The sequence below is a fragment of the Pavona decussata genome, unplaced genomic scaffold (assembly GCF_977016875.1).
Source record: "Pavona decussata unplaced genomic scaffold, jaPavDecu1.1 SCAFFOLD_381, whole genome shotgun sequence".
Classification (NCBI taxonomy): Eukaryota; Metazoa; Cnidaria; class Anthozoa; order Scleractinia; family Agariciidae; genus Pavona; species Pavona decussata.
In genome coordinates, this window is record NW_028145755.1 from 995722 (window position 1) to 1210174 (window position 214453).

At 38.9% G+C, this 214453-nt stretch overlaps 19 protein-coding genes, 2 long non-coding RNA genes and 2 pseudogenes across 24 annotated transcripts; 12 read left to right on the forward strand and 11 right to left on the reverse strand.

Moving 5' to 3' along the window:
* Nucleotides 1-3109: 3109 nt before the first annotated feature.
* LOC146451981 (DNA excision repair protein ERCC-5-like) lies at nucleotides 3110-23763 on the reverse strand. Its single transcript, XM_085098211.1, has 17 exons — nucleotides 22281-23763; nucleotides 20413-20588; nucleotides 18542-18657; nucleotides 17284-17373; nucleotides 16498-16555; nucleotides 15603-15737; nucleotides 13854-14094; nucleotides 12175-13053; nucleotides 10862-11142; nucleotides 10307-10426; nucleotides 8951-9164; nucleotides 8166-8234; nucleotides 8010-8085; nucleotides 7404-7470; nucleotides 6460-6584; nucleotides 6028-6112; nucleotides 3110-4835 (listed from the first exon to the last, which is right to left on the reverse strand). Exons 1-17 carry the CDS (start codon nucleotides 22366-22368, stop codon nucleotides 3702-3704), a joined length of 3954 nt encoding a protein of 1317 aa, XP_084954337.1. The 5' UTR covers nucleotides 22369-23763; the 3' UTR covers nucleotides 3110-3701.
* Nucleotides 23764-23890: 127 nt separating this feature from the next.
* Nucleotides 23891-26168, forward strand: LOC146451982 (uncharacterized). The gene is made up of 2 exons (XR_014859839.1): nucleotides 23891-24451; nucleotides 25350-26168. It is a non-coding gene; the product is annotated as an uncharacterized LOC146451982 (long non-coding RNA).
* A 987-nt stretch (nucleotides 26169-27155) lies between these two features.
* On the reverse strand, nucleotides 27156-39247 carry LOC146451983 (potassium channel, subfamily K, member 16-like). The gene is made up of 6 exons (XM_085098210.1): nucleotides 39220-39247; nucleotides 36013-36894; nucleotides 33189-33384; nucleotides 31773-31965; nucleotides 30616-30808; nucleotides 27156-28836 (listed from the first exon to the last, which is right to left on the reverse strand). The coding sequence occupies exons 2-6, from the start codon at nucleotides 36310-36312 to the stop codon at nucleotides 28540-28542; spliced, it is 1179 nt and encodes a 392-aa protein (XP_084954336.1). The 5' UTR covers nucleotides 36313-36894; nucleotides 39220-39247; the 3' UTR covers nucleotides 27156-28539.
* A 2096-nt stretch (nucleotides 39248-41343) lies between these two features.
* On the forward strand, nucleotides 41344-51218 carry LOC146451984 (uncharacterized). Of its 2 annotated transcripts, none has more exons than XM_085098200.1 (9): nucleotides 41344-41578; nucleotides 42272-42393; nucleotides 43207-43320; nucleotides 43988-44053; nucleotides 44654-44722; nucleotides 45666-45816; nucleotides 46679-47044; nucleotides 47858-47917; nucleotides 48277-51218. In XM_085098200.1, exons 1-9 carry the CDS (start codon nucleotides 41443-41445, stop codon nucleotides 48597-48599), a joined length of 1407 nt encoding a protein of 468 aa, XP_084954326.1. In that variant the 5' UTR covers nucleotides 41344-41442; the 3' UTR covers nucleotides 48600-51218. The 2 variants fall into 2 exon arrangements, with proteins under 2 accessions (XP_084954326.1, XP_084954328.1); XM_085098202.1 differs by lacking the exon at nucleotides 41344-41578 and adding an exon at nucleotides 41621-41760.
* LOC146451985 (uncharacterized) lies at nucleotides 50763-55542 on the reverse strand. Its single transcript, XM_085098199.1, has 6 exons — nucleotides 54344-55542; nucleotides 53811-53906; nucleotides 53550-53654; nucleotides 53142-53369; nucleotides 52932-53015; nucleotides 50763-51973 (listed from the first exon to the last, which is right to left on the reverse strand). The coding sequence occupies exons 1-6, from the start codon at nucleotides 55339-55341 to the stop codon at nucleotides 51703-51705; spliced, it is 1782 nt and encodes a 593-aa protein (XP_084954325.1). The 5' UTR covers nucleotides 55342-55542; the 3' UTR covers nucleotides 50763-51702.
* A 97-nt stretch (nucleotides 55543-55639) lies between these two features.
* LOC146451986 (MORN repeat-containing protein 4 homolog) lies at nucleotides 55640-58415 on the forward strand. Its single transcript, XM_085098203.1, has 2 exons — nucleotides 55640-56410; nucleotides 56455-58415. The coding sequence occupies exon 1, from the start codon at nucleotides 55824-55826 to the stop codon at nucleotides 56292-56294; it is 471 nt and encodes a 156-aa protein (XP_084954329.1). The 5' UTR covers nucleotides 55640-55823; the 3' UTR covers nucleotides 56295-56410; nucleotides 56455-58415.
* On the reverse strand, nucleotides 58416-63030 carry LOC146451987 (uncharacterized). The gene is made up of 3 exons (XM_085098198.1): nucleotides 61122-63030; nucleotides 60190-60365; nucleotides 58416-59347 (listed from the first exon to the last, which is right to left on the reverse strand). Exons 1-3 carry the CDS (start codon nucleotides 62767-62769, stop codon nucleotides 58727-58729), a joined length of 2445 nt encoding a protein of 814 aa, XP_084954324.1. The 5' UTR covers nucleotides 62770-63030; the 3' UTR covers nucleotides 58416-58726.
* A 4194-nt stretch (nucleotides 63031-67224) lies between these two features.
* LOC146451988 (PI-PLC X domain-containing protein 3-like) lies at nucleotides 67225-68594 on the reverse strand. Its single transcript, XM_085098362.1, has one exon. The coding sequence runs from the start codon at nucleotides 68437-68439 to the stop codon at nucleotides 67435-67437; it is 1005 nt and encodes a 334-aa protein (XP_084954488.1). The 5' UTR covers nucleotides 68440-68594; the 3' UTR covers nucleotides 67225-67434.
* A 3032-nt stretch (nucleotides 68595-71626) lies between these two features.
* Nucleotides 71627-84115, forward strand: LOC146451989 (uncharacterized). The gene is made up of 3 exons (XM_085098205.1): nucleotides 71627-71716; nucleotides 80782-81279; nucleotides 81508-84115. Exons 2-3 carry the CDS (start codon nucleotides 80910-80912, stop codon nucleotides 83163-83165), a joined length of 2028 nt encoding a protein of 675 aa, XP_084954331.1. The 5' UTR covers nucleotides 71627-71716; nucleotides 80782-80909; the 3' UTR covers nucleotides 83166-84115.
* Nucleotides 84116-84223: 108 nt separating this feature from the next.
* LOC146451990 (NADP-specific glutamate dehydrogenase-like) lies at nucleotides 84224-86557 on the reverse strand (annotated as a pseudogene).
* LOC146451991 (uncharacterized) lies at nucleotides 85127-88400 on the forward strand. The gene is made up of 2 exons (XR_014859838.1): nucleotides 85127-85260; nucleotides 85349-88400. It is a non-coding gene; the product is annotated as an uncharacterized LOC146451991 (long non-coding RNA).
* LOC146451992 (glutathione reductase, mitochondrial-like) lies at nucleotides 87480-101721 on the reverse strand. Its single transcript, XM_085098204.1, has 13 exons — nucleotides 101501-101721; nucleotides 99661-99687; nucleotides 98633-98721; nucleotides 98465-98534; nucleotides 97614-97746; nucleotides 97210-97264; nucleotides 96638-96737; nucleotides 95464-95550; nucleotides 94175-94327; nucleotides 93946-93987; nucleotides 93528-93729; nucleotides 89602-89735; nucleotides 87480-88918 (listed from the first exon to the last, which is right to left on the reverse strand). The coding sequence occupies exons 1-13, from the start codon at nucleotides 101657-101659 to the stop codon at nucleotides 88769-88771; spliced, it is 1401 nt and encodes a 466-aa protein (XP_084954330.1). The 5' UTR covers nucleotides 101660-101721; the 3' UTR covers nucleotides 87480-88768.
* Nucleotides 91216-93471, forward strand: LOC146451993 (uncharacterized; annotated as a pseudogene).
* Nucleotides 101722-101798: 77 nt separating the features above from the next.
* LOC146451994 (uncharacterized) lies at nucleotides 101799-125953 on the forward strand. The gene is made up of 36 exons (XM_085098206.1): nucleotides 101799-102422; nucleotides 103180-103222; nucleotides 103382-103441; nucleotides 103728-103791; nucleotides 103966-104076; nucleotides 104674-104784; nucleotides 105148-105176; nucleotides 105759-105888; nucleotides 106117-106142; nucleotides 106534-106602; nucleotides 107587-107668; nucleotides 107913-108002; nucleotides 108757-108883; nucleotides 109012-109091; nucleotides 109974-110032; nucleotides 112298-112343; nucleotides 112482-112572; nucleotides 113276-113311; nucleotides 113411-113484; nucleotides 113703-113752; nucleotides 114326-114422; nucleotides 115060-115155; nucleotides 115692-115802; nucleotides 116870-116969; nucleotides 118053-118173; nucleotides 119021-119084; nucleotides 119500-119589; nucleotides 119715-119834; nucleotides 120313-120351; nucleotides 121383-121496; nucleotides 121588-121649; nucleotides 122478-122558; nucleotides 123635-123712; nucleotides 123914-124107; nucleotides 124460-124546; nucleotides 125054-125953. The coding sequence occupies exons 1-36, from the start codon at nucleotides 102293-102295 to the stop codon at nucleotides 125242-125244; spliced, it is 3153 nt and encodes a 1050-aa protein (XP_084954332.1). The 5' UTR covers nucleotides 101799-102292; the 3' UTR covers nucleotides 125245-125953.
* Nucleotides 125954-128475: 2522 nt separating this feature from the next.
* LOC146451995 (uncharacterized) lies at nucleotides 128476-137341 on the forward strand. Its single transcript, XM_085098220.1, has 9 exons — nucleotides 128476-128646; nucleotides 130632-130762; nucleotides 131484-131603; nucleotides 131935-132038; nucleotides 132893-133013; nucleotides 133123-133170; nucleotides 133756-133986; nucleotides 134600-134785; nucleotides 135565-137341. Exons 1-9 carry the CDS (start codon nucleotides 128616-128618, stop codon nucleotides 135673-135675), a joined length of 1083 nt encoding a protein of 360 aa, XP_084954346.1. The 5' UTR covers nucleotides 128476-128615; the 3' UTR covers nucleotides 135676-137341.
* Nucleotides 137066-145359, reverse strand: LOC146451996 (SH2/SH3 adapter protein Nck1-like). Its single transcript, XM_085098221.1, has 3 exons — nucleotides 145209-145359; nucleotides 141937-142809; nucleotides 137066-140919 (listed from the first exon to the last, which is right to left on the reverse strand). Exons 2-3 carry the CDS (start codon nucleotides 142807-142809, stop codon nucleotides 140716-140718), a joined length of 1077 nt encoding a protein of 358 aa, XP_084954347.1. The 5' UTR covers nucleotides 145209-145359; the 3' UTR covers nucleotides 137066-140715.
* A 6198-nt stretch (nucleotides 145360-151557) lies between these two features.
* LOC146451997 (uncharacterized) lies at nucleotides 151558-155070 on the forward strand. Its single transcript, XM_085098368.1, has 2 exons — nucleotides 151558-152265; nucleotides 154481-155070. The coding sequence occupies exons 1-2, from the start codon at nucleotides 151965-151967 to the stop codon at nucleotides 154810-154812; spliced, it is 633 nt and encodes a 210-aa protein (XP_084954494.1). The 5' UTR covers nucleotides 151558-151964; the 3' UTR covers nucleotides 154813-155070.
* Nucleotides 155071-158755: 3685 nt separating this feature from the next.
* LOC146451998 (uncharacterized) lies at nucleotides 158756-163555 on the forward strand. Its single transcript, XM_085098392.1, has 2 exons — nucleotides 158756-159175; nucleotides 162654-163555. Exons 1-2 carry the CDS (start codon nucleotides 158758-158760, stop codon nucleotides 162965-162967), a joined length of 732 nt encoding a protein of 243 aa, XP_084954518.1. The 5' UTR covers nucleotides 158756-158757; the 3' UTR covers nucleotides 162968-163555.
* A 7635-nt stretch (nucleotides 163556-171190) lies between these two features.
* Nucleotides 171191-175071, forward strand: LOC146451999 (pituitary homeobox 2-like). Its single transcript, XM_085098226.1, has 2 exons — nucleotides 171191-171581; nucleotides 174418-175071. Exons 1-2 carry the CDS (start codon nucleotides 171251-171253, stop codon nucleotides 174717-174719), a joined length of 633 nt encoding a protein of 210 aa, XP_084954352.1. The 5' UTR covers nucleotides 171191-171250; the 3' UTR covers nucleotides 174720-175071.
* A 7987-nt stretch (nucleotides 175072-183058) lies between these two features.
* Nucleotides 183059-188238, reverse strand: LOC146452000 (uncharacterized). Its single transcript, XM_085098361.1, has 2 exons — nucleotides 187871-188238; nucleotides 183059-183900 (listed from the first exon to the last, which is right to left on the reverse strand). The coding sequence occupies exons 1-2, from the start codon at nucleotides 188187-188189 to the stop codon at nucleotides 183578-183580; spliced, it is 642 nt and encodes a 213-aa protein (XP_084954487.1). The 5' UTR covers nucleotides 188190-188238; the 3' UTR covers nucleotides 183059-183577.
* A 9939-nt stretch (nucleotides 188239-198177) lies between these two features.
* LOC146452001 (chymotrypsin-like protease CTRL-1) lies at nucleotides 198178-204054 on the reverse strand. Of its 2 annotated transcripts, XM_085098416.1 has the most exons (5): nucleotides 203559-204054; nucleotides 201720-201917; nucleotides 200710-200913; nucleotides 199359-199705; nucleotides 198178-198287 (listed from the first exon to the last, which is right to left on the reverse strand). In XM_085098416.1, exons 2-4 carry the CDS (start codon nucleotides 201757-201759, stop codon nucleotides 199380-199382), a joined length of 570 nt encoding a protein of 189 aa, XP_084954542.1. In that variant the 5' UTR covers nucleotides 201760-201917; nucleotides 203559-204054; the 3' UTR covers nucleotides 198178-198287; nucleotides 199359-199379. The 2 variants fall into 2 exon arrangements, with proteins under 2 accessions (XP_084954542.1, XP_084954541.1); XM_085098415.1 differs by lacking the exon at nucleotides 203559-204054 and having other exon boundaries at nucleotides 201720-203096.
* Nucleotides 204055-205833: 1779 nt separating this feature from the next.
* On the reverse strand, nucleotides 205834-209740 carry LOC146452002 (pinopsin-like). The gene is made up of 2 exons (XM_085098493.1): nucleotides 208178-209740; nucleotides 205834-206476 (listed from the first exon to the last, which is right to left on the reverse strand). The coding sequence occupies exons 1-2, from the start codon at nucleotides 209038-209040 to the stop codon at nucleotides 206191-206193; spliced, it is 1149 nt and encodes a 382-aa protein (XP_084954619.1). The 5' UTR covers nucleotides 209041-209740; the 3' UTR covers nucleotides 205834-206190.
* Nucleotides 209741-210058: 318 nt separating this feature from the next.
* LOC146452003 (uncharacterized) lies at nucleotides 210059-214072 on the forward strand. 2 transcript variants are annotated; one of them, XM_085098395.1, is made up of 3 exons: nucleotides 210059-210245; nucleotides 212553-212921; nucleotides 213501-214072. In XM_085098395.1, exons 2-3 carry the CDS (start codon nucleotides 212561-212563, stop codon nucleotides 213941-213943), a joined length of 804 nt encoding a protein of 267 aa, XP_084954521.1. In that variant the 5' UTR covers nucleotides 210059-210245; nucleotides 212553-212560; the 3' UTR covers nucleotides 213944-214072. The 2 variants fall into 2 exon arrangements, with proteins under 2 accessions (XP_084954521.1, XP_084954522.1); XM_085098396.1 differs by lacking the exon at nucleotides 210059-210245 and adding an exon at nucleotides 210992-211070.
* The last annotated feature ends 381 nt before the right edge of the window (nucleotides 214073-214453 follow it).

Consider the following 214453-nt stretch of genomic DNA (forward strand, 5'->3'; position numbering starts at 1 on the left):
TAAAAACAATGTTTAAGCGAAATAAAACATATATTACAAATATATTCGCCTCAAACTGTGTTGTGGTAGTTTCATTTATTAGGTGAACTATTCCCTGTTCTCAGCTGACAGACAATGGAAAATTATGTGGCTGGCTAGCTTCACCTGTTTTAGAAAATGAATGACCCTGGCAATTAACAAAAACAAAGCTTTCTCAATGAAAGAAAAAACGACCATTTTATCTTCCTATTCACGACAGCTCGCGGCGTTACATGAAACACTTCGCGATAAAACTAAATCATCAGTTGCATTGGATTTTACAAGACATACACAAAATCAATTGTAGAAATATAGATTTTTTTATCCCTGCAAATTAAAATTTTTATAATTGGTTTTTGCCTCCTATAGATTGAACCATAATTAATCCTTGGGGTTCCCAATACTTTAGATTATGAAGTTCAAGTTCATAAACTACACCGTGTAATATTAAAAGGACTTTCCTAAAATCATATTCGGCTTGTTTTCGGACATAAGTAGGGTGTTTTAAATTCAGAACAAAAAGTAACTTTGTGCTTGCAAATCGGGCAACAAGCAGCTTCATGCCGTCATTGTATGAATAATGCCCGAAACTCAATTCGCACCAAAATAAATTATTATTTAACCAAAATACTCTTTATAACCCATAGCTGCATTATCCGGCAAGTCATTCAAAGACTAATTTTCCGCAGTCTTGTGGCATAGCAATTAGCATTTTCGCCACCGCAATCTGTAACCGACGAAATGTATTTTCATTGTTACTTTATCTCGGTAAATGTTTGAAACAGATTAAAAATTCTCCGCAATATTTTCTTTCTTCCTGCCTCATTAGCTGCGCACTCATCGACGGTAACATTAAATTTCCAGTCTGAACGAGCAGAAGAAATCCTGAAATTCAAAGCGATGCTTGTTCGCTTGTCGTGTTTTTAGCCATTTCGGTTGTCTTCGCGTCGTTCAACTTCTCCTCATGCCTCGCATTCAATCTTGTTTTCTGCGTTGAATTTTTTTCGCCAACCTCGGGAAGAGAGTGCTGCTTTTTCACGGTAGAATAAAAATGAAATCCTTCGCTATTCTGTCCATTTCCTGTAGATGAATTCACCGGAGAGCTCGGCGATTCTGGTTCATTCGCGTTTAACTGTCCACTGTCAGAATTGGCTCGCTCGTACATTCGACGTCGTTGTGCTCGGCGAATATAAGACAACATCGTTTTAAATATCTTTTTGTACGTTAATGGCTGCCGACGATCGTGAATGTTTGCGAGACGTGCTTCAATTCTAACCTGCGATGTAAATACTGTAGTCGTATCATCGGATGTTATATATTTGCATATTACATTTAACGTGAACTTTGAGTTTATGAATAATAATGAGCGCACGTTGAAAACCATTAATGGACCTTTATCTAAAAAAATAAAAAACACTTGTGTCCAATTCGACACCCAACAATTATGCAGCTGAGACCAACGGAAATTTTCTCCCTTATAAAGCGGAGAATCAAAGTTGATCATCAAATGTTTGCTTTCCGAACGCGTGCGAATGTTGTTCCATGTGGAAATTCTTTATAACGTCAAAACAGGTACAAGTGCCATTGCTTATTTACTTATTTATTTATTTATTTATTTATTTATTTATTTATTTATTTATTTTCCTGACAATTAAGCAATAATCAGATGAAAAGCACTTCACATTTCAATACCATAAATACATTGTTTCTAGCCTTCTCTGCAAGCTGTCTCCAGGTGGCATGCGAATACAACGAATACAACCACCTCTCACGGCTCCCAACCGCTAGGGGCGTTCGCGAGGAGGGAACAGCCTGGAGTGAAGAGGGTTGCATTCGAAAGCTAGTCTCCGGGGGCCCGGAAACAGGCGGAAGGGGGGGGGGGGGAGGGGGTACTCAGACTGGTCTGTTGGTGGGGTGCAGAGATGGCGCAGTGGTGAGAGCACGCGCCTCCCACCAATGTGGCCCGGGTTTAATCCCCGGACTCGGCGTCATATGTGGGTTGAGTTTGTTGTTGGTTTTCGTCTTTTCTCTGAGAGGTTTTTCTCTGGGTACTCCGGTTTTCCCCTCTCCTCAAAAACCAACACTTCTAAATTCCAATTCGATTTGGAAAGTGTCCCCAATTAGTGCTCTGCGCTAAAGACATTGAAACTTAAATAAAGTGGGTTTTTTTTTTTCACTCCTCGGAATTTTTGGCAAGGATGTGACGCCCGGTTTTCCAGACCCTGACCCGATTATAGAACAAAAATACATAATTTCCTATTCCCGTTTTCCACTCGTCGTCTAAAATTCATACCCGTTTTCAAACCTGACCTCTAAAATCCATACCTCTTCTCACACTTCAGACCGGAATGACTACAGTAAATACTCATTTCAGACCAAAACGACTCAAAAACCAGAGGCTTTGGGGCCGCACATAACCACATTGCTTATACAAGGGAATACTCTCCCCCCCGCACCCACCCCTTGCCACAACCAGGCTTATAGCGTCGAAATCTCGAATACAACTTTACGAGCACAATGTCCACATCACTACTTATTAATATTTTAAAGGTATATTTAAAAATAGTTATAACGTTTCTGTACCCTGTACCCTGTATCCTTCAAAACCTTTATTTCCACTGGGCCCTGATAACCTGGAGCTGTATTGTCCTTTTATGGTTGGGAGCATTGTTCTGTTGTTCGCTCTTTTGTCCTCTCAACCAACCATGTAACACGTTGTAAACGGTACTGGTCGTTTAACCAAAAACTAACACCACTCGATAAAAATGGATTTAAACAAATATTTATCGGGTCCTGGAAGTTATCGGGGCTTCCAAGAAGCGTGTCCCAGTTGTACGTGATTAAATCTCGCCCCAGGCTATTCTCGATAGTTTGTAGCGGGAATGCAACTGGGAAGGAGGTGAGTACAAAGAAGTATGCCAGCCAATGATAGAGACGGTTAGTTTTCAGTCAGTTGAATACCAGGCAATAGGTTCTTCGCAAGTTATACTACATTTATAAAGTTCTGCTGGAATATGATTAGCTCGACAATTACAGGCTCCCATCTGCCATGAAATTTGGTCGTGGCAGTCAAAAGCACCTGAGGCAAGTTACATTAAGTTGTATTAAGTTGTTTATTTTCGATCAAGACGTCTACAAACAGTCTGCAATATCATAATAATGAAGATAATTGATTTATTTTGTTTCCTCCACTGGTCAGCGTAATTTACAACAAGGGCGCTACGTGAGTCATGTATGGGGTCACATATTATTTATCGATCGAGTGAGCAACTCACCTCTCCCACTCCTATAACCCGTCGAATTCGCCTCCCGAATTCACGGTTTAAAAAGAGCAATATTTTTTTACTTCAACAGATAGTCTGTATTCGCAAGTTAGATAGTGGTGTACAAACGTTACTCAAGAAGATAGTTGGATCTGTGGAAGTACGCATGTTAAAAGAAACATGATCTTTTCTACAATCTACAAAGCTGTATTTATTTGAATACGCCAACTTTTTGCAACGCGATTTTCAAACATCACATTTGTTTTATTGTTCTGATGTGACTGATACACGTCAATTTCAAGATATAACTAATTTCATTTCACATAATAAATTTCCAGCTTACCTATACAATGGGGACAACACATGTCATAAAATAAATGTTATAACGATATTTAAAGCAAAACGTAATAAATAATTTAATCATCTCATCTTACTGGTCCCTTTTCCCCTCCCCCTCAACCTCCCCCTCCCCCTACCCCTCCCCCTAGCTCTACCCCGATGGGATACAGACACAGATTTCGGTTCTGCATAAACACTCTCCTCATTGTCTTCATTATCCGTGTCATCAGAAGTTGAAGTCTCTTGTTCAGCAACAGCCATGCGCTCCTTTCCCCTCCCTCGTCTGTTTCCTTTTCCCCGACCCCTCCCCCGGCGAAACACAAGCCCAGCTTCCGGACCAATATGAACACTGTCCTCAATATCTTCATTATCAGTGCTATCTGAAGCATAAGTCTTTGGTTCAGCAAGTTTCCTGCCCTCCTTACCCCTCCCCCGCTCAGTTCCTTTCCCTCTACCCCTCCCCCGGTTAAATACAGACACGGGTTTCGGTCCTGTGTATACGTTTTCATCATCATCATCATCATCATCACTATCTGTGCTATCAGATGTAGAATTTTCTTGCTGTGCACGATTGGCAGCGCGAACAGCGCTACTACTTTGTTTATTATGAGTCTTTGCATTGTTCATACACACGCTGTCGATCGGTCCATCTTTTTGATCCTCTGCGCAAGTCGAGGGTTGAGCAAGGACAAGTTGACTACGACCACTTCGAGAAGGTTCTCTGCGGTTCTCCCGCGAAACGTGTTGACTGTTTTCTTCATAAGGAAGTTTTAAAGGAGTTATTTCAACCGACAACTTTAAATCAGAAGTTGAATGAACGTCACTTTCGGTCTTACGGAGTTTTGTTCGGCCTCGCCCTCGACCTCTACAGCTTCCTCTGCGGTTTACCGCAGAAGAACGTGCGCCACTTTGAGTGTTTTCCTCCTTTGCACGTTTTGGTCTGGTCACGTGACTTTCGTTTTCTTCTGATCCCTTGGGATTTATTTCCGTTGAGTGGGATCTCTTTTTATTACGAACCTGCCCGTGTTTTGTGGTTTTGTTAGGCGCATTGTCAGCAGAATTCTTTTCCTTTTGGTTTTTTTCACCCCCATGTTCACTATCACTGCCGCTCGGCGGATTTAACTTACGGTTCACAACCCGACGAATCCGCTTGCTCTTTACTTGTCTTGTTTCTTGGAACTTCACTTGGAAAAACTGGCTGATCTTCAGTTGCGTCTGCAATAGGAACCACAAGAGAATTCTAAGATATATGAGTAAACTAACTTTTTCATACCCCCGCCCCCACCCCTCCCTTACATTCATGTCATTTATTTTCGGTGCGTATATTGTCATTCTAGAGGTGCTTTGTTTTAAACACTAATCTAGCTTTTAACTTGGATTGTCACGCAACATCTCTCTGCCGCTAGTACTGTGCGCAAGCAAGGCATAACGCTGTCGCACAATCATTATTGATCTTCGCACTAACATTCGTCACGCAACGTAGTTTTAGGGAGTAACAATGCGTGACCACCCAAAATAAAATTTATAATAAAGCCTCATAAACACTGGTCAGAAACACAATATTTTGTTACCATGATAGCCCAATAGATGTAGGAGGTAATCGCACATTCGCTACAAATCTTCGTCTCGACTGTCGGCAAACCTCCGACACTAATATACGTGACCTTACAACGTTAAACCCATGTCTGAGATATAACGCTTATTGTCGGTCACGAGAAAGACGCTTTTCGCTACAGGGAATATGTGTTGAGTGTATGTACTCCGAACACCTCATTACTATTCTTTCTGATGATTAGCTTGGCATACACACCCTTGCTAGTCCCTTGATGTTTGGGTGGAACTCTCGACGTTATCAAAATTCCAAAATTAATGGCATTCTAGTCTCTAGCCGACTCTTGGCCCGTTCCCAGACCTTTACGTGTACACTGCCCTCTCCTGCTTTTAAAGAGAGATCTTAGGGACTAAGCTGGTGTAAATACATAGAAAGCATGGGCGTACGAGCCTCGCACGCGATCACCCACACCCTGCCCACCATTGGCACCTCACAGTGGACCCCCACCTTTTAAAAGCTCTATTTTCACTGGACCCTTATAACCTAGAGCTGCATTGTTTTTTTTAGAGCTGGGGACGTTGTTCTGTTGTTCGTTATTTTGTATTCTTGACCAACCATGAAAGACGTCGCAAACGGTGCTGGTCGCCCTTCGGGCCTTGTTCTGTAGTGTATATATTATGACCAGGTAACGTATCCTGCCTAACAGACACTTCAGTAATGTCAAAAAGTATTACGATGGAAGGGGAATGTTAGAATAAAAAAATACCAGTCAGTGGGTTGATTACCAAATTCTTACCATTAACATAACAGGAAATTTACGCCAGTTGGTAAGGAGAACTAATAATTCGATCTCACCTCGTCCCTGTTGAGCTGTTTCATCACAGGTAACAAGAGTTCATCTGTCCTAGTAGAGGACCAACCAAGCTTGTCAGAAGCGAACGTAAGCATGTTAAGGACTGATCAACACACAATTTCTCATTGCAACATGACCGGTTATCTTGGACTGAAGGTTAGAAGAATATGAAGAATCCCCTCTTAAAGTAGCATGTATTGTGTTAATACACCACAGTGATTCATAGGACGATTCTTAATGTTTTTGTCTTCGGCGACTGTTTTAAGCGCGACAATGTCGTACTAAAAATCGTCCATACAAATTTTCCCATGTAAAATCCCCCAAATATATCATGCAAGAAAACATCTAGAGTAGATTACCAAAAGGGAATTCGAGTTTCCTTCAAACTATGCTTGAGACTTTTGATTATGTCACTTGTTTGATTTAAAGGATATAATCTGAGAGAATGAAGATCTGGCTTTCCCCACTCAAACTGCTCCGTTGATTCATCAACAACAGGATGACTGTAAGCTTCATAGACTTCTTCAGAAGGAAAATCCATTGGTAGTACCACCGACCTCTGGAAGTGAAGTATATGAAAGTCATATCTTTGAACTGCGGATGAAAGCCTGAAAGAATCAGGTTTCAACTGCTTAAATTTTACCTCTGTAAAATACAACGACAACAAAATCGACGAGTTGCAAATGTTTTGGACAAAAGCGACGTTCTCCTTCCCGAACTTGTGCTCTCGTTTTCCAGTTTATGTATTCATCATAGGATTTAGAGTGACTTTCAATTGAATGTCGTCCAACAAAAAACAAATTATTACTCTGACCAATCACAACAGCCGTAAACATCACAATGGTCCAATCAGAACTCGAGGCAAATACAATGTAACCGGCGCCGTGCGCGGGAAAACGCGTGCGAGCGAGGAACGATTGGTTTTGTTTTGGCTTCCCATTGGTTGAGAAAGCGGCGCGAACTTTGCCAGCAAATCATAGAGCGCAGTAAAACAAAACCAAGGCAAAAGAAAATTACTTTCGACACTTAAGTTATTAATAGCAAACCGCTCTATTCTAGAAATGCGTTTTGCGTTTTACAGGGTATGAGCAAGAATAATGAAAGGGGAACCAGGATTATTTAAACGACCGTCGCAAAATTTAAAGTTTTTTATGGTAAGTTGTTCCAACGGAAGATTAAATTTGCAGTGCAACTTCTTCAGGTTCTTTTTGCAGTACACTGTAACTACAAAACGACTGAAAACTGATGTACATGCTCGAAATCAAAGTTTCTGTAATGGGGCAATGGGTTACTTCGGAGAGATTTCGTGCAGTGCGTTTGACACGCTGTGAATTTTAAGCTCTAGTAAGATCGTGGCTACACTGAGCTTTTATCATACCATTTTTCTCTTAACTTTAGTTTCTTGAGGAATCTTTGTTTGGTTCTGCGCTTCATCGTGCCACATTCTGTAAGGTTAATTGGAAAGCAAACAATAATACTTTTATTTCGTAAGACAGCACCAGAAAAATGAAAGGAACCCATCAGGAAATGAGAGTGACTAAACATGGTGAAAATGTAAATAGATTATAATTAATATGAAGATGAAAATGCGACTTTAACGTGATAGTACAAAACCATCAAGAATGCTTTGAATCAGTAGAGAAGAGGACAATAGCAAGGCTAGCAATTGATTCAAATATGAACAAACTCGACAGCGTGAACCAAGTCATTTAAAGGGTATAAAATTGTTCAAAATGCGCACTGCTCTTAACCAACTTGAATTTTTCTTCAAAATCCTTCAAAATTTTCGCCAGAAAAGTAATGTAATGTAATATCAGTAATGTTTTGAATTCGTAGAAGAGGACGAAAATATACCAGGAACACGATAAGAAACTACGATGGGTAACGATAGCTAGGCTACCAATGGATTCACCAATGGATTCGCAAACCCAGTTATTTTTAAATAGTCTAAAATTGTTCAAGATGCGCACTGATTTTAACCTACTTGAATTTCTTAAGTCCTTCAAGATCTTCGCCAGAAAATTCGTGTACAATCTCCATGGCGCCAACTGGTCCAACCCCTGCAAATAGGTAAAATTGTCTGTGTTATTTTGCGTAGACGAGAAGGAAAAACGGTCAAAAAGTGGACGGTTCAACCAACCTTGAATTCCTTCAGTGTAGTCACTGCCAGTTATGAAAGCGAAACGGATAAGATCTGATCGATTCAGTGCTGAAATATAAGACAAAAAATATTCTATAAGACTCGCTAGACAAGCCGTATGAGAACTGGTTTTGCATTTGGTAGTCAAAAGCATTTCTAACTACCCTCAAAAGTAGCTAAGTGTTTGCTTAACTCAAACAAAGAGATGAAAAAAGTTCGCTAATCAGAACAATGTATTTTTTTTTCCCAACCAACCAGGTACAAACAAAGAAAGCTCTACGCTCAAGCAACCATCACATACCGCATATTTTCCCGCGCTTGGCACCAGTTAAAAGTTTTCCCGCGCTTGCTACCAAATACACTTTTTCCCGCGCTTGGCACCGGATTCATGATTTCCCGCGCTTGGCACCGGCTGTCATTGGGGTTCGTTGTTTTCCCGCGCTAAGTAACATCTACATCGTTTCCAGCGCTTGCCCTTGGGGACATGTTCTCGTTTCAAATTTCGAATACTTCTGGTCCCAGTTGTTCAAAGGGCGGACAATTTTATACACTGGATACGTCGCTATCCGGCAGATAAAATGTGTGCAGGACTTTCCCGATAGTCCTATAATTTGTGAATAGAGAAGAAGCATATGTAAATTTAAGAATGGGATTGTGTGGAAAACTTGCCAGAAGCATTGGTTGGAGTACATTTGCTCCGCTGGATAGCGACTTATCCAGTGGATAAAGTTGTCCGCTCTTTGAACTACTGGGGCCTGATTGTTTTATTAATGCTCTAAACTAACCAAGATTTCTCCGGACTGCATCGCTACTGTACAACTCAGCGTGCTTCTGTTGATTGAAGATATTCTTGTAAACCCTTGTGCCTCCAAACAGGAATATATCGCTGTCATCTGTGATGGAACCTTCAGTTAGACCCAACACATCTAACGCTGCACACTGCGCTTCAGCTTCCATTGGACTCACAAGATACGGGACACCAAACAACTGGAGCAGCTCCTGTGTGGGGAGGGGAAGGTAAGTATAAACATCAACTGAACCTCTAACCACGGAGGGGAGGTTAGAAGGTTAGGTACAAGTGAAACTGAAAAAAAAAAGGCAGCAAAACTTAAAGTGCGTTGAAGATTGCGCTTCGATCTCGTCGACGGTCATGTGCTCTCCTTGCGCTTGAATTTTCGTCGCCTCTCGCAATCCTTGATTTTAATTCTAAAAAATTCGAGTTACAAGTCGACTCGTGCGCTCTCAGTGAGTATGAACTCCTTTCATACTAAAGAAGCAATACCAGCTAAAACAAAAAACATCTTTTATTGTACGGAACGTTAAAATAATGTTTCAGTTTATCAATAATTACGCTCTCGCGCCATGGCCGCACCTCCTCGTGAAGAAAAGAGTACAACCTCTAACACCCAGGGTAACAGAAACTAGTATTAACTATTCTTGGTTGCAGATGGCCAGGGTAGAAATAATAGACCATTTCCGAGTTGCTTTGAACCTCATTATTAAAGCGAGGCTAAGTGCAAAGTTTTTTTTATGAAAATTAGTTTTCATTCATATGCAAACAAAACTAATTTTCATATAAAAAGTTTTGCACTTAGCCTCGCTTTCATAGTGAGGTTCACAGCAACTCGGAAATGGCCTATTGTACTGTTCTTGCTAAAAACTGATCGAAGTTTGTTCTTCGTTGGAGAAATCACTTAATATTTTCCTCCCGGTGTTCAAATTAAGAGCAATTTCGTGTTGAAGCAAAGTCACTATGTCACGTGTTTGAGCGGTTTTGATTAAAAAAAAAAAAAATTGAGCAAACGCCGTGACAGAGCCCTAGTAGTTAACTCTCGCTCGCTCTCGACAAGTCAGCTCAAGACGAGGACATCAAGTTCACAAACAAACGTCACTAAAAACCCCGAGAGAAAATATAATAGGTCATAGACCCTTTTCACTCGGCGGCCATGTTGAGTTTCGGGGGAATAAAAAGCTTTGTTTTCGCACGGCAAGCTTCGGCCAGACGCGAATTCAGAGCGAGACTTGCCGTGCAAAAACAAAGCTTTTTATTCTCCTAAGACTCAACATGGCTGCCGAGTGATAAGGGTTCATTTTGTCATCAAGATGTTATGATATTCAGAACATATTTATTTTCTCTTTACCTGACACTCGGCAAACATCTCAGTAGACACTGAAGCTGCAATACGATTCTGCCTCGCTTGTTCTGTTGCCAGGGTCTGTTGTTCTGTTTCAATATCCATTTGAATTTCTTCTAAGCCTTCCTAAACAGAAAGCATATGAAGCTATTGACTGAGAGAAGCTTACAGGAAAACACAGACTAATGACAGGTTTACAGACACGTGACTATTCTGTTATGCCACTCATTAGAAAATGTTCCTACATTAGTATGCCATTAGTATTATAAAAAAATATTATAAAATCACTTATAGAGTGCTGTGTCCACTAAATGCTCAAAGCGCTGTACAACAATGGTTAAACTATAAAATACAACCTGATAGCTATTATAATGAAATTAACTAAACTACAAATAGCTAGACATCATAAGCCAATTTAAATAAGTATGTCTTCAACTGCGTCTTGAACTGGTCAACAGAGGTAACACTCCTGAGTGCAAAAGGCAATTGATTCCATAGGCTAGGAGCATCTACAGAAAAAGCTCTATCATCATACGTCTTTAACCTAGATTTAGGCCTTACCACTGTGGCTCCTTGCCATTCCACAGGGAGCCCAGACGGACCGGCCTCCTGTTCATCCACGGCAATACCAACTCTACTCTCTTCTGAAGAGTCTTGAGTTTCCACAACTGGCATTTGGTTACTATCTGGAGAAGGATGGATATCTTCTTGATCTGTCACAGTAGCACCATCTACTGCGGGTGTGGTTTCCATTACAACATCAGGAGAGACAGATTTGAATTCAGCATCCTCTCTTTCCACACGTTCCACATTGTGATTATCAGTGAGAGCTAACGGATCAACTGGTGGAAAATGTGAACTATGATTTAGAGAAGATTGGAGAAACTCAGTGATCTTCCTCAGATGGTACGCATGACTAATTACAAAGTATAAATAAGAGAGTTAACACCATCTCTCAACGTCCAATCGGACTCAATTCAAGCAAAACTATTTGCGTGACATTACATATTCAGATATTATGTTAATTTTGGTGAACTATTACTGACATCGACTTGATTTCTATTACTTCGAACTTTATAATGGCACCATGACGACTCCGAAACATTGTTCGTTTTCATCGTTTATTTTCACTTGCCAATGTATAAATAATGCACCCAGAAAATTAATGCGACTTTTTCCTATGCATGAGAGATCCCCTGCCCCTTCCCCCACCTCCAAAAAAGTAATAAACTTTACTATAATTGGATTACCTTCGTTACGCTGCCCTTCGCATGGCATTGCATTGCCACGGTGTATTTTACCCTTTGAAGAGGCTAGCTTCACAAGGAAAGAAGCTGATCACAAACTTCAATAGCTGTAGTTGTTAAGCACAACTGTCAAGTACACGCGACTTTTAAAGACAGCCCCGACTGAATCACATCACATGGCACCATATTCTGTAGTGTATCGTATTGCATACCACATCGTATCGTATCCTATCGCATCATATCGTATTGTTTTGTATCACGTTGTATCGCATTGTATATATCGTATCATATCCTATCGTATTGTACTAAAGGGTTACCCCAAGCAAAAGGCAAAAGAAAAACACATGCCTTTCTTTCAACTCTTTAATCCCTGATATCAAGGAACAAGTTCTCCTATCTTGTCCCCATACTTTTCTTATAAAAAATACTGGCGAGAAGTTATTAAAATATCAAGACAAGTCCCCTTGGTTGATCATATCCTTAATTCTCATGACCTCAGGGGTTGAATAAACATTGATATTGCGAGGAGAAATTTGATCACTGTTAGGGCTTAAGGGGTTTTAAAGTTATTACCACAAAATGCAAGAATTACTATGACAAAAAGCAAGGACCAATTCAAGAGCTCACCTTGGATAGTTTCCATTGGTTCACTCTGAGTTGCTATTGCATCACATGAATTCTCATCCAGTGTTGATCTATAACTGCTACTTTCCTCAATAACATCACTCTCTTTGGGCCTCACTGAAGCTGTGATTTCCTCCACAGAACTTCCTTCAGAGTCACTCTCATTAACACAAACAGTATGTACAGGTTTTTCTCGTGTGACTTTTTCATCCTCTGCAAGCACAACTGATTCAATGCCTCCTCTTTCCTCAGTATTACCATCTTGTCCTTTTTCTAAAAGTCTAGTGTCCTCTAATGATTCCGACCTGAGACAAGGAAGTTCCTTGTCTTCTGCGTTATCATTCCCATAATGTCCACTAGAAGTTAAATCAATGACTGTTTTCTGTTTTTTTGAGTCTTCCCACTTTTTGATGAGATCATCTAGTTCCTGTTTCTTGTTTATAATCTCTGTAAGGAGACTATCATCTTCATTCTTTTCCTTTGCTGGCATACCATCCAACATGTGCTCCCGCTGTTTATGATGCTTTCTAACCTTCTCTACCTCAGTCTCTGATTCACGCCTTTGGAGTTGCCCTTTTTGAGCCTTTTCTGTATCACCCAAATTTACCAAAGCTTTCTCAAAGGACTTTTTCTCTTTTATAGGAGAGAAACTAAAAGCATTTTTCTTTGCTTGAGGACTTGTGGGCGACACACCAGCTTCGGCAACATCCACTAGAGGTGACAAGACCTCAGAATCGCTGGAGCAAAGCTCCGGAATATCAAAGCTTGGAGCTTTTGCTGCAGCTGCTGGCTTGGGTAGTGGATTTGTCCAACTAACTATCTCACAATCTTCACCTTCACGGAAAAAACCTCCTTCTCCAGAAAAATCTTTTGAAGATGCTCCTGTAAAAGGAACAAACTCCCTAACTCCATTATCAACATAATAAAGCCATCCAATGATGGGATTGGTGCAGTGACTGTGTGGTAAAATTGCTGGATTGCAGGCCTCCTTATCTTTTGCAGGAATAAAGTGGTTAGGATCAGTGAAAGACTGCAAGACTTTTTTTGAACAGTATAACAATCAAAATAGCCTGCACAGCAGTTGTTTCCTTTCCAAGTGAGCACGAGAAGGGACGATAGCTTCCAGAGAGAAGGACAGGAAGCTAAATTGCATCATTCTCTTCTTGCACTCGCTTGGAAAGGAAAGAACTGCAATGCAGGTTACAGCATAGCCAAAAGAGAGGATGTCATCCATTAGCATTGCCGCATGACTCTCCTTGATAGAAATTTGGAAATCAGAGAATGACAAATAGTTCAAAATTTTTAACATTCCATTGCAACTTGGAAAAAGGATGGACCACCTTTAGAGGTTCTCCTAAAATGTTACAATTTTTCCCTGGGAATTTTGTGATCCACTTGAAGGTTTTAGCCTAAAAGATTTTATAGGTATTCACTTTTTGGATTGAACCTGATTCATTTGATTTTCAAATTAAATTCTCAGATTTGTTTGTGCAAATTTGGATGGGGTTCCAAAGAAATTGGCAAATCAAGATTATTAGACCCAATACATGTTCAGGATTGAACAGAACACATCCCCAGAAGTCCTTTTCTCTTGTCCTGGTTGTAAATATTCCTTTTTTGATTAAATATCATGTTACTCAACTGAGTTCAATACTACAATAGCAGTGTGAGCCAGACCTTACCTGTTTCATCCTCTGTAGCTTGTCCATTGTTCTTTATCAGGATATAGTGTGCTGAATCTTCTGACAAAATCTTTTGTGATTTAACAGCAGTGTGTTCTCCCAGGGAGTCATTAGGTGTAACTCCTGCAAGCTCTCCAGAGTTTCTACTGTTCATTTCTTTGCAAAGTTCATCAAGTCGCTGGTTCATTTTCCCTCGCTTTAGAACTCCGTCTAGTTGAAAGCTGGAAAAGTCATTTGCTTGCTGGAAAAAAAGAGTTGCATAGAATTAAGGGCTTTCAGGGATAGTGTGGCCGAGCGATTACCAGATTCAAGTCTCCGTGAGACTGCAAGCTGGAGATGTTTCACAGTAGTATGAGTTCAACTCCTGCCTCATGTCACAAATGTGTCCCATTTATTGATGGGAAATATCAGTGTAGTTTTCTAACTTCTCTAGCCTTCCTTGCAGATTGTCTTTTGGTGATTGTGTGACAAGCCAAAAGAGCATCTGTTTTGTTAGGGAGGCTATGAGTTCTCCTGAGGCCTCTACCATCTCTTCTGCTAAACTATAGACTATAAACTATAAACTATAAACTATAAACTATAAACTATAGTAGAGTAGAGTAGAGTGGAGTGGAGTGGAGTGGAGTGGAGTGGAGTGGAGTGGAGTGGAGTGGAGTGGAGTGGAGTGGAGTGGAGTGGAGTGGAGAGGAGAGGAGAGGAGAGGAGAGGAGAGGAGAGGAGAGGAGAGGAGAGGAGAGGAGAGGAGAGGAGAGGAGAGGAGAGGAGAGGAGAGGAGAGGAGAGGAGAGGAGAGGAGAGGAGAGGAGAGGAGAGGAGAGGAGAGGAGAGGAGAGGAGAGGAGAGGAGAGGAGAGGAGAGGAGAGGAGAGGAGAGGAGAGGAGAGGAGTGGAGTGGAGTGGAGTGGAGTGGAGTGGAGTGGAGTGGAGTGGAGTGGAGTGGAGTGAAGTAGAGGAGAGGAGAGGAGAGGAGAGGAGAGGAGAGGAGAGGAGAGGAGAGGAGAGGAGAGGAGAGGAGAGGAGAGAAGAGTAGGGTAGGGTAGGGTAGGGCAGGGTAGAGTAGAGTAGAGTAGAGTAGATTAGGGTAGAATAGAGAAGAGTAGAGTAGAGTACAGTAGAGTAGAGTCAAGCTAGAAAACAGTATCCTGGCCGACAGAAGAGTGGAGTGGAGTGGAGTAGAGTGGAGAATACTAGACTACAATCTTGGACAAAACTGATAAGGAACATTTTAGTCAAACTCCAAATTCAACCACTTCAGTGATACGTCAACAACACAGCCCCCACCCCCTCCCCGTCATCAATGTTGGTCTGCTGCTGAAAAAAGGCTGGGTCATCGTCCGGCCTTCAAAGCAGCATTAAGTGAGAGGGGGTGGGAAGTGAAGGATTGTTACTCTCCAGGTACAGCTGTAGTGTTTCCCTTAAGGGAGATTGAAATATATGCACAAAGTTGCATTTTTCTCAGCAAGTTTTTCCACGATTGTAGACTAGAGTGGAGTGGAGTAAAATGGAGTGGAGAATACTAGACTAGAGTGGAGAGAAGAGTAGGGAAAATAACAAGTCTCAATTTTTTTCCACATTCTATTTTGTGTAATACTAACTGCAATAAAAACATTCATTTTAACGCTTGTGACATTATGTAACATTTCATGCAACTTCTTGTAACTGTGCAACAAAATTACAAGAAAATACAAATGAGATTACCTAGTGCTTAACTTGAAGAATTTCTATTTTAGCATAAACTACAGGCACCATACCCCGGGCATATCAGTTTTGTTCATCCACTTTCTCTCTTCTTTTATCTCTTTGATCAACTCATGCTGAATTTCTGCTGGCAAGGACTTGAAATCTTCTGAATCTACATTTATTGCTGCAGGATCCTGGTAAGTTTCCTGTTTATGAAAAAGGGTAATCATAATGTCGCAGAAGGTATTAGTTCAAATTAAATTACAATTATTTGCTTCTTTTAATTTTGGAAGTGACTTAATTTTGCCTTTTCTGCACCACCAGTGTGAAATCAATGCATTGGTCAAGAAAATATCAATTCGCACGTGCTCAAGCTGGGCGGACATGTGTTTCAGTGCTCTTTAAGCTATAAACAAATCCGTTCATTTTGTCATATTTGTTCTGTTCATTATGACCAGGAACAAAAGGCTACGAAAAGGAAATCAAGCCTTGTGTTACTACGTAGAATTTTTGCATGTCTGTATTTGTAAGTTCTTGTTACTTTTCTCAAGTGTTCCTGTATTCGTCTTGTCCTGCTTCGATTAGTTTTGTAACTATTTGCAGGACAAGCCATTCATTCTGTAATTTTTTTCTTCAAATAAATTGTTGTTAAATATCCAAGCCCTCTCATGGAAGGTTTTATTCCATATGCATACCCTCTCCCCCACCCATCAATACTGAGTATCCTGTGATAAGCTACCATTGGGAGTAGAAATGCTCCTGTCCACTACATCCTGGGAATCCTGTGACAGAATAGCATCCGATTCAGGGAAGAAGTAACTAGCAATGCTCCTTGTTACTTCATGGTGGAAATTTCATGATTGAATAACATACCATTCAGGGGGGAGTATCAAACCCACAAGCTGTCTATGATATATATAGAAATGCCAGGTAGGCCAATGAGGTCATCAAAAGATTTTGTTCTACCTCTGACAGCTGGCTGCGGAACTGATCCAGTATGGGAGCATCCTCGTCTTCTGAAGAACTGAGTAAAATTAAATTGTCACATAGCAGAAAGAACTGAATGTCCAATTAGGGCACATGTCCATAAACTCAGAATTTGAAAGCGTCTTAAAGACAACGGGCCAGTTATTTAAACTGAGTTTAATTTAGGCTGTGGCTTAAGACCATCAGTGGGCCTCCAAATCTGTTTATAAGCATTTTATTTTAGGTAGATAAATAGTTATCTAGTCTGGGATGCAAGCCTTCTTGTTACCGTCAGCAGCAGGCAATGTTTAGATATGACTGTTGGCAAAATTGAAAATGACTTAGAACGTGGTTTTGGTAAACACCGTCTAAACTGTCTTTAATAACTCACCCAACATGTATTGGATTTTTTAGTTTATTATGACTGGTGACTTTTCTTCCAGAGGGGGAGGGGGGTACTCCCTTAAATAAGCTATACAGATATGATCTACCCCAAGGGATATGATATTTGAGCCTTTTTGGTCTGAAAACTGGTATAGACTTCAACCATTTTGGATTGAGACTGAAAAAGGATGCGCCTTTTAGTGGCCAGGTATGCATTTCTCAACGCATGCCTGGTATGGATGGTTTCAATATTTTCTGGAACTGCATATTTTGATAACAGTTGAAACACAGCAATAAAGTTGTTGACAAAATGTAACCAGATAAATTTCTTTTCTTTTTTTTTTTGTAACTTTGTTGTGGATATTCCAAATGGACCAATGAACATTACCGATCAAGACTCACCTTTTGTCAGCTGAAGTAGCTATTGACGGCAAAGGAGGAAGTTCAAACACATCAGGCTCTCTTGGACTCTTGCTTCGCACAGTTGTGGTGCTAAAAAAGTTTATTTTTTTAAGTTTTTGAGTATGGCTATTAGTATATATTTGAACCCTTGGGAAGAGCAGGCCTACTGGTGTATTAATCAGAGTTTTGATCAGAAGATCAAAGTTTGGTGGTGTGGAGGATCGAGATTAGAAAGAGACTTACTTAATTCTAACCGGTACTGTAGGTTTGTCAGTGCATTGTGATGTTGTGTCATTAGATGAGAAAGTGCTTAAAATTGTCTCTCGTCACACAGTTGTATATTAAGTGGTCACCGGAAACAAAATGCTGGGGTTAACTCAGTGAACTAGCATTCCATCCAGCGGGGAGTAGTAACACTCCTAGTTCCTTCATGTTGCATAACCCTGTGATGGACAAGCATCCCATTCAGGGGGGAGTAGTACTGATACTTCTATTCACTTCATGCTGGGTATCCTGTGATGGACAAGCATCCCATTCAGGGGGGAGTAGTACTGATACTTCTATTCACTTCATGCTGGGTATCCTGTGATGGACAAGCATCCCATTCAGGGGGGAGTAGTACTGATACTTCTATTCACTTCATGCTGGGTATCCTGTGATACTTAGCATCCCATCCAGGGGGGAGTAGCAATACTCCTAGTCACTTCATGATGGGTATCCTGTGATGGACAAGCATCCCACCTGGGGGGAGTAGTAATACTCCTAGTCACTTCATGATGGGTATCCTGTGATGGACTAGCATCCCATCTAGGGGGCAGTAGTAATACTCCTAGTCACTTCATGATGGGTATCCTGTGATGGACAAGCATCCCACCTGGGGGGAGTAGTAATACTCCTAGTCACTTCATGATGGGTATCCTGTGATGGACTAGCATCCCATCTAGGGGGCAGTAGTAATACTCCTAGTCACTTCATGATGGGTATCCTGTGATGGACTAGCATCCTATCCAGGGGGGAGTAGTTATACTCCTAGTCACTTCATGATGGGTATCCTGTGATGGACTAGCATCCCATCCGGGGGGAGTAGTAATACTCCTAGTCACGTCATGATGGGTATCCTGTGATGGACTAGCATCCTATCCAGAAGGGAGTAGTAATACTCCTAGTCACTTCATGATGGGTATCGTGTGATGGTCTAGCATCCAGTGGGGAGTAGTAATATTTCTACCAAACATAACTACATTGTTTCTTAGCATACCTTTTTCTTCCAGTGACTGTCTCAAGAGCTTTTCCTTTCAAGTAATTTTTGACAATTTTTTCTGCAGCTTTGTTTGAACCATGAATAGCTTTAAATCGCTTTTCTTTTCTTGCTGCCTGGTGGAATAAAAGAGCAATTATAATTAAATCAAATGTCTGGGAACCACACTATAAAGTCTCGCTCTGCATGATAAAGTCACTCACTTTATAAAACAGTTGATTTTTAACTCGTGAATGCGCGTAGCGCAATGAACGAGTTATAGCGATAGTTGACTGTGGACTTGGTTGGTTAGTTGGTCGGTCGGTCGGTTTTGTCGTTAACTTTCGGGCGTGCGCAGTGAATGAGTTTTAAATTCAATTAGTGGAAAAAAACACGCGAACATTTGTTGTTCACGGCGCATCAGGAAATTCTTATTCAATATGTAGAGAATAATTTGACGATCATTTAGTGCAAGAATGGAGATTTTTCATTCAATCTGAGCAAAGTTACAAGTTTTTTCAGTTTTTCAGAAAGTCCGGGTTCGTAAACTCAATTAGTGAAAAAAAAAAACGTGACAATTTTTTTCACGACGCGTCAGAATTCTCTCATTCATTCTGTAGAGAATAATTTGACAATCATTTTACTGTAAGAATGGAGATTTTTCGTTGAATCTGAGCAAAGTTATAGGTTTTTTTCGTTTTTTTCTACAGAGTGCGGTTTCTTTTAAGAATTAAAAATAATTTAATTAAAAAATAATTTAATTTGTCAGTTTTCACGCGAAAGCGGAACGTGCCATGTCACGCATCATTGACGTCGTAAACAAAATTATGCAAATTTCTGGTGAAATGAACACTTTAAGATCTTATCAGCTTTCATGGAGGTTTCAAAGGGAAAAACGTTTCATTTTCGAAATTTACAACTGGTAATTTATGGGGAAGCAAAAGGACGCGGTCGATAAATAATTCTTATTTAGCAAGAGCTTGTCATAGTTCATTATTTTTACTTGAGGATTGCGTGGACTGAACTCCAAAGGAAAAATATCACGCATTTATGTCGGGCATGAAATGTAATGCGATACTTTATTGAACAGATTTCCCTTTGTGAGATCGGCTTGCCCTACAATAATTTTGTAATTTTAATTCCCAAAAAAACTTCACTTGCCCATCAGGCAAGTGATGGTTAGAATCCACTAGCCCGATCGCGAAATCCAGTAGCCCCAGACTATCGGGGACACGAATTTGCATGACGTAGCTGCACATGGCGTGCTTCTATGAACTTTGAATAAAAAAACACGTGATTTTTTTCAATCGGCGCATCAGAATAATCGGCTTATTCAATCTGTACAGATTTGACAATCATTTTTATAGTACAAGAATGGTCATTTTTCGTTACATAATCGGGCAAAGATATAATTTCTTTTAGCTTTCGAGGAAGTTTCCGTAGCCGTCTAAATTTCAATTACTATGTGTCATCTGCATTCACGAGTTGGCTCACAGGAGCCTTTGATTTTACAAACTTTAATGCAACTCTGATTTAATTTAATTCATGATCAGTTTAATCTAGATAGGGGCTATTACAAAGCTACACCTGGGAAGCCTTAGAATAGACTCAGAATGACCAGCCTGGTTACAGACAGTACAGAAGGGCATCTCTAGGGTTCAAGCAAAGCTTGCCCAATAGACCAGGGAGAAGAGACTGATGCCCAAATCCAGACAGACAGACCGCTGTGTCAGTGACAGACCTGCACTCAATACAGGGAGGACTACCACTCCTGTATTAGTTTGTCCAGCCACACCTGACGCTGTATCCGATTGAACATCCAGAGCACAACTCAACAGTCTTCTTAGACTAACGGATGCCTACTGTTATGTAGCTGCTTTTACTGATCTTACCAAAGTCTTTTTCTTGAGATGTGGTACTCCCCCATCAAAAACAAAAACTGGTTTAATCCTGTAATACAACAGCTTGCAGACTCTATTGAACAAGCCAACAAGGTGGGCATTGCGTACAGGATTGCCGTGCTTGTCACGCAATCCCTTAACTGCCTGATTCAGTATCAAACTAGCATCTTTTTTCTGTTAAGATCTGAATAACATAACTCAAACATGATTCAAAATGATGACCAGTTAGCTTGTATGTTTTATTCTAAAGGTGTACCTTTTAAGAGTAATATTTGGGGTTTTAAAAATACAGTTGGACCTCCCGTAAACGACCACCCACCATGTCAAGGATATGTGGTCGTTTACGACAGGTGGTCGCTTTTCAGAGATCAGACCACAGGGGGTCTAAAATTCGGTTAATTTACATATGGTAATTGTTACAGCTACACATTTTTCAATTTCCACCCATGAGAGATACAGCAGATTGTGTGTCAAGTGGTCACCTACAGAAGGTTAAAAACGATTGAAAATTTAAACAATCATCTCTAAAAGTGGTCGCTTACGAGAGGTGGTCACCTACAGGAGGTTCCATCTACAGTGATTTGACTTGAAAACTTTTGGCATTTTAGAAAAGTGGTCGCTAATGAGAGGTGGTCGCTTACGAGAGGTGGTCGCAAAGGGAGGTTCAACTGTATTATCTAATAGTAAGACACAAGGTGAATCATTTTTTTTTTTGTTTTGTTTTTGTTTTCTTTTCAGGAAGGAGAGGGTTAGGTCAATTCAAACCAAAAGCCAAATTCACAAGTGGCAAATCAACTGGCCAACTGTATCCCTGAGAATTCCTCTGAGAGTTCATAAAACTAGGAGACAAATAATTTTTCTGTAGTATAAATTAGGCCATTACATAAATAGGCCTTATCACGGTTTTCGACGCCATTTTGACGGGTAGGCAAACAGGCTTGAAATAACAGTGTTTGTATGGAAATCCGATGTCAAATAATTTTCATAAAACATCGCTTCTGAAAAATTCATGAATTGGAAACTTTTGGCACTAGGAAAAGGATTTTAAGGACAAAATTGTAGGGATGTACTTGTGACAGAAAGCGTCCAGTCGTGTTTTGAGCTTTCCATACGTTTGTCTGTATAGTGAACCAGCCATGAGCTGCTACTAAAAATAGTTCGCGGGAAAAAATACAGGGAAATGCATGGAAAGTTCAAAACACGGCTGGACGCTTTCTGGCACAGCTACATCCCTCCAATTTTGTTCTTAAAATCCTTTTCCTAGTGCCAGAAGTTTCCAATTCATGAGTTTTTCAGAAGCGATGTTTTATGAAAATTATTTGACATCGGATTCCCATACAAACACTGTTATTTCAAGCCTGTTTGCCTACCCGTCAAAATGGCGTCGAAAACCGTGATAAGGCCTACTATAAGTGTACCAAATCAAATCTTTACACAGTGTTTTAAGTGTGACTTGTTCTTAGATGACCTCTTAGATATATAATTTCAATCTTTTGTATTAGGAAAAGTTTCTTTTCCTGGAACTAGATCCTCTTCTTGTCTTAATTATGTTAGATTACCATTTTCAAACAAGTATTTCATGTTATGGAATTATTGGGACACCCCCACCCACGGTGGGTGAGACACCTTTGGGGAGATTCCCTTTCCTGTGAAGCCTGCATGCAGGCATCTATTAGTTCCTTCCTTTATCAGAAAAAAAGAAACAGGATTAAGACTTTTGTGCAGACTAGCCTAAGCTTAAGTTATCTTTCAGTTAAGATTTATTAAAGCTCAATCTATTTAAAAATACTGTTCCCAGTTTGCAAAATATATTTGAATGAAACTGAGCAACCTAAGTATTGCCTTGTCCAAAAGGATACCAACTCCAAGAACTTTGTTATCAAGAGATTCCAGAGTGACAGGTCGTCCCACGCATTCTAGAAGCTGCCACAGACCTTTTACCCCCATAACAAATCAGATCAGAGACACAACCGACCGTTCCACTCTATGATAACAGGTTTCAAGATGCAATTGTAACGCAAAAGTCACCACAGCACACGCTTTCTTTGATTCGTTCTTGCCTGAGTCGATGCCATCTAAAGTTTTTTAAAAGTAACCCAGCAAAGCAGAAGACAATCGAAGATGCATGACTAAGCGATCTTCGAATCCGCCATGTTGGAAATTTTAACGCATGTGATTTGAAAGGAGTACCGCTGACATCCTGATCAGATACATACGGTCCAATTAAGACCAATTAAGGCACTTAATTTTCCTATTTTAACAAATTCATCCACGAAGCAAAGAATATATAAGGATCTATGAATAAAATAGCTCTTAAAAGAGCCAAACACGTACGAAAAACCAAATTTAATCGACAAAGTATCGTAGCTCAGTCAGGCACCGTCGGCTCACAAAACATGGGTGACCTATGATTGCAGGTATTTTGCGTGGGTGGCAGGGAGGGGTAAGTCCTTCGAACCTTCTAGACTTGAAAGTGCGTGACATTACGTGGCGTCTATGAAAAGAAACCTTTATTTTAGCTTTTCGCTTTCCCCCTTGGCAAAAAGACAAACATTTCACAAAAACAAAGCAAACCGCAACATGACAACGAATATTCCAAAGCGAAGCTCAAGTTTTTTATGGAAAAAGTGATGATTTGACAGAAAAAGGACTAGCGAAGTTGTCACGCTTTTTATCGGTCGAAAATTAAAATACGAATGAGCCGATAGCTTTCGAAAAAAAATTTCGTTCGACTTTTATTTCCCTTTCCAAATTCAAAATTGTTTCGGCAGGACCATGAGTCCTTCTATTAGAAAACACCAGACACTTCAGTTTGAATTCCAGAACACTGTATGAACAATACTTTCCCTCGCCCACGCGAAATAAAACATTAAGGTAATGCAGTTATTGATAAGTCGAAGAATTTTTCTCCAAGGGAAAATCCCTTAAATATTAAGTCATAAACTTCCGTCAACAATGAAACGTCTCGTAGGAAAATTATATTTGCTTTACATTCTTTTGTGTTTAAAGATTAGTTGGCTTAGAAGACCGTCTGGAGATGACAAGATCACGTGAATTAAAGTACAATAGAGAATAATCTTTGTTAAACATTGAAAACTACATCCTTTTTCATAAAAGTACGATGATCAGCAAAAAATATATCGATGATCAATGAAGTGGCCTGACTAAAACACCAGCTGTCAACTGAGAGTAAGGGGGAGGGGTGGGTTGGTTAAAGGGCAAGAATAAAAAGAGAATTTATTAAAATGCTTGGGAAAAAATTGAATAAACCTTTCGTCCTAGAAAATGCTATTGTTTCACAATTTTGTGAAAAGTTGTTGTCGCCTCGAAATTTTGCAAAGCCTTTAAAAATGGTTTTGACCATCTCGACGAGGTCACGCAACCTAACCCACCCCTCCCCTAAATTGTTCGGCAGCACTTTTAATCATTGCATCATTTTTGTGGCGAGAAGCTTCTGGTTTCGAAAATGCAAAATGTTGAACTTTGTTGTTCATGGGTTTCGTTTAACCAGACACCGGTAAATCCTAATGTGAAAATATGGCTAATTCACTTAATACGAATATTTTTTGCTGTTCGTTTCACCGGTAAAATAACATGTAATGCAGCATGTACCAGTCCATTTTCGGTAAACGACGGCGTGGGAGTGCTCCATTATTAAGGATTAGGGGGTTGTGTGGTCATGACTTCCTGTAAGTCCTTAGATGTTAAAATTCTAAACTAATATCCTTTTTTAGAAGCAAATCAAAATTTTACAGCTTATAAATATCTGCGTGGTTAATAAAAATCCACAGTGAAATCACAGGGAAAGTCGCACGAACTGGTCAAGACATTTCTCCGGCATCCTTGAAGCACAAGAACAGTAAATTTTAATCCAACATGAAAGGTTTCTTGGATCCCAAAATTGAGCAGCTCCTTGAAAACAAGTCTGAAACAGAAAGATTGCAAGCCATCGTGTTTTCCATCGCCTGTTTGTTGAATGGGCCAACAGCTTTTCAGCCTCCCGATTTTTACCACATCCCGAAAAGATCAGGTAAAACCAACCTTTTAAAATAATTATTTAAATCTTGTTTATTTCCTTTTTAAAACTGTTATCATCCGCATTTACCTGCTCTAAGGAAAAACGTTTAAGTGAAATTAGCCCGAGTAAGTGCGATTTCATCTCTAGAATGTCGTCTAATTTGTTGATATTGGATCACTTTGGGACAACACTTTTCTTTCTTTTCAAACGTCAATATAAGTTTACACAAGAAACGGCTTGCGTGACCTTCAACCTCTTTTGGCATATTAAGCTATAAGATGTATATTTTCCGTGTTTGAGGTGTTTATGTTTGAAACTACAGTACATCCATTTAAGGACCGGAATTTAGACGATCGTGTATCATAATTCACGTTAACGTTTTCAGCAAATTCTAATTTTTTCTCAGTCTCTTCTAGAAAATTTTTACAAATTTCATTTAACTACTCGGAAATATCAGAAAGATCTCGAAGCAAATATTCGCCTTTGAATTTTCGTTGTTTACGACAGCTGAGTATCCAATCTTCGTTCTCAGTTTCAAACTGTCAAGAAACGAAAATAAAAAAAAAATTAGGAATGGAATAATATCAAACTGAAAATAAATCTACACTGCCTTGTTTTTCTTGCCGGATGCGACGCATTGTTAACAATTCAGCGCGCGACAAAAACTGACCACGTGTAGCCCACCCCGCACAACTCGATCGAGAGAAAGTAAGCTTTAGGCGACAAAATTTTGGCTTGTCACTTGGTCCGTGCAAGACTGACTTCGCGAGCGATTTTTGCCGTTCACTGACGGCCCGAAATTTTCGAAAAATTACTTCGCCGGCTCTGCAGGAAAACATCATTCCATCGCCCAATTGCTAGAAGACCCTAGAAGCGGCTAAATGTATTTCTTGTTACTTTTTATTTGTAGAGCCGGATAGCGGTGATTTGGAAGACACCGAGGAAAACGAATCCGATGACGCTATGGACGAAGGGGAAACTGAAGAAACATGAGGAAGGAAAGAGTATTTTATGTCCTTTCCCTTAAACACGCTGGAACCAACCGGAATGGCTGAAGCAAGCTACTTCCGTTCTTACGCTTTGTTTACCGGATGTAACACAACGCAGATTGAATCAACAACGCGTGACTGAAGACAATTGTCGTGAATTCTCCTGTCTCCCTTCAGAATTTTCCGACTTATTACTCCGTCTAATTGCGCCATAATCATCCTGGAATTGCTGTCTTTGCTGCCGAAAAATACTGTTTAAAGGGGAAGATAGTAAGACATTTCAATAATGAATCGCTTGCTTTGCGATCTTTGTTGTAAAATCCTGCTGAAGAAAATCAGGGTAAAACAACAAGGAATAATTATAACATCGTCTGCTTATATTTATTGTGACTAAGAAATTTTTATCTCTGGAATTTTTTTGTCAGACGATTCTATTTCAAAGTGTTGTAAAGCCGAGAAAATGTTCGCATGTAAATTGTCAAGCTGTAATTTTCACTGTAAATATCAGTGCTGTAAATAAATATTTGGAAAAAAAAAAGTCAGTTCAGTGGTATCAAGTATATAGAGGATTTTCATGGCGGCCATGTTGGAAGTGCAGAATAATAACAATTGCTTCCTAAAAAATAAAATTTATTTCGCAAAAGAAAATAATTTATTGTTTTGTGCTTACAATGTACCCGCCGTGAAAACCTCTAGATAAATTTACTGGTGAACGATCTTGGGAAAAACGTGTTCATCCTCCATTGCGTCAGAGACACGAGCTCAGTGTATATACTGCTTGTCTATTGAAGTTTATTAAAAACTGGATCATTGTATAATGCAATTCCAGGGATTTGATTGGTTTAGCGGCAATGGTATATGAGCTATTATACCATGCCCGAGAAATAGCGACCATTAAATTGTCTTGTGTTGTGATAGATCAACAAGATCTAGCAATATTTCTTGATTGTTTTTAAATAAAACAAGTATTTCATTCACGCTTGTTGGATCTGTGAGCCTCGTTGGCTATATCATCTCATATCCAACACGCACACGTGGAATAATTGTTAAATGTACGAAGATCAGGTAACCCGTTAAAAACGCTACCCTTTTGGGTAAAAAAAAATTAAAAAAATAAGGTTGAATTAGGCTTTTTCAAATGATGACCTTGTATGGTACTGAAAACTGATCGCGTTACTAAGGGCGTTCAGGGCGGAACCGTCGACCTTGTCACGCCGGAAGTCATGTGCAACTTGGCGAACATGTAATCCTCTACGTAAACATTGTCTGCCCGTTATATTAGCAAGTGGGAACCGAAGCATGTTTTCTTTTCCTTGAGTTCATCGTTTCTCATTCAACAAAGTAGAAAGCCGGAGAAGCAGACCAGAAGCAGCTAAAGAACGGCGCTCAACTCTTGCTACGATCAACATCATGGATAATTTTCCATTTTCTGTTCCCTCTTGCACCGCCATCCCTCCCCCTATACAATGCAGGGATGTCTGTTGAGTGATCGACCACTAGAGAAAGAAGGGAGTTGGGGGGGGGGGGGGTTGGGAGAGAAAATGTTGTTTGCAATTTACTGAGTTGAAAGCTTAAGTTGATTGAAAATTGCATGAAGAGATGCCAAGATAAGCTGTCTACAATTTGGCTGTTTGTTGTTTGTTTTGGCGTTCCCAAAAGGTTTCAGTGACCCCGGCTTTGTGGCTACAAAATTATGCTAACGTTTAAAAAGTTAATAACATTCAACCTTGTTACTTCAAAGAGTTTCATATGCCTTTATTCATAGCATAGATATCAGTACAATTTCTACCCTAAAGAATTATAAACAGCTTTTAGCCAGCTAGTTCACTATTATCAATAGTTAATAATGACAATATGCGAACTTGTTATATTTAGATCCAGTGTCTTAATTCTTGACTGATTAATTGTTCACGCACTAAACTGATCAAAAAGCGTAAGTCTAACGCACTTTTTTTTTGTTCTCACATCGCCGAACCAGGTACAAAAATAAATTTCAACAACCGTCTCATTTTGTGTCGGGCTTGAGTGATATATACATTAATTTAGTCAAGACACAAGAAATACTGTCGATAATAAGCCGGGTACAGTTACGGTTATTAATTGAGAGAGATCAAGGGAATATATCATGATCTCTTGTTATTATTAAATGTAATACATAACTACTATTGAAACAATACTACAGGGCCCTCCGCGGGCAATGAAATAACTGACGAATTTTGTTCAAAAAGGAATTTAAAAAAATTGACATAAGGGAGCACGTTTAATAAAATACTTATTAATGACTACTTAATTCGCAGCCCACTACTTCGTGGATCTTTCTTGCCACTAGCTACTTCTTAAAACTAATTTCCTCGACCAGAGCATGTATTTTTTTGGAGACTCTGACGTTACTTGCTTGACAACAAGGACCATTTCCAGCACACGTTTCTCTAATTTTTGCTCAATTTATGGTTATACTATAAAATAAGTCATAAAAATGAACAAAAACATTAAGTCACCTTTTCTATTTTTCCAAAGTAAAAAAGAAGGGTAATGAAAATAAATATTCTTCCCCTTCATTCTCCCAATTAGTGACATTCGCATAGACACTATCAACGCCAATAACCTCCAGTTTATCACTAAGGGAGTTAAGGCAATTGCCAAAGCTAAACTCTAAAGTATCACATCCCTCCAATCACAACCACATGGAGACGTTTGTTGGAAAAACGTGCAACTTTTGAGGCGGAAAAACGTGCTGACCTGTGGAAAGCGAGGGAAGACAATTCGCGGATTGTTTCTGATTGGTTGACCGGACAGTATGTTTCTTCTGATTGGTCAGAGCACTTTGAAGGGGTTTTGTGAGCCATTTAGAGAGTCACGAGCACGAACATGAATACATTTTGTCTCTAAAGGAATTATAACTTTCCTCTAGCCGGAGAAACCGCCAAAATTCAAGACGCTGAGAAAAAAATTAATATTATAAGTACCTAATTCACTGTGTTCAGTGGAAATCCAATTGTTGACTTCTCACGGTTACGACTGGAGGTAAGGAGCTTATGTTTTCGAATTTTAATATGCATAAAAAAAAATCCGTACCGCAGTTCTAAACTGGCCCAAATGTTAGTGAAGAGTTCAAGGACTGTTCTCTGTGCTTCCGTAAGATTTCCCGCCATTTGTATCCTGAGTGGCGATTGCACTGTCATTCCCAGACCCTCTCCGCGCTCTTTTCCCGTGACCGTTTCCATTTTCCTCGTCACCAAGCCCTGCGGCTGAGCTAACAAAGGAAGAATCTGACATTTCGGTCTCCTTGAGTTTTTCGATAAACGAAGCCTTCTGCATTTGGTGATGGAGGTTAGAAGCTATCATGCTGAGTGTGATGGATAACACGGACAGGCCAAGAAAGACCAGGAACACATTCACAAAAACGAGCTGGAGTACGAGAGAAAACAAAGATATTGTTGAAGACAAACTTCGCAACAAACAATAACTCACCCTGCTAGCAAAGCCTTCCTTTTGCTTGCTCGATTTTGGCTTTCGGCAATAACACCTCCCACGTTGAATTTTAAATTGACATAATTCATTATGATAAGTTTATATGTTTTTATTTTTATTTTTCTGATTGAAAAGTTTGGCTTTTTAGACGTCCAGTTAGTATGCTTTGGGCAAAAACTGCACTTTGGAACTCCTTTTTTGGATGTAGTTTTGGATTGAGAAACACGCCATTCGCGTTAGAATATTTCTCGGTTGTTCTCCTTTCTCTAATGCAAAATATAGCCATTGATGGCTATCAAATTAAGTTTAGCTTTTAGCTAGTTTTAGCCTGCGTAGCTGGCGGTTTTTATGGGTGGGCTCACTGGAAAGCCGGGCACGAGGGCCAAAACGAGTGGCCTGTTCTTATGGGTGGGCTCACTGGAAAGCCGGGCACGAGGGCCAAAACGAGTGGCGAAGCCGCGGGTAAATGGGGCGAGGGCTCCTCGCGGCGAAGCCGCTCGTTGACGCGGCTTCGCCGCGACTGTCGCGGTTCTCTCCCCATTTCACCCGCAGCTGCATCACTCGTTTTGGCCCGGCTTTCCCGCCCACCAAAACCGCCAGCTACGCAGGCTAAGCTAGTTTAGTTTCTTATTCTTCTTCATCCTCTTGTGCCATTTTGGGTTGGTTTAAATTTTCACTTGGGGTTGGGTTGGGTAGATTAGTAAGAGATACAATGTCTTCTTGTCTGTTTACCCACCAGTGGCGAATTTGAAAAACAAAATAGTAAATTAAATAATCAAATGATAGAATTGGGCTATCGTCCGCGATCATATTGAACGAAGGACCTTTACATTTTCCGAAGACATGTGTTCTCATTGTTGATGCTTGGCATCCCTAAGTTTTATCTCTTTCATAGTTTTTCAACACGGAAATTAGCTGTTCACGTGTAAGAACGCTAGAACTGTAAAAAGTTCGATACCGTATATAAATAAAGTTTATGTATGTGTATGTATATAACTGATCAGACCATACAAATATCGGTAACATATCTGATCACTCGATCACTGAATCCAACCTCGTTTCCAGGATCTTCTCTCTTCTTCCCTGGGAACGAGGTTGCACTGAACACACGTCATTTTTTCCACATCTGTTTACTCCAGTCACTGATCACTGTTGAGTGGTCGATCGTTCGCGATCGTATAGAAACCAGTATTTTGCATAATGGGCTAGAATTTCAGAGCTGTAATGTGAAAAACGCGCACTTGCCCGCATTTTGAGAATAAGCTTTTTCCGAGTTGCTGTGAACCTCACTATGAAAGCGATGCTAGGTGCAAAACTTTTCATGTGAAAATTAGTTTTGTTTGCATATGAATAAAAACTAATTTTCATAACCAAAACTTTGCACTTAGCCTCGCTTTCATAATGAGGTTCAAAGCAACTCAGTAATGGTCTATTGGTTTTGTCAACAGTCGATAAGGTAATTTGGCCACTGTAAAAACTTTCGAGTGCTGACGTTTCGAACTTTAGAGCGAATCATTCGGATTCAGGGTCATTCAGGGATTCGCTCTGACGAAGGGCTTGAAACGTCGGCACTCAAATCTCTTTACGCTAGCAAAATTACTTTATCAACTCTGTTGATAAAACAAAACATTCGTTTCCACTCCCCAATGACGCAGCACCCCAGTTGCTTTAGAAACTAGCATCCTAATGCACCGAGTTTGGGGAGTTTAACCTTACCTCCTCTTTCACTGGTACCACGTCTCCAAACCCAATTGTGAGGTACGTGATATACTGAAAATACAGCGAGGTCCCAAAATCCCAGCCTTCGATCCAACAAAAGAGGCCAGCCATGCTAGTGGTGAATATCAACAGTATTAATAATCCCATCCAGAGAGGAGCATCCACTTGACCTTCATCGCCTTCCTGAACACTGAAAAGGGTTGAGCAAATCAAGATTGCATGTAAGAAGTTTGTATTTTAACTCACAAAAAAAATGTTATGTCTACACTGCAGAGTTAATTTTCTGATCCATTGTTTTACTGTGTCATTAGTGCATTAATTTGTTCTTTCTCCGGCTCGTTTGTTCGCTGGAGCCTTTCTGCTCTGTCCGATCAAACAAACAATCAATCAATCAATCGATCAAGTTTGTTTAGCGAGGGTGACATTTAACAGTCTTACGACTGATAAACTTGTGGTCCTCAGATTCCAGATCGAATTGGATTTTCGAAATGTTGGTTTTTGAGTAGAGGGGAAACCAGGAGTACATGGAGAAAAACCTCTCGGAGCTAAGACGAGAACCAACAACAAACTCAACCCTGCACAAATGACGCCCAATCCGAGAATCGAACCCGAGCCACATTGGTGGAAGGCGAGTGCTTTCATCACTGCGCCATCCCTGCTCCTTTAAGGTCGCTTTCTAGACAATCAAGAAAGGACCTGCTCATCATTTCACTCGACCACCGATTTGATAACAAGCGTTAGTATTGCTTACAAAGACTCGATAATAGTGAATGGTGAGCTATTGCTATTTTGACCCCTTTGTTGTTCGGCTGTCTATGTGAATATAATGCAAGTTCATGCGAAAATGAGTGTGAACCCATTCTGAGAGAATGATGACATTTTTTCCAAATTGAAAGAACTCATGTACACACAATGTTTATGCAATTAAGCACTAAGGGAAACGCGTCTTGGTCAATTTGTTCTCCAAACATAGATTATTTGTAGAAAATGATGAGTTTTAAATAACAATATGAAAACTGAATTTCGTAGCACAAACAATCAAAATACTCTTGCTAAATGAAGTTTCTGTTTGTTCTTCTCAATCAATGCTCTAAAGTGTTATTCCGAAAGCAATCTCCTCGATCGACGAACTATACGAGATAATTTAAACTTACGTTCGTTCATATTCGTAAGATTTGTGCACTTTTCTGTACCACTTTAACATCCATGCGCATGCGTCGTTGATGTAGTCACCCAAAATTTTACCGACGATAGCCAGCAGTGCTAAAGTCAGCGGTATTCCTAGTAATGCGTAGATGACGCAAATGACGCGGCCCCCGGCAGTTACTGGGGACAAATTTCCGTAACCTGGAAAAGAGGGGAAAAAAAGAATCCCAGTTAGCAATTATTTTACACCTTCCTGATTTAAACACGAATCTCAGCTACGCAACGCGTGCGGTTCTTAAGTAGCCAACGTTTTAGTCGAAACTTTTAAACAGACAATCTACCTACCTTCCTTGTTATTTCAAAAACAAATTGGAGACATTTCCTTTAACTAAATCAGTCTTGAGAATGATGTATTATTCAGTGAGTGACAGAGGCATACTCGTAAAAAGGAAATCTGAGTGCTTCCAGCAGAAGCCGAACCTTTGTCCTTCCGTTTATTAGTTCGGATGCTCTTCCACCGAGCTACATGAGACTCGTGGGAGTTTGGCCATTAAATTAGGTTCTATTTTGTGCTCTTCTCTCTCGTTACTTAGTGCTCATTATCTTTTTGATCGAAGTTGGAAATCAGTACGGACGCCGCCACCTTTTATTACTGTGCATACGTTCTGCGCATCTCGGGATTGCACGAGAAACTCGGGGTTTGAAAAACAAACAGCTTGCATTTTCGAGTAGCTGTGAACCTCATTATGGAAGGGAGGCTAAGTGCAAAGTTTTTTATTATGAGAATTTGTTTCTCATAATAAAATATGAGAATTAGTTTTCAGTCATATGCAAATAAAACTAATTTTCATATGAAAAGCTTCGCACTTAGCCTCGCTTTCATAATGAGGCTCACAGCAACTCGAAAATGGCCTATTCTTGCTCGGGTATATTCAGGGGCACCTGACGGCAATTTTCTATTAGATCCTTTGAAACGTTATTTTAGGCGATCTGGAGTGGCTTTAAAGCTCTATATGTTCATTTTAGGCAGCGCTATAATATTTTTATCTGTTCGGTCATTCTAGGGGAACTTGAGTCTTTTCGAAATTAGTAGGGTATTTTGTCCATTTCCCGAAAACCTTAGGTCTTATTTCCTTTCCGAAAATCTTAGCTGACCTTTTTTCGGTACCCGAAACAACATCTTTATCAATCCGAAAACACTAGTCCTTAAATTTCCCATATCACGAAAGTTCGGGGTGAAAATTCCCTTTAGAAAATTGTAGGGTATTAAGGGCTTTCCGAACAGATAATTTACCGAAATGATCCGTTGGGTGCCCCTGTATATTTATCTCAAGTCACCCGTCCGTTTGACAACTAGTTTCAAATACAGTATTAAGAAGAAAGTATATTATAAAGGTGAGTATTATTGTCTTTAACTAACTTACCAATTGTCGTTGTCACTGTCATGCAAAAGAAGATAGAGTTATAAAGATTCCATTCCGCTTTTGATGCCGCAACGCGCTGATTGCTTATTTCAGCGAGAACGTCTTCGAATTTCTCTAGATCCTGTGAAGTTAAGTTCCGTACCAAATCCGAACTCTTCAGAGGCATGGAGAGCGATTTGTTGCCGAAATCAGAATTCTGAGAAAAGAGAAAGAAGTGAACGGAACAAATGAGTACTTTGGAAGTAGATGTGATGGCTGGTTTTGAAATAACGGACATTTTTAGGGCAAATTTCATGACACAACTGAGAAAACTGCTCATTGGTTTCCACATTTCCTCTCTTTGTGTAGTTTTTATGTTTGTAGTTTCCTTAACCCTTCAACTCCTAATATCAAAATTAAGCAAATTCTCCTATCTTGTCCCCATACTTTTGCCTGTAAAAGTACTGGGGAGAAGTTATTAAATTATTAAGAAAATTCACCTTGGGTGATCATATCCTTAATTCTCATGACCTCAGGGGTTGAGTAAGAATTGATATTACAAGGAGAAATTTGATGCTGATTACTGTTAGGGCTTAAAGGATTGAGGCCAGTTTCAATGCCATTTTGGAGCAATTTTTTCTCGCACTTTTGCAAAGCGACTGTTGTTGCGCTCAAATTGTAGTTTCAAGTTACCTGTGTAACTAGAGGCAATTTCAGCGCGATTTGTTGCTGTGACATCGCAGGAGTTTCGGACTTGTTTGAAACTTAATGCAAACTTTCAGTGGTCTATCAGAAAATATACAGTGATTTCACGCGGAAATTGCAGCTTGTTCTACTGAATACGCGTGCGATTTAAGATTGCAGCCTTGGACGAGAGAAATTGTCGTGAGAGTGCAGCGAAAGCTGTATATAAAATAACACATGTAAAGGTATCTTCAGAGTGGATTTCAAATGCCTGACTATAGAAATTCCAAATCGTAGTTATTCGGTTCCTGACCGATCACATCAAACCGATGAGAACTCAGAAAAGAGCGGGAAACCTCGCTTGAGGCAAATTCATGTCGTGCAACTGGTTTGAAACTGACCGAAACTGGTTTTATCTTGTTTTATACATGTCAATTAATTACAGAAACAAAACAAAGGTTGAGATATTTTTGTCATGCGAAGTCAGTCACATACAGTACAACAACGATAATCGATTATCTTTTCTCTTATGTGGTATAACCTCTTCTAACTTTAATTTCTAAGTTTTTGCTCTCTTTTTCTTCGCATTCGCGAGATCTTTCAGGTATTTTCATCCGGGTTTTCATCCGGATTTCTGCAAACAAGTTTTAGCCTTAGTTAAACAGAGAAAGAGGCCAGATGAAGAATGGACAAAGGGCGTACATAGGCGATGCAAAAGGTTTAAATTTGAACAATAGCGTATACTCTTAATTCTCAAGCGTACCACAAAGGAATTCAAAGAATTTTAATCGCACTGTTTCCTTTTGTCTTTTCCATAATATAAAATAAGACTCTAAAATAGACTAAAAGATTTCCACTTAGAAAGCTCCATACAACACAAGGACCAAGTTTTGTCGCAGTGTGACTCCCCATCGTTTTATGTCTTTTTATCTTTGTTGAACGCAAGTAAACAAAAAATACGAAAATGGTTTTTAGCAATTTAGAGATGGAATGTTTTGGGGAGATCCATTGTGGGGCATGTCTATATTACAATATTGGTCTTTCTCTGAATAAGCTTTAATTGAAAATTTTAAATATTGATAAGGTGATGTTTTCATAAGAAAAAACCACGATAAAACTTCCTTTCGCAAAAGCACATTTGAACAACGTACGGCGCCAATACTTTTTTATGTATATATGTTGGCATCGATTATTTTTTGATTTAAGACTCTTTAGTCAAGAAGGGGCGGATAAAAGCCTTCTTTTAAAGGCTGAGTACTGCCGACTCTTTTTGTTTCTAAGAATTCCACAGTTTTACATATAAATTGAAAAGTAAGAGGGAAAGTCCACTGAGATTCCGCAAAGATATATCTTTGCAATGAAGTGATTCGTAGGGAACAAGTGTTGGGTCTGAAATGTTTCTAATGACAAAAACTAGAAAGCTTTAAAGTTGATAAGGGAGGGTATTTACTAGTAAAAATATGCTTCAACTGCGGGGGAATTGATAACCATTAAGCAAAGAAAGAAAATTTGCATACTTTGAAGTGTTGTGGCAAGTTCCTTAATCAAAAAAATCCCCTTCAAGTTGTAAACTTTAAAAATTTGCGCCCTCTAAAGTTGCCGCAAGCAAGCAACGTACCTCAGTCGACGGAATTTTTTTTTTTAGGTAACTTTAGGACGGATTTTTAAAAAGGTTTGCATGAGAAGAACTGAAGAATTGAACCATTCTTTGTTCAAGGTCATGAGCGTAACGGAAGATGCCTTATTAAAAATGCAAAGACCTAACTCCCATCTTATGAAATTCTCTTCTGAAAATCTTAGATCTCGTTTAATGTATGCCATGTTATTTACCTTCAGTGGTAGTAATAAAATCTCTCCGTAAGATAAGATAGAAATTCAAGTTTTTCAAATGTGTTTCTAAATTGAACAAGATGGTCTACTTCACACAAGTTATGTTGAGGGACTCATCTTTGTTTGTTGTGTTTTTATCCGTATTGAAACGAGTGCTAAATAATAAATGATCAAAAAACTTTTCTTAGTTTTGAATTGTGTCTAACCCTGGCACGGGTGAGTCGAAAATATGATCACTTTTCTCTAACGCAACCGAACTCCGCGCAAAGCATTTTTAGAAATTGCGCCAAAATTATCGCGCGCGTGTAAGCCTCGCAGCAACTAACCTTACCTTCAAAACATCGAAAATTTCCACCAATTCTTGCGACGTATTTACAACAACTTTTGGTTGCCTCTCAACTACCATGAAAATTAGGCCTCCAAGGGTAAGATAAACGGCGTTCAGTAAAATCATAAACAGCGGAAAAGCGGCTCCTTTCTTTTGGATTTTTTTCTGTATCCACTTCACGCATTTCAAAGATCCCTTCAATTTAGTTCTGTCTATACTCGGTAAATTCATACTTGGCAGGATTTTCTTTCGATCTCCTTCCTCAGGCTCTTCGTTGTCTTTTCCTTTGAATAACTTCGGCATCTTCAGAGTTGTTTAGAACGCGGCACTGCACGAGTTTTCTCAAAGTACAGTAAAGGCTTGTTTCGGCTCGAAGTTTAAATTAAGAAAAGTTTTGAGACTCGTCTAATATTTAAACGTGACTGACACTGTTGATGTTGTCCTCATAACACGGTTTCCTCGAGCGTGTGTAATCTTGACAGGTTTTTAACCTGAACTTCCAATCCAAGAAAGATTTCAAACGGCCAACTTGCATTCACACGAGTCGAAGTCTCGAGTTCCCAAATAACTACAGCAACGCGTCCTATCCTTTCAGATTTAAAAACCATTGGAGCAAGACTCTGCAATTCAACCACATCCCATGGAATTGTTAAAAACGCATTCAACCAGATAAACTATTCAATCTGTACTCCTCAATCATGTCCCGGACAATTATTTAGCGCCTTCGCAGTTCACGTTAAAAATCCACCATACAACGTCCAATCAGCGAAAATCACTTCGCGCATGAAACTTGCACTCAACATTTCTTTCGTGCGTACTCCGTTTTAGGACATCAAGGACAACATGCCTCGTGAAATTCTCTCTTTCTTGCCTTTGCGTGGAATCCTGCAACGATATTATAATTATGAATTCAAATGTATTATCAAGCGCAAACACAAGAGAAGCATAACATATGCCAATTTGCCGTGATAAATTGTCTTGTTTATCTTGTAAAAATTAATGCGCGCCACAATATTTTCCACAATTGCCGCGCGGAATTATTGTTCTCACAGACTTGTGAATTTCATGAATTTTTGAGAAAGAGAACGAAAAATACGATTGAGAAGTCTTGGTTTGATATTTTTAAGAAAATAGTATTCCGACGATCGCAAACATAGTAGGAAATGATTTACAGTTAATTAACAAGTAGTCCACCCAAAATTCTTGTTCTGAAAGCTATTTCAAGATTCTTATTTGTTGACATGTTATAAAAGTTCACATATGTGCACAGTGATTTTTCACGCCAAAATTAAAAAAAAAAAAAAGAAGAAAAACTACGATGCTCTGGTGGAAAATCTTGTTTAAGAAAACAAAAAGCTAATGGATATTTTCCTGACTTTAACAACAGAGTCCAACCGCACCCCCTCCCCCTCCTCTCCCGAAACTGATGCGTAAAAAGACAGGAAAAAAGACAATTTTTAATTTCAGGATATAAGACGCTTCTTTGAAATTAGTGCTTCATCTTCTCTTGCTTCGCTCGTTTTTGTTTAAACTGCTGTCCTTGTTTTATTGCAAAACTCGACGAAAAATGGCTTGTCCGCCAGTTGGCATTATGTGAACAAAAGTTTTACTTTGCTCAATCATTGGGTGGCAACTTTTCCCAGTACTGAACTAAGAGAAAACCAAAAGAGTCGCCAAAACAGCTAACAAACTCTTCCTTTATTTATAAGCTTTATCTTTCTGTCGATGTCCGTGAAACGAGACTTTCAAGTTATGGCCTTGATTGCACGATATTAATGACCTGGATGTAACTTATTGTATAGAGACGACGCTTAGAAAATGACCGGCTTTCTGGCATCCATTTGCCTTTTTGGTCGACTCGTTGAATTTAGCAGTAACAAGGTTAATACAAATACTTACGATGAATAAGGGCCCGAATTTCAGCCCGCTTAGGGGTGCTGAGATTTCAGCCAGGTTTCAGTAAACAAATCTCTGAGAAAAGAATTTGAAACCGAAACATCACGATGGAGAAGGTTCCAGCCCCGTTAGCTCAAACCGGGCTGGAACTTTCAGTCCAGTCAAACGGACTGAAAAATCTCATGTAAATGCAATCACATTTCAGCCCAGGCTAAAAAGCGAACTTGGGCATGCAGAATTAACGTGATTCACTGAAAATGCCTTATCTTGATTTTATTTTAGCCTACGTAATTTCAATTGCGCCCGGGCTGAAATTCATGATATAATCATGAGGAAATCTCAACCCCCTCCGCGAACTAAAATTTCACCCCGCCTTATATTCATTTAATTCCACCCAACGTAATTTTAATTGCGTTTGTGATGAAATCCATCATGAATCGCAAAGAAATCTCAACCCCCCAAATCGGGCCAAAATTTCAGCCCAAGTTGAAATTCGCCATGTAATGGGGCCCTAACTAAACTTAATTGTTAGCAAGTCGGCTTAAAGAGAGGATGAGTGGAGAGAAGTCTACTCAAATAGAACAGCGACAGAATACTGAATAGAAATAAAAGCGACTCGGTGCCACGTTTGTCAGTTCGACTGAAAGTAAAATAACATTTCTTTGTGCATTTAAAACAAATATTTGCAAACATCCAACTACATAAGAGGATTATTTTTTTCTAAATGCCCATTCACAGTTTGCTATTTTAAATAAATTCAACAAGTCAAAACTCAAACGCAGATTTTAGGGCCGAAATTATTGGTCTCGTGATCAGAATGTGGCTAGTATTTAATTGTGATTAGTATTTAATCGTATTAGTATTGGAAATAAAAATAAATAGTATGTCTCTTTGTTGAATTTAAAATTGGATGCAAATTTAATATTAAATATTATAACTGGAATTTTCAATTTGATATTCAGTTGCTTTTGTAAAGCAACCGATAACTGATTCTTTTATGTCCGCCGCACCATGATTATCTGAAGTGGCCTGAAAATGCAATAAGAATTAGCAATCTAATCTTTGTTCGCACTTTTATCTAAATATATTCTTGGGCAGTTACCGATGGCGAAATGTAGATTATTTTTAAATATAGCCAATTTCGACAGATGCAAATAGCATTTATAAAATATATATTTCAAATGAAAAATTGTGAAATTGCCGTCAGGAAACAATCGATTTTAAGTTACAAATAGGTTCTTGTAAAGATTGCAGTTTAACTTAATTAGAAAGGGGCAAGAAAAGGATAAAAAAAAAGAAGAGTTCCTTAGTTACCTGCGAGTGAAGTAAGCGCTGGATCACACAACAGCTAGTTCACTGCCATGTCACACTTTTAAGGACAACGACTTGTTCTTGTTGTGTATACAGCTGAAGTGATAGAGGGCGGGGGTAGGTGTCATGATCGCATTCGTTATGGCAAACTCAGCGGACGACTCCGAAAACACGAAGTCAGTCCGAAGACGCACAGCGAATTTATCTATTTTATTTTATTCATTCACCACGACATACCGATCATAGAAAGTTACAGTGAATAATAAACTAGGATCATACATAAGTTTAGAGTGAATAATAATAGTAAAAAAAAAAAAGTAAGAAGTGGGTAGACTAGGGGAAGACGTAATTGATAATGGCAAAGCATTCCATATTTTTGGCCCCCTAAAGAGTATAGTAAATTGTTTCATATTAGTTCGGCAGGTGTGAGGTCGAAAATGAGCTGAGGTGCTAGTATCATAATTATGAATTTGACCACCAGTCGGAAATAAATATAAAAGGGGCGAGGGCAGCAAACGTTGGTGATAGGAAAGCATAAATTTTGCCAAAGGGAATTCACTTTAAAAATATCTAGGATATTCAAATGTGCAAATAAAGGTGCAGAAGGTGAATGCGAATGCGTCCGAGAACACACGAACACTGTTGTTTTTTGTTTTCTTGTTGTCCGCTGTATTTTACGTTACTTTATGTTCAAACTGGAACTTCGCCACAATTGTAATAATTACTTCAAACTAGCTACTCAACACCTTGTAAACGTCATTTCCGCCGCTCCTACGTATTGCAACATCCTCCATAATATAATATTGTAATTTCATTTATATAATTTAGTAACATCTAAACTTGAAGAAGGCTGGTTTGGCCAGCTTTGCTCTGTCAGCTTTGCAGTAATCTTTGGACTTCTCATCGTCTATTTTCAAGTTTGACTGATTAGATCTCCTCTCAGATCCAACGTACAAGCAAGCAGGATCTTCGTTCACGGCTTTTGCAGTTTTTAAAGTTTTCATTACTCAAGATGGTGGTTAATTGTTCTATCTCCTAATCAAATCGACAAACTAAATGAGCCTGTAATCGACACAATCGGGAGTTAAATAATTTTAAAGCAGTTTAAACTCCATGAACCTCGTTAGCTATGAAAATTAGTTGTTGGTTTTTTTCAGATTTTCCGGTAAAACTGTAATCTACTGATTTCCGGAACCTTCAAAAGTTGTCTCCGTCATCCCCAAAATTCTTTATCAAAATTTTTCTTCTTATTGTTCGCAACATTTTAATGGCATAATTAAGGTCAATTAACAGCCTCTCTTGGTATCTTTTTATTTTTTCCCGCGCTTTTTTTACGCGCGTGAGTACCTTTTCCTAGCACCCCCGGGGTGAACCACCCTACCCAGGTCAAGTTTTCTTTACGTTGCTGAGAGAAATTATATTATTTAAAATATTAAACATATTCACTATATATATTGTACTTTTTGTTTCAGTTCTGCTTTCAAACCTTTCAATCATCTTCCATCATATGTTAATGCCCTCATACATACTCTGCTAAATCTCTAAGCACAACCACGGGGCATAAAAAAGTAAATAAATTCTTCATGCATGCATGTGAGATTTTAAAGAAATTCGGGAGATTGTAAATCGTTACGCGGTAAGAATTTCAACCAGTGTAATGAAGCAAAATCCCACTCGTCATTTAATTCGTTACTTCGTTATTGAGATTTATAAAAATATTAGAATTGAAAAGAGCAAGTTGGCTGTAGGATTCACTTACCACTGCCTGTCTTGGGGTCAAGTGACATTGCGCCTGCGAGCATTTCTGACCCTCAGCGGCTTTCTTGTGTCCAAAGTGACATCATCAATATCATCATCATCATCATCATCTTCCGTGTGTTTCAAACGGGTGATGACTTTTCCTTTTTCAAATAAACCAAACTAATTTTAATTGAATAGTTTCACTACCAGGATCTATTTCCAAACAGAAGCAAAAAGCACGCCTTGTGCGTCAGAAGGGCGTTTAAGCGTTTTGTAGTTCGCATTTCCGGTTGTAATCCCGCCTCCCGCCGCAAAGTCCCGCCCGGTCCCTCCCAGTACTCATCCTTTCCGCTCATAGGAGTCTGGACCCTAAGTGGTTAACAAACCCATTTCCGCCATTCCACTCTACGACAAGATTTCTCACAGCACTTCACATCTATTAAGAGCAACGAAGAACAATTTTCATATTTTTTGTTAATCACAACCATGGCGAAGATTTTCCGTCGAGCCGCAAATAAGGTGAAAAATTCCCGAGATGGGCATGGATCGCTTGGCTTACTCATATTTGACGAGAAAGTCGTCTACGAAACGTTTCAGAAAGTGATCATGGCAAAGGCGGACGGTGAGTTGTTTTGATACGCCAGTTTCTTATGGAGGGGGCAATTCAGAGCTCGGTTCTTAAATGTATCGGAGATTGATTTGTCTCTCTTGGAGGATTATGTTTTAACGGATTTGAGGTGACACCAAGGTCGTATTCAAGATCTCAAAGGCGGACGTGATATTTAATATATTGATGTCATCGAGGTTTGTTCAAATAACATAAAACACTTTTTCACCCATAGCTCAAACATTGAGCTAGCAAACTTTAATCCAACTTGAGAAAAGAGTTGTCTCTGTAGATCATGCAACTTATCCCAAATTCTCAGGCTTTGAAAGAGGACTCCGATACTCTCTGAAATCCTGAAAGTGTTTCTTACCAATATTTTTTGTAACCATAAGGAACAAAGAAAATATTGATCATGAACAACTTTGTAATGTTCTTTTTAAATCAAATGGAAAGAATTGGGTCATCTTTTTTTATTATTATTATTATTTTCTTATTCTCGCTTCTTGTTTTGAGTCAGATACAGTAGGAGATGGGGCTACATTTCTTAACACACCCCTCCCCTCTTGAAAAAAAAAATGGACTGTACAATGAGTTTCCAGAGAATTAAATTTTTGTATACATATTCCAAGAACAAAAGGACAAAATCTGGGTTTATATATTCAACAGTATATATACGTTGAGTTCAATTTTATTGTTTTCTCTTAACAGCATCCATAACTATGTTAAAATGGGCAAAGAGTGAGGACAACCTGGCTCTTCAGGATGTATTCAGTAAAGTTTTTGAAGTTTCCAGTATGTGGACAGCAGTGTGGAGAGATTTCAGTGAAGAGGTATGTTATATAAACTAGAAATAATCTTGCTGCTCTCTGCGTAATAAAAATTAATGGATCCCAAAACTGTCATCTTTTATGGGTTTTCCTCCCCAACTATTGGGTTCACTTTTTGACTTACCACTGACACCGCCTGTTACCTTAATCCATGATACAAAATTAATTCAGTGCTTGGCATAATTGCCAAAAAACATGTCTCACCTAAGTAACATAATTTTTGAGGTGAGATTGATGAAGCCCTCCTAAGTTAAAGGGACAGTATCACGCTATTTTTAGTAACACGCTGAAAATCGAAAAGACGCTATTCAGTTGATAGCGGCCAAGATATAATGACCAAAATTCCATTAAAAGACTATCAGAATGCAAAGAAACTATCCCGGTTATTTTTGCCGGTAGATGACCAAAATGAAAAATTATGGGTTCAAATTTGAAAACATCGGGCCGAAGTTTTCAATTTTTCGCCATCGTATCGCACTAAAAATCGGTTGTACTATATTTTGGTTCAACCTTTCGTCTCAGTAGAATCACTAATAATACTTCTTTAAATTAGGGATTTAGAAATTAATTAACACAGTGTTCAAAGTTTAAATTTAGTGAATTTTTGCCCAAAATCATGACATCTCCCATGATACTGCCCCGTTAAAACATATCCAAAGTATTTTTTCTTAACCATACTCCATAGGCTATTGCTATACCAACAATGGACCTTCTTAACTAAGGAGGACTTTGTAAATCTGGCCCCTGGAAGTCCTAGCCATTAATTATTATTAATTTATTTATTAATGGTAAAGGTTAGCCAATATTGCCTTGCAGTATTACAAGTACAGAAAGAGTTTCAAAGAAGTTCTTCAACAGGAGAGAGTTTTGGCTGAAGCAAGGAAACGGGAGGCAATCCATGCAATGAAAATGAACAGAGTTCAAAAACAGGTAAAAAAAGAAATCAGATCACAAAATGTCAAATTTTCCAATGCATTAATAATTCATAAGCCCATTGACCTATCAAATGGCCGATAAAACATCGCATGCAGTGGTTTTAAAACCCGATAAAACCTCCTCCTTATTAGTATGCGGTGTGTATATGTTTTTCTCGTATATGTTAATTTCCAAGTCGTTCACAAAAGCATCATTGTTATGAACTCTCTTGACACACACTTTTCCAGGAATGTTTTTGAAGCCGTTCAAAAAACTCGCAGCACATGTTTTATCGGCTCTACTTCGTGGTTTTAAATTATCCTCACTGATAAAACAGTGCTGCTTGTGTTTTAAACATTACATATTAATGTTATAGTTGTTGTGCAAGATGGCCAAAATATTAATAGGTTTTAAGCACTTTAATGACCTCAGTTTTGTACATATTTTGCTCAAGAAGCTTATTATAGCAAGGGAAATGTAAGGAAATGTCTGTGGAACATAGTCTAATAGTATAGTGTAACCAATAATTGAATCAAGTCTTTTTAGAGCCTGGATATTACAGTCTTAGTGAAAAAAAGCGTCAGCCAATGAAAAAATTATAGCGTTTAAAAATGATGTCCAGCTTGATTGTTTAGTTGATCATGCCAGTAACTTATACTTTCAATTTGTTGTTTATCTTTAGCTGGATCAAAACAAGAGGAAAAGCGACGAAGGAAGGCCAAGAACAATATCAAATGAAATGGTGGAGGTATTGCACTGCAGTAATGTCTTAGTGGTCATGATAATTGTGGGACCTGTTTGGTGACAGGAATGTTGATATCCTAGACATAAAAGGTTGCTTCCAGAGACAAATGTTCCCAGAAGGAAGTCACATGTATAGGTTCCACTTCCCGGCTGCAGTCTCTTGCCCTCAATGTCATATATTTGCCCCATGGTTGATCCTCACTCAGGGAGGGAATCTCTTGTTTTGAAATCTCTTTCTAAGTGTGATGGGGGTGGGCCGGCATTGACGCATGCCAAAAAGGGAGCAGTTGACTTTGGCTTTCTTCTGGGATGTCAAAATTCTTGTTGACGATATATTTTAAGAGCCAAATTCACACTCATCCAGTAGACCAGCACCTTTCAAAAGCTCTATTTTCACTGGACCCTGATAACCTGCAGCTGCATTGTTTTTTATGGCTGGGAGCATTGTTCTGTTGTTCGTTCTTTTGTCCTCTTGGCCAACCATGAAAGATGTTGTAAACAATGTAGGTTGCCCCCACTCAACCTCACAGCCTTTGTACCTTGTGTTGACTTGTGAAGATAGGATTTTGGACTGCTTATAATGCATCATGATTTTTAACTTTAGGTCATTTCTCAGGCAGAACAGGAGCAAGCAGAACTAGAGGTGAAAACAACAAAACATGAAATATTCAAGGTAACATTGCCAATGTCTGTAAGGTCATTATGCTCTATATTGAACAACAAATAAAGAAACATTTTTCTCAAACACTAAAATGAAACTTCCTTATGGATACAGTGTACCTGACGCTTGGACAGACACTTTATAAGGCAGACACCTCTCTAAGGTGGTTACCTCTCTAAAGAAGACACCTATCTAAGCCAGACATCTCCCTAAGGTAGACACCTCTTTGAGACAGACACCTGTCTAAGACAGACACTGCTTTAAAATATTAAACACCTGTTGAAAGACAGACACTGCTGTAAGATATTAAATTACACCTGTCGAAAGACAGACATTGCTTTAAGATATTAAATACCTGCCGAAAGACAGACACTGCTTTAAGATATTAAACACCTGTCGAAAGACAGACACTGCTTTAAGATATTAAACACCTGTCTAAGACAGACACCTCTCAAGGCAGACACTTGTCTTTGATTACCACCTCTCTATGACAGATGCATAGTTACAGCAGACACCTTTTTAAGTCGGACACATCTCTACGACGGATGCCTTTTTAAGGTAGACACCCCTTAAAGTCAGACACCTCTGAGACAGACACTTCTCTTTGATAAACACCTCTCAGTGATACACAAACTTAAGACAACCAACTTTCTAAGTCAGGCACCTCTCTAAGACAGACACCTGAGACAGACGTGGACATCTCTCTTAGATGGACAGCTCTTAAAGTTGGGTACCTCACTATTAAGAGAGACATGTCTTGCTACCCAAGACAATACAAGCAGTTGTTCAACCCTGCTGAAATTCATTTCTTATTTTATCTCCCTCTAAAACAGTCACACACCTCTTTCAGGTGAACTGTTGGAGATGTTGCCCAAATTGTCGTTTTCGAAGGGAATTCAACAGTTTTTCAATGGAGATGGTATTCTATCAAAACTTACAAATTATTTCTTTGCAGGCTCGCAAACTGAAGGACTCATTGTGCCAGATTTCTGATGGTCTTCAACAGTGGGCGTCAAAAACCTTATTGGTTGCCGGGGCGTACAAAAAACTGGCAAACCTTATTACTGACACACCCACGCAGCTGACAGAGACCAAGGTTTTTCATGGTATGTAGGAAATACGGTAGTCCTGTGGAAGTTAAGGTTTAACCAAACTCGCTCTAGCAGAATCTCTAAAACTAAAATTTCAGCAGTTTGAACTGCAATTAAACTCATTGCCAATAGATGAGCTTAGGGCGAAGAGCCTGAAAGGTCGGTGAAGTTGAGTGCTGATAATAAATTATTATCCATGTAAATAATGCATAAGTAGTACATTCTTAGAATCCTGCCCAAAGTTATTGAACTGGTCTTAGATAACACTCACCTCACTTCACTTGTCCCCTGGCACCAAGATGGCGCATAGGGCCTCGACATGTGCTTTCCATCGATTCCTGTCTTGCGCTGCAGTGCGCACCTCACTCCAGGACTACCACCCTGCTTTGGACCTCTCTTTTTCCACTGTGCACCACCAGGTCTTAGATAACAAGCTTCAGTTTAAAACAAAAAATGCACTTTTATCTTTAGCACTTTAACATACACTACAGAGTAAATTCTTCGATCCATCATTTGTGTCCTTAGTGCTAGCGGCACAACATTCTTTTGTACCCTTCACATTCCAGTGCCGCAATCACCACATCCATAATTACCCACGACTTGCTCCTGTCCGGCCTCATAGCTCAGTCGATAGACAATCAAATCCGGGGGTTGTGGGTTCGATTCCCGCCAAGGTCAGAGACTTTGTTTTGCCTCATGCATTCTCCCATTTCCTTATTGGGGCTAATGCTCAGAGGGAAATTCACGGGTTCACTTCTTAATCAACACTTTAACATACACTGCAGAGTTAATTCTCAGATCCATCATTTGTGTCCTTACTCCTTATAGCTGAACAAGTTAATTCACATTATATTGATGGTCTCAATGATGTTTTTAGGAAGTGGTCAAACAAGAAGCATTGTAAACGATCTCGCTAGAGAAATGCAAATTGACCCTGAGTTGTCTCGGCAGTTGGCAGCGATGTCACATTCAACGCAACCCTACTTGTATGCAGTCTCCCCTCCTGCTTGCCCTGGCAAACAGAGCAGTGCTAAATATGATTATGTCGAAGCCACACCAGAACAGAAGCCAACCAAAGCAAATGCGAAGCCTGTCAAGCCTGGGCGTGCACCTCAACCTCTGCCTTACCAACATCTCATAGCTAAGGAGAATTTGGGGTTGGATCCTAACTTCAGGAGGCCACTGTCGCTGAATGATCTGCGGCCCCCACCCACCTCTCCACCACCTCCTCTGCCGAAGAATGGTAGGCTCACTTCGCTTGGAACTGGTCATCTAAGTTGTGCACATTTTAGGGAATAGTCTGTACTTGAATGTGGGATATCAGATGACGTTCAGTTTATGTTCAAAAATCTCCTAGTTGAGAGATTAGTTTGCCTCCCATGTAGGCATTTTTAGGAGGGAGGGAGGGGGTTATTACTTTTCTTTGTGGGGAGGAGAATAATACAAAAAACATGCCCTTAAAATGACTGCATGGGAGGCTAGTGGTTAATACTGACCACTGTAGTCATCTTGTTGGCTGCATAAAGAAGGAACTTTAAAACTGCCAGCAGGGAACCTTAAGTGAAAATCTAACAAATTGCTGGGTGAGCTCTGTGATGGAGTAGCAAAGTCCAGGGCTAAATGCTCGAGAAAATGATCCATCTGGCTTGTTCAATCCTTGGGATTGAATTCATACATCACTCTCTTTTCAAGTCTTTGTGGTCAACATACAAATTCTCCTAGCTGGTGTCCTTACATTTTATTGTGGTTAAAGTTGTGATAATTTGTTACCAATCAATGCAGCAATTTCTTTTGGTTAGTACTTAATTATCAGTAAACTACTGTGTACAGTGGAAAACAGATTTTTTGAACTTCTTGGGGAAACTCAATTGGAGGTTCCAAAAATGAGAGGTAGAAATCTGACCAAAGCAAATTCAAGGAAAATAGCTTTTGTTTTGACAAATCGGGAGTTTCAAAACACCAAAGGTTTGAATTATCAAGATTCCACCGTATTACCAAAACTGAAAGTTGATGCAGTTACAATTTACTGACTCTTTTTTTTTTTATCAACTTACAGCAAAACAGGTTATTTTTAGAACAAATTCAGCAAAGGAAAGCATTTCAAGGAAAAAGAAGAGTAAGTCTGATAATTTTACATATTATAGTAGAACCCCACTTTACAGACACCTGGACACTTGTTATCACAGTTCGCCACTCTGTTTCTGTTCCAAAAGGTGTCCGTGATAATGCGGGTTGACAGTCTGTTTATTTACCTGTAAGGGCAAAGTGTCCCAGCAGGAATTTGATGTCATTAAAACTCTTGAACAGAAATTTATGGTCTCTCTTAAAATAATGGTCCATTTTTGTAGTTATTCCCACCCCATTACATTCCCGGCCTGCAAAATGGAATTACAAAATTCCATGACTTTCCATGAGCCACCTTAAAATTTTCTCAATTTACCATCTCATCTTTTTATGGTACTGTGTTTATTGTAGCTCCAGCTCAAAGGACAGTCTCACACCAGCCTCCTGGAAAGGTCTGGTATGCAAGAACAAACATTTCAAGTGATTCAGACTCCGACAGTGAAGGATACACCGAGCCTGTTACTGATCCTACGTTTTTTCAAAGAAAGAAGATGCTGTGGAAAGTGTTAAGTGATGGAGCAATAAATGAAGTTGGCACGGACTACGCTGATAGAGAATCAGCAGATTTGTCGAAAAATACCCACTTGTATCACCAGTTGGAAAGAAGGAGATTCTCACAAGAGGACGTTTCAAGTGATGAGCCCGCCACTTATGTTGATCTGATTAATAATTAATATGATAGCATGCAACCAAAGAGCAAGAGAGTGCTGAATAATTAAGGCAGAATGAGAGCCATTGTTCAAGGGTCATTGACCTTAATGCAAGGCTCCTGTAAAACTGTCCTAGCCAAAACAAACTGAGGAAATCTTTTGACAATGTGTGTGTTAATATTTTGATGGTATCTTGTAGGTCCATCAATCTCAACCTAGCAACAGTTTGATAAGAAAGGCCATTTTAATTTCCGTCTTGGGAGACCTTATATTGACACACAACCAGTCAACACCATTGCCTAATGAAGACCAGGCACCAGATGACTCTATCCAGCGGATAAGTCGCTATCCGGCGGATAAAATGGATTGGTTGGAGTACATTTTATCCACTGGAAAGAGTTATCTGGTCTTTGAACAACCGGGGCCAGCAGTATAGCAGTCAAAACGTTGCAATCCCCACCTACAGTAAAAATCCGCATATAAGAACCTAGTGATATAAGAACCTACAGGCTGAAATTTGGCATTCAAAACCCAAAAATATAAGAACCTGTTCAGCCTGGCAAAGAAAAATAGGTTCTTATACAAAACCAATCACTCCAATTTTGATGGTTAAAATTCTGGATTTTTAATTGTGTGAGAAACTTCTAACAAAAAGTTATTGTGTATATGTTTTCTTTGATTAACATTTGTTTGGATTTTTACTAGATTTCACTAGTGCTAAACCATTTTGTATTGGTAGTGCAATATTTCTGCCAATGGTTACACTACGACAACCTCTGAAAAATAAGAACCTATTAAGAACCTGTTCAGTCTGACCTCAAAAATTCTAGGTTCTTATATGCGGGTTTTTACTGTATGACACAATAGTGAGACAAACAATTACTTTTGAGCGATGATTTCAAACAACAGTGACTAACAATTTTCATAAGTGATGCAATATTCAACTCAAAGGTGTGACTCAGTCATTCAGCACGTTCTTGCATCACACACTGCCTGTGATTTACAGTAAACTGCTAAAAGTGTTACTCAATCACTTGAAGAAAACCAAAAATTGTCAATGAAGCAAGAGGTATGAGATAGCCAGCCTCCTGTGTCATGGAATATATTTATAATTATTATTATATACAGGTAGCTGAGAATAATATTTTTCTATTTTGCATTTACTAATAGGTTATAATGGTGTAAACCAACCATAAATTTGTAGAAAAGAAGTAGAGAAACTGATAATTAAAATTTACCCTGAAAATATAGTAAGTAAATTAATTCATATACCAAGGAATATTATTGTGCTGGCTGGTATTGAAATCAAATGCTGTGCTAGTCTTGTAAATGGTTATTTTCAGTAAATTTAGAGATATTTCAAGTATTTAGATGATTATATATTGTTAACAATCACTGAGATTTGGACCGAAAGGTTATCAAGAAAAGATTTCATGAATGTCAAATGCAGAATTAATGGCATTGAAATCAAATGCTGTGCTAGTCTTGTAAATGTAGAGATATTTCAAGTAATTAGATGATTATATATATTGTTATAAATCAGTGACAGTTTTGGACTGAAAGGTTATCAAGATAATATTTGATGAACATCATACGCACAATTAAAATAATATCCAAACAGATCCAGCGCACTGTGATCTTTGAATTGTATATGAAATGAATTTGCAATATTTTAAGTCTTTGTACATAGAAATATCAGAAATATACTCCAAAGTATTAAAGTTAAAATTAAATTTGGATTTTTTAAGCAAGGATACCTATATATTTTGTTACGTTAATTCTCCAATGAGGTTGACTCCGTTTTGTTTATACTGATGTCAGTAAGTAAATGCATTTCCATCCATTCATCCTGTGAAGAAAAAAGACTATTTGTGTTTAATCATTTTATTAAAGAGAATCAAAACTTGATACAAGCTTATAGCTCATCTGATTGGAAAACATGAACCATGCACACAAATCAAATATCAATTATTAATTATTATTATAATCAATTATTGATTAATTCAATTGAAGGGGTGAAAGTATAACCATCATGTGTCAAATTATTCTGACTCAATATTTCGGCCTTGTTTTTCTTGAAAACTAAGCATAAACCAGCCAAAAAAACGTAGAGTGATGTTCTCTGGCGAAATTGAAGGTCGCATGCAAAAATTCCTACAGTTTTGAGCAAAACGAAAACAGCCTAAAATTGTTAATGACATAACATGGTAATTTTCTCAGCCCTTCCATTCTTCTTGAGATTAAAAAAAATATATACAATGAATCATAAAATAAAACTGTCAGAACTTGAAACACTCTGCATGTATACATTCAATCAGAAAACTTTCGTGAGAACTTAATTTCTTAATAATTTTGTAAGGCTGGCAGACAGCAAACTTTCTTCCATCCTCAAACTTTCATGATGCAAAAATTTTATATAAATTAAATAAGCTGACTTCGTAAAGCTTGACAATCTGAAGACATACATTACAACCACCTTAATTTGCACCTTTGTACCATGTACAAGAATATACATGTAGACTTCAGGATTTAATATACTCAGTACTTTGAGACATTATTTTTGAGCATTCACAACAGATGTACTTGTCAGCCATAGCGCTGACTGGGCTACATTGTCTAAATAAAAATAAAGTTTAAAATCGTGGTTGTTGCTTGTAGCTAATCTTTTGAATGGCTTGGAGCAAGATGTGTGCATATACATATTTGGCCTAGAAATCCAAATTGATTTACATTTATTTAACTCTATTATCATATACACTGTACAGACTTAAAAACATGAAAGAAGCAGTTCCATATATTTTGATCCACAGGATTATGTAACAACTTACTCAGTGCGCGCTTTTTCCAGAAAACTGAAGCAACTCAAGTGAGACAGCAAAATTTGTATAATTTCTAGCGTTAATAATCAAGGTGGTCTGATCAACTGAAGATTGAATCGACTTGGTATTTTAAGATATGTATTTTTATCTTTTGAGGATCATTAAAGACTGTTAGGGCTTACAGGGTGAAGTGACATCCAGCCAGTAGGCCAAAAGACAGCTGATTTAAAGCAAATCAGATTTCAAGCCCAAAAATGTACACATGTGCCCCTCTTGCACCAAGGTCACCAACTGCATGTCGCACGCCATTAATCGCTGGAGTCACTCGCACTACATGTCTCCTCCTCCTCAACACTCAGCCTATTACTGTGACTTTCTTCTTCTTGCATTGTATCTGTTATTTTACTTGATGCTGTTTTTTTCCTGAACCCTTGAAAAGAACTTTTCTGAAAAGCCATTATGCAGTGCAGATTTCCACCTGTCTTTTTGGTATTTCTTTGTATAATTCCCTCGTGAAGCTTCCGGATGTTGAGGTAGAAGGGAGACTCGTTGTTCAAGTCTGTGTCAATATCACTCCACCTGAAAATGATTTATAAATTTTTAGGATTATTAATATTGTAATATCTTAGTTAGTATGTGTGGTGTGATTGGTCAATTTTGTGGGCCATATTTCACTGCAATGTATGACCCGCTAAATTTGAATTAAGTTTCCTTTCCTGCACGCCCAATTAACCTCAGAGATATAATAAATACCTTACTGACCTTGTTTTCATGGTCCGTACTGTAAGTTATGGATCCTCATATTTTCCCATTGATTTACAGCCTGTTTGCTTCGCACTTGGGCCATAACTCAACAGAGCAAAACTTGGTCCATAACTTACAGTACAGATCTCGAAATCAGTTAGGAAGAGGTATTTTAAGAAAAAACTTGTTAATTATGTCAGCCAAATTGTTTGAGTAAATGTTATCGGGGTACTGACTTGTACATTTAGCTGCCAAAGGGTGCAAATAATTTAGTTTTGTTGAAAGGATGTGTCTAACTTCATGTATGTTACCACTTGGTGTACAAAATAAACATGTGCTTGAATGTTAAATTATTAATTACATTTAATTGTTACATGCTAAGCGAACATTTCATCCTAAAATATTGCACACATCTGTTCTGTGCGCTTAAATAGATTTGCTCAATTTCACTTCTGTTCAACACACTGATAACCATTCAAAAAAGGAAATGACTGTAAAATTTCACATAAGATATAATAATTTATTATTTTCAGACTGTTAATTACCGGTTTTTACAATATTTGTTCAGTGGTGTCAACATTACCGACACAGTAACAGTATCATTCAGGGCATTGCAGACAATAGACCATACATCTGTATTCTCTGTATTTAACTACATTTAGCTTGCAATGGAGAGGTGGAATATTTATTGCCTTGCGTGCAATCTTGCTCCACTTCAATACAGACAATACAAATAACTTTATGGTCTATTTACAAGCCCCTTTAATCCATTTCATATTACATTACATACTACCTTTTGCAGTGAATGCTTGGATGTTTACAACTTGTGTCTCCAATCAATATCCAAGTTTCCACTTCATCTTCATGTAACTGTGACCTATAAAAATCCAAACAAGATAATTAACAACCGGCTCAGGACTGTTATTCCAACGATCCAAAAGAGGCACTGTAGTTTTGAGGGGTGGGGGCTTAAAATTATTCAGTATAATTAAAGATTAAAGACCTGTATGCATCCATAGCCTTGTTTGGTGAATCATCGTATCCAATGGGGCAGAAGTAATGGTTGTAACTGTGATAAATAAAAGCCATCTGAGGATTTTGCAGCCCCTTCTTGAGGTGATGTAGAGCTTCCTCCCCACTCAGACCAACTGTGCGACTTTTTCCTTTGGGTTTGTACAAGTAATATGCTTCACCACGCACTCCAAAGTGGTCATTGAGCTGCCGAAACCACCTTGGATAACATACATAAACAGTATGTGTTAGTTGGTAATCATTCAGTGAAGATAATTTCCAGAATAGGGGACCAATAAGAACCATATATTGACGAGAAGCTACATTGTCACCACAAATACTTTATGATAGAAGGGCTTATTATAAGTACCATAGGTGCACGCTAAGAATTTCTTCTCACCTCATTAGAGTGGCATTTCCTGTGAATGGTCCAAATCTTATTTCTCCAAATGGGGGCTTGAAACCCAGTATTGTTAAGGCCTCCTCTTGGGTCAGGGGCTTCTTGCTGGAAAACATGATGAGTTTAAAAATATCAGTCTTGAAATGTCCATGACTGGCAACCAAACTATATGTTAATTATTTACTACTTTCCAAACTCATGCGGAAAAAAATTTGAGAACAATTCTCTCTTATCTTGTTACTGTTAACTGTACTGTCTTACCAGCCTGCACCAAGTGAGGTAAACAGGAAATTCCAACATGATACTAGAGCGGAAATTCCACAAGACCTCTTGTACTGAGGGCGGCTAATACAGTACCTGCCAATAAGAAATTGAATAAACTGAGTGGTCTTAACATAGTCCTATTCCAATGCCTAACATTCATCATCTTAGGCAGTAAAACCCTAATCTTTTATTGCGTGTCCTGTGTCACTAGAAGCTGGATTGAATTCAGCTTTACTCTGTATTCTCTGTTTCAACACCACTTTAGCCGTCCCAAAGAATATATTTTTTTTTGCAGAGGCTAATTTTTGCTTTGCTTTTATGAAGCCTCATGGTCTCACTTAGCCTCCCTCGCAGACGCTCCTTAAAGATTGCATGACAAGCCAAAGGATTGCGTGACAAGCTAAAAGAGCATCTGCAAGGGAGGCTATGTCATACGATGTGCATTAAAATTGCTAGTGTAGCAGTGCCTTCATTTACAGTATATCCAAGCCACTGAATAATAAATTATCATCCAGTAACAAGGTTCTTACCATCTTCTGAGGTCTAGAACTTTCCTCTTTGCCATCATATCTTGAGTAGCAATTTCTGTGGCGGCCAGCCATTGTCTTGTGTCCACATTTTGTTTATTAGTAGAGACTGTCCTTAGCTTGTCATCAGTGTGATCTAATAGCAGAGCATCCTCTTTTGACCTCAGATACTTTTTAGGCAGTTTCTTTCTTTTCTTCGATTTAAAACAATCAACATCAATTTGCCATGCACATGAGGAAGGGATTTCAGATTCAAGTTGCTTTGAAGAAATTTCCGCTCTAGACGTTTCTGGTTCAGAGGAGCTTTTAGCATGTTTCTCATGGGAAATATTTTCTTCTGACATTAGCAAAGTACTGCATTTCTTGATTTGTTCATCCTCTAAAAATAGTTGACCTCTCTGAGAGGAATCTGTCAAGTTTTCAGTCAGTAGAGTCTCTCTACTGTTTGTAGTGCAAGTGTTGTTAGAATTGTCCCAATCACTGGATCTTTGAAGCAAACCAGTCTGTGGTATCTTCTGGACCTTCTCTTTGCCTAGATGTTCATTTACATTCACTATGGAGACTGCTGTCATCCCTGTGTGTGGCTCTTTAGAAGGTATGTTTTGAGATCTCAAACTGCAGGATGCAGTTGTCAATTTTCTAATGTCAACAATCTCTTTAGATTTTGCGCTAGAAATGTTCCTGATATCAAAACTGTCCATATTACTGGGCATTTGACAGATATCAGACCATGGCACACTTTGCTCATCTGGGGATTGACCTATGCTTACTTGATACTCAGTTCTTGATTTGGTGTGCAAGTCCTCAAAAGAAGGCATGCTTCGAGTCTCAGATTCCTGTAAAATTTGATCATCATTTGGTGATAGTTCAGTGCTCATAGCTTCATAAAAAGTTTCTTCACCGTTGGTATCGCTGTCATCTTGTGCTAATTCTCCTTTTCGCTCATTCAGCTGAGGATTGTTTTGAACTTTTCCATGTGAAGAACTCCACAACAAACCCATCTTTATATAAACCTGATACAAGATTAAGATTAACTCAAGTTTTCCAGTGTTTTCCGGATTAGATGCACAAAAAATACGAAGCTCAAGGAATAATTTGCAACTGAAGAAAAATTCACTTTGACTCGACAAGAAACCAACCTGCGAAAATAGGTTAGGGAATGTCAATATTTCTCAAAACAAAAAAAATTAATTTGGTCGTTTTTGGCGCTAAAACGATACACCGCTGACCGAAAAGGATGGTTTGCAATGGATTATGGGATTACAACCCCTTGGGGATAATGCGTAAATGAGTTGTTGTTTTGAAATTTTGATTACATTTGTGAGTGACTTTCTGATAGCTCGATCAAACTTTTATGACATCGTTTGTAACCCTCCTCAGGGCGTCAAAAGAAATCACACTTTCGCGGGAAACATCTGGCTCATGATTGTTCTGTTTGGCTGACAAATAACTGCTTGGAGGCCGGTAAAAGTTCTTGCTAAATATGTCAAATATGGCTACTGCGAGCTCGCAAGTTGTTGCAAGGCACAAATTCACCTACCCTGTCGGAGACATCTATGACGGTGAATGGAACAACGAAGGAAGGAAGCATGGCGCTGGCCATCTTACACTTGTCGACGGTACGAAGTACATTGGACAATTTCAGAACGGGTTTTGCCACGGTCATGGTGTTGCACGATTTCCAGATGGTTCCGTTTTCGAGGGTGAGTTTGAGAACGGGAAGTACAGTGGCTTCGGTATTTTTACTCGAAGCGATGGCATGCGATTTGAAGGGAAATTTCATAATGGAAGAGTAGATGGACATGGCTTGATAACCTTTCCGGATGGTACTCACGGGCGCCCAAAACAAGAGGGCTATTTCATGGGAACTGAACTTTTGGAAAGAAAGCGAGTGAACGACACAGTTACGAAAGCACAACAGGCTGCTAAAATAGCTCGAAGCATCAAGATTTGAGAAGAGCTGAAGCTCACAAGTAGTCCAAGAATTTGAAACTACTTTGAGAAGTTTTTTACTGATAGCAAAACAGATAGTCAAATGTGTTTATGAAATCTTTAATTTACCTAAAATTTGTGATGTACAAATTCTCGGGGAAGGGACGAGGGGGTATTTCTAGTTTCCATGGGACTGCACGCTGTGCCTCTTGGCGTTTAAAACGCAAAATTAAAAAAACAAACAAAATTATGCAGCGATTTTACAATACAGGGCCACTGCAGGATGCTTAAAAAAAATGAAGCATGCAAACACAAAAGAAACAGTTGTTATTCATTGGCATGCTAATGAGTGGCTCCGGTGTTGAAAAAATTAAAAAAAAAATGTAAAAATTGCGGTAAAAAAAAACCACCTGTACATACCAAACATATTTAAAGAAAAAACATCACCAAAATGAAAAAAAGAAGTTCACATAGTGCTCAAACATACATATCACAACAGTGAAGACAACTAATAACTTGGTTCACGGTATGTGGTTGACATGGGTGACTTTTTAAAACCCAGTTTACATGGGATAAAGTAAATGGGGGGGGGGGGGGGTTAACACACTTGAAAGGCCAGGATGCTAGGACAATTCCCTTGCTACCCCAGCATTGTTATTTAGGTTTTCCTTATGGTAGATAAGGAAGACAAGCCAGGGTCCGAAATTGCGCTTTCCTGGTCGCCAATGCGACTAACAATTTTGCACTGGCGACCAGAATTTCACAACTGGTTGCCAATGGGCGATTAATTATTTCATGCCACGATCCTTATACAAACGATAACTTTGATTTTCAGCCAAATCGATTAAAATAAAATTCAAAGCCGCCCGCCAATTGGTCACTTAATTTTTACCTTTCTGCTGATTTTGAAGTATAAAACCTATTTTCCTGTTGTTATAAATCTACCACCGCGTTTCACAGCTACGATCAGCGTGTTTGTATTTAATCTTATTCGTTAGCAGAAAAATCACCATTGCGGCCCCAAATGCGTTCTCTTCGCTCTGATTCTTAAAAGAAAAATTGGCAACCAAAAAGTTTGGTTTGTGTTTTACTGCGAAGGAAAAATGTTATTGACACTTTTTGGCGACCACATTTTTCCATATGGCGACTGAAAAATAATATTCAGTTGCCAGTTGGCGCCTGCCTAAAAAAGTTAATTTCGGATCCTGCAAGCCATGAGTTCAAAACCGAGAGGAGTGGAGTTGCACAGCAGAAATGCAGGCATTGGAAAGAAAGGGCTTCCATACATACATACCCCTGCATGACTTTCACCTGTGTATCTTCAAAAGATTTGCGCTTCACATACAGGCCTTAATAGCCACCAGCAAGCATGCAAAAGCCTTGAATGGCAAGACAGGAACATTATCCGATATCAATGTTGTAACACTTTCTCTACGTGCACAATAACTTTTGTGACCTTTTATAACATGTTTGTTCAATAAAAGTTATAGCCTTGAACCTTTCCCTTGATTCTTGACACAACAAACCAGCCAATGACTTGTGGTTAGCCTGAATTTCAGCTGTCTCCACTGAGTGGAGACTCGAGGTGCATTCTTTTGGGATGATCCAGATCAGGATCAATGATCCAAGATCACTCGGATCATGGTGCATCAAAGGAACTGAGGAATCCTTGCCCAGAGTGGATTCCTTAATTCCTTTGATGCACCATGATCCCAGTCATCTTGGATCATTGATCCTGATCTAGATCATCCCAAAGGAACGCACCCCAAGTCTCCACTCATAATTTCAAAGAGAATGAGTGACCAATCAGATGCCTTTTATATGCTTAGTGGAGGAAGACGGTGGGGCATTTTCTTTTTGTTTTTTTCTTTTGACAAAGGAAATAATACAGTGGTCAAGAACAGGACTTGAATCACTGCTTCTTATTGAAACTAGGATAATTTTCATTTACTAGTCAACAAGATCTGGGAAACATGATTGTTTGAAGCGATTCATCAGATATAGCATAGAAAATTATGTGTGTATCAGGGAAACAATACTTACAACAACTAATGACTTGGGCTGGTAGAATTATTTTGGTATCCTTCAACATTATTGGCCTTATGCTAAACATTACAATAAATTAACATCTACCAACAATAAGTACAGTTTGAATTTGAGAAATTGTTTATTTGCAAATGTGCAGTTCAGCTGCACTGGCAAAATTATTTGGGTGTAGAATTGCTTTAATTTGGTTCTGACTGGTTAACAAAAGACTATCTTCTCACCCGACTTGATTTGCTTACATGTATTTTCCTATAGATGCTTTGCGTGGTTACATGTTTTTGCTTCAAACTCTGATTCATTGTGGTATTTGCGTCTGCTGTGATTGGCAAGATTAATTGCTTTGGTTTTGGTTTTACGACACTCGATAATAATTATTGAAAACTGCTCTATCTAGGAGAATGGAATGTATTACAACCCATAAGTGAGAATCATTTCATGAATAGGTCCCCTACAGTAAGAGCACGCCTCCAGGAAAGACGTACATTTGAAACAAGTTATTTGATGACGGCAAGGAATGATGACGCAGTTTGGTTTTTCAAGGGTGCAGATTATACAGTTGTCCTTCTGGAACCACATCTCTTCAATCTCCTTGACGGTGGATTTTAAGATTTCTGCCACAGATTTGCTGTTTTCCTTCGAACCCTGAACAATTTGGGACAGCTTCTCAAACTTTTTAGCGAGCTGTTTCTGAAGAACATCACTCCGGTCGTTTAAAACACTAATTTGACGAGCGTGAGCTTTCTGTTTGTTCTTTGCATCCTCTAATGCTGCAGCTAGCTTTTCTTGGTGGAAGATCTTGTCTCTTTTGAGATCAGTTATTGTATTGGAGAGTTCAGCCATCTCTTGTTTCAACTTTTGAAATGATTTCTTCCAGGTTTCACCAATTTCTTGTTCAATGTTAACAAGATTCACTTGTTGATTGTCCAACTCTTTTTCCAGAGAAGAAATCTTTGATTGAAGTTTCAGCAGTTCTTGAGCATGGCTTTTGTCTTTCAGAAGGAGTATTTCAGTAAGAAGATCTTTTTCTCTCTGGAAGATCAGTTGCAGAAAGGATATTAATAGCAAAGTTTCACTAAGAGTTATCAGAAAGTAAATACATCTCACTCTAATGCAACAGGGGTGGGGCTGGTGAGGGAAGAGAGGGAGGAGTAGGAGGTTCAAGGTCAGACTAGATATGGGATGTTTGATCCATTCGTCCATCCCCACCCTCATAGTCATCAGTAATTTGACCATCACTTGAAAAACCAAGTAACAAGAAGGTCCCCTATACCCCCTTTCAAACTTCAATCAAGTAACAATTTTGGGCCTTTTCCAAATCACAAATAATGGCCAAACCTTTTTCAGGTTCATGCAAAAACAAGGTGATCATGGGTCGCTAACAAGAGCTTATTCTTGCAAGCAACCAGATCAAGTTATGACCACTTTTTCAAATTCCTGAGGTTGTCCCTTACCAGAGCTTTGAGGGTATTAGTGTTCTTTTATTGGTTTTGATTACTTTTTGTTGATTTTGATGCTTTCCTTTGCGTTTTGGGGAAATCCAAGATGGAACTCCCCTTCCCCCATCCGAAAGGACTAAAAAGAGCTCATTCTAGATAGGGTTTATGTAAAGCCATCTGGTACTTCACACACAGAGACGCAAGTTACATCAACATATATTTATTCTCGGAGATCAAGAAACTACAAGCACAATGTACTAAATTAATATAAAAAACCAGTATCCCTTATTAAATGGGCTTGGAATGACTTCATGATGCCTAGAGACGAATAGTACTTCATGTAATATAACACAGTAAATAACATTTAAGTCCATTCCCAGGGTCTCTCCTCTTCCCAGGGGATGGGACCCTGGGAGCAAGGTTGGCAAGTCTAACCTGCAATGTCATTTCTCTTTCCCTCAGTATTGAATGATCCAATGCACATTCTTCAGTAGTTTCTTTAACATGCAAATCTTTGCAAAATGGTGGGTTCATTCCACAGATCTGAACTGATAACGATGCCACCAGTTTAACTACCCTGTCACTGTCAGTTTCCAATGACCTCTTTCCAGCTGAGGATATTGAAAAGGAAAACAAAGGAGACAGCCTGTTATGTTGGACTTACAGTCAATCTACATCGTGCATGACCAGTATTTTTGAACATTCAAATGCCGGACATTATAAAGAGGAATTCCCAAGTTTACTTCACTCTAGGAAATACTGGACATGCATGACGTGGACTGACTGTAAAACACTTATACTTGTTACTTGCCATTTATGTGGGATGGGTTGAGGCATATCCAGTATCAGAGCTGTCAATAAGGGCTGTGACCCGTAACACCTGTCACAGCTGAATAACCTCAAAAGAGCCTTGATGTTACAGCAGATATTGATGGTTGCAAGGTCATTTTAATACTCAGAAACCAACAGCAAGACTGTTATGTGTGAGAAGCTCACTGCAACTTGTGTTAAAAGGTTAATGAAAGCGCGGTTATGAACATGGAGGAGATTATAGAGGCACCTGTCTACGAGAAGTATGGCAAAAGAGAATGATTTTCAACTGCTCCAACAGGGACCCAGGGTGGGTACTCCCTTATATTAGCTATTGAAACATCTGAACCCACCCCCTGCCCCTTCCCCAGCAAGAGGTGAACGTTTTTGAGCTACTTGGCTGAAGGTCTGAAAAGGGGTATTGGAAAGTCACATATTTTAGTTTGATATAAGGTCGGAGTTTTTGTGAGTGGAGCACCACAATCTCACAAAAGAGATGAATAGCACACCCCTCTCAAAGGAACAGGTTCAATATCACTGCTGAAGGCTCAACTTACCTTGTTCTGATTCATTATTGGGTTGCAGGGTTAATATCTTTGCTGCAATAAAAGCGTCTCTACAGAAACACTTGAGGGTTCCACATGTTGCCTTGCCATAGTGTTCAACAGGCATACTTGTACTCAACAAACCTCGTGGAATTTCATAGTGACCAAACTCCTTTGAAAGAATGCTACTTCCTTCAGATTCAGAAACATCCATGGTTACCATAGCAAAATCTGGACAGCACAACTGTACAAGCTTTTCAACGTGCTGCAGAACATTGATTTCTTCTGGCGTCAGGTCTGTATAAGGAACAAGCACAGATTTCCTTGTTGATGCTCTGGACAGAATATCTTCAAGGGGTGTCACAGCTCCAGATTTGTACAATGCATTAAGCAAAGGCTCATTGCACAAGACTAATTTCTGATGAACTTCTCTTTTGATTTCATCTAGCAGCTCTGCAGAAACTGTGTTCAACACAGGGTAAGTTGTTGGACCATGAATGGCAAAGAACTGTTGAGCGACAAGGAAAGCTGTGTCATCAGTGAGATAAAAATTTGCATGGCGTACATCTGATGTGTTGTTCTCTTCTAGGAGAGAGTAGTAGTACGGCATCAAATCTGGTCTCCTTTCTATCGCATGTACCCACATGCTACTAATTTGATGATCAACATCACTGACGTGAACAACAGCTCTTCGATCCCTATCAATCTTGAGATGAGCAAAGTCCACACCTGAGGCAAGGCCATCCTTTGAAAGGTCCGACACCCAAACCCCTTTAACGTAGAGTTGACCTTTATAATGATCGCCTATTAGTAATGTACCAACCTCTGACTTAACACAGTCTGAAGGTGGATGTAGAAAAAGGAATCGTTTCAGATATGCTTCCCAATCTTCATGACAAAGGGGAAACACAGTTACACAAGTATCAGTCTGTCCTAGGCTGATGCTGTTACTATCTTCACCATCACTTTCCTTGTTCCTGTCACTGACAAATACGGTCAGCACTTCCTCGTCAAATGTGTCATCATGGGCCAACCCAAAACTCCACCGATCTCTGCTCGTTTCCATGGAAACCACCCTCCCTTCCCTAACCAAAGCAAGAGCACCAACTTTAAGTCCTTCACCAAACTGCCCAATAACTTCCTTGTTAGAAGTTTTCTTTGAATACCCCAGAAGCAACACTTTCCTCATAAGCTCTGTGTTATAGTTTATGAGCGTAAGTTTCTCCTTGGACGGAAAATATACTATTCTTCCCAATTCCAAACCGGATGTAGTTGTTTCATTCTGATCAGAACGTTCACTACCTTCTAAGCTTTCATCAAGACCGTGCGTTCGATCTCTCAAAAACGACCTTTGTTCGTTAAAACAAATGTTTCCTTTTACTTTCTCCTCATAAATAAAAGAATTTCCCGCTGTAAGAACTGCTTTATATACCAGTGATTCATCTTGCTTACAGCTAAGGAAAGTTACTTTAGACCTGGAAAAGGCCGAGCACGTTCCGCCGCCATCCTGTAGTTTTTCCAGCGAAGAGTACACTCCATCGTGCCAATTTTGTACAAGTTCACGGATTCCTTCCCATGTTTTCCACGAGGGCGAATAATGAGCGGTTAGATTGAGACTGAGGGCCTTATGAGCATCTGAAAAACACCCAGTTCTGTCCATTTCGATTCTCCCGAAGTTTGAACGAAGTGGCTAAAATCCTCCAGTTTATATTGCCGGTACCCAGCGCGGAAAAGGCTGGTGCGAGGACATTAGTATGACATCATTTCTATTTTTGCAGCTGGAATGGAGAGAGTGTCACCCTTTGTTACTCTCTTACTAAGACATGTCGGATTTTGTAACCATGAGGTGCATCTAAGATAATGATGGATTTTGACGACAAAGGAGTATTTGTGGTTCCAGTGGTAATGATGAATTTTGGCGTCTGAGGGGTATTTGTGCGAATACCAAACTTATTTTCTGGGCTTTCTGTGACAGTTGTTCCAGCTTTTTCACTGGTAACACGATCTGGGCGCACGATCGCAAAATGTCACACTTAATGCGTAATATGGCACGCGTGCGAAAAGACATGCGTGCGATATAGCACGCGTGTGATAAGACAAACGTGACAGAACAAGTTAACTCAACGTGCAATATGGCACGCGTGCGAAAAGACTTGCGTGCGATATGGCACGCGTGTGACAAGACAAACCTAACAGAGCAAGTTAACTCAACGTGTAACTGGCACGCGTGCGATATGGCACGCGTGTGATGAGACAAACCTCACAGAACAAGTTAACTCAACGAATTGAACTATTTCACGATCACTGGAATGGGACAGAACTTTAACGACAAAATCAAAGCGCTCTGTGAGTGACCAGAGAATGAAGTACAGGGTGTCCCAAAAGTTCGTTCCTCTACTTTTTAAAGCCTGTATTTAAACGCAATTTTACTCGATTACCGAATAATTTCAAATACAAGTTTGCAAGACTATTACCTTACATTTGTGCTACTTTATTTCTAAAATTTTCAATTTATTTTTATTTTCCCGCCAAATTTGCGCGCACGCGTCTAATTTCCCGCCAAAACTGTGATCACTTTCTCAGCAGTTTTTTTAGTTGAGCTGCTTCACTCATCGATCCATTATTTGTTGTCGTAAGGAAAATGCCCCTTTAAATGGTAAAAAGCTTACATATTTGACGGCCCAAGCTTATGCACTAAGAGTTAACGGATTCACAGTCAAAGAAATCGCTAGAAAGCTAGAAAAATCTGAGCGTTGGGTTGCCAAATCGAGCCAAAATGGTCGGCGAGAAGTGCCGAAATTTCGAAGATAAACAACGAAGTGCAAGGCCAAAGGAACTCAAAGATGCAGCAATTCAAAATTTGAATAAAGCTAAATACAAGAGAGGGAATTCGACAAGACAACTTGCAAGAGAGCTCGAAAGAAAAAGCCTTGATGGGGCCGGCTAAAAACTCTGTCTGGAGGTACATGAAAAACCAAGTTGGACGGCCAAAGAAGCCTCTTCTCAGTGCAAACCAGCGAACGGCGCGTCTGAAATTCACAGAAGCGTTTAAACATCTCACTGCAGAAGATTGGGAAGATTTCCTATTTTCAGGCGAATGCCCCAAATGCCTCTTTCAACTTCCAAACCACAAAAATGACATCATATGGGGCTCGCAAGAGGGCAAAGTTCCGCCAGCTTACCAAGTTAAGAAGAGGTCAAAATGGATGATCTGGGGAGGGATGACCGGACGTGGCTTAAATGCTCTTCATTTGGTACCCCAAGAGAGAACTGTAACTGAAAAACATCCTTAATAAAGAAGTAAAGCCTCTGCTACGCCTCAGAAGTACAACAGAAGTTGAGACAAGTGAAAACTGTTCAGCTCTAACAAGCAGATGACGCTGGTACAGGACGGAGCACCAGCCCACACGGCAAAGGCTACCCAAGCATGGTGCGGTAAAAACCTGCCGAGTTTCGTCGCTAAAACAGAATGGCCAGCCAATTCGCCAGATCTCAACCCTGTAGAGAACCTTTGGAGCATCATGGATAGCGAAGTCTACAAGGACCCTTCTCCTAAGAACATGGATCAACTAAAAAGACGCCTGAGACAAGCTGAGCCTGGAAGAACATCAAGCCATCTACGCTGCGCGATTTATCGCATTCCATGCCACGCAGCCTTCAAAATGTGATAAAATATAAGGAGGGGGTGGGGGGGCACTCAGAATATTAAATTTTGGAAGATTTATACTTAGTTGAAATATAATTGCTTTGTTTAAATTGTGTATAGAAATAAATTAATCTCGTACCCCGATCTCAGTCGTCGGTTCGGAAATGTCGAAATGCCTGACCGTGGGAGATCTGGGTACGAGATTAGAAATAAATGTGCTTTCTTGAGATATAATCATTTAAAATACAGGAGCGAACTTTTTGGACACCCTGTACAGTTATTTGTTTATTAAACACGCAAAAAAGAAAATAAACTTCACTCGCACTGTTACTTTTGATATGGAAGGCAACGCAAAGGTCGAAGTGTAAGTTCATTCTTTTAGTGGCACAGGTGGCCCAAGAACAGTTGAATTATAAGGATTTGTATGGAAATACAACGGATTTGGGTAAAATGGTCGAAAATAACAGTGTTTTGACAATAAAGTCAACTTACCCTGTTTTTCACTGTTAAACAGGGTAAGTTGACTTTATTGTCGAAACACTTTTACTTTCTACCATTTTACACAAATCCGTTGTATATTCATACGTGTACTTGTCCTTTTATTCAACGGTTCTCTGATATTGAGCTTGGTTGGCCTGTGGACACACTTTATTGTTCGATCCAACATGAAACACGCACCTTTTTTTCATCGTGCGAAACGAACAAAAGAAAAATTTTAATTAGCCGTGCGTGCATTCTGATACACTGCTCAGAAGCTGGTGTGTCATTTTATTCACTGCCTATTGTTTAGCGTGTCAATTTGACGTGCCCGTGAGTTCACCTTTTTATGTCCCTGTTCTCCCGCGGAGGGTCACATTTTGGCTTTATCAAGGTGCTCAGGTAAATTAAGGCAGGGGCCCCCAATTTATCACTCAAAAAGTGAAGGGGGTGATCTACCTCAGAACACTTTGGCAGTAGAAGGTTGAAACTTTGCCAGATACATATATTGACAAGTTTTGTCAATTTGGTGTTTTTTAATTATGTAAATGTTGTCACGTGACTTTGCACGGCCACAATTTACTAAAAATAAGCAAAAATGGAGATATTTAACCTGGTTGGTACAAGACAACTTGAAATTAATGCATCTGCAAAACTGCGCCTAGAACCTGTTAAATTTTTAAATAATTTTTAAAATACACGGATTTTTTGATTAGTACCCAGTCCCCCTACGTTAGGCCTTTGCTTAAAAAATCTTAAGAAGGCCAAGCACAGAAGTGATATATTAAACGCCCTTAACATTATTAAAATGATAAATGAATTAAGGACACAAGAAAGAGTGTTGCCATTATAAGAAAAAGCTTTTTCGGCCGATGGAAGTCACGTGACCTAATTTGCATAATTTAAAAGTACCAAATTACCGCAAACCAATAATGTATGTATCTGTCAAAGTTTCATCTGTCTACATCAAAAGTGTTTAAAGATAGATAGCCCCCACACTTTTTGAGAGAACAATTTTGGGCCCATGCCTTAATATTATTCACGCGAGTGAACGTAGATAAAGAAATTAATACGTCAATATAAGCCTTGATTGTCGCTGTGCATTAGCAAACTTTGAGTGTTTACATTTGTTCTGGTGTATAGATCTTATCGCTCACACTGGACCCCGAATGAAATTTATTTTCTAAGCTTTAGTTTTAGTTTCCTACTTTACCCTTGGCCTTTCACCCACGGAATGGTCTTAAAACTTTAAATGAAATTGAACGTTTCCTTTTTTATATTGGGGCCAGAAAAAAAAAATTTTGTTCGGCTGTACGTAAATTCAGTGTTTACGGCCTGATCTTATTGATAACAATTGACATCGAAGGGGGATTTATGGGAGCGTCTGCGAGGGAGGTTAAAGATAATTGAAGTCAAACTTTTGAAAAATGTCCGTCCTGAAAGGAAAGTTGCCCGTAAGTTTCGTTTACTAGCTACATACATACTAGCTGTTTTCTTTTAAGAATATGTTATTAGTTGTGGTGATTTCACGTCCTTGTCCTGTACTGGCGGCTTATGGTGAAATACATGCACTATACGCAGTCTCATGAATAATTTATGATTAGACTCGGCCAACATGTAGTGCATGCACAGTAGACCCCCCTTTGCCAATTGAGAAGAAGACTCCATGCAGTTATGCAAGGTGGGAAAGAAGAGACAACTATTTGGCGTCATCAACTGAGGTTATAACTAAGGTAATTTGGCCATCACAAAGATTCAAGTGCTTCATGTGTTGGCACTACATCAAAGTGAATCAAGGAATAATTCCTTGGGCTGTGTGCAGTTTATATAGCAAGCAGTGGAGCTACACTATTCCTAAAGCACGGAAATGTGGGAAAGGGGACTGAAAGACGAAGAAAATGAGTACTTACTCTCCACAATATCTCCTTTAAATGTCATTTTTACATGTGCATGAATTAAAAATAGCTGTTAACGCAGACACAACAATTGTGATGATTGTTGCATTTTTAATGAGGATGAAAATACACCTATGTTTATGTACACTGCTATGCGTCGCTTTATACAATGCTAAGAAAACTGAACAAATTTTTATCTGGAATGTTCAGCGAAATTTTGGAACTGAAAATTGCTCTTGGAAACTACTTTATATATTCTATTAGCCTGTTGTCACAACTTATACACTCTTGTTTTGATGTCACCAACTTAGAAAAAATAATTGAAGCTTATAACAGTTGGTATGAAGTCTCCAAATTCAACAAAGTCAGCTATTATGATATTAAACTTGTGACACTTTGTGCCACAAAGTGCCTTAAGCCACCCAGTTATATGGCAGTTACACTTCATGGCACAGACATCTTTCAAAGTGCTTGTCATGTTCGAAAACACGGTTGATGTTTGAGGCGTGAGTATCGCTTGTGTAACCTGAAAACCATCTTCTGAAAAACTTGACACAGCGCTTTGCTTGTTGAGAAATTCTATGAGCAATTTTTTGTCAGCTGTGTTCGGCCAGGGGGAGCAGATCAAATGCGGAGGCCAGAAGCAAGGATATGCATCTACTACGCCATAATCGTGGTAGAAAATGATCACCTTTTCTTCGTTACCCCACATCTCCTGCAGGGTGACATTAGGGCCATCTTCCCCCGGAGCACGAAAAATTTCGCTGAATGAAGCGAGCAAGGTATCTGCAAGTGTTTCATGTGCTGCTGAATCCATATTGTAAAAGTGGTTGAAGTCCAGAATGACAATTTCTTTGGGAAAATTCGCCACGAACCTGTTCACTTCTTCCAAAACTTGTTCAATTTTCCACCCGTACAGACCATGTAAAATACGAATTTGTTTGTCTTCGGCTCTGTACGCAACTCGCAGATCCAAATAGCGAATACCGGACAAAAGCTGCTCGTAGATAGTCATAGACTGAGTGACTGACCAGCTGTGTATAACAGACTTCGCTATCTTGCCAAAAATGCTCCCCAGAGCATGGATCGTGGACGATTCGTCGGGGCCGATTTCCATGTTTTGATCGAGGAAAAATGTTCCCGAATCATGTGATCCTGGTATTACCAAATCTTTGAGAGGGCAAAGTTGTTTTTCGTTCGGTAAATTCTCCATCCAACGCGAGTAATCATTGTCATTCAGCGTTGTGACGTGAAGAACTTCAAAGCCATCTTCAAAAGATGAATGGTCACGATTAGATCGACTGGCTGCCATATTGTTGTTGTGGAAAATGTTTCTTTGTCGGGAAGGGTGGGGACGATATTGTCTCTGGAACCCAATCTTTCGCGTCTTATCCGTACATTGGTGCCGGAGAATTGATGAGAACTCGTGTGAAATATATATTAAAATTTCGGACGGAATCGATCTCTTTAAAACCTAGAGCCGAACATCAATCAGCAGTTTTCCTTGACACTTTAAGAACTTGCTGCCGACACCCTTAAAGAAAAAAACCCATCAGAGCCAAAAATAGATATGGAAAGGGAAAAAAGGAAAAGTTGGTCACGTCCTGTGATTATAAAATAATCTTTTTCAAATTATATGCACATTATCATGAGTCTGATTGACTATGCAGAAAACTGATGATAATTTGTTAATAATAAACCTTCACTTTTTGATGTATCCAGCTACTTAAATTTACGCATCGATTTGTTGGCAAACATCATCCCAGACCCACAGTGCGTCTCGTCATGGTCAACGTTAAGCGAAAACTGAGATTATTGAGAGAATAAGCGCGGCTGTATTTAATGCCATACTGTCGAGCTTTTCTATAACGCTTACTCGTTGTAAAATGCTTAAATTTGCAGTTATTGGTGCATTTACCTAGCTGTCGTCACCAATCGAAAATGTTCCGAAAGTAAAATGTTCGAACTGTTTTTGTTCGGACAAAACTACTTTTTCGGACAATTTTTGTTTGTCCGAATGTTACTTCGTTGAAATCATACGAAATAAATAAAACAAACAAAAACAGAAACAAGTTATTACGACCAGTTTGCTGAGCTGAATCAATGACAGCTATTGAAAACAGACAGCTGGTAAAAAGGTGTCATCTTTAAAAAGCCACCCTTGATGACTTGTTATTTTTGCGTGCTTCTTCCTAGGGTCTTACTACCGCGTGAAATACAATAGATTTCTATGACTTGTTTCCCAGGCCCAGAAAGTTCAGAGTGAATAACTTTCCCCAGTGGATAAAATGCTCTACGAACAGTACACTAACTGTCTTTATCGGCTGGATAGTGATTTATCCACTCCCTGTTACGTGTTGTGTTGCAATTTTAACATGTTGCTTGGCGAACATGTAGCGGAAAGAAGCATCTTTTTTCATTGAAATGTTAACGTGAGTAGATACTAGAGAGCACGACAAACTTGACTTCTGTACATCTGATAATGGTCTTGTAATAAAAACCGAAATATGATGTTTACTTTCAGTACTTTTGTTAACGTAAGTTTCTTTTTTAATTTTAAGTTTGCAACATGTTTTCCTTTTCACCATTTTTTTGCAATTCTTTTATTTGTCAACGGGTAAACGTAATTGGACATTTAGCAGGAGCCATAATCAGGGATAGAGACCGTAGCGAGATGCCATTTTGACTTGTGGGTTTGTCCCCATGTGTTGTACCAAAAAATGTATTTTTAGAAAAAAAATACGCCATAGGCGCGAGCGCGCACGCGTGTAAATGGCCAGAATCGCGCGTGCAGTAATTGAAATTTTTTTCTACCCTTTCAAAATAGCGTCCAAATTTTAAAATTCTGCTAGGGAATATATTCTCGATGCCCACATTTAAGAAATGAGACTCTCACAACAAAAAGGTAACAATTGAAAGAAGACGGGGAAGGTGGAATGAGCGGCATGACTCTCACAGTTGAATGAATGAAAAAAGCTTACACTTTACGAATATGTACTCAAACACGTAAGGACTTAACTTTAGTGAACACTTTCTCAGCTGCTTTCTGTGTTACTTTTGCCAGTATGATATGGTTCAAATAGTACCCGAAAATTGTCTAAAGTTCAGTTATTTGTTGTTAGAGAAAGTCTAAACATGAAGCCTGTGAAAAGTTATGATGCTGCAAAGTTGTTACGTAGTTTTCGCAACCTCCATATTGAACTCTGTCAGCTTTCACTGTTTACTTGCTCATGTTGAACTGGAAAAAGAGCTTTTTGCTGCTTGGAATCAAGTTTCGTGGCCATAAAAACAAAGACGCAAAACAACAATCGGCTACATGGATGGACTTTCTAACCAGGAAAAAAATACGCTAAAAATTATACCTTCTCACATTCGTAAAGCCGCAGAAGGTTCCTTGAGTATAAAACAAAGCCTATTATACTGATGCCTGGACACAGTGGAGGATGCATTTGACTGTTACCGACACCGAGTTGAAACATCTGGATTGGTTTCTGGTTTTTAGCAAGAGAGGATGAATACTTCAAAGTAAGGTAAAAAATCTCTTCTGTCATTTTATTTGTATTCACTCCCGCGGACATGAATGACAACTTGTCGTTTGTCTGCTAGTAGTTTTGTTTCACCTCTTCAGTTCTTTAAAAGTTCTGCTGGAGGCATTTTGCGAATTATTAGCGTATTTTGATGTTAAAGTTGCTAGTTTGATGTTGAGGATATTTATAATGCCTAACTTGTTTAACAATTACCTGTTTCACAGGCACTCGGCATTGAAAGTTTTTTATGCTAAACTTTGGGCACCCCCAAGCTAGGGAAAAAGGTCCTGGGAACGAGGTTGGATTCAATCTAACCACCATGAGATATTTCTCGCACAGTGCGCGAAAAAAAAAAAAATTCGCCTTTACCGACCATCTTTGATAAATCAGTTAAAGATGGTAATGGTTGTCTTTTCCAAACCTTTGGTGTAGCGTCAAAGGTTTTAAACGCCGCCTTATTTTGATGGTTAGGTGATCATTATGAGCCCTTTTAGTGTTCTTAGAAGTAGGGTATAGGTGCTATCAAATGTTGCTTTAACTTGTGTAAAGGTTTCTTAAAGGCGATCGGTGCCCCTGTTTTACACAGCTTTTTATTACTTTTGGTGCAAATTAACGGTAATCAAAGCCATATTTTGAGCAGAGGCATCTATTGTTTAATCTCAGTCAGTGCAAGGGCACAAATCAGTTCATTGAATTTAGAAAGTAATGCAACGCTGTGCGGTCACGCCTGGTCTTATCAGTCCAGCACGCGGGCGCTCTCATGTTCACTCACTTTTTATATCTTTATACTCGTAGTGTACGCTAACAGCATAGGGCAAGTCCAGTCAAGTCTCTTGAGATTGGTGGTATCTCTCTGCTAAAGCGAGTCCTTTTGCAGCCTAGCAATAGTCCCTTGTTTATAATGAGAAGAGTTTAAACCTCGGCACCAGTCTCCAGACGGGGTGAAGAACCTGCAACGTCATCATTTTGAATAAGTGACTCCCTATCATAACCGCATAATCATAAGCTAAAGCTCTTGGAAACAAGATGAAAGCATGTGTAATTTTGTTCTTCCTTCCGAAGGTTAGTGATCATGCTCACATTTTTGTTCTTTATTAACTGACCATGGAATGCTAAGTAAACGTTATTACTTAAGCATTCGAAACATGGAACGAAACACGATTCGCTCTGACGGCTAACGCTCGAAACTTCAGCACTCGAATCTCTTTACGGTGGCCATTTTACCTTTAGTTATTAACTCTGTTGGTAAACCAAACATTCGTTTCTACTCCCCACCGACGCAACACAACAGTGTCTTTAACACCCTGATAGATTTGTATCCCAAGTGGCTTTGGCGAATCACGAACGGTTACTTTTTAGTAATTGATGTAATGCTATGAATTATGTTATCTCAGTAGTCTGATAATTCTCAGTCTGAAACATCACTGAAACCAGGAGAAAAAGCAATTTTACATCATGTCGGAAATGTAAGCAAAACATTGAGAGAGAATTCTGAAAAGTAATTTCAGTTACTGAAAGTGAAGTAACTGGAAAATGACGTATTTAATTCAACTTCCGTGATTCAGTGTTTTCAGTAGTCGGTGAGGGTAAAAGACGGAATGAGTTTGCGGAATGGAATGTGGAATGACGTGCGGAATGGCATAATTATGCAAAATACAAATTGCGGAATGACATAATTATGTGAGATACGATTTATGCATAATGACTCACAGAAATACATTAAACTGAAAAAGCGCGCCTTTTTTTGGGCGCCAATTTGCAAATACAGCCTTTTTGTAACCATTTCAACCGAAGAAAGTATCACAAAAACCCAAACGATGGTATCTTCGAATTCAAACTTTTTTCCTTCGATTCTCATCGCATAGCCGTTGATGCAACATAGCAGCTCGTGGACTTTTATCGTTCGCGAGTGAACACAAGATTTGTAATACATTTGCATTAAAGGGGCTTGTTTATTTACGTAACCTGGTTTCCATTCCACACGAGTCGTCCGCCATTACGGGAGATGTATACAACTCAATCGAAGGCTGGTTAAACTTGACATGTTTCAAGCTTTCACAGCGCCTCGCAGGAAAAAGACGTGAGTAAAGAACCGCCTCTGTTTATTTTTGAAACGATTTATGTCACTTGTCGAGGATTTATCTGGTTATGACGAATGTGTTGTGGTTCGGTCATGCTCATTTCCGTTGTTTTACGTTTTATATTAATCAATTTATCATACACAGCCAAACACACACACACGCAAAAAATAAATAAATAAATAAATAAATGAAAACGAAAATAAAAATTTAACCGCAATCTATACCGCAGAACTCTTTCCCCGTATTTTGACGTGTAGATTTCGGTTTTTAAATCGCCTCGATTTTTGGGCCATCTATTTGTAAACGAAAATTTTATTCCGTGATAAACCCCTACCACTCTTCCACTTATAGGCCCATCTTTGATCTTTATATAAACACGTAACACCCCTTCCCCCCTTGCCCCTAAAAAAGCCGGTGACATTTCCTTTTTACGTAACTATCCCCACCCGTAACCGGAATTTTACGGTATTATGGTCTATGCCTCATTACAAGAGCTTATAAAGTTTAGACTCAACCGTTGACGTTTTTGGTTTTCCTTGTTTTATCTGATTGGTGAGTATCACAGGTCTCGCAGAGGTAAACCCATAAATGGTTGGATTGCTCAGTAGCTCAACAACAGTAACTCAAGTAGCTCCACAAACATGTAATGTAACCACACTTACACCCCAGGGGAAGGGGGGACTCTTACATAAAACTGAAGGGACAAGCCGTCAAAAATGTTGAACAGAATGTTCTAAATTGTACCAGACTCTCTTGGCATAGGTGTGGCCTCAATTTAGTTTCCTTAAGGGTTACCAAAACAAAATATTGAAATAATCAAGCAGTTTCCTCATTGCACAGAACAAAAAAGCTTTCCTTTGAGGTTTTGAAAGCAGAGATTCAGATTTCCACCGCAATGGTACAAAACTGCACATTTTCAACCCCTGTCAGGGACAAGCATTTTTACATCGCCCTAAAATTGACCTCCCATTTCCCCTTGGGGTGTAGAGCAATAATAACTAACTGTTCACATCGAGTTAACGTTTGGCAACAACAACAACAAGCAAGAGAGGATCAAAAGTATGAATTCTCCATATATGTTCCGATACATACCCAGCTGTTCACTATTTATGACTTTTTTTTAGGTCAACCATACAACCAGAGTTTTTTTGTTTTTTGTTTACGTACACATAATTTTTTAAAAATTAATTTGTATGATTCTTGATGACTGACGTAAAAATAAACCAAGGGGAATCGTCATCATTCCAATAAGTCATGTATGACCATTAGAGGATTCAGCCCACACATATACTTGATCCTCTCTTATGACAACCAAAACTATATCCACCATAACTTTAGCTGTTAATTCTAGTTGTCATAGCAGTTTCCATGTCCACATATCAACACATATATAACGCTTGTAATATGAAAACTCTACAAACAGTATCTTCATTTAACATAAAGTTTGAAGATACTTAAGCATAATATAAACAAGGCTGTTTTCACGCCAAAAAATGAGTTGTTCATTACATAATAAGTTATGTAATGTAATTTGAAAACAACTCAACAAACTTATCGTTTTCAAAGTGATGTTGTAATGTTCTTGCTTACAGTTTGTAAAATGTCAAAAAAAAAGAAATGATTTAATGTGGAACCTTGCCAGTATACAACAAAGATGCATTATCATTTAATTAGGCCAAAATTTAAAATCAAATTCTAAAAACTGATCAATTTTAGTTTTTATTTGTCTGAGACAGTTCAAGTATCAGACAAAATGGTCAGTAAAAGAAGAAGAAAAAAAAAAGCCAAAAAACCAGTATATAATACTAACATATTCTTTAAGGCTTTGCCCCACTATAAGCTAGCATAATGTTGAAACACCTACTTAGATACCCACTTCAAAGATCAGAATAAACAATGTTTGGGGTAACATGTTTTATACTTTGAAAATAAAATACAATGTGACTGGATTGTTCAGCCATTGTGATGGATGATAGTTGTTACAGTGGTGAAGAAGCTTTCTCCATCTTAGGAATATTTTGGGATGTTATCAGTATGATTTATTTGCAAGTTATTCTAACTGTAAAGTATACACGCTGAAGGTGATTCCATCACTGATAAGTCAGAGGGACATGCACTTTTCATGGTTAAAAATGGGCATGGGTGTTATTTCAACACGTTGCAACAGTTATTGCAGTTCCCCTCCCCCTACCCCTCTCTTCTCCAAAGTGGACTGAATTTCATGTTTCCTCTCTAAAACCGAGATTTTATGGTATGGGATAGCCAGTACAATACAAGAAAGTAGGCTTCAAGTGACATTAGTCTCTTACAGTATTTTTAGTACGAGTTGCGTCAAGATATCTGCACAACCCCATGCATAATTATCTAAACATTTGGCACACACTCTGTTTTCACGCTCGTCGTTTTTGGAAGTGGGTTAGTGTGACAGTTGTGCATGGATAAATAGTGTATGGGGCTGTGCGGAAATCTTTCCCGAATTGCTTAGATATTGTTTCTAATAAAATGTTGGAGTTGAAAATTTTATTTGTTTCATCAAGATCCTTCCTTTGAAAATAAAAAACCGAAATCTACACGTCAAAATACCGGGAAAGAGTTCTGCGGTATAGATGGCGGTTAAATTTTTATTTTCGTGTTTATTGCGTTCGACGAAGGAGAACGCAAGCCTAATTTCGTTTTTGCGTCCTGTGTCTTTTGAGTTGGTGTGCCTGTGTACGGCTATGCAGAACTTTTCGAGATTGCTGTAAGGACACCCAAATAGCCCCCCCGCTTGAGTTTTGCAGGGGCATGTGTCGGCCGGGAAACTGGTGCGAGCTTATGACGACTCTAACCTCGTTTTCGCGCTAGAGCCATCTTTTTAGTCTCGTTTTCGTATAAGAGTCGCCCCCTCGTTTTCGCGCTAGAGCCATCTTTTAATGTTGCTAGCGGGTCGAGTTTCACGTTTTCCGTGCTTGATGGTGTGCTTGCTTGGGAGTTTGACCTTTTCTTGGCGTTTGGTGTGCTTGCTTGTCGAATTCTGGACTGTGCTTCCTTGTTGTGTGGAGTGTTATCAGATAAGTTGTGTTGTTTACGCTTGAAGTTAGAGTTACTGGCATTTGCAATCTTGCGAAATTGTTGCGAAAGCTTATCGATGTTCACTTCCTTCGTTTCAACTGCAATGTTCATCAATATTCACTGGACGTGACTGGATGGAAATATCTCTGCAGAATCTTTTCCCTTTCTTCCAGAAATCTTTTTTGTGAAAGATTGCATTGAAGAACTAACACGTTTTGTGGCCGCGGTAAAATAATTTTCCGTGGGAAATAAATTCATCGAACAGCGCATCGGACAGCGCTGTACGCCCGTTGTACATTTCGTCGTGTCAGAAATAGATTTCAACCGCAAACTAGCCTGTGGAACTACGAAAAGACCCGGGCGAAAAGACAATTGTCATCAAAATCGTTGCTATGTTCAGAAACCTTTTACAATACGAGTAAAGATGGACTTTTCACCAGCAGATAATTCGCTATCTAGCGGAGAACATTTTATCCACTGGATAGAGTTATCCGCTCTCTGCATAACCTTGGCCCTGAGATGTCTTTCAAAACTGTATGCAAATTAGCTCGCTTCAGTTTGACATTTTTACGGCTTTATAGTCGCGTAAGTTTCGCGGCATTTTGGTAAAATACCTTTTGAGTAGAAGACCAAAATAGTACGCTGGCCTGTAAGTTTCGTTTTTCTCAAAGATTGAAAGCGTCTTACCGAAAATGATGTGCATTATTTTAAAGTTCGACCGGCGGTGTCACGCAACAGACGGACCGAAAATACTTTCTATTATTTTTAAGTTCAACAACGTAGCCGCTGAAATTTAAAATTCAGCTTCGTTTATTGCAAATATTTCACCTTGGTAGTTACACAATACGTACAGATATAAAAGGACGAAAGGGCTACCTAAAAAAAAGTCACGCAGCAGGCCGTACAATCGGACAACTTAAGGCTGTCGAACGCACTCTATAATCGTTGATTACTACTAGTTTATTTATGTATTGTGTTTGGCTGTGTATGATAAATTGATTAATGTAAAACGTAAAACAACGGAAATGAGCATGCCCGAACCACAACACATTCGTCATAACCAGATAAATCCTCGACAAGTGACATAAATCGTTTCAAAAATAAACAGAGGCGGTTCTTTACTCACGTCTTTTTCCTGCGAGGCGCTGTGAAAGCTTGAAACATGTCAAGTTTAACCAGCCTTCGATTGAGTTGTATACATCTCCCGTAATGGCGGACGACTCGTGTGGAATGGAAACCAGGTTACGTAAATAAGCAAGCCCTTTTTAAATGCAAATGTATTACAAACTCGCGAACGATAAAAGTCCACGAGCTGCTATGTTGCATCAACGGCTATGCGATGAGAATCGAAGGAAAAAAGTTTGAATTCGAAGATACCATCGTTTGGGTTTTTGTGATGCTTTCTTCGGTTGAAATGGTTACAAAAAGGCTGTATTTGCAAATTGGCGCCCAAAAAAAGGCGCGCTTTTTCAGTTTAATGTATTTCTGTGAGTCATTATGCATAAATCGTATCTCGCATAATTATGTCATTCCGCAATTTGTATTTTGCATAATTATGCCATTCCGCACGTCATTCCACATTCCATTCCGCAAGTTTTAGTTTAAACCAACTTACATATCTTCTTCCTTATATGAAAAATTCAGCGGTGCATGAAGTTTGAATTCTACCATTTAGCTCATTAAAAACATCACAGTACAAAAAAATAACGCAGGGCTAACCACGAGGTTCGGAATCCCAACCTCATCGGTAATTATAGGAAGAAATGGTGGCTTGTTTTAACGAAAAATTCATTCCCTGTTTGTTAATTAGAGGTTAAATTTTACGCGAAAAAACTATATCATTATCCATACCGATATCGCTCTGAAGACGTGGATATCACATCAGTTTTTCAAGCCTAGTGAAATTCAGTTAACGCGAGTTGGAATTCACTCGTCAGGTAATGACATTTTCTTTGCTGTATCAAATATTTCGTAAGCTTATCTAGTGATCCTAAAGTGGCTGGTGTTTTGAAATCACTTCCTGAAAAACTTACAACACCAATCTAGACTACTAATCAGTATGCATTAATTCTCGGAAAGGTTTTGTTTGCTTATACACGGCTGAGCGCCTGTACTGAAAAGTGCGCCATCTTGTTGCAGTTATACGGTACCCACCTAATATGAGCCCATACGCTTTGCAGTCAAATCTTTATTTAAAAAAATGTAAAAACTGTTTTCTTAAACGTAACAAAATTTCAACACGTGGATAAGCTACTGGTTAAGATTTCCAAAAGAATTGGTGTCCTCGGAAGAATTAGAAACAATCTAACTGTTGACTCAGCCAATAAGGTTTATCAGTCTGTTGTTTTTCCAGTTATGGATTATTGCGATGTTGCAGGGAGCAGCATTGGCAAAATAGAACGTGATAGGCTAGATCGTGCACAGAGAAGGGTGGCAAAGACTGTCTTGAAGATCAAAGATTCAGACGCCGAGAAGAATTTAAAATAACCTGCGATCAGGCGTTCTTTATTTCGGGGGAGCGCGCGAGTCGGCGGTCGGGAGATGGACTGGAAGGAAAAAAAAAGAACGCCTGGTACAACTACTGCACAAGTCGTCTGCCGCCCCTTGTTTGCTTGTGTCAAGCAAATCAGATTTTACCGGAAATGAATACATCTTGGAAGGCGCTAATTCTCAAAATTCTAAAAACATTTTTGAACACTCAATATTATGCTATGGACAAATCTATGATTTTAAATGCCAATTCTAAAATTTCTAAAAATGCACAATGGGTTTCTCTAAGCCAAAAAGAGCTGAGCTCTCGAAATTATTTTTTTTCCAAATTTTTAGGCATAAATCGAGGAGACAGCCAACTTCATGTTTCAATATCGTTATCAATGCTTCAGCTTCATTCCAAGCGAGCTTGAAAAATTTTCAGCTCGAGCGTTAACATTATCATGCTGTATTAAACTTACCAGGTTGCAACTGTGTGAAACTTCATAGACTAACAAAACCTTTGTCTGGTGAAGATTGCCACACCGTAACGCCTTTCTCCATCGATCACTCAGCCATTGTTCAGCCTTGCCGTGAACAATGTCGACGTTCTCTGTCTAAGTTTCTCTGTCGACCTCGATGGATTCTCCAATTGTGGCAGCAGTGATTCCACAATCCTCCTTTGTTGTTTTCGTGTGTACTCCAGGGGACTCACTACAACAACAGATGTTTTGAAACCACCAGAAGGATGCAATTTTTTCATCCTGACTTTTGGAATCAAATGATATATGACACCATTGCCAAATCCCGTTGGAAGTACGGCTAAAACATCTTCTTCTAAGCAAACGATCCTTCGGATGCATTCTGTCTGCTCATACTTTAACGATTTGTGGATGAAGTTTTCAAGAGACTTCTTGGCATCTCCCTCGGCGGCCGCCATAATTTTGAAATTACATCGGAAGTCAAACATGCAATCATGTAACCAATTGGAACGTGGATCAAAGAATCTTATGTTTTTCGACCAATTAGACAAAAGTCCAGAATCTTGACTAGTGCAGTAATTGTATCAGGCGCTCCTTTTTTCTTCCCTTCTCCTAGCCTGCGTAGCTGGCGGTTTTGGTGGGCGGGAAAGCCGGGCCAAAGCTGCGGGTGAAATGGGGAGAGAACCGCGACAGTCGCGGCGAAGCCGCGTCAATAGGGACTTTACGCAAACACGACGCCGACGGCCACGAAAACGTCAATAAAGAAAAAGCTTAATGAGCTAAACAATGCTTTGCACGTGCATTACAAATTTTGATACGTTTCGTCGCCATCTTCGGCCAAACAATAACGTGAAATGCCCAAATTCAAGGTTTTATGGAGGGCGTGACCACATGACAGTAAATTTTCATTCTCTGTGCTAACTTGAAGACCGTTCCCACCAGTTCTGTTACTGGATAGTTCGGCTACATTGTAGAAGTTGAACGAATTGGAATAAGCGCAAAGTAGTAAAAGTAACACGAACTTGTATTTTCAAGTGACGTTTTCGTTAGCGTTGCCGTCGTGGTTGCGTAAAGTCCCCAATGAGCGGGTTTCTCGTTGCCCTCGGCCCATTTCCCCGCGGCTTCGTCACTCGTTTTGGCCCTCGTGCCCGGCTTTCCGGTGAGCCCACCCATAAAACCGCCAGCTACGCAGGCTACCCTTCTCCCGACCGCCGTCTGAAAAAGAAAAAAGAACGCCTGATCGCAGGTTAAATTTAAAATGGCTTCCCTGATGAGGCGTGACATGCACTTTTTAATGACATTCCAAATGAAATGAAGGATCTTAACTCAGTCATGACTTTTAAAACTCGTATTTTAGAATTCTATAGATCACAAGCTTTTTAATTACTTTAAATTTAGTGGCTTTATTTACGCCTTTTAGGTTTTTTTAGGTTCTTTTCTCTTTTGCAGGGCCCTTATTGATATCAGCATTTCATGCTGAAGAGGTCACCTTGGTTAAATAACATTTATTATTATATTCAGATTCAACGGGCTAATTTCGTGAATTCGCGCTGTCTGGCGGTTTTTGAATTGACCACAACATTTGTGAACGTTTTCGGCGATGCTTTTTCCAACCTTCTCGTATAGAAAGGTAAGGGCCTTTTAAGAACTGAGTTCTGCGAAGCACAACGGCAAAATATAACAGAGAACGGTCTTGGCAAGTTCTGCCGAAGAACAGGAGAGGAAAGGCATCAGCGGCTCGAGATTTATATCTTCGCAATCACTCAGGACTGGCCTCAAGCTAAGGAAAAATAACTACAGTCAACTCTCGCCTTGAGGACACTTCACTATTACGGACACCCCGATAATACGGACAGCAGCTAAATCCCCGGCAAAAATAAATTACAGACATTTGACTGAAATAATAAAATTCCCGCTATTACGGACTCTAGCTATTAAGGACACTAACTCGCGGTCCCGCAATAAAGAGAGTTGACTGTAGTAACTCCAAAGAGACCACTATACGAGACTGAGATAAATTCCACATGTTAATTTTGTGTTGCAGTTTACAAGCATTATTCAAACTCCACCCGGCCAATACTTCACTAGATGCGAACACAGTCCTTTCGCAACGCTCCCGGACGTGAAGGGAAAAGATCTTCAAATAACTTAGAGAAACAGGAAAGTTAAATAATGAATACCCATACTGAGTGTAGTGACAAAACTCCTCTTCACCAGGCAGCAATTCTAGGATGCACGGAAGAAGTAAAGAAACTCATCTCCTCTGGTGCGATTCCTGATGCTCAGACCAGGCGTGGTCGCACAGCGCTTCATTACGCCGCAGAATTTGGACACAAACGGATACTGGAACTCCTGATGAAATCAGGGGCCCACGTCAATCTTCCTAACAAGTGGGGAAGGACAGCCCTTCATTATGCAGCGAGTAAGTACAGAATGGGTTGTGTTCAAACTTTACTTAGCAGCGGAGCAGACCCCAATAAACAGGACGTCGACGGCCAAACTGCGCTTTACCACGCTGTGGCCGCGTCAGCATCAATCTCGTACCCAGAGTCTTCAGGCTTTTTGGTCAGCGGGGCAACGCCGGGAAGACTCTGGGGACATCAAAAAAATTCAATTTTTTTGATTGGCTGTTCCGTAACGGTTTCCATTGTTTTACCGCAGAAATCCTGCGGTAGTAAAATTTGATGTCCCCAGAGTCTTCCCGGCGTTGCCCCGCTGACCAAAAAGCCTGAAGACTCTGGGTACGAGATTGCGTCAGCATGGGAGGTGCTTGAGGAAGTCGAGATTCCTGACACTGAAATGCGTGACACTTTAATCTGTGACACCATACTGCGTGACACGGAAGTGCGTGATACTATATTGCTTTTGCTATCGCACGGAGCCATTTCAGATACCCCGGACAAGAGTAAAATTACTCCCCTGCATATAGCTGCTGAGATCGGCAACACAGAGATCTGTGATTATTTGTTAAAAGAGGGAAAGGCGCAGATAAATGCGCTCGACCAACATGGAGCAACTCCTCTTCACTATGCCGCTTATCGGGGTCACAATCACGTCACGGAACTTCTGCTCTGCCATGGTGCATGTTCCACTGTTCAAGACAATGCCGGTCTCTTGGCGAAAATGTATGCGGCAAAACGAAGGAAGTTACAGGTGATGACATCACACGCAGATGAACTGCAAGAACATCGAAATGGGGATTTTGAAATAACGCCTTCAGGCATTGGCACACTTAAACGTGGCGGCAAAACTAAAGACCTAATGCAAGAAGAACGTCACAAGAAAACCAAGTTGCCTTTTTTGGCGAAGGAGGTTGATTTCAGCTCATCCCTTCTACAAGTAAATGAAACGGAGGGTCTAGGGCGTGTGCAGCGAACTGTGGAAGTGGAAAGAATAGAACAAGACATAAACCGTTACATCGAAGCTACCTTACAAGGCCTGGTTCTGGCGGAGCCAAGATTTAGCTACGCTCTCATGAAGGCTGGAAGCACCGCTGAAGACACAAAGGTTGGCATGCCTGATGAGATCGATTATATGTGCTGTTTAACTGATTTGTCTAACGCTAGTTATCCGTACACTTCTCCGAGTGATCCACCTGGATACTTGAGAATTAAGATTCATAAGCAAGGATTGGAAACATGGAGAGACTTTGTGGACAACGACGGCTTCCTAGAAGCAGAGAAGCTCCACCAGCACTTCCGTTTCATTTTTGATCGGCTCTCAGAGAACTCCGATCTCACGGCTATGAGCACCTGTCTTCACAAGATGCGTGACTACAGAAGCGGCTCTGACCTTGGTGTGACTGTGGATATGTCCCAGACAAAACCTGGATCGCGGTTGTACTTCCTGTGGCGCGGATGCCAATTCAAACGGATCATAGTCACGGTAGACCTTATTCCTGCGATAGAAATCCCCGGTTGGCCACTCAGTGCTAAAGTCCCCCCTCAGCAGGGCTGTAACAGGTACCACGTCATCCCAAAAGTCTCTCCAGCAATTCAAAATAGCCCTTCTGTTGGATTATATTGGCGAATATCAACTTCCTTGGCCGAGAAATGCTTATTTAGCGCAATGAATACCCCAGTACACGCCTGTTACACAATATGCAAGTCACTTGTACACTTTCCCGACCCACAAAGACTTTTTCCCGATTATGCGTACTCTGCTTGCAAAGAACTTCAACAACTTTCGCTCATTCTTAGCAGTTTAAGGTCTTATCATGAATTCATTAACTCGTATCTTCTAAAGATGATTTTGTTCAGACTGAGAAGCAAACGAAGAAAGGGATCTGATTGGGCGTGGAGCAATATCGGACATCGGGTATCAGAGCTACTGAACAAATTGTTAGCGGAGCTTAAGGACGGTTATGTTCCGTCATTTTTCCTTCTCAATTATAACGTGTTAACCATGGAAGAAAAGGAGCAAAGCTGATACAACGTAGAGTTAAATTAATTTAGTAGTGTCAGGGCCAATACCAGCCTTCTTCAGGTACAGTGGCCGGGAAAATGTAAAATTACATCCGTTAACGCACGTGATATTAAATCCAAATTTAAATCCAAGCTGAAGCGGATATATTCTAAGGATTGGATTAGGAATGTGGATTTAAGCGGCCTGGTTCAAACGTCGAACTTTTAATCCATGTCCCTAATTAATCAGGAGCACCCAAGGTCGTTTTCGGAAAAACTTTTAAGCAAAATACTTAAAAAATTGTTTCCTGTGTTCCCAAATCGTTTCCCGCCCTTTTGAAGACATATTTGTGTAAGCTAATAGAAATTGATCTGTTCGAATGACTGAAAATTTAACTTGCAGAAAGTTTTAGAAAACGGAATTTTATTCTCCGAATTTCAAAGGATATGGCTTCTGATGAAGTCCTTAGGCGTGTTCAGTGGCCCATCTTTTTCTTTACTATAAGTTAGACGTTTTCAGACTATAAGGCTCATAGCGAGTCTTTACCTGATACGCTGTCCGAGACTATTTGTCAAAACCGCGTTAACACTTATTTTACTCGAGAGCAGAACTGTCTCCTCGTACCAAGGTGCAAGTCAAGATATATGAAAGATTCTCTCTCATATAGATCGGAGGCTCATCTATATCTATATGGAATTTTGTTAATTTCAACGACAAGGAGGCAGCAGCGTCTCCGAACTTTAACGATCTCAGGAAGAGGATTCGCGCTGAGAACCATTTTAAAGATTTTAAGTTTGACTGTACGTCTGCATCAGCCACACGTTACAGACAACGGAATTTTGTCTACTAGTAACCATTGTACTCGCTATACCTGAAATATTCTAAAGTAACGTAGATTAGGTTAGTTTAGGCGTAAACACAAGCTTACAGCTTTGAAAACCATCGTGTTTTAATAAAGAGTATGTATGTATGTATGTACGTACGTACGTACGTACGTACGTACGTACGTACGTACGTACGTACGTACGTATGTATGTATGTATGTATGTATGTATGTATGTATGTATGTATGTATTGGTTTAAAAAAAAATGTATGTATTGGTTTTACGAAAATGTCAGCGGAGCTTTTTTGCATTTTAACAACGTATTTGGCCCTTCGAAAACGAAATTTGAGCTGAACTCTTCCGAAGAAAACTGCAGATTTTCTTTACAAATTAATCCAAATTTCTGAGGCGATTAAAGCCGTCCGGCGAACATATCAACCGCCGAATAAACCGTAACGTTCCGGTGCGTTTGAAGCGTTCTGTGTTTGCAGAAGTTACGTTCAACAGTTTTGTATTTGGCGGCATATTGGGTCGACTCGCCGTTCTTTTCGACTGCGCCTGTAGGTAAAAATGCAACATCAAGTTTAAACGTCGAACATAGAATTCATCACTTGAGCAAGCAAACTCCAAACCCGAGCTGAAATTTTTAAACATCAGTAACCCGGGCAAAGGTTTGTTTCCCTTCGAACTCACTTTCAAATAGTTGAGAATAAAAAGGACGTCAAAAATTTCGGTTTCTTGGCTGTGATAATTCGTCCAGAAATAACCTACAGGTCACAGAGAAAAAGAAAAAACAATCACAATACAACATCAACTCTGCATGGTCTAAATAAGGCCACATTTATCACACTCATTGTGTCCACACATTGCAAAAAGTGTCTTCTTCACATCTTCATGAATTCCTGACTCTACTCACATTCTGACCCATGCTAATTAGGCCAACCGTAGCTTTGTATGCCTTTCCTACCTACAAACACGGAAAACTAGACTACAATGAGATTCAGTCTACAGAACTTGCCGCTGAGGTAAATCGAAAACAATGGCAAATCAAGAGCGTACTTACTAGAGTAAACTTGGTGGAGTTTATCCTAAAGGAAGAAAATTGAACCACACGATAACAGGTTTTAAGTTTAGATTTGTTTTACGATTTGGCTATTAAACCAGTCCTTGATCCATCATCGCGTTAGCTACTTTTACGAATCTACCCATATTCGCTCCTTTGACGTAATCAACGGAGCCGCCAGGGTGCTTGCCGTACTTGAGACACTGTTGGTCAATCTCCTTCATAATGTGCTGTAGTTTGGCGTCTAGCCTGCGAAGGAAGCGGCGCTTTCGCCCCCAATTTTCCCCTCTCCCTTCCCCTTTCTAGCGCCTGCCACGCAGGCTATTTGGCGTCCACCTCTTCTCTTGTCCAAGCCGATCGCAGACTGCTTTGGCTCATCTCCAATCCGGACACCGCCACTCCCCCTGCATTCGATGTCTTCCCTGGAGCGAACAACACCTTGTTCTTCTGAAAGACTCGTACCGCTTCTGGCTGGGTCGGCATGTTCGCACCCTCTGCTACCACAGAGCATCCATTCTTCACCAGCTTCTCGGTGTCTTCTTTGCTGATTCATTCTGAGTCACGCATGGAAGAACTATGTCACACTTTATGGACCACGGGTTCTGTCCTTCCAAGTAAGTGACGCCGCCGTATTTCTCAGCATACTCGCGGATGCGTCCGCGTTTGACATTCTTCAGCTCGAACACAAATGCCAGTTTCTCCTCTGTGATGCCATCTGAATCGTGAATGGTTCCATTTGAATCTGACAGCGCAATGACCTTGGCGCCGAGTTGAGTGGCTTTCTCGCATGCGTATTGGGCAACGTTTCCAGACCCAGAAATGACGACGAGCTTTCCCTTGATGCTGTCATCTTTGGATATCAGCATGTATTGAACAAAGTACATCAAGCCGTATCCAGTGGCTTCTGGGCGCAGCAAACTTCCTCCCCACTCGATTGCTTTCCCAGTCAGCACACCAGTGAACTCGTTTCGGATCCGTTTGTACTGTCCAAAGAGGTACCTAATCTCCCGGTCCCCTACTCCAATGTCCCCAGCGGAAACATCCGTGTCCGGACCAATTTGCCTCTGGAGCTCGGTCATGAATGATTGATAGAAACTCATCACCTCGCTGTCGGTTTTTCCCGTGGGATCAAAGTCAGCGCCACCTTTTCCACCCCCCATGTGAAGAGTCGTGAGACTGTTCTTGAGAATTTGCTCGAATCCTAAGAATTTTAAAATTTCGAGATTCACTGTGGGATGGAAACGCAGACCGCCTTTGTAAGGACCAATAGCTGAGCTGAACTGAACACGGAATCCGCGGTTGACATGAATGTTGCCTTTATCATCTCTCCAAGGAACTCTGAAGATGACCACCCTCTCTGGTTCCACCAGTCTTTTTAGGATGCTCTGTTGGTTGTACGCAGGATTTTCCTGACGAAATCCCTACACAGAGTGAACAACTTCTTCTACTGCTTGGTGAAATTCATCTCCGTGGGGGTTTCTTTCCTTAACGTAATCGATGAATTCCTCGGCCGTGCTGAACTCTGCCATTTTGCTCTGTAATAACAAGACGTTAACGACATGTTAAGCGTCAACGCTAGCCGCTAGGTTCATCACAGAGGGCCAAACGGGCATTTTCAAGATCGTTAAGTGCCGTTATTTTTTGTCCTATTCGTTATGCCTATACTCTGTATTGAAATGATACTAGTACTAGCTTGCACATGATGCTTAAGCGGAGTAATCTTTCCAACCTTTCGCTCGGTAATCCCTGACTTGTTTAACCATTACCTGTTTTACAGGCACTCCGCATTAAAAGTTTTTTTTTATGCTAAACTATGTCTGGCTTATTACGTAAAACTATAAACTCGTAAAATGACAGTTTAAAAAATTTGGTGGAAGCGTCGAATATTCATGCCAGTGAGCGCGTAGAAAATACTTGAGACGATGGCTTTAACTCGTCTCCTCAAGGACTTACCACTAGTTTGAGATAAATGGTTGAAACTGACTTCTCAAATAAAATTTAAGTTAAAATATATCAGCATTGTGGAGAATATTTTTATATTTGTACTGTAAGGTTTTTCTGTTTTCTACTCAGCCAGGAGAATTTATTCCTGGAGTTGTCCCCAATGCTTTAGTTTACAGCTGTAGTTTAGTAAGGTTAGACGGAGGAACTTAAACATATACAGGGTAGTAAAATGTTATTTTCACATTCAAAGTATTTAAAAATTGTGTAATTTTGTCGAAACCGCAACTGGACTTTCTCTTCCGTTTTCCATATAAGGTTGTAGTCCCACGAAAATTTTCGTGTATCCACGTGGGTTTATGACGTGAAGGATGACGCAATTTTTTCTAAAAATAAATTTTTTGGTACAACACATGGGGACGCGTGGACCCCACGCTTACGGTCTCCATCCCTGATTATGACTCCTGCATTTAGTTAATGTCGACAGTTCCTACAAACAATCAAAGTACACAGATCTAACTTGTTTTTATTACACGATTCTTCTACAGAATTCTATACAGTTACACCTTGTTTGGAAAAAATGATTTGACTAATGCTAATACGTATCCTTGACTACATCAAACGCACTACATGACTCGTTCCCAGTCGTCTCTCTTGTCTTTGAGGAGAAGCGCACGCGAAGGAAATCCGCTCTCGAGGGGAGAGAAGACTGTAGGGTGATGGGAGAGGGGACGAGCAGGCCAAACGCGATCGAAAACGGCTGTTAAGCCTATATTTTTTTTGTTTATGTTCTACTATTTTCTTTCGCCGTTTGGTTTTTCTTTGGTATAGTAAAGCGAGCGAAATACGCAAGCAAACGCAAAAATTTTCCCCCACGAGGAAACGCGACGCACGGAGTACCATCCTCCCGCGCGTCGCGTCTCCTCGCACGATGCAATTTTCGCGTGAACTCGCGTGTTTTACTTGCTTTACAATCCCACGTTAAATAGGGAGTTACTCACAGACTAGAAAACAGGGAACAAAGAACCTCCTAAAATACCTTAATTGTCCTCAATGTTTCTTGCAAATAGCTACCTATCGTGTGATATAACTAAAAAAAATTTACAAAGGTAAGAGAAATTATTGGATACTGACCTCAATAAAATACGCAAAACGTACAGAAAAAAATTCGATCTACATGTAGTGTACCTCTGATACGTCGAAATATAAACAGTTGGACATGCACAATGACAGCTCGTGAAACAACGCCCCGAGTATCTACTCCTAGGCCCCTAGCACTGAAGGATCTCAATCTGATAATTGTACATTTTCAATTTCTAAACGCAGGATCTACAAACAGTATTTTAAATATTCTAACGCGATTATTTTGCCTGCGACCAGGATAAATAATTGTCAATAACTGAAAGTCCATTGGTGTAGAAATGTTAAAAAGACTCGTAAAAAAGTGCTCTGCCCAATCAGAGGAAATATGCAATTTTTCAAACCAATCAGGAGCAAGCCAAAATCCACATTGACTTACGTTTGTTCACTTTCCCGCCCTTACCACTGGTTGCAAGTTTTCCCGCGCTTACCACCGGTTGCAAGTTTTCCTCCGCTTGCCACCGATTGCAAGTTTTCCGCCCTTGTCACCGGCCGCAAGTTTTCCCGCGCTTAGCATCAGCCCCATTTTTCGCTTTGAGCTCTGATTGGCCTTTTGCAACGGTTAGTTACTACTTGTGCTAAGCTGAGATTTCTACCTGGAAATAACCATGAGTGGGATGCTATCGTACATAAAAAGAGGTGTTTTTACGCCTACGTATTCAGCGCATTGTAACCAACTCCTCGGATGCTGTGGGATGAATTGCCACAGTATCATCAAAATCTTTCTTTGTCGCCCCCATTTTGACCGCTACGGAGAATCCTTGCAACATTTCATCACAACCTATTCCCAGAATGTGAAGTCCAACAATCTAAAAGAATAATAGACAAAGAAACAATTAAGCGGATAGTAATGTCATTGGTCAACTCCCCACTGAAACTACCAAGTTTAAGTATCTCACTAGTTTACCGATCAATTCGAACCTTCACTCCCACCCCCCCCCCCCCCCCCCCTCACCTGAGCATTTGATCTTTTACCGTGGCTGGGGAGTGGGGATTTCGTAGGAGAGAGGTATTTGAACCAGATTTATCTTTTGGTCTTACGGATTTCGCGCGTGGGTTTTTTCCTGGTTTCTGACAGTTTTTCAACGACTGTATTTCGCCTTTGTTAGCGAAAGGCTCACTCAAAACGTTGCTTCAAAATTGTTTTTGAACGTGTCATTGATACATATCTGTCTGCAAAACATGACTAGTCATTGATTAAAACTGAAAACTTGACCTCGAAGAGAGCCCTTGGAGTACTTAAGGGTGGGGGGTTTAAACGCCTTTTTGGCCCCGGCAGGAGGATATTTGAACAAGGCAATCTTCAAATCCCAAGGGTTGCCCGGAGGGGATGTTTAAATTTTCAATAACATTATTGATCGAGCGGAAGCTCTGTAAAGCTCCCCGGTGTACTAATAGGGCTTTTACGGTATAAACCCTCCGATAGGATAAAGGCGTACAGATGAGGAATTAAAAAACTGGTATTTTCATAAAGGAATTATTTTCGCCTTACCTTTTCTTCAGGCAAAAGACAAACAAGTTTCATCAAGGTGGCGGTCTTTCGTTTCGTGAGCGCATGGTACATGTTAGTGAAAGATGACTTGTAAATCTTGATTTTATCCTTCCCGAATTTCGCTTCTGCTTCCTCTGTAAGTGAAACAAATGATAGTAAAAGAGCAGTTCAATCGAGCCACTTAACGAAATACCTTGGTTTTTTTTTAAATTTAATATAGAATTTTTTAGATAAAACTAGTGAGTAGCACGTCTGCTAACTCTTACAGTTCTAAAACGATTTATTTTCTCCTACGCGTTTCGTGTGACTAACGCACACTTCGTCAGGGAGTTTTACAATACAACATAAGTGACCTGTATATATACCTACATAAAAGACTAAAATAAATTTTACATTACGTAAAGCCGCACCTACGCTAGCGGATTCACATGTAGGAAACAGGCGAAAAGGTGTGCAAGGCGTTACATATTTTGTACTTGACATAATTTTGGGGCCCACAGTTTTAGCTAAAACTGTAGGAGAAAATAAATCGTTTTACAACTGTAAGAGTTCGCAGACGTGCTGCTCACTAGTTTTATCTAAAAAAATTCGCTTCTGCTTCCTCTGTATCTGAAACAAATGATAGCAAAAGAGGAGTTCAATCGAGCCACTTAACGAAATACCTTGTGAAAGTACGAACTTTCCACGGTTTGGGTACTAAGGCTACGTAATACATTTTAACAGTGAACGGTTTTTTTGGGGGGATGTTCTTCTAAAATCACTCTTTTCATGACGCCTAAAAAAAGACGTCGAACAAATAAAAAGTAGTGGGCCATTTCCGAGTTGCTTTGAAGCTCATTACGAAAGCGAGGGTTCGTACATAGTTTTTATTGTGAAAATTAGTTTTCATTCAAATGCAAGCAAAACTTTGCACTTAGCCTCGCTTTCGTAATGAGGTTCAAAGCAACTCGGCAATGCCCTATCAGCGACTATACGCACACTTCACAACATATATCAGAGTTAAATGCGAAAATGAACCGACCAGGGCGCGAAGTAAGCCCCACAACACAGGTGCAAAGCGCTGGAGAACATACAGTTGTAAAGTGAAAAGTGTGGAAAGTGACGGAAAACGTGCAAACGGTTCCGTTTGCATGGGAAAATATGCAATCAACTTGTAAAGCATAGGAAAACATGCAAATGGTGGGAAGCGATGGAAAACGTTCAACCGCCACCACTGACTGGTTGAGAAAATAAAAAAAAAACCCTTTTTTTCTTACTGACTAGACATATAAAATTTCCCAACTAACCACAGCACCCTATAAACACAATATAAAAGCAACCGCACAAATACTAGGGGAGCAGGGATGGCGCAGTGCTGAGAGCACTCGCCTTCCACGAATGTAGCCGGGTTCGATTTCCAGACTCGACGTTTTTCTCCAGATACTCCGGTTTTCCCCGCTCCTCAAACACCAATACTTCGAAATTCCAAATTGATCTGGCAAGTGTCCCAATTAGTGCTTTGCGCTAAATACATTGACACTTAAAAGGGGGGAGTCTGGTTAAAATTTTGAGTTGAATTATGGACTCAATCATTTTTTTGTTCTTGTCGTAATTATACAGGAAAACTATTCAACTTTAAAATATAAACACTTCTAATGTCACAAAATACCGTGAAATAGTAAAAAAGTTCAGTCTTTAGTGACGTGTTCAAATTTGTTGATCCGTTGCCATGGTAACCGATTCAAACAAATGTATTTTGGAGGCGTTTTTTACACCGATATGAAGTCCGATGATTCCCTTGTTCCTGCAGTCCTTTCCAAGATCATGTCCGTTTAATATTTCCAAACGTGAGAGGCCTGGCTGCATAGTACAGAGTTATTTCGCTGTCCGTGAGGATCGCACAAGAATCTCTCGCACGAGGCCATGCCAAAAGGAGCAAAAATCGGACGTAAATTGTCCGTACTGAAAAAGAATTGTCAAAAAAAGAAATCAAAATTCAAAGGAGTTCAAAAGCAAAAGAAAGTGCCTGTAGAACTGGCCAGAAACGCTGCTACGGAAATCACGTTTGTCGGTGAAGATGATGTTGTGAGTGAACAGTCTGAACAGATTCCACCGCCCGCTGCTTCGGCTTCGTTCAGAAAAATTGCTGCTGAATGCACAGAAAGCTCCTCCGATGAAAGTATAGATCCTAAAGGTGAAATACCAGAAGGATATCGTCTTGTGTCCATGGAAAGTCTCAAAGAATTTGCAAGGAGGATTCATTCAAATTCGCCATGTGCTTCCGGTGAGATCATTATTTTCAATTACTGTAAGCTTATTTTTACTTTCACAATTCACATAGTATTCTCATGTGCTTCTATATTGCAAACTGAAATCATGGCTGGTTTGTACCACTGCCTGAAAATACCATACAAAGAAAGACATAAGTATTGCCCAAACAATTCTTGGTGCAGGTGACAAGAAGAAAATTCCTTGCCCAGATAAGCCTCATCACTTAGATCCAGTGTTTGAAAAGCATTTGCGACCTATTTATGAGAGGCTCAGTGATCCTGCTCTTCTTGCACGGTGTCTTCCAGGCTTTACTCAGAATGCAAATGAGTCTGTGAATTCATTAGTGTGGGTTAGATGCCCAAAGCATAAATGGCATGGGAGAAGGAGGATTCAGCTGGCAACAGCATCAGCTACCCTGCACTTCAGTACAGGAGCAACTGCAAAGCACGAGGTGATGGCAAGGGCTGGGTTAGCTGTTGGGGCCCACACCAGAAGAGAAAGCAGCAGAAGAGACTCTGGGCGAATTAAAAAGGCTGAACAAAGGATCCAGGATCAGCACAAAAAATACAGATGTGCTCGAAGACAAGCGAAACAAAGAGATGAGGAACAGCGCCGACAAAAGGATGGCACAACTTATGGCGCTGGTGCATTTAACGAACTGACAGTTGCAACAGAACCAGCTAGAAAGAGGAAAAAGAATTAGAAACTATAGTTCATAACTATAAAATGATCTGTTGATACTGCAATAAGATTACTTTTATTAATTTTCTAGTGATGGTTTCCCTTAGGGAATGTTTCATCACTGATCTTGCTTTCCAAATTTTTAACTGCATTTTTCTCAAAATAGCATTTTTGCGGAGTTTTTAAATGCCCCCCTAGGTTTTTTCTCTTTGGTTTCATCCAATTTCTACCAAATTTGGCTCAGGTACTTATGAAAGGCTGTTCTACAAACCTATTGAGGCTTTTTTCCTTTAGATGAATACAGTTGACGTTATCCCCGGTTGAACTTTTTACAAAATTGTGCTGTTGCTATGGCAACGCAATGTGCTGAAAACCGAAATCGCTCAATAGGTTTGTAGGGGAGTGTGTGTAGTGTTATTGTGAGAAATACTAAACTTACTTTGTAAATAGAATAGAAAAAAAAGCAGGGGGGCGTGAAATTAGCAGAAAAAAAGCTTTTATGAAGAATTTGGTTAATAATTAACCACAAATTTGCTTATCATGGTATGTAAACCATTCCAACATTAGATTGTGGTCTACTCTGTTTGCATGCAAAATTCTATGATGATACATTAAATAGCTGGAATTTTATGCACTTTACAATCTGTTACAAATTTGGGCCCAAAATGTAACCAGACTCCCCCCTTAAACAAAGTGACTTATTCAGTTAGTACAAACAACCAAATTCATAATTACAATACAAGGCACGCAAGCTCCTTTCGTCTACCATTATGTAGAACAAGTATCCGGCAATTCTCCGTTTTTTATCAAGGTCCAAAATTTTTCAACTCTCTTTCTCCTGAGATTACTGGCTCTTCATCTCACGCGTCTACTTCTTTTCTATCTCTTGCACTTTAAACATTATTTGTAACCATTGTAATTTATTAATCATAGTAACTTGTGCGTGGCAAATAAACTAAAAATATATACTTTGGGCAGTGAATGCAAACCGTTACCTTGTGTGAGTCCAACAGTTCCTATTGGCGGATGGCTAAAAACCACAGTGGGTATGTTATTGTAATCCAGCTTTAAATCTGTTTTGCCATCAAACAATCTGTGAGCTAATCTTCTACCTGCTGCAATGGCCACAGGGGTGAGTAAAGCTTTGCCACATACATCGCCTAAGGCATAAACGCCAGGTCTTGATGTGTTTTGGAACTGAAAACAAATAAACAATCAAACGAAAGAAGATTGTAAATTTTGTCTTCATTAAGCCGGTTATCTCCTCGGTTACTGTTGCTTTCTTGTTTCTCACATCTCCGTCTCCACCCTGTCCGTCACCCTCCGTCCCCACCCTGTCCGTCACCCTCCATCCCCTGCCTCCACCCACCAAACCTCTGCACCCCACCCCAAAAGCTGATATCACAAACTTACTTCATCAACCAATATGTTTCCCTTGTTGTCCAAATCTATCCCCTAAGAAAACAGAATGAAAAAACGTCTTACTTAATTATACGACAAAAAAATTCATCCAGTAGAAAAAGGGCACAAGTGATGGTTCTTGACCAAAGGTAGCTATGTTTGTACATAAAATATTCAGCAAAAAAGGCTAAGCTTGAATAACATTCAATGCATTTGTTAGTCTCATGGACTGAAAACTTACCAGACCATCTAATCCGAGAGTGTCGGTATTTGGAACTCTTCCAATAGCCAATATCACACAATCATATCCAGACAGAGCCACCTCATCTTGCTTGTTCTTCAATGTGTGTACTGTCATGAGACCAGTGGCACTGTCTTTTGTGATCTCTTGGATCTGAAAGAAATCAAATTGACAAAAATCAAAGTCAGCAGTTGAGAAAAAGTGGTACGTAGGAGAAAAAAGGAAAGGAAAGAAAATCAGTTTCTATGCCAATAGACTGTCAGTTATTGTGGCAGAATAATCTCGTTAGAATATTTTTACATACTGTTTGTGGATCCTTCATTTAGAAATTGAAAATTTATGTACAAGTTGTCAGAATGAGATCTTTCAGTGCTAGGGGTCTATAGAAGTAGATATTCGGGGCGTTGTTTCACGAGCTGTCATTGTACATGTCGAACTGTTTATATTTCGACGTATCAGAGGTACATGTACATGTACCGTGTTGAGATCGAATTTTTTTGCTGTGCTGTACTGGGCTGGGACATGCCATGTCATGCCATGCTGTGTGCAGACCATTGTTTTCCCCTGCCCCACCTACTGCTCTTTTGTTTAATGAAAATTAATTATAAAAGACAAAACTTTTTTTCAGAAAGAAACAGTAATTACTGTTGTTACTGTTTGCCTGGTTTTTTAATTAACCCTATCGGTAAGAATTTTTGTAGTTTTAGCTTTTTTGCTTTCATCATTTTTTATTTTTTATCAATTTGAAGTTTTTAACCCCATTGATGATATCTTTGTAGTTTTAGCTTCTACGGTTTGAATTGCTGTTTTTATCATTTTGTAATTTTGTCTGATATATTGTATTTTTTAACCTTTTGTATATTTTCTGAAAACCACATTTAGTGAACCAAAGCTTCCTAATAAAAGATTATTATTATTACTGTTCCCTCTTCCCACCATTTATTTTTAGCAAGTATGGATCAGGCTCGATTGGGAGCTGCTGTTTGGGAATGACCCTGCACTCATCACAAAGCCAGACCCAATGGAGTGGCAGAAATCAAGCCTAGCGTGGATCTGCTCCCACTAATCATAAATGTTACGCCTGTATATCCCTGGAAAGGAATACAAACTTTAAATGAATATATTCATCATTTAACGGTGCTTGGTCAACAACATTTTGCAGGTCACTAGCATTCCTTATAATTTTGGAATAAATAATTTGACAAAAACCACTTGGGGAATTCCTCTATCACAAGGCATATATTAGGCTAAAGAGTGCTGAATGTAACCTGCTGCTCAAGATCACTTACAGAAGAATGTGTGTGTAGTTCAATTCCAGCCTTCACCATTTCATTGGTGACTCCTTCACTGAGCATTGAATCAAAAGATCGAAGAACCTGTTATAAGAAACACTATGTATTAAAACATGACGGCAACAGTGGGAGCTATGTTTCTTTATAGAAAAAAATTCTTTTTCCCAGCTGGCCGGATATATGACATAAAAATCAAACGATGGGGAATTACAAGAGAGAAAAGGATACGCTGCGAATCTGACGGATGTGAAGTGGAATTTCAGGATGAAACAAAAGCAAGCAACCATTCAAGACAAAGCAGGTGAAGCCTACAGTATGTATGACTCATCTTATTATTTTTCTAATTGTAGATGGAGTTTGCATCCTTTTTTGCTATGCTGGTCACTCTATTCCCAAGGGTTGTAAAGTAATCAGGGAGGAAGGAGTAGTGCAGTCAACTGTAGGTTGCTTACTGAGAGGCAAGGAAGGAGAGAGAAGGGAAGGGTAAAGTTGCCAAGGGTGTGTCTCTCAACAATGTGACCCAAGCTTGACTGCCAAATTTGAAACTAACATAGCACAAAATAAGAGGGAGAGGTAGAGCTGTTTAAGGTGCTGTGTGGCTGGTTGGGGGGGGGGGGGGGGGGGATATAAAGTCATTAATGGAGTGCCTCTCAAAATCAAAGCCTCAGTTTAAAAAACAAACGTCGAACCAAATAGTTGATTTCCTGAGCAAGAAATGACAATATTATTAAAGATTACTATTAATAGGGATTGATTTCGACCTAAATCTTAAAAGGAAAATTAATGAAAAAATGTTACACAACATTTCTACAACTATGTGTCCTCAATGGTGCTGACATAAAGTCATTGTAACTTTGTGTAACGTTTTTATTGTTAATGCTACATAATTCTCATTTGTTCACCAGGCTTAAAATATTACGTCACATTGCGCATATGCCACTTAGCAGTATGCAGGATGTTTGTCCCATGAACCAAGTTTAAAGGCCTTGGTTCCCATGATCGAGTCTCCTGAAGCTCAGTGATAGAGCATCCAAACTAGTAATCAGAAGGTCTTAGGTTCGACTCCTGATAGGAGCACTCGGAATTTCTTTTTTTTTTTTTTTTGAGTTTGCCTGTCTGAATAATACATCATTCTCAGTAATAATTACTTGTGTAGAGTCAACTCTTTTACCTTGTCATATCTTATGAGGGATGACACTTGAGAGCCAAGAGCATTCAGTATTCCCGCCAACTCAACAGCAATGTAGCCAGCTCCTATCACAGCAACTTTCCTATTAGACAAAGAATTAACAAAAGTAAGTAACATTTTCTAGTCAACTGAATAACATCATGCTTGGCCATTTCCCTAGTATACAATGATCAACACGGTGAAAGTTAGTCTTGGGATTAGGACAGTTGTTGGTGACATTCACTGACAGTTTGAGCATAAGTTATTTTCCAGACCTATTTCCCAGCAAAATAATGTAAAATGGACACGTCTGTTGTCCGTTCCTCCAGACCATCAACATCATCATCATCATCATCATCATTGTCAAGTCATGCTCACTGACTCACATAAAGAGCTTATTAAAAGATAAAGATGTTTATATCCCTGAATGATTACTGCCATGACAGCTCCATAGAAGCTGAAGTGTTACTGGCTGTGAAGCCTCAAAACAGAGATGTCAATTGATAATTTTATGAGTTTATCTGTCTATCGTTGTCTTCCTTCTTCTTTTTCTATTGTCAAAGCACATTACATACTTAGGCAGATCTTCTAACTCAAAGAAGCCATCACTGGTGATTCCATACTCGGAGCCTGTCAAGGGATGCAATATACGATCATTATGATGATCATGAAATGATATTTAACAACAAGGAGAATTGGTACATTAATAAGTTTCTTGAATATCATAAACTTAAAGAAAGTTATTGTACCACTGAATGGCCCTATAGTTGCTATAGATCGACAAGAAAAGACAAGACAAGCTGATGAGCATTGGAATGGATGCAATCTCTTCCATGAAACATTCACCTATTTCAACATAAATTTCATTAAGTAGTCATCAACAGATTTTAGACTCAAAGCATATTTTAATTTAAAATAATGGTGGCTATTATGCGAAATATTTCCCAATCAGGTCCAATCTCACTGATGTACATCTCACCTCGAAAATTAGGTATAGTTGGCCGTCCTCCAATAGCAATCAAAATGTGTTTGCCAGTGTACACATTGTCGCCCACTTTGACGTTTCCTTCAGGTGTGAAAACAGCATGGCCCTCGATATACTCCACATGATCCTTTAACACAGAAAGAGCTCAATTATGAGGTAGAAAAAGTAGTTTTGTCCCACAGGAGACTCATAAGGATGGAGTTTAACCTGGTGTCTGCGGCATTCACGAAGCAACTAGGAGTATTGCAGTAACTACTCCCCCCCCCCCATCCCCCTCAGCCCATGATTAAAAGTTAACTGAGGTTTTCAATGTCTTGCTGGTCAATTTGCTGGTTAAATAAAAGTGGTTGTGAAAGCTAATTTCAAGCTAATGTTAAAAATATCAAATCTTTTGGAAGAATCTTTACCGATTAGCAATTAAACTCGAATCAGAGTACACATTAATCCAGGATTAGCCTAATCGGGCTTTGAACCACTGGGCCCTGGGATACAATGTGGAGTAAATTAAGTCTGTTGTGTGAGTCCTGAAACAACAACTTAGCCTCCAACCAATGATCCTTCTATCTTTTGACCAAACTGTTCAAGTATAAGAGTGTTCAGAATTACCTCCCCACAACCATATGTATGAACTTCACTTGGCTTCAGGGCGGGACAATTGGGTGGGGTGGGGAATGACCCTGACCTGCCAGGCAGAAGATACCTTCATTACTTACCTTAATTTGTAAAACCAAGGTAAAGTTTGGCATAATTCACCCCCTCTATTCCCATCTTCAAATCCCCTAGGTTAGTAGTCTGTTAGTATTATGGGGTATAGAATTTTCAAAAGTCATGCAAATAAATAGTACCTTTTGTAGATTATTCTCATAAATGCCATTTAATCTCTTGACATATGCATCCCTTGAATTCTTCACAGTCCTGCAAGAAATAGTTGGATCATATGTTTAATGTTGATATCTAATAATAATCACTATTTATAGCTCTGTAATCAACTCAAAACATAAAAATATACTCACTCCCAAGAGAAATTATTTACGGTGACATCAAAGCCATAATCAGCATGATCGTGAATATATTCTGCATGGACAGCTGTATTGAACATCACCTTGAACCAAGAAAATGACAAGAAACTCACAATAATGTATAGTCATAAACAAAAGTCATCTAAGAGTTAGCTAACAGACATTATTCAAATCAAATGCAAAGACTATTTAAGAATCTAAAATTAATAAAACTGAAATATGTGGTTTACTTTTCTGAACTTATTTTAGGTTTTATTCATTTTTATTTCATTAGTTTTTAAGGAGGAAATATTTTTTGACATGTTAACATATATCAATGACAGGCACAGATCCAGGAAAAATGTGACTGTTTTCTGAAAAATATGCAGAAGGCAGGTTCTAGGGAAGTCCAGGCACCCTTGGGAAAGTTTTAAATTTTAACTCCTGAAAGCACCATTTCCTGGGTTTTCAAATAATTACACTGACAGGTATTTTCCAACTTAAACCTTGGAATTTTCTTTTATTCTAAGAATATCTATTTATTGTAAAAAATCTGATTGTTTTCCAAAAAAATTGCAGTGGAAACCAGTCTGGATCTGTGCCTGTGTGATTATATGCAGAACTGACTCTTAAGGACGGTGCCTACTAATGTTACTGCGCATACGTTCTGCGCATCGCGAGATACTCGGGTTTCTTATGGGTGGTGCCTACTAATACTGGAGTATTTTTGCGCAGTTTAAAACTATACGGAGAAAGTAGAACCTACCAAATGCTTTTGGTATCTCAAAAGAAAATTGGGGGTAACCATGCATTTTTCAGAGATAATTAAGCTTCAATTTAGGAAAAAAATCCCATACATTGCTTTATATTTTGGCGTTTTTTAGAGATATTTTTGCTTAATTATCTCTTAAAAATGCATGGTTACCCCCAATTTTCTTTTTGGATTCCAATAGGCCTTGCTGAGATCTGCTTATCCCGCATAGTCATAAACCGCACAAAAATACTTCGGTATTAGTAGGCACCGTCCTTAAGACTGCACTGACCTTCTTGGGAACACATCCAACATTGACCTGATAAGAAATAATAGAAAGTACATGAATTAATTTGATAATTATTAAAAATAGCAACTTTTTTTTTCCCACTACATTCTACCCTGTCCTTCAAAACAAAAAATTCCTTATTTCAGACCTCCATTGTAAATTCTTCTTCTTCTTTTTTTTTTTTTTTGGGGGGGGGGGGGGGGGGGAATTGATATTTTCTAACTCCTACTTGCCAGTGGCTTAATTTGGGGGCACCAGCGCAAGACTAACTCACAGTATACAGACCATTGTCTCAGACGACTGTCAGCAACAACACTGATACAATGTTTTGTGTACTTATTGAAGACAATTTTGTGCAGTCTTTATTTCTCCTTTTTCTTCTTTCTCTCTAGTAGGGGAAGCAGGGGGGAGGGGGAATGGGGGTGTGGAAGTTCTTACTCCCAAAATGGTGAAACACTGCTTTAAATGATAATGATTTCCAGTTGTATTGGCCCAGCCTTGTTCCCCAATGGGTGACATGTGTCATATTTGACTATGTGCCAAGGAGAACAGTGGGAACAAGGCTGGTATTGGCTCACCTTTCATGTTAGGAGCTAGCCTGTCTGTATATGCTGTGTGCTTCCCGAAATATCTATATCCCACACCACACAACCCATGAATGGTCTTTGGAAATTTTTTAAAGGGGAGAGAAGCGTTAAAAGCCAAAATGTCTTTTTCCAGAGGGGTGGGGTGGGATCCAAACCAACGAAACCTTCCCTGGAAGGGATATACTAAGATATTTTCTGGAAGACCACATCACGATAGTAAACCTGTCCTTCCCTACCACTAGGAATTTTTGGTAGGGGTGTTATAATGGCTCAGTTCTACAAACCCTGACCCTCTTTCAGACCAAAATGTGTAATTTCCTGGTATCCTTTTAGACCTGGCCTCTAAAATCTATATTCATTTCTGCAATTTAATCCATACCCATTTTCAGGCTTTCAGACTAAAATGGTTAGAATCCCTACCTTATCTCAGACCAAAAGGGCTAAAAAAACCATACCGTTTGGGATTGCACACAACTATATTAGCTTGCCTATAACTATATCCCCACCCCCTTTCCTGGGTCCTGCCCACAACACCCCCACTCCCCCCCCCCCCCCTCTCATGTACCATAAAATTGACATTAGTCATTAGCACTTGACAATATAAAGTGCTCCAAATCTGATATTCATAATGACTGTGCAGTTTTTTTTATTTTAAATTTCACGCTGGCTGGCTCTATTTATGTCATGAGCACCAATATTGTACATGTACCACAGCTAAGCTCACACCAAAATTTGAAAGGTTTCGTCCAAAACTTGAGAGTGAAGTTTATCTTATGATCATCGCTGATTGTAGATGTACAAATAAGTACATGAGCAGATCAAAACCACGATCACAAGTTACGTGGACAATTCCTAAGTAGCACGGAGGCGTACCCCAGACAGGTTTATCATTTACAAAATAATGAAACTTGAACGCAATTCAATCACAGTGACTTTATCCAGAACATAGCCTCACAGTAAACAGCAAGGTAAATGAACTATTCACGGCTGTCTCACCCTTGACTTAGCAAAGGTTAATTGATTATACCTTGCATGCAGATATAAGCTTGGCCAGCTAACGCCGTTTTTATTCATGTCATTGAATCAAGGTGACAAAATTAACACCCAAATAACTAATTGAAATATTGAACCAACCATAGCAAGAAATCGAAGTCAACTTTGCCGTCTAACAATAAAACTAAGCCAATATCATCACTGGGAAACGAGTTGCTTCAAATGTCTTCAATCTGGGCGCGTTTGCTTCTGCCTATACTCACACAAGTTCCTCCGAGTCTTCCATGCTCTATGATAGCTGTTTTTGCTCCAAGAAGAGACGCCCTTCTTGCACTTCCCAGACCGCCGGAACCACCACCAATCACAAGGTAATCAAATGTCTTAACTGTTTGAGACATCATTAATCGGAGCGACAGGCGCATCTGAAAAGAAAATCGATTGAGTGACTAAAAATTGTCACTGCAAAAATATGAGAATGTGACCGATGAATTAATAACCTTTCTCCAGACTCACCTCCGGTAGCATCTAAGCGCGCAACGTAAAGGACTGGAAACCAGCGTTCCAGAACCAAAATGGTGAACCAATTGTGTTTATAAAACATTGAAGGATCTTTTTATTACTCTTTAATCTTATACTTTTGCAGTGACGTTGCTGGATATATAGGCGGTGAATTCAAGAAACCTTTCTTTCGTTTTCACATCAGTGAAGTTTGATCGAGGACAAAGGATTTTGGACAAACTGGAGTTTGTTTACGTCTGCTTCTGTTGCCAAGTGGTTTGCGGCGTGCATAATTTCACTATAATTTGGAGGTGTATTTCTTGAAGATCTCGGCAATCAATCTCGGAGAAAGGCTTATGTGACTTTTGGAGATACCAGGGGCAAGTTACACGGAAATCACACAAATGTTTTCTTTCAAGATGTCCCAAAACAGCTGTTGTCTTTTCAGCAATCACGTTACGAAAGAGGTTTTTTGTCAGTGGATTACTGTTATAGTATAAGTAATCATCTTCTTGTAGATACAGGACCGCTTTGAGTATTATTCTTTTGCTGGAACAATGTCTTTACGTACCAGGATCAATGGCTTCACTGCCTGGGTGAATCTTAGGCTGACGCCATCAGGTCATTTTATGCATAACATCCTGACAGACCTTCTGAAGGGGTATAATATGAAGGTGCTTCTTGAAAGTAAGTATTCCTGTACAAAAGAAAATAAACAAGGAAACTCTGCTAATCGGCACTTTTTTGGCCCCCAGAAGGGTGCAATCAATTTTTTTTAGCAGAAATCTTATCAATCTAACCACAGCACCAACAGACCCCCAGGGGCAGGGGTATACTCCCTTATGTAAGCTATATAGGTATGTGGAGTGCCAAAGAGTATGGTTTTTTGGCTGTATTGGTCTGGAATAGGGTATACATTTTAATCAAAAATTTTTCTCTGAAAAGTCAGAAAATGGGACGGGTATGAATTTCACAGAAACGGGTATGGATTATTTCTAGAAACCAGCTCTGAAATGGGAATGAATTCTTAATGCCCCTATGCAGTCATTTTAAGGATAGTCATATTTGTGGGGAGGAGAGAAATATGACTATCCTAAAACAACTGCGTGGGAGGATTAATGCCAAACTTGGTGAGGATTGGTGATGTTGATCGTGTTGTCATGGTGCCCATTTTAAAGATGCAGTTAGTATACAGTGTAGCTGTATCTCGTCCACAGAGGCTCCTTCAGAAAAAAAAAGTGAAAAGAAAGAAATGGGAAAAAGCGTCATTCCAGCATTTCCCATGCTCCTCATTTTTCACTCTTGAATCTCTCTTTAGTCTCTCTCTTAGTCGCTTGAACATAAGAGCGGTTTCTGGGGAGGAGAGAGAGCAATAGAATTAGCCTATCAATTTGGGCAAAATAGATTGTCTTTAAGGTGACAGTTATATTTTTGATCTTCCCAGGTCTAACTGGTAAACCACTGGAGAAACTGCAAAGTTTTGATGGGTAGGTACAAATCATTATACATCTGTTAAAAATCCTCTGGAGGGTCTTGGGAAATCTTAAAGTTAATCTTATTAAATATTCTGCCAGTTTTTTGTTTGTTTTTTTTTTTGTTTCACTAGTGATTAGGGTAAATTTAACCTTTCATATTATTAATTCCAGGTTGACCCAACAACAAAAGACAACAAGAGTTGAGTGGATAGTAAAAGAACTAAAACAATCGTAAGTTGAATTTACATTTAAGAATATTGAACGTCTATTTTATCGATTAAATTTCATGCTTTCCAGGCTATAATTTTTTGGTTTTAAGCCTTGAATCATTGGATAACTGACAGAAGGACTGTTGTATTGTGAATGAGTTGATCATGAGCTCTATTTGCAGATCACCCATAACCTCGATCAAGGTAGCATAAAGGCAACCATAGTTCTGCTGTTGCAGTTAATGAAGGTTTACAACTGCACTTGTTTAACTCAATATTAATAATTTTATATTAAATTATCTTGACAGGAAGATAATTCCAAAGGACACTTATGTGGATTCTAGAATGTTTGCCATGAGATGTGCAGACCAGGTAATTAGTCAGAACGACATATACATGTAGACTTAAAGTATATATGACAGAATTTTATTTGCTTGATGAAATGTTAAATAAATGTTGTTCTCGTATGAAAATAAAAAAAAAACTCCCTATCAATTTTACTTCACCAACCAATATGTTAAGATAAAAAAAATCTTTCTTTAACAGGTGTTTGATTTATTATGGTGTCTGGTGTGTCATGATATTTGGTTCGTCTGGGAGCGATCAGAATTCCTTCAGCAAGCTGAAGGACAAATGCTCACATCCAAGGCTTTCTCAGTAAGTACATTGAATGGTATACCTGTAATCAGTCCCCATTACTTGGTTTATGATGATAATATTATACACTTAATGTATGGTCCCGAGGGAAACAGTTAGTTTTGTTTTCCCGAGAGTCATGATGTTTCCCAAGACGAAGTCAAGGGAAACATCAGGACTTGAGGGAAAACAAAACTAACTAGTTTCTCGAGGGATCATACATTAAGTGCTTTGTTATATATCTACAAACAAACAACTGAGAGGGCAACAACTGCGGAATTGTATCCCCGTCAGGATACCTTTGTATTTGATCAGGGGCACGTGACCAAGAATCAACCAATCACAGTGCTCGTTTTGTTGAGTGAAAGTCTCCTAGGTATATAGCAATATGTTTTAATCAAAATCCACCAAAAACATTAATAACAGCAATAAACAATAAAATGATCCTAATTGAATAAAGGGTGTGGTAAAGTGGTGTGGAGTTCATGTCATTGAATATTTTTTGCTGGAAGTTTGGCAGGTGTATTAATTTTGCAATTTTATGGTACTTAAATATAAATTTGCTGGACGGTTATAATTTTTAAATTTAGAAGTAAGTACACTGCTTTTATTTTAAAGTGGACACCTCCTCCCCCACCACCTAAGACGCCAACGCATAAAGTTGAGAAGTCCATGCTGTCAGGATTCGGATCCAAATCACTGATCCGTACACCAGTAGATAGCCCAGAGGTGAGAACATTTTTATGAGATTAAAATGAATATAAGCACTTGGCTTGCCAAGGAGAATTTTAAATTATTATTTTACACAGTTTTGATGTAAAAAGATGAAAGTGGCCAGTCCATACCTAATTATTTTAAAATCAAAGCTTCAACACTTACTTTGTCATTTTAATACTTTCTGACAAACCCAAAGTGACGTCTGGCACATGCATTTCTACTACAAGAGATCGACAACGAAACATATTCAGAACAGTTTATTTGTGCGTTGTGTGGTCCCCTGTATTCAAAGGTTTTGTAATGTTATTTCCAGCAGGTCTATAATTTTTCACACACTTGTAGTTGTTTAACGATCCTTGTTTTATGAAATTTCAGTTACCATCTCCCAGTCCAACAAGCACCAGGTACATGTTTTAATGTAATAAAACAATCATGGTTAAATTTTAGTTAAAATCATGATAATAATGATCAGTGGCAAGATCCAGGGGTACAAAGGCATGACATATAGGCTAAAATAAGGATTTTTTTTAAATTTAAGTTTATTTGATGTGAAATAGTCTAATCAGTATTGTGTTTATTCATTAATGGTAACAACATTTTTTAGACATAATTTTTTTGAATTTATTCTTAATCTTTCTTTCAAATCAAGGTCTCCAAAATAGCTTTGTTGTATGATTGGGATATGCTGTAACAGAAAAAACCTTCCAGACCAATTAATTGTAACACATAGATCTAAATAGCATCCCATCCAGGGGAGGAGTTAAGTAATACTCCTAGTCACTTCATATCCTGTGGTGGACAAGCATCCTATCCAGGGAGGAGTTTTGATGACCTAGTTTCTTCATGCTAAACCATCCTGATCTCAAACTAATGCAAGCTATCTCTGGCTTAGATTTGCTTTTTTTTTTCTTTTTCTTTTTTTTTTTTTACTATCATCATACTTTAATTACTGTGGTGATCATTATAACATTTAATAACCTTGACAGGTCAGATAATATGGTGACTAAGAGACGCAGAACAAAGAACTTCCCTTCTCCAGAGTACTGCATTCTAGACATGGTGAATGCCCACCTTAAAATGAACAGAGAAGGACGCAAGCTCACAAGGGGTGTTTTGGTAGGTATCAAAGACCATCAGAGTTCCAACTTGAAAGGAAAATTGCAAGAGCGATGAATTTATGTAGTAAAATAACTACTGTAACATTCATTTTTCATAGTTTTGCTTAACTTACAGTTACATAAATTTATTTAAAGATTTCATACATAAGATATGACTAAAAATAATACAGTAGCAATAGTGTCTTTCAAATCTTTCAGTAAAGCGTATATTTTCTTGTTTCTGCAGAGTTTAAGTGACCTAACAGATAGCAGGTATGTGTGTTGATAAAAATATAAAATATCTATAATACAACATTCAATGACATATTTTCACCCAACCAGAAATTTACTAGTCTTTTCATTTTTTTTTTTTTTTTTTTTCAATCTGAGAGGAATTCTGTGCCTGGAAAATTATCAGCATTTTTAAGCAGCGATGTTATTTACAGTGTTTGAAATTTGAATTGTGAAAAAAGAACTGTTCAGTGACTACTCAAACTTGAAGACTGGAGTAAAGTACTGTTATAAAATGATCCAAATTGTTAGGAACAAATCGTCTTCATCATGCCCAAATCTTTCTGGTTTATGAGAAGCATGACATATTACCTACTACGTTGGTAATCCGTCAAATGACGACTTTTGTAACTCAGTTTTCCTTCATACTTAGGGTGCTTTGTGCTCTGGTAAATTCATTTGTTCCAGAAACATTCACAACAGAAGTCTTGCTAAATGACAGGTGGGTCACGAACTTAAAACTAACATCTCTTATGAACTAGTTAAAATGAAACAAGGAACATGTATTAGTATAAGGCAACTAGAAGTCACAAGAGGCTCAATTTACCTCATGGAGTTCTTGCTAAGTCCTAAACATTTTCTTCCTGGAAAATTCTCTTCTTACAGCTACTGCCAGAATATTCTTAGAAAACTTTATTTTGGTCCAGTCAAATGAAGCTGTTTTCTGTTTGAAAAATAAAAACTTAGTGGTCATTAAGCATGAACATTGCTTTACTTATACTGCACAATGAATCAGCTATATTTGGTGAAGGAATGCTTGGTTTTATCAACAGAGTTGATAAGGTAATTTGGTTATTGTGAAGAGTTTTTAGCACTTTATGGTGGCCAAATTACCTGTTATCAACTCTGTCTTGATAAAACCAAGCATCTGTTTCTACACCCCACCGACGCAGTACCACAGTTTATTTAGAAACTAACATTTGGTGGAAAAACCTGGTATGATATAAACTTCAAAACTCATTAATAATTCATAAGCCCATTGACCTATCAAATGGTGGATAGTACATCACGTGCAGTGACTTTGTATAGATAAACCTCCTCCTTATTAGTATACGGTGTTTTATCAGCTGATAAAACACTCCTCATTAGTTCTCAAACGCATAATATTATTGTTATGAACTCTATTGACACACGCTTTTTCAGGAATGTTTTTGAAGCCGTTCAAAAAACTCGCATCACGTGTTTTATTGGGTCCAAAACCACTCGGCTGCGCCTTCTGGTTTTAAACCCGATAAAACACTCCTGCTCGTTTTCTAAACATTACTTATTTGCCGGCTCCTAAAAAAATCCCAGGGTCTCTCTTGTTCCTATCACCTAGTCCTCCTCTCTCTCGCTCACTCAGGGGAATGGGAAGAGGAGAGAACCTAGAAGCGAGTTTGGTGTATGAACCCTGATTATGATGATGAATGCTTATTTTACTCCTCAGGTGGACAATAAACCTTGCCCTAACAACTGCAAATCAGATGTTTAAATCGTCAAATCCTTTTGACTCCCAAGACTTAGTTGAGGTACCATAAATCAAGTACTTGTGTCTAACTTTTTGAAGCTTCATTGTTGCAACAACAAAATGATAATGCTATAGAGAAAGGCCGAGATCCATAGCTTAAGGTCCTTTTAGTTCTAGAAAAGCTAGTAAAATTTCCATGTCTTGATTGCTAAACTTTAGGTATGAACTGGTAAAAAAGAATACATTCAGTTTTCTTGCTGGCTAAGGTGCTATTTAATATTTATTATTATTTTATTTACTTGTAGGGTGATATTATGGCTGTGTGCTGTTATTTTGCATTTTTCTTCATGAGCGGATACAAATATCGGCAATCCAGAGCAGTGCTAAAAAGATTGGTGAGTGTTGTAAATGTATGGTCTCGTTCAGTCTGCGCTGCAGGCCCAAGAAAAATATTGGGCGCGCTCCCTACCTTGCGCACAAGTAAGTATACAGGTACTGCGTAGCATCGGGATTAAAAAGAGTAGGGAGCTTAAGCAACGACGACGGCGACGACAAGGACAACGCCGCAAAACAATAGGTTTAATAAACAAAAACAATCGCTCTGCACGTGCGTTTTACATTTTGGTAGATATCTTTGCCGTCCTCTGCAAAACAAAAACGTGAAATGACCAAATTCTAGATTTTTTGGAGAACGTGAGCACACGACGTTGAATTTTTCATTTTCTTTCTTAACTTGAGCGCCACTCCTACCAATTTGGTTCGTGGATAGTTCACTCTAGAAGTTGAGCGAGTTGAAATAATCGCGAAGTAGCACAAATGAAATAAAGTTATATTTTCAGGTGTCGTTGCCGTCGTCGTTGCTTAAGCTCCCTAGTATTGCAGTACAGTACCTCTGCTTCAAAACAACAATTTGTCTTTTTTTCTAGCTGAATAGTTTTGTGCAAAACCATGTATAGTTTTTGCCTTGAAAATAGGATTGCTCCGAACAGCTCTTTATTAGACTTCGGCTTTAGTCGTGTTATGAGCCGAAAAGAGTTACCGACGAACGACGAAGTCGCGAGGAGACTGGCTGGACTCCCACGAAAACAGACTCTAAGAAAAAATATTCAATATTTATTTCGAAGAACGAGCGTGTTATTTGTTTTGCAGGATGAGCTAAACGTTTTAAAAATTGGAATCAAAGACGAGATGGACCAGTTTCCCTCTCTGATCACAAACGTCAAAGATCTGAAGAGAAAGAAAGAACTAGAGAATCTCATGTCTGTCTACGATGAAGGTACAGTTGTAGAAATTAGAAATTTGTTTTTCATTTCTGAACGTCACTGTAATTTCTGTTGTTTTATTCCCCTAAACCTCTAGCCAAGCTAGAATTTTAAAATATTACTATTCACTATTTTGTTTCAGAAATTCAGTTTCTGGAAATGAATTATGACATTGTCAAATGTAACATATGGATGAGACAGGTGGCAGAGATACAAAATAAGGTGAAATGAACATTATATTACTGCAATAATTCTATCATTTTTGTTTTAAGATTCAGACTAAAACTGACAGTGGTAAGAGGACTTGCCTCCCACCATTGTGGCTCGGGGTCATTTGTGGGTTGAGTTTGTTGTTGGCTCTCGTCCTTGCTCCGAGAGGTTTTTTTCCGGGTACGCCGGTTTTGCCCTCTCCTCAAAAACCAACATTTCCAAATTCCAATTCGATCAGGATTATTGTCAAGCACTTTATCATGAGTCTCTGGCTCAGGAGATTGCGCAAGCACTACCCGTGTTATTGACATTGAATAATTTACTTTACTTTATCTACTCTACTCTACTCTACTCTACTCTACTCTACTCTACTCTACTCTACTCTACTCTACTCTACTCTACTCTACTCTACTCTACTCTACTCTACTCTACTCTACTCTACTCTACTCTACTCTACTCTACTCTACTCTACTCTACTCTACTCTACTCTACTCTACTCTACTCTACTCTACTCTACTCTACTCTACTCTACTCTACTCTACTCTACTCTACTCTACTCTACTCTACTCTACTCTACTCTACTCTACTCTACTCTACTCTACTCTACTCTACTCTACTCTACTCTACTCTACTCTACTCTACTCTCCACTCTCCGCTCTCCGCTCTCCACTCTCCACTCTCCACTCCTCTCTGCTCTCTGCTCTCTCCTCTCCGCTCTCCGCTCTCCGCTCTCCGCTCTCCGCTCTCCGCTCTCCGCTCTCCGCTCTCCGCTCTCCGCTCTCCGCTCTCCGCTCTCCGCTCTCTACTCTCTACTCTCTACTCTCTACTCTCCTCTACTCTACTCTACTCTACTCTACTCTACTTTACTTTACATCTCAACGTTTCTTGTTACAGTGCAGAGCAATAGTCGCGGAGAAAATAGTCCAGAGGTTTGATGTCGTCAAAGTTCCAAGGTGATTAACTGCTACATTTGAACCGCACGGGATTTTGATTTCGTTGTTGTCAGAGCATTCTGTCGACAAAAAGGTTCTTGCCATAGTTTAGATTCTTCACGTACCTAATTTGACACAACTGTCAGTTCCTTTTAGATTGTTTTCCAGGTGTTCAGATAGTTGAAAGCGGCGCGAAGAAAACTGCTATGCGAGTGAATGATAATTACCTGGGGGCGGAGACTTCTCGTTTTCAGTTCGCGCCGCTCCCCCAATTAGGGAACTTACGTAGCGACGACAGCACCACCAACGAAAACGCCACTTGAAAATAAACGTTACTTCGCTTGTGCTACTTCGCGATTATTTCAACTCGTTCAACTTTTACAGAAACGGCAAACTACCCAGGAACCAAATTGGTAGCAGCAGGATTCAAGTTAAAAAAGGGAATGAAAAATTCACCGTCGTATGCTGACGTTCTCCACAAAATCTTAAATTTGGTCTACGTAGTTGTTTTGCAGAGGACGGCACAGAAATGTACCAAAATTTAAAACGAACGTGCAGAACGATTGGTTTTGCTCATTAAACCTGTTGCAACGACAACGCCGCAAAACAAGAGGTTCGATAACGCTCTGCTCGTGCGTTTTAAATTTCGATACATTTCATTGCCGTCCTCTACAAAACAACAACGTGAAATAACCACATTCAAGGTTTTGTGGAGAACTTGAGCACACGACGGTGAATTTTTCATCTTCTTTCTTAACTTGAACGCGTTGAACGAGTTGAAATAATGGCGCGAAGTAGCACAAATAAAATAAAGTTACATTTTCAAAAGATGTTTTGGCGCAGGTAACCGAAGCGTAATATAATAGTTTGTATGGCGTTAAAATTCGATCGAAAATTAATCAACATTTCTTCGAAAACCCATAAAAATTACAATTAAGTCTAAAACAGCTTACCTGGTGTGTTTTGCTGTTTTTTCATGACTTCTCAGAGCTTCCAAACACCGTTTTGAGCGGGTTATCTCTCTGCGGCTGGTCCACGTGCAGCTCTGTACTATGTAAATGAGAAGGTTGGAAGACTTGAAGTCCAATTTGAATGAAATTTGGCCCGTCATGTGCAGGAGAGCATTTCGTTAACCTTGCTAAAATTCGCTTGAGACTCAAGCACATGCTTTCCTGCCTCACCACATGCCAAGAACGATGATGTGCGGTCCTTCCAGAGAAACTCATTCCCGGAGAAGTTCATTTATTAAGACACAGGCATTCGTTGAACACAAAGTAGTTGAATTGAATTCAAATCGGCCGCCATTTTTGCCGCACAATATACGTGTCGCAGGAATGTCATGGTACGAGTACTAAAATTTGCCTGACTAGGGGAATCCACGTGAAACCTTTGGCTTGCAACAAACTACCCTCCCCCCCTCCCCCCCTTCCCGGCTAAGTGTAGTTTTTTACCAGCCAGCTTTGTCTGGCATGACAGCCGGGAGGGGATGTGTGTGTAGTTTGTTGGGAGCTGGGCGTTCAGCTGCTAAAGGCCGTGTATTTCGTCTTGCTTTCTTTCTCCACCCCAACTGAAATTTCTGCATGGAAATAAAACGAAAAGTTGTTTCGCCTTCTAGGATCTTCCTCCCTCAATGTAAACAGCCCAAAGTTCCCTGGTGGCACGCGGCGCGAAGAAAATGGCTATGCGAGCGAATGTTAATTAGGTGGAGGAGAATTCTCGTTTGTTTATGGGTACATTTTTTTTTCGCTTCGCTCCTGCACTATCTGAACGCTTGGAACGCGCTAATTCGTTTAAGTCGCTTTCAAGTCATACGCTGCTTAACATACTTACAGCATTCTTAGTGATACTACAGATAGTGAATATACAGTGCACGAATTGTTTAATTAATCTCAAGGCGAAGAAAATACAAGCCACACAAAATGCAAGTACATACATAAAAATTATTTTCACTCGAATTTTAGAGTAGCTGATAGCTTGTGTCTTCGAGTATAATTAAAAGAAATACATATACAAAACCAAACAAAAAAGGAAAATAAATAAAACGATGTGAAATTTACAATTTCCCTCCTAAATGTGTTCGTTTCCGTACAAGTTCGTATTTTGTCTGGGAGAGAATTCTACAGTTTTGCCCAGAGATACTTCTTCCACTAGTCAATTGAAAACCGGTCTGAAGAATGGTTTTACAGATGTGTCTGAAGAGCCTACTGGTGTCAAGTTAATATATGCACACTCATAATCTTTGATAACTGCTTGTATACGCTTTACCCGATCTTATTCTAATCACAGGAATGTCACAATCAACGATTTAGCAGTGGATCTGGTCATTAATCTGGTAAGACCAATTTTATTTAACTCTGTTATTGTTGTTGTTTTAATTATAGTGTTTGTCTTATACAAGTTGGTGCATAATTTACAGCAAATCTTTGAAAAGCGCCAGCACATTCTTTCATATTTTTTGTTCTCTTCCCAGAGCCTAACTTGCGGCACAGGTTTTTACAGCAGCAAGGTCCATGAAACTGTTTGGAAAGGCCGAAAGCTTGTGCTGAGAGACAAAGAAACAGGTGAGAAAAAGGGGCAATGTGGCAGCTCTCATAAGGTCTCATATGATTGGCGTGCAACCCTTCCAGAAAACAACAGAACAATACTCCCAACCCTAAAAACACTAGTAGCTGATACAAGCTTACAAGAGCTGCTACAGTACTGTGGACGGATAGTGCGAATCACATTCAAGTACTGTAGACCACGGTGAATTGGGTGTTTTTATATTACGTTTTTTCTCAGCAGTGTAGCACTGGTCATGACCGCAGATATGCCCCGTCCTCTCTCTCTATTCCGATCGCTTCTAAGTGAAGCACAGGACATCTACAGTCTTATTCCACTTGTCTCCGGCGATCGTGTACTTTTCCTTTATGACCAATCCTACTTAAATATTTTTAAAATATAATTTCTTAAGCCACGTCGTTCGTATATCTGTCTTGTGTCGTATCTTTGTTCTGTGGAGAGATTTAGCATCGCGTTTACGGCAAACGGCAAACGCCAGGCTGAAATTTAGACGAACCCCTAAGAACGTCTGCGTGGGAGGCTACCCAGTCGGCGACAGCTATCGAGCAAACACGAAAAAGAGAGAAGTGAGTACGAGAAACACGAGTTTATGCATTTTAGAACAAACAGCGGCTTGAGGTTTCCCGTTTTGCGTTAGCCGTAAACGCGAAGCTAAATCTCTTTAACAACGCGTCATTTCACGTTATAACTTTGTTATCGCAGGAGAGTTTTATGACGATTTCTCTGGAAATTCAGAGGGTAAGACTCTTTTTTTCTTTCTCTTTCCAATAATTATATCAGTTCTACAAATGTTTTGCCTCGTTTTGTTATTTTCGTAATGTATTTGTCTTTCTTTAGAAACCGTCAGACAAATGCTTGGCTTAGATGAAGAACAGGTTGTAGAAATAAGTGGTGATAATCCAAAATATGAGGTAAGTTAAATTAGTAAATAACGTAAAATGATAAGGATTTTATGGCTCATGTTACGACTGATTAATGATGGTAATAAGAGGGATCAGCTAAAATCGATTAGTTTAATCAGTAATCTAGGTACGTTTTGAGTTTCAAAAAACGACCCCGAAATGAGACAACCTTTTTTTGCGCAAATTGCTTTGGTTTGTTCAAACTTTTCTCTCTTCTTTTATTTCAGATTTACTTTGAAAGCTCGTCGAGGAACAAGACATTAAAAGCTGGATCCTGGTATGTTACCAGACCGCTCTGTAGTGGATTACAAACAAAAGAGTGCAGACAGATAACTATGCTTTTGAGAGCAACTAAGCTATGAGAAATTTCTTATTTTTTTAGTGATCTGAGTAGAGCGAACAAAACACGCGATCGCCCGTGAAAATAGCCTCCCTCGCGGGAGACGATTTTGCGTGATCTCGCGTGTTTTGCTCGCTTTACCAACCCTGAGAAAAATAAGTCGCAGTCTAGTGAGAAACTGAGCGGCGTTATAGAAGTAAAGTGAGCCCTGCGTGTGTCTATGGTTCACGAAGTGCGAAGCGACTAGATTTTTCAATAGGCCATTCCCGAGTTGCTGTGAACCTCATTATGAAAGCGAGGCTAAGTGCAAAGCTTTTCTTATGAAAATTTGTTGTCATTCATATGCAAACAAAACTAATTTTCATATGAAAAGTTTTGCACGTAGCCTCGCTTTCATAATGAGGTTCACAGCAACTCGGAAATGGTCTATGAGCTAGCCAGTGACGGGATATGCTTATCTACATAGAAAAATAATAATAATTAAAAGTAGGAATTTATCTATTTCCTCAGGTTTCTCTACCAGATATTCCCTGGGACAACGCTGCAGTGTCAAAGACTGTTATTCAAGGCAGCAAAGACAGGAGAACTCGATACTGTGCAAAAACTGGTACGGAAAAGTCTTGTTATTATTGAAGTAGTTGGCGGCCGGCAAGAATGTTTCTACTCGACACAAACGGGTTCTCTGTTGAACAGTTTTTGGAAGCACGAATTTGAGAAATTCTTGATTGTCTCAGCGGTTGCTGTTTTTGACGTGTGCTCGAGAAGACATGAAAATCTCCTCCGTGCGCGTCAGGACTCTCAGGATTAAGAATACTAAATCAGTTATATAAACATCATAAGGTGTCTAACCTTGTTTTGGAGTATCTATTGTAGGAATAACCCATGCCTCACCTGCCTGTGCTTATCGTTTGGGTTATGGTAGTACTAGTAAACGTGTGTTCGCTTACTTCGTTCATGTTTAGCATCCTTCAGAGCACAGCTCTTTACCATGGTGACATCTTGCCGTTATCAATTCAGCCTATGTTTTGCGCTCTTTCATGGGGCGACCTGTACCATTTGTAACGTCTCACATGGTTGGTGGAAAGGACAAAAGAACGAACAACAGAACAATGCTCCCAGCCATAAAAAACAACGCAGCTGCAGTTATCAGGGTCCAGTGAAAATAGAGCTTTTGAAGGGTGTAGATCTACTGTCTTTCATAATTCGCAAACTCAGAATCTAATTTTTTCCCCTGTTTTCGACAGGTGGCGTTCTTTAATTCAGACACGGGCTTTATTAAGTCGAAGGAGCACGGATCGGGCAACACGGCTCTTCATATGGCCTGCAGACATGGACACTTTGTAAGTTTCGCCATGAAGCGAAACTCTAATGTTGACTGAGCAAATACAGTGATCAATCTGTTTCTTTCTTGCGTGATATTTTGAGTAGTTACGTAGGGAACAATAACGTTTCCTGTAAAATTTGGCATTACATGAGTTTTTTTTAATCGATTGTTAGTTTCAAACAGTATTCGTAGACCTGGGTCACCCGGTTTGTGTCCTGGTATGTCGTAGCCTTGGTAACGAACATTTCCTTTGTCCCCTCCCTCCTCACCCTCCATTTCTCTCTCCCCGTGCCCCCCCCCCCCCTCCAGTTCCCTTTTGGGTTGAGCTTATGTTTATTGGGTCGTACCTATAAACCAGTCTTTACTAGTGTTTACAGAGAAGACAAGGATTTGAGGTTGTTTACATTTTGAATAGCAGTGAAGTTAAAACTGAAACTCCAGAATAATGTTCGTAAAAATTCGTCGGTTGGCATCGTTGACGCGCCACAGCACGGAGGAATGTAAGTGGCTGGGTACTGGGTGATAACTTTGTGTGCTTTGTGCTTATTTCAGGATATTGTGCTGTATCTACTGGAGAACGGTGCTGACATTGATATGTTTAACAATCACCACAATACACCATTTTTCCTTGCCACTGAAAGTTTGCAAAAAGAGATATGTGAGGTAAATAAAATGTTATAATACAAAATGTAACCAAACGCGCATCATCCTGATTCCAAAAGGGACATTCCCAGTTCTCCCACCAGACGTACGAACTTCTGATTGTCACCTGAGATTTGCTGTAGCTTTGAAATATAAACAAGTCACTGGATGATAGATGTATTTTTTCAGTCAGTGACACAGGCATACTCGAAAAAAGAAAATCCGAGTTCTCCCAACAGTAGTCGAACGTAGTCACTGGATATCCAAATATCAGGAACACATTATAAAGTGAAGATGATTAGCGATGTCGAAGATGAAAATGGATTGCCGTATGAACACACGCCGCTTGCGTTTATACGGGCTATCTTGGGATTTTAAATGTGAATTAGGGAGAAACGAAGACTCGGAAAAAAAATCCGAGTCCCAGATGGGATTTTAACCCACGCCGGACCCTCCGTGATCTAGTCGGATGCTCTAACCACTGAGCTACTGGAATTGGGTATCAAATTTCTGTTGGGATTAGAGGTTGGGTTTTCTGGTTCACGCTCGCGTCGCAATCGAACAGTATGGCAGGCAGTGATGATAAATGAATTCAGCATATCGAGAGATCTACAGGCTTCACTGAAAGAGATTTAGTGCGACAATATTCCCTCCTAACTTGTTTATATCGGCACTCTGGCATTCAGCTTCTGAGAAGTACGTGTTAGTGCAATCCAACTTTGTTCAGTCATTCACTGTACTTTCGCGAGATTGGCATTCAATATCTCAAGACATTCAACTTCTATTTGTGTAGGACCGGTGTCTGAATTTGGCAATGTTTGAGAAAAGCTACAGCGCATCTCTACAGAAATAGGAAAACGCGAAATCCAACCGATGTTCATGCACTGTGATAGCCTCGCAAGCGAGTAATGCTCGCGCTGGGATTACGTCACAGGATTACGCAACAATGCAGATTTGCGACGTCAACGACAAAGCCTGGTTTTTCTACTCGCGATCCTCGTCCGAGTAAATTCAAAGCACGACAATCGATGTTTTCATGTGTTGGATTCACGTGGTAACACACTGACCCGTTCTTTGTTTGTTTATAGCTTTTGATTGAATGGGGAGCCGAAGTGATGAAACGAAACAAGAGTAGCAAGACAGCATTTGATCTAATGCGTCATTATGAACTCAAGAAAGTCCTGGAAGGTAAGTACGCTTGTGTCACTCACTGAATAATACATCATTCTCATTCATTCGCCATCACATTTATTCCATTGCGCTTATGCCACACATCATTGACATTCAAATCCTAGCAGTATGATAATACTTTATTGAATAAGATAATACTTTATTGAACACTCCCCACAGAGGCTTTTTGGTGATCAATACAACATGTTTAAAATGAAAATAAGGTATATTAATTATATATACATATAAGAACGATACATAAAAGGTAGAAAATTACTTATTAAGTCTATAAATACCTAAGTGTCCCGCAATATATGCTTAAGTTTACGCTTAAAAACCTCAGGATTTTCACTAAGTTTAAGTATGCAGGATGTTTGTCCCATGAACCTAGTTTAATGGCCTTAGCTCCCACGAGTCTCCTGTAGCTCAGTGGTAGAGCATCCGAACTAGTAATCGGAAGGTCATAGCTTCGACTCCTGATAGGAGCACTCGGAATTTTCGAGTATACCTATCAGTATGTCACTCACTGATTAACGCACCATTCTCACTCCTGGAAGGTATTGCCAGCCACTGAACGTCTTTATTGTCATTACGTATGGCGGGAACTTATGAACGGTGTATCCTTATTCACAACAATTTTGCGCTATTTATGACTATCTGGGAAGAGTCAGATCTTAGCAAGGGATATTGGAATCCATAAAGAAAGTTGGGGGTAACTACGCATTTTTCAGAGATAATCAAGCAACAATAGGGACCTTGAGATCAGAGTACGACTACAAGATTGAGCAGGAGCACGACTTTCAAATTTCAAATCAGTCATATCCCCAGAACTCTCGCTCCTTCCCGTTGTTTACCAGCAGATAAGGAGACCCTAGAAACAAGATTGGTGTAGCAAGCGGTTATCTAAACCACGCAAACTAGATTTGAAAAGTTGTACTCGTACTCAATCTGGTTCTCCTAGTCGAATCTGAAGGTACCTATTCATATTCTCGAGGGTACTTGGAACTGTTTTATGTCGAATATAATTTTTGAAATGAACTCCTCATGTATGAGCATGGAGCATTAAGCCGGTAATGACGAGTGCTTTCCTCCAAATTTCAGGGAAGTATAAAGAATGGCAAGAACTTGTTCCTCGGCTGATATCAGGAGATATTAAGAAGCTGACTGAGGTGGTGGACGAGCATCACAGGAGAGAAAAGATGCTGGCTAGTTTAAGAAGCAGGTAGGTCTAATCCTCGCGTTTCACCAGAAAAAATGTCGACTTCGGTTGTAAGGGCGGTTTTCAAATATTTGTCCCCACAAACCAGATTAAATGGCCGAGTTGTCTGTCAAGTTTTAAGAAGTAGATTTTCTTGATTTCTAAATTCGTCAGATTAAACGCCGTTGTAACTACCCTAGTAGTATGTTTAGTTACTTAGCAACCTACTTTGTTTCAATGTAAGAGGAAAGGGTTTCGGCGATCCCTTCGACTCTGATCTCTGTTAAGAAATGATCCTGGTTTCCTCCCACAAAAGACCTATCTTTTCCAAAGCTGATGTAAGCCCCCTTTTGCGAGGTGATTTTTGGCCTTCCCCATGTACCTTTCCCTGGTTTATCAGTCCAGTCCGGTGACTGTTCTGTGTTGTTTTTCATTTCCTTTCTTTTGTGCCTAGGGCCAAGGCCCCCAGGCAATATGTATGTGATCATACCACTTTGGAATTTCTGGTAAACAAAGCAAATGTTTGACGTCACAATAGCACATTCTGATATAGCGCGTGCGCGTGCGCCTGGAGATGTGCTCAATGAGATGAATCAGTTTGGCCACAGTTTAGAAGCCGTAAATTCTCATTCCTAACTACTAGACGATTAAGGCAAACCACCGAGGAGGTGGTTGCTATAATAAGATTTCCTGTGCACGCCAACATAATTGATTATAGTTAAATTTGTACTGTAAACCAATATGTACAGTGCTATAAAGCTATCGCAGTTGTATTCACACGTGGCTTTCACCCTAGGAACATGTACTCATTGCAGACCTATTTTAAAGTTCACGTGACAGTTTAATATTTTTTGTTTGGTTTGTTTGTCAGGTGCGTCAGCGGTAGCACTCTGCTTCACACGGCATCTTTTTTTGGCGCCATTCCAGTCATCAAGGTACATATTTCAAAAGTATTTATCTGTTTTCACACCGTTGAACTGGCCGGCCCTACCCTGTTAAAATTTTTTTTTGCGTTTGCCTTATAGTGGTTCACACCAATGTTGGCTTACGTTGCGTGTTTGCGTTATAGCAGTTCACACGAATGTTCACTTGCGTTCGCGTTCGTGTTTGCGTTTGCGTCGCATGTATGAACCACAAGCCCTAGCGCCCTAAGCTTCAAGAGATCATAATCCTGCCATAACGAAAGCTCATGGCAGGGAATTGTTCCCGATGCGAATATTTTCAGCTGTATTCCCTGCTCAAGCCAATGCAGTGATGTAACTCCATTTTAACCCAACAGTTACGAACAGAGCTTTTTAAACGGCAACTTTCTTGTACTTGTCACGTGACGAACCTTTCTTTCGTTCCCAGACCCTCCTCTCCGAGGGTGTTGACGTTAATATCTTGGACTACAAGGGAGCCACGCCTCTTCACAGGGCCAAAGATGCCGCAACTGTTGAGGTAATGTACTCCTGGTCATAATTCTTGTTAAATCCAACAACCGGACGCACTTTCCTTTTATTTTTAATGCTGGTTAACGGATTCCAATTTGTCCTGTTGATTTCTATCGTTGTTTACCTTCGCAGTTGCTGCTTGAGGCAGGATCAAACATCGACAGTGTCGACCAGGATGGTAACACACCGCTGCATGTGAAGTGTTACGGGGAGAGTGGTGAAGTCACAGACTTGGAGTGTATAGAAAAGATGGTGAGCACACTCATGCCAATGATATTGACTGCCACAGCACTACCAATGATATCAACTGCAACAAACCGTCGAGGGAGCCCTAGCAACGATGACGGCAGCGAAAACGTCACTATTAAAATGAATTCGCATTGTTTCAAACATCGTTGCGATTATTCCATCATTTCCTGGAGTTGAATTCTTGGAGACCGCTCCCAAGTTTAGAAAGAGAAAGACAAATTCGTCGTCCTGTGTTTACGTCCTCCTTAAAACGTCCCATCAGGAAATTCCACGTCCTAGTCGTGAAGTGGTAGCAAAGAAATGTGCCAAAAAGTGTAGAGTTGTTGTTTTGGTTCGCTGTTTTGACGTTCTCGTTACCGCCGCCGTCGTCGGTGCTAACGCTCCCTGTTGTTTGCAGTTCATGGCGTCCTCATCCCCCTGTTTTAATTTTTTCTCTTATTATAAGAAATAGGTAAGCTATTTTGTTTTCTTATTTCTGCAGTTAATGAAAGCAGCTCCACTGAACATTAGAAACAACCGTGTAAGTACAACCACGTCTTGCCTGCAGTGAAACACAAAGGCTACAAACGGGGCTCAAACGATCTTTCTTTGTTTCTCGAAAGTTTGCTTTATCAACAGAATTCATTCGCTCTGACGAAGGGTTAACGCTCGAAATCTCCGCACTCGAATCTCTTTACGGTGGCAAATGACCTTATCAACGCTGTTGATAAAACCAAACATTCGTTTCTACTCCCCACCAATGCAGCAACACAGTTTCTGTAGAAACTAACCCCCTGAGCCCAGTTGTTCAAAGCCCGATTAAAGTGCACCTCACCCCAAAATTTTTTTTTCGCTTAAATAAATCTTTGCACCTGTTCGAAACGCATTGAGCCTTTTTGCGCCTTTTTTCAACCAAATCTTGACTTTTTATAGGCTGTAAAAGTTACGAAATCTAGCCATCAGCTGTCCCATGACCGAGCTAGTAAGGGGCATGGGTCTATTCCTTACATGACGTCACAAACTGCTTTGCATGCATTTTCACAAAGACTTAATACAATGCAAATCAGTTTGTGACATAAAGTAAGGAATAGACCCATGCCCCTTACTAGCTCGGTCATGGGACAGATGATGGCTAGATTTCGTAACTTTTACAGCCTATAAAAAGTCAAGATTTGGTTGAAAAAGGCACCAAATAGCGCAATATGTTTCGAACAGGTGCAAAGATTTATTTAAGAGAAAAAAAATTGGGGCTAGGTGCACTTTAAGCTAATCCTGGGTTAACGTGAACTTTGATTCGAGCTTAATTACTAATCAATGAAGACTCTTCAAAAAGATTTTTTGTTCCTCAGTTTTGACTTAGACTTTTCTATGCCCCTAGCTTCAAACTAGCTTTTAAAAACATTTTTAGTGAGCGAGATCAAAACCTCGGTTAATTTTTATCGTGGATTAGCGTTAATCGGCTTTCGAACAACCGGGCTCTGATCTATTTCTTGGTATCCCTCCACTTCATTCGCTTCTTTTGTTTGTTTTTGTTGTCGTTTTTTTTTAATTTGGGGTTTTTGTCTTCATTAGGATTTGATGCCGATTCACTGTTGCGCCATGCAAGGTCGAATAGACGCCATTCAGGCTCTGCTGTTCTTTGACACCGAGGAAAGCATCAAGCGAAACTTAGAAATGGAAAACGAGGTACTTAGCAAAACTGTACCGGAGTTAACTGAAATATTAAACTCGTTCTCTTCTAATGCTTATTGGTTTGCTTTTTTGTTTCCTGCAACAGAAAACTCCTCCCAGTCTCCTTCATTTGTCTGTGGCTAACGACTTTCTTGACTGCGCGAAATGGTAATGAAATAGTGAGCCTTAATAAATTGTGAAAAAAAAATATCTATATTTAAATAGTGCCAATTCTACAAAAAAAAAACATTTGCGCTTTACACAATTACTTAAAACACCCTAACTAAAACAGTTTAGACTATGTTTAACAAATAAAACCACGTTCTAAGCCAGTTTCAATTTTAGCAACAATCATATCTTCAGTTCAGTTCAGTTCAGTTCAGTTCAGTTTATTTTTGCCAGTATTTTTACACATATCATTACAAGATAACATTGTCTACTGCCGACGGTAACTAAAAGGCTTGCATCCCAGACAAGAAAACTATTTATCTACTTAAAATAAACCACTTATAAACAGATTTGGAGGCGCGAGGCTAATACTTGTCTTAAGCCGGGGGCTAAGTTAGACTCTGTTTAAATAACTGGCCCAAAGGGTCAGTTATTAAAAGGCAGTTTAGACGGCGTTTAAAAAAACCACGTTCTAAGCCGTGTTCAATTTTGCCAACAGTCATATCCAAACATTGTCTGCTGCTGACGGTAACAAGAAGGCTTGCATCCCAGACTAGAAAACTATTTATCTACTTAAAATAAACCACTTATAAACAGATTTGAAGGCCCACTGATTGTCTTAAGCCGCGGTCTAAGTTTGACTCTGTTTAAATAACTGGTCCTAACAATGTAAAAATACAATAAGGTAATTAATATAAAACTAATCAAATCAAATTACAATGTATTAAATTGAGAAAGAACGCGAAAGAAGAAAACTGCAAATGTGTGATGTATTGAAAGAATCATTCTTTCCATTTTTTTTTTTTTTTTATTATTATTTCTTTTCAGGTTGGCGGATAACAAATTCGAATTTAAGGAGAAAGAAACAGATCTTCTTGTACATAAGATCCTCCTTGAAGAGATTCCTTGGTAAGAAATGGCAAAAAGCATTTAATAGTGTTGGAGTAGACTTCGCATTTTTTTTTCCGCATGACTTTGGAAACATTATAGCCAGGGGTGCCTCTCTCCGGAACCTCCCGGAAAAACTATTTTAAGAGCACAATGTTCATTTATTTACCCGTATTAGCCTCCTACTCTTTCCTTTAAGAGATTAATCGATACCGCCAGGGAGCAAAATAGGGAACTAAACAACGACGATGCCGCAAAAATAGGTTTAATGAGAAAAAACAATCGCTCTGCACGTGTGTTTTACATTTTGGTACATTTCTTTGCCGTCCTCTGCTAAACAACAACGCGAAATGACCACATTTAAGGTTTTGTGGAGAACGTGAAGACGCGACGGTAAATTTTTCATTTTCTTTCTTAACTTGTACGCCACTCCAACCAATTTGGTTCCTGGGTAGTTCGTCGTTTTTGTGAGAAGTTGAACGAGTTAAAATAATCGCGAAGTAGCACAAATGATGTAAAGTTGTATTTTCTAGGGACGTTTTCGTTGGCGTTTCCGTCGTCGCTGAAGGGGAGGGATCATGGGGTTTTTGATATCTTTTGTTAAATATGATGAAATAAGACCTTCAATCAGCTGCAAATAATTCTAGAATGACGAGAGGACAACAACAACAACAACAACATATCCTTTATTTAAACACGGTGGGGTTTAAAGCTCAGAGCTTGTGGGGTCGTGTGAAAGGAAAGGAAAGAAATCATTTCAATTCTTGAAACTCGTGATCTGTTCTAGCGCATTTTGGAACAAAAGCGAGAACTTGAAAAACATTAGCCTAATATTTTTCAAGTCTCGATCCATACCGGCCTACTCTGTCTCTGGGCAGAGGCACTAATCGACAGTTTTATTGCACTGGGGTGATAATTTATAATAAACTTGACAATTATTTTGTTTGTTTCTGCTGACTGACAAACATTTTTGGGTTTTGAAATGACAGCAAATTTGCATGATACTTCAACTTTAAGTTCCCTAATTAATTAGTTCAGAACTCGATATGATGACCATGATAATGATACTCCCTGTTTGTTTGTCTGTTGTTGTCCAGTGACAATCGTGTGGAGACAGTGAGATTCCTGCTGCAGAAGGGTGCATCCGTGAATCCTACCTACCCTGGAGGAAACACGTAAGAACTTTTTTCAATGTGTGAAATTGGACCATTCGTAGGAAAGAACAGAGACAGAAGCACAGTACAGAAGCTGTTTGTTGCCATATTTTTGAAAGCTTTTGCAATGGCGGAAAAGTAAATATCCCGCGACGAGTTGTATGCAACCGAACTCTACTGCGCATGTTTCCCAGCTGACTTTCATGTTTTAACGCTTTTCAGTGCTCTTCATCTCACGGCCGGCCTACCAAATGCTTCGGACCTGCTTGAATTGCTGCTGTCCTTTGACGCTGATGTAGATGCCATGAATGATGATCTGTGTACGCCGCTATTTTACTCTACCCAAGCTAACAACCTGTATGCTGCCAGCCTACTGCTAAATCACGGAGCCAATGTAAGATCAAGGAACTTACAAGGTGAGACAGATACGTCCTTAAAAATTTAATCTTGTCTCTCTTTCCTTCTCTTTCCTATACATCCTGCTTGGATTAAAATCAGGGGAAATCCGCAACCTCTCCCTGGGAACGAGGCTGGGGAAACCCGCTGAATGCAACAGCAATTACTTCGCACAGCGGATCTTTTCCATCAAAAATCACTTTGTGTATGAAGGAGTTGAGAGGTCCCTCTCATGAAAACAACTACAGTAGCTGGTTGAACCTTCCAGGGAAAGCCAGCTCCTTGTATAAAACTTAACTGAGCACTACCCCGGAGGGGGAGTGGTTTGCCGTATCTTCAATCGCCTTTCATTGACGTTTTGTTGCCTTTCAGGGTTGACCGCCTTCGATTTTATCTCTGATTTTGAAGAGTGGATTGAATGTGGTTATTTCAATGAAGAAATTAAAGCTCGATTAAAGGGTAAGCTAATGTTTATACAAGTAATTGAAACATTTTATGTGCGGCCGTTGACAAGCGTGCATGTAGTTGCGTCCCCGTTTTGGCTTTTGCTCCTTTAAGTGGCTGAGAAGTCGACACTTTGAAGGTCTTTGGAAGTTTGCACGTTTGCAACTTAAACTAAAGTTTTTATCTCACCGAACGCAAAAGATATAAAGTTCATTTTTTGATGATCACTATACTAAAAGGTGCAAGAAACGTTCAAACGTCAAGTAAATTTTCCTCATTAATTTCACCGTGAAAATCATCATCTTCAACATCATCATCATCATCGGCATCTTTATTTAAAAACACGGTAAATACATCAAGCATTAACAATTTAATATAAAAGCTACAACTTATTACGAAAGACTATGTATACAGATTAATCAAAATTAAAATGGAAAAAGTTAAAGTAAGTTTACTTAATACTTGCACTTTGAAAATGTGCTTTACAAAGAGATGATTCATCGTGAAATTTTGTTCTTACAGCATACAGTCTCAAACATGCGAGAGACCTGGTACGAGCCATTACCAAGAAAGTCAAGAACCAACCACCGCCTCCTACGTCACGGCTTCCTTCAAGGAGAACCCAGCCTGCTTTGCCGGCAGTCGGCGCTGGTCACGTGCCTATGCTTCTCCCGCCAATCCGGAAAGGAGCAACAAGTTATACTGGGCCATGAAGATTTATAAATATCAAGCCAGCGATCAATTAACTTGATAGTAGGCTCGTTCGTGAAGGAAAAGAATAAGGCTTCCCTCCGCCTCCTCGGAATTTACCCAACAACAACAATTTATTTACAGATTCAGATTATATAAAGGGCTTGTCCCGCAAATAGCCACTCTCTCTTGGGCATGTGGTGTGCCACTGCTTCAGTTGTCAAACTTTGAGTCCTCTGCTGTATGGTGGCTCTTCATGGTTCCCATCCCTACAATTGACCATGCCTGACGTTTCTGTTTCCGAAGAATTTGTTGCCAAGCAACGTGTCGTAACTTTATGACGACAGCTGACGTGGTAACGCTCAGTATGTTTGTGTAGCTTTCTGATTAGCTAACATGAAGTGGAGACTTCAAATAGTCTTCAAATACCCACCGAAGATTATCAACAACGGCTTTCATTTCTTCGCCTGCCCCTTCTAGGTTCCCGTTTTATTTATTCAATTAAAAAATGACTGTATGTACTGTAGGCTTTGGTAGTAATTAACTTTTTATGTAAAACATAAGAAGATTTAGTTTCCAACAGCTTCCAATGAATTCTTAAAATTTAAAGTGTGCAAAAATATTTTGCTTCGAGACTATTTTAATGTAATTAAAGTGTATTTTTGTAAAAAGTGATGTAAAGAAAGAACTTATTCAGGTGTCAACGGTTGTAATAAAAATACTTTTGCGTGATTATTTGTGTGACGTTTTTCCGAAAATAGTGTTCATAAAAACGAGCTCCCTCCCTTCGTGCTCCGCGCTCTGTCTATGCACTTGAAGCGCGCGTCCAGTTCCCCATTCTTGAGAATGCCACGCTACAAATTTTGGATCGATCGGTCGGAGTAATGACGTAGAGACCGGAAACGCCAGTTATGGTCACAGGACCAAGGTTAAGGCGGGGGTACACCTGAAAGCCGTGTTCACGCCTCTTAAAATCGGTTAACTGGAAATATCTCGTTCGCGTTTCAAGCAATACGAAAACCCTATGCTCATTACACAAATCAATGTTTTGGGGTGTTTTGTAAATTTTTGGGTGATTTTTAGGTATATTTGGGAGGAGATAGTTTTTCTTAAATGAGTAGTAAAATTAAGAGAAATAAGAAATATTGAAGATTTAGTGAAGTTTTAAAATTAGAATTTGTAGTTAATATTTTTAAAATAGACGGATTCCAAGTTAGTCCACTAACAACCTGGGGTGCTCTTGCGTGGGTATCAACTGTCTGTTAGTGTTCCAAAAATCTTTTTCTTTCCTCTATCCATTCTTAAAACCTCTTCAAATTTCACTCAAATTCGGGTGTACCCCCGCCTTAACTGCATGATGTCTTGGGAAAAAATATTATCAGCCTGATTGATATAGCTTTCAAGGAGACTTAATATTACTATTATATTTTCACTTCTGTGCTAATCGTTTCTAAAGCTCAAAATCTAGCAATAAGTTCACTCGTCAGATTTGAGCAACCCAAACTACGTGCAGTATTACTAAGCGGAAAAATAAAGTAGGGATGGCCTCATTGTCATGGACTTCAGCTTACCAAAGCCTGTAGACTTGCTTACAAGTCGAGCTTAGAGAGCAACTGAGAAAGTCTACAAAGCCTGATTTACTTGTGTTACTGAGGATGACGACTTCCACGAATGTTTAAGGTATATTCAATTTCCAGAAATAGATGGCCATTTCTGGAAATAAACCTTTGGAAGTAGCTTAAAACTCACAGATTGCGCAGATTACAAAACAGGGGCACCCAACGGATCGTTTCGGTAAATTATCTGTTCGTAAGGACCTTCATTAATCCCCTACAATTTTCTAAAGGGAATTTTCACCTCGAACTTTCGTGATATGGGAAATTTAAGGCCTGGTGTTTTCGGATTGATAAAAATGTCGTTTTAGGCCGAAAAAAGGTCAGCTAAGATTTTCGGAAAGGAAATAAGACCTAGGGTTTTCGGGAAAGGGACAAAGGATGACCTAGTAATTTCGAAAAGACTCAAGTTCCCCTAGAATGACCGAACAGATAAAAATATTATAGCGCTGCCTAAAATGAACCCACAGAGCTTTAAAGGCACTCCAGATAGCCTGAAATAGCGTTTCAAAGGATCTGAGAGAAAACTGTCGTTGGGTGCCCCTGTACAAAAGGGTCCCACGCAATTCTCGGAAAAGGGTACTATAATAGTGAAATCGTGACACTTCACGGGACACAGTTATTTCTCGACGTCACATTATAGAGCAAGTGGACTTGGGAATTAAAAAAAAGGTTCATATTAACTGTTTTTGTGACATCGTTTAGTGGATAGCGTTAAGGATGGAGAGCGCTTCGTCTGTTCTAACGGATGCAAAGTTTCTTAACGGCTACTTTACCCGTTAAACGGATGCTGGATTTTCCTAACGGCTTACTAAGCCGCTCTAACGGCTACCAAATTCTCTTTAACGGTTACGCTAACGGTTCTAACGGTTTGATGTGAACGTTTAACGGGTACGCTAAAGGCTCTAACGTTTTTGGTACAGTTCTTTAACGGATGACCAACGGATACTTAACGGCATTGCCCGTTTAACGGATAAGCGTTAAAATACGTTTTCCGGCTGTGCAAGGTCACATATATAGCTACTCATGAGTTGCATTGCAGGGTCGTATGCCCGTTTACCATTTGACAACAAAAACCGGAATTTTCGGTTGGAAGTTCAAATGGTTCGGGCCATTCCACTGGAACATTCCCGGAACATATGGAAATGTTCAGATGTATTCCTCTTTTCCCATTCCAACCGAAATGACCGGAAAATTCCATACCATTTGTCAAAATCATGGTCGGCCCGGTCCATTTTCGCGCGCTTTTCAGTTGTAATTCAAGATGGCGACTACGGCATGACGATGCACTCTTTGTGAAGCAATATTTTTCACTACTACTGACTATGTGAATCATGACTACAGAGGTAAGTAAATAATCAATTTGAACTAGTCTTAATTTTGAGGGGCCAAACTCTTGGAGGTGTAGAATTGAAGCGGAATCGTGCTCAACAACTGTGCCGCTATTTTGTTTCATTATTTTTCGTGAGCCGCAGGGGACTCGGGCCAGCCAAACCGCTGAAACTGGAAAAACCGTACCATATGTCACCACTGTGAAGCGCTCTATTCCAACCGAATTTTTTGTGCAAATGGTAAAACGCGCGGACCCCCAGAATGTCGAGCCGACAATCGCCTTGAACAGCGTCCATCATGGTCATGCGTGGTAGTACAAAAGGAAGCCATTTTGATTTGGAGAAGATTCTAAGTTTATGTTTTAGGTGTAGCGATCTCCTTGGAGTTTGAAAGCATCTGAACAGCCAAGAATTTAGAAAGGGTTCTTTGAGTTCTGAACGCGCTGTTAAATGTACCCTGGCGCCTCGTCTACGGGCTTTTGTGAGTAACAACAATGTACCTAGCATAAACTTTTTTTTTTGACTCGATGTCTCGATCGATCGAGAGCTACACAAGCAAGCTTTACCTTAAGTTGTCTTTTAAGCTTATATAAGCTAGATGTTAGAGATTGTGTCATGTACATTAGTTCGTATTAACTTCTTATATTTATAGTATTCTTTCGTCAAGTTTAAGATGTGCTTGGATTAAGGTTTTTTTGTAACGAAGTCATAGCCATTTATGTCAGAAAGTTGTAAGCATTTTATCCAGCCACGTTTCTACACCATACACATTTCTACTACACCTGTACGCTTCCAGAAAAGATCTGACAAATACTTGAATTCATTTTATAATTCCTGGGTGCCTTTTTGTGCATTTTTCATCCAGTCTATTACAGACGTTATAAAAAAAATAAAATAAAAAAAAAATAACTGGAAAGTTGGGGATAGGTAATTAGGGAGGGGTTGGGTGGGTCAATTTGGACAGTTTTTAGGGGGAAGAGTGGGTTGATGATTGGGGGGTGGGGGTGTTAGTACAAAAGAACAAAATCTCCTGAGGTTGGCATCTCAGTATAGGTGGTTTGCATCGCCACCATGTTGATGGACAAAACAAAAGAAAATTTGTTCACAAAGTTTGCATATAAATGGCAGGTAACTCCCAGAGGAGGAAAATCTCATTGTTCCTGTCCACCAACATGGCCGCCACGACGTCACATGCAAACCATCAATTGGGGCATAAAGGGTTAATGATAAATGAATATTTATTTTTATTTAATTCAATATTTATCCAGGGACATCCAATGTAACAGAGCTAGTTTAAATGGAGCCCTGACACAGTACAAGACAAACCATTGAAACATAAAAAAAAAAAAAAAAACTAGACAAATAAGTTATAAATGCAGCATGTACTGCTGGCGTTATTGCTTAAGATGGCACTTAAGTTTAGTTGTAGACTCACTGAACCCCTCTACCTGTCTAATGGTTCTCGGGATGGTGTTGTAAGTTCGAGCGCCGTTTATTCTGAAGCTCCCCTGATACTTAGCAGTTTTTGTGAAGGGATAGCGCAACAAATCACGGCTTCTGGTGTTATAGCCATGGTAAACATGCGCGTGCCTAAACTCTGAAAGTAAGTACGAAGGCGCTATTCTGTGAAGACATTTATGGACTACAAGGCATTTGAGATCATTTCTGCGCGCTTGTAGGTTGGGCCAACCAAGTGTTGATTTTAACTTTTCAGCCCCAGCTGATCGACCTTCAATAATGCATGCAGCACGTCTAGTTAGCTTATCTAGGTAATCTTTGCTCCCAGCCCCACAACTGTCCCAGACAGGCAAACAGTAATCAAATAATGGCAAAACTATAGTATTGTAGAGCATTAGATAAGTTGGCTTGGGGAGAACCTTACGTGCTCGACGCAGAACACCTAATCTTGACGAGATCTTGTTACCAATATATTCTATGTGATCCTTCCAGGATAGAGTGTTGTCTAGGAGGACCCCAAGGTATTTGAACTTATTAACCCTTTCTAAACGCATGTTACTGATTTCTATAACTAGATTGTCAGCCTCTGCGGTCCTCTGATGGGTGCCAACAAGCATAATCTTGGTTTTCTCAAGATTAAGTATTAAAAGATTAGCATGAAGCCAGCTTAGGACATCAGTTAGGCCACCAGTTAACTGAGCTTGAATTTCACTGACAGACTTGCTTGCAAAATAGATAAGTGTATCGTCAGCATAGAGCTCAACACTACAACCTTGAACCGGCAAGGGTAGGTCATTTATGTAGATAATAAAGAGTAAAGGACCGAGTACGCTACCCTGGGGGACCCCAAAAGGTATAGGCTGGGGTTTAGACAAGAGCCCATTTACGCAAACACTTTGAGTGCGTGCCTTTTCAGTAAGAAATGTTATTTTATGCATTCTTTACTACAAATCAATTTGGCGAAGGATGGTTGCTGTCACTAATATTAATGTTAACTTGTTTTGCCAGACCATGCACCACTCAGCAAAGGCCTTCTTGTGTTAACTGGGACAGCATCTATATTTAACATTCTTTTTGGATCATCGACAAGAAACTTCTCTCCTAACACCCCTTGGATTCAGATTGTCAAGAGCTCAAAGGTACTGGCAATGTTATATTCAACCACATCCAGATTTATCCCGTAAACTAGCTTTGAATGTATTTTTCACCCCACAGCATCTATTGTTTTGCTTCTTTACTTTCTTTCCTTTTGCTGGACAACATGAAATGACACTTACTCAATAGATTGGGTTCATTTTTCCTCGAAAACTAAGCATAAACCAGCAAAAAAAGCCAGAGGCAGCAGAGCGTTTTGAAACATGGGGGGGGGGGGCTCATCTTTCACCCAGCCATGCGCATACCCCTACTCAAATTTTCCAAAATGACCTTTGTGTTGTTTGTTGGCACAAGCAAACCTCTTTGCAATCTTTACCATGTCCTGTGTGTTAATAATCGATTTGTGACAATGCATCAGTAGGCAGTTGTTCAGGCGGTCCTGCTTCATGGTGCATAGGTAGTTTGTACTTGGTTAGAAATGTTTGTACCCAGCTTGGGACAAGGATGAGAACCAACAGCAAACTCCACCCACTCATAGAGTTACTTCTAGAGTACAGCATAATGCGGGATTACAACACAAAATACAGTATTTGGTGCATAAAATTCACAGAAGGCCGTGTTCCCATCACAGAGATTTGACACTTCAATACCATGTTGCGAACATGGTCATGTTATTTTCAAATCTTTCTGCATGATACATGGACACCAGAAAACAGCCCTACTCAGGATGAAGTGATTATCTTCATTTGTTTCTTGTTTCACCAGCTATGGCAAATTCTGTCATCCAGTTTTTACTACTCAACCACTAGGAACTTAATATGTGGCTCATTTCTTCTCTACACTTTCCGGATTTTTGAAAGAAGATTTGGATCCAAAAAATATGCCGTAAGTTAATATTTACATGTAATATTCAATACTGTTATTGTCAGGTCCTGATGTACAATGTAAGAGTGCCTTTCCTCAAGGTCCATATGCAAGGAAAGGGAGAAAGGGAATGGTCATTAAGCACAGAGAAAATGTGGGGGAAGGGTGAGAGGAGAATGTGGAAGGAGGGGAGGGGTCACAAAACATTTTTCTGTGTCACAAGGGGGTTTCCAAGGAATCCAAGGAAATAAAGAGTTGATTGGGGATTCCATAAATTCTAACAGGCTGAGACACTTGGTTTATAAGATTTTTGATTAATTTTAACTGTTTGTTCCCCTGGTTTCTCTTGCAGTCATACATCTTTAGTACCACTGTGATAGCAATAGGACTCCAGCTGACCACCATCGCTGCTCTTAAGCACCTTGGTCATGAAGTAGGCCTACCTCCCCCTGGACTGTATCTTTTGAACTTTGAAGCAGTGTACTAAAGCTGATCTACCATCAAATTCGAATTTAATTAGGGTTTGAAGCGCTTTTTGTGCCTGGGGTGCAGGCCCCTAGGACATATGTGATCATGCCGCTTTAGAATTTCTCATAAACAAAGCAAATGTTTGGCGTCACAAAGGCACTTTCTGATATAGAGCGTGCGCATGGATTTTTACAATCCATGGTGCGCACAATGAGATGAGTCAGTTTGGCCCCAGTTTAGAAGCTATAAATTCTTATTCCTAACTACTAGATGATCAAGACAAACCACTGAGGTGGTTGCTATGAGAAGATTTTCTGTGTAAATGATTATAGTTTAATTTGTACTGTAAATTAGTATTACGGTGAAAATTAGACTAAAATAAGGCCAAAACCGACCTTGCACCAAACCCTCAGAAAGTGTTGAAAATCAGAGTGTATAGTATAAGGGTACAAAATAGACCAAAATAAGGCCAAAACCATCAAAAATTGTCTAAGATTAAAGCCTAATAAGGCCAAAAAAAACCTCGTCACGAAACCCTCAAAAATTGTCAAAAATTGGTCAAAGAGTGTATGGTATTTGGGTGAGAATTAGACTATGATAAGGCAAATCTAGCCTAGGTTCAACACTGATTAAACCATTATGCACTATGAAGCTATCACAGTTGTATTCACATGTGGCTTTCACCCTTGGCACATGTATGCATTGCAGACCTATTTTTGGCTTTGTTTTGTTTGTTTTAATGAAGAATTAACTTGAATCATGTCTGTGAAATTTTGCCTGATCAAGAACTTGAGTGGTGTCACTAATTTTGCTTAATTTCCTTAAATATAACAAATATATAGTTTTGGGATGGTGTATGCAAGCCTGGTGCAGTATTTCTGGGATGTCCCTCCATCAGATGCAGTTTTGTTCCTTGGCATGTCAATCTCTGGAAAAATATTTGTTTACTCTCTAGCCCTTCAGGTTGGTAACAAAAAATGATTGAATCAAATTTGTCAACATTGAAGTCCCAGAGCTTTACTTTTAGTTAGTACCAACAAACATCGTTGTTCGTTTTTTCTTTTTTTCATAGATGTTGTTGTCAAACAGAGAATCCCTTTTGGCTGGTGTTTGCGGAATGGTGAGTTAATTTTGGTGAATAACTAGCTTGCGCGGTGAAAAGGCACAATTTCTCTACAAATTTAACTTTGCTAATAATAATATTATTGAAACTTGTTTGAATTAGAATTGAACTTATCACCAAAATGCATACATGTAAACTACTGTATCTTCCATTAAGCATGTGTTGTTAAATCTGCATTGTCAGAGGAAATTCAATTTAATTCAATGTTTGTATAACAACCAATTTCCCTATTCTCTTGGCACTTTGTTAAATCGTGGTTCCCTTGTATTCATGAGAAGCTACAGGGCTTTTGTTCTCGAACAACTCACAGTATAGGCCAGTTATTTAACAGGGTCTAACCTAGGCTGTGGCTTAAGACAATCAGTGGGCCTCCAAATCTGTTTATAAGTGGTTTTTATTTTAAGTAGATACATGTGAATAGTTTTCTAGTCTGGGATGCAAGCCTTCTTGTTATTGTCAGTAGTAGACAATATTTACTAGATATGATTTTTGGCAAAATTGAAAATGACTTAGAACTTGGTTTTGTTAAACACTGTCTAAACTGTCTTTTAATGGCTGACCCTATATCTTTAATTTTCGTAGGTTGCGGGGATTATTTATAGGTTCAACTTGTTTCGTGTACAACAATGGCTCAAGCTGCCAGACTCGCTAATCTCAGCTGTTTCTAGAATATGTGGTAACATGTTTGCATCTGAAGCGCCTGCAGCTCAGCCGTATGCCATGGGAGCCACCCTAGAGATCCAGCGACAGCAGCAATTGGAGCACTATGAACAGCAGGCATTGAGGGCCAGGATGGGACATCTTAGAAACAGGGTAACAACTGGTTTGCTAGCCAAAGTTATGCTGAAATCTTAAAGTGTATATGACAGAATTTTTTGATTTGCTTGATCAAATCTTGCTGTTGTTCTCATATGAAAATAAAAAAATATTTCTTATCAAGTTTTCTTCCCCGCATTTGAAGCGTATAAAAGTCTCAAATTTCACTTCTGGTTGGGTATAATACAGTGCAAGATGGGAGACTGGGTATAGTAGGGCTATGATGTCAATACAGGAACGCTTTTCCCACGATTTCTCTATTCCTTAGTTGTTTTTCATTTGCAGACCATATACAATCCGATAATAATGGATAAAACTACTGGATATACAGTTTTACCCAATAATAAGTATTAGTCAAGATTAATAATAATAATAATTATTGGATACAACTATTCGATATACAATAATTATAGGATACAACTACTCGATATACAATCCCAATATTTATTGGATGCAACTACTGGATTTACAATCCAATAATTATTGGATACAACTACGTGTACTTGATATACAATCCCAATATTTATTGGATAAAACTACAAGATATACAATCCAATTATAATAATTACTGATATGACTGACTGACAGTTACACTGCACTTTATTTGAAGGGTCCCCCACGTATTGGTCAGGGATATGCAGACGTTCTGGTACCTCCAGCTGCAGGAGGCTGGCTATGGGGTGGAGGGGCTCCCAATCACCCAGCAGTGCCGCAGAATGATTGGCAGGGCAGACACCCAGATGAGGATAATGCAAACATTCCGCAGCAGCCGGCTGTCGAAGTGTCCGAGGAACAGGTTTGTGGAAATTAATTCAGAAAATCTTGGACCATTCAAAATAATTATCGTGGTACACATCAAGATGAAGTCATTATGTTGTTCTGTGAGTGACCCTCAGTTTTAAAAGGGACTTCAAGAAGTCGCATTGGCAATAAAAGCACCAATAAAATAATGTTCTGGAGCAGGAATGGCGCAGTGGTGAGAGCACTCCCCTCCCACCAATGTGACCCAGATTTGATTTCCAGAGTTGATATCATGTTATGTGGGTTGAGTTTGTTGTTGGTTCTTGTCCTTGCTCTGAGGGTTTTTCTCTGGGTACTCCAGTTTTCCACTCTCCACCAAACCCAACACTTCCAAATTCCAATTCAACCAGCAACAGTCTCCCCAATCCACTGTACTGAAAAAGATGGCGACTGGTACATTGACCAAATATCCAAACCCTATTTAACCACTCATAAAAATGAACAGAAAATTTCTAAAAAGGGGGGAAACTTACTGGTCATAAGGGGACAAAAATTAAGGGGCTTTGTTTTGGGTATAAATTACAGGCTACATGGAGATGCAAGTTCAAATCCAAAAAACAATCCTGTATTGCATTATCACCATTGAACTTGAAAGTATCCTCTTCTCTCTTCCCCCCCCCCCCCCCACCCCAATCCCCCCCTCCTGAAAAAAGTGTGGTCAAATTGCACACAATCCCAGTCTTTTTCCAAGATGTAATACTCCAGCAATACACGTACGCGAGCTAGTCTGTAGTTATCTCTCTCTCTCAACTTGTGCATCTTTTTATGTAACAGGTCCAGACCTTAGTTGAGATGGGTTTCTCCAGATTGGCAGTGCTCCATGCTCTGGCGACAAGCAACAATGATATCACTATGGCAACAAACATCCTACTGTCACAATCATAGTAAACATGAAAACCAGGCATCATAAAGTAAATAGACAGAACGTTAGAAGAAGAAACCCTTTAAGCCCTAACAGTGATCAGCATCAAATTTCTCCTTGTAATATCAATGCTTATTCAACCCCTGAGGTCATGAGAATTAAGAATATGATCACCCAAGGTGAATTTTCTTCATATTTTAATAACTTCTCCCTGGTACTTTTATAAGAAAAGTATGGAAACAAGATAGGAGAATTTGTTGTTTGATATTAGGGGTGAAAAGGTTAAAGCCATGTACATGTAAAGCTGCCTGGATTGCTGTAAATAATTTTTTTGAACCCTGTAAAAATCAGATTTTAATGAGATAATTAGAAATAATGGTTTTATGTGTAGAATGAAATGAAGATTACATACTGGTCAGTTGGCTTCAGGAGTTTGAGATTAAAGAGGTTATCATTAATAATTATTTGTTATCATTGTAGCACACGGAAAGTCCCAACATTTTCGTAGCATCTGCTTTACTAGCCTCCCATAGAGTCCTAAAGTGATGACGTCACAAAAACTAAATTTATGAAATTATGGGATTTGTTGCAATTTCAGGGCGAGATATTAGCTCTGTTATGCCCCGGTGACTCCATACAAATCCTTCTAATTTTGTCTCAGTTTTTAACGTAAGAACTGAGACAAAATTAGAAGGATTTGTATGGAGTCACCGGGGCATAACAGAGCTAATACTGTATAATTATCGCCCTCAAATTGCAATAAGATGCTGATTTTTGACAAGTAGGCATTTTTCATCATGCTCTTTCCAAATATACTAACAAATCCCATAATTTCAAAAATTCAAATATTATTTTGTGACACTCTATGCAGTCATCGTTAGGGAAGTAGGAAAGTAATAGGACTCCCCTAAAAACAGCTGTGGACTACTTCACATGTAAAGCAGCTTTTTTAAACAAAAAAATGCACCATCTGTTTGCTTCTGTGAAGTAAGTGATGAAAATTATCTAACAGACTAACACACTTACCAAATATGATAATTATTAGATTTATTATACTTGTACATGAAAGTTTACTGATGAAATAATTGTTATAAACATTGATAATGATCTTTTGCACATTTCATCACTCATGTTTGGACGTCATTGCTCACATTGCACAACTTGGCTATGAAGACTGAGAATTTGTTTCCATAAAGATTTATTGCATGCTTATACACTGAATGATGAAATGGCGCATGTTATGAAGAATCATCAATTTAACTTTAAGACTGTATTGTCACATGGGGAGAAGGGAGAAAATAGCACGGATGGGATTACTTTAGGGACCCTTAGGATATCTATTGATGAAACATTAGTCACGATCAGCTCCTTGAATCATGGAAAGTTCTTTTTGCTACACAATAAACAACTGAACAAGGTTTCCATTTTATTATATTAGGCTTTTTTCTCTTGCTATTTTTAGTTTACATGCATAACCTTGCTTTGTGCTACCATTAAATGCCTCTTTAGACAAATAAGCATTTCCAGTCATGTGTTCATTTGGTCTAAACCTACATCATACCTGTTAAACCAGTTTATTACCAATGCAAACTACTGGCAATCAACTTAATGCTATTACTAAACTCAAAATGTACATAAAGCATGCAGAATAAAGTTAAATAGATATAGCAATATTTTTGTTTTGCTTTGGTTAGCTGAGTCTTTTTTGTTTGTGTTTTCGTTTAAGCAAGTTAGAAACTGAATAATCAAGTCTTAAATTCCGCCATACGGAAAAAGATGGCAACTGGTTCATGTACCCATAATTCTTAGCATACAAAATCCCTAAAAATGCTCACAAAACACAAAAAAATTCTAAAAACTTCAAACCTAGCACACACCATGTTGCTAGTACAGGGATGAATTTGCCAAAAAGAAAATAAAAATGGCTTTCTATGTGCCAACTGGCTGTGCTAGGTTCACAAGGTATTGTGGTAAAATGACACCTGCCATCGTTTTCCATATGGTGGATTTTACACTGCTGGTAACAAAGAAAGGGAAATTGTTTGTAAGCAGCACAAATAAAATTCCCATAACAAATCAACTTAGCTTTACAAACAACTTGCATCATTCATTCAAATCCCTAAACGCACATTATTTATTGTCAACCAAAGCTTTGATAACCAGAATAAATACGTATCGTTACAGTGTAGGTTTCAAATATATCCCACGTACAGTAAGCAACAAGCTATTAATCTCAATGTTGCTCTAACTGTTCCAGGAAAAGAATTAATTCAGTCACATGTTGGCTAAAGGACAGCTCCCAGAAATAAAAAAAAAAAGACACTTGGAAATCATCCTAAGATTGTCCACTTCTGGGAGGTTCAATTGTACAGCAAGATCATAAAATTATAAACTAAGACAAAACAAATTCCAGTACAAGAACTACCTAAGGATTACTTAAGACTACAAAAAGAGGGCATAGTTATAATTATAACAACTAACTTGGAAGAGATGAGAATCCAATGGGACTGACTGAGCAGTTGATTTTTTTGCTTTGCATTCCCTCCTAAAATTAATATTTTTTCAGACTCCAAATATTCAAGATGATCACACACATAATTTATTTCATAATAAATTATTACTAAAAACAAAAATGGATAAAAACAGAGCTTGATTCACCTGGAAACAAATCCCTCTTTCATTTGAGAAACATAACATAAGCCCTTGGGATTCTGAGGACTTTTCAGGGGAGGGTTCATTTTTGTGGTGGTGGGTGTGAACAGCTTGAAAGGTTGAGCTGAAAGCTTAAAACAGTTATCTATAAACCTGTAATCCCTAACAGTGATCAGCATCAAATTGCTCCTTGTAATATCAATACTTATTCAACCCAGGCTGAGGTCATCAGAATTAAATATATGATCACCCAAGGTGAATTTCTTCATATTTTTATAACTTCTCCCCATTACTTTTATAAGTTAAGTATGGGGGCAAGATAGGAGAATTTGTTCTTTGATATTAAGGTTTAAGGCTTAATAGTCCTTGGCCTTCTATTTGGGTGTACAGTACTTACAGGATTCGTACCCTTTTTCAGAAACAAATTAATCAGGCCTCAGAAAATTTTTTCCAGGGTCCATAATGTACATTAACTATTTTTAAGTTGTTGTACCTTTTCCTCTGGCTGCTCCTCAATTCTTTCAATAAAACTTTGTTACTTGAGTTTACAGATGTCCAAGATTTTTCAGGACCTCCTAACATTTTTCAAGGACTTTCCAGTGCTGGAAAATGCTAGACTAAAATTCAAGTACTTTGCAGGATTTCCAGGACCTGTACAAACCCTGTACTTATTGTCATAAGGTCATTTGTGTCTGTAATTTGTGGTGCTTAGTTTTGGATGGGCTTGCATTCAGAATTGAACTACATAATTTATTTGGTAAGCAGGAGAATACCTCCCACATGCAGCCAACTTCAAACCCTGATTCATTTAAAATGATACCTCAATAAGCCTCACAAGCATTAAATAATTGAATGAAACATTGAAGAACATAAATTATTATTAACCCTTTCAAGCCCAAGTTTTCTTGGCCCATTTTTCCAAAACATCAAAGAAAAACACAGTGCTGAATGAATGTGTGATGTACCATTTACAGTCAATTCATGTCACGCGTGACTGGTATTTCTGAACTTGAACGGAGTTTTGAAATTTACATGTCAGTTTTGAACATCGCCAACAGATTTCAGAGTTCTCATGGAAATTTCCCTAGTTTATTGACGGTATAAAGCTATTAAGTATTTCAAGTGTGACAAATGTTTCCCAAGTATTTTGATTTTTTTGTTTTTTGTCTTGGAAAGATTTCCAGAGAAATGTTCAACATTCCATTCACATGTGGCAAATTAGAAAAAACTGGTCACACGTGACATGAATTGACTGTAGAAGATCGTGATAAGTGAAATTCATTTCTCACATCGAGATAGTGAAGAAAGTCAGGTCTTTGACAGAAAGGGTTTTAAAACGTAAAAATTAAAAACTACAAAATTTCACTGATTGGCATGTGATAGGTCTACAACCAAGCTGTACCTTAATTTGAAGCTTTTAGCACATAGAGCCAACTGAGATATGTCAGAGTCCACAAGTGCATTAAATTACAAAAATCTGAGAAATTTTAGGGGTGTTAAACAAGCTTATAGATACCATGGGGTTTACATGTTTTTCTTTAAATGCAAAGATCTTTCCAAGACCAGTTTGCTGTCAAGATTTCACTGCAATTGACCAAATATTGACCAAGTCATGATTTGGGGACCCAGTGGGAAAGGTCGGAAAGTGTTAATGTTTTCTGTCAACAATTCACTCAAAAAGATGTCCCGCAGTAACTGTAATTATTATGACAGTACAGGAAATGATGTCTCTTTCTAACTAGACATACATCATTTCAAACCTTCACTTTGAAATGCAGAAATTACAAAAAATAGGTCAGAATTCTGACATCTTGGAGCTTTTACCTTGAGACAATTCATTGACACACAAAACACTACATTGTTCATTGCATTATGGGACAGTTTGGAATAACACAATCTTATAATATTCGAGGCGACTGTATTAAGTGGAATGACAAAACATGGAACAAATTATATGACTTGTTATTTAGAGTGTGAGGCCATACGTGCCACATGGCACGAAGTGGATAGGTAACAGGCATTTAGAGTGTGAAAATCAGTTCACAAATGTTAAAGACAAACTCAGCCATGTTCATGTTAGGACACCATGAGTGATCATATTAACATATAAACAACTCCCACCCAGGTCAAAGATTTTTCTTTGCACTCGGCAATCCAAATTACCTTCTCGGAATTAGCTGCATGGGCAAACTGCTCACCTAAACACTCTGACATATTATACCTAAATTAAATTTAACTGCAATCACATATTTAAAATTAAACGCTTTGGATTTTTTGGATGGAATTTCAATTAGACAAGGCAAAGCAATGTCAAGGGTCTGGTCGTTATTTCCAGAGCTACTGTACATTAACCTATCTTCTTGGTCTAAGCATCATGATAATACTATTAATATTAATTTTAACATTCATTACTATGAACCCTCTTCAAATGGCTTGCCAAGAAACATCTTATAGCCAGCTTTATCAGTAAATATGGGAGCTTTTTTGTAATGTTCTATTAATTCATAAAGTGAGCTGAAATTCCGTGGGCCAATGTTAAAGTTGCTGCCATCAAATGCAACTCTGAAATGTTTGATCTTGTCCGGAGCTTTCATGGACACCGAATAACCACCCTCCTGAAAATAAAAACAATTTTAATTTACTGGTTTCATATTTTGCATCAGTTGAATCTTTGATTACATGCTTATTTGAAATAAATGTGATGGTATGTTTCAAGCCTAGTGTATGAATGAGAATGATGCATGATTCTAGAAAGTGGCACAGGCAAACTGGGAAAAAAAATTCGAGTGCTCCTATCAGAAGTCGAACCTAGGACCTTCCGATTACTAGTTCGGATGTTTCACCACTGAGCTACTGGAGACTTGTGGGAGCTAGTTTATTGGCTATAGCTCGCACAAGTCTCCTGTAGCTCAGTGGTGGAGCATCCAAACTGTCTAGTAATCGGAAGGCCTTAGGTTCGAATCCTGAAAGGAGCACTCGGATTTCTTTTTTCCGAGTATGCCTGTGTCACTTTCTAGATTATTACATCATTCTCGTGCTTATTTGGGTTCTAAAGAATGAAGATCTAGATCAACCCTCCATTGTTGGAATATTATTAACTAAAATAATTTTGAATTATTAACTAAAAACTAATTTTATTTTTGAGCCTACAATTTCAAATGACATTTGTCATCATACAGTGCAGCTCAAAGATAAGCAAACATCGCATATGCATACCATATGCAAGAAATACGTGAAGGCGTATGTTGTCATACACATATGCGCATGTTTTCATATGCATATGTCCTGCCCTTGTGGCATTGTCTTGCACAACAAAAGAAATAATATTAAAAGTAAAAGGACAACAGCTTTGACAAACTCGAATGTCATAAACATGAAAACAAGGTGTCGTATTTCAAAGCTTGCTCGCTTCCCAAATTCAACGTAAAAAACCCTTATTACCAGTACGTGTGAAAATTCTCACTTTGCTCAACTTTGTCTTGGTAGTTATTTACTTCAGTCAGTTTTCTCAATTTTGAGAATTTTATGTCAAAAATGGACTTGATAAAATGAAGTCTACCACCTTTAACAAATTCTCATAAGTGATATAAGAGAAATATATGGAGATGTGTAAGGAGAATTGCTAGTCTCACCTGGGTTTCACTGACTCTCACTAAAAACTCTCCATTTGCAGCAGCTTTGTTCAACATCCTCTCTGCGTGACCCCTGGTAATTTTACCCCAGAACCACTTCTCATCTGAAAACGGAAGCTTCTGGTGCTCAGGCAAAATAACCTTTTTCCGTGGTTGGCCAAACTGTGGACTGGCAGGTTCAGGGCCTGTAGCAAGCATTTCACCATCATTATCCACAATTACAATGTAATTACGAGGAACTAAACCAGAAGAGCCATCCTGTTTACAGGCGACCCACCACTCGGGATCATTTTCCGGCTTCTCAGTAACATCCAGAATTTCATCCTTTTTAAAACTGAGCTCCTCGGGATTTTTGGGATCAAAATTGTACAGTGTCTTGACTTTATGAATAACTGGCTTTTTCTTTTTTGAGTTCTCTTCCTCTTGCTGTATGTAATTCGATGGAAACCAGCCTTCTTTTGTTCCGACGCGACCTTTCCACCATCCATCTTCCTGCTTTTCTATCACTTTAATCTTGTCCCCTTTTTTCAGAGCAAGTTCATCGTCATGTTGTGGTTGGAATTGAAATTTTGCGAACACAGTTTCAAACCCAACAAGAACATCCTGAGGTGTAAAATATTCCCCTGGCTGTGAAATAGTCCCATTCTCAGCATTTTCTTTTGGTTTTGGTCGTTTTAATTTGTCTAAAAACCCCTTGCCGGCTTTTCTTACATAGTTGGATGGAACATAACCAGTTTCATGTCTTGAATTTTCAACTTGCCACCATGTCTTGCTGTCATCAAGAATGGTTAGTTTCTCGTCCTTCTTGATAGAGAGCTCTTCATTTTGTGTTGCAGTGTAGTCATAGAGAGCAATGGCATTCATACATGACATCTTAAAAAAAGAAATCAAAAAGCAATTTGTTATTGTTTTTCAGCTAGATCGTAAAGTCGCAAGCCAATGCAATTTGGCAACTAATTAGAAGTTTTGGAAACACATTTTATAATAAAAATTAGCAAAATTAGTAAGGAACAGTGTTTCGCCATTCTAATGGCAGCATTGTCAAGTTGAAGTGTAAGTGTCAAATGCAGTAAAGTATCAAATAACCCTTTAACCCCAAAGGCAAAACTACATTTTTTCTAAATCAAGGACTACAAACTCAATGTCCAAGTATTATACACCATTTAAAAGCTACTGATGGGGGTATTTTATAACTCATATAATTCTAAATCAGAAAAGTTATGGCTTTGAGATAAATGGGCTTAAAACATAAAAATTTATATGTTCAAAAATGTCCCAATCCTTGTGTTTATTAGGTATATTCCTAAACCATAGCTTATTTTGCAGTTCTCAACATTTTGATTAATATGAGATTTATCTTAAGACCAACAAGTGCTAGGGTGGTCAACCATATCACATGTGGGAGGGGGTAAAGTTTTCATCCTTTAAATGAGAAGATCTTCACAAAACCACCTTGGTGTCAACAATTCATAGAAATCTGTCATATAGTAAAAGAGGTATGGCATTACGTGCCAAATGGGATTAAAGGGATGGAGGATGTTGGCTTCCAGGAAGGTAACATCCTTTATTTGAAACACTTAACGATCATGAAGAAATGTCTGGACCGCCTCATTTATGAAATACTTCTTATTAGAGAACTTAAATTGTATCTTAACACTCGGCCTGACCCTATCCATGCAAAACGTTTCACATAGAACAATGCTCTCCCAGTCTTTATACTTTGATCATATTAATAATCTTCTGTTCACTGCATTTTTTTGCATATTTTTACACTAGACAATGTCGTCATGAGGACAGCAAATTATTCTGACTTCCTTTAATACTAATTTCAACTATAGTTTTCATTTTAAAATTTGGCAACAAGTAAATTATTCTGTTTCCCCTGGACACAACATGAAAGCAACTGGACCATAGACCTTTTCACTTACAAATGCCCAGGAGTGAGACTTGGAAGCCCTGAGGTTTTGATAAAGTTTGTTTAGGATAAATTAGATATCATGTAGTTTTCATAGTAGACACAACAAGATGCAAAGACACGTACTGAACTAATTAGCATGATAAGAATGCATACAAATTAAGTACAAACTTCATTCCACAGACTCCAAAACACATCTGTTGGCACTAAGTGCTTTAACTATACTTAAATAATAAAAGACATTTTGTAGAAATTAAGAAATTGGAGCAGAAGAAAAATGTATAATTTTTTTTCTTTTCTAAAACGAAATGTTTTTTTCAACTTTAAGTTTAAGCTATTAAATTGAATAGCTTGAGTAACAAACAAAGAGAGAATCGCTTAGGTAAATTACAGCTCTACCAGCAAACGGCAAAGGCAAATTGAGGTAGTAGAGCTTGAACGAGTCCATCGTGAAATTAAAGAGCAAGATTGAAAGAATTAGAAATTAATTTGAAATCAACAAAACTAAAGCTGTTTAGTGACTAAAACATTGACCTTTGTTCATCAATGAGAGCTCGTTTATTCCGTTTAATGCTAAACCAACAAACACAAAAGAAAGGATTTTGTTTCTTGTGTTAGTGACAGTGAAGTTAGCTTACGTAAACCGATAAAATTCGATTCCGGCGCAAATAGACTTGTGATAAATTTTGCATAGAGGTACACAGTTCAATTAAAAAACAAAAATTATTTCTGTTCATGAAGTAAAATTGCTCAAACCTAACTGTGAAGATATATATGATAAATACTATTAATTGTACAGATATTTGTAAACGTTAAACTTATAACAGAACGGATATTAGAAACTGCTACATTGTAAACGTGATTTGCAGTGCGCAAGGCCGCAAAATTTCATGGTTTCTGATTTTTTTGAGTACATGCAGCTAATTCTTCTGTGCTATAACCCTAAAAGTCTTGGTCATAAACACCGAATATATCCTCTTACTCAAACAGTATGTTCATTGAAGATGGAGGGACTCACTGGATTGTTATTCGAATGTAAATTTATTCATCAACCCGAAGAAGTCGGTCTGTTGTAATCAGTTGTAATATAATCAGGCGAAAGTACCTAGTAAGCTTTTCGCTTTCAAGAACTTTGTGACACAAAAACGTCAAGGCTAACACCATTTTTTAGGCGTTAAATTATTTCCAGTAGTATCTTGGCTGGACTAAACGCTAGATGGTCAATACTTCGTCAAACCATTTCGAAACAGTTTACAATGTTCCATATCGATTAGAGATTTCTATCAATTCGGACCAAGAAATTCGCAATTCTAATTTAGAGCCGGTGGATTTGTCCAACTATTCACATTTTACAAACCTTTTGCTTCCAGCAGATATCCTATCCTCCTTCTCTAATTCAGACCACTGGAAGTGATGTCAATTTTCTTCAAAGGAACTTGGTTACGAAAAGGAATTTATCGCACTGAAGCGACTGTCAACATGGCCGACTTGCTCCGTTCTTACACCCATGTCACGTGAGCAGTCTAATCGGTGCCCATACCCTTCGCAGTCGAAACGATTGATTTTCACTCACAAGAGCTAATAATCAGTACCAGGTGACTCGTTCATGATAATATACTACCTCGACTAGGCCGATATAAATGTATAACGTACGCAAACCTACGTTTCACAAAACTATCATGATTTCGCTTTTCGAAATTAAAAAAAAGAAATGGAATCATCTGTTGAGGATCCAAGGCCGTAGCTAACAGAGCGGCAAGGGGACAGCTCCCCACCACCCCCACAAAAAAAGGAGATTTTTTTAACCTTTTCACTTTCTGGAGTGTTAAGTGTATATAGTTTGAACTTTACTGTGATTAGTTTACCTTTGCAACTTTTCACAACTGACTAGCTTGTCTTGATGAAAAGACCACTTACAGCCCCCTATTTTCTTCGTGTCTTTGTCAAGTTTTGGGAGAGGTTAATATATGGTTCCAGATAGAGACAATTGCTCAGGCTGCAGAAACTACAGTCATACAGCCAAGCACTGCCAACATCGAGCATCATCGTGTTAATGCGGTGTGCAACGCTGACCAGACTTCAAGTAATTATTAAAAAGTGAAATTATGTGTTCTTTCATCTTTCTTTTTCTTTTGTTGACCATGTAATACAAGAATTAATTTAGGTCAAATTATGACGATCTCATCAAGGTTTGGTGCTTGCAGACAGGCTATCAATAGCAATGAGCATATAGACCCGTGATTAAAATGAAAACACTGTGACTAAAATATTACAAGTAGTTCCTCACTTTTGAGGAGTCAACCTATTTCTCAGTAGAGATTGCAAAGTGGAAAAAGTACTATGACATGCCGTTTGAAGAAAGGCCTGCAAATGCAAATTCAGTGTTGTCTGCCTCTGACCCTCAGACATTTCCAGCCATTCACATATCCTCGCCATTCTTCTGACTACACCCGTGGGAAGTATCAGTTGTGGAAGTGACGGAACCTTACGTTTCGTCTGAGTTAGGTCATTTAAAGTATATATTTTGTTCGGTACAAGACTAACTTGAAAATTTACGATGGATTGAAAAGATTTCTTTGAACGAAAATCCAACTGAAGACATCTTTTACACACGCAATAGACTAATCCGGTTAGTTAGCGATACCTGTTTAGTGTACTACGTGTACCAACTTTACAAACCTCGGAAATATCGCTGTAAGCTCTAAAAATACCTGTCATTTTACACTTGGTCGAGATTGAGTTTTTGACGAAATATCTCGTGGAGAATGCTGAAAATAGCTTTTCCGAGCGTCTAGATTTCTGGGCCGAGTATGCCCCTAGACCCCCAGAGACGCACGCGCCTCCGCCGCTCGCTTCATTGCCACCCCCCCCCCCCCCCACCCCCGTTACAAAAAATCTAGCTAGGGCCTTAGGATCCATCAAGGAAACAGACCCTAGAAATTATATTTACATGCATTCGGTTGCAGTATCTCTTGTTGTGGAGAAAAAGTACCACGAGCTCTGAACCGACAAAATGATTTTAGCTTAGCTATAGAAACTCTATAGGGCCGCTGATGGCCAACACGGCCGGAGCATAACCCGGTTGTCGCAGTAGCATGAAGCAACTAGATACCTGCCCTCCCCCCTCCGCGGATGGGACATCAGCCCATCCAAAGGTCATGGAAGCAGTATGTTGCCGGTGCATATTCATAAATGGCCATAAACCTGGATGAAGGGAACCGACATTTTCAGTTTCTGTGTGAGGAAGCACTGAACACGACAGCATGGCAAAGGCTACGCCCCCTACTGTTTTCGAAGAGTTAGTCCCAAGACCAACGGCTTAATGCCACGTGACGCCCGATGGCGCAACCATATGAACTAAGACAAGACTTATGTTGAGCACATACCAGTTGTTTAAAGACCCTGGTCGGTGATTCGGCCTGTCTTCCGCTCGGCAGTAGCAGTGCCCTTATCAACTGAGCCGACAACCACTCCAAACATTTTCGCTTGTTTACGTTTTCTATGCTCCCAGCTGCCCTCACTATATGTCACTTATTTCCGACACAAATACGATTTTTAAAATCTCCTACGGCCTTTACTTTTATTACCAGTATGCTTATTACTTCTTGGCTTAAAAAACGATGCCATCGTGGTGTAGGCAATTTATTCAGAAGTATAGTTTACTTTATACACGAATTTTCCAACCAGTCGGTCTTAAGTTAGCCTGCGTTGCAGCCGGACTTGTCACTCAATACCTATAGAGAACTATATCAGGGATTATAGACTGTCTGCAACGCAGGCTGGCTAGTCTTAAGTAGGATTAACACAGTTTAGGACTCCGTCAGCATGCAGTCTAGCAGGTGCATCACCCCTGCAATGGACACATTCTTACCTGTGGCTTCAGGTCCAGCTGTCCGTTGCTTGCTTCCAATTAACAAGTGACTCAGTTTCGTAATGACAATATACTGTAGCTGTATTACTGACATCCTACTTTGCGATTTTGCTAAACTTGATGTTGTTGAAGTGCCTGTTGTCTGCAAGGACCCCCAAGGGGGTTCGTTTCACAAGTTCTAGCGGAAGCTGACTAAATACATTCATATTCTTCAGGCCGACAAAAATACAGTTTCTTTCTTCCCGACAAGGTTACACCGGACAAAATTTACCGGGTCTGTTTGACATTAGAAACGTTTAAAAAAAAACGTCCAATTTCATCAACAAAATATTCAACTGGTTAATCTGGAGCTTTTCCCACTCGAAGACTCTGAGATGAAACAAAATTGTCAGCTGTTATGTGATTGAACGACTTCCTTTTGGCGGAGGATGAGTTAATTCTGAGCCATTGCTGAGACGATGGACGGATGCAACTGGCAACAATGCCTAGTTGCAGCATTGGATGCTGATGAAAGCGTTTCGGTTAGCCCAACTGTTTAGTTTTTTTTTTATCTCATCGTTCAGCTTAAACTTGGCACTATTCAGTCGTGGCTGATCGATTGAATTGGCAGCTCTTCCAATCTCGTTTACACCGGGTTCTGCTCGCTCTCGGAGTTACACCCTGAGATGGTGGCTGTATATTTTACCGCAATACCTTGCGAACCTAACAAAGCCAATGGACACATAGAAAGCCATTTTTTTGGCAAAATTCGTTCCTGTACCAACAACATCGTGAATGCTAGGTTTGTTCTTTTTAGAACTTTAATTCTAATATAATATTAGTTATTTTAAGTGAGGAAGCCTGACTTGTTATAAGCCTCGTGGTTTCTTTCAGGTTTTCTCGCCATTTATTTTCTTTCATCAATTTTCTTCATTCTTTTTTTCCATCTGTAAATGTTGTGTATATGGCAAAATAAATATTGTATTGTATTGTATTGTAGTATAACTTTCTGTGCGGCGTTTTTATGAGCCTTTTTAGGGTTTTTGTACGTTAAGAATTACGGGTAATGTACAATTCGCCATCTTTTTTCGGTACGTTGGACTCAACCAACCAAGGCAGTCTTAAAACAATATACAGCTGACCACTATAATCCCGGAAGTATTTTTAATTTGTTCCCAGGTTCCTCTTATAAAACGGATAAAATTTAATACTGGATTGAAATCAAGGATATAACAGGAAAAACAAGATACCTGACCAGTTTAAACGATGGGCAAGACGTCATCTCTTAGTTATAGAAAACGAAATTATTGAAATTTACTTTATCTTCGCACGGGTTTTAGTTTCGTTTTCGCGATATCAACCCATTGTCGAAATATAATCCACACAAATTTAACCGGTAACTTGATCGTTCGATTGCATGCCCTGCCAACAGAGGCTTTTACTTTTGTGGGAAGCTAATTATAAACGAGCAAACTATGTAAATACTAGAGACGCGAACAACTTCGTACATGCTTAAAAAACGTGCAGAAAGAAACGCTCTGCTGGCAGAGTATTGATTGCAATGCATCACAATTGAAGCTGCTTATCAGTAATTTTCCCTATCCTAGCCCATAAAGGATTTTTGCTGTTGTTGTGTAATTGATAAACTAGTTTAATTTTTGTTGATTGTACCTTTAACATTTTTTTTAAGGGTATCAACGACCATTTTTTCCTGAAACATTGCAAAAAAAAAAACTTTATCCGCGCGCAAATCGAGCAATTTTGTGCGATTTTTGCAAATTCAAAACCTCGTAAAAATAAAAGGCATTCAGCTATTCAGTAAATGGTATACGACCGAGAAATAGTTCTGAATCTCAGTTTCAGCGAAGATCGTTTGAAATTTTGGCTGATTACTAAGGAATAAAACTGACGTTTCCTGTGGCAAGTGAGATGGGAATTTTTTGGAATCATCCCAGTTCAGCTCCAATTCTAAACTGAAAAACAGAAGAACTAATTTCTTAATTATCTCGCTGAATGTCACAGACAATAGTATGAAAAGGAAGCCAAACAGAACGAGTTCCGCGGCTTCTAAAATGAATCACTTTCAGTTTTTGATTTTCGCTGCAAACGCCGGAAGTCTTGAAGCTTACAAACAAATTCGATACGAAATTTTTCTTGAAGCTTTGTGGCGCAAAATAGAGTGCGCGAATGTATTCGAATCCTATCTGTAAAAATTTGATCTTCTGAACATCTTTAATTAATCTAAACAAAGTGGCACAATTCACTGGTTTAAATTAAGGGATTTAAGATTCCATTTAAGCAAGGAGGCGGGTAGGAAATCACGTTTTCGGCAGTTTTTGGTGCATTTGTCTATGAATTTTCCCACTGGTCTATAACGAAACCGAAAATATCGTATGTACCAGCTACATGCGGCTAAAAACACAACAGTAAATAATTTTGACTAGAGTCTTTCATAAACAGCCTTTTTCCAAGATAGCCTCAAAATGATAAAAATAAGCGAAAGACGTTTTACACTACGTTTTGATGACTCCATGTCATCATTTTCAAGTGAAAAGAAAATAAATTGACAACTTAATATTTACCGTGCAAGGCGATAAAACGTATAAATTATGCATGTAAAGGTGACAAATTTAAATAAATAGTTCTTTTCACTTGAAAATGATGACATGGAGTCATCGAAAAGTAGTGTAAGACTTCTTTCGCGTGTTTTTATCATTAGATGTTTAACTAAATCTAATCTTATTCGAATAGCCTCAAAACAGTTCTCATATAATTGGTGTCCTGACTGCGAAATTAGGCTATTTAGCTTCTTAAACAGGTTCTTCTTTTCTGAAGAAAAAAAATGTTTTTTTTTTTGTTGCCAGAAGAATATTATTTTTTACTGTCGATCTATCGTTTATAAATATAAAATATTCTAATTCTTGACGGAAGTTCAGGCTTCAGGAGTTTTCATCGTTTATTGCGACAATACTGTTTCGTATGGTTCGAAGTTATCGGACCACACTCATCAGGCAATTTTTGTGGTCCGATAACTTCGAACCATACGAAACAGTATTGTCGCAATAAACGATGAAAACTCCTGAAGCCTGAACTTCCGTCAAGAATTATACATTGCTCTTCAATCAAACGAATTGAGCGCTCTACGAAACACATTCTACCCAGAATACAAGTATAAAATATTCTAAATTGTATATTGTTATCAGTAGTACCGCATTGCTTCACTGAAAAGTTGTGCAGTTACAACTGTATCTACATTAGTATGTATCTGAAGTGACATTGCAAGGGATTTGGCTCATTTTCATTGCACATTAGAGCTTGTTTTATTCGATTTATGAATTCTAATCCTAAATGAATTTTATAAAATAAGAACCTGTTTCAAATTTAGGCTAAAGCAGGTTTCTTTCGTAAAGGGGATTTAAACGGAAATCTTAGCCTAACAGGTTCCTTTAAAATTAGGTTCTGATATGCGGGGTTTTTTACTGTATAAACGTAAATATTTCAGAACTCAATTTTTGCGAGAAAAAATTTCTGTCAATTTCCGGTGGGAAATGGAATTCTAACACGTTCTCGAACTTTTGAATGAACACAAGACGACTTTTTTTTTTTAAAGAATTAATTTGTGACTCAGTTGAATCGCTAATGTCGACACGCCTTTCGTTATATTCACCGGATATCCGTTTCAGTTTTTTCTTTGGATACAGAGCAAATAACAAAACAAGAAAGGGAAGCAAGGTCGATGTAAAAACCTTAATCAGCTCAGTTGAAAACGGAAAAGGAAAGTCTTTTTTAAAAACCACATTGAATCAAAGCTGAAATTAAACGATTATAAAATTTGTCAAATCTTCAAAGAATTCAAACCAAACAGGTTTTCAAGCTTTTCATACATTGAGATTTTTTAGTTTTATAATTCTTACTTGCGATGTTCTATTTCTTGAATTATACACCGATCAGCGTAAACTTTTCATTTGTCCATTGTGATTATTTAATCGCTGAGTTTTAAACCACAAGACCAAATGGGCGCTCTTGATGTGTTCACACATAGCTGCGATTTTCATTATTTCGTTTTTCAAAGAGAAAGTACTGTGAAAATCAGCAGATTCATTCTTTCAATTTAACAATAAGTCCTTAATTTAGGCAGGATTTTCACGTGCGCGAGGAACCTTTGTCCAAGCACGTCGTCTCCGCACTGACAACTGGTATTAAAACCCATTCAAGACAGAGCTGCTGAGTTTCGTCAGTTGTGGAAGTTTGCGACTCCGCATCATGGCCGCGGAAAACTTGCCTTTCTCTATCGCTAATATTCTTCGTTCAGATTTCCCTCATCCTTCACGGATAAGCAAAGCACCGAAGCTTGTATATGTAACGCCTCTGAGAGAAGCTGGGAAAATTCCATTTGTTGCCCTAAGATGCCAGCTCGATCGACGAATGAACAATTGCAGTACAACTGGATTTTTTGGCTACAGCGCCTCGACAGTTCTTTCACGTTCTGAGAAAGATGTCTCCCAAAACCCTGCTAATAAAAGGGAACAGCAAGAAAAGCGTCCTGTGGAAACTCCGAGAGAAGGTAATTTTATTTTTAATTTCTGAATGTACGCATAGTCTTTAGTTTAGTTCATTTCTTGCCGCGCACTCTGTTTCAAACGCAGAATTAAGGGTTGTTCTGTTAAAGAACGTTGTTGTTCTAATTGCATATAACACTTCAATGTTTGAGACACCGAGGTGTTGAAAATTTCTAAGAAACATTTTGACATGAATTAAAGTAATTAGGATTATACCGTTTCAAAGGTATTGCCTGTATTCATATCATATATGCAAAGATTCTTTTAAATCTTTTGTGCGAACGCAGCAAAATTTATGCATGATATAAAATCTCACTTGTTCTAGTCACTAATCTTATAGTTTTGTCAAGTTCGAGTTTCAGTTAGACTGAATTTGTGGTTAGAATCGAAATGTTCAGTGCTTGCTTACTTGTGGGAAGAACAACCTCTTGGCGATGTATTTTCATTCATTTTCGCTTTTAGCTGTTGTTAAACCATGGACCAAACCGTGAGATGTCGAAGTGAAACAACTAATTTTTGAAATAAAAGCACCACAGGAAAATACTACTCAGTAAATTCACAAATTAAACGGTTACATCTTTCCAATTTTCAACCACACACAACCTGATTTAGAAACACCTTGTTACAATATATTAATCGCAAATGCTTCTCGGCAAGTTTCAATTGAACGGTCACGTTTCACGTAAGTTCATCTCGCGCAGACAGCGTTTCACCGAGGCTCCTGCAAAGTTAGGGAAACACCTTAACAGAAAATTACACTGATCAGGAACTCGAAAAGAACTGAACACTTAGCTCAGTTACAAATGTTTCAAGTGAGCCATCAAAGTTTTTGTGAAAACCTAGAATAAAACATCTGAAAGATCACCAGAGATTTCACTCGGTCATCTACAGACTCAAAAAGTTAAAATCTTTTTGTAGTCCTCTCCACAAGACCACACTGCGAGCGAGTTGTGCTCAATTGGATTTATTTCAATGGTTGTAGTAAGCAGTTTCTTCACAGAAACGACAAATTCCCACTATCATCGAGTACTACTTAATTCAGTAATGTATGTCAACCTCGTGTATTTTCACGCCGATTTATTTCCTCAATTAATTTTAACCTCAGAGAATCCTGTAAAAGAGCCTTTATTTTACCGGGAGTTAATCTGAAGATATGCCTTCAGTTTTTCTTTATTTTACATCTTCGACATTTTCTCGTTCCGAAACTGTAGTGATAGCTAAGTGTACAGCTCAGCCTCATATTAAATGTTTCAGAATTTTTCAAGCACGATTTAAGAATAACAAATGTTTTTAATGTGAATGAATTTTAGAGAAGTTGAGAAAACTTAAGATTTGAAGATGCTTAAATATTGAATTTTTAGGTGGACACGGTAAGGTAAAAGGACCTTATCACGTTGGCAGCTCCACAGTTTAAAATGTAAAACGGAACTTCAACAAATGTTTGTGTTGAACACAGAGTGCGCTGATAACAAGCTACGAACAGAAAAACAGTTCTACGGCGTAACTATTCCGGGGAAACACTGCAATGGCATTTTTCCAGATCGTCTTTATGCTGCAAAACCGATTTCTCAATTAATTTTACAGCAGCCGGCACGCGCAAACTTGTAATAAATTCTCAAATTTCGATGACATTGGCTATGTAGTCATAATGCCTCTCTACTCTACAGTAGCTAGTAGACCAACTTATCATCTTGCATTCGTTTTCTGAAAGTTATCTGCGTAACGTCGAACTAGGATTGGGTAATCGATCTATTGAAGCAAGAGAGGATGAAGGTACCTTCAACCTTCATCCTCTCTTGATTGAAGATATCATAGCGTCAAGCGGGAGCTCATTACAGCAAGAGAGTCGAATTCTCAATACAATCTCTGCACCAATTTCAAGTTATTTTTAGAACGTACCAGTCTTCCGCAGACTGTATGATCACGCGCGCGTTGCGTGGATACTATCGTGGATGACTCGCATGACTATAGAGGAAGGAAGCTATCGGTCGACATAGCATAATATTCTCGTTATGCGATGGGCTATTACTTTAACCTTTTATAATTCCTAGAAATGGTAGGTGATCTGAAGAAAACTTGAGAGACATTTTGTTGGAATAGGGTGTTTTACCGACCGGAAATCTTCCCTCAGTTTTCGCGAAGGTCTTTTGGTCATAAAGATTGCGGATTTACCAGCGATTTGGAATTAACTCGCAGTGAAATGTTTCATTTCTATCATAGATAAAAACACTGCTGGCAAAACGTCAGAAGAAGCTAAAGGGGAAAACAAATCAAGCGCACAAAAAAGCGCTGCCAAGAAAAAGCGCAACAGAAGTCACTTCACTCAAGTGCAACTCAAGTATCTAGAGGACGTATTTTCCCGCCAACAGTACCTAACACGTGACGAGCGCGCGCTGTTGGCTAGTGCCCTGGACATGACAGAGCTACAGATCAGAAACTGGTTTCAAAACCGGAGATACCAGTTACGGCACCGAGGAATAAACCGGCCCAGGCAGGTTCCTGTGAAGGTATTGGTGAGCAGCAGTACAGCGCATGCGTCCGAGGAACGATAGCAGGATATTGAAGACATTTTTTGAACAGATGTGATTGTAATATTTGGGTTTGTGAGCTATGGTGTATGTGATCCATTTTTTCGAATTGAGCATTGATCTCAGGGTTGCAGTTAAGTCTTAATTTTCTATCATTGTCACTCGTCGAAGTGTACGTTATAAACGTGGAAACATGATTAAATCTCAGTGTTGATGACGTTTTGGCTCATTTTTGAAGGCACAATTTCGCTGAGGCGATGAATAAAGTAACATTTCACTTCATCTCCGATCTTCGTTATTCTTCTCATTAATAAATACTTGGCGGAGGGTCTAGGTAGTCGCCCAAATTCGTTGAAATTTTCTGGCGGTGAGTCTTCAGGATAACTTTACAGGACTTAAAAAGACGGCGTTTGAAACGATTTCAAAGGTAAAATGGGATCTATAGGCGAAGTAAAGTGCACTTTCTTGAGATGCCTCAGAACAGGCGAGTTTCAAGTTTCTCAACACTGAACTGACAGTATGCGATCCAAACAGGTCAGGGAAAGAAGGTAAACTGGTTTTAACTCTACTTTTGTCAGTGAAAAGATGGCGTTGCGCACGATGAGGAATGGAAAATTGCGCAATGTTTGAGCGCTATTGGCGAGCGACAAAGCCACAAGGAAGCGCGTGAATGAGGGCGCAAGTCCAAGAAGGAAACATATTCTTCGGGCAGTGCTCCGCCGTTACGGTGAAGATCGCGTCTTTCTTGATTCTCGCATCATTCTCGTATAACGCACTCCGCCATCTTGAAATTACAGCTGCTCATGGTGTACAAAAAGAACATGCGGAACACTTCGAGTAGGAGGGCTCTAGGTAATTTAATTTACGCACGCTAATCCATAGAATGAGTGGGAAGTGTAGAGCAGGAACTTGGGAATGCGAGCGCCAAACACGAGTGGAAGTTTGGGTACGAGCAAGAAACGAGAGCGGGAGCATGGGAACGACCATGATAAGCAAGTGGGGGCTTATGGGAATGTTCTGTTTAGTTCTCAGAACGTTTTGTTCCCTTTTAAAGGCTTGTTTGTGTAAGCTAATTTACTTCGATTTGTTCGGATGCTTAAGATAAAAATAAAAGTTGTAGAAAGTTTTTGGGAATGCAATCTTATTCCTCGAATTCAAGAACTGTTTTTGGCTACACCGTAGCTGCCCTTTTTTTCAACGAGATATTTACGAAAGGAATTAGTTTTTCAGTACTACGACTTTTTTAGCTGCCATTTTACCAAAGAAAACTGTAGATTCAATTTGATACAAAAGTTAAAATTCCGAGGCGATAAAGGAGTTCCAAACAGATGCCCTCTGAAATGAAGCGTTGGGTTTCCCCCGGGATAAGTTTTCTCGTTTTTAGTCCCCGATCGAGTTTCCACCGGCGGCGTTGCTCTTGAGTTTATGCGTTATCAAAGAGATTTATAATCGCGCTTACGGTAAACGGAAAACGCGAGATTCGCGTTTATGTTTTCTTGAAAAAAATTAGTACACAGATGGGAATAGTGCAAAATAATTCTGACCTTTGATGCTAACGCAAATCCACTCAATTTTATTGAGAAACTGAAAACAGCGAGCGGCAAGTACAGCGTAAACATGGCCACGTGGTCATTTCTTTCGTTCTGCCGCAAACGTAATTCTTAATCTTTCTATTTACCATCGCTATTTAAAGAAGAGGTTCAGGAAAACTGTTTGCTTCATGAACGAGCTGTTGATCCCTGAATCCCTGATCACTGAAATCGCTGGGTGTAGTTAAGTTCGTGTTGTTTTGTTTGCAACTGTTTGCGCTGTTGGCAGGAAGGTAGCTCTCCAACTGAATTACGTTTGTTTCACGCCTACGGAAAAACTTCAAAAAGTTATGATCACGGAAACGACTTCATTTGTTGAGTGAAATCGTCTTAAAACGACGCAGACGTTGCGTCAATGGTGCGGTCTTCAAAACTCTATTTTGTTTACATGTAAGTCGCTCAGCCACAGACGGGTTTGGTCGGTCTGACTTGCGTCACGAAAATACCATTCCCACCCTGATAGCAAAACATACAGGTACACAGGAAATAATAACTAGCCATGACAAAATTTAATTAGTTTAAAATACTCATGGCTCGAAAATTCTTTTGTTTAAAAATGAAAAAAAAAAAAAAAAAAAAAAACAATCTGCACACGTTCTCATAAAATAATATAAATAACACTCATCCCACAGAAGGTTTGCGAAATATTACTAGCAATAGTCAGTTTTGCAACTGAAAAGAGAGCCATCTATTTTTTAAGCAAAATATTCATTCTGAGTGGTTGTTCAAAGGCATGTTATATGTGATCATAGTATGGAGAATAGCGCGCGCTCGTGACCTTATGAAACTCGTCCATGAGGCAAGAGCTTAAAGCATGACAAACATGCTGAACTAAACGGCAGATGAATTGAGCTTATTTTCAGAAGATGCATAACAAAATAAGTTTTAAAAAATTCAGACATCAATTAATCTTGGCGAGACCGGTAGTAATAATAATTGGCATTATATTACATTACTCTTCATTAGAGATGTTCTTAAAATTCCCTCATGTCCTTCCTTTGGTTATCAGCTGCCCAAGTGATAAACACCGAAAAGATTGTTTCGCAAAAGCAACTCCGATGACGTCATTACTTTGTCCAGCCTTCGGATCGGGAGAATTTTCGCTGAATCACGTCTGCCTCTTCGTTACGGACGAATTCATCTTTCAAGCTTTCCGTTGCAGGTATGTTTGTGTCATTTGAGAATGAGCTCATTTTCTCGTGACCTCTTAAAAGTCATAACACAAATATGTCATTGCAAAGTTAGCTTAGCCAAGGAGTGGATTCGGAAATATGACTTTAATTGTCTGTCACGCGTCACGCGCGTGGGTTGGGAATTTGGGGTTTTGTTTTGCATGACGTCACCGGAAGTGATAAAAATTAGGGTGCTTTCAGTGTAAATTGTTTGTACATCTAGATTTCATTCTGTTACCCTGCTAAACTACGGACATCAAATTTCTGACGAGAGCAAAAAAAGAAAATTCAAGAAATTGTGTTCAATTTTAGACCAGGTGCAGCTTCAAAACAAAAGGCACGGAAAGTTCTGCCCTAATAGCTTTATTTGCATAGTCATAGATGAAATCTTAATAAGTTTGCAAACTTTCGTTTTCGTGAGTCGAGTTTTGCTGTGAAGACTAAGCTGTTTTCTTCGCTTGTTGACAAATTAAAAGGCTTTTGTTTATTTAATAAATTCGTCTCGATTAAGCGATGAGCCAAAACCGTTAGGGATTGTCCCTAGATTTTTGAGTCATCAATTTGCATTGCATAAGAAATTTGTCAAATTAATTCCCATATTCTTGTTGTTTTTAGCTTGCACGACACAACAGAAGACTTTGAATTTATTAAATTAATGTGAATTTACTCGAGTTCAGTATTTGAGATGGCAAAATTGTAAAAGTTCGTTCTGATTTCAGACCGAAATAGAAACAGGTTTCAACAAGTGTCTAAATTATCATCATTATTTGCCGAGGTTGCAATTCCACCAAATCATTACTCTTGATAATGTGCAATTTATTGCAATATTTCTGATATTTTGCTGATTCAGATAAATTTCTCGGAAGCGCAGCCTTAGCAAACTTTCTGTTTGAGGAAGCTCCCCGGCCATTTCAGTTTCGCCGCGAAGCGCAAACAAACTTGTCAGGAAACGAAAACCTTCCAGAATCAAATTTTATGATTCTTCTACGGATGGTCGCCTTTCTCGACCTGTTCCCGGAAAATTTAAAAACTCTCGGGCGTTCTTGGCGTTTTTTCCCAGGTCTCAAGTAAATTAATGAAGCCGGAAAATGAGCGGAGATGATTTTCCTGAAATAGCTCAGCCTACGCATGTGCCCTGGCAAATCAGGGATGAGCCTGTGTATCTTAAATTATCGGTGACATGATGATATCATACCAGCATATAACTCATGTGCTTAAGCGAAAGTTTATCATTGTCAATACGTACCGCAAACAACGAGGTCATCGAACTAATTATTGTAATGGATTTTTCCGCACAGGAAACCAGTCTTTCTTTTTCGATTGAGAATATTTTACGAGATGATTTTCCAAAGCAACGAAGACCAAGACCAAACATTGCTGCGAATTTTCCAACATTCCATCCAAGGTATGGACGTACTTGGCCAAGCGCTCCCATGCTCCGATGCTATGCAGTTCGATACAGCCCGGTTTATCTGCGATTTCTGCCGAATATGCAAAGAGTGGGTGCCAGACTACATCAAGAAAACAGAGTAAAAGAACTGATTTTAGGGCAGCAACCACAAAGACTAGAAGATGATCGTCTAAGCTGCGACGACGAAAAATACGAAGGAAGTAAACAAGATGAAGGTAAGGAAATATTTTTTCTCAGAAATCTGATTTTGGCAAGCATAACGCGCAGTTTAAGGGTAAAGTATTAGAATCTGCGTGAAGAAAAAGGAAGAATAGAGAGACTTTGATCAGAGAGATTCACCCGTGTGATCGAGTGTTTTGCTTAGAAGCTTTGCTGAACATTGCTGCTTTAAACTAAGGTTGATTAAAAATTTTACATTTCGAATCTAAGTTGACGAAATTTAATTTTATCAGAAAAATCAGCAAAATATCTTCAGTTTGAATTTTTATGCAACATTGAGCGCGCTTCTAGTAACAAGCAATTCGTTAAAAACATGTGACTATTGTCCGAGTACAGCATGACTCAACGCTGCCTTATTTCATGGATGAAAGGTTAAAATACTGCCGATATCTGCAAAATTTGTTCTTGTTCAAATCTGCCTCAACACAGTAAAATCATAAAATCATGCACTTGCATCCTTCAAGTAGGTCGCACACAAAACCTTCAAATTAACTTGGCGCCGGCATCACATGAAATAGACGCTACTGTAGTTAATCCATTCGTACAAAATTTAAAAAGTGAATTGGCACTGCAAATCTATTGCTTTTAATCATGGGTGCTCGATATGTTTTTCAAAGAACAAATTAATTAAAGGCGATGTTCTTTTGCCTGAAAATATTTCTTAGACTTCATAAGGAAAAAAAACGAAGAGCCTGATAAGATTTGATTTTTTAAACTGACAGTCGTGTCGGGTTCCTTGTCCGTGCTTCTTAAAACAGCTTTCCTTTACGTCAATTGATAGTAATATCACAGCAATTTCTTTGAACAAAGCGGAAAATCTAAACAACAGTTAAAGGCCACCACTGTTGTCGTTAATTGTAAAAATACTAATCAGTGACTATTGAGTGCATCCAAAATGGCGAATAATTGGAAGGCAGACGAATTGACTACTTCCTTGACTGAGTAGGGCTTTTGGCCGGCCGTGGTTTTACCCGATGTAAAACGACTTTCACAAAAATAGATGCAAGCCACATGTTTACCAAGTCTTCCGTCAATTAGAAATTGAAATTGCGAAATTCGACAAAATTAAATAGTGAGGCTTTAATTCCCTGCATGAATCAGTAAGCGTAGGAACTTCCAACTTTAATGTATGCAATCCCGGAAAAGCCACAGATATCCGTTACAGTTCAAGGTAAGTTCAGCTTAAAATTGTCGAATGCATCAAATTCCTCGAGCCGTTGTTAAATATCAAGGTTTTCGTTTCACTCGTGCTCAGCCGGGATGAAAATAGTTTTTTCGGTTACGATAAATAGCAAACTAATCATGGCATAAGTGTTTGGTTTTATGAACAGTGATAGGGTAATTTGGCCGCCGTAAAGATATTCGAGTGCTGACGTGTCGAGCGTCAGCCCTTTGTCAAAGCGAATCTTTTCTCTCTGACGAAGGGCTAACGCACGAAACGTCAGAACTCGAATCTCTTTATGGTGGCAAGTTACCTTGCCAACGCTGTTGATAAATCAAACATACCTTTCTATACCCCACCAACGCAGCACCGCAATTTTTTTAGAAACTAACCCACCCCCTTAACCATGACACAGCCGCCTCTCACCTCTCCTAGACACTTTCGAATATTTTCACGTTCGCGTACCGCACGCTTCATATATTTTATTCGCGTTGTCGATCTAAATCCCACGCAAACCATGACTTCATATTTATCTGGGCTCTAGCTTTTCAGTTTGTGGGTAAAATCTTAAAATCATCCAACCATGTGAAGCAGTACTTGCCTATTTGAACTGTTTGTTATGCGGCTTTAGTCCAGGGGAATATAACAAGGTCTGACTGGATGGTAAAATGTTTCCTAACCTGCCGTGGATCGTTCAAATAAAAGCAATTGCGAAACACTTCCTTGTGGCACTGCGCTGATTATGCGTGCACTGTCTCAGCATATATTTTTAGTCTGTGGGCGAAATCCTAAAGCATGACCATGCAAATGAAAGCTACTGTGCAGTACTTTCCTGTGGTGCCGCGGTTTATTACACAGTACAAGGAAGTTCTAGTATTTGAGTTTGTAGATCAAATCCTAAGTGTGACCATTCAAATGAAAGCTTTTGAACACTACTTTCTTGTGGTGTTCTTTACTATGCTGCGCAAGGTGGTTCAAACTTTTTACTCTGAGGGTGAAATCATTATGTTTGACCATTCAAATGAAAGCTACTAAGAAGTACTTTCCTGTGGTGCTAGGAAGATCTAATTTTTGAGTCTGAAAATGAAATCCTAAAGTCTTTCAGTCAGACGGCCACGTCAGCCATGTGTAAAAAATTCTCATTACTATGATATTTAAAACAAGTAGCATCGGGAAAAATGAACACTTTTCTCAAGTAAGCAGAAATCATCCTTTCACTCTATTTTTCAGCTAGGTATACGGTAATCTATTAAACAAGTTCCATATTATATTACTTATGGGTGAAATTCATTAATACTTTTCATCGTGTACGTTTTTTAATTACCGGTACTTATCGCAGTATGTGTCAGTCCAGAATTTTATAAAATGCAACATTTCCCGGCCCATACTCGCTGTGAAATCATCGACTGTGTGGTACGTGAAGAGTGTATTTTGTGTGGGCTGGTCGGTTGAGTAAGTTGTATGAGAATCCTGTGATAAAAACCTGTGAGCATTTTAACGTGGTTAGCAGCTGTAGGAATTAATCACACGCCTTATACACGCCACGCGCACTTTTTGATAAACTCGCGATCAAACAGGAATTAAATTCCATAGTTTGAACTTTCGACCCTTTGACCACGTTGTCACCCATACGCCCTTGCACGGGCTTGGATCATGAAGATTGTCACACGGAGCAGTGACTTCTTCCATGCACGTTCAGGTATCTTCATCGGTGCTCTATCTCGGCTAATCATACGAAAGCAACAGGAGCGCCTCTCTACTGAATTATAGGGTGTGACCCATTCATGATGCACGAAGCCAATTCTTTCGATGACCGGCTTAAATTGTCTTCTCTCCTTCTAACTGTTAAGGAGATTGTTATCGAGGTGATTTATTTTTTAATGTAGCATTATCGCTTTAAGTGTTAACCTGGTGTGATTTAACGCACGATTTAGTTCTCGTAACTTATTGCAAGCTTTAAAAATGTTCCAAAACTTGTAACATGTTGTTGAGAGTCTGAGAGATAAAATGTTTCCGCCGAAAAAATGGTCCCAGAAATATGTAACACGGTGCCGGATGATTTCGAAGATTTTGTATGCCTCGACAATGTCTGCCTTATATTGCGTCAAATTTCTGTACTGAACAGTATGGCATTCTCTGTGTAGTCCAGAGGTTTTCTTTCTTGTTTGTCTTCACACAAACTTAATCTGTGAAGCGATGACAATAAGCGTCCAGCCTCAATTTCGCTTGAAGAAACCTCTGGTTGCAGTAAATTAATTTAAATGTGTATAAACCTCTGATGATATTTTTTTTCTCTCTCCGCTATTTCTCAGATGACATCGAAGAAAATGACGTAAATGAAGAATCAGAGCCGGAAAAATGTGTCAAAGAAAAAACCCCAGAACGAAAGCGCCGAAATCGCAGCCATTTCACCCAGTATCAACTCCAATATCTCGAGAAGATATTTTCCCGCCAACAGTATCTGACACGCGACGAGCGCACGATACTAGCGAGGGGCCTGGACATGACTGAACTACAGATAAGAAACTGGTTTCAGAACAGGAGATACCACAAAAAGCATCGCGTTAACGAGGACACCAAACAAGAAAAATCAGACACTTCGATATGCCTGACGAGCAATGTTTAATTTTTGATCGTGCTATAAAAATAAAAAAAGAGAGAAAGAGATATATGTATAAAGGAGTAGAACGCTTCAAAGAAGTTTCTTCGCAAGACCGTTTTCAGTCGACGAAATTAAAATAAGATATTTGATAAGACAACATAAACTCACGGAATGAGCAAGGAATTGTACGCGGGGGTACTGAGATGATTTACACTGTCTGTTCGGAAATAACAATGATGGCTTTGGATCTGAATTTTTACGGAGTAGCGCATTTTCATTTGTTGAAAAAAACAAACAAACAAAAAAAAAGAAAAAACTCATAAAAGTTAGGGTAAGAAGATTTGAGTGGAGCCTTTAATTTAAAAGAAACTTATCCAAGACGTTTCCTACACTTTGTACTTTTTCTATAAATGTTATTTATACAAAATTATTCTATTTATGGGGTTTTATATGATCTTGGACAAGGTAGCTCAGGAGCTAAAAAACCACGCGCATAACAGATGATTGTACAAAATTATTCAAAGAATATTATTTTACATAGCTTTTAAAGCATCAGGTATTGTTTATGTAAATCTGAGAATGGTTTGAAATAAAAACAAACGAGAGGAAAAACTTTCTCGGTGATTTTATTAAAGAACTAGTGGTATTATATCTATTTGCGTTGTTGGGAATACTACACAGGATAGAGTTGGTTGAAATTATTGCGAGAGTTCAACGCCCTGGGGCCCGTTTCTCGAAAGTCCTGGTAACTTACCGGGCCCGATAAGTATATTTTTAAATGTTTTTTTTTTTTTTTTTTTGCGATTACACAGTGATTACAGGCACGGTACTTGGCCAATGTTTCCATAGAATTATAAGATTTCAAAATTTAGTGTTCAAAGCTAACAAAAATTGACTTCTGTTAAGAAACATTTATCATCAAAGACACTCATCGGGCCCAGTAAGTTACCGGGACTTTCGAGAAACGGGCCCCTCGTCTCCCGAGAGATTTCATGTTTACAAAGGCCACATGGTTTTTCGAAAAAGTCACTGCCCTAACACGTGCTGAAAAAGTCGCCACGCCTGCATGTGCTGAACGCCACTCTTGCACGTGCTGAAAATCGCAAGTGCGGGCCCTCTTTGCAGAGGCGATGCAGCAACTTGATATCTTATCACGAAAAAATCAGTCTTTTGACTATTTTTCTGCGCGCGGGTGATTTTTCGCCCAACGAGTTGCATTTGCGAGGCTGGCTTTACCTATGATCGTTCTGAGGCATTTCATGAGGCATTCGAACATTGTCATCCTTACAAGAGACACTTGATAATAAGACACTGTTTGTGCTATAAAGAATTGATCTCAATCCTGAACTGATAATTATCAAGGCTATTTTAATGGATATTTTAATTTATTATGGTTAGATGCCGATTAATGGATATTTTCTAAGTTATAAATTTGATGAATTTATTTATTTTAATTTTTAAAGTATGTTTCTTCATTCTTATTTTCTCAAATTTTTTCTCAGTATATATTATACTACTTATTGTGAAGCGCTATTCTGAGAAAAAAACTGCTCGCCTGTACAAGCATGAAAATAAGGAACATTAGCAACGACGAGTCGACGGCAGTGGAAACGTCACTATTAAAACGAATTCACGTTTTTTCAAACGTCGTCGCGTTTTTCCAACCCGCTTATATGTCAAACGTAGGTGAGATTTCCTCGACCGCACCCAAGTTTATCCTGAGAAAGAAAAAAATTGTCGTCGTGTGTTTACGTCCTCCATAAAACGTCCCAACAGGAAATTTCACGTCCTGGTCATGCAGTGACGGCAAAGAAATGTAAGGCGCTGTTGCACTAGACAACTTTCTTGCGACGCACGTTGCACGAATTGTTGCCTAGTGCAACATGCCTTCAAATGAACATGTCTCGCAATATTTTTGTTGCTGTAGTCGTTCCGAGAAGTAGAAGGTGGTTCTACTTCTCACAACGGTTTTTGCAATAAAACCCCCGCGAGACATGTTCTTATGAGGGTGTGTTAACACCAGGCAATGATTCTGGCCCTTTGTGTGGCAACAGCGCCACGAAATTAGACAAGTTGCAAGAAAAATAGCCTAGTGTAACTGTACAGGCTATTGCTTTTTTTGACGTCCTCGTTGCCGTCGCCGTTGTCGTTAATTCGCCTGGGGCTTTCGACAAATATTGAACTTAACGGGGGGTGGGGCGGGGGTCACGAAATAGCTCGTGTAACCGCGGTTTTATATTGCAAAGGGTCGAGAGATCACATTTTTGGTGATTTAGTAAGATTTATATCTTCTACACGTATTTAATTAGTAATCAGTTTGTACGACCTTAGTAATCGAAAACTGACTGAAACAACAAATGGAATTAACAAGTAGAAAATTGATCATCAAACGTAGACCGAACCTACGACGAAAGAGTTGTTTTGCTCATTTAAATCTTAGTATTAATAACATGTACAGGGTACTTGCTAGAGGAGTGGATGGTCATGGAAAATATTTCAGCGGATGATAATTTTTGCACGATCTGCAATAATGCCAAAAATTCGAAACGTGCGTAATAAAGTATTTGCTACAATATCTAAAAACGTCACTACCGCATTGCGCTGTACTCAAGTTGTGATAATTAATATATGGGCAAACAAAACCTTTTTCTTTCCTTTTTTTTTTTTTTTCTTTTTTGGTTCAAAAAGGCACTGATTTAAATTTAGCACTTTTATAAAACAAGGATCGCTCGTACATAGTGAACAGTAAAGAATTGAGCCTTCGCATCAGTGGTTCAAAACAGATCGTAACTTTTTGTTTTTGTATTGAACTTTTTCGATAAAAACTAAGGAAAAACTATTTTCAATCAGTTAGTGTAGAAAAAGTTCGAGTTTCTCTGGCTGTTTGGCTCGTGAAAAATTTTAAGAATTGCCTGGTTTACACCCAATATAATTATTAGATATAAACAAAACCAGTCATTATTGGTTGTCATATCGGAGTTTCCAGCGCCTGTATGCTCACGACTGCTTTGGGAGAACAGAAGGCACTTTACAACAGAAGGGACCACATTGCGAATTAATTAATTTTAGGTTTTAGGACACTCGCTTTATATAATGAGTTACTAAAACACATTTTCCTTCGATCAGTGAGTGACAGAGTGACAGAGATTGATGTGCACAAAGAGAGCATCGTTATTTAAGTTAGTGCACTTAAGATACCAGGGGACCTATTCAGCACTCATGATCTTAGCTTTTGATGATCAATAATCGTTATAGATACCCATGGTTTATTGAGCTTGAGAACTTTTCTCACGCCGCACCATTACGCTTTATACTTACAGTCTCTCAGGTTCGGCCTCTATTCATGTTTGTAAGGCGCTATTGAACTGTCGGGAAATAGCGTGGTGTAAATTCATTATTATTATTATTATTATTATTATAGTTTCATGGGTTTTTTTTTTAGGTAAAAATCAAAGAACGAATAATATTGTTGTAACTTGATGAGAGTTTTTTTCTTTTTTTCCCTTTTCTTCCAAAAAGATTGTGCTTAAAAATAGTCTTTTTTTAATCGAAGAGAATTGTAAATAAGTTTTAATAGCTCTTTTCTCTACTTTTAACCTGTAAATAACATTTTAGTTGGAATATTTTTAAGAAAGGGATTATTATTTTATTTATTTAAAAAAAATATTATTATTATTATTATTATTATTATTATTATTAATATTATTATTATTATTATTTTTATTATTTTTATTAATCATTTCCTTTTATGCCATTTTTCTCCAAGCCGGTATTGGTCTTCCGAACACCGTCGAACAGATAGATTCTCAGTTTAGGCTAAGGTACTTTTCGAATTGCATTCTCAACCCACGTGTTCAATATTAATCTTCCGCATGGTCTATATTGTACAAAATGTCTCTCGCCAGGTAATTCAGCACTCACTGCCTTCCACCTCCACTCTATACTACTACAACTGTGTTTTACATTGTTACTTTTTGTAATTCTCTTGTCAGTTTTTCAAAAGTAACATCACTCTCTTCCAGGTTTTGGTCACCTACGTACGTCTTGTTTATTTGACCTAAAGTAATTGTAAAAAGTTAAGTTAGGGCGGATGTATATTGGCACGGAGCACAAAGGTGCTCACTTTTACTTTTACAATTAGCTAGCGTGAAGTTCTACTGAGTGCTATCAATCTTTAATTAAAGTGCCCTTAAACTCACTACCGTTCCCTCAGTCGTACCGTATAGTGTTTGGAGATAAGGGCCACACCTATTTTCCCAATAAAAATCGTATTCTACTGTGGTGCAGTTCATATAGTACACCACAGTTTCTACTTTTGTTGCTCGGCATGTATTTGCCAGGCATTGTTTATTTTGATACTGCATGTTGAAGGAACGGAAATTAAATTGAAATGAAAGCTTTCTGAGTTGTCTTTGTTGATGTTGGATTAAATGGTTTGGATGTTTTCCACAGTTTGTTGGCGCCGTTCTAAAGTGCCTCAAGATTTTAAGGTCAGTTTTCTTCAAAGGCGAATTCATACCGGACCACTGTATTGTTGAAGTAGCATTTACCGAATTAGCAAAAAAGAAACAAATAAATTGGAAAGTGGTGGTTCACACACCCAACCTTTAGATTCCTGTTAGTCATTTGATCAATCCCTTATTCTTCAGTGAGTTTCTAATTTTGACTTTAGATGAAATCCTCAAGTTCAGTGCAGCATTCAAATGGATGCCAGTAGGCAATACTTTCCTGTGTTACTGTTTATTACTAAGAACTCACTCACTGGATAATTAATGCCATTCAAGGGTTTGACTGGCTTAGCGACCAAGGAATATCAGCCATTGTACCATGTCCGAGAAATAGCGGCCATTAAATCGTCTTCTGATCTGCCTTGCGACATGAAATCCCCAAGACCTGGCAAATTTCTTGGATGTTTTAAATAAAACTACCTATTCCACTCGCGCTTGTTAGATGTTTGGTGATTATAGCCAACTCGGGGCTATACGCCTCGTTGCCTATTGTTATGAAGTGGAACTTTCATTATTTTTAAATTACTCAATGACTTGAGTTATTTTAGTTGCATGACTTAAGAACTTGTGACCGTCATGTTGATCTTATGAATCAAGGTCTAGGTTATCCTACAGAAATGTTTTGTAGTTTCTGAAGAGTTCTCGTCTAGTTGATTGGTCTTTAACAATAGCTCTCGAAATAAACATGCTTAGCAATTCTTGCTGACCTTGGCTTCCACCACGGTGAAAATTCTAATTCTTAGTTTGTTGTCCTTAAAAAACTGCCGTTTTTTCAAGTTTTTCCTTTGAGTAGTAAACGGAATTCTGAAAGTTTCCATGGTCAGTTATAATCCAAACATGTCTACAAATCAGAGTATTTAATTGCCAAAATTCGAGCTCGGTCAGTTAAACTCCAGTTAAAGTCGACTATCAACTCGTTCCGGTGGACAATTGTCAGATGAGTTGATAATCGAGTTGATGGTTGAGTTGCCAGTTGAGTATAACTGGAGTTTGTTCAGTGATAGAGTACCAGAAGAACCGTTGAAACTAGCGGTTTATCAAGTCAAGTCAAGAAGACTCGAAAAGTCTTGGAACCTCTACGCTTTACCCTAGCGAATGTTCAACACTATCATCGCGTATCCGAACGCATGTTCGTGGAATAATTGTTGCATGTTTTACTGTACAAAGTGTACATGATCGTTCACTGACTAACGTTAGACTATTTGGATGAGATTCTACCCAGTAATAATTACAGCAAAAAGGTATTGAGCTTTGGAGTTTTCTATGGTACTGCGGAACTGGTCATCATCGAAATCATTTCGTTGCACAAGTTCGTTCTAACTTTTTTTAGTCTTAGAATGAAGTCCTAACAAGGAATGCACTTGTTATCAATACTTTACAAAGTAGCTCTAACATTTGTGTTTAGGCAAAATTCGGCCGCCTAACGTTTGACAATTTGAATTTGGAATTCTTAAGGCTCGTTGACACATGCAATTTTTGTTGCACTTTCAAATGAAACATTTATTTTGGCGCGGTCGAGCTCTCGACGAAAATCGCAAGTGTAAACTGGGACAGAACTATTTCAGTGCGATTAAGGCGCGATTTGTCGCCTTGATATCGCAGAGGTTTCGAGCATGGTAGCAACTTCAAGCAAATTGGTGGTGATTTTCAGAAATTGCAGCGACAAATCGAAGCAAATTTCGCACCCGAAACGCGCCCAAAGTTCCATTGAAACCGTTGATAGTTTACGCTTGCGTTTTTCATGATCGCAAGCTGGGACATGACAAAAGTGTGTGTAAACGGAAAGTCATTGAGAAGCATATGCATTTTTCTTTTGTTGTTTTTGTTCTTATTTAGCAATGCAGGACACCTGGTAAGTTTTTCCGCTTTTGAAAACGAAAGAGTTCACTTTCTCACAATTCGAATAGACTAAGAACACGTGTTAGCGAAGGCTACTGAGCCTGTTGCTCACTCCAGGAGCCTATCGAGACGTTGTTTGTAAATCAATTTGAAGTCTGTTAGAACTTAATTCTAATTAAAACTAAATAAATGTTAGTCTAGTCAACTGACTTATGTTTACAACAAATATAAATATTTTTGCAACCACATCGTTTGCTATTTTGAGTCAAATGCGCCGGAATGTTCCGCATTTGATAACAACAATCTCCTCTGGTCTTTTAAGGCACGAATACAAATATCATAAATAAGCTTTTAAGATTCCTAAAATAAACTTGGCCCGCTCAAATAAACTTACGGAAATTGCATCGAAAAATAAGACATTCTCTTTTTGGTATAACTCAGGGCAATCAACGAGGAAATTTGAGCAATAGATTATGAAAGTCTTTTTCCCGCATGTTTTGTCATCGATTTCGGCTTTTACAAGAATGTCTTTTAAGACATTTAAAAAAGAATTCCCTGAAATCCGACCAGAAACAGCCCCTTAAAGGATTTGTGTAACACTAATACGTGCTGATCTTTGCGGATTTTTTCTTCAAGTGGTATAAGATTCCAAGGAACCAAATCATCTAATTTTCAGAATTCTAAGCATCTGTCCGTTGTCGTCCTAAAAATACTTTGTTTCACGATGGTTGTTTTTCCTGCAGATGAAACGATGCATAGGCTGCTTTTATCCCTCTCCGGTAGCAAAACTATACAAGGGGCATTTCGTTTTTCAACGTTATGAAAGAAAGCATAGGAAAAATCTAGCGCTTCATCACAATTAAGTCCGAGTCTCTGCGGAGATTAAAGCCTTTCAAACTATTTCACGTTCACTCGCGGGCTGGGCGTTCACGACTGTCATGCGAAACTAATAGCATCTGCTCCGTAATGGATCGCCGCGAATGTTCCAGTTGGAATTTTTATGTTACCTGGTAACTAACCGCTTCTCTCTTACGTCGAATTTTCTAGCTGGGCAAGTAAACATACCTTTTTTAAAAATTTTCATTCCGACTAAAAATTTTTTGCATTTCGGATAATAAACAACGACAGAGGCGCGACGCCAGACGAGGCGAAAGTAATATTTTTCGCTTAATCTGCATTTTAGTAATACCAGAAATTGTAAGCCTGTATTTTCGTAATCACAAGCAGATAAAGTACACTTTAAACATTCAATTGCTAACGATTGATCCTTAATAGCATTACTTAATTGCAGGTTTAAACCAGCCGACGGATTGTCAGTTAGAGACTAAAAAAAGTGTACATAGATATCAAACATTCCTGGCTGCCTCGCTACGTTTTGAATCACCTTAACATATCCAAATATTAATTTATCGTCTAACCATCTGGGTGGTAACATCTAGGAAATTTTATCTCCATACAGCTTAACATAAATTAAATTGTTTTTTTTTTTTTCACAGACGACACTGACATCTTAACTCGTGGCTTCGGTTTTGCTTGAAATTGGAAACAAATTTTTAAACGTTTTCCATTGATGGATTCTTCCCCTCTCGAAAGCAAAAGTGAACCTCGTGGGCCGGAATTTAGCGAAGACGCAACAATGCATACTAAATGAGGATCTCCGTCTTTTCTTCTTGCTTGTGATTGGAATATTACCACTTTTAGTTTTCAAGAAATTAAAAGTTACTTCATCTTTTTACTGTGTTTAGTAATTTCTTCGTCCAAGCTTTACTTATTCGTTTCCGTCGATGAACAAACAATATTTTTGTGTTCCCAAAATAGAATGACACTTAACAATCGATTGTCCGCAAAAGGGGGCGGTTACCCCGAAATTCTTATGACTACAAAAGTTGTGTATTTAACCTGCCCCATTTCACTTTTGCGGAGGTTTGAATATTGTAAGGTCACTAGCGCAGAACTCCTAATGGATTTTCACGGACAGAAAACTAATCTCTCTTTTTCCATCGAAAATATTTTACGGGATGATTTTTCACGTCAACGACGACAAAAAAACGTTGTGAGTTTACAAACGCGAGAATCGAGTTTTGAGCCATGGGCGACATCGCCGCCTGTTTTGAGATATTATGCCGTTCATTACAGTCCGTACGTTGTCATGAAGTGTCTGCCAACGTCCGCACACAGAGTTGGAACAAGATTTCACCGAGTTAATGGAAGCAGGGTGCAGTTTTTGCCAGCGGAACCCAAAAACACCGACGAAGAGAGCTGCAAAGACAAAGCAATTCAGAACGATTGTGGTAAGAATTTTAAATTTTCAGCTGTACTTTTAAAATTAAAAAAGAATTAATTGATCACTGGTACCGACATTTTTACACTTTACTACAAACTCCTTTTAGAGTTTTTTCTTGTGGTCCAATGACACAAAGAGTTTCATTTTTGAAAGGTGTTGTCCTTGTAAGGAGTCAGATAAAAAATGGAGTCTGACGTTTGGGATAATTCACTGATATTACGCCACCCTGCTTGTTTATTTTATAACATATTCAACCAATTGTGAGTTTTTTTCTAAGTAGTAATGACTGCATAAATAAGATTTTTAACAAAATCAAAAGTTCCCTTTTCATAAATGCTACCGCGTGCGTAAAACCGCGTGCGTTTGGTTTTCATTTTTTTATTCGAGCAAGCTGGTTTCGAACTGGCCGACATAATGAAACTTCAAGTTACGCTCGAGTCTGCAAATGACGCCTTCACTTTAGCCAGAAGTTTACGTTTCTGCTTTAACTCATTCGGACACTGCGTGATAAAACACGGTTCATGTATCTTTGGCTTTGATTTCAACACTTGGTTAGGTCTGACCTTAAAAACATAGACTAATAAGCTGATATTAAGGTTGCAAAAGACCAACCGTAAGGCTTAAGGTTAGCAAAAAGGTGTTAGTATTACTGCAACTTATCAGTAACCATCAAATTGATCAAAACTGGTTGGGAAACACTTCCGTTTTACATGAAAACATCATTTCGTGAGTGCTTCTTCTTCTCTTACCTATCAGTTCAAATATAAGAAGAGTAAAAAAAAGCCGGTGTTCTGTGTTTCACCCGAAACAGACAAATTTCTCCTTAGAATCTTCGTTTAGTTTATTCAGACAGGCAGCAACATGATGGTATTGTTTTGTTTAACGTCTTTAATTTTACATCTTTGTCAATTCTAAACAGAAGATACTTTTGTTCGTTATCAATTTTTTTGTCCAATATTCGATATCAGCTCTGTGGCATAGTTTAGTTCCGTGCAGCGGGTGTTTTTAATGCGGTGGCTGAGGTGTGACGGATTTAACAGCAGTGGCGACAAGGGATGTCGGTCTCTCAATATCTTTAACCATACCGTGACTCACTGCACAATAAACCAGTATTAATGTATTTTAATATTGACCTGTCATATCAATGGCCACATTTAGTAACTCTTCTGTTGACCAAAGTCGGACCGGAATCATAATTGCTTGCTTATTAGACCACCACAAAATTCCAAGTCAATCAATCAAGAGTTATTAACAGCTCTAAGCTTATAACTGCGTTTTGAGTGATTGTTCCAAGTGGGTGTGTCTTTGTTTGGCGTTTTCCGCGGTTGGCGGGCAGCCTAAAGCGTGGCCGTTTGTTCATTATGTATATCCGCTTGGTTTAAAAGAGGTTTGAGTGTTTGTTTGGCTATATAGTGGCTTTTGAGAATACATTCAGCTGTTTTAGCTTATCATAGCATCAAATCGCTAATAACATACTGTTCAGGAGCTTTCGTTGGTATTTGTAACACCGTGTTAATGGAGTTTGGTATGCAACACAGAAACTCATTGTATTATGTTCCGTTAAAATGTATGATTTAACTGTTGTGAAGAAAAGCTTTCCTAAAATGTGAACATTGAAAATAAGGTTGAGCTTATTAATATTGAAAAGCTTCCGGACTATCAAGTTTTCATTTCACATTATCTCAAAAATGGACTTTGTCTAAATTTAACTTATACAATCAGACAACGAAATATAAAAGAACAAAAACAAGTCGTGTTTCTCTTCTGTCTGTTAGCATCCTCTTTGTTGGGTTACTGTAAAAAGCAATTAATTTACTTCTTAGAATTTTTTTTTTCGCTGCCAACATATAAGTGCTATTGTTGTCTAGAATGAAGTAATAAAAGCTAAATTTTGATTGTCGGGAATGTGATTCGGTTTTTGCGTGTACATATTACAAGCATATTGAGTTAGCTCTGTTAAATCATTGAGTCAACAGTGATATTCGTCTGTTCGTATGAGTGTTGCTAACTGCTATCATTGATAAGGAATTCAACCGCAACGAGGATATCTTGATCTACACTATTTAAAATGAGTGCTCTGTATTGAACCTGTTTAAGTTGGACGTCACGATAACAAGGGCATTAAGCGTTTTTCTCCTCTAAGGAACCGATCCAAACGAAAACTAGATAACAGAGTATCTCGCCCTTCGGCACAAAAAGCGTTCCCTCTATCAGATTTCTGCTAAATAATATTCATTTAAATGGTCTCACTTTGAGGTTTTCTCTTTAGACTAAAAAGCCAGGACCACCTTTATATACAACACAACAAAACGTAACCAGAGGAAAATATTGCCAAATAGAGTTCATTTGAATGGTCGTTCTCTAGTGTTTCAAATCGACGTCAGAGTTGAATCTTGGAACCGTCTTTATTCACTTTTACACAGTACCGGACTAAAATTATAGCGCTGTTCACTGACATGTGACTAGTTTACTATTGATAGACCTTGAAAAATCCTAGCAGTATGCAAGATGTTTGTCCCATGAACCTAGTTTGATGGCCTTAGCTCCAACGAGTCTCCTGAGTAGCTCAGTGTAGAGCATCCGAACTAGTAATTGGAAGGTCTTAGCTTCGGCTCCGAATAGGCGCACTCGGATTTCCTTTTTCCGAGTATGCCTGTGTCATTCTGAATAATACATCATTCACAGCATCTTAATTGTTGATTTGGCGTGAAATTGTCACCACGTTTTGTTTAAAAGTGCAGCGTTCACTTCGGATTGCAACGCAAAACATCTGTGCCAAGCAATGTGCTTTCCTGTTGAGAAACTTCCTCTTGTATCAAGTTGTTTCCTTTTTATTTTTTTAGATGGTGCTAACGACAAAGACCTCCTTCAAGAATCTAAGACAGTGAAGTGCTTCACCGAAAATGTCCCAAAAAAGAAACGACGAAACCGCAGCCATTTCACACAACGTCAACTCCAATATCTCGAGAAAATATTTTCCCGCCAACAGTACCTGACACGCGACGAGCGCACGCTGTTGGCGAGGGGCCTGGAAATGACTGAACTTCAAATCAGAAACTGGTTCCAGAACCGGAGATACCAGAGACGGCATCGAGCAAACGAAGACGCCAAACTGGATGAACCGGATACGCCAGTAACGACATAAATAACCTGGAGAAACAAAAGCTATTCACGAAACAGAAAGAAACATTCTTCATAACATAAATATTAAATAGAACAGAAAAATAAACTCCTCAATTTCTTTCTTATAATATCATATATTTATATACACCCGATCAAAACTAACTGTCAAGACTTGTATATATATCAGTTGTATATAAAATAATTTCGCATCCGGAATTTCGTTGTTATAAAATATCATCATCGTTAAAAATATGGTCGTTTAATGTCTATTTTCAAAAGAATTCACGGAAATTTTGGAAATTAAAAGGTAATATAATTTATTTCAATAACGTTTTACAATGATATAGAATAATAAAGATTTATTGAAGAAACTAGTTACAGACTGCTGTTTGTCGCTGTTACGAGAAATGAAATTCTAAAGTCAGACATAGGAGAATGTCTTTCATGAAAAACTTTCCAGTGATATACATTTTCGTGGCACAATCTCACTAGGGCCTCATATCGCATGTCTCAAAGTCAGCGAAGATACCTTGCTCACTAGCTATGTTTCGTGAAAAGTATGATCAAAACAGACTTTTTCAATCCAATATCCCACCATCTCTCTCCACTCAGAATACGTCTGGGGTAACCATCTCAAAAGTTAAACCAAACTGCGAACCTATAGCGGATGTTTGGTGTTATAAAGTAATTTGGTTACCGTAAAGAGATTCGCTGAGTGCTAAGGTTTCTGAGGAAGGACTAACGCTCGAAACACCGGCGGCACTCGAATCTCTTAACGGTGGCCAAACATTCGTTTCTACTCCCCACCGACGCAGCACCACAGCTTCTTTAGAAACTAACCCTCTGGATTATCTACATACCCATAATGTTGTTTGCTGTTGTCCCATGCAATTTTTGTGCCATGTAAAGGGTCATTTGTGAAAGCTAACACAACTTGATCTGCTGGGATTCTTTAGTTGAAAATTTAAGTCGCAAAAATGTTTGGGAAACACCACAGGAAGTCGACTATTATTCCTCAAAATCCTGAGGTAATGTTTAATGCTTGCCGAAGGTTCTAGCTTTGTCTTAATTCTGTAGTGTAAACAACATCTTTTCCCTCCGAAAACAAAATGAATTAATCGAGTTGGCTTGTCGGAAAAGGAATTAAGCAGCGCTATTCTTTCATTGTAATTAAATCCAAGTTTATAAGGCACTTAACGCCTCCCGAACAAATATTCCACCGACACAAACTGTTGTGGCCCGTATAACATACGATAAACACCGCTGAGGTATCATCCATTGTTTGAACCTGGTGATTAATTTAAGCCTATTATTAACTGTGTCCTGCATAGACTCCTGTTTCTACTGACGCACCCACAGATTACTTTTAAACGGATTTCCACTTTTTTAATTTGCTTCCTCCAAAGTTGTGAATTGGCGCCTCTCCCAGGTTAGACGTAAAAAGTATCGCATCTCTGCTCGACTACAAGTGCGCCGGCATTGTGCGCATGCCTAGGTCGCTGATTTTAACGTGGATAATAGATACTTGACAAAAATTTTGATGGTAAAGAGACAACGCAGATCCTCAGAAAATCCTCATTAAGTGATTCATGTTTTATTTCAGAAGTAAAAGGCAAGCAACAAACTTTTCAACATTCGCCATAGGAAGTGGTATCAGGTATTACTTTCATGTATATGTCTCAGAGTGTCCGCAATATCACCACAGTTCAACATTTACCAAGGAAGTAGTACTTAGGTAGTACTTCCATGTCATTTGTCTCAGGATATCACTGCTGTTTGATTTGGTTTCACTCCTGCTTCGACGCATTGATGTCACTTAGTAGCCAAACGGGATATTCAATAGCCAATCAGAAATTCAAAAATTAATCAGAGCTAATTCCACGCACTTGAGGGATCGATCTCTGTTTTGGACGAAGAAAAGCACTGTATCTTAAAACTTACTTTAACACAGATATTTAAATTATTTTAAAATAGCACAAAAAGCAAATAATACGCTGGTACTTGAGAGTTAACTTAATTTCATAAGTAGGAAAAAATTCTTTGCAGTTAACCTCCTTGATTAAGTGGTATAAACAGACCGCGAGTTGCACGAGCGCGATCACATATCTCGAGCGGAAACGCCAGTAGTGTTGAGGCTCATATCCTTATATCTTACCTCTGAGTGGTTTCTACATGTATCTGGAATCCATCTGGGTCTTCTTGCCCTGTTTCTTGTCTGTGTTAACGTAATTTTCATCTTAACATCTCCAGATTGTTCAACAAACCTTTCTTTCCATACCCAGCCATTTCCAGGCTTCTCGCAGATTTGCGTGCGTTGTTATGGTCGCGTGTGGTTTGCAGTTGGCGGGAAAATATCTTGGACACCGCATATTGGAGTTGACGCTAGGTAACATACCATAGTTCAATCTGTATCACCTAGGTAACTGGGACTTTTCCACCCACGTGTGCTCAAACAATACTTTGAGGAATGTATTTTGATAAGTGAAATTTCTGGAAATAGAACCACTCAAGATCAATAAAACTAATTGTTTTGTTATTAAAAACAGCGACGGTTATTTCTATTTCTAGCAGGATAAATACTTCGTACACGCCTTCTTCTACCGGCTTACAAGACAAAATTCCAACTTGTTCGAGTCTTACTCTTATGACACATAAAAGCAATTAAGTTCTCAGAAAAAATAAATAAACACTGCTTTGTATGATATCGAAGATGCCCACCATCTATTTGTTCAACAATATGATGGAAAATTCACCGCAGGGCATAACATTTTTTCTTAGCGTACACGATCTTCACCGAAATGGAAGAGCCGAGATAATTATCTTGTCATTATAGCTTAATATCCCAGCAGTGCTCAAACATTCCGACAATATCCGAGTATCTTTATTTTTAAAAAAATTAGCTTCATCTTAAAACCAATGGTAATGTCTGCTTTAAGTATGTTCTTCATAAAAATTGATAAGCCAGGAAAAGATATTATTTGGGACTTTTTTTTAGAAACTTAAGTAGCCCCATCCCACGAAAACACATATTTCAAGGACTAAAAAGCCATCAAACTATTCCTTTTTAAGCTTGTATTTGTTTAGTTTTGGTTACAGTAACTAAGGTTTCGATAATGATCGAAGTCAAACGCTGAAACAGTTTTCAGTAAATGAAGAACTATTTCATCCTATGACAGAAATAGCGCTTTTTTGTAGTGGAAATAAATTATTCATAGGTGGAATAGTGGCAAAATTCTGGTGGACAAAACCAAAGAAAATTTTCTCACATAATTTGCATAAAAATGGCAGTTAACTGCCAGAGGAGAAAAAACTTATTGTTCCTGTCCACCAACATGGCCGCCATGACGTCACTTGCAAACGATCAATAGAAAGTTTAAAAATGGTAGGCTGCACTACGCATGCGCTTAATTTGTTTACTTATCGATATCAGATTCGCAAAATGGAATTTCAAATTTTTTTCCTTAAATAAAAAAAAACTTAAAAACAAAACAAAACATGCAGAGTTCACTTTGATTGGTCATTGGAATTTATTTCTTTTTAAAAGTATTTGGTTTTAAAACGGGATTTCCCGAGGTTAAACTACATTCTGAATAGTTTGATTACTCTTTATTAGATTCCGTTGTTAATGCTTGTTTTGTAATTACTCGTTTTTCATATATACACTTTATGATGTTTTAAATGCAGTATTATTCATCATCGAATTTATTTTGATCTGAAAAGAAAAGAGTGAGGAGCAATAATAGGACCTTCATGTAATGAATCCCCAGTTGTGTCCCTTCGTGACTGGATGAAACATGAAATGATGTACTGTTTTTATTTCCTGATTAATCAAATGCGTTGTTCGTTATACTTTGTAATTTAAATGGCGGTTTTACTTTCGAATGCTATGGATGAATCCAAAAGTATGACTATTCAGATGAAAGTTCGTCGTTTATCGTGTACTTTTCTGTTTGTTAACAATACCATCGAGAACAAATTCGAAAGTATCGCCTTTTTCAAATAACGCCTTCTTAAAGGTGACAGGATGGGATTGAATTCATAGAGTTGGCTTGATAGCTCAGATAAAGCACTGCAGCAGTGTCGCAGGGATCGTGGCTTCAACTTCTGAAGTTTTTCCAAGCCGGCTTTCTTTTCACAACTGCTTTAGTTGAGAACACAACTGCGATCGTTTATCTTCTATTAAATCTTTCATCCTCTCTTCGTAGATACGATATTTCATACATTTCACATTCATTTCACATTCATTTTAAAATGGTTTCAAGCCCACAGTGCAATATCTGTAGCTTTCTAATATGATAGTAGGGGAGAGAGAAGTCTTGAAATTTCTACAACCGCAGTAGAATTTGTTCTAGTTACACTTAAAGGAATTGGCTAAACTCAGTGTTTGTTAGATGCTGAGCGAAGTGCATGAATGCGTCACTTTTCACTTCCTCTCAAGTATCTCCTACCTTCCTCTCCCACAAAATTCCGAGAGGTTTCATAACTCAATTGACGATTGCAAAGTATAGATCCGTTTTTAAAGTGGTGAACTCTAATATCGCCTTTTCCAAGGTTGTCTATTTTCAAGACTACCTCTTATCTTCCAGAAATGAGGCTAATTTTTTAAATAAAAATGTTAAAATACTCCGGTTTTTTTCATTGCTTCAAAAACATGACGCTAGGGAACAAGACATATCTGGTTTACTGTTTGATTATTGTGAAGAACGCATTCTTAAGGAGATTGTGCGTACTGGCTGTTTTCGAGGTAAGGGTTATATTTTAAACTAAAAATACCACTGAATGTTCGAGTGTAACTGAGATATGAGGCTGTAACAATAAGAGCTCAGTAATAAGAGCCATACCGACTTTTCCATTTAGGTTAAGAACAGGCACTTGACTTAGAAATGTTTGGCCCTGCGGCAGAACCTCCGCCATATTGAACTATTCGATAGTTAAGTGTTTTAAAATATCATAACTATATGCAACCACTAGACGTGTCTTGACTCCAATTACTTTAATTAGGGGCATCCAACAAGAGCATTTAAGGAAAATATTAAAATGTTGTTTCGTACGTTTCCGGATCATTTTATGCCCTTTTAAAGGCATAGATGTGTAAGCTAATTCAGTTTCTTCTTTTCGGATGATTTTTCTGAAAAATTTTCAGTTGCAGAAAGTTTTACGGAATTTTCCGAATTTCCCAGCCTCTCTTGGCCTAACGAAATGCTTGCAGACTTTTTTCCTCATTTTCCAAAGACATATTTTGCCTCTCCGAAAAGCTAAATCCGAATTTCCGAGGCCACTAAGGATATCCACCGAATTGAACCGAAGGATGCTCCTGTTTAATACACCATAAAAGAAAAACTATACTTCAAATTAAAAAGACGAAAAACAAAAGTAAACAGTTCAGCATATAGTTGCTCACATCATTAAAAGTTTAGTAACGAGACAAGTTCGATAAAAGAAACCGGTTGTTTTAAGCAGATGGATAACAGCGTGGGTGGGGAGTGAAAATCAATGTTTGGTTTATCAACAGAGTTAATAGCTAAAGGTAAAATGGCCACAGTAAGGAGATTCGAGTGCTGACGTTTCGAGCATTACTCGGAGCCCTTGGGCTAACGCTTGAACTTTACGCTGGCCAATTTAAATCAAAATTTGTGTTGTAAGCAGAGTTCAAGGCAATAAACCACACATTAATTAATTTGTTTTACTGTTGTTTACTTTGTGCATTTAGTGACAGAAGAGCGCTGGCAATTTGTAGTTGTGTCCTGTGTGCCTCAGCGAGACTTAATCAAAATAATAATGCTTCTTTATTCATTAAAACTAAGATGACAATGAGTCGCTCTATTTCCGAAAAAAAAAATTCATTTATCACGTTGTTTCTTGTCTTGGCCGTTAAAGAACGTACAACTATGTATAGGTAGCCTTGAAAGTCCAAAGTACTAAAAAAAACATAGATTTGATCTGTCGTCCACTCCAATATCCGGGGTCCTAAGATATTTCCCGCCAACAACAACCTGCACGCGACAACGACAACAGCAATGCACGTGCACGCAAATATGCGAGAGGCCTGGAAATGGCTGGATTTCACATGAGAAACCTATTGAACAGTAACAAGGTACTAAGGCGGAAATAAGGTTATCACAGACAAGAAACAGGGCAAGAAGACCCAGATGGATTCCAGATACATGTAGAAACCACTCAGAGGTGAGATATGAGGATATGAGCCTCAACACTACTGGCGTTTCCGCTCGAGATATGTGATCGCGCTCGTGCAACGCGCTGTCTGTTTATACCACTTAAATCAAGAAGGTTAACTGCAAAGAATATTTTCGTACTTATGAAAATAGGTTGTCATTCAAGTACCATCTTGTTTTCTACCCTTTGTGTCATGTTAAATTATTCTGTGTCCGTGTTTAAGGGCGTTTTAGGCTAGCCGTTGTCTTCTCTTTGCGTGCCAGAAGATCGACCTTATAAGTGCGTGGAATTAACCTGATTAACTCATTAATTTCTAATTGGCTTTTCATTATCTCATCCAGCTAAATATCATCAATACGTGAGAGGAAGACCAGAGTGATAACACGCCTTGAATTTATCCCGGACACTCCGCGACATCTTACATGAATGATATGTGGAGACAACAACAGATTTTAGTCGTTAACCATCATTGAAAAAGAAAATTGAAAAACTGTTTGAATTCACAACATCTGTGAAAAACGTGCATAATTAAGTAAGATCGTAACCTTATAACAAAGGGATAAGAAGGGATAATTAACTAAGAATACACAAAATAACTCACAAACAGAGTAACAACAGAGATCTAGAATTACGTTTACGGAAAACGGGAAACGGCAGAAATGACCACGTGACCATGTTTATCCTATACTTGCCCCTCGCTGCTTTTAGTTTCTCAGTAAATAAAGCCGCCGTTACACGTTGAAACTTTTAGCCGAAACTTGTGTGCAACGGCGAACGAGACCAGTTTCACGAAGTGGTGTTACACGGTGAAACTCTTGTTTTTTCCACCACTGCGACCGTTGCGAGCCGTTGCAGAAGTAGAAAGCGGCTCTACTTTTCGTGAAACTTGTCTCGCAACGGAAGTTCGAAAAAGTTTCGCGAAACTGACCATGTTACACGGTGCAACGGCTGCTGAAACTTGTTTTGCAGCGCCGTTGCACACAAGTTTCAGCTAAAAGTTTCAACGTGTAACGGCGGCTTAAGAGTAGGTTTTGCGTTAGCTTTAAAGGTCAAAATTATTTGCACTATTCTCATTTTTGGACTTATTTTTTCAAGAAAACATAAACGCGAATCTCACGTTTGCCGTAAACGGTGACTACGTCTCCCTAATAGTTAAAGTATAAACGTTTACTCAACAAGTCAATCATATCAAGGTAACACTTACTCTTTAACTGACCTTAACTATTGTTACAGTTTTGTAACTCTCCTTCCTTTCGCGGTTAATGCGCGTATTCCTAGTTATTTATGCTTTGTAATTGTCTTTCCTGTATTCCTTTGCCTAGAATTACTTTCGTAATCTTGGTTAAATATGCATACTTTTTATAGTTGTTTTGAATTCAAACAGTTTTTCAAATTTCTTGGTAAGTGATGTACGATTGAAAACTATCGTTGTGCCTTTTAAAAACTGCAAATTAATTAATGCCATTCCAACTATCTGGATTGATGTCGATATATTTTTTGTAGTTAAGGATTTCGCCAAATTTCTCTTAAAATTTTATACATTTTTCACCTGTCGCTTAAACCTCTTATTGTAGGAAAGTGGGCGCTTGTAACCAAGAAGACAACAGTGCATTGTTCTTTGAAAAGTGAGCTTTCAGGTAAGGCACCTAATCAAGAGGAAGCCGGAGCAAGGTGGAAATCCGTTTAAATCAAGAATGTGGATTAAACAGAGAAAGGCATCCGACAGTAGTCTGCACAGGAAAGGGTTAAACCGCGACAGATTTGCGCTTCAACAAAAAAATTAAATTTGTTACTTTTTGTGTAGCGCATTATTCCATGACGAGATGATCAAATGCGCTTTACAGTATATGGACACTCTCCAGATCAAATTGGAATTTGGAAATGTTGGTTTTTAAGGAGAGGGGGAAACCGGAGTTCCCTGAGAAAAACCTCTCCGGGCAAGGACGAGAACCAACAACAAACTCAACCCACATATGACGTCGAGTCCGAAATTGGTAAAAGACGAGTGCTCTCATTATTGTACAATCTCTGCTCCCTAATGATAAAGAATGAAGGATGGTACATTTGACTCTTGCTGAGTCAGTGTATCAGGTATTCGAAGGTCCATGATGGCTGGTAAAAGTTCGAGCAAGTTTTCCATCACGGTGTTGTTTCCCAACACTTGATTTTTATCATCAGATCCACAAATGTACAAAGCTGGTTTTTAATAATATTTTGTTCAATAATTTAATTTTTATAGACCACACAAACTACCATGAATCAATCTAGTTATAGCTTTGCTATTCCTAAAACAATATTCTCTATTTTCCTTTATAGTGTTAAACCATACCACACTACAAAGATCTTTTTCTCTTACAAAGTTCCCGCGTCTTGAGGGTAGAGATGATGCCGTTTTTTGTTCACATCAACCGATGTCCGTAACATATGAAATAATTTCTTTAATAATAAATTAATTTCCTTCTGTGCCTTCGAGTTACTGATTAAAAAAATTGCTTCCTGTTCGTTGTTTAATGACAACGAAGTTCGCAATATCCGCCGCTCCTTGGCGAGGGAAATTACACAGTTAAATAAGCTTCTTTTTGTTTTTCAACGGGTGTGTTCTTGACTTGCGTTTCGTCCACTTCAATTCGTCTCGTTTTCAAATCGGTAAACAGAGTACAAGCCTTTAACGACTTAATCGCGATGACGTCAGACTAATTCTTCGATTCATAACTGTTCAAGGCTGGGCTTCACGCAGTCTGAGGATTCAGGTTTTTCTTGCTTCTTGTTCTCGTTTGCCCGGTGTTTTTTCTGATACCTTTGGTTCTGGAACCAGTTTCTAATCTGTAGTTCAGTCATTTCCAGGCCCCTCGCCAACAGCGTGCGCTCGTCGCGTGTAAGATACTGTTGGCGGGAAAATATCTTCTCGAGATATTGGAGTTGACGCTGAGTGAAATGGCTGCGATTTCGCCGCTTCCGTTTAGGTACACCTTCAGTTAGGCACGTTTCTGTCTTACGCTTCTCTTTTTCCTCTTTCTTGGTCACTTCATCTGAGAAAAAAACAATCATTGGTGGTTATTTAAGGCGTTAACTGGGAAAGCTGTTCCATTACTATCTGTATCTCTATATACCATAGACAAAAGCTGTAAACTTTCATAATACAATTGTTTTCGTGATGTACACATTTAGCTGTTTCAATATATAACAAATGTCGTTCTGTTCGATACACAATCAGCAGTAATACCACGATGACAAAGCACACACATGGCGTACAGCAAATTAACGTTTGTTGAAGTGCTCATTTGTTAAGCCCAGACAATTCTTATTATCTTTAATTCAATTTGTGAGATCAAGGACGAAAGAGATTAGCACTAAAACGCAGTCAAGATGATACCGTGAGGTGGATGGAACTTAATTCAATACTAGCCACTTATTTGCTGTGGTATAGATTGCGATGAAAGACAATATGCTATCATGATAGTCAAGTGCACCACGTTTAGTGTCTTCTGTTAAGAAACAGCGTCACGAAAATGGCAAAAAGAGACGTTTGTTTTGTGTAGTAATGTTTCATTTCTGCTAAGGTATTCAAACAAGTTTTGTTGTTGTAAATACTAAAAAAGGAAAGGTAAAAAACTATTCGAGTCTAGAGAAAAACAATACCATTTAGTTAGTTTACTTATAATAGGGCCAGTATTACATTTTAAGTCATTTTTGTGTCGTAAAAAATAACATTTATGTAACGAGGTGATATGGGTCGTGCTCCATTAAAAATATCGAAAAATCACAACCGATGGCTAAGATCAAAGTACGCGGTGATAGATTGTTATCCAAGTTTATGCGAGCGTTGTACTGATTAAAACAAAAATCCACGTTAACTCTGATAAGTATATTGAAACCTCTTGCATGGATTTATTTCATAAATGCGGCCACTGAAATTTTTATTCTTTTTTATGTATGATAATTAGCCCTACTAACCTTACTTTAAAATAAAAATTCTACTGTTCAATCTGTACATGCTCAAAAGGCTAGTAAGTCTGATAATCATGAAAACAAAAGAATAATTTATCCGTTGGCCACCATTTATGAAAACGATCTATGGGAAAGAATACTTTGCATTATAAATGTGAAAGAAACGTCCAACAGAGTATAAACTTCTTTCTTTCAAATATTGCATCAGACGATGACTTGTCAGGTGATTCAGTACTCATTTGTGGATCGGTTGAAACGAGTTCATTTGAAACTCATTTGTGTAAACGTCCAAAACTTGACTAACGAAAGAGTTCTCAAACGGCTCGAAATAATACATTGTAGTACCCTGTCAATTAAAATGTATCGATAGCAGTGTTAATACGGTTGTGCTCTTAAAGCTGTTAAGCTCTTGTAGACTTCACCGATATGCTAACTAGACAAAGCCATCAGAAAAGTCTGAATTGAGTCAGCGTATGAATTCCGACAAAAGTTTGACCATTCAAATAAACGCAACCAGGCGGTTTATTTTCATGTAGTACTGTTTGTCGAGTTTCAAGTTTGAAATGAAATAAGTTTTTTTTTTCTTGAGCATGTTTAGGGCGCCATTTAGAGTGATAATGCAGAACGTGAGGCGGATGAAACCAATCACAGCAGTATGTATGTATTACAGCCAGAGTTTGAAGAGTTCTCAAAAGCCACTATTTGGCCAAACAAACACTCAAACCTCTTAGGACTGATCAAACCGATATTCGTCGTGTAATAGAAACCGCCTTTATCTTCAGTACAGTTCACTGATTAATTTCTCAAAAACAAGACCAGCCCGCAGGGCCTCAGTTACATACGGGATATCTCAAAATTCAACAATGCCAATGAACTTTGATTTTAAATTCCTTGGGGTTTTTTTATCACTATATTTGAACTTTGTCACTTATTTTTCTTGTGTGTGTGTGTGTGTGTGTGTGTGTGTGTGTGTGTGTGTGTGTGTGTGTGATCGACTCTTGCCAACGTGCCTAAACCACTTCGCTAATAGCTCTTCACGATTAATATCTAAGTACATAAATACTGGTTTATTTTCAAAGTCGGGAAATTTTCTTGATATTCAAAGGCGGACATTAGGCGTCACCATCCCACTTTAAGTTCGTCACTCTCGGGTAATCGAAAACAACCGAGGCACGAAACAGAATTTTTAAATGCCTAGCTTAACAATTTTTCCCTGTACGAGTGTGTCGATCATTAAACATGACCTAAAACCAGTTAACGAATTTTATCGTATTCGAAAATGGAAAAAAGTCCTGTTTCTTCAGGAAAGAAATTCTTGACATCTTTCATTCTCCAAAGGTTCACACTTTGGCACGGGTGGAGTTCAGTTTTTCAGGATCAATTTTAGAACTTTGAGGTTGGTCTTATAAGAAAACGACGCTTACAGTGATCTGTAAAACTGTAGATTTCAAAGCACGAATAAGGCCGACACCAAAACACAACGAACCAAAAAATAGCTCCATGTATAGCAAAAAGGTGTGTATTGTGGTTAAACTAAATCCTATATATCAGATATAATTTTAGAAGGAATCTGAACTTTTATAATGTTTTGATAGTCTTTATAAGGCAAATTTACCGAATGAAATTCAATATTCGTTGTACATAGATTTTAAGCCGCCCAATATTAAAGTTACAAACGCTCCTTGTTTTTATAAGTTTTCTTCAAGCCTCTAGCTGAAACAAAGTGTCCAACCTAGTGTTTCGAAACAATTGTTATCCTGGGAAATCGGTCTCCTAAATCTTTAAAACAATTTAGTTTTTCTTGCGTGCCGAGTGTTTCAGAAAACAATTCCACGAATTTGATTAACAAGTCACTTAACTATCAATACTGGCCTAAATTTTCAGTCTCTCTTAACCTCGCACTGCCGTAATGCCACAAAGTAATTTTTCAAATTAACCTATTTGGCTGTAAAAAGATATTGTCCTCATTTGTCGTCTGCCTTATCTAATTATAAAATGACCTTTACAAGTCTTCACTTTGTAATTCTAAACCCAAATAGCTGGAAATCTTTTTCAGGAAATTTCAGCGAAAGAGGGAATTTTAAGAAGGGTATACTTGTGGATCAAACAATGTTAAAACAAAGTGAAACTTAATGACAGTGATAAAGTTAGCAACATTTCTTTTCTCCTCCTACACCAGGCCTGGAAAAAGTTGAGACGTGTTCTTAGTTCGCGACACAAAGCGTGCATGACCGTTCAAATATATATTTTAGAGGCCATTTCCCGCGGTGCTTTTTATTTTGCTTTCAAAGCAGTCCTGTCTGGAGCTGTTTGGTAGTGGATATTTCAGAACTGCTTTGGAAATGTTTTTATTTGGTCTTTACAAAACGTGACCCTTCAAATAAAATCAATTTAGTGGTCATTTCCAGGGGTGATTTGTATTTTGCTTTACAAAGTGGTCCCAACATTTCAGTCCATAGTTCGTGGATTAAATTCTTAAATGTGAAATATACTGAATTAGAAAATTTTACACAGTACTTTCCCATGTGTTGTTCCGTTACCATTTCCCCCCAAACCGACATTTTTTTAAACTTGCCAAGTTTGTACTTTGAAACGCTGCACTCAGGAACTTAACTATAGCTAACAGTTAAGAATAGATTTTTGGAACTTTTTCAAATTTAACGGTGATGTTCGGTACGTGCCTACTTGATGTAATATCCTTTAGCAAGTTTGGGCACGAGCAGAATTTCTCTACAAACAATAAGAAATTTTATAACCCCTTGATCCATGAAATTCATGCAAACTTCACGCTGAAGCAAATTCACTTCTTATTGTTTTGGTGTTTGCAATATCCTACGTGTCACTAAGTAAACACGTTAAAGCGCAATTCAGTTTAGTTTCAGGGTTAATGGCTGAACACATTATTTCAAAGTAATACTTTAATTCCAAAGTAGTAATAAAATTGAAGTTTATGCGGGTTCTAAATTCTGACTAGCAACAGTTTTACAAATTTTTTAAAGGTGTGATATATTTTTGGAACTTAGCTGGAATATACAAATCTTAAGAACTTACCATCACTCGAACTCCTTTTAATTGTTTCTTCTTTGCAGTTTAAGCGACCTTCTTCACTGTTTTCCGGGTCGCGTTTCTTATCTCCATTCACTCGATGGATCTTTCCGCCTACTCGGCTCATATTTGGCTGATACTTCATCAAGACGGGACTGTAACGAACTGCATAGCATCGGTACACTGGCGCGCTTGGCCATCGGTCATAACTCGAAGCTCGCGTTGGTAAATGTACAACGTTCGTTTTTCGAGGGTGTGGAAAATCATCTCGCAGAATATTTTCAATGGAAAAGGATAGATTGACTTTCGGCCCGTAAAAATCCATTTTGTAGCTCAATACTTGTGACCTTACAATACCCTCGAAAGTGAAAGCCAACTGATTATATACATAACATGGTCATGCGTAGTAACAGAACACGCCCCTACATATGGGCCGGGACAAGCATCGATTCTATTTTAGGAACATATCATATTGTTGACTCGTTGTTATGAACAAATCGTCCTAAAATGGTGACCTATTCGACCCAACAATGAAAACGTTTAATGAAAGTGCTCTACTCCTACGTTACACGTGATTTTCAGCTGCAAATGTCGCGTAATAAACTCGTGAATTTTATTATCTTGTCATCCGTGCGTGATTTTTAGGTTAGTTTTTAAGGGTTGGTTACATTGGAAAACCACAAACAGACAAGCGTCAATAATTTGTTTCCCCGCTTCCGAAAAAAAATGAACTTCAGTTCAGTGCGATGAAAAAATAATACTAATATCAACAAACACCAATTATCGCAAACTTTTGAAAAAAATTAGTTTCGCAGCACACGAGCTCACTGCACTCGGACTAAAACAAGGACGCTTTGAGGGTTTCAGTTGCGGTTGAATTAGCGGATATACGTAAAGAGAAATTTTAAAACATTTTTTGTACCAATTATCATAAGTATAAAGGTTATCAGGTTTACTACTTAATTTGGCAATCATTTGAGTGCGTATTTGGTTCTGCTTAAATGACGTAAATCTTGGGGCAAAACCCAAATGACATATGCCGCGCGCGCTGAATCCTTGTAAGACATCGCAGAAAGCTAATATTTAGAACTCAACACTGGATTAAGTTTAGTACATTATCAGTTAAACAGTGCAGATAGCTGATAATTAAGGGCTTCCGTTGAATTCGTAGTTAAGCCTCTTCCTGTTACAAATGCCACCAAAAATATCGATTTTCTAATCACCTAGCTTTAGATAAGGCGCGTGACGAATGTTATTGTTCTGATTATGAAGGGTCATTGTCAAAGCAACCCTTATTCAGCCGAATTAAAATGTATTTCCGTATAAGCTATTTAAGGAAGCCATTTGCTAAAGCGTAAATTGGAATCTGGACAATGAACTGTGTACAGCGTGTTTGAATAAACTGTTCGGCTAAGTGACATCGTGGTTAATCGAGCCAAATATTTATACAACAAACAACAACTATTTATGGCTTCACAGACCCGAATGTGACTTTTTCATCCCACTTCGGGCTCTTCTCTATTTCTACTCACCTGTCGAATCCTGAGGTTTCACGGATATTTCTTTTATACATTGAAATTATTTAAATATAAAGAGTTTCAGTCCGCCATTCGATTTTCATTGGCATCGATGACAGAAACACCCGAAATAGTTTGACCTAACCCCTGTTATCTGCACGAATTTACCCCAATTTGTTTAAACGATTCGTAATTAAATCGGAAAGTAAACAGCGTCAACTTGAACGCACTACTTAAAATTAAAAAGACACACTTTAAGTTTTTACTACACGCTCAAAACTTCATGTTGCGAAAAATAATATCTTTCAAATGATAGCTTTCATTTTAATGGTCACACTTAAGGATTTCATCCAAAGAATCAAAAGTTAGAACCAACTTGTTACAGCATAATAAACACCACCACTGGAAAGCGAAAGTACTGTCAATAGTTTTAATGTGATACATGTAGCTTTCATTTGAATGGTCACACTAAATTATTCTGTGTGCAGAATCAAAAGTTAGATCTATAGGACCTATAGTGTACGACATAATAAACTTAAAAGAAAATCAGTGCACTTGATAGCTTTCACTTAAATGGTTACACTTTAGGACTTCATACACAGAGACTAGCAAGATCAACCTTGTATAGCAGAGTATACTGCACGCCAACAGATAGCCGACTGCAAAAGCCTAAACAGCTTTCATTTAAATGGTCAGCACACTTGCGATTTCGTGACGAAGTGACCACCTTGCGAGAAACGCCAAACCAGTTGCCATAAAATCCGCTGAACGAAACGCTAGTGAAAAATTGAGACCTTTTGTGGCAAAATACATAGAGTGGTTAATATAAGCTAAGACTACAAGGAACAGGCACTCTAGAATTAGGCGTGCCGCGTAATTATAACCAGCTAGTTGTGTCACACAGCGGCCTTACGGCGACGGAACACAGTGGACTAAATTTTACTTGTTTTCTGTAACTTAACTCTGTTTAAGGTGGTCACCTTTCTAAGCGAGACAAATAAAATTGGTTACGCGGGTTTTCGCCTCAAAGCTGCTCAAAGAGAGTTAACTGTAATAAGAAAAATATTTTGTTCCTGTTTTATGGAAAATGATATTAATCACACGGTCGCTAAGGAATTCCCCACAAAATATCCAGAATTAGGCGTGCACAGCTTGACTTCCAAATTTCACTTGTTTTCTGTAACTTAACTCTGTTTAAAGTGGTCACCTTTCTCAGTAAGACAAATAAAGTTGGTCACGAGGATTTCCGTCTCAGAGAAAGTTAACTTTAATTGGAAAAATATTCTATTTCCATTTTTTATGGTCTGAATGAAATTAATCACGCTGTCACTGAGTGATGCCCAAAGGAGGCGTTGCTGGCTCCGTTGGTAAGCACATTCCTTCCTTCCTTCTTTCCTTCCTTTTACAGCAGGCAGTTGAAGGCGAAGCCTAAGCCCGGGCTATAAGATTCCGAAAAATTAACGGGCCACTTGTTCGGTGAAAATATGTAATTAAAATGACGTCAACCTCCTAATTACCAAGTCTGACCGCCCAACTGAGTCATCCAAACAAGAGAACAACCGGAAACCACATCGACAGATTACCCCAGAATGACGTTGTTACACTTTGGAATTTCATCCACAGACTAAAAAATTTGGGACCACCTTGTGCAGCATAATAAACAGCACCAGAGGAAAGTACTGCTCAGTAGCGTTCATTTGAATGGTCACACTTTAGGATTTCCATCCAAAACAGACTTAAAATGTTAGAACCACCTCGTACAGCATAATTAACAGCACCACACAAGAATGCCTTAAGGTATTCACCAAGAGATTTAAAAGCTGAAAACGTAATAAGTAATACGACAGAAAAGTATCTTGAGTTCTGAGGAGGGGGAGGGTGTTTATTGGGAGTGAAAAGATGAAGACGAAAACCTTTAACATGCAACACTGGTAAATCGAGAAATAAGTTTTCTGAAAGGAAAACTCTTAATGTTTTGTTTGCAAACATTCGCAAAAGTATCCATAAAGAAAATCACAGGTCAACCGAGGAAAACAAGGTACTTAACTCTGTCATTTGTTTTTGTTTCCCAGTCATTTATAAAGTTAATTATGACAATGATTGACCTCGGCTTTCTTTGTGACGTTGTGACTAAGCAGCAATTACGCCCTTTTTATGTAATTTAACCTGGCATTTCTTTTACTTTTTCAATTCTTTTTTCGTGCAGTTGACTAAACAAACCGTCTAGCTTTTCAAAATTGTTAAAAATATTAAACTATCTCAGCACCATAAAATAAAATAACTTCTTTACAGGCGACTTGGAGTTGTAGCATATCACCTCCCTTGCGTCATACAATCATTTATGAATAAAGGCCTCAAATGTAACAATTAAAACTTGCCGAACAGTGCTCTCCTACTGTCTGCCTGCCTGTGCAAGGTCGTTAAGCGTGTGGGTGAAAGATAGCAAGCAGTGGGCCGTACAAGGACTAGCTCTAATTTGGAAGTACTTTCATGTAGGACTGTCATGTACTATAGAGTAACTTTAAAAAGGGTTCAAACTTTAGAAATTGTGGACGAAATCCTAACGTGTGACCATTCAAATGAAAGCTACTGAGCAGAACTTCCCAGTGGTGCTATTTATTATGGTGTACAAGGTAGTTCTTACATTTGAGTCTGTGGGTGAAATCCTGAAGTGATCATTCAAATGAAAGCTGCTGAGCAGTACTTTCCTGTGGTACTGTTTATTATGCTGTACAAGGTGGCTCTAACGTTTGAGTCTGTGGATGAACTGATTCATCAAGTGTGACCATTCAAATGAAAGCTAAGGAGCACTTATTTACTTTCCCGTGGTATTGTTTATTATTCTTTACAAATTGGTCCCAACGTTTGCGTAGGTGGATGAAATCTTAAAGTATGACCAATATCGAACGAAAGCTACTGATCAGTACTTTCCTGTGGTGCTGTTTATGATGCTGTACAAGGTGGTTCTAATGAACAACAACAACAAAAATACTTTATTTCACCCCAGTCAGTGGATCAAATCAGTCGTCAGTAAAGTATGACACTGAGTAGCACTTTCCTGTAGTCTGTACTATGTACTAAATAAGGTGGCTCTAGCGTTTCAATTGTGAAATGATAGCTCGGCATGTGGCAAGAAAGTACGTCAATAGAGTAATAAGTTAAAGGGCTTAAAGGAGCGGGCCAGTTAAGGGGGTCAACATTACGGAAAAGGTTTTACACCATGAAAGAATATTATATATTCACTGAGGGACTAATCTGTGCTGGATACTATTTTAAGCGATTCTTTTACGTACATAGTGGGCACAAAAACAAACGATATTAAAGAAGAACAAAACGCGAAAGAAAGACTTGGACTAAAACTAATGCTATAAGATTTTATTCAAAGTTTAAAAGTGCAATATTTTTTTAGCGTTGGCTGACTCAGGATATTAATTTTTTAATCGCCCTGGAAATTTTGAGAACTCTCCAATGAAATGCCTGCTAACCATATTTAACTGTTCTGAGCTTGTTGTTGTCAATTTTAAAGTTCACGTTAGTTATTTTTCCATCATACTGGCTTGCTTACATACAAGCCAAGCCACTTTCCCACCCAGTTCGTAAACAAGTGAATTATAAAGACAGCCGAGTTTCCGGAGAAGACTTGAACGATATTGATAATATATCAAAGGATCAGTTCACAAAAACCCGACTATCACGTAGTCAGAATATTTCAACCGGTTGCCAAATGTAACAAAGAGGCCTATGAAATATTATTGGTTATCAAATGGAAGGTAAAGATGCTGACTTCTCCGTGGGTGCGTTGGTGCAGATTTTAAACCCACCCACTTCAATATCTGGACCCCGAAGCGTGGAGGACACCCACTTTGTTACCTGGACGAATACAACTAAACATGATGTATGGCATTGTGTTAGTCTCGCAAACCTCGCCAGTGAATTGACCTTATGAACATATGAACACAGTGGAATAAAGTCCACGAAACTGACCACCTACAAACTATTACTGTAAAAATAGGCGAGAATTTAAGCCAGATCTGAATGAACTACGGAAACCATTCAACGTAAATCCTGGGATTAAAACCTAGCAGTGTGGTAACAAAAAAAGTCCCGGATGGAAGCTCACCCGCAGGCCTGTAAAACCGCCAAATACCAACAGAGCGTCCGAACGTTGCCAAAAGAGGTCCTGTGCTGGCATTGGCTGGTTTGGCGGACACGTGACTAATTCGTGAACCACGTGGCTATCGTTTCGAGCTGAGCAGACAATTAAGTTTGGTGAGTGTGAGCCGCGCTGTTTTTTTGTTGATGTTTTTCATTTTTAAACCAGCCCCAAACTCGTAATTACATGTCGCCTTTCCACTAACTGTTTAGTATTTCATCCAGCAGTTTAACTACCAACCGATCTAACGATTCCATTCAGTAAAAACCAGTAATTAACTGTGTTTGCAAGGCGGACCACCGCGACAAAATAAAAGTACCGGATCCTGTCGTGAACGATCTAATCAGCAAAAAAATTGTAAAACAAATGATCTAAAAAAAGAGCAAGGCTGATTTCACGGTCAGGGAAGTATATTTTCCAACATTTCGAAAGGCACGGCCTTTCTTCTTCAGGGTATGTTTGAGACGATTCCATTGCCTGTATTCAGTAAATCGAGCAAATAATAAACAAATTGATGAATGATGATCATTTAATGAGGTTCATCATCATCATCTTTAATGAACTTCAATGTATAAACGCTAGCGATTTACAGAAAGGTCCTCTAAATCATTAAGCTAAAAAATAATCAACATTACCACTATAAACGTTAAAAACTTAAGATATCACAGTATTACACTCCCATCCGGACGATACGCCGCGTTTAATTCATCTGCCTATGGCATTCTTGGCTCCCTCATTACATGAAAATCATTTTAAAATATACAAAGGAAGGAAACATGAAAGGAACCAGCAAATAATCCATAACAATTAATTAGTCAAAAATAAGTGTAGCTTAACATTAAAGGTGGAGAAAAGATAGTTGTTTAGTTTTTACTGAAACGAGGTCGTGTAGAGGGTACGTTTCGAAAGCTCGACACTTCGACAGCGAACCGACCATTCTCCAACCCCTCCCCCTCCCCAAACGGGCCTTACCTTCGTTGACATAACGTCTCACTCTCCAAAAATGTGCATGATCCCCTAAAGCCTACAATGTTAAAAGGAATACCGTGCGTATTTACAAAGCTGACACTGAATTCTGTTCGGAGACTTGAGGACGAGCTATTGGGAACGTATTAATTCAGACGGAAAGCAGGATCGGTGGCATGTGAATACTAACGCCACAAAACAACCATGTAGCTGTTTACAGTGTATAGTATGACTTTCTTTTTCCATAAAAGAATTTTCATGGTGTGTTGATCCGGTTAAAACCAAGCCAGTTCAAAGTGTTTTACGCAAAAGCTTAAGAACGGATCGCTTCAGTGGCGCGGCGGTATTCCGGTACAATAGTCGCGCCGAATTAAATCAGCGCGCCCGCACAAGAGCTTTCCTACCATCCCACTTCAGAAATGTGTTTAAAATTAATTATAAGACTCCTCGGAAATACGCTGTCCCGGTTATAACAGTCAATACTAGCATATTATTTCGTCGATTCCGTGTTACAAGCTAACTGGTGCTTATAAACTGGGCAGTATGCTCAATTCTCCCTTTCCGAATGAGTATTGCCCTTCCACTGCTAAATTTGACACTTATTTTTGAGAAACATCCGAGGTAGTTAATATATCACCAGATGTAGTGCTCGAGCCCCGTCATGTAGTTTCCCGATGCTTTTTGCCTTTGGCAAAGATAAATTCCTAAAGAATTACGTTTTCACATTCTTAATTTCTTTCAACGGCATTTCTTTGTTTTCTCCGTTGAATATAATATCATTTGCCTTAATTACAGACCCCTCGGCTTGTTTCGGTGCTTTGCGCAATTGGTCACCATTGTTTAAAACAAGGCGTGGTCGATTCAAGGAGACGAAGGACCGGAGACATCTCAACTCCGCCTTAAAAAACAATATTAAACAATGAACCATTTCAAAAGTTATCTACTTGAAATAGATTAATCTGCAAATCTTAATATAACCACAAGAATAATGTTTTGTAGTCTACAATCAGATATACTAAGGTTTTTTTTTTTCTACTAACCGTCTACAATAGGATTGTGTTTCGAAAGTAGAAGTTTCCCACGTTAGTCACAGAGCGAGGATGAGGGAAAAATATGGTACTGTCTGTGCATTGTTCCGCCTACATGTAGATGTTTTGATTCTTTCTCGAGAATCATGGAATAGTCCTAAAATATGAATTCTCTTTGCGGTATCCGTCATATCTAAAAGGCTCTCATGTATTTCTTGTCCCCGTTTAGTTAGTTCTCGGAAATGGTTGGTACAGAATGAAAACAGTGTGAGCATTTAAAATTAAGACCTAAAAATGGTATCGGTATCGAACAAATATTCTGTTCTAGACTGGGCGTTGTTTTCCAAGCGGTTTATAACTTAGTAATTCCACCCGCAGTCAATGCTTCAGCAAATGTTTAAGTGTTTGTTTGATCATTAGTAGCTTGTTAAAAATAGACTCGCAAGAAAGAAAAATAAGTCACGACTTAATTGCATATTACGACGCGAGGTGGTTCAATACGAACGCGCCATTAATAACACGCGAATTTAGGCTCAAACGGCATTTTGCGTCCTTTTTTTTTGGGGGGGGGGGGGGGGGATTGATATCTACAGAGTGGCACAGTTGAACTGTGAACAGCTCGCAGTCCTGACCAAGCTTGGACCATTAAAAGCATTATTTACTTAAGTTCATGTTAGCCCTTTGCACTTTATTTAAAATACGTCTTATATATCAGACCGGAGACTTATTTTCTCCCACAAACGGCCCCTTAATATTTTATCCTACGCGCACGCACTAGCATATCATTATGTAAAAAATCAACAAGAAACAAATGATGTCTGTTAAGCTGGCTATAGTTTTAATAAGTGAAATAAAAACGAAACTTCACACCCGATTACGGAAACGGCTCTTGTGATACATAACTGGTATTCTGGATAACGCAACTTAATCACTTGCGAGACGGGGGGATTCAGACCCGCGACCTCTGCAAAAACATTGCGGAGTCTACTAACTGAGAAAACAACCCAACTAGACTTCAACTGGGAGGTGGTCAATTTGGAATTCGAAATATACCCGTGGAAGGTGAAAAGACGACTTGAAATATATATTTCACTTCAACAAAGTCATACGCGGCCATTTCACGTCACTGATTGCCTGATGAAGACCACAACAGTTAGCGGTCAAAACGATGCGGTCCACCCCAAAGTCCTGGTGACGAGATTTCAGTTCATGTACGAGCTGATCACGTTTCATTCACGTGTTGATAATAGGGAGCTTAAGCAGCGACGACGGCAACGGCAACGAAAACGTCACCTGAAAATATAACTTTATTTCATTTGTGCTACTTCGCGATTACTTCAACTCGCTCAACTTCTACAGAAACGGCAAACTATCCAGGAACCAAATTGGTAGGAGTGGCGTTCAAGTTAAGAAAGAAAATGAAATATCACACCGTCATGTGCTCACGTTCTCTAAAAAACCTAGAATTTGGTTATTTCACGTTGTTGTTTTGCAGAGGACAGCAAAGAAATATACCAAAATGTAAAACGCAAATGCAGAGCGATTGTTTTTGCTCATTAAACCCGTTGTTTTGTGGCGTTGTCGTTGTCGTCGCCGTCGTCGTTGCTTAAACTCCCGGCTAATGTAGCAAAAACGAGGCGGGACTGGGGATAACATTCACATGACCAATTGATGCACGAGCAGATCACGTTTTGATAAAATAACATGAACGAGGCGGGACTGGGGATACAATTGCCGAATTTATGCACGAGTTGACCACGTGTTGGTTGAGCGCTAGACAATTATTATATTACCCTGATCATATTGTGGCAAAACGCGAGCTTTTGGCGAGAGGCATGGAAATGAATGAATTGGTTTTGAACAGGGGAAATATAAACTGATTTATTTTCGCATTTGCTTCCTTTTGGTTTAAAGAAAGAAAAGACCACATTGAACAGGTCAAGATATTCTGAGTTATTTATAATTAGCATGTACATAAACATTCGCTTATATTGTCGCCTAGATACAAAAATTGGCTCTCAGCTTGTTTCAACCACATCATTTGTATTGGTTCGAGTCTTTACTTTACTTTTTAAACAGCTCAATATTGCCGGCTTCAACCGAGTCGATTTGATTTTATTCATTTTTTTAACTTGCATAAATTGGCATGCAACAATATATACATTTTCCAAAACAAGAACTGCAAGCTTAACGATACTTTCGTTTTCTGAGCTCTTTGAACCATACTTTTAGACATCAATGCAGTTCTCAGTTTTGTAAATAACAAGACAGTGTAATTGCTTACCAAAAGAGTCAAAAATCGGGACAGGAAGTGGTCTCTAGATTTATGAAATTTTGAAGTACTCAATTGTAATTATTGATACTTTTTTCCTGATTTACCGTTTATTATCTTGTCTGTAGTGGTTCTAACATTTCGATCTGTGGATGATATCCTGAAGTGCAATCTTTCAAATGAAAGTTTCTCATCGGTACAGTCATGTGCTCTTAAACTGTCGGTTTGTTATACTGTAATAGGTGTTTCTTTTTAACTTTAGATATTTTAGGATTTGTCAACCAAAACGATCCCACAATTCATCGCTCGTTCCAGCCTCAGACGTTTCTATATTAGACAATGAGATAACTGTTAACAAGAAATACACCACACGCTAATTTGAACATGCCTAACATTTTTAATGATTCATTACATTTCTTATTAGTAATCTAGAATCCAGTGTAACCGACGGTGTCTTGTAATTATCGATAGCAAGCCTTTCAAAATTCTAAGGAAAAAGAGAGAGAAATAATAGTTATGAATTTAACTAAGTTTGCGATTCAATTCAATTCAATATAATTGATATTCAATTCAATTGGTTCGATTAGGCATCAAGGGCCAGATTCACGAATCTTTGCTAAGTTTATCCTATGTATTGTGTCTATTGTTGGACTAACAATAGTCTGAATGTAAATATATGAAACATACATTTTGAACTGCGAATGAAAGATCAAATAGAAGAAAGATCCTCGCAGTTAGTACGCAGCTTAAGCAGTTGCGAAAAGAAAGCCTGGAAAAAAAAACTGCTTAAGTTGCGAACTAACTGCGAGGATCTTCCTACTTTTAATTTTGCAATAGTCTATTGCTAATAAACAATACTTAGACTGAATACATTATAACGAAATCTTCGTGACTCTGTCCCAGGATTAGAGAAAAATGATGGCTTTAAATGGTATATCGTACACGAACATTGTAGGTTTATAAAAGGCAGGTTTAATATAGGCAAGAAAAAGCACTTATGCCGAAAGTAAAGAAAAAACTAATTATGAAATATCTTATTAGACTGTAGTTTTCAATGTAAAGTGGAGTAACTAAAATAAATGTTTCAAGAAAATCTGTCTTAAAAGTAGTCAATAAGGACCTGATTTCTAACAACTTCCCATCCCTATTCCTCCTCGTTAATTATTTCGGTTTTCTTCTTTTTCCCGTTAAGACTCTTGGTGATCGCGCATTCATGTTTGAAAACGCTCTTCCTTTGGTCATTTGGTTTACAACAAGTCTCTCTTCCTTTAAAAGTTAAAGTTAAGACTTTTTTAAATTAGGAAAGCCTTCAAATGAGTTTCACACTGAGGCTGTAAAGCGTATTAGAGCATTTTATGGTTAATTCGCTATATAAGTATTTTATTTATTTATATATTTTGATTATTATTGTAATTATTTTCTTTAATGAATGCTTTGTGTCTTATCATTATTGCATATATTTTAAGTATAGATTTTTCCCTATTATTTTAAATCTCCATAAAAAAAACAGCAACTCCCTATCCCATTAAATTATGATATTTCTGATTAATGTTCTTACCATTTTCATTTTCCTTCATCCTTAAATGTGCTCATTGATCCAGTTGATATAGGAACTCACTCGCGCATACACTGCGTACTTTCTCTTGGGGCACACATACCCTGTCACCCACGAGGCCGCTCCACGAAGGACCCACCGACCATTCTCGAAGCACGACAGAGGTCCACCGCTGTCGCCATGACAGACACTACTGCCTTGACCTCCCAAGCAAACATTCGCGCTGTCTTCCAGCTTCCATGCTGCTGAACCCATCATTTTTCTGCAGTCATTGAATGTGGCCAGCGGAGCTAAAGCCTGTTTCAGGCGCTTCGCAGTTACGGTAATGATGGGCCTCGTTCTGCCCCAGCCTTGTAAGCGAAAAGGATTTTAGACTACTTTTGAGACTTTTTTCTTTGAAAATATTCGTAAACGTTTAGTAGTAGTACATTCGAATGCTTGGTTTTATCAAGAGTTGAAAAGGAATATTGGCCACCGTAAAGAGATTCGAGTGCTTTATCAAATTTTATCGCTACTCTTAGCAGTGTTTACAATACAAGTGCTAGTGGGGCTGAGCATTGAACTTCACAAAGAAATAATTTATACTAAACATAACATGGTTAAAAATTCCAATTGGCAGGAGGCAGGTCAGCTGGCTTTTTACAAGCTCAGCTGAGGAGTTGAACTCGGGGCTACCGAGAAACAACTCCAGCTAGCGGTCAGGGCCCAGTTGCTCGAAGCATGGTTAGTGCTAACCGGGGTTAAATGCCATGACAACCTATAGGTTTTAATAGCTCTTAGCCAATGGTTAGCGCTAACCATGCTTCGAGCAACTCAGCCCAGAGCGGGACATGAACCCGGGATCTCCGGATTCCAAGTCCAGCGCCCTAACCGCTCTCCCTCCTCATTGGAATAGGCGAATCTTTGCTGACGTCATTGTTTACATTTTTCCTCATTAGCATACGACTTAATTCATAGAAGCCGTGACCGTATATATGAACTAAATGCAAAAGTTGAAAGAGCTGATTAAGTTGAGCAATTCGTGCAATTTTCAGCTCTTTGCAAGCAACATTGAGGGAAATATCAGCCATCAAAAACTGCGAAATTGCTGGGTGGCAAAAACGTTGATGAGCCATACATTCTCTTTAAAATTTCGAGTTTTTAGAAGAGAATTTCTCCGAAACCATTCTATGTACTGAGCTCAAATTATCAGAGAAAACTGAAACTTTTATGCCCTTTTAATATTCAGAGTTCCTATTTTATTAGCGTCATCAGATGGTGATAAGCATATGTTAATAAGGGCAAAAAGTGTAAGCAAAGATTCGCCTATAACCTGTAGCTGTTTCGGTGTAGATTTGACTGTACAATTTCTCACCTGTGACATAACACCGTGTTCCTAGCCTAACTCGTGAGCCGTGAGGCGGAAGACAAATGGTGTTCACTTTCTTGCCAAGTCTTGCGGGGCGCGACAACTTTAGGACGGCTACGTCGTGTTTAAGCGACCATGCATCGAACTTTGGATAGACTTCAACACTTGACACATCATATGATTCGCCATCTCTCACCTTATCATGGGCTCCTAATAAAACATATCATCAATTTATTAATTCCATTTGTAAGTTATTACGTTCCACGTACAAAGAACGCACTCCTAATGCAGATTGGAATCGAGATTGTAAGGAACAACGTTGAATGAATGGTTCTTGGGACGCGTATCTGGCATTCCCCGCAGATTTTGCAGAGGCGGATGACATCATCACCAACTTGGCGAAGAAGAGAGAGCCTGGTGACATCGAACGCACTCCCTTTTCTTTGATTATTACTAGTTTTAAAGCCATTCCTTGTTTTCTCTTAGTGTCAATTTTACAAGAAACATGAAGCATGAAACATGAGAGAAAAATCTGCCCACGCACCGCGAGTATTCGTGTGCACGGTTGACAATCCGCACGAAGAATCACTTTGCGCGCGCGGCAATTTGCTTAGCGTTCCGGCGAATACCACTGATTGTTTATAGATGAAAAAAGTGGGAAGAATGGGAAAGATTGCGCAAATCTACCGTTTGTTAGTAACCTTCGCAAGTTTCAAATAAGACCAAATGCTGGACCAACCTTCCTGCCGAACGATAATTGAAAGAAGAAAAATTGGCCACATGAAGTTAGCCTCTGCACGAGCAATCGAGTTATTGTGATTAGTGCCTAAATTAAACTCTCCTATTTTTTATGTACTAACTAAAGCAAAGAACTATTTTGGCAAAAAGGTTGGCACTTGGCGGCAGCAAAGAGTATGCGCTGACTACTCAAGTAAGGCGTGTCCTTTGTATGGGCCTTAGAAGGTGGCTGGTAGCAGAATGTACATAGATTCGCCAGATTACAAATTATTTCTTACCTAAAATGATTTTGTATCGTTTAGGATCAGGGCTAGACATGACACAATGAGCTGCGGTGACGAGCAAGTCCGGAGAGACGAGAGATGCGCCGCAAATATGACCCCCATCGAAGCGTAGAGAGGCCTGCCAAGGCCATGAATGAGGGGTGGCTTCTTCACCGCCACGAATACGGGCCCCAAAGGGACGTATTCCACAGGCTGAAAGAGATATCATATGACAATTTATTAAAAAGTGTGTTTCGTCAGCCTCGGTATGTTGTTTAGAAAATTAGTTCCTTGGTGGTTTTACTTGGATCATGAAGTTTTGATAAGAATATTGGCAATTCCTGGAAAGTGATTATAAATAGCAACTGTAACTGAGAAGCAAACTGTAAGTCACCAGGAGTGTAAAACTTAAAATAACGCGCCCAAAAATTCTTCCATATCTAAGTATGTGGAGGGTAGGGTTTTGGAACTTAAAGTGCGAAATTTAGTTGAAATATTACGCGACCACAGCAACAGTTTTCTTTAACCTCTCTTTCACAGTACGGGATTCAAACTTGGTACACGTTTTTCGAACATCCCGGAACCCATAAGCATTTTCTTCAAATCACCTGATATTGTATCAGTTCAAACTTGCCAATGTGTTAAATAAATCGATAAGGATCTTCAAATTTGGCTTTCAAAATCACTAATGATAGCATCACCGTTGAGGGACTTTGTGCCACGTTAATTGGTTTCCGTGGCCGGTAAGTTATCGGAACGTTAAATAAAGGTCTCTGGTCGCATTACAGAATAACATGCTTACCTAACTGCGTTAGCTTGCTCTTAAAGACTAAAATTCACCGATTATAAATTTAAAAAAAGCTGCAAACTGTAAGTTAAAAGAGAAACATTTTTAGTGCATGATTAACATTTTAAATCTTACCTTCCGATATTGAAGGGGCGAAAATTGACACCAAAAAGCTGGTTATAAGAAGCATTTCTTTTGAGATGGTTGAACTGACCTGGAACAGTGAACACATTAGAAGCAACGGCGGTATTGCCCCGCCATTTAGAAGTGCTGAGGGTGTCACGTGACTATGAGTCAGCTTTACGGTAATGTTTACACAGGCTTCTGATGAAGAAGTTTTTCATTAGCACGTACAAATTCTAATAACAATTTTAATGTTCGAAATTTCTTTTAATTTGAATAGAACAATCTTTGTTTATTTTTGGTCCGACTTCACAGCTTTAAGAAAAGCCGCGAAACACTTTTAACCGTAACTAATTTGAGTTAAAACTTTTCACTCGCTATGAAAAGAAACTTGTATTTGTCCCTACAGTTATTAACTTGAATTAATAAGACTCTTCCATTCACTTCCCATAATTATTAATTTTGTGCCATAGAAGATTAAGCAAACGTTTCCCCGTGGCAAATAGAGAGAAAGCAACGACCACGGCGACGGCAACAACAATCTCAAAAAGCAATAGGCTAATTAGCAAAAACAGCAACTCTGCACGTGCATTTCTTTGCCGTCACTGCACGACTGTGAAATTTCCTGATCGATGGCACGTTATGCGAATTTTTCTTTATCTTTCTAAACTTGGGTGCAGTTTTCAAGAATTCAACTCCAGGAAATCTCATTTACATCTGACATTTAAAGCGAGTTGGAATAATCGCGAGGACGTTTGAAAAAACGAATCTCACCGATCTCACGTTTGCCGTTTTATTTGCCGTAAACACGATTCTATAAATTGTTAGCACAGGTCACCAGCACGTAATATAAGAGTCTGTATGGTGTTCAAATTCGATCTAAAATTAAATAATATTCCCTCAAAAAACCTACAACAATTACAATAAAGTCTTAAAAAGCTCACCTGGTGTGTTTTACTGTATGTTCATGGCTTCTCAGAGCTTCCGAAAGCCGTTTTGAGCGGTTTATCTTTGACCTGTCATTTGAGGAGAACACTTCGAAAACCTCGCTCAAGCACACACTTTCCTGCCTCACCATATGCCAAGAAGGATGATGTGTGGTCCTTCCCGAGCAACTCATTCACTGGGAAGTTCATTTACTTGAGGCACAGGCCTTCGCTAAAACAAAGTTGAATTCAAATCGGGCGCCATTTTTGCCGCGGACAAGCCGTGTAGCTGGAATTCCACGTCAAAACTCACGGTCAAAACTGGGCACGAGTACTAAAATTTTCCCGACTGGGGAAGTCCACGTGAAACATTTTTAAATAAAAAAGTCAAAACTGGCAACAGAGTATGAATTGACTTTATTATTATTATTATACTTTTTTATATGAATTAATTTTCTTGAACTAATACGCAATTTTCCGACTCATAAATCTTGTGCAGGGTGTCCAGACTATATCCTGGGTGACCGAATTTTCCACAAAACGTTTAGTTTGGTCATTATTTACGTTGTTGTTTTGCTGAGAACGGCAAAGAAATGTACCAAAGTTTTGGGCGCATGTGCTGAGTCTCATTGTTTTGCTCATTAATAAATTGTTTTTTACCGTTTTGGCAAAACGTTTCATTTTCTTTCTTGACTTGGCATCGTTCCTACTAATTCAGTAACTCTAGCTGGATACTTTGAACACTTTGTACATCATATATGCATCCGTCTTAGCATTCGTGTGCTTGAGTTTCAATAGAATTACAGCGAAGTTTTCGAAGTGCTCTCCTCAAATGAAGGCTCAAAATGGACTTCAAGTTTTCCAACCTTCTCATTGCATCACAGTGCTGGACGTGGATCAGCCGCTCAAAACAGCTTTCGGAAGCTCTGAGAAGCCATAAAAACACGGCATCACACACCAGGTGAGGTTTTTTTTTTTTTTTTTTTTTAATGAATATGATTTATAAAATATACACAAAATTTTCTGATCATAATGATCAGAAACAATTACTTTTTATTTTGAAAGCTGGGCATATTTACCGCAAAGCAAACAACTTAGCTTTAGTTTGATGCTGTTTCACCTGGTAAAGGTGTTTGTCGGTTAAATTACACACCTGAAAACTCATGACAAACAAGACTCAGACTTGTAAATTATAGATAAATAATTACTATATTACATTTTTACAAAAATGGTACCATTGCCTTGTTCACAAGCGCCAACGCATTTCGCGGAAAGAGCGGGAAAATGGGATTCATGCGATTGTCCCACAACCCCATGCGCACCATGTCTCATGACGAGGCAGATATACCACAGGCGCTCTATGAAAATTAAAATGTTAATGCGCGGACTAAGCCAAACCTGTTTTCTATTTCATTATGGCTTACAGCGTTTTCAGATAAGTGTCGACAGTGATTCGCGTTTGCTTTGTTTTGATTTACTGTCGTCTGTGATTGGCTGACAAAACTCGCGCCACTTTCTCAACCAATAAGAAGCAAAATCAAAACCAATCGTAACACGCTTGCGTTTTCCCGCCTTTGCGCGGTTACATGTACTTGCTCGAAGTTCTCATTGGTTCGTCTGTTCGATGCACTGTTTGGGTCTTCTGTGATTGGCCAGAGAAATTGCTTTGAAAACTGTTCTAATATACGGAAAAACAGAGGTTTTAAACTTAATATACAAGTGACTCTCTTTCAATTATTAACATGCATAATACAACATAGTGATTATACTATTGGAAAACGCAAATGGATATTTCATATTTACAAAGAAAGCAGCGTGGTTGAGTGATTTAAGCAGTGGATTTGAAATCCAAAGGTCTCGAGTTCAAGTTCCGCTCTGATAACCAACTGAACTCGGGTAGACCCGAGTTCAGCTCCTCGGCTTGGCTTGTGAAATTACCGACTGTTCTGCCTCCTGCAATTTGGGATTCTTAATTTCTTATGTTTTATTTGAAATACTTGGGGTTTTGTTGTTGTTGTTGTTTTGTTTGTTTGTATTTTTTCATTATTCGAATTAGATTAGATTTAGATAGACATTTAAGGAGAAAAATTAGCGAGAAAACACAGCGTTTCGACGTCAACATGACATCATTTTCAAGCGACAAAATAAAAAAAATAAAAATAAAAACAATATTTTAAGAGGAGGCCTCTAATCACCTGGCGGTGGTTTTCAGAAAAAATAAAACAAAAATAAAAATTCACTTTGTTTTTTCTCGCTAATTTTAATTCTTAATGTTTTTTTCATTATCCCCGAAAAGTCCCTCGCCGCTGCAAGGAGATAATTAGGCATTTGTTTGCTTGTATAATAATTTTTAGGAAACCTCCAACTGTTCAATAAATTAACGTTATATTCTTGTACATAAGGCAAGATTTCGATTTTTTTTAGACAAAGAATTATGGGATACAATACCATTTCTTCTTCAAGACCACAGAAGTAACCATATTACGCGGAAAATTTAAAAGTCAAAGGGCATGCTACCGGGAGTATATTCTAGCGATACTGATATCCAATTGTTTTGTATACCAAAAGGTGCAAAACGTGGAATTTAGACTGTACTTCTATCAGTCTACCGAGGGACTCCACTAAAATTGAGGTTTCCTTAAATAAACTTTCACTCTAATGAGTAAACCGCTAGACCAGAGTTTAAGTCTAGCAGTACTTCCTTGTAATGGCATTCCTCCAATTCGTGGGAAGCTGCGGAAGACTCTTCATTTACGATATCCCGAGATGTAATCGTTCCTGGGACCGTGACAGCGCGTATGACTGGGGATCTGGGTACCATAATCTGTAGAGGCTGTATGTCAGGTGTTGGTGGGCCTGCCCTGTGTGGCTCCACGACGCTGACTTGAGAACCATGGCAACAGCAGCAGAACACATTTGCAATGGCGGCTCTAAACCTGGAATTTGATAAGGAAACAAATTTAAGTTGCACTGGTCTCGGAAGATGAGAGTGTTTTTTTTTATTTTTGTATCCGGCGATAATAAAGTTACATAGTGAAACCGCGCCTCCGCGCCTCCGGCCCGTTATACGACAGTTTCATTAAAATTAAGGGACCAATCGTTTATTACGTCCTAGGGGCGGGGGGGGGGGGGTGGTTTTCTAAAAAAATCGATTGTATGAAAATTTTACCCCCCCCCCAAAAAAAAAATCTTTCAAGCAAAAGTTTTACCCCCCACTACAATGACAGTTTGAAAATTTAACCTCCCCCCCCCCCCCCCCCCTCACCACCACCACCATGGTTCGCCTGGTGGTTGAATTGTTGAGAAGTTCCTGGGCACAACGCTTGGTTACATGGGGAAGTCGCTAGCTCTCTGAATCTGAACTGGCAAGAGAAACAATCAGAAGTTAGGCGAAATTCAAGTAAGGAAATGTACCTTAGAATATCTCTTCACTGTCTTGATAATAACGATGTTTTGTTATTGATGGGGTCTGTTCTTCAGTCGTCAAAAGAAGGTACACAGAAGGTCAAAGCAACTCGGGGTTTGAGAGCAGTACAGGAGCATTTGATGTATGGATGTGGATATATAGATTTTGAAGAAGCCTACCATCTCTATTCGTCTTTTAGTCAATTTTTTTGCCCAGATAAACAAGCCTTCAGAGATAAACCGCTTGATGAAATACATGGTTTGCCTGTCTATGTCATAACTCAACCTATTACGTGCAAGATCTTTGTCGCTCTGAAGAATAGTAGCGAGTGGAGAAGTATCTAGTCGATTTTACCAACTCTATGATTGATGAGAAGAATGATTGCTAAATACATTTAGTTGGTACCTTTTGTATGTCTTAAAATTGTACCCCCCTCACTTTTCGTACAAGGTAAAAAATTACCCTCCCAAAAAGAGCTCGTTTAAAAAAATTACCCCTTCCCCCTCAAACCCCCCCCCCCCCCCCCAGGACGTAATAAACGATCGGTCCCTAAAGTCAATTTTACCGACCTGAGCTTAAAAAGGCCTCGCTTACCACTCCCGGCAAATGATCTGCGCAACACAAACAAAGCGGAACAAGACGATGGCAAAACACAGTTGTATCAAGCCAAAAAAGACTTTAGCCTTTCGCCTATTTTACGTTGCATAACTCTCTATACAGAACTGAAAACGATAGAAGGGCAATGAGACATAAAACCACTCAATTGAAAAGCGCTGTATTTTCGGCTTTGCGTGGTCTTGCGCAACATTACATGTCCAATCAACAATGCGAAAACACTAACCCCTGGTGTGGTGTACAAAAAAAAAAAGTAGTAGCTAAGAAAAAAATTAGAGCGGTTTTCATTCGAGTGTCTTAAAACGAAAACCAAAGTAATTTCTCTGGTCAATCACAACAGACGCAAACAGCGCAAGGAACCAATCAGATATCGAAGCAAATGCATGTAGCCGACGGCAAGCGCGGGAAAGTGCGTGCGACCGAGGCACGACTGGTTTTGGTTTTGCTGCTGACTGGTTGAGAAGGTGGGGCGGGTTTTGTTGGCCAATCACAGAGTGAAATAAAGCAAGACCAAAGCAAACGTGAAATTACTTTCGACACGACACTCAATTGAAATCCGCTCTAAAAGTGTATTTAAGTGCTCAAATCAGGCAAATAAAAACATGATTTTCCTTACTTGGCGTTGAAAATGGCATAAATTATTGAGTTGAATAGAACGCCACACTTGGACATCAGGTAGGGAATAGCTCTTAATGCTGGACTTGGTGTGTAACCAGATAACGAAACGAGACTGACGATCGTGAAGGGTGTCCAACAAATTGAATACACCACAACAGAGGTGATCATCATTTTGGAAACTTTCTTGTATTCCTGATACCTTTTTCGCTGAGAATAAGACATCTGGAGTAAGTGCATGTTGGAGCCGAAAAACAGATAAATCTTGACGCTGTAGACAAAGTTAAAAATCATTGGCATGGAAAATCCGAGGATTGTAAAGATTACGAAGTAAGCGATGTCCTCCGGAGTCTTTAACGGCCATATTGGAATACAGCCAAAGGTATTCGGGTGAAAAGTATTTCTGTTCCAGATTATTATCGTCGGAATCAGAATCACAAAGCAATAAAGCCACATTCCAAGAACTAACTTCGTATCTTTTCGTCTGTTCAAGAAAACGTTATTTGCTTTTAGCTCAGTGGCCGTGTTATATACTATAACCGTGCAGGCCGCAAATGTTGCGAACGTTACAAGTACAGAGGCGCTTTGGAGATATCCAAACACAATGCATGTTGCCTTGTTGGCTATATATCGGCGAGAGATATTCGAACCCAGCGAGAAGGTTAGTGACGAAAAGACAAAAACCAAGTTGGCGACCGCGAGGTTAATAAGGTACGGTGTCAGCCGTTTTCGACGGTTGTTTCTTTCTCCGAGTATTTTAAGAGTTAAAATCTGCTCCACTGGAACCACGACGAGAAGGATAGCTGATAACACGGCCAAGACATCGTGCCAAGGATCGGAAAATTCACTCAAAACTGGACTCATTCTTTACCAATGACAAAAATATGGTAAGGATGAAATGATTTTGACAGGAAAAATAATTTTGTATTGAAAGAGTGAATGACGTCAGAAGAATGGTGCAACGCATGCGCTGTAGGGTTTCTCAAAACTGAAAACAATAGCGGCATACTTTGATCTGTTAGTCGGCAAGTTGTTGTGCCGGAATTTATCTTAGAAAATATGTTCATTGAATTTAAAAAGGTTGAAATTTTCATTTTAAAAAAATCCTCAGTCGAGTGTTCTTGTTAAAACAAGTGTAAAAAAAAATCAACAACAATGCGAGTCCTGGTTTCACAAATACTGAAGTCCGATTGAAGAACCGGTTGTAACCAGTTTGTTGAACCGGTTGAGGTCGGCATACCAGCGAAATATTCCCGGATGTAAACAAATCAAATCATAGCGACCAAATGTGTTTTTTCAAGTTGACTCAGTGAGTTAGAACTGAAGTTTTCCCTTTAAACTTTGCTCACTTCTACGACCAAATAAAAATAAAATAAACCAGTTGCAAACATAAGTCTCTGTACGTCTCTGCAACATATCCCGTCGCGTCGTTCGCTCAGGGAGTTTGTTCGTTTCGTGTCACCAGCAGGAATGAGTTACAAGGCGAAACGAAAACTGGAAGTCTGATCGCAGGTTAACTTGTCTCGGGAATATTCTCATGTAAACAATGTATGGGACGCTTATCTCTAGGACTGGACCCCTCGTGGGACAGACTGTGACTTTCTTCCTTTGTCTCTTTTTCTGGGGGCGCGCTCGCGGGTGGCGGCAGGGTTGGGGGGGGGGGGGTAAGGACAAAGTGCCCGACTTCAACCTAGAGGCGGTGGCATTGAATGATGTTATCAAACATTCGCCTTGATAATTATTGTTATTTTCAACCGGCAGTTGGGAATAGCTTCTTTCATTAGAAACCAAGTAATAAAAAAAAAAATCGTCAATGAACATGTTTTGATATGTGTTGCTCCCTCAAACAGAAACTGGAAGCACTTTCAAGTCCAACCAAGGACAGTAATTAGCGCGCAAGTAGCCAATCATTGATCGAGGTTAAGGTGACGTCAGTTTCCTTGCAAAACTTTGATCGTGTATTCGACAGTTCAAGTCGACAGTTGCTTCTACAAACGTTCGCTCAGCTGAGAATTCATCAATTTTTCCAAGGAATATACACTAAATGCTGCAGGAATCTTCAGTTTAAGGTGGGATCTAATTGTATTGTGTATTAACCTGTTAACTGATAGGAAGGATTTCTTAAAGTCGTCCAGGCGCATCATATCAGCTGCGGTAAACTTTGTTTTTCTGTGCTAGTATACCCACGGAAGCTTTAAAAGTTTAAAACGGCTTAAATCTATGTTAATCAGAAATCAGCGAAGGATCGCTACGTATTTAGTAAAAATATAGTAAGTGAATGGTTAAACATCTCTACAAGGCGAGATTCTAGTGCTATTTTCACGCAGGAAAAGAATAGTGAATTGCCAAAACAATTTTACCGATCGCCACAGTAAGTCAACTTAGTTAAAAGTATAAAGCTTATTACAAACTGCATAACTTAACCTTGGAGTAATTTTATTTTTTGCTTACATAGACAGAAATTCAAAACCAACTTTAACTGAGACTACAGAGCTATCTCTGGACTCTTTTTTCGTCGTTTAGAAATCGCGTCCACATTTCCACTGTTTGATTTAAAATTGCTAACATGTTGTTTGTGCAATAAAATTTTTGAGTTCGCGGTTTTGGACACTTAGAAACTTAAACCAGTTGCAGGACTATTCAAAAACATAACTCTTTTATTGTGATCCAGAACATTAATCAATCTTTAATTATTTAAATCCACAAAGGCAATTTCAAACAACAAGAAACGTTAAAAATTTTACGAATCAGTTGATCCTCTAATTCGCGAGCAATTAGAACGTTGAAATAGTCGTCACATTCGATGGCGATTTTGACTCGTGTAACTGTTCAAAACAATTTTCAAACACTGAAACGGAAGAATCAAATTTGTAATGATTTTACTTTCATTCAAGGTTAGGCTTTACCTGATTTTTAAGGTCAAATAAGGTTTAACATCTTTCCAACCGTGTGCTTTTTATTAATCACAATTAAGATCAATAACAATGTTGATTTGATGCAAGACTTTCGCGAGTATAGGACGTGTAGTTTTTCAATAATGCTTGTTTTATCCAAAACAAACCGTTAAAGCTCTGTTTTTTCTTTTACAAACCTTAACAAACGTAGGTAAACAAAAGAGGTTACTCGATTCAAAAGACATTTCGAATCAACGGCGCTTAAGTGATTCATAGTTTGTTTTCGTTTCTCGTGATAGACCGTTCCTTCCCCGGCGCATATACGAAGAAGACTTGACAGTAATAGCACAAAATAACAAATCAGAAACCTCCTAACTTGAAAATATACATAAGTCTTAAAATATAATAACTTTTTGCCCAAAGCGTTCGCCTTTCAACTTCTATCCTGCAAAATTAAATCTATTATTAGAACTTCTAATAATAGATGTAGTTGGGGTTTTGCCCACTTTCTTGAGTTTAGTGAAAGATCAGTCAATTAGCTCATTTTGATAATTTATCTGACTTCTCGGTTCTGCGGACAATTTCGAAAAGACGATTCTTGTCCGCGAGTCTTACTATAACGATAAATTTTTACGATTCTTGTGGGTTAATTTTTTCACCGTGATATTACAATTGGGGTGTACTTGAGCGTGTAACTTTTCAGTTAATTAATAGTTGAAGGCATTGCCAACCAAAAAAATTGAAACTCGAAGAAAAAAAATATATAAATATACCATCACATTTATTACATTGTCGAACGAAGGTTTTTTCCCCTAAAATAAAATAGATTCAATATCTTTACCTTTAGGATTACCTTTTCGCTTATACTGAAATAGGGCACTTTCTGTGCTACAAACACATTTTTCGTTTCCATGGTATTGCTGTTAGTGACGCGACTAAGGATTGAAAGTTAAGGGATAAAGCGTTAAGGTGGAGATACACGTAAATTTGAATGGAATTTTAAGAGGTTTAAAGAAGGGATAAAAGAAAGAAAATTATTTTTTGAACACCAACAGACAGTTGCCCCCAACCCAAGAGCACTCTAGGTTGGTAGGGGACTGTTTGGGTGTCCATATATCAATTTTTAACTTCAAATTCTAATTATTAAACTACATCAAATCTTAACTATATTTTATTTCTCCAAATTTTACTACTCTTTACTACTCCTCCCAAATATACCTAAAAATCACCAAAAAATTTACAAAACACCCCAAAAAATTGATTTGTGTTTTGAGCATAGGATTTTTGTATTGCTTGAAACGCGAACGAGATATTTTCATTAAACCGAGTTCGTGAAAACGGCTTTCAGGTGTAGCCCCGCCTTAATGGGGCGGGGCTGGGTGGGTGGGGTCGTATTTTTGACGGTAGAGTGGGGGAGGGGAAGATCTGAGGTGGGCTGTTACGAAAAGTTCAGTTAAGTTCTCACGTTCGTCTTTTTCACAGGGACACAAATGGCTGATCCTCAAAACAAATTTACAAGCATCACTCCTGATGTATTAGAGGCTGCCCAGATACTCATCATGATGAAGCACGGTATAAGAGCATTTCTAGAGGCTCAACAAGCACGTTACCGGATCCCTTATCTGTATTTCGCATCTCTAAACCCGACTATATCTGCTCAACTTCACTATTTCTCAAGTCACGGAATTCCGTTCTCGCCGCTCTACGATATTTCTCCCATGCCAGCGGCATATCAGTTTCCAATGGCGCATGGAATGTTGGCTTCCTCGCACTGCATTGTGGGGCCACCAAGAGCTTCAACTGGAGCGGTGTCAAATAAAGGTGAAGGGGCAGACGAAAATTCCCAGCCAGGTAGGTGTTGGTTTTAGAGTGCATAATAAATAATTACGCTTTATGTGGAATTGATCACCCAATTACTAACTTAACCCATTTAGACGGAGCATTTTGGCTCTTCTGGGGTAGTGGGATTAAGGAGAGGGGGGAATCTGGCTCTTCCAACTTCGAAGCTAGAGGGTAATAACACGTCCAGGAATATTTCCTTTTGACAACTGAACAGAGAAACAAGCAACTGAAAATTAGCTCGATTTCCAGCGCACTTCAAATCAGATCACATGCACTAAGCAACTAGAGTATTCGTTTTCAGAACTGAAGACAATAAACTTTACTCCACATTTCACTGAAATCAACCCCGGTTGCTCAAAGAACGAATAACTTTATCGAAGTCGCTATCCTTCGGATAAAATGTATTAGTTGTAGTACATAATACCCGCTGGATAGCGATTTATCGGCTGTAAAATAAAGTTATCCGCTCTTTGAACAACCGTGGTAGGAACCCAAGATTAAGATCATAACGCATTTCCCACGTCATGTGACGTCAACAGCTCCTCTTTTGGGTCTCAAAGGAAGTTATGTTTCGTTTGATTGTTACAGCAATAAAGAAGCTGCGTTTGTCTAGTGCATCGACGGGTTCGCCCGAACAAGCTGTGAAGGAGAAACAGGATTCCAAGAGGAAACGCAAGAACCTTACGAAAGAACAGCTGGAAATTCTCGAATCTGTTTACGAAAAAGACAAATATCCTCACATGGATGATAGGATAAAGTTGGAAAAACCCACGAATCTGACCGAGGACAGAATTCAAGTTTGGTTTCAAAACAGGAGGGCAAAGGACAGAAAGAAAATGGAGGCGGACAAATTACACCAATATTTTGAGAACAGTCAAAAACTGACAGAGGATTGCAAAAAAATTGGCAAACACGCGAGAAAAATGGTTATAAAAACAGAGGAAAACCTGGAAAGGAGAAACAGCGGAAGCGAAACTAGCGACAATGGCGAATCAGACAATTTAAGTTTCAATGAATCTCCAACCAAATAACTTGTAAAAACTGTAAAAAGAAATCTGGTTCTATCTGAAGGCGCTTAAATCAGATGAAGAAACTTTAACTTTACATTCAATGATTAAGGAAAATATCAGGTCTTTTAATTAAAGAAGTTTAATTTTTAAGTTTCGGACCCAGATTTCACTCATGTTTGTGCAATGGAAACAGGTATCAAATGCGACCGCCGACGCAGCATGGTCGGAGGTCGGTCGCATAAGCGGGATTTTCAGTGACAAGGCCCCAGAACGCAAGCCTCGCACTGACCCGTAGGGCAGGTAGGTTTTCTTCCCCCCCCCCCCCCCCCCAAAGTCCATTTTCCCGCTCGTTCCAAACTGTTCGTGCAAAGACCGTGCGCGTTGTACGAGCCGAACCAGGTTTTCAGCGTGGGTGCAGCGTACAAATTGCGCGAAATAATATGTCTTGGTCTGAACACCAAATTTTGGCGAAACTTGTCTCAATTGCAAATGTGATTGTACCCTTGCTAAGCGTAATTATTTGAAACATAC

What these genes read in the sequence shown, in the direction of transcription:
- LOC146451986 (XM_085098203.1), top strand. Translation starts at nt 55,824, where the DNA reads ATGTCAAATATGGCTACTGCGAGCTCGCAAGTTGTTGCAAGGCACAAA.
- LOC146452001 (XM_085098415.1), bottom strand. Translation starts at nt 201,933, where the DNA reads ATGATATCTCTTTCAGCCTGTGGAATACGTCCCTTTGGGGCCCGTATT. An exon ending in ACGATACAAAATCATTTTAG is followed by an intron (nt 200,914 to 201,719) that starts GTAAGAAATAAT and finishes ATGTTTTATTAG; the next exon opens with GAGCCCATGATAAGGTGAGA. An exon ending in AACACGGTGTTATGTCACAG is followed by an intron (nt 199,706 to 200,709) that starts GTGAGAAATTGT and finishes TTCGCTTACAAG; the next exon opens with GCTGGGGCAGAACGAGGCCC.
- LOC146451998 (XM_085098392.1), top strand. Translation starts at nt 158,758, where the DNA reads ATGTGCTTAAGCGAAAGTTTATCATTGTCAATACGTACCGCAAACAAC. An exon ending in AGGAAGTAAACAAGATGAAG is followed by an intron (nt 159,176 to 162,653) that starts GTAAGGAAATAT and finishes GCTATTTCTCAG; the next exon opens with ATGACATCGAAGAAAATGAC.
- LOC146451994 (XM_085098206.1), top strand. Translation starts at nt 102,293, where the DNA reads ATGTCTTTACGTACCAGGATCAATGGCTTCACTGCCTGGGTGAATCTT. An exon ending in ACATTAAAAGCTGGATCCTG is followed by an intron (nt 113,753 to 114,325) that starts GTATGTTACCAG and finishes CTATTTCCTCAG; the next exon opens with GTTTCTCTACCAGATATTCC. An exon ending in ACTCAAGAAAGTCCTGGAAG is followed by an intron (nt 116,970 to 118,052) that starts GTAAGTACGCTT and finishes TCCAAATTTCAG; the next exon opens with GGAAGTATAAAGAATGGCAA.
- LOC146451988 (XM_085098362.1), bottom strand. Translation starts at nt 68,439, where the DNA reads ATGGCAGCCAGTCGATCTAATCGTGACCATTCATCTTTTGAAGATGGC.
- LOC146451985 (XM_085098199.1), bottom strand. Translation starts at nt 55,341, where the DNA reads ATGGGTTTGTTGTGGAGTTCTTCACATGGAAAAGTTCAAAACAATCCT. An exon ending in AAGGCTATGGATGCATACAG is followed by an intron (nt 53,016 to 53,141) that starts GTCTTTAATCTT and finishes GGATTTTTATAG; the next exon opens with GTCACAGTTACATGAAGATG. An exon ending in CCAAGCATTCACTGCAAAAG is followed by an intron (nt 51,974 to 52,931) that starts GTAGTATGTAAT and finishes AATCATTTTCAG; the next exon opens with GTGGAGTGATATTGACACAG.
- LOC146451981 (XM_085098211.1), bottom strand. Translation starts at nt 22,368, where the DNA reads ATGGGGGTAAAAGGTCTGTGGCAGCTTCTAGAATGCGTGGGACGACCT. An exon ending in GCTACTTCAGCTGACAAAAG is followed by an intron (nt 16,556 to 17,283) that starts GTGAGTCTTGAT and finishes AATTTTACTCAG; the next exon opens with TTCTTCAGAAGACGAGGATG. An exon ending in AGCTACAGAGGATGAAACAG is followed by an intron (nt 13,054 to 13,853) that starts GTAAGGTCTGGC and finishes TTCCTTTTACAG; the next exon opens with GAGCATCTTCAAAAGATTTT.
- LOC146452003 (XM_085098395.1), top strand. Translation starts at nt 212,561, where the DNA reads ATGGCTGATCCTCAAAACAAATTTACAAGCATCACTCCTGATGTATTA. An exon ending in AGACGAAAATTCCCAGCCAG is followed by an intron (nt 212,922 to 213,500) that starts GTAGGTGTTGGT and finishes TGATTGTTACAG; the next exon opens with CAATAAAGAAGCTGCGTTTG.
- LOC146452000 (XM_085098361.1), bottom strand. Translation starts at nt 188,189, where the DNA reads ATGGATTTTTACGGGCCGAAAGTCAATCTATCCTTTTCCATTGAAAAT. An exon ending in TAAAAGGAGTTCGAGTGATG is followed by an intron (nt 183,901 to 187,870) that starts GTAAGTTCTTAA and finishes TTTTTTTCTCAG; the next exon opens with ATGAAGTGACCAAGAAAGAG.
- LOC146451989 (XM_085098205.1), top strand. Translation starts at nt 80,910, where the DNA reads ATGAATACCCATACTGAGTGTAGTGACAAAACTCCTCTTCACCAGGCA. An exon ending in CGCGTCAGCATCAATCTCGT is followed by an intron (nt 81,280 to 81,507) that starts ACCCAGAGTCTT and finishes CATGGGAGGTGC; the next exon opens with TTGAGGAAGTCGAGATTCCT.
- LOC146451984 (XM_085098200.1), top strand. Translation starts at nt 41,443, where the DNA reads ATGGCGAAGATTTTCCGTCGAGCCGCAAATAAGGTGAAAAATTCCCGA. An exon ending in GGAGAGATTTCAGTGAAGAG is followed by an intron (nt 42,394 to 43,206) that starts GTATGTTATATA and finishes ATTGCCTTGCAG; the next exon opens with TATTACAAGTACAGAAAGAG. An exon ending in AGAGACCAAGGTTTTTCATG is followed by an intron (nt 45,817 to 46,678) that starts GTATGTAGGAAA and finishes TGATGTTTTTAG; the next exon opens with GAAGTGGTCAAACAAGAAGC.
- LOC146451983 (XM_085098210.1), bottom strand. Translation starts at nt 36,312, where the DNA reads ATGCCGAAGTTATTCAAAGGAAAAGACAACGAAGAGCCTGAGGAAGGA. An exon ending in AAATTTTCGATGTTTTGAAG is followed by an intron (nt 33,385 to 36,012) that starts GTAAGGTTAGTT and finishes CTCTTTTCTCAG; the next exon opens with AATTCTGATTTCGGCAACAA. An exon ending in TCTTACGAATATGAACGAAC is followed by an intron (nt 30,809 to 31,772) that starts GTAAGTTTAAAT and finishes AACCCTTTTCAG; the next exon opens with TGTTCAGGAAGGCGATGAAG.
- LOC146451996 (XM_085098221.1), bottom strand. Translation starts at nt 142,809, where the DNA reads ATGTCATGTATGAATGCCATTGCTCTCTATGACTACACTGCAACACAA. An exon ending in TGAGAGTCAGTGAAACCCAG is followed by an intron (nt 140,920 to 141,936) that starts GTGAGACTAGCA and finishes TTTTATTTTCAG; the next exon opens with GAGGGTGGTTATTCGGTGTC.
- LOC146451992 (XM_085098204.1), bottom strand. Translation starts at nt 101,659, where the DNA reads ATGCGCCTGTCGCTCCGATTAATGATGTCTCAAACAGTTAAGACATTT. An exon ending in GAAACATATTGGTTGATGAA is followed by an intron (nt 93,730 to 93,945) that starts GTAAGTTTGTGA and finishes ATTTGTTTTCAG; the next exon opens with TTCCAAAACACATCAAGACC. An exon ending in GTCTTTTGCCTGAAGAAAAG is followed by an intron (nt 88,919 to 89,601) that starts GTAAGGCGAAAA and finishes TTATTCTTTTAG; the next exon opens with ATTGTTGGACTTCACATTCT.
- LOC146451987 (XM_085098198.1), bottom strand. Translation starts at nt 62,769, where the DNA reads ATGGACAGAACTGGGTGTTTTTCAGATGCTCATAAGGCCCTCAGTCTC. An exon ending in CAATAATGAATCAGAACAAG is followed by an intron (nt 60,366 to 61,121) that starts GTAAGTTGAGCC and finishes CAATATCCTCAG; the next exon opens with CTGGAAAGAGGTCATTGGAA. An exon ending in AAAGAGAAATGACATTGCAG is followed by an intron (nt 59,348 to 60,189) that starts GTTAGACTTGCC and finishes CTGATCTTCCAG; the next exon opens with AGAGAAAAAGATCTTCTTAC.
- LOC146451995 (XM_085098220.1), top strand. Translation starts at nt 128,616, where the DNA reads ATGTACCCTGGCGCCTCGTCTACGGGCTTTT. An exon ending in CGCCTCGTCTACGGGCTTTT is followed by an intron (nt 128,647 to 130,631) that starts GTGAGTAACAAC and finishes TTGTTTTGCCAG; the next exon opens with ACCATGCACCACTCAGCAAA. An exon ending in TTGGATCCAAAAAATATGCC is followed by an intron (nt 131,604 to 131,934) that starts GTAAGTTAATAT and finishes TTTCTCTTGCAG; the next exon opens with TCATACATCTTTAGTACCAC.
- LOC146451999 (XM_085098226.1), top strand. Translation starts at nt 171,251, where the DNA reads ATGGATTTTCACGGACAGAAAACTAATCTCTCTTTTTCCATCGAAAAT. An exon ending in AGCAATTCAGAACGATTGTG is followed by an intron (nt 171,582 to 174,417) that starts GTAAGAATTTTA and finishes TTATTTTTTTAG; the next exon opens with ATGGTGCTAACGACAAAGAC.
- LOC146452002 (XM_085098493.1), bottom strand. Translation starts at nt 209,040, where the DNA reads ATGAGTCCAGTTTTGAGTGAATTTTCCGATCCTTGGCACGATGTCTTG. An exon ending in TATGCCATTTTCAACGCCAA is followed by an intron (nt 206,477 to 208,177) that starts GTAAGGAAAATC and finishes ATCAAATTCCAG; the next exon opens with GTTTAGAGCCGCCATTGCAA.
- LOC146451997 (XM_085098368.1), top strand. Translation starts at nt 151,965, where the DNA reads ATGGCCGCGGAAAACTTGCCTTTCTCTATCGCTAATATTCTTCGTTCA. An exon ending in TGTGGAAACTCCGAGAGAAG is followed by an intron (nt 152,266 to 154,480) that starts GTAATTTTATTT and finishes TTTCTATCATAG; the next exon opens with ATAAAAACACTGCTGGCAAA.